Consider the following 252,663-nt stretch of genomic DNA (forward strand, 5'->3'; position numbering starts at 1 on the left):
CTTGGTCTGGGTGTCCACCCGCCACTTAACTTTGAGACAGCCCTCAGCCAAGTTGAGGCCTAGGTTCGTGGGTCCATTCTGGTTCTGGTTCTTCCTCGGGTTTCTGTCCTTTTCAGATAGTGACCGGGAGGTTACCCAAATTCTCCCCATTGCCGATTGCGTCCAATCCATTCCCACCCTTGGAGGCCTGGCAGAGGTCATTTAGGGACATGTGGTGGACCATAAAAGATAATCTAGTGAAAGCGTTTCAGAGTCAGAAAGGCCAAGCGGACAAGAGACGCTCTTTAGAGTGGAGGTTTCAACCAGGAGACTTGGTCTGGGTGTCCCCCCGCCACTTAACTTTGAGACAGCCCTCAGCCAAGTTGGGGCCTAGGTTCGTGGGTCCATTCCGGGTAGTAAAAAAGATCAACAATGTCACATATACCATTGATCTCCCTACAAACATGCGTGGCGTCAGGTCCTTCCATGTGTCCCTACTGAAACCTGCAGTTCATGTGGGTCTCACTCCTCCTCCTCCAGTAATAGTTGATGACCAACCGGAATATGAAGTCGAGAAGATTTTAGATTCTCGGGTAGTGCAGAATTCTACACAGTATCTGGTACACTGGAAGGGGTATGGCATGGAAGAGAGGCAATGGGTACCTGGGAACCGCATGCATGCGGACGAGTTAGTGAGGGAGTTTCATGCCTTACACCCCGAGAAACCTGGTGGGAGTTGTCCGGAGTCCACTCCTCGGGGGGGGGGGGGGGGGGGGGGTACTGTAAGGAAACGCGGAAAGGCCGCCGTCTCTCGAGGTGAGGCGGCTGTTTCCGCGTCCAGCATGGCGTCACAACGCGGAAAAAACGCTGCATGCCGCATAGGCAGTGCGGCGGAATCCGCATTGGGAACGGCGGAATCCGCATTGGTAACGGCGGAATCCGCATCAGAGGCGGCCCCCGCACTAGATACATTGCATGACAGTACTGGTGTGGCTGGGACTGATAGTCCACCAAGATTCAGACTTACACGCGCGCGAGCACAGAGGCAGAGTTTAAATAGCAGTTAGAAGGGAGTCGGCTGACCAGCTGGGTCAGCTGACAAATTCCACTGCTCTCATTGGACCAGCAATTAGGGAGGTCCTGGAAAGGTCCTAGAGTATATATACTGCTGGTTGTTCACTTGCTCTTTGTCTGGCGTGCGATCACATATGTGGGAGCACCCAGATCCGTAGTCAGATCCGCAAGTGTGCCGGGACCAGCTGGAGCTGTAATCCTACACTTAGCTAGATTTTGTTGATAGCTAAAGTACTAGTTTGATTGTGATTATCTGTTATGACTTTTGCCTGCCTTGACTACCCTTCTGAACTCTGATCTTGTACCTCGATATTTCTGATACTCTGTTGCCGAACCCCGGCTCGTTCCTTGACTCTGCTTCTGCCTCCTGATTTTGTACCCCGATATATCTGATACCCCGTTGCTGAACCCTGCCTGTACTTTGACTCCGCCTTTGCCTCCTGATCTTGTACTTTATCTGTCCGTGTGTGTACGACCTGGCTTATCCGACCTCGAGAACCGACCTTACTGTTAGAGGCGGTTCCTACTCTGTTAGTATCCTTCCTCCTGAAGGTTACTTCCAGTCTGTCCTTCCTACTGTCAGTCTGACTCCTCCCGTCTTGGAGAGCTCAGGTCTGCGGAAGGAATCTGTGCAGTACTCCTTGCTGCACTGAGGCCTAGTCCTCTAAGTGTTACTGTTACACCTAACACTACACTCTACTCAGGTGAATAGAGGTTAGCTAGTATATCGGATTATCAGTGATACTGCAGATCACATATAATCTGGTATACATCTGTATTCCCAGTGATTCTGCAGATCACTGGTAATCAGATCCTTTCTGTGCTTCGCCGATCGTTACACTAAGGCCTGGCAAACTAGGATCTGACTTAGCAATTTCAAGTTCATGAAGAAGGTCACCTAACTCTCTAAGCTTATGATTGTCCTTAACAGAAATCTTAGGAAAGTCTTTTAGTTTCTGAAGTAAGGCAGGTTCAATGACTTCAGGGCTCCCATAGTCTTGTTCCAGACGTTCCCAGGCAGCCTGAAGGCCTGCTTCAAAGTTATAAATGTAGACAGATTTAAGTCTCTTTACCTGTTCTGAAGATTGACGCCCCAACCACCTTATTAGTAAGTCAAGTTCTGCTTGAGGTTCAATGTCCAAGTTCTTGGTTACCGCCTTAAATGTAGATCTCCAACTCCTATAATTCTCTGGGCGGTCATCAAATCTAGACAGTCCAGTAGTAATCAACTCTCGTCGAATCATATACTTGCTGAACTCTGCGATGTCAACAGTTTCATTTTTTACATGTGCAGGTGATAGTGATGGTGCACCATCTTGGATCACAGTTGGTATCTGATGCTGGCTGGAAGGTGGAGAGAAAGGTGTTGCAGATGGGTTCAATCCAGGTATGGGTCTGGCATCAGAAGATCTCTGTGCATTTGAAGTTGAATTGAGCTGTATTACAGGAGGTATAGAGTTCACTCGGTCGTCTTCTGCTGTGCCCTTGTAATCTCTGTCCACAGAGGGTTGTGGTGGCACATGAGGTGGATAGGTTGGTACACTTGATCTTGTGGCACGCGGTAGTTGTGGAGTGTCTCTGTTGGATGGTGCGTCTAGTTCAGGTTGCTTCTGTGATGTGTTGCCGTTTGCTTGACTTGCTGAATGATTATGAAAAGAATCTCCAACTGTAGGTGGGACTGTATCTTCATGGTTCTGGGTCAAGACAAACTGTAGAGTCCTTTCAACAGGGTCTTGATGGGCAGCCAATCTAGGACAAGACGCTCCTTCCTCTTCCAATAGAGCTTGTTCTAAGACAGATAGCTCTGCTAAGGCTACTTCCTTCTCTCTTTTCTTCTGAAGGATTTCTAGCTGGGCCTCTGTTTCAGCTTGTATTCTTGCTTGAATGCGTTTAGCTTCAGCTTCCATGCGTTTAGCTTCTGCCTGTGCTTCAGCTTCCTTGCGTTTAGCTTCTGCCTGTGCTTCAGCTTCCTTGCGTTTAGCTTCTGCCTGTGCTTCAGCTTCCATGAGTTTAGCTTCTGCTTCCTTGCATTTAGCTTCTGCCTTAAAGGCTGCTTCTCTTTCAGAACAGGTGGCTTGAACCTGGGCTACTGCAACCTTTTGGCGAGCTCTGAGTATCTGGTCACTCAGCGTTGACCTAACAGAGCAGGATCGCAATGACTTAGAAGATGCTTTATGATGCGAGCGAGCAGATCTAGATGATTTTCCTGAGTGTCTGGAAGAAGCAGATATACAGGATGCAGTTTCATGTAGCTGTGCTAATCTACCCTCTATCTGTGTCTTTGCTTCAAGATATGTGCTATATCTTTGCTGGTCAGTAGAAGAAAAGTCCTTTAATTCTAGTGAAGCTTCCTCTGTGCTGGAACGTGACAAAAGGGAAAAGTATTTTTCAGAAAGTCTTTTATAGTTCTCAAATGCCTTCTTAACCCTTGAAAGAGCAGTGTTCAATTGCTCAGTATTGTTGCTGGTTTCATTAGCGGCTGTTATACAACTTAAAGTTTTCTCCCATAATGCATTCAAGCTGCTATAAGTTTCTTCTTTACTTGACTCATAAGCTTCTCTTGCTTTTAAGGATGGATGAGGAGCTCTAACTGGACGGGCAGAATGAAGCAAGGTGTCTGCTTCATCTGGATTAAATGCAGGCAACTCATAGGGCTCGTTTCCACTGTTGCGACGCGATTTCGCCGGCATTCCGACGCTTGTAAAAACGCATGCGGATGCGTTTCCGCATGCGTTTTTACCCGCGATTTCGCGTGCGATTTCGCATGGCAGGGTGCCACGCGAAATTAACCATGACACTGCCAGGGCAAAATAACATTGAAAAAGGTGCGAAATCGCACGCGAAATCGCGGGTAAAAACGCATGTAACAAACGCATGCGTTTTTACTATTAAATACATTAGCGGCGATTCGCACGGATTCCCGACGCAGGCGAATTCTGTGGGTCCCGTCGTGCAGATTTGGCCCGCCGCCAAATCGCTCCCGCACGCCGCACATGTGGAAACAGCCCCGGCCACTTCAGTGTAACAAGCGAATCCGCATCTCGTCGCCGCATGCGGATTCGCTATGGTGGAAACGAGCCCATAAGTAGAATCTCTGTCAGACATAATGACAAGTGCTGTAGTTTCAGAGTCTTGTTGGAAGTCTGCCAAGGCTCAGTGCTGTGTGAATTGATACTTTTTGTTTACAAACAAGCTGAGCTGGGCTGGGTGGAGCTGAATGTTTGTTACAATGAGCCAGCGGGCCGTTTCTGTGCGCTTTCCACAGCGCACTGCCCTGTGCGTTCAGCAAGGTATTGATTTTTCCATGTAACTAAATGTAGCTGGTTCACATCTATGCGCTGCGCTGAGCAGCGTTACAGAAACGTAGTGTTGCAGGCATTTCTGTGCGTTGAGCTGGAAAGCGCACAGCAATGCAAGTGAATGGGTCCGCTTTTTTAGCGCATAGAAGCGCGTACAAGCGCATAGAAGCGCATGCGTTTTTTACCCCTAATTGGAGAAAAAAATACATTTACATACAAAAACAAAGTTTTATTGACAACTGCTGCTGCTACAGTAAGCAAAACGTGCTTTAAAGAAGCGCAGCGCAACGCACAGAAACGCGGACTAAAGCGCGCACAAGCGCATGCGTTTTTTACCATGCGCTTTAACACGTTTTTCAGCGCAGCAGATGTGAACGAGGCCTAAGGCTGCAGACTGGTTTTAGCTGGATTTCTCAGCAGTGCACACAGAAACAGTTCAAAATCACTATAGAAGGCAGAAATACTAGTGATGGGAATTCCGGCTCTTCTCAGAGAATCGGCTCTTCTGAATCGGCTCCCATTAAAGAGCCGGCTCTTACGGCTCTCAATCGGCTCTTCATTAAATATCACTAAACACCACTCAGAATCGGAGTAAAAGCCCCGCCCCCGTCTCCATGACAACTCCAGACTGCTTCTCTGACTGCGGCAATCCCTCCTGCTACTGTGCTCTGCCCCCTACACTTCTACAAGCTGCGACTACAGGACTACATCTCCCAGCATGCCTCAGCGCCCTTTATTACACACCAAAGCAGAGCTGTGTGGGGCGGCTGAGGCATCGGCTCTTTTAAAACTGAGAGCCGGCTCTTGTCGTTCACAGCAAAGGGCCGGCTCTTAGAGCCGGCTCGTTCGCGAACGACCCATCACTAGAGATGGGAAGTTCGGATCTTTTCAATGATCCGGATGATTCGAATCGGATCATTGAAAAGATCCGGATCTTTGATCCGAATCTCGGATCATTTTACTACCGAAGCATTCGGGGTGAAATGACTAGCAGGACAGGTCTTTCCCTGCTGTGGACAGGAGAAGGGGAGGGGGGTGGACACACAGAGAAGGGGAGAAGATGGACAGAGGGCAGGGAGTGGACAGAGATGGGAGGAGGGACGAGCAGAGAGCAGAAATGTTTGCACACAATACCCACATGCAGCAATCATATGCTTTACATGTATTTCACCTATATGCTCATCTGTATACTTTGACTGCAAACGTCGCACAGTGAAGGAAAGCATTCCCAGAAGATAAGTGCAGCTGTTTAGTGCCGAGTGCAGTGCAATCACAGTGCCTGCAAAGTTACTGAGCTGTGCTGAGCCAAAAGTTTCCAATGTGATTACTGTGCAGCACTACGGAACAGCCAGCCTATAATGGGCAGCACATTCCAGCCAGTATGTGTGCTCTATACACATATCTGGCAGTGGCACCCATGTCCCCTCTCTCTCATCTACCTGCTGTCCCTGCAAGGCTGCCTCGCATCCAACAGAGCGATCCATCTCAGCTCTGCTTCCAGGAGCCCGCTGCCCGCTGAGAGGGGGCGTGTCTCTTCTGGCCCCGCCCCTTTTGCGATCCGAATCGTTCATTTTGATGATTCGGATGATCGACTCATAAAATAGATTCGGATCAAAGATCCGAATCGTTCATGATCCGGACAACACTACCCATCACTAAGAAATACAGCTCTTTCAATAAATGCAGGCATTAAATTCACAGTCCAAACAGCTTGACAATAATGAATCCTTGTGACTTGTATAGTAATGATACACAATCTTTGCACAGTTGAGAAGGAGCTTATGGCTCACCAAGAAAGCAAACTTGTGTAAGCTGGTAGTCCTAGAGAGATGAGCCCATAGCACAGAGCAGCAATCCCTGGTAGTGATAGGTTGGCACTGTAGGGGAATATTCAGTAGGTAGCTGTATTCTAATGCAGTGCAATGCTTCTGATGGCTTGTAACACACAGGCAAGTGTCTTTCAGTGCACAGTATGAAGAATTCCTGTCTTAGGGCCTTTGTTCTTCACACAGGCAATGGTTACTCACGGTTCTGAAGCTGCAGAGATAGCCATGCGATTGGATTCTTCTGGAAATTTACTGTTCTGTCTCAGCATCTGTTGTACCTGCCACAAGCTCCTGTAGACCCAGTCTGTATGGATGTGTGCAGCAGGTTAATAACGCTTTAACAGGCAGCTTACTCAATGAATAAAGACTCCTAAGGTGTTTTCCAATGCTTCTTTATGCTTCAAGGTAACAAAGGGTACAACCATCAGGCTTTTTCATAGTCTTTCTCATAGGTAAATTTCTAATGAAGTTACACAGCTCCCTAACTCTGCAGTCTCTTAGTGATGTCCGGATCATGAACGATTCGGATCTTTGATCCGAATCTATTTAATGAGTCGATCATCCGAATCATCAAAATGAACGATTCGGATCGCAAAAGGGGCGGGGCCAGGAGCGACACGCCCCCTCTCAGCGGGCAGCGGGGTCCTGGAAGCAGAGCCGAGATGGATCGCTCTGTTGGAGGGGAGCCAGCCTTGCAGGGAGACAGGTAGATGAGAGAGAGGGGACATGGGTGCCACTGCCAGATATGTGTAGAGCACACATACTGGCTATAACGTGCTGCCCATTATAGGCTGTCTGTTCCGTAGTTGTGCACAGTGAGTGAACACATTTGAAGCTTTTGGCTCAGCACAGCTCAGTAACTTTGCAGGCACTGTGATTGCAGCGTAATATGATCCTCCTCCACTCGGCACTAAACAGCTGCACTTATCTTCTGGGAATGCTTTCCTTCACTGTGTGACGTTTGCATGGAAAGTACACAGATGAGCATATAGGTGAAATAAATACATGTAAAGCATATGATTGCAGCATGTGGGTATTGTGTGCACAAACATTTCTGCTCTCTGCTCGTCCCTCCTCCCTTCTCTGTCCACTCCCTGCCCTCTGTCCATCTTCTCCCCTTCTCTCTGTGTGTCCACCCCCCTCCCCTTCTCCTGTCCACAGCAGGCAAAGACCTGTCCTGCTAGTCATCTCACCCCGAATGTTTCGGTAGTAAAATGATCCGAGATTCGGATCAAAGATCCGGATCTTTTCAATGATCCGATTCGAATCATCCGGATCATTGAAAAGATCCGAACTTCCCATCTCTACAGTCTCTACATAACAAATATGCAAAATGGAGTTACAGCAGGAAGAGAAGGGGTGGGAGCTACCAACTAGCAAGAAAAAGCAGGGGTGTAAGGAAGATACTAAATAACTGTAACATAACATGAAATCACAACTGCTAGAAAATAAGAGGCTGCGTGGCAGCACAGTGGTGTCCCGAATGTACCCCAGGCAGAGTAGAGGCACCACAGCACCCAGCATGGCACCACACAATACCCAGCATGCCTCACAGAGGCATTACAGGACTCGGCATGGCACTACACAGCATCACAGCATGGCACTACACATGGCACCACAGCACCCAGCAGAGCCGGGACAAGGTCCTCCAGCACCCAAGGCTGAGACACCAAAGTGCGCCCCTCCATCCCTCCACCCCAGCCGTCACACACTGATTGCTATTAGACTAGAGGCACCCCAGGGCCCCCAACACCTTAATCTCTAGTTATATGGCTTGTAGTCACTTCCATGTATCTCCTTTTCTTATTTCTTTCTGCTTCAAACACAATTAGGAATGACAGCTGAATGAATTGGGCGCCCCCTCCTACACAGCGCCCTGAGGCTGGAGCCTCTCCAGCCTATGCCTCGGCCCGGCCCTGGCACCCAGCATGGCATTACAGCACCCAGCATGCCCCATAGAGGAACCACAGCACCCACCACGGCACCACACAGTACCCAGCATGCCCCACAGAGGCACGACAGCACCCAGCATGGCATTAGAGCATCCAGCAAGCCCCATAGAGGCACCATAGCACCCAGCATGATACCATAGCACCCAGCATGGCACCACAGCACACAGCAATGGGGGTATGCTGGGTGCTACGGTGCCTCTATGTGGGCATATTGGGTGCTGTGATGCCATACTAGGTGCTGTGATGACTTTATGGGGGCATGCAGGGAGCTGTGGTTCTTCTATGGGGGCATGCTGCGAGTTGTGATGCCTCAATAGGAGGCCCATGGAAGCATGGGAGATGGTCCACTAGAAAGTCAGGGAATGTTATGGGCGAACTGGAAGAAGGCCAGCAGAAAGCCAGACCATCCAGCACAGAAGCCAGGTAACTGCCTAGTTATGTTTAAGTGATACAGGTAGTCCCCGGTTAACGAACGAGATAGGGACTGTAGGTTCGTTCTGAACCTGAATCTGTTCTTAAGTCAAAACACTGTGCCATCTCTGTCCCCTGTACCCAGAGCAGGGACAAGGTCCTCCAGCACCCAAGGCTGAGACACCAAAGTGCGCCCCTCCATCCCTCCCACCTCAACTGTCACACACGGATTGTTATTAAACTAAGAGGGCCACAGGGCCCACAACCTCCCCAACACCTTAATATCTAGTTATCTGGCTTGCAGTCACTGCTATGTATCCCCTTTTCTTATTTATTTCTGCTTCATACACAATTAGGAATGACAGCTGAATGAATTGTGTGTCCCCTCCTACACTGCGCCCTGAGGCTGGAGCCTCTCCAGCCTTTGCCTCGGCCCGGCCCTGCCTGTACCTCCTCTGTGCCCTCCTGTGTCTCTGCCCTCTGTACCTGCTTATACAAGTTTAAAAGCCATTTTTTCTTTGAATTTTTTAAAATCGATTTTCTCAAAAACTATAAGTCCAATTTGAAATATTTTTTTTACTTGTTCCCATGGAAACACAGAATCCATGCTGTTCGTATCGGCGGGTCGTTCATAAGTCGGGTGTTCGTCGGCAGAGCCGGGACAAGGTCCTCCAGCCCCCTAGGCTGAGACAGCAAAGTGCGCCCCCCCCCCCCCCCCCCCATCCCTCCCACCCTATCCGTCACACACTGATTGCTATTAGACTAAGAGGCGCCCCAGGGCCCTCATACCCCTGCAATACCTTAATCTCTAGTTATCTGGCTTGCAGTCACTGCCATGTACTCCTGTTCTTATTTCTCTCTGCTTCAACCACAATAGAGGAATGATAGCTGAGTGAGTTGTGCGCCCCCTCCTACACTGCACCCTGAGGCTGGAGCCTCTCTTGCCTCTGCCTCGGCCCGGCCCTGTTCGTCAGGGACTACCTGTACTGTCTATTTATGTGATATGCTGCATTTTTTTTTGTATCAATGGAAAGAGGGCGTCATCCAAAATTTTGCTGGGCAGACCTACTCAGATCGCTGTTTAGTTTATGTAAATTTGGCTCCACCCACGACCACACCCACATTCTGATCCATGGCCACACCCATTTTTGGCTGGAATGCCCAAAAGTGCCCCAGATCTCTAAGGATCCTGGGCAGCATGGTGGCGTAATGGTTAGCGCTCTTGCCTTGCAGCACTGGGTCCCTGGTTTGAATCCCAGCCAGGTCAACATCTGCAAGGAGTTTGTATGTTCTCCCTGTGTGGGTTTCCTCCGGGCACTCCGGTTTCCTCCCACATCCCAAAAACATACAGATAAGTTAATTGGCTTCCCTCTAAAAATTGACCCTAGACTATGATACATGCACTACATGATACATACATAGACTGAGGGACAGTTAGTGACAAGACAATATACTCTGTACAGCGCTGCATAATATGTCAGCGCTATATAAATACTTAAATAAATAAAATAAATAAACGCCCCTGCGAATAATTAAACCTGTTAAAAGATGCTGGTAAGTTTCTCTAATAATAACCAAAGAAGTATGGGATATCTAACCCAGATAGGCTCGTCTCACCCATAAGTATGATAGTATCAAACAAAAGGTATAGGGAGCACTGAGCTGGTGTAAAAATATATATATAATTTTATTGCTGAATTTAAATGGCCTATGGACATACAAAAACCAGACAAACATATACCCTCCCATAAAAACTGGATCTGGGACAAGCAGTATACTGAGGGAGCTGCATGGAACCGGAGTGCACTCCTATATAGTCCAAAAACATGCATGCAAAAAATCTTTCTTCAGGCCCGCAGTAACCTTGTATCCAGAACAAACCAGGCTGGGTCACCGGACAACAGTACAATCAACCCGTGCGTACATCTATAAGGATACACGCTTCTGCATAAGTAATGCGTACGCTTCTCATTACTGACACACAAAGCAGTGTCAAACCTCAACCCCCGCCAGTAGAGCGAGACTCACACTCACGTAACCATCCATTGTGTGTCGCAGCTGAAAGATAATCTTGGCCGAATGTTCAGTATGTCACCGCACCATTGCGACGGCCATCACAGGGACATCAAGCACCGTTTTTGGGCTGTTTTTGGCTATGACAGCAGGGCGGGGGGGGGGGGAAGAGATGCGGAGGCACGGGTGATGGAAGCCGGGACGTACTTCCGGGTAGTGCGGCGTGTCAAGTGACGCGTTTCGTCACGACCCATGTGACTTCTTCAGACGTGACGTAGACTGGAGGTGTAAGTCCTTTTATGCCTTCAAAAAACCGCCCATAACATGGGCCGATCCTATGCAAATGTAAAAGAACAGTCTGTTTTCTGCCATCTACTGGCCAGAACAAGTATATGCACCCAGGTGAGGTCAACACAGGAAAGCTTCTCAATGTATATTCATATGCCTATAATGTCCGCTTTTTCAACGGGTCTTACAAAAAAGATTTTATGTTCAGATCCTTGTTAAGGCCTTTTGGGAATAAGCTGCCACACTTGTAGATCCACATGGATTCTTTTCTTAACAATTGTGTATCATAATCTCCACGACGTGGGCTGATATTTAGTTTATAGATACCCATAAATCGCAGCCCTGACACATCAGAATTATGAGTGGTCCTAAAGTGTAAAGCAAAGGGATTAAGTTTCTTTTTATCAATGGTGGTACTTCTGATATTAGAGATATGCTCTCCAATCCTTGTATTCAAAGGTCTATAAGTCTTCCCAATGTAAATTAAATTACATGGGCATCTAATCTGGTAGATAACACGAGTGGTATTACATGAAATATAATCATTTCCCCAAAATGTTTTTGATCCATCAAAATTGCAAAACTGACTGCCTTTATTTACATATCTACACAAGCCTGGTTTGTTCTGGATACAAGGTTACTGCGGGCCTGAAGAAAGATTTTTTGGACTATATAGGAGTGCACTCCGGTTCCATGCAGCTCCCTCAGTATACTGCTTGTCCCAGATCCAGTTTTTATGGGATGGTATATGTTTGTCTGGTTTTTGTATGTCCATAGGCCATTTAAATTCAGCAATAAAATAATATACGGTATATATTTTTACACCAGCTCAGTGCTCCCTATACCTTTTGTTTGCTACTAAGTTTCTCTAATAGGTTAGATATTAGATTTGCTAAAAACACTGGGCCTGATCCAACTAAATTTTTTTCCTAAGTTTTCACCTAGGAGATTATTATACACTTTTATCTTGTGTTTAAAATAACTTTTACCAAAACGTAGGTGAAAAAGTACTGTCAAATTGATTCTGATTACTGTTTATTCCTGGGTGTATAAGACGACCCCCCAACTTTTCCAGTTAAAATATAGAGTTTGGGATATATTCGTCGTATAAGACTACCCCTCTTCCAGCGCACACCAAATAAAAATTAACAAAAACATCATATACTGGTACTATGTATGAACAGATCTTGGTGCTGTACTGTATGTGGTACCCAGTACATAGGCGATTGATTGGTTGGATTTGTCAACTCTCCCTCTGCCTAAGTGGATTGGTCAGCTCTCCTTGTCTAACTTTTTTATCAGAGCGGTATGGAAGAATAGATTGCGCTGTGCCCATAAAACACATTTTATTGATAAGATGTTAAATTATCACCTAGGAGAAAAGTTTGAGAAAAAGTGAATTGGATCGGGCCCTTTGAATCTAATGCAAATCTATTAACAAATTAGGTCACCTTGATCAATGTTTGATCATTTTGCTGATCAAACATTGATCAGGAAAAGCTGCCCTTCAATAAACCTTGGAGGGTTCAAGGCTGGAGCGTTATGGGGGGAGGTATATTAGAACGGATGTCTGCTGAATTTGAGTTGCTATGTAATGGTGCACTGAGGAAGCTGGTAAATAGTCAGTATTAGGTAATTATCACTTGCTTAGCACATCTGTAGCTACTGTATGCCTAGGGTTAGTAACTCAGGCCATTTGTTAACCCTTTCGGGACTGGACAGATCTGGACCCTTAAAGGGAACCTAAACTGAGAAGGATATAGATTTTTGCTTTTAAGAGAATACTGGTTGCCTGACTCTCCTGCTGATCTTGTGTCTCTAATACTTTTTACCACAGCCCCTGAACAAGCATGCAGATCAGGTGCTCTGACTGAAGTCAGACTGGATTAGCTGCATGCTTGTTTCAGGTGTGTGATTCAGCCACTACTACAACCAAAGAGATCAACAGGAAGCCAGGCAACTGGTATTGTTTAAAAGGAAACATCTATATCCCTCTCAGTTTAGGTTCCCTTTAAGGACCCTGTGATAACTGTGATTGGCTGACCGAGATGTGGAAGCTCTGCTGTCAATGAGAGAGCAGAGCGAGCGGGTGCAGCAATGGAACAGCAGCACCAATGTCGAGGCCGCGTGAGTGGCGGTGAATAGTTGGAATCTACGTCCTGTCAGAGCTGCACAGCCACCAGCAGGATGTAGATTTCAACTATGTCGGTCTGGAAACGGTTAAAGAAAACCTGTACAAAAAAACAAAAAAAAAACACAAATTGAGATACTTACCTCAGGAGAGGGAAGCTTGTGGATCTTCCAAAGGCTACCCCTGTATAACGATTGCGGAATTATCTCTGTGGTCAGCGCACAAGATGTGCGCTGACACTGCGGAAGTCCTCCACAAGCGTATAAAATGGCAGAACCCAGCTTTGGTGTAATGCACTTGTACAAGGAATTCCCACCGGCAAATGGAGCTGTAGAGTGCAGAGGAACAACCCCTCTGCACTGCCACAGATGCCAGATGGGAATTGTATGAATTGCAACAATGCAGGGCAAGATAGCCCTCAGAGAGAGAGAGAGCACAGCGACAGAATGTATGTGTGTCCACCAATCTTGTCGCTCCCCGGCGACGGTGAACACACAACAACGGAAATCAAGTGGGAATGCAATCGCAAGAGTGGCGATTGCCAACAGTGAGATAGCCCTCAGAGAGAGAGAGTGAGTACAGCGACAAAATGTATGTGTGTCCACCAATCTAGTCGCCCCCCCGGTGACGGTGAACACACAATGGAAATCAAGTGGGAACGCAATCGCAAGAGTGGCGATTGCCAACAGTGACACAAGACCGAATAAAGACAGAGCACAAGTGTAGCAAGAAAGACACAGCAAATAACAATGATCCGAACGCCAAGGAAAATAACAAACGCACTCGCTAAGCGCGGTCGCCACACGAAAAGCGCAATAGCGACAAAGCACGCCAACCCTAACTAACCAATGTAACATGAAAACGAATAGAGAACGCGAACGCTTGCTAAACAGTTACCTCACCGAGCCTACAGCAAGCGTTCGTTCCAGACAAGACAGACAGAAGGAGTAACCAGTAGCAACCGCAGCTCTGGCCTACACTCCCAGACAGAGTACAGAAGGAAACACCGCCACTACCGCTAGGGCAAATGCGATCCAGACAGATAGACAGATGGGGCTACCAGTAGCAACCGCAGCTCTGGCTTTCACCCCTAAGGCAGAATACAGCAGGAACCACCGCCACTACCGCTAGGGCGAATGCGATCCAGCCAGATAGACAGATGGGGCTACCAGTAGCAACCGCTGCTCTGGCTTGCACCCCTAAGGCAGAATACAGAAGGAACCACCGCCACTACCGCTAGGGCGAATGCGATCCAAACAGACAGAACGATTTCCTGTCGCCCGCCGCTGGCAACAACACAATCGCAACAGAAAGACAGTACAAGGCAAAACAGATAATACAACCTGACTATGCTAGAAGGAATTCTAGTGCACCCCCAAGGAATTACTCTAAGATAATCTTAGCAAACAATTAGCAAAGGCTGAAACTCCAGGTAAGTTAGCAGGAACAAACCATCATGACCAGCAGGGAATTCTGGGAAGAAATGGTATTTATACTGCAAGCCATCAAAGGAAGCATCTAAGCAATTTGCATGACAAGTGGATGCAAATTCCTCACCAGAAGAGCAGCTCTGCAACTCACAGAGTGAAGACAGATCTCTTTTCCAGAGACCTGCAGCATTCAGGGCCCATTCACACTTGAGCGGGAATCGCACGATTCCCGCTCACGGCAAAACGCTAGCGGTTCTGCAAGAACCGCTACACAATGTAGCGAATGGCAGTGTTCTCACTGCCGCGGTTGCGGTTAGCAATAACTGCAACCGCGCTGCATGCAGCGGTTTGCCGGCGACGAGCGTTCCGCGATTTGCGATCGGGATTAGCGTGCAAAGCACGCTAATCGCGATCGCTCCAAAACCGCTGCAGTGTCCAGTGATTTTTCCGCGATAATGGCAGGAAAATCACTCCCGCAAAACGCCGGCGGTAATCGCCGGCGTTCTGCAGTTCTAAGTGTGAATGGGCCCTCAGACCTAAAAAATGGTCAAAAAGCTGTCTGCCTGTGCAGACAGCAGAGCAGATCATTACACCCTGTCAGAGCCGGGACAAGGTCCTCCAGCCCCCTAGGCTGAGACAGCAAAGTGCGCCCCCCCCCCCCCCCATCCCTCCCACCCTATCCGTCACACACTGATTGCTATTAGACTAAGAGGCGCCCCAGGGCCCTCATACCCCTGCAATACCTTAATCTCTAGTTATCTGGCTTGCAGTCACTGCCATGTACTCCTGTTCTTATTTCTCTCTGCTTCAACCACAATAGAGGAATGATAGCTGAGTGAGTTGTGCGCCCCCTCCTACACTGCACCCTGAGGCTGGAGCCTCTCTTGCCTCTGCCTCGGCCCGGCCCTGTTCGTCAGGGACTACCTGTACTGTCTATTTATGTGATATGCTGCATTTTTTTTTGTATCAATGGAAAGAGGGCGTCATCCAAAATTTTGCTGGGCAGACCTACTCAGATCGCTGTTTAGTTTATGTAAATTTGGCTCCACCCACGACCACACCCACATTCTGATCCATGGCCACACCCATTTTTGGCTGGAATGCCCAAAAGTGCCCCAGATCTCTAAGGATCCTGGGCAGCATGGTGGCGTAATGGTTAGCGCTCTTGCCTTGCAGCACTGGGTCCCTGGTTTGAATCCCAGCCAGGTCAACATCTGCAAGGAGTTTGTATGTTCTCCCTGTGTGGGTTTCCTCCGGGCACTCCGGTTTCCTCCCACATCCCAAAAACATACAGATAAGTTAATTGGCTTCCCTCTAAAAATTGACCCTAGACTATGATACATGCACTACATGATACATACATAGACTGAGGGACAGTTAGTGACAAGACAATATACTCTGTACAGCGCTGCATAATATGTCAGCGCTATATAAATACTTAAATAAATAAAATAAATAAACGCCCCTGCGAATAATTAAACCTGTTAAAAGATGCTGGTAAGTTTCTCTAATAATAACCAAAGAAGTATGGGATATCTAACCCAGATAGGCTCGTCTCACCCATAAGTATGATAGTATCAAACAAAAGGTATAGGGAGCACTGAGCTGGTGTAAAAATATATATATAATTTTATTGCTGAATTTAAATGGCCTATGGACATACAAAAACCAGACAAACATATACCCTCCCATAAAAACTGGATCTGGGACAAGCAGTATACTGAGGGAGCTGCATGGAACCGGAGTGCACTCCTATATAGTCCAAAAACATGCATGCAAAAAATCTTTCTTCAGGCCCGCAGTAACCTTGTATCCAGAACAAACCAGGCTGGGTCACCGGACAACAGTACAATCAACCCGTGTGTACATCTATAAGGATACACGCTTCTGCATAAGTAATGCGTACGCTTCTCATTACTGACACACAAAGCAGTGTCAAACCTCAACCCCCGCCAGTAGAGCGAGACTCACACTCACGTAACCATCCATTGTGTGTCGCAGCTGAAAGATAATCTTGGCCGAATGTTCAGTATGTCACCGCACCATTGCGACGGCCATCACAGGGACATCAAGCACCGTTTTTGGGCTGTTTTTGGCTATGACAGCAGGGCGGGGGGGGGGGGGGAAGAGATGCGGAGGCACGGGTGATGGAAGCCGGGACGTACTTCCGGGTAGTGCGGCGTGTCAAGTGACGCGTTTCGTCACGACCCATGTGACTTCTTCAGACGTGACGTAGACTGGAGGTGTAAGTCCTTTTATGCCTTCAAAAAACCGCCCATAACATGGGCCGATCCTATGCAAATGTAAAAGAACAGTCTGTTTTCTGCCATCTACTGGCCAGAACAAGTATATGCACCCAGGTGAGGTCAACACAGGAAAGCTTCTCAATGTATATTCATATGCCTATAATGTCCGCTTTTTCAACGGGTCTTACAAAAAAGATTTTATGTTCAGATCCTTGTTAAGGCCTTTTGGGAATAAGCTGCCACACTTGTAGATCCACATGGATTCTTTTCTTAACAATTGTGTATCATAATCTCCACGACGTGGGCTGATATTTAGTTTATAGATACCCATAAATCGCAGCCCTGACACATCAGAATTATGAGTGGTCCTAAAGTGTAAAGCAAAGGGATTAAGTTTCTTTTTATCAATGGTGGTACTTCTGATATTAGAGATATGCTCTCCAATCCTTGTATTCAAAGGTCTATAAGTCTTCCCAATGTAAATTAAATTACATGGGCATCTAATCTGGTAGATAACACGAGTGGTATTACATGAAATATAATCATTTCCCCAAAATGTTTTTGATCCATCAAAATTGCAAAACTGACTGCCTTTATTTACATATCTACACAAGCCTGGTTTGTTCTGGATACAAGGTTACTGCGGGCCTGAAGTTTGATTGGAAACAATGGAAATCAAGTGGGAACGCAATCGCAAGAGTGGCGATTGCCAACAGTGACACAAGACCGAATAAAGACAGAGCACAAGTGTAGCAAGAAAGACACAGCAAATAACAATGATCCGAACGCCAAGGAAAATAACAAACGCACTCGCTAAGCGCGGTCGCCACACGAAAAGCGCAATAGCGACAAAGCACGCCAACCCTAACTAACCAATGTAACATGAAAACGAATAGAGAACGCGAACGCTTGCTAAACAGTTACCTCACCGAGCCTACAGCAAGCGTTCGTTCCAGACAAGACAGACAGAAGGAGTAACCAGTAGCAACCGCAGCTCTGGCCTACACTCCCAGACAGAGTACAGAAGGAAACACCGCCACTACCGCTAGGGCAAATGCGATCCAGACAGATAGACAGATGGGGCTACCAGTAGCAACCGCAGCTCTGGCTTTCACCCCTAAGGCAGAATACAGCAGGAACCACCGCCACTACCGCTAGGGCGAATGCGATCCAGCCAGATAGACAGATGGGGCTACCAGTAGCAACCGCTGCTCTGGCTTGCACCCCTAAGGCAGAATACAGAAGGAACCACCGCCACTACCGCTAGGGCGAATGCGATCCAAACAGACAGAACGATTTCCTGTCGCCCGCCGCTGGCAACAACACAATCGCAACAGAAAGACAGTACAAGGCAAAACAGATAATACAACCTGACTATGCTAGAAGGAATTCTAGTGCACCCCCAAGGAATTACTCTAAGATAATCTTAGCAAACAATTAGCAAAGGCTGAAACTCCAGGTAAGTTAGCAGGAACAAACCATCATGACCAGCAGGGAATTCTGGGAAGAAATGGTATTTATACTGCAAGCCATCAAAGGAAGCATCTAAGCAATTTGCATGACAAGTGGATGCAAATTCCTCACCAGAAGAGCAGCTCTGCAACTCACAGAGTGAAGACAGATCTCTTTTCCAGAGACCTGCAGCATTCAGGGCCCATTCACACTTGAGCGGGAATCGCACGATTCCCGCTCACGGCAAAACGCTAGCGGTTCTGCAAGAACCGCTACACAATGTAGCGAATGGCAGTGTTCTCACTGCCGCGGTTGCGGTTAGCAATAACTGCAACCGCGCTGCATGCAGCGGTTTGCCGGCGACGAGCGTTCCGCGATTTGCGATCGGGATTAGCGTGCAAAGCACGCTAATCGCGATCGCTCCAAAACCGCTGCAGTGTCCAGTGATTTTTCCGCGATAATGGCAGGAAAATCACTCCCGCAAAACGCCGGCGGTAATCGCCGGCGTTCTGCAGTTCTAAGTGTGAATGGGCCCTCAGACCTAAAAAATGGTCAAAAAGCTGTCTGCCTGTGCAGACAGCAGAGCAGATCATTACACCCTGTCCTCCTCTCCCCGTCCCAGCATTGCCACACTCCCATACATGGCCGCAATACAGAAGACAGCTCGTGCCTACACAGAGCTCATTTGGCTCCATGCCAGTGCATCCAAACTCCATCAACGAGTCCTTGTTGACCGGCGTGCAGGGGTCTCAGTGCTGGAGCTTTAAGGAAGAGGGAGATTGGGGAAACCTCTGGAGGATCCAGAGGCTTTCTTTTACCTTGTTAACTACCCAAATTGGACACTTTTTTCCCTACAGGTTCTCTTTAAATAACTCCAGGGTGAGTTTATTACAAAACTGTGCGCACCTGCACTACTCTGAAATCACACACTATTTAATTGAAGCAATCCTTTTCGTGTCAATATAACAGCAGCAGATTTTTATTGTTAAAGCCAGTCTTGGTTTGCTGAATCTCTCGAGACATCTGAAATGGAGGTACTTAGAGATGCTTTTAGTAAATCAGGCCCACAATGTTCTTCCTTCCTTCAGGAATTTGGACAGAGCAGGGAAGGATTAGAACCTCTCTTGTAGATTGTTACTGCTGTCTACATCCACAATTCAACGAGGAGAATTCCATTCAATTCCTTTTGCTGTAGATGTGTTCAGTAGCTCCTTCACAGGAACAAAGACAGCAAAAAAATGATTTACCAAGGATGAGGATGATTTTGAACCTGTCAGGTATTTATTACTGTGTGTGGTCCTAATAGGACATTTCATGCACATCCTTTCACGCATAGTGTCACCATGTCAGAAAGGGGAAGACATTTCCACAATGGGACACAGGAAGCAATCACCAACTGACAGTGCTTCTAAACCTTTCCAACACTACCTAAACCAGCAAAAAAAAAAGTCTGGGGTTAGTCTCCATTTGTTACATATTAGTTTGGCATCATTACATTTTCAGAACATTGCAAAGCCCTAATATGGATAGGGAAAAGCATTGGCCCTAGACCTCAATGGACATATGACTACTAGGGTAGGGTCTAGATCAGGGGTCTCAAACTCGCGGCCCGCAGGCCATTTGCGGCCCTCGATACAATATTTTGTGGCCCTCGCCGGCAAAAGCTTCCTTATAGTTTGCTTCAGTGCTCCCAAGTAATCCGCCGCATCCCCGCCGCTAAACGAGGGCTGCAGAGCCCCCAAATCGCCCGGGGCGCAATCCGCCGGCATTTCCTGGAAGGGGCAGAGCTTTCAGTTTCAGCTCTGCCCCTCCTGACGTCAATCGCCGCACGTATCCCTGCCTCTCCCCGCCCCTCTCTGTGAAGGAAGAGTGAGAGGGGCGTGCAGAGGCGGCGATGCGCCGCGATTGTGAAATTCCTTATGCGGCCCAGCCTCATCCTGACTTTGCCTCCTGCGGCTCCCCAGGTAAATTGAGTTTGAGACCCCTGGTCTAGATTGTGAGCCCCTCTGAGGGACAGCTAGTGACAACAACACTATATACTCTGTAAAGAGCTGTGGACGTTGTCAGCACTATCTAAATACTACATTTCCCCCAGCCATGTGTCTTTTTTTTTGTCTGTTTAAAGGACAACTGTAACCTTTTTTTTTTAAAAAAAAACAGTTAGATGCTCACCTTAGAGGAGGGAAGGTTCTGGATTCTTTAGAGCCTTCCTGCTCCTCACTCGGGTCTCCTCAGAAAGGCCAAGGAAGTACTCGAGTCTAGGACTTCCGAAGACGAGAGGCCTTATTCTCACAACCTCCTCCTCATGTTAATACTTTGTCTTGCTTTGGCAATGCTAAATGTATTTGGTCCTGCCAATAAAGCTTTTTTGAATTTGGATTTGGATTTGGCTTCGTACTGCACATGTGCAAGTCCAAGCTCACGTGTGCTCAAAATGGAGCTCTGCGGGGAAGGAGGGGATGCAGAAAAGACTGAAAAGGCTCTTTGGTATCCAGAGCTTTCCCGCCTCTTAGGTAAGCTAATAGATATCTCACTGCCAAGTTTTGGAAGGGACCCCTACGACCCTCTTCCTGGCTTCTCCATAATATTTGGTGGATATGCAGAATGGAATGAATTTTAGACACTCTGGAATCTACGATGCACATCTTTCACCAGATATGGTTCCAACTGCATGGCCCACTTCCCATTAGACTAGCCACCACCCTCCTAATATTCTGATGATACGTGACTCACCAAGCGGTATTGTCTAATTTTGACTTTAGAGTAACATGTATGGCTCTTGCGCAGCATGTACGGCTATTCGCCAATTTGTTTGGTTTCTGTTATTGTTTTACTTGCAAAATTGTTTAAAAACCTCAATAAAAAGTAAGTACAAAACAAATTAAATAAAAAATAAACATTGTTTCTGAGACCACTGCATTGTATCTGTTGTTTGTTGAAACAAACATGATTGTAATCTTCATCATGGATACTCCATGACCCCTCAGCAGCCGGCCAAGACCCTCTTGTTCTTCTTGCTCTCTTCCATGTACGAGCACAGTAGGGTTTGTGCCTGCGCAATAGCAAGGAGCCGCTTATGCATGGAGGAAAAAGCTGTGCCCAATGTTACTGCCATACTTTGCACCTGCACAGTGCAGCTGCGCACATACACAGAGGGGAGTGTGGCTCAGAATATTTTAAAAAGGGTCCCAGCATAGGAAGCAAAGGGTGTAGGAAGATCAGGGAAGCCTCTCATTAGCAGTCAAGGCCGGATTTACTGTATATTTTTGTGCCCCTAGGACAAGTATGCTGTGGCTCCCCTTTCTATCTTGTGCAGCAGTGCCCCTCCCATTTCAAGTGCAACCCCCTCTTCCATGTGTATTATTCATGTACAGCACACATTTGTTTCATGAAAAGCTCCCTTTCTGTTTTTCATGTATTGCTCCCCATTTTCAGCCTCCTTTTTCATATGTAGCAGCCCCCCTTTCATGTCCAGGTGCCCTTTGGGCTGCAGCCGCCCAAGGCCCTGGCCTCTGTGGCCTTTCCAGAAGTCCAGCCCTGTTAGGGCCCGTTTCCACTATCGCGGAAACCGCCGCGATTCCACAGAGTTTCCCCGCACATGAATCCCACGGGGAAACTCTGCCATAGGGGAGACTGGCGCCGCTGGCGAATCGCTTGGGGTAGCGATTCGGCCGGTACTGGCCGCATAATTCGCTGCGGAGGCTGCGAATCCCATAGCCGTGCATGGCACGGCTCATGGGATTCGCCTGCGATCCCGCCCACCCGCTCAGTGACGGCTTGCGTCTCGCAGACGCACACCGCACTAGTGGAAACGAGCCCTCAGCAATAGATGTTATTGAGGTGTTTTCTAAATTTATGGTAAATACAGCTTTGGGAGCAGAGAGAGGTAGGAATAACACAATCTCCATATCAAGCTTGAGTAAACGGGATGATATGAATGCAAAAACAGCATACTGTATACTATAGACAGTCAGGCACTTAAAGCGGACCCAAACCAAACATTTTTTTAATTCAAAATATTTAGTTGCACCACTCTGACACATACAAAGATAAATAAACACTCCTTTAAGTCTATGAGCATTTCAGTGCATGCTTTTCACCCTCCTCTTTGCATAACTAGGGTCAGGGCCGGGCCGAGGCATAGGCTGGAGAGGCTCCAGCCTCAGGGCGCAGTGTAGGAGGGGCGCACAATTCATTCATCTGTCATTCCTAATTGTGTATGAAGCAGAAAGAAATAAGAAAAGGGGATACATAGCAGTGACTGCAAGCCAGATAACTAGATATTAAGGTGTGGGGGAGGTTGTGGGCCCTGTGGCCCTCTTAGTCTAACAGCAATCAGTGAGTGACAGCTGGGGTGGGAGGGGTGGAGGGGCGCACTTTGGTGTCTCAGCCTTGGGTGCTGGAGGACCTTGTCCCTGCTCTGACTAGGGTTATACAGGTGGCAGCCATTAGCAATTCCTCCTTTGCCCAGACACCACCTACTCCACCAGTTTGCCGGATTATTTGCCGGCAATATGAAAGGAAAGGAGGGGTTTCTCCAATAAATGTAAAATATTTTATATTTGTCATCATGCAGCTGAAAAAAGGCTGCTATTTATTATTATAATTTAGAAAATAGATTTTATTTCTGAAATCTTGTATTTTTAGTTTGGGTCCACTTTAAATACAAAGTGGGCCGAAACTGTACACTAGCCAGAGACTTCCCTCTACCTAAATATCTACAGTATCTATTTTGTTCCCTTGCCAGTTCAGGTTCACTTTGCAGGGGATAGATACATTTAGGTATCTGTAAAGGATCATCCTCAAGGCAACCTAGGCAAATGCCTGGGGACGTGTGGTTGTCAAGAGGGGCCCAGCTGCCACCATCTATGATCCAATTCTCACCCTTACTTATCAGAAAGACTATCAAAATTAGCCAAATCTGCCTTGGGCCACATTTAAGCTAATTTTTCTCTGGGTAATAGCGAACAATAGGGGAAAATGGGTAAAACTTAGTGACCAAATAAACTCTGCCAAAATCAGATATAGCTCAGAGGGGGTCAGACATGTATATGAGGGTGAGGAATTTACTACAAGTCCAGAGTTTCTCTTTAATGTCTGTGGGAATTTCGTGATGAAAAGGACTGTCTGAGCATATAACAATCCAGATAGTATTATCCCTGAGTCATAATGGGAAACTATGCTATTCTCTGAGGTGAAAGCTATGCACTTTGTCCTGCACTCTTCTTCTCCCATCCCCTCTGATGCGGGCTGCAGTAGTTGGGGGGAGACGAGCGATGGGGAGGTGAGAGAAAGAGGAGGGAGAAGAGGGGGGGGACTACCCTGCAGAGAGGAAGAACATCTGACCCATTTCCTATTGCAATCTGAATGCTGGAAACTGTAGCATAGTGAGAGATACAATAGCAAGAGTGGGCTTACATCGCGTGTAATCAGGGGACATGACAGGCAGGCATCTGCCTCTAGAGCTCAGCGAACAATAATCAGCATCAGCAGGGACAGGATCAGCAGAGGACACACTGTGACAAGGACAGCAGCAGGGCCATAGGCACACACATACCAGCTGCGCATCCACTGTATGCTGGAGATAAGGGGAGGCACATTGTCACTACCAGCTGAAGAAAGAAGCCAGGAATGCTTCATCCTGATAGCCAAGGCAAGCAGCGTTCAGCAGGGATCAGAGGGAGGCCATTCTGATAAAGGGGCATTGCCCTGGATAGAGCACGCTAGAGGAGAGCAGGACCCTCTCATTTGCTGCTACAATTAAGGTGGACTGCACCCCTTGTTGGGGGTTTTCCTACAGAAGACTCCATGTGGATATAGAGGTGATCTGGCCCTCCTTATCTCACCGCTACCAGCACAGAGATGGGCACTCAGGGCCCTGGGAGGAAAAGGCACCCCAATAGGGAGAGGCTGTCTGCTGAGGACCATGCCTTGAACCAGATCGCACGAGAGGTGAGAGCAGTGCATGTGATTTCTGTCACCTACATCCTTATCCCTATATATTGTAAGCAGCACATGTCCTTTTATAGGTGCCCATTAACGGTACAATTTTTTCATCAGATGCGATGTTTCGATGCAAAATTATTATTAGTAATAGGTAGTAATTATCGATTGTCCCCTTAAATGGGATTACGGCATTTTCTTACGTATGACTCGATCGTAAATCCAACATTCGCATCGATTACGATTTCTGTTCCAATCAACCATAGAATTGTTCTGTATCGATTTTTGCCACACACTGCACAGTTTTGTGTACAATTCAATCATGCAAATCACATTGAAGGATCACATATTATGAAAAAATGGTACCGTTAATGAGCACCTTATGAGGGTTTTAATAAATACTCCCTGCTATGGGTAACATCATGTCATATACCCCTGTATGCATATGCTGTCTCTGTATTTGTTTGGACTGCTCCATTAATGCCTATGAATGCTCTCCAAACAGCCCCTTGTACTTTCATTAACTAAAACATACTTTATTACTGTAATGAATTAACTGTGACAAGTCTGAGTACAGCCTGAACTCAGCTGAAGAGCCTCCTGCGGTACATGTACTACATGCAGAGAGGCCAGGATCTACATTATATGCTATGATGTTTGTGATGTGGCTGGAAATCATGGCAGTGCTATGTAATGTATGGCTGCTATGCAGAGCTATAAAGACATTTGTGACAGTGCTTCTCTATGTGCATCCCACTTATCACTGCCAGCTCAGGAATGAGTGTGGGTGAGGGGGGATCATAGCAGCTGCTCTCATTGCTGACCACTCATTGCCTGGGTAATCACGCATTTTTTGGGTGACCACTCATTCCCTGGGTGACCACTGATTAACTGGGTGACCACTCATTTCCTGGGTGACCACTGATTGCCTAGGTGACCCCTTATTGTCTGGGCGCCCACTCATTCCCTGGGTGACCACTGATTAACTGGGAGACCACTCATTTCCTGGGTGACCACTAATTGCCTGGGCGACCACTCATTTCCTGGGTGACCACTGATTGCCTAGGTGACCCCTTATTGTCTGGGTGACCACTCATTTCCTGGGTGACCACTGATTGCCTTGGTGACCACTCATTTCTTAGGTGACCACTGATTGCCTAGGTGACCCCTTATTGTCTGGGTGACCACTCATTTCCTGGGTGACCACTGATTGCCTGGGTGACCACTTATTGCCTGGGTGAACGCTATTTTCCTGGGTGACCACTCATTGCCTGGGTGACCCCTCATTTCCTGGTTGACCACTGATTGCCTAGGTGACCCCTTATTGCCTGGGTGACCCCTCATTGCCTGGATGCCCCCTCATTGCCTGGATGAACCCTCATTTCCTGGGTGACCACCACTCTTTTCCTGGTTGACCCCGGATTGCCTGGGTGACCCCTCATTGCCTAGGTGACCACTTATTGCCTGGAGGATCAATGATTACCTGGGTGACCACTTATCGCCTGGGTGACCACTGATTACCTGGGTGACCACTTATTGCCTGGGTGACTACTGATTACCTGGGTGACCACTGATTACCTGGGTGATCACTGATTGCCTGGGTGACCACTCATTTCCTGGGTGATCACTGGTTTCCATGGTGACCACTGATTGTGGGTAATTACTGATTACCTGGGCCTCTCTTACGCAGTGGATTCTTCTAAGGTCGATTCCATGAATATAGCTTAGTGCTGCCCCAATCTTTTGGAACTAATGTGTCCTTATTCAATTCACTTTTTCTTTTATTCTCCTAGGTGATGTGTTCACACCTTATCGATAAAATGTCTTTTATGCCACCAGCAAGCAAGAAAATACTATTTTGACTGTATTTTTTTCACCTACCTTTTGGTACCTTTTAAATTGCAAAGTGCTAAAACATTGTTTTAAACAGAAGATGAGAAATTATCTCCTAGGAGAAAACTTAGGAGAAAAAGTGAATTTGATCAGGTCCATTGTGTTTTAGAAACACCTTTCCATTGCAATTTGGAGCTAGCTAAGTATTTCCACAGCTGAAAGTAAGGCCAAATTGTGCTGTGTTTGGAGTACAGTTGTGTTTCTCATTCATTTTTAATACCACGGCTAATCCACTGGCTGGCAGCAAACTCTGACCCTTACTTCCTGGTTTCTGTTTCAAACTAGTGGAATGACAGCGTTTTGTCTGCATACACAAAACACCCCCAAAACCTGAAATAATGAAGCTGAAAAAATGTTTGCTAGTAAATGTATAGAATGTAAGTGAAAGCATTCCGTTTATCTCAGGGGAAGAATTTGAATACTCCAGAGGTACATGCAGGGTTAAAGGACAAAAGCAAGAAAGACAGTCCCAGGAGAGCTCCTGTTTTGTTGTCACATGGCCAACCCCAGACTGTGACAAGGCTCTTTCAGCTGTTGTGTCACCTGGTGCTGCTGTCATGCTGGGAGATGCCCTAAGCCTTCTGCCCCTATAATGGAATCACATTAGCCCTCCACTGACCTGAGTCTTTCTGGTGTATGTTTTAGTAAAAAAAAAGATGCATTGGCAGCAAGAAACATGTTTTCAAAACAGTTTACATGTTACTAGGTACACAGTAATTTGGGGGCAATAACTGCCTCGAGAAATGGGAGCTGCCATAGGTGTGTATGTTAAAATTTTGAATTAGTGGCTACAGCCGTAAATTTGGGTGCCGGAAGCATATGCGAAGATGGCGGCGGAGAAGTTTCGCTACTCTGTAGCAGAACTTTGTAGCGACAGAGCAAAGCATCATAGAGGCTATTTTATGCACTACAGAGTTCTGCTAATGCTGGGTACAGACGATTAAATAATCCATCCGACTGACATGATCTGTCGATTATTTGACATGTCCAATTTGCTCCTGACCGATAACGAGATCGATTTTGGGAAGTTATTATCGAATACTCCATCCTGTTATCGATCGGGAGCAGTTTGGACATGATACAACATCCTGTCAGATTACCGGGCGATCGGACAGGAAAATGCATTGTATGTACCCCACATAAGATGTAGCAGAACTCATCAGTGGATAAAATAGTGGTAGGGACAGTGGAGTAGCATGATTGCGACTAATTCATCCACTTGTTAGGTGCAAATGGGGATAAATGAGTGTTAGGTGCACTCAGGTAGTTTAGTGATAGGCACAGATGCAGGGGAGGTTAGTGTGAAAATGGGTTGAAATAGGCAACAGTAGAATATCGGTAACACCACTGATACACCACCTCTCCAGGTATCGGCCAATCTCCATTATAAGACAATTTTAACTTCGGGTAAAGGAAACCCAGATGTAATAAAACTTGTTATAGTAAACATGTTTTTGCCCTTATATGACGCTGACTCTGGATATACCGTAGTAAAAAAGTGTGGGGTGCATGCAGTGTGAAACCCATGGTCTGCTGCTCTCTACAGGCCGGCTCCAAGCGAGCTGATGCCTGATAACATTTGTAAGACAAGAAGAATGGCACCGGCGCTGGGTATACAGTACGGTACAAATAAACAGTCTGGGGAAAATGAGGAATAATGTGCACATAAACAAAAGAGGATGCAGCTTTACCATTTTCGTGTTGCAATCACTGATAAAAGTATTGTCACTGACCTCCCACGGGATTGCACGTACTCCCGGGTATCTCTTCCCTTATTAGTGATAAAGCTCCTGGTAGCATGTGGAGCGCAGTACAGGCTACTTTCACTTGTAGTGCAGATCAGAGTGGGCTGCCGCGATGCAAAACTAAGGAAAGTGGAGACGAGAGTGCTAAGTCCCACCTGCTGAGTTATCAGAGCCACTCGCAATACAGATGCTAGTGGCTTATCATGATTGGTGCATTTTGAAGAGAGGCTTCATGATTGGCCCAAGTGTGAGCAGAAAGTTTTGCTGAGTAACTAAGCAGCTTAGGGTGACCCAAAACCACTAGGAAAAGTTCTGCAGGACACACGCTGAAAGTCTCGCCTGCAGAGTTTTCGGAGCCACTCACAGGAAACGAGTGGCTGTCTCTATTCAGTGACGGCTGAAATTTTTAAGGAGCCCTGGATACTGTACAGCAATTTGTCCAGTCTGGTTATGCAGCCCTAAGGTATACTTAACCTTGTAGTCCACCAAATGTGCCAGTGCTTGTACTGTATCTCCAGTGGGAGGAGTCCCGGAGGACAGAGTTGGTCATTTGCAGCAGATAATGTACCAGGGCATGCTGGGCCATTTCTAGGACAATTTCTGATGTAGTAAACTTGTGATATAGTAAATCAGTTTCCTGGCCCCTTAGAGTTCACTAGAATGAGATTATACTGTAGTCTTATTCAGAATCTTTGGGTTAGGTTTGTGCTAGGTTACTGTGAAGAGTAGTTTAAAATGACAAAGAAGTAAGCACTTTGTTTACTTGGCGCATATATGTTTGCAGTAATGAGTCTTCTGAGTGTGTGTGTGTGTGTGTGTGTGTGTGTGTGTGTGTGTGTGTGTGTGTGTGTGTGTGTGTGTGTGTGTGTGTGTGTGTGTGTGTGTGTGTGTGTGTGCGTGTGTGCGCGCGTGTGTGCGTGCTCGCGTGTGTGCGTGCTCGCGCGTGCATGTGGGGAGTGGAGGGCATTGCTTAAATTTAAAATCAAAACTTGCTTAGCCAGAACATTTGTTCTTCTTGCCCCAGCCTCCTATCTTCTTAGTAACATTGCTAAAGCTCCATGTGCAACTCTGTCTTGCGCCCATCTCTCCTCATCATTGAAGACCACAGCTTGCCCCGCCCCCATATTACTACTTCCCACCCCTGCAGCTGTCCCCAGCACAGCGCATCAGGAACACGGTCCATAGAGCATCGTCTTCCCAAGTAGGGGGTATTAACCTGGGAGCAGTAGGTTTACTCAGATGCTTGGATTAGAAGGCCAATAAGCACTCTTCAAGGTTACTTATTGAGTCAGATGGTGAAAAGGTGAAGGTGAAGGTTAGTGTTATACATCTGCTAGTGAGGTAATTCAGGTATCTTAGTGAGAGTCGAGCTAGGGTTATTGGGGGAGAGGTGTTGCAGATTAATATTAATGTTGGGGCTTTTGTTAAGAGGAAGGCCAGTCTTACAGATAAATGGACTGTTAGGCACTATTTATTGAGCATTCTATTTAAAAGCACTGGGCATAGACATCAACTACTTCTTTATATGGGCCCTGTCATCTCTGTAGTAATATGTCAAAGTCAGTGTCGGACTAGGAAGTGGAAAAGCTGAGGAAATCCACTTGCTGCCCAAGCAGCAGTAATCATGTGGTGCTGCTCACAGTGAAGGCTTGCTGCAGGTTTCTATAGGGAGTGATAACATAGGGTTTCTGCTGCTTGGCCAGCAGGTGGATTTCTCAGCTTTCCCACCTCCTAGTCTGACACTAGTCAAAGTGAATTCCAGCTTTCTCTGTGTTGAATTTTGGAAAGCACAGACATCATGCATTTCGCTGCTGCTCGCTCACACTGTTGTGAGGTCATGCAGCCTGGCAGTTAAACATTCTGTCTAGGTGTGTTGTTGACACTTGTAGTTGAAGGGGACTGCTGTGCACAGCATAGCAACACGTCATAACACATTGCCTAGGAAACACACTGCCTCACACACTGCCTGCCTGTACAACACAGAGCTAGACCTAGGAATCCATTGCTAAAATCGGTTATTTGTTAAAGCGGATCTAAACTCAGAACTTCCTCTCTGCTCTAAAAGATACGCAACAGCATAATAACCTTTAAAGACAAACATTTCTTTGTTACAGCTGCTACAAATCCTACAATAAATCTGCAGTGTGTCTTCTTCCTGCTTTCATGGAAGCAGACATATTGTTAAGATCCTGTGTTTACCAATTAGCTCTCTGCTGTGGCAGCCAGCTGACACATCTAAGGGATCAAATTACAACTTGTGCAAAGTCACCAATGAGGGGGAATTTGACAGGCTAAACTCTCTAAATACATACAGGGTGCATTTCTCTGTGTTTTCCGTCTGTCCTGTGCAAGAGTTCAGGTCCACTTTAACATCTGCTGTGGATTGCATTTATTTGCATTAGTAAGGATTCTATTATAAGTTGCTACACGCAGCCCCGAAACATTGACAGTTATGCCACTGGCCAGAGTCCAGAGAATTAATCAGCTGCTGAGAATTATTCTCTCATCCCCCAGTGTTTCCCATGGTAGAAAGTTCTTCCCCCACCTTCATAGGGCATATATATTTATAGTTGCAGAAAAGATCACACTGTAATCTAGCGTAGAAGCCCTTGGTATTAAAACGGCCTGCAGAGAACGCTTGCTGTTGAGGCACAATCTAAAATAGCCAACTCCGGGTCAGGGCAGATGGCAAATGTGTCTCCCAGCGGTAAACCCTATGTGTGTCATAAGTCTGGTTTAGTTACCAGGTGATAATATAAATATCCACAACTGCTCTGATGTGTCTGGCTTTGAATCCGAATGCCAAAAAGAGGATTATCCGGGTCACCATTGCTAGCCAGCCCTCGCATTGGCTGAAGTATCATCATTTTGAGAAAAGTTCCCACTTATAAATTTGTTCTTAAAGAGACACTGAAATGAAAAAAAAATATTATATAATTTGTATGTGTAGTTTAGCTAAGAAATAAAGTATTAGGAGCAGAGACATAAGTGTAATATTGTTTCCAGTACAGGAAGAGTTAAGAAACTCCAGTTTTTATCTATGCAAAAGAGCCATTGAGCTCCATGACTTTCAAAGTGGCAGAGAGCTCTGTTTTCTGAAGCTTGTTATCTCAACTGTCAGTCACTGTATTTTATTTTTTTCTGCAGAGGACAGGTCAATAGTTCACTGGTCTGCTCTGTAAAATCATTTAGAATGCTGAGTAGCGTGTAAACTGAAAATATTGAGACTACAGAGAATGATGCAGTGTTATAAAAACCACTGTATAACTGGAAATAAGAATATGAGAATATTTTCTTTGCTACTAATGTTCTAGTAAATATCCGTACTACACAACCAATTCATTATATCATAATTTTTTTGTTTGCTTCAGTGTCTCTTTAAGCATACAATCACCAGGGCTGTAACCCCATTATTGGCTTTAACACATACTGAGTCAAACAGCTGAGCCCAGCATTCAAGATGGGAGTTAGGCCTCTTGCACACTACATGCGATTCCAATTTGCAATTTTGATGTGATTTTACATCCGATTTGCGATTTTTAATCAGTACTGCATGCTGCGTTTTTGTTCTTGTGTTGGTAGCATCCAGGGAAAATCGGAATTGCAAATCGGAATCGCAAATTGGATTTGGGAAAATCGGAATTGCAAATCGGAATCACAAATTGTATTTGAGATTTGCTGTATGCAAGAGACCTTAAAGTGAACCGAGCACCATTTTTAGCACCCAGGCCATCTCAATGGCACATTAACCTCCCTGGCGGTATGATTATCTCTGGATTTTAGGGTCTTTAACAAACTTTTCAGACCCTAAAACAAGGAAAAAAATCATGCTGCCAGAATGCCTGCAGCAGCCTCTGCACATACCTCCCTGGAACCCAGCGCTGCAATTTTCCCTCTGTCCTCCGGGTGGCGCTGTAACTCTGTAGTGAGATCACTGACGTCGATCTTATCAGAGTGATTCAGAGCCTCCCTGGAGAGGAAGTAGAATGGCTGCCTGCATCTGGATCCCCTGAGAGGTGAGTAAAAATGCCAGCTGGGCTCCATTACTATGCATTGAGCTCCCGGCTAGCCCGAGATTAGCTCGGCTAGCCCGAGATTAGCTCGGGATTACCGCCAGGGAGGTTAAATATGCTTGCCAACAATGTGACGTTTATTGCCCTACTTCCGAGGCCTGCCCAACCGCACAAGTTTCAGGCAGATAAGGGACTGATGTAATTATTTTATTGCACATATTAGCAGTGAACAAACAAAAACTTTCACAGATCCAAACCAGGAGCAATGTCCCCCCTACCTTCCAGCCATTTTGTGGTCTTACCACATCTTCAGAGGTTTGATGACAAATGGTTGGACAGCAGGAAGGCTGTATATTGTGTGAAGTACAATGGAATCTCTTGCCTAGGAGTGCAGTTATCAGAAGGCTTCTCCTTGTCCTGGGAATATTCTTCTTTCTCATTGTTTAGACCACATACCTGCCTTACCAGATAAGGTTGTCTATTAGATAGTTGCTCAGGCCTCATCCTGCTGACCGGATCGATTTTCGTCCTAAATAGCTCAACCTGCCGACGCAATCGATTTTTGTGTGAAATATCTTAACCGTCTGACCCAATCGATTTTTGTCCTAAATAGCTCAACCTGCTGACCCAATCGATTTTCATCCAAAATAGCTCAACCTGCCAAATCGATCGATTTTTGTTCGAAATATCTCATACCTGCCTCAGCAGATAAGGTTGTCTATTAGATAGCTTCTCCTGCCTCATCCTGCTGACCCAATCGATTTTCGTCCTAAATAGCTCAACCTGCTGGATCAGGAGCGTCAGCCGATCGACAGCCTGTAGTGCAACGCTGTGGTTCGATAAATTTTTAATAGATTTCATGCTGAAATCTATTAAAAATCTATGCCTAGTGTGTGGAAGGATTAAATCCCTCTGATCAGATTTGACCTGACAGGGATCTATCTGATGGTTGAATCTGGTGGCATTTTATAAGTGTATGGCCATTTTAACTGTTCATGTTTTATCTGTGGCAGTGCGTTTTCAGTATTACTATAGGTGTTCCAAAGCCAATAGCCTTCTCAAGTGATAGAATGGTCTTCAACTAATTTTCCTGTAATGCTGACAAAATCAAACAGATAAAAATAGTCATTTCCAAACAGCTTAGTTTTCAGTTTTTACCCCTTAGGGCTGGTTCACAATTGCGCTTGCCTGTGATCACAGACCCGGACACGCTTTGCCGGGGCAAAGTCTCGCGATTCAGCGTGATTTGCACTTGTGATTCCAATTCAATCGAATGAGAATCACAGAGCAATCGCCTTCAAAACGCTGAGTGAAACCGCCCTCACTACACTGCACAAAAGTGACAAAACAGGAAATTGAACATGATTGCTTGGCCTTAACCATTTAATTTTACAGGCAAATCTCCATTCCTAATCATTTTATTTTGGCAATGGAGTAGGACTGAGAGCTTTGGATGGCTCCTCTTGCTTACATGTACAGTCAAAGGTATACTGTAAACTTTTGTATAGGAAGATCCACTCTTTTAAAAGTCAGGCATCAAATATTTTTGGTTTGATTGCTGTAGAGGGAATATCACTATTGCCTCAACAGAGCAATACATCTGAGTGTACAAATTATGCTATGGACTTTACTCTTAACACTTCCAATCCAGTGCAGGAGACGTGGGCGCAGCTGGCACCACCATAGGCCGTAATAGGAATTACAGCTATAGCGACGCACAGTGAATAACTTCAGTGCCGTCAGAAGACAGAGCTGAAGTTACTTATAAAACACTATAATTCCCCTCCATCCATGGCTGCCTGGAGGGGTAATAGTATTTATCACGGCCGGGACTTGTGCAGCAGCAGGATCAGCCATAGCGGCTGTATCCTGTGCCCAAGTCTCTCACACCGATTCCTCTCGTACGCACTCTATTCTGACAATCCTACCCACAACATTTATACCCACTTTGGAATTATTTTTTCTAAATGCATTCGGGAAAAATGTATTGGTTTATTGTAGGCCTCTTCCATAAAAAAGTAAGAAGATTTCACGCACTGAGAGCTTGATTGGCTGCAAAGGGGAACAAGACTTAACTTCCTTCAAGAGGTTTTGTTGTTTCCCAATAAAGGCTCAAGTATCAGGCCATAGTAATAAAACAATCCTTGCATGTGTCACGTAGGCAGCACAATGTACGTTTTCAAGGCAATCATCGCTTTCCCTTCAGATCCTATTTCCCCATCTCCAATCCCCACCATGCTCTTCTGCTAACGTCAAGCCCCCGCTTGATCGGGGGATTAAAAGTATCTAACCAACTTCGGTTGCCTCAGGATTTGTGTGTGCACGATATAGAATCTGAGGCTGAGGAAACCAATGGAGAACCTGAAAGCCAGACAGAGTCCAGGAATAAGGCCAGGGGGCATGACCAGAGGTCACATGACTGTCAAACCAGGGATGAGATAGAAACGTAGTCGTAATAGCAGAGGTCAAGTCAGGCAGCAATCCAATACATAGCCAATGGTCAAGCAGAAGTCATAACAAATAATCAGCCTGAATCACACCCAGCAGCTTAGCATTAGGAACTGGCAAAAATTACAGGCGTGGAACTCAAACAGGAAAAGACTTTTATGTGAGCAGCAACCAAACAGCAAACACTTGTAAATTAAATTTACCAGGACAATAATCAGCTTAGAGCGAGTTCAGGCAGAAATTATCTGCATGCAAGCCAACAAGCTCAACAGGATCATAATTAGCTTAGTAAGAACAAGGATACTTCCTGTAATACCAAGAGCTGTGATTGGGTGACAGCAACATTCCTGCCAACTCTGCATCTGATAGATAACGAAGAGCATAGCGGGAACGCAGCAAACCAGGTCAATTCCAATTTCCTGGACAAACATTGCAGCATACCTATGGGTGTAGCTCCACCCCCCAGAACTCGATAAGACAGTCCACATAATAAATCAAAGAAAACTGCTTTTTTACCTCTCCTCGACTGGACAAGTTCTTTCTCTCTCTTTTTTAACCTTTTTCTCCTTTTGTTTTAGTTACACAGTGCAATTTTTCCATTTATGCTTTTGTAGCGAAGGTTGTATTTTAATCAGCAACTCCAGGCTGAGGCCATTGCTCTGATTAACAGTATGCAGAAACCTGAAAATCCCAACACATTCCCAGCTTCAAGCAGATGCAGGGTCTGCTGTTTGCTGCACACATAGTCCCACCCACTACATGGCATTGTTTGAATGAAGAGCAGTGTAGGACTGTGACTGCTATATTACAGTATTGTATTTGCAAATGTACACATGCTGGAAAGTAGGAGAAATCATTAGTGTGTGAAATAGCTACCTGTGTCTAATATAGAGTCTGTACTTTTCAATGGCTTTTGTTTCTGGGCCTAAAGCCATATTAAACTGCTGAAAATGGCTTTCTGTGTAGTTTGGTTTTGAGAACAAACAGACAAAGCAAGTCAGAGAAAGTTGGAGTATTGTGTGCAGCACATCATTAATCATAGCTCCCAACTGTCCCTCTTTTGTAGGGACAGTCCCTCTTTGGGAACTACATTCCTCTGTCCTGCTTTCTTCATCATTTGTACCTCTTTCAGGACTGATGTACAGATCTATGCAATTATAAGTATTTTATCTACTGAAAAATGTGTTTAATTGACTCTAAACTTTATTCCCATCCTTTGAATTGATATATTTCTTATCTTCAAATGTTAATATGAAGGAAAATGAACCAGGATAGAAAGGGCGGTTTGAATTGCAAAACAGTATATTATTCTTATGAAATCTTTGTGGTATGCTTGACTAGGGTGTGGCGGGCCGTGGTTAGAGGTGTGTCAGGGGCGTGGCTTAAGGGTCTCTCTTTCTTATCTTAAAAAGTTGGGAGGTATGCCTTTTATGCAGCAAGAAACCTTCACCGCCTTCACTTATTCAAGTGTGCAGAGAGGAATAACAACCATTAAACACAATACATTATAGGCAATTAGCCATTCTCTGCATGCTTCCTCTTAGTGTACCTTCATATGTATGCATCTGTAAGCTCTATTCCTCCACTTAACATCAGGGCCAAACAGGCAATTGAATCATTTATAAGGCCTAGTGCACACCAGAGCGTTTCCGCTGCGGTTTGCGATCCTCCTGCGGGTGCGGATCCGCTAGGGTAATGTATTTCAATGGGCTGGTGCACACCAGAGCGGGAGGCGTTTTGCAGAAACGCATACTCCCGGGCTGCAGCAGATTTTGGATTGCGGATGCGTTTCTGCCTCAATGTTAAGTATAGGAAAAACGCAAACCGCTCTGAAAAACGGCACTTCAGAGCGGTTTGCCAGGCGTTTTTTGTTACAGTAGCTGTTCAGTAACAGCTTTACTGTAACAATACAGGAAATCTACTACACCAAAACCGCTACACAAAACCGCAAAACGCTAGCTGAAACGCTACAGAAAAAGAAGAAAAAGCGTTTCAAAATCTGCTAGCATTTTGCGGATCTGCTAGCGGTTTTTGGTGTGCACCAGGCCTAACAGGGAGACACAGAAACAGCATTAGCACTATAAAATGAGGTAATGGTGGTTATGTGAATAGCACTTTCACCTTCCAGTGGTTGAGTCTTAGGTTTGTAACCAGTGGAGGAAAAAAGCCCCACAGATTGCCAAAAAAATGCTGCGACAAAAAAATGTGGGCGGCATTAACCACTGACAATAGCTGTGGCAGATTTTGACCACTCAGCCATTTTGTGTATTTTGAGGTTGGACATATACTTTTGATGGGAGTGTTATATTGCTAACCATGTACAATCATGTGAGCAAATGAACATTTAATTAGGGCTCTTTCACACCAGAGCCCGTTTTAACCCACGGTCTATACTTTGCGTTAACCAAGGTAAAAGGAAAGTCCATAGACTTTCCTTTTACCTTTCACACCCGACGCTGCGTTTCGATACGTTGCGATACGACGCATCCCGGCGCATTTTATCGTCGGGAATCGCCGGTTCCCCTTCGGGTTAATTAACTACTACCGCCGCTACTCAGCGTCGCACCGGAGTTTCCCGACGACACGCCGCAACGCCTGCAGGAGCCGTTCTCCTGCACGTTTCTGATGTGTAACAGGCCTTACTGGTTAAGTCTCTTGATTGGGTTGTCTCAGGCATGTGATCCTATGTCACATCCAATTTCTTTTGTAGCTTATACATCATGTACTTGTGATAGATAGGATTATTAATATGGAGTACTGTTCTATAATCCGTGTTTATATATACAGCTCCCTGAGAACTGTATTTAAAGGACAAAACTAAAGTGAGAGGGATATGGAGGTTGCCATATGTATTTCCTTTTAAACAATACCGGTTATCTGGCATTCTCAACACTAATATGTATGTCATGAGGATATATATATATAGTTTTGAAAATAAGGGCTTGTAACTAGTGACGGACGCAAAACTGAAAAAATACACCTTTATTTACAAATCAAATATTGTTGCCATACATTGTACTAGGGACATATTTTAAACGTTGTAATAACCGGGACATTCTCCACAGTAGCACATTTTATTTTAAAACTAGAATGGCTGAGAACTGAGAAATAATGATTTTTTTTCTATTTTTTTTAATATTCCCTTTAAAATGCATTTAGAATAAATTAATTCTTAACAAAACGTACCACCCAAAGGAAACCTAATTGCTGGTGAAAAAAAACAAGATATAGATCTTTATGTTGTGATAAGCAGTGATAAAGTTATTGGCAAATTAATATGTATGTATTAATACGTATAGAAGTTGTAAAATTCACTATTCTGCCTGGTTAGTACAGTGATTTTATGGCCTGTGTTATAGATTACCCACCAAGCTCATGGTGAAGCAGAATTCCCAGGAGTGTGTAAGGATCTGAAACAGATCAAAAAGCATTCTTACTAAAATACCATGTAAAGCAGAATTTTGCCCTCTGAATTCAGGTATTCAGGTTGGAGTGATCATTTGAAGTCTCCCACAATGCATCACTGCTGAATATGCAAATCATTCCTTTGTTGTTTGTTGTCCATGATAGCTAAACACACCTCCAGATCCGCTGGAATGCAATGATATGTCAGCTTGTTAATATTACAGAGCCACAATAATCCAACATGCATACAGCCTGTTTTGGATTGGTTGATCCTCATCAGTGCATGGCATGGATTGATGTGACTCCATGGGGTAGGACTTGAAACACCCAGAGTACCCAGCAAGATCATGGTGAACCAGAACTCCTAGGAGTGTGTAAGGGGCTAAAATGCTAAAAGCCGAATTTTGCCTAAAATGTTGCATAAACAGAAGGTGTGTATGGCCTGTGGTACGCTGCAAATATTTTTCCACTACATGTAACGGCAGCTGAGCTGGGCACAGAACAAAAGCTTAAAAATGTATTGTGCAAAAGAGAGAAAATGTTATTTTTCTATTTTCTGTAGTGTGGTTAGGTATGGTTGTACAGGATATGCTGTGAGCCTGGCTTGAAACAGCAGGCCTGTTTATGTAGCCTTTAGCTTTTATGTAGTTCTTTGGGTAGTATTGGTCAGTTGGTGGGCTTTTAGCCCCCACCAGTTTGAAGTCTGTTTGGACTAATAAGGTAAATGAGTAGAGGCTGGGCACTGAGCTATGCTTGGTATGTAGTGATAGAGACAGCTGGGCCTCTCTGTCAGGGTGTCCCTGGTGACTGAGCCGCCTGTCCTTTAGCTACCAGCATATAAACCTGACTTTTATATATAACATTATTCATATTTTCCAGGAGGGAACTCAGATCGTAGACAGCTAAACTCCACAGCGGAGTCCCTTATCAGCCTGTGTGAGATGCAGCGTGCTTTGTCTGGATGTAGTCATGACTGTGCTAAATAGCTCCTAACTGGCAAGCTTGTGTTAAAACAAATTAAGATTAGGAAGAAATTCCACTGAGATCATAATTAGAGGATGTGGTAATACTGTTACAATGCATTAGAGGCAGTTCATGACTGTTGCCATAGTCATAACAGGCCAATCATGATTTCACAAGCCTGCTACAAGTATACTATTATAGTTGCATCATATCCTTTTGGCTCGTTTTAAAATGTCAAACTTAAAAGGGGAAGTATGACTGAAAACTGTGAGGCTACTTTCACACTTTCTGCGTCGCATCTCAACTATTGTGACGCAATGCGTTGCGAAGCAAGTAGTGAGATCGACGCAAGCCTGCCGCAAATTCTGAAAGTCTATGGCAATGTGGTAAAGGTGCACAAGGGATTACGGTAGCAGCGCAGAGCGACGGTAATTGAGTGACGTACTTTCTGGGGAGTGCGTCATTGAGTGGGGGGCAGCGCTATGCATATTACCCTGTCGGCGCACTCTGCCACCAGGTAATATGAAGCGGAAAATAGTGATGTACTATTGTTCAGTCCTGGGCTTCTGCCTAAAATGTAAATTACATTTGTGTACATATATAAAAAATGTAAGTTTGTCCTAGATTAAAATGCACTGTAAATTACTTTCTTTCTAGGTAGCTATCACTTAAAGGAATTCTGTCGCAAAAATCTTAAAATTTTAAAATACATGTAATCATATACAAATAAGAATTACATTTCTTCCAGAGTAAAATGAGCCATAAATTACTTTTCTCTTATGTTGCCGTCACTTACAGTAAGTAGTAGAAATCTGACGTTACCAACAGATTTTGGACAAGCCCATCTTATTATGGCGGGGTTCTTAGGGTTTTCTTTATTTTTAAAAGCACTTAGTAAATGGCAGTTGCTCTGTCCTACTGCCAAAGAAGTGTACGGTGAGCAGGAAGGCTGTCCAGCATCTTTGTATAAATCTTTTTCAGGGAGTGTCTTTATTAAGAATAAAGGCCATGCTGAGAATCCCTCATGAAGAGATGGACTAGCCCAAAACCTGTTGGTAATGTCAGATTTCTTCTTCCTGCTGTAAGTGACAGCAACATAGGAGAAAAGTAATTTATGGCTCATTTTACTCTGGAAGAACTGTGATTCTTATTTGTATGTGTTTTTAAATTTTAAGATTTTCGCGACTGTTCCTTTTAACCCTTGTACACACATATAAGGCATGTTGCCCGCTGAGGGTCTCTTTCACCCCTCTTGTGATTCAGTATGCTGCCCTGTCCAAAATCTTCACCTCACTATCCACAAAAGCATGTCCTTTCTCTTGGAGTTGTAGATACATGGCAGAGCCATGACCTGTAGAGTTATTCCAGCTTTATTGGGCCTGAAGCAGGCAATTTGGGCACCCGCTAGCAGCGGATGTTTGGGTGTCGCCATAGGTGCTCATTAAAATAGCAGCATTGAGGTTAACTTTGGGTGCATTCCAGCGGTTCTGGAGGTGTGTTTAGGCTTTCAGGGACAACAAAGAGACAATTTACATATTCAGCAGTGATGCATTGTGGGAGACCTCATATACTAACTTCATCCTGAATAATCACAAATACCTTCTGTTTTAAGAAGGCACATTTCTGTTTTGAAAAGCTTCAGCAGTCTAATAGCTTACAATTTTTATCTGTAATGTATACATGATTGTGGCGACCCTAAGGCCTGGAACCCACTGAAATCCGCAAACGCAAAACGCAACCACTAGCATTTTGTCTGAGCGGTTTGCAAGCGGATTCATGCGCGTTTTCGGTCGCTTTTTGTAACAGTGTATTTTTTTGCTCAGCGGTTGTGTAGCGTTTTGCGTTTCGCGTTTTTATCCTGATTGATCCTGTGAATTATTTTTAATTTTGTTACAGTGTGCTGAACCGCAAAACGCTAGCAAAACCGCTCAGTTTAGGTTTTGCTAAGCGTTTCTGCTAGCGTTTCAATACTTTACATTGAAGCGCTAACGCTCCCAAAATGCTGCAGGTCCTGCGTTTGCGTTTCTGGGAAACGCAAACGCTCCTGTGGAAGTTGCCCCATCCATTAACATCAGCTGAGCGTTTTGGCAAAACGCTAGCGTATCGCAGCGCTGCCAAAATGCTCAAAAAAACGCTCTTGTGGGTTCCAGCCCTAAGGCCTTGTTCACATTGCGTTTCGATCACGTTCCTGTTGGGAGTTCTTTGACGCAATTTTTTTTGTGATTCTTGGCGCTTGGGTGGGCAGTGCGTTTTTGTTAAAAGCGCTTTTCTAAGAGTTTTTCCAGAGCGTTTTTTTAATTCACTCCCTTACTAAAGTCAGAAAGTGAACTCTTTGACCCGGAAAAGAATAAATACAATGTATTTATTCTTAACCTCCTTAGCGTCTCTGGACGAGCTGAGCTCGTCCTGCGACGCCGGAGGGTGCCGCTCAGGCCCTGGTAGGCCGATTTTAATAATTTTTTTAAAAAAAACACGCAGCAAGCACTTTGCTTGCTGCGTGTTGTAGACATTCGCCGCCGATGCGCCGCTATCCGCCGCGTAACGAGCTCCCCCCCAGACCCCGTACGCTGCCTGGCCAATCAGGGACTCCCTATGACGTCACGACGTTGTTGACGTCGATGACGTCATTCCGGTCGTCGCTATGGGGACGGGGAAGCCCTGACGGAGATCCCGTTCAGAGCGGGATTTCCTGACGGCCATCATCGCCGGCGGAGATCGGAAGGGTGGGATTCCGCTGGAGGGGGTATCATGTAGCTAGCGCTAGTCTAGCTACATGATTAAAAAAAAATTAAGTTTGAAAAACCATGCGCAGCCGTGCGGCTATTTATCAGAACGCCAGGGAGGTTAAAAACACGAATGCAATCTCTGCACAAAGCGATTTTGTAAGCGCTTTGCGATTTCCCTATACTTTCCATTGAGGCAGAATCGCCTCAAAAAAGGTACAGGCACCGCTTTGCTGAGTGGATCGGAAACGAACTGCTCAGATGTGAACTCTCTCATAGGCAATCATTGCACAAGCGTTTTTATGACAATTTTGATAATCGCCTGCGCTTGAAAAATGGGCAAAAACACCCTTAGTGTGAACAAGCCCTAAGGACCCGTTTCCACTGTCTCGCATGCAGCTTGAGTATGGTTGCGGACAGTGGCGTAGCTAGAAACCTCTGGGCCCCGATGCGGAATCTGGATGTGGGCCCCTCCCGGCAACAACAGCCCCCCCCCCCCTCGCAACACCCGACGCACACACATATCCGAATCCCTATAGCTGTGCATGGCATGGCTATATCAATTCCGCTTTCCAGCAGCATGAGTACCACGTTCAATTTGCAGACATACGCAGCACCCAGAGGAAATAGGGCAATTAGTAGCAAGATGCCAATCTGAAGGAAAATAATCGTTATGTGCGCAGCATTCACCCGATAATTATTATTATGTGCGCAGCATTCACCAGAAAATAATCGTTATGTGCGCAGCATTCACCAGATAATAATTGTTATGTGCGCAGCATTCACCAGAAAATCGTTGTGCGCAGCATTCACCAGAAAATAATCGTTATGTGCACAGCATTCATCAGAAAATAATCGCAATGTGGGAGCATTCACCAGAAAATAATCGCAATGTGGGAGCTTTCACCAGAAAATAAACACAATGTGGGAGCTTTCACCAGAAAATAAACGCAATGTGGGGGAATTCACCAGAAAATAAACGCAATGTGGGGGCATTCACCAGAAAATAAACGCAATGTGAGGGCATTCACCAGAATATAAACGCAATGTGGGAGCATTCACCAGAAAATAAACGCAATGTGGGGGCATTTACCAGAAAATAATCGCTAAGTGGGAGCAGTCACCAGAAAATAATCGCTATGCGGGGGCAGTCACCAGAAAATAATCGTTATGTGGGAGCAGTCACCAGAAAATAATCGCTATGTGGGGGCAGTCACCAGAAAATAATCGTTATGTGGGGTCAGTCACCAGAAAATAATCGTTATGTGGGGGCAGTCACCAGAAAATAATAGTTATGTGGGGGTAGTCACCAGAAAATAATCGTTATGTAGTGGCAGTCACCAGAAAATAATCGTTATGTGGGGGCAGTCACCAGAAATAATCGTTATGTGGGGAGCAGTCACCAGAAAATAAACGCAATGTGGGGACAGTCACCAGAAAATAATCGTTATGTGGGGACAGTCACCAGAAAATAAACGCTATGTGGGGACAGTCACCAGAAAATAATAGTTATGTGGGGGTAGTCACCAGAAAATAATCGTTATGTGGGGGCAGTCACCAGAAAAAAAACGCTATGTGGGGGCAGTCACCAGAAAATAATAGTTATGTGGGGGCAGTCACCAGAAAATAAACGTTAGGTGGGGAGCAGTCACCAGAAAATAAATGCTATGTGGGGAGCGGTCACCAGAAAATAAATGCTATGTGGGAAGCGGTCACCAGAAAATAAATGCTATGTGGGGAGCGGTCACCAGAAAAAAAAACGCTATGTGGGGAGCGGTCACCAGAAAAAAAAAACGCTATGTGGGGAGCAGTCACCAGAAAATAAATGCTATGTGGGGAGCGGTCACCAGAAAATAAACGCTATGTGGGGAGCAGTCACCAGAAAATAAATGCTATGTGGGGAGCAGTCACCAGAAAATAAACGCTATGTGGGGACAGTCACCAGAAAATAATCGTTATGTGGGGACAGTCACCAGAAAATAAACGCTATGTGGGGAGCAGTCACCAGAAAATAAACGCTATGTGGGGAGCAGTCATCAGAAAAAAAACGCTATGTGGGGAGCAGTCATCAGAAAAAAAATGCTATGTGGGGAGCAGTCACCAGAAAATAAATGCTATGTGGGGAGCAGTCACCAGAAAAAAAACGCTATGTGGGGAGCAGTCACCAGAAAATAAATGCTATGTGGGGAGCAGTCACCAGAAAAAAAACGCTATGTTGGGGAGCAGTCACCAGAAAAAAATGCTATGTGGGTAGAGTGACCAGATTTTTGTAGGCTCAACCTGGGACGGGGGGAAATGGGGGGGGGGGGGGAGGCTGCGGCGCGCGGAGCGAAAAATAGGAGGCTCCGAAAAATGGTGTCTGCAGCGCGCGCGAAAAATGGGGCGTGGCCATGCCATTCTATGGGCGGAGCTAACGTAATGATGCAACAGCGAGGCATAAGAAAGCAGTGTTTACGCCGTGATGTGGTCAAACGTGGATTCACATCATAGGTGTGCAGAAACTGTGTGATGCTATTCAATAGTATGCCATAACCCCAAAGCAGCAAACACAGCCAACTATTAAATAATAAATGCAGCAACAGTTACCCCAGACACCACAAAATAAACGCAATGGGCAACATTTTAGCACAAAATAAATGCATTGCGGGCAACATTTCAGCACAAAATAAACACATTGCGGGCAAACATGTCAGTACAAGATAAATGCACTGCGGGCAAACATGTCAGTACAAGATAAACGCACTGCGGGCATACATGTCAGTACAAGATAAACGCACTGCGGGCATACATGTCAGTACAAGATAAACGCACTGCGGGCAAACATGTCAGTACAAGATAAACGCACTGCGGGAAAACATGTCAGTACAAGATAAATGCACTGCGGGCAAACATGTCAGTACAAGATAAACGCAATGCGGGCAAACATGTCAGTACAAGATAAATGCACTGCGGGCAAACATGTCAGTACAAGATAAATGCACTGCGGGCAAACATGTCAGTACAAGATAAACGCACTGCGGGCATACATGTCAGTACAAGATAAACGCACTGCGGACAAACATGTCAGTACAAGATAAACGCACTGCGGGCAAACATGTCAGTACAAGATAAACGCAGTGCGGGCAAACATGTCAGTACAAGAAAAACGCAATGCGGGCAAACATGTCAGTACAAAATGTACACAATGGCTATCATTCATAAAGGAGCTGTCGGTACGGGGAACTAGTGCAGGAAAACACCGCTGGCGGTGTTTTAGACTTCTGGGTGGGCATTCATAAAAAAACATCCAGGTGCGGTGGCAGTGCGGAGGCTGGCGGTAGGCGAACTAGGCAGGCGGTAGGCTGGCGGTAGGCAGGCGGAGACACGGAAGCTGCCGAGTTGATACATTTCTCCGTGTTCCGCTCTGCTGCAGCTGCCTGGGAGGTCTGTGTGTCTCCATTCACTTGCATTGGTATCGCCACATCAGAGTGAGCGGTACTTCCCGACCTCTCACCGCTTGCGGTGATCTTTATGAATGAACATTTTGCTACATTTGTTCGGATAATCACGGCACAAGGCGGTGATTTATCACTCTGCTCGGTAGTGTAATTTTTTTATGCGGAAAGAGGCTTTATGAATGCTGACTTTGCCGAGTGGTCGGTAAAGTCAGCTGTTTTTAGCATTTACGCATGCGGAAATGCTTTATGAATGATAGCCAATGTGGGCAAACACTTCACCTGCAAGAAAAAGCATTTACTCACCTGGCAGAAGACGTCCCCTCACGCAGCCGGCCTCTGGTGTGTGCAGCTCCTCCTGGCCTGGACGATCTTCAATCTCCCGCTCAGCCTCTCACAGGTAGAGCAGGGCTACGGCAAGATGGCGTCCGGAGGCGGAGCCCTGTACTGGAGACAAATAGTCTCCAATACAGGGCTCCGCCTCCGGACGCCATCTTCCCGTAGCCCTGCTCTGCCTGTGCCTGCCGGAGGAGACCATTGCAGGCTGGAGCGGGGCTGCGGGGAATGAACTAGCGCAGCGTCTGGTAGACGCTGCGGCTAGTGCACTGTATGGTGGCCAGAGTCCCGAGGCCGGGACGTCCCGCTGCTAAAAGCGGGACGTTTCCCGGGACCTCATGCAGCCTGGGACAGCGCCCCCCGAAGGCGGGACGCGTCCCGGGTAAAGCGGGACGTATGGTCACCGTATATGTGGGGAGCAGTCACCAGAAAAAAAAAACACTATGTGGGGAGCAGTCACCAGGAAAAAAACGCTATGTGGGGAGCAGTCACCAGAAAAAAAACACTATGTGGGGAGCAGTCACAAGAAAAAAAAACGCTATGTGGGGAGCAGTCACCAGGAAAAAAAACGCTATGTGGGGAGCAGTCACCAGAAAAAAAACACTATGTGGGGAGCAGTCACCAGAAAAAAAACCTGTACAAGTAAAAAAAAAATTTACTCACCTGGCCAGCCTCTGACGTGAGCTCCCCGTCGTGTAGCCAGCCTCCCCCGTGCAGCTCCTCCGCGACGATCCTCTCCTGCTGCAGCCAGTTTCTCCCGCGCTGACAGGCAGAGTGCAGGGCTACGGCAAGATGGCGCCCGAAGCCCTGTACTGGAGACACAAATAGTCTCTAGTGCAGGGCTTCGGCAGCCATCTTGCCGTAGCCCTGCTCATGCCTCCGGGAGCCAGTCCCCGCAGTTAGCTGCGGGGATTTCAACACCTGGGGGGTCCAGTCACCTGGGGGGTCCAGTCCAACACCTGGGGGGTCCAGATTTCAACACTGCGGGCCCTACGCCCATGGTTGCGGACATGCATTCTTAATGCAAATTTGTTAAAAAGCATGCGTTTTCATGTGCATTTTGAATACAAATTTTCCCATCCATTTTTTTAATCTCCATAACAACATGACATCACTGGGACTACACAGGAAACAGGAAGAAGCATGTTTGATGGGAACCGCTATAAAGTATGTCACTAGTGTGGGGGCGGGCCTATGCATATGAACAGTCGCCGCATCTGTAGCGCAGGGTCATATGAAGGCTTGTAGCTGCAGTATGATATAGGGCCTCGCAGCGCCTTGCATCGCAAACCTTCAGTGTAAAGCTGGCCTCAAATGAAAATAATATTTTTAATAACATGAACTAGCCAAAGGACCTATGCAGATACAATCTATATTTATAGTAATTTTATAACTAAAATAGAATTTCCTCCTAAAGCAAATGGTATTCAAGCAAGGTCCAGCAAAGAGCATACTTGGTCCGGATTAAGTACTGTTCAGCTTATGGTGTTATCAAGTTTCAGAGGATTCTGAACAGTCTTGGCTGCCTCTACAGTAGGTAAGCAGGAATGTGACATCATAGGTCACTATAGTTTCCCATAGCCCTAAATCTAATCCACTGACCTTCTGTATGAATTCTTTGGGGTTTTGAATGTGTTGTATTGTGTTACTAGCTCAGGGTACCAGGGTTGAAACCAGATACTGTATTTGTAAATGTTTGTACGGATGACAAAAGGTTAGTGTATATCCCCTTCCTATGTATCATAGAGAGTCCATATAATCATGCAGTAGCTTCCACAGGGCGAGGGCAGAGGCAGCAATACAGGGCTTGACTGATATTTCTTGTAGTACCTTATATCTGCTTGTGGGGTTTCACTTCAGGGCCCTTTTACACTATGACATTGCAGTAAGCATTTTTACTGTGAGAGGCTGCTAAGTCAATGAAAGTCTATGGAGACTTTTCTGCTGACGCGATGTAAAGTAGTTGATCGGAATTAACATTGCGGACTATGCAGCGCCCATTTTAACCTCTGGAGGACCGTAGTCTTAAACCCCCTAGCGACCAGGCTATTTTTTTTACAAAAATAGACCACTGCAGCTTTAAAGAGACACTGAAGCCTCTTAAAATCCCACTTTTTATTCAACATTTAACTTCAGCACTTTCAGCTCTGCTAAAACGCCGCATCCCTGCGGCAGAAAGCTGTTTGCAAAACCCCAAATCCCGGGGCAAAAATCCACGATTTTACTGGTCGTGGATTTTGCTGCCCGGGGAGACAGAGCTTTGAGCTGCAGTTCTGCCTCCATTCACGTCAATCCCCGCGGATCTCCGCCTCTCCCTCGCCCCTCTCAGTGAAGGAAGACTGAGAGGGGCGGGGAGAGGCGGTGATCAGCGGGGATTGACTGCGGAGAGGCAGAGCTGCAGCCCTAAGCTCTGCCTCTATGAGGAAGCGCTCCCCGCAATTTCCCACTGGGATTTGGGCGGTTTGCAAACAGGGGTGTGGTGTTTTAGCAGAGCTCAAAGTGCTAAAGTTAAATATTGAATAAAAACTGGGATTTTAGGAGACTTCAGAGTCTCTTTAAGGGCTCGCTGCAGGGCTGTACAGCTCAGCACACAAGTGATTCCCCCCCTTTTCTGCCCAACAGAGTTTCTGTTGGTGGGCTGTGATTGCTCTTCCAATGTTTATTTATTTATTTTTTTTAATATTTATTTGTTCATCTTTCATTAAATTTTGCTGTTTTTTTTTTTGTAATTAACCCTCCGTCTCTCTCCCCGCCAGCTAATCAGCGTGATCGGCTGTCATAGGCTTTAGCTTCTGTTTCTGTGTGCTAAAAAAAAGCGCACCCATTCACTTGCATTGATGTGCGCTTTACAGCTCAGCGCACAGAAATGCATGCAACACCACGTTTTTGTAACGCAGCTCAGCACAGCGCATAGATGTGAACCAGGTACATTCAATTACATGGGAAAATCAATACCTTGCAGAACGCACAGGGCAATGCTCTGTGAAAAGTGCACAGAACTGGCCCTGATGTGAACGAGGCTGAAGTGCTTTCATTTCCTGCCTGGTAAGTTCTGATAGAGGTACTTTAGCACAGGTAGGACTGCTGCTATTGTCAGGTGGAGATAAATTAGCCTTATCCCGTTTTTTGGTTACTATGGAGATAAATGTTAGTACCTGGAACTCACAGGTGATTTAAGCATAGAAAACCACAAACCAATGTGGGAGCATGGGACTGATAGAGGTAAATGCCAAAAAAGCAACGAAAATTACTCAGACCCTGCTTCAAATTCAATAGAAAGCTTTATTCAACAATATAAATAACACTGTACTGACACATTGGCTATAATTCATAAAGGATCAGTCGGTAGTGCTGGAAAACACCGTTCTTCTCCGCAAGCGATACTTAAGACTTCTGGGTGGTCATTCATAAAGAAGGTGCCTGTTGCGATAGAAGTGCGGAGGTTTTCTGGAGGAAGCTGGCGGTAGCGTGGCGGAAGACATGCGGAAACATAAAAGCTGCCCGATTCCCTCCGTGCGCTTCTCTGTCTGATGCTGCTTGGGAGGTCCGTCCCATTCATTTACATGTAATCCGCCCGCCTATCGCTACTGTCGAGCAAGCGGTATTTTCCTTCTGCATACCGCTTGCTCTAATCTTTATGAATGGACATGTTTGTAACTTTTTCTAGATAAATCTAGAAAAACTCCGCACAAGGCGGAAAGGTTTCGCTCTGCACCAGAATGTACGCTTTTCATGCGGAAAGAGCCTTTAGGAATGGGGATTTTGCTGAGTGTACGGTAAAGTCAGCAGTATTAAGCATTTCTGCATGCGGAAATGCTTTATGAATGATAGCCTTTGTGTCCCTTTAAAACCATAAAACACTCACTGCAAGATGTTAGTGCACAGCCGGCTGGACTCACACAAACAGCACACCTGTCATACCAGTCGTACCTGGGATCCCAACACACTGCCGCTATATGCGCATGAAGCTGCAGGTTAAAGATGGCAATGCATGCTAAGCAGAGTCCCAAATTAAGGAAAAAGCTATCCTATAGAGGTTAACTGTCCGCAAAAGCATGAAAATCCTAAATGGCAAAGCTGGAAGCAATAAAGCAGTCCACAAGGCTTGATGCATATACACATGCAATTAATCAGCAAACTTCTGCCTCACTGAGGCTCTCACCACTCAGTAGAACAGTCCATAGCCGTCACTCATCCAGGCCTTCACCACGCATATCGGCCACTTCAGATCTTAATCATGTGATCCCCCTTAATCATGTGAATCAAGGATCACATGATTAAGGCCGGAAGTGGCCAATACACGTGGTGAAGGCGTCCTCACTGTCTACCATGCACAGGCCGGCCACACACCCTGCCTAAAGCCTACAAACGGAGCCTGGCGCTGGCTGACCGTGCGGGAGGCCATATACAAGAAGGGAGTGAGGCTGTACCCATTACCGGCTGGAACAAACACGTGTGCACACGTTTCTCCCAGTTTTTCCTATGGTACCTGAGGGGCCCTATCTACACTGCTGAGCATGCGAGCTGTGGACTGCAGGGGAAGTTACTAACCAACTTTATGTTGTACTGTGAAACCCCCTGGATGAGTGACGGCTATGGACTGTTCTACTGAGTGGTGAGAGCCTCAGTGAGGCAGAAGTTTGCTGATTAATTGCATGTGTATATGCATCAAACCTTGTGGACTGCTTTATTGCTTCCAGCTTTGCCATTTAGGATTTTCATGCTTTTGTGGACAGTTAACCTCTATAGGATAGCTTTTTCCTTAATTTGGGACTCTGCTTAGCATGCATTGCCATCTTTAACCTGCAGCTTCATGCGCATATAGCGGCAGTGTGTTGGGATCCCAGGTACGACTGGTATGACAGGTGTGCTGTTTGTGTGAGTCCAGCCGGCTGTGCACTAACATCTTGCAGTGAGTGTTTTATGGTTTTAAAGGGACACAAAGTGTCACTACAGTGTTATATATATTGTTGAATAAAGCTTTCTATTGAATTTGAAGCAGGGTCTGAGTAATTTTCGTAGTTTTTTTGGTTACTATGGATCGCCGGTTCTGTGGCTGTGATTGAATCAATAAGAAAACTTGTTGGGGCTTCTTCTATTTTGCAGAGTGACGTTTACTTACGAGACACTCGTGCTTGAATAGTTGGCATAGCCGACATGGAGATACTCTGTGAGGATCTTTTAACATAGACGGCATGACAGTGAGTTCATAGTGTGCATTTTCTAAGGAGGCTTTGCAAGGATAATGATACAGCTAAGTCAGTATTCTAGTAATGTAGGTGGGTGATACAAACAAATGCCCACCTACAAGTCATATTCCAGTTACAGGCAGAGGAACATGGTGCATTTTTCTATATCATAAGGGCTCCAGTAGTTAGATCTTCTTGCTGTAGGTTCTGCGTTCCTCACCATATTGGAAGCTTAATTTGTCCTTTAGGTTCCCCTGTTCCATTGCTTCCTTATTTCATTCTCCTTAACCCATTAGCAGCCAATTTATTTAGAGGCTTGCAAGTTTATCCAGGCCAATTTATTTTAGCACATTTTTGGTTTCTTATTTGTTACATTTCCCTCCTTCTAATTAGTACTGCTGTAATGTGTATTTATGGCCACTTGTCACTAGGGGGCAGTGTGAGACAATAAAAGAAGACTTTATGGCACAATGAGTTCCGCTAACTGAGGTCAAAAGCAGTCCACTTATCTCAGATGGCAGACAAGATAACTCGATTCAAGCTGCTTATGGGTTAACCTAAAATAAATAAAAGTCAGTTGTACGCTTTTATGAAGGGCAGAATTAGTACTCAGGCCTGGTAATTTCACCTGTTGTGTCTCCACGAAATAAAACAAAAGTATGTTTAATGCTAGGTACACACCACACAATTTTCTGGCAGATTTACCTGCCAGATCGATTATTTCCAACATGTCCGATCTGAATATTTTTAACCGTTTCTGCTGCGCGGACGTGAAGCTCACGTCCGGGAGGCTGCTCTGCTGCTGTGCCGCGCTTCGTCGCAGTCCCACATGTGATTGTGGGCTCGCCCCCGTGCCCCCGTTTTTTTCGATGGTTTTATCGATCGGTTCTATTAAAATCGATCGAGAAAATTATTTAACCATTTCAGCCCACGGGGATTTTTCACCTTATGCATCAGAGCAATTTTCACCTGCCATTCATTCACTAATAACTTTATCACTAATTATCACAATTTATTGATCTATATCTTGTTTTTTCCACCACTAATTAGGCTTTATTTCGGTGGTACATTTTGCTAAGAATTATTTTTTTATAAATGCATTTTAACAGGATTAATAAGAAAAAAATGGAAACAATTCATTATTTCTCAGTTTTGGGCCATTAAAGCTTTATAATAATCCATGCTAACATAATTAAAACCTATGTATTTTATTTGCCCGTTTGTCTCTGTTATTACACAATTTAAATTTTGTCCCTATCACAATGCATGGCGCCAATATTTTATTTGGAAATAAAGGTGCATTGTTTCCGTTTTGCGTCCATCACTATTTACAAGCTTATAATTTAAAAAATGTTCGTAGTATACCCCCTTCACATGCATATTTAAAAAGTTCAGACCTTTAGGTAACTATTTATGTCTTTTTTTTCTTTTTTTTTCTTATTGTAAATTTTTTTTTTCCCATTAAAAATTTTATTTGGGTAATATTTTGGTGTGGGAAATAAACAGTTAATTTTTAATGTTGGTATATGTCTAAATGTAAAAAATATGTAGATGTAGTTTTACTATTTGGCCACAAGATGGCCACCTTCATTTTTTTTCCCCTTCCTTGTGCTTCTCGCTAAGGGATATGCAGAAATTTTTCCCGGGAGAAAAACTGAAGCCTCTTGTAAGAGCGCTTCGGTTTTTCTGCGGGGACACGGATCGGTGATCTGGAACCATGTTTCCGTTCACTGATCCCAGGGCTACTGGGGGACACCACGGTGGCGAGCCCACAATCACGCGCGGGAGTGCGACGAAGCGCGGCACCGCAGCGGAGCATCCTCCCGGACGTGAGCTTCACGTCCGGGCAGCAGAAACGGTTAAAAATATTCAGATCGGACATGTTGGAGATAATCGATCTGGCAGGTAAATCTGCCAGAAAATTGTATGGTGTGTACCTAGCATTAAAGTCCTAGTTCACCGTGCAAAGATGCTGCTGCAAACTGTCAGTGGTGGTCTTTTTCGCTCCGCTGACAGCCTGCTTGAAACCGCTGCTTCCCCAGCAATTGCTCAGCTTAAGTTCTAGCAGTGACATGGATCAAGTTATTGTGGTGGGCACTGGGCAGGGCCAGATTTATATCTTGGGAGCCTATAGGCACAGCAGTTCTGGCACCATAAACGGCACCCTCTGCTGGACACGGGAACCCTACAAATCGCAACGCAAATGTGCGTTAGCCTGCCAAGCTGCTTTATAAGTGTGCTGGCTGCCCAGATTTTCTAACTTACCATTCAGCCTTACCACCAAGCTCTTTATGCTCCCTAAGTGGTGACCAGCCCGGTTCTGTGCAAATAGCTTAGATAGCTGGATGGTTGGGCTGGATGAGATTGCCCTTCCAGCAATCTACAGTATGCCCAAGGGTAGTGATGTCACCATGGCTCCAGGATGGTGAGCGGGGGTTTACAAAATTGGTGCTAAACAGGTGCAAACGCAAAGCAGCTGCCTAGAGTGACCAGTCAAAAAACTTTCATCTGAGCATCTGCTCCAGTTTTGCACCTGTTTTGCTCCAATTCTCCTTGCATTGGTTGTGATATGTCTCCCCCAAGTCCATGATTATGTTGCCTTTATCACTAGCTGCGCTTCCTTCAACCACTTTTGGTAGATAATAACCACTGCATGCAGGGAGTGGAGCTGGGAAAAAAGGGCGCAGGCAGCTAGTGGACAAAAAGGGCGCCGCCATTCACTCCCATAATAAATAACGTTTAATGGGCGCCGAGCAGGAAAAAAGGGCGCCGGAGCTAGATAAAGTTTACAAACGGCGCCCGGAGCTAAATAAAGTTTACAAACGGCGCCCGGAGCTGTTTAATGATTTATAACTGAGCTTGTGTTAATTTAGGTTTATAAAATGCACCCGTGCCGAATAACGTTTATGAAAATACTAAATGTATTTATCTTATTTAAATAATTAAAACATTATTTAAAGTTTTATCCCTTACTGTTTTTAAAACATTATTCACAAAATAAAGCGATCAGTACGTAATGTAAATTGGAATATATTTTTTGCATCCATAATTAGTAAAACATTATTATCCACATAATAAAGGGGGGTCTTAGGTTTAGGCACCAACAGGGGGGTCTTAGGTTTAGGCACCACCAGGGGGGTCTTAGGTTTAGGCACCAACAGGGGGGGTCTTAGGTTTAGGCACTAACAGGGGGGTCTTAGGTTTAGGCACCACCAGGGGGGTCTTAGGTTTAGGCACTAACAGGGGGGTCTTAGGTTTAGGCACCAACAGGGGGGTCTTAGGTTTAGGCACCACCAGGGGGGTCTTAGGTTTAGGCACCACCAGGGGGGTCTTAGGTTTAGGCACCAACAGGGGGGTCTTAGGTTTAGGCACCAACAGGGGGGTCTTAGGTTTAGGCACTAACATGGGGGTCTTAGGTTTAGGCACCAACAGGGGGGTCTTAGGTTTAGGCACCAACAGGGGGGTCTTAGGTTTAGGCACCAACAGGGGGGTCTTAGGTTTAGGCACTAACAGGGGGGTCTAGGGGTTAGGGGTAGGTACAGGAAGGGTTACTTAGGCACCAACAGGGGGGGGTCTTAGGTTTAGACACCAACAGGGGGGTCTTAGGTTTAGGCACCAACAGGGGGGTCTTAGGTTTAGGCACCAACAGGGGGTCTAGGGGTTAGGGATAGGTACAGGGAGGGTTCTGTGTAAGAGTAGGCTTAGGTATAGTTTTAGTAAAATTTTTGTAATAATTACTAATGTTTTACAACACTTATTACGACCGTACTTATATTTATATCATCGTTATAAAGAATATTTTCAGATTTTATTATAAGAACAAACCATAAATGAAGGTTATTCACAATAATATACAATTATAACAATTAAACATATATTATTGTTTTTTTAATAAACGTAATTATAAGTTTAACTTTAGAAATAGGCAAGATTAACGTTTTCACAATTTCCGATTTTATAAACATTATTTAATGATTTATAATTTTGTTAAACTTTATTTGTAAACAAAATATAGCACACTATTTTAATAAACCCTATTAATGATTAATTATTATTTAGAGTTTACACCCCGCGCCCTTTTTGTCCAGGCGCCCTTTTTGTACGTACGCGCAGGGAGTACCTGAAAAGTCTGCTCACTTTGGAGATGCTCTGACCCTGTTGCCTAGCCATTATCACCTTTTGCCCTGGTCAGTGTGCCATAAATCCTCATGTTTTCCCATTCCAACATATCTTTTTAATAGAATCCCCCCCTGGAAAGATGCCTTTGTAACAAGAAAACAAATATTGCTCATTCCATCTGTCACTAGTTATTCATGGTATAAAAATAGTAATAAGAGAATAAGCTATTGCTTCCAATGTTCCTGCGTGATGTATAAAAAGCACCTGCTAAGTTTTGCTTGAGAGTCCTAATCTTTGCTTCATGTCTGATAGCTCTTCCAAAAAAATTCACTTAAGAAAGTGGCCCTACCTCTGTGGGTACTTACCTCAGGAGGGGGAAGCCTCTGGATCCTAATGAGGCTCCCTTGTCCTCCCCTTCAGTCCCGTTTCAAAGCTTGTATTCTTGAAAGTCCGGCAACAATGGCTTGTCGGCAGTGCGCGCAGGAGCACTAGCGGATTTCTGCTCGGGCTCTTGTGGATATTTCTGCTGGAGCCCTACGGAGAGCCGCTAGTGCTCCTGCGCGCACTGCCGACAAGCCATTGTTGCCGGACTTTCAAGAATACCAGCTTTGGAACAGGCACCTTCGCACAACAGCATACAGTATGTTATTGTTGTTTTTTTTCAGGGCTGCCAGTGCTGGAATGGAGGGACAGACATGGATGGCATATGTATTAGTACACCATTGGTGAGTTGGGTGCAGGGCGAGCTGAATGACGTCTCTCCCTGCTGCTGCTAAACTTCCCGGCGGCGTTAAATATTGTTCCCTCTCCGAGCCGTCGCAACTTGCAGGGAGGTTTAATTCGGGGTTTGGCGATCACTGGAGCCCCAACTTATTCTTCTGTGCCCTGCGCAGCATAACAATGCTGCTATGGGATGCGTAGTTTCGTCTCCTGGTGCTGAGCGCCGTGCGCCGAAACCACCACACTCTTCCCCATATGTTTTTTTTTACTAACTTACAGGTTTCCTTTAAGTGACATGGAGAAGTTCGGTTTAACTTATCTGGGGCGTCTTTCAGCCCCCTGTAGACCATTAGGTCTCTTGGCGTCCTACTAGTCCCCTCGGTTGTGTTGCTGCCACCCCAAGCGCTGTCCGAGCCTTTTAACTCACGCTCCCATGGCCGGACTGAACGTCTTCACGTCACTTAAGATTTCCTTTAAAGACCACAACAAAGTACATGTAGTCCCCGGTTAACGAACGAGATAGGAACTGTAGGTTCGTTCTTAACTTGAAACTGTTCTTAAGTCGGAACATTGTGCCATCTCTGTCCCCTGTACTTCCTCTGTGCCTCCAGTGTCCCCATCTGTGTCACATCTGCACCCTTATACAAGTGTCACGATTGTGGAACTTTCCCCGTGATCAGCGCACAACGCGTGCGCTGACACGGCGGAGATCCTCCACAAGCGTATAATTAGCAGGAACCCAGCAAAAGGTGCTACGCACCTGTAGAGGGAAATTCCTGTCGGCAGATGGCGCTGGGGAGTGCAGAGGAACCAATCCTCTGTACCTCCACAAGTGCCAGACAGGAATTGTACGAAGCACAGAACGCAATCGCAAGAGAGGCGATTGCGAATGAGATGGAGCAAAAGGGATAGGTTGTATGTGTGTGCGCCAATCCAGTCGCCACTCCGCGACCGCGCACACACAACAGCAGATACGAAATAGGAACGCGATCGCGAGAGGTGCGATCGCGAGACGTGACACAAGGCAGAACAGAATAGAATACGAGGGTAGCAAAGGCACAGCAAATACAATAAGGAGATACGGAAAATAACAACGCTAGCTAACCGCGAACACTGCACTCATTCGCAACAGTGCACGCGGTTATGCGCGATCTCCACGTGATAAGCACAATAGAGACAAGCACGCCTAACTAACCATAAACAGACAAACATGAAACAGGGGACGCGAGCGCTTGCTTAACGGTTACCTCACCGAGTCTGTAGCAAGCGCAGCGGACAAGACAGACACACGAAAAACAAGAACTAGGCAGGAAGGATCCACCGCTCTTCCGCCAGAGCAAGTGTGATCCAAGCAGGAACACAGATCAGAAAGATCCACAGCCGCTAACGCTAGCGGCTAGTGCGATCTCAGCAAGACAGAACGATTCGCTATCAACCGCCGCTGGTGACAGCGCAATCGCGACCGACAAGACAGAACAGAAGGATCCCCAGCGCTCGCACAAAGTAGCTAGCGCGATCCCAGGAGACAGAACAGAAGGATCCCCAGCACTAGCACAAAGTAGCTAGCGCGATCCCAGAAGACAGAACAGAAGAGATAGCTGGTAGCAACCGCTGCACCAGCTATACTCCAAGAACATAGATCAGAACCATTTCCTGTCAACCACCATAGGGACAGGACAATGGCAAACAGGCAAGACAAGACAGAACAGGCAATACAGATAATACAACCTGACTGGGCTAGAAGGGGAGCCTAAAGTAACCCCCAGGAATTAACTATACTAGATAGCAATGGCTGACACTCCAGCAGTGTCCATCAGGAACTGAGCATGGAAGGGAAATGACCAGCCAAGCATTCTGGGAAACATAAAGCTCTTATAGTGCCAGTCATCAAAGAAGGCAGGTAGGGGATTTGCATAACGAATGTATGCAAATTCCCCAGCAAGAGAACAGAACAGAAACTTGCAATGGAAAGACAGGTCTCTGTTCCAGAGACCTGCAGCCCACAGACTAAAGGAATGGACAAACAGCTGTCTGCCTGTGCAGCCAGCTGAGCGGATCATCACAACAAGTTTAAAAGCCATTTTTTCTTTGAAAAATGTTTTTTGACTCGCTCCTATGGAAACACAGAATCAATGCCATTCGTATCGGCGGGTCGTTCGTAAGTTGGGCGTTCATAAGTCGGGGATTACCTGTATAAGCTGAATCATGTTTTTATTAAATAAAAAGTATTATTTTAGACAGGGTGTGGATATTCTCTCATGATGCATTGGAAATTGCTGTTTCACTGAAGCAAACATTGAGCAACAGTATAAGTGGAATTTTCTGTGGTTTTGATTTAAAAGACTCTCTGGGTCTGAAACGTTACTGTAAAAGGACAAATTCTAATAATATCCTAAGCTCCCGCTCATTTATTACTCAAATCTTGTCGCTGATTTATAGGATGAATGTTTGCCCACATTTGGCTGTAAATTCCCAGAGCGCAAAGACTTAGAAATAACAAATTGTTTCACATATCACTGGGCACAAATGGATATTAGCATTGGGCAATAAAAATGTTTCCATTGGCAAAGCTATGAAGACTGATATTAATATATTACTGCTGTAGTTGTACTGTTTTCTTTCTGTGTTCTCTCAGAATCAGTGTTTAGTTATCTTTCCGTGTAACTCTACAGTATTTCTGTTTGCCACCAGCAATGAGAACAGAACTGGAATTAGTCATGGAGACATAACTGAAGAGGCAGATCTCTATGCTTGAGTCTGAGAAACTTAAAGGGAAATCACACTTTAGCAGGGAAAAACCTCAGTGTTTCTTTGTTCAGCCAGGGCCAGATTTCTGTAAAGGTCTTACCAGCCCAGGGCTCCTGCTGACCGGCTGGGGGAGGAGTAGGGAAGAGGGAGGATCCACAGCACTCAATAGAGTGGCTTCAGGGTAGGGAGGGGAACTATACATCATTAAAGATCCAGCATGCTGGAACTTTAGGCTACATTGGGGGAGGGGGGGATCCTGTACACACACTTGATTCTTGCCCAACATGGTCCTTAAAGTAAACCCGAGGTGAACTGTGAGTCAAAAACTCCTACAAAACTCATACATAACTAAGAAGATGGAAGCCTCTGGAAAAAGCTAAAAATGTGGCTTCTAGATTTAAATACCTCCAGAGATGGAACTGCCTTGATTGAGTGTGGTAAGGAGTTCCAGAGGGTAGGAGCAACCTGACAGGATAGGACAGGATAGGACAGGAGTTCCAGAGGGTAGGAGCAACCTGACAGGATAGGACAGGATATTTAAATACCTCCAGAGATGGAACTGCCTTGATTGAGTGTGGTAAGGAGTTCCAGAGGGTAGGAGCAACCTGACAGGAGGTTCTAGTTCCAAAGAACTTTAGGTGGGCTCTGGGGATGGCCAAATGATCCTGTCGATATGATTTTGTGGTTGGTGTTGTGCGACTGAAACAAATCCTTCAGATAGCCAAGGGCTAAAACGTGACATGGCAGCATACGATTAGGTAACCCCGCCCCACATACAGATCTATGTTTCTATAAATTAGCAACTCCCCCTCCCTCTAGTGCTTTTGTTTCTAGTCTAAACGAGTCAATCTTCCAAGAATGTTTTGAGGTAGGAAAGCCCTATGCTGCCATGTCTACAGCAGGAAAGGAAAATTATCGTCAGGTAATTATACAATTTTTGTTTTCCTGCTATATACATGGCAGCATACGATTGGGATTTAACTATCACACTAGAAAATCAGGGTGGGAGACACTTCATATGTAATGCTTCAAAACTTTATTTCATAGAACATCATTTCAAGGTTAATTTGCCAAAATGTTGAACACAATGTTGAACAATGTTAAAAACACTGTACTAGTATAACATAATTACATGCTTATCAAAGTCCAGAAACAGAGTTTAATACTGCCAAACCAAAACTTTTTGTGGATAATGCTGCTGGATCCACCTTGTAATGTTGAATGAAGGTGTTTGTTGAAGACCAGTTGGCAGCTTTGCATATTGTATCTGCCGATACATTTGAAAATGCAGCCCAAGATGCAGATGTTGCCCTAGTCGAGTGCGCTGTAATCTCAATAGGTGGCTCACTGCCTTCCTTTTTATATGCCAACGTGATGACCCTCACTAGCCATGACGCTATCGTTCTCGTGGTTGCTGCCTGTCCTTTCCTTTGCCCTTCAGGAATAATGAATAATCTGTCTGACTTCCTAATATCTCCAAACGTCTACCGGAATTGTCCTCCACGTGGCTGTGTCCAGTGCAGCAATAAGAGAACACCTTCCAGTGCCCCGCGGCCGAAACCGCTCATACGTCCAATGGATAATGTTAAAAAATTATACGCTTCACCCCCGCCAGTAAGGGGTCCCTACTCGCGCTCTCATTAAGGCATAATAGGCGGGCCTTGGCCAGGAGAGGCTGAACCTGGCCGGACAGCTGTAAGAAGACAGCCAAGTAAAGGAAAAAACATAAACATTTCCCAACAAACGGGAACAGACCTGCCGAAAGGACAGGAAAAAAAAAAAGCACTACAGGGAGGGGGAGTTGTTAATTTATAGAAGAATCTTGAAGAGAATTCTCCATTTTATGAGTAATTAGGGGAGCAAAGAATAAGTGTAATGCAGCAATAATGGGGTAGCTTTGTTAACAGTCTGGCAGCAGTGTTCTGTAGAAGCTGCCAGTGGTGCAAGTCCATATTTGGCAGTCTTGTGCAGGCCATTGGTAGGAATTCGGAGGCAAAGTTGTAAAAGATTACTCTGAAGTGATTTTTTTTTGGGGGGGGGGGGGGCATTTTCCCTGTAGTTGTCCAAAGCTGTGTGGACACCCCCCCCCCCCCCCCCCCACACACACACACTTGTGTTTGATGCGGTCTGCCCCAAGCTCTGAAGCCAACAATTGGGCCACAGCTGGCTGCTGAACTTGGGCGGGCCGCGGCAAGCAGGTTAGAGGGGCCACAAAGCTTCGGAAAACTTTTGAAAATCTCTGATAAGGCGGCATTGCCAAGGGGGGGGCAGAGTTTCTGACAGCTAGTGAATTACGGCCGAACAGGTGAGTTATTAACCCTACCACCCACCAATCCTTGCAGCAATTATAGAGAGCCTTACTTTGCAGGCTCTGTATTATTAATCAGTGGTCTTCTTTACGTTACTGTACATAACACTGTTTTATCCATGGATACTTTGATTTGAACAGTCTAATTCAGACAGAGTTAATACGTTTAACCGGCTGACCACATTGAAACGCATTTTACAATGATGGAGTTCTCATTGAACACGCGGTCTCTGGAGATTGCTGTAATCTGCAGGTCAATTGCTTTCTGCTGTTCTGTTTCTGCAGAGCAATTAGAATCATGCAGATAAAGGGTTGCAGTGGAGAAGATACATAAAATCAGGAATTTCTGAACAAATGTGCATTTTCACAATCTGCATATAATTAAGGCAGTTATTTGGGGAGCAATATGATCTTTCTGAGGAACTAATTATGATGATAACCTGTTTAATTTGCATTTTACCTCTTCCAATGAAGTGTCCTCCTAATGATGTTTGAGTCTCCTGAGCTGAATTAACAGATAATGGCTTCAAAGATTAGCAAACAGTCCACACACAAGGGCTGTGACCTTCTTTATAGAAACTTCTGAATTAAAGCGGACCTGAACATCCTCTCTGCTCTTAAAGATATGCAACAGCATAATAACCTTTAAAGAGACTTTAAAGAGACTCTGTAACAAAATGTTTAGCCTTATTTCTTGTATCCTATAAGTTCCTATACCTGTTCTAATGTGGTCTGGTTTGCTGCAGCCTTTTCTAGTTGCACTGTCGCTGTAATATATCTAATCTTCTTTTCTTTGTCAAGCCTTGTGGAGCCAGGGAGGAATGCACTGCCTCTGCTGTGATAGGGAGAAGTTATACATGCCCCCAGCAGGCTCTGTGTGTGTGCGCTTTGTTTACTATTTACAAACAGAGCTCTCTGAGGGGGCAGGAAGCTGCCTGTCTCATGCCGAGAACTGTGATAATTTCCAGACTGGAGTGCAGATAATTCTCTATGTAATAAAAACTTGTAGTATACAGTAACATGAGATATATACAAACATCCCTTCCTGGTTAGCGGCCATGTTTTTTGTTTGTAAACACTGCCTAAAACTGGCGATTAAAAGCCAGGATCGCGACGGGGAACTGCGGAAACGGCAAAGCGGGGCTCAGGAGAACATAATGAATAGAATGGTATGCTTTTTATTGTAAGAATTTGAGAGTACAGATTCTCTTTAAAGAAAAACATTTCTTTGTGTCAGTTGATACAGATCCTGCAGTGTGTCTAATACCTGCTTTCATGGAAGCAGACATGGGGTTAACATCCTGTGTTTACAAATTAACTGCTCTGCTGAGGCAGGAGCTGACACAGCGGAAGAGATCAAATTACAACTTGTGATTAGTCACATATGAGGGGGAATTAGACAAGCTAAACTCTCTAAATACATACAGGGTGCATTTCTCTATGTTTTCCTTCTGTCCTGTGCAAGAGTTCAGGTCCACTCTAAAGCCAAACTCTAAGAAGGAATATTTCCATTTTCAATAGAGAGGAAAGTGCTTAGTTATTTGGGTTTTTACTGCTGTCTGTGTCCCCAACTTTGAAGAATTTCCCCAACTTCTTGTCTTAACAATCATTTGTAAGTCTCTCCAACAAGGATAGTCAGGAACAAATACATTTTGCAGAGTAGGAGACATATAAAGAGAATCTGTAAGGAAAACTAGTGGCCCAATGGGTTACTTACCTTGAGAGCGGGAAGCCTCTGAGGCTTCCCCTGTCCCTCCGTTCTGATGGGGTGTTGGGCTCCAGGATCATAATAATCCAGTGTGAGCCTCAAGCAGGCACAGTAGTGGATTTTGTTTGGGCTCAGGCGGAAATAGCCGAGGCCGATTGGATCCGCTCTTCTGCCCAGGAGCGCGGTGTCTGGGAAGCCTTATTAGGATCCAGAAGCTTCCCCTCCCGAGGTAAGTACCCCCAGAGGATTTTTTTTTCTTCTTACAGATTCTCTTTAAGCTGACCATACACAGGTTAAAGAGAATCGTGCAGGTCAGGACTTTGCATTCCACCACTGTAATGGATACAACAGACGCTGGACAGAACGGACATGTTGGCAAATGAATAAATGCATGCTTTGCTGATCTGTCCAATTTTTCGTAGGTCCATTCAATGAAATAGACAGTTTTTGCCTCTAACATGAACCTAGCCTTAAAGTGGACCCAAATTAAAAATAAAAGATTTCAGAAATAAAATGTATTTTCTAAATTATAATAATAAATAGCAGGCTTTTTTCAGCTGCATGATGACAAGTGTAAAATATTTTACATGTATTAGAGGAACCCCTTCCTTCCTTTCATATTGCCGAGACAGAATCCGGCAGACTGGTGGAGTAGGTGGTGTGGGGCAAAGAAAGAATTGCTAATGGCTGCCCCCTGTATAACCCTAGTTATGAAAAGATAAGGGGGAAAAGCATGCACTGAAATGATCATAGGCTTGAAGGAGTGTTTATTTATCTTTGTGTGCGTCAGAGTGGTGCAACTAAATATTTTGAATTAAAAAAATGTTTGGTTTGGGTCCGCTTTAAGGTTCATTCACAATATATTAAACTCGGGCCATTAAAGATTCTGGTCCCTGATTGGTGACAGTAATCTAAAGTATATACAAGGCTTTAATCTCCTCAACAAGGAGACAAACAGCAATGTAAAAAAAGAAAAAAAGCAAGCATTAGCAAGCACTTTTCAAACCACTTGCCTTTAGAAAAGCTTTTGTAATGTGAAAGTGAACAAGCCCTAAGGCCTGGGGCCCACTAGCAGGGCTTTTCTAAGCGCTTGTGATTTAAAAACATCTTGCTAATGTAATGCTATGTGCGAGATCACACTTGAGGGATGTGATTTTAACCACTTCACCACTGAGGGGTTTTACCCCCTGACCACCAGAGCAATTTTCACCTTTCATCGCTCCTTCCATTCATTCGTCTATAACTTTATCATTACTTATCACAATTAAACGAACTATATCTTGTTTTTACCACCACCAATTAGGCTTTCTTTAGGTGGGACATTATGCCAAGAATTATTTTATTCTAAATGTGTTTTAATAGGAAAAATGTGGGAAAAATTCATTATTTTTCAGTTTTCGGCCATTATAGTTTTTAAATAATGCATGCTACTGTAATTAAAACCCATGAAATGTATTTGCCCTTTTGTCCCGGTTATAAAACCGTTTAAATTATGTCCCTATCACAATGTTTGGCGCCAATATTTTATTTGTGTATTGTGTATTTAAAGGTGCATTTTTTTTCAGTTTTGCGTCCATCCCTAATTACAAGCCCATAGTTTATAAAGTAACAGTATTGTACCCTCCTGACATAAATATTTAAAAAGTTCAGTCCCTAAGGTAACTATTTATGCATTTTTTTTCTTGTAAATTTTTTAATTTTTTTTTAATTACAAAAAAAAAAAAATTGGGAGTGTGGGAGGTAATGAGTTAATATTTTGTGTAAAAGTAATTTATTTGTATGTGAAAAATGTCTAGGGTGTAGTTTTACTATTTGGCCACAAGATGGCCACAGTAACTTTTTCTTTAATGCGACCTCCAAGCGTCCTTCCGGACTCTTGGAGGAAGTACTAGAAGGCTGGGTAAGTGTTTTTTTTTTTCACAATGATCGCGCTGTTCATCGGAGAGCAGCGGATCATTGCGGGGCTTAGATCAACGAACGGGAATGGATTTTCCCGTTCATTGATCTCCGGGCGAGCGGCGGGCGGCGTGTTTATGAGCGGCCGGCGGCGTGTTTACGAGCAGGAGCGCGGGCAGCGGCGGGAGCGCGGAAAGTACGGATTTCTCCCTCCCTGGGGGTTAAAGGATGGAAAAAGGGATGGAGAAATTCGTACGGGCGGGGGTAAAGAGGTTAAAAATAAAAACACCCATAGCATTACATTAGCAGGTGGTTTACAAATCCCAAGTGTTTAGAAAAGCACTGCTAGTGGGTTCCAGGCCTTTGACCTGGTGCTAGAAAGTCAGTCTCCTCCCTTGCACACTATTCTGGCAGTCAGTTTTAGTGCGCCACTGCCATATAGGAAGTGCTTTTGAAACTAAAGGAATTGTAGGCCTTCAGTTTTCCTCCTCCTTTTACACTAGATTGTTTGGCAATCCAGATTTCAACCCAGGTTTGACTGATAGGCTAAAGTGGCTCCTCAGCTTTAATTATTAAAAGTTTGCTGATTTCTAAAAAGACGGTAAGCTGTTGTCTGCCTCTGCTCAGGCCACTACGCTTAGTTGTAGGCCTGTTCAGCTCTAGAATCACTGAAACCTGATGTCACCTTCTCCTATTTCAAGAGATGGTAAGAAAAACAAAAGTTTGCTTTCCTAAAACAGAAAGAATTTGCGATAATTCAGGTTGGAGTGAGCTCGAGATGTCTCCCAGGCACCACTGCTGAATATATGCAAATTAACCATTGTACCCTTAGAAGCTAAACACACCTCCAGAACCGCTGGAATGCAATGATGTGTCAGCTTGTTAATATGTACAGAGCCATAATAATCCAACATGCATACAGACTGTTTCGGATTGTTTGATCCTCATCAGTGCATGAGATGGTGTAAGGATTCTCCCTTGGAGGGTGGGATTTTGTTCTATATTCACGAGCTGATAGCCATTCGTCCTCAGTCAAGCATGGATTATATCCTATCTAGGTGGGAAGGCAATCTGGGTTTTCAAGTTTCCTCAAATCAGTGGCAGCATTGTTTTGAAACCCTCATGAAAGGTAGCCTGTATTTTTCTATATTGGAGACCAATGTTAAGCTCCTCCACAGAGCTTTTCTCATCCCATTGTGTGTCTAAAATGTATCCGACAGCATATCTGCTCTTTTACCATGGTGTGGAGCTAGAGGCACTATTTGCCATATGTGGTGGAGCTGCCCATTGGTCTCTAATATGATTTCTGATGTCCTTGGGACTCCATTTCCCAATGATGTACTTTTGCATGGTAATAAGCCCTCCACGATGAACACCAAGCTCATAGATTAGTACGGCATATTGCTTGTTCAGACAGATCCTATTTAGCTTCTAGATGGAAAAATTCCCTTCTTTCTATTGATCATGTTATAGATAGTGTCCAGAAGATTATGATCTTTGAACGTATGATAGCTGTGGCAGAGGACCGCATGCCTCAATTTGACAGGACCTGGAATTTTTGGGTGACTGGTGCAGATAATGTGGGCCTTCGTTATTTGCTTTACTTTGACACATAGCAAAACCATATGCTCTGATGTATTACTTCACATTTTCTAGGATGATTTGGGTTTTTTTCTATGTCAATCCTAATTTCTCTCATATTATACAGTATGATATTTCTGATACCATGTATCTCTTTTATTATTATTTCTATTCTTTTTTCATTGCTTTTTTTACATGGTTGTATTATTGTGTATTCCTGCTATAGTTGCTTTTGTCTTAGTATCAATAGCCCCCTGCGTGGGGTAATTTCTGCCCCTTGTTCATGTCAATTTTTCATTCTTCAATAAAAACTTTTGAAACTAGAAACTTAGGAGATGGATTAGTCCAAAGTCTGTCAGATCTGTCACATTTCTTCTGCCTACTCTAGGACAAATGTACAAATAATACACATGAATTTTACATTTTACAATTTTTTACAATAATGGTCCTTTAGGGCTCGTTTCCACTATTGCGGTGCAGAATCGCCTGGATTCCACCGCTGTTGAAATTCCATGAATTAGCATGCGGATGCGAATTTTTGCGCGTTTTTTGCCGCGAATTCGCATGCGAATTCGCATAGGTGAGGGTATATGCGAAATTAACCATGTCACTGCCTGTTTGAATTACATTGGTACCTATGCGAATTCGCATGAAAATTCGCATACCATAGCCGCATGCGAATTTCCTATTAAATACATTAGCGGCGATTCGCATGCATTCCACTCGCAGGCGAATTCGTTGGCTCTTTTGTGCGTTTTTTTACCGCTGAAAAAAACGCACCTCAACAACGCTACAGTGGAAACAGGCCCATCCACTTGCATTACATGTGCGAATCTGCATGCGTTGGACGCATGCAGATTCGCGATAGTGGAAACGAGCCCTCAATGTTAAAATATGTAGGTTTAAATTTTACTGTGAATGTTCTTAATGGACTCATAATGATAATCATTTGATCGCACATTACAATCACCATACACTGGCCACAGCACTAACTGTGAGACATATTTTTAAAGTTAGTGACATCATTGTTGTGCTCAAGTATTCCTAGAAAAACAGGTGGGGGCATAGAGAAGTAAACAGGCTGTCAAGACCTAAGAGAGTAAATGGTACATATCTGTGTGTAAGCAGGGCTATAGAAATATTTATTGCGTGGGCCATGAGAAACAGCTAGCTGTTCAACACCTGACACACACTTTATAGCCAGACAGCTGTTGAGCCTGAACTAACTGAGTAACCTGATCCTGTGAACTGCTCTGTGACCGATGGGATGAGTGTTGGTATCACCTGTGATGTTACGGCAAGTTGGTCAGCATATATTGCAGTACATGTGAAATAAGGCCTATTTTTAATACAGAGGTAGCTGTGTGTGCTGAAGTGGATAGTAGTGTGCACTGGACTAACTGAGAACACCCAGGCTGTACTAATAACCACAGTACAGACAGCATACTGTTCTGTGGGTGTTCATTCAGCTCTGCAGTGATTTTAGGAGCCGTGGTCTTGCAAGCTTTTCTAACAATTCGATTTAGAGTCCGGCGGTCTCTCTCAGACAACTTAGACTTTCGGCCATAGCTGTGCTTTGCTGAGGACGTTTTTCCTTCTCTTTCAAAGGCAGTCATTACTTTTGAGACAGTACCTCTTGAATTGCCGAGCATTCGTGCAGTTTGTTACAGTAGCACCTGCCATATGAGCACCAACAATTTGGCCTCTTTGAAAGTCTGAGAGATCTTCCATTTTTATAAATTATGACCAACTTTGGTTTAAATATCTGTAAAAAAAATTATTTTAATTAAACATATCAAATAACAGAAATAATAAAAAAATAACATATGTCTGTAACGATCGGTGTAACACAGAGAGGGTCTGATTACCGGTGATCTGCAGTATCACCGAGAATGCAGAATATAGCCGATTATTGATGATCTGCAGTATCACCGATAATCAGATATATCTACTAACCTCTGGACACCTGAGAGGGAAGTGAGTGTTTGGGTGTAACAGTAACACTAGAGGACCGTACCTACGGAGTAGGTACAGAGGCAGTAAGGAATACTGCACAGAAGTATGCTCCTTCCGTGAGCCTAGACTCTCCCGGGGGAGGAGCTAAGCAGAATGTGGGAAGGACAGAGCGTGAGTGACACCAATGAGCGGGTGTCACTAACAGATCTGGGAACTGCCTCTAACAGTAAGGCTAGTTCTCGAGGTCGGCCAAGCCAGGTCGTCAACACACAGACAGATAAAGTACAGAATCAGAAGGCAGATACGGAATCCAATAACAGGCAGGGTCAGGCAACGGAGAATCAGAATAACGAGGTACAGAATCAGGAGGCAGGTACAGAGTCCAGGAACGAGCAGAGATTGGCAACAGGATATCAGAAATAGCAAGGTACAGGATCAGAGTTCAGAGGAATAGTCAGGCAGGCAGAAGGTCATAACAAATAATACAATTCAATATTCCTAATGCTAAGGTGTGAGCTCCTTGATGTCAACACCTTTTGAAACTATGCTAGAACACAGAAACAGACAAGGCCTGAGTGCTACCATTAGTGATCGCAATGACAGACACCAGAGAAATTACCAGCACCCAGTATATATACTATAGCGCTCTCCAGCGCCACCCTTAAGTGCTGGACCAATGAAAAGTGGTGGAAATGTCAGCTGACCAGCTTGGTCAGCTGACCTTCTTCTGGCTGTCATATAAACTCTGCCTCTCAGCGCGCGCGCGCGTCATTCTGAACCTGTGTGGACTATCAGTCCCAGCCACACCAGTCACGCTTTGCAATGTCTCTGCTGGTCTGCACGCGGGGTGAGACGCACCGCTATCTGCACATGCGGCGGCCTCCCCGCGCCTGGTCAGACTGTCACTAGCAGGCCTGTGCGCGCAAACCGCCGCATCAGACGGCGGTTTCTCCGCGTTCCGCTATGCCAGCCGCGGAAACAGCCGCCTCATCCTGCGTCCATGCGGCGGCTTTTCCGCGTTTCTTCACAATGTCTAGTTTTGATTGCTTAAAACATGTTCAAAATGTTAGGTGTTTCCATTATTTTGTCCAACCCCCTGTATATGCACTCTGAAGCCTGTCATTGACTCATCATCTTTATAGATACAGCAAAGTCCCTGTTATCCGGAACTCAGGCAACCGAAGTCTCAACTAACCAGCATGCCTGAGGGGATAACCGGGACATGTGTGGGAGGTTTGCCGCCACAAAATACCAATCTTCCAGTGACGTCCTGCAGCTCCAAATTGGATTCTTAGCGGATTTCCGGTATCCATGAAAGGATCCTGGTGTGTCACGTGACCTGACGCGGGTCAGATGACATGCTGGGAGCCGTCCTTGGAGGACCCTGGAAAGCCACCAGGAGCATGCTAGGAGCTGCAGGATGTCGCTGGAGGCTCGGGGAGTATTTTGTTCCGCAAGAAAGGGGGAGGTTTGTGCTTTTTTGGCCAATTGCTCAAGCAACCGGCAAGCAAATGCATCGAGCGATCCCCACCGATGCCGGATAGTGGGGACTCTGCTGTATCTATCTAAAGACTTCCAATAGTAGTCAGATGAGCATAGCATGTAATCTACTAGTACCTGAAAGATCATGAGATTTATGAAAATGGAGGCCCGGCCTATGGCCATGTTTCCACATATCTCGAAGACACACCGCAGACCTTGTTGTACCAGGCTTAAAGAGACACTAAAGTGAAAAAAAATATGATATTATGAACTGGTTGTGTAGTAAGAATAATTACTAGAACATTAGTAGCAAAGAAAATATTCTCATATTTTTATTTTCAGTGACATAGTGTATTTTATAATGTTGCATCATTCTCTAATATTTGCAGTTAACACACTACTCAGCATTCTAAATATTTTTACAGAGCAGGCCAGTGAACTATTGACCGGTCCTCTGGAGAGAAAAATAAAATACAGTGACTGACACTTGAGATAATAAGCTTCTTTGCGACTTTGAAAGTCGTGGAGCTCAATGGCTCTTTTGCATAGATAACAACTGGAGTTTCTTAACTATTCCTGTACTGGAAACAATATTAGACTCATATCTCTGCTGCTAATGTTTTATTTTTTAGCTGTACTACATATACAAAATAAGGTGCTGATCAAAACAAAATGTCAGTGAAATATAATTGCATAAGTAATGATATTATATAATGATACTAATGTATGGCGCTGTGTAATGTGTTGGCATATTATTACTACAATAAATAAATTAATAAATACAGTAATAATAATAAACAACGGGGAAGGGATAGAATTTTAAATTACACAGTATCAGGCATGCAAGATTGCATGCAAAATATTAAACTGTCAGTAGAGGGCACCAAAGAGTTGCATTGAGCAGAGTAAATTCGTGGGAACAGAAGACACCATGGGCCACATGCAATTCTTTTTTTCACCAGAGTTTTCTCCTAGGAGATCATTTTTCATCTTCAAAGTTTAAAAAATATCACCTAGGAGAAAAAGTGAATTGCATATGGGCCCAAATGCTTGAGAACATGCAGAATCCAGATCTACTTTAAAGGAGAACTGTAGTGAGAGGTATATGGAGGCTGCCTTATTTATTTCCATTTAAGCAATACCAGTTGCCTGGCTATCCTGCTAATACACTGCCTCTAATACTTTCAGCCATAGGCCCTGAACAAGCATACAGCAGATCAGGTGTTTCTGTCAATTTTTACAGATATGTCAAGCTTAGCTGCATGCTTGTTTCTGGTGTGATTCAGACACTTCTTCAGCCAAACAGACCAGCAGGGCTGCCAGGAAACTGGTATTGCTTAAAAGCAAATACATATGGCAGCCTCCATATACCTCTCACTACAGTTCTCCTTTAAAGGGAAGCTAAAAAACAAACAAACAAAAAAGACCTACTTACCAGGGGCTTCCACCAGCCCCTGGCAGCCTATCTGTCCCTCACTGCAGCTCCACTTCAAGCCAGTGGCCCGAGGTCCCCTCTGTTGCAGATGCCGACCTCGTTAGGTTGGCATCTTCTCTGCCTGCGCGCGGCCGCGATCGTGTACATGTAGCCTTGAGCGTTCTGCGCAGGCACAGAAGTACTGCGCCTGCTTAGAATGCTCCCGGGCACAGGAGCGTGACGGCGAGCGGTGTGGCCTTGCGCTCATGTAGAAGACTTTTTTTTCATGTGTCCTTTAAAGTAGTGTTCCCCAACCCTGTCCTCAGGCACAGATTCTCAGAGGGTTCTGGCCAGCAGTGTCGAGGAGGACACTGGAAGCCTCTGGACTATCCACAGTCTTCCCTCTACCCAGGTAACTATCTTACTTTTAGTTCCCTGACTAATACAGGTTTGCATGCTAGTGTCCCATTGGAAAATTGCACCGCACATTCTTTAAAAACAAGATTGCAACAGAGGGGAAAAGTTGCGCTGTGACGCATAGAATTCATGAAAAGTATGCTTCACTGTAGCATCGGTAATTCCGAAGGAATGTGCTGCTTTACATCACACTGTGAATGTTCCATATGACACCTCTGTTTCTATCCATTTTCTACAATGGCCCATTATAATATAATCGCATTGTGTATGCAATGTGATTATATTGTCCAACGTACTGCAATGCAACATGTCAGCGTGAAAGTAGCCTCACCAAAAAAGTTGTCAGAGAAAAGGACAGCTGGTGACTTGAGGACAGAATCATAGTGCTCAAAGCTCTGACGCTGTCATCAGCACCCACAGCTCACATTTATTTAATAAAGAAAAGAATCTCCTTCTTTTCGTTCACTTTTGGAAGCTGATTAGCTTTCTAAATGTGGACAATTGTGGCTACTGAAATTCTGCTACATTGTTGATCAAAAACCCTCTTCACTTGCACTGAAAAACGCCCAGCCATAAGTTCTCCACTTGCAGTCTGCTAGATACTGTACAAACGGAACGGATGCGAACGGATCCAATGTTACCCTATGGAACTGTTCACATGCATCTGTTCGTACGAATCTGTTGTGTACTTTCCGCTGAATGGAACGCAACTTTGCAGAAGCACTTATTTTTTCAGACTTCTGAGCCCAACGGACCGGAAACAGAAGATGAAGCCCTGCACTGGAGGCAATAGGAGAACGGAACATTTCTTCACACTAGTAAAGAAACGGACCGTTCGGAGGGCTAATCCACTCGGGGTGAGGGTCTGGGGGATATGGGGATGCTCCACTGGGAGTGGGGGTCTGCGGGGGATGTGTGGAAGCTCCACTGGGAGTGGTGGTCTGGGGGGGAGTTGGGGATGCTCCACTGGGAGTGGGGGGATGTGGGGATGCTCCAGTGGGGGTGGGGCCATGGGGGGATTGTGTAGCTGGCGGGTGAGGGAGGGAGGGTTTCTTACCAGGTTTCCGGCTTCCTCCCCTATTGAGTCCCATGTCGCGTCGTGCGACTACCAAACTTCCTCCTTCTGGGCTGAAGGAGGAAGTGTGGTAGTCGTGACGCAACATGAAGGAGGAAGACAGAAGCCTTGTAAGTTAACCCTCCCTCACGCTCCCGCTCAGGTACATGGATTGAAGTGAAAACATATCCGATTGACCGGGGATCAGATCCGTTTGCACAGATCCTTTAGCCAGTGTGAATGAAGCCTTACGGATCCGGTGAAGTGGAAACCGGATCCGCAGTACTGGATCAGTTTGACTTTAACCTCTTGACGACCAGCTAACGCCGATTGGCGTAAACTGGTCGTCTGCGGGTTACCATGGAAACGTAAGGCATATCGGCGATCCCCGGCCTCTGATTGGCCGGGGATCGCCGGCATATGATAGGCTGAAGCCTATCCTTCAATGCGCAGGACGGAAATCCGTCCTGCGCAGCACACAGGGGAAGAGGGAGGGAGCTGGTGAGAGGGCCGAAAGCGCTGCGGAGGGGGGCTTTGAAGAGCCCCCCCCCGCTAAGCAACTGCAGCCGGCGGCGATCAGACCCCCCCAGCAGGACATACCCCTAGTGGGGAAAAAAGGGGGGTAGTCTGATCGCCCTGCTGCACTCCTGATCGGTACTGCGGGCTGTAGAGCCCACGCAGCACCGATCAGTGTAAAATCCCCTGGTCGGCAAGTGGTTAAAATCCAATGTGAACCGGGCCTAACAGTGGTCACTTACATAATGCACGTGGTATATTATAGTGCCTGTAAACTGCAGTGTAGACTGGGCATATATACAAAGCCTATTCTAGTTAGAATAATGTGATCAGTTACAATGCAGTACTGTGAACAGCCCCATAGAATTGTATGAGCCGTGACTGAGTTGAAATGCAGAATTATCCTGAAACACAACTGACCACTGTGAACAGGGCCAAAGGCATGAAAGGGTGTATGGGTGTTTGAAATAAACACCAAGGTTCTGTCCTATTGCTAGTAAAGATCACAATTGTCAAAGTGCCAGTCTCTGTGGGTCCTGATTAAGTGACAGGTCTCACTGCCATAGCTGGGAACATTGCTAGATTTGGCCCGGAGGCTGTGGAGCTGGTTAGCCAGGTCTTCAGGTCACTTCTCATAATCTCTGGCTTCCTCCCTCTCCTCCTGGCTGTAATGTAGAAGAGATAATACTGAGTGCAGTACAATACTAAGCTGCTTTATTTATACTGTATAACAACCAGATCACCAGGCAAAGTATTATCTGGGTTATTTCTACTAAGCAAACTGTAAACTGTGTTTAAAATAATCCCACTAGACAGCATCAAATCACATGGACTACAGTAGTTCAGTGGTCATGTGATCTGTGACAGAGAGACAAGAATGGATGCAACCTAGAAATACATCTCAGAATCGTTTATCTTTGTTCTGTGGCCATAAACAGGTTTGAATGTGATGGTCATGATTAAAGGTGGAGATACACTTATAGATGGCTACCAGATTCGGCCATCAGATAGATCCCTGTCAGATCCAATCTAATCTGAGAGGGATCTATGACTGCCACTCACACTCACTTGGCATAGATTTTTAATAGATGTCACCAGGAAATTGTTTAAAAATCAATCTAAGCGCAGCATTGCACTGTTGGATGCAGTGGATCGCTATGGGCCATCGATCTGCAGCTGCTCTGGACCCGCCCCCAAACGATCGATATCTTCCATCCAGATTGATGCGATTGATACCAGCCAAAAATGGAGCAGATGATCGTTTGGATGGCTGCAGCCTTGATCTCTAGCAGATTCTATTGATAAGTACAGTACATGGTCACCTTCAGGCCTGCAACCCACTAGAGCGTTTTTTTGAGTGTTTAGGGAGCGCTTAAAATCGCTAGCGAATTCCCTAAACGCTCTGCCAATGTAAATGGATGGGACTGAATCCACTAGAGCGATTGCGATTAGGGAAGTCACAATCGCAGGACATGCAGCATTTTGGGAGCGTTTCCATTCGAATAAATTGTATAGGAGCGGGGAAAATGCTCCCAAAATCGCTTGCAAACTGCTATCACAAATCGCTAGCGATTGCAATAGCGTTTTGCGCTTTCTAGTGGGTTCCAGGCCTAAGGGTGCGTACACGCATTTAATTTTCATTGGCCAATGAATGGCCAATTTTGCCACTTTCATCTCCCAGTGATCTTTTGACCTCAATCTGATAAATAAACCAGTTGATTTTGGACAGTTAGCCGGATTCACACTTGTCTGTTTTTCTGTGCGTTTCTGCGTAGTTCACACTTACATGCGTGACTGCTAGGCCACACGTGAATGCCGGTTTTGTGTTGGTGACCTACGAGTTGCAGTTTTTGAGCCGTACCAGGCTGGCAGCATCTGTGTTCTTCAGGTATATGTCTGTGAGTGAAGGGTTAATTCTTGTCTGATCCCTCCCTGGCAACATCATCTAGTTAATGCTTCATGGATTACTGCCAGCGTAATCTCTCCCATGCAGCGCAGGCGGCTCTGAGATGTGATCTCTCTCATGTTTATGCTCGGCTCCTAAACTGGCCTTATACGGCTACACATATGACATCATAAAAAGGAAGTATGGAAATACATAGTGATCTCACACATAGCACAGGCAATTCCTTATATAACGCACAAGCCTACCTAGACATGACAGTGATGAACACGAATAGGCACACATTTTGCAGTAATCTAAATAATAGCGTTCTAATTTTAGAGTCTGCTGCAGTGGCTTTACCAGACATTTTTTAAAAGATTTCACCTTGGTTACGGTTGTCGTGTTTCTGTGAAAACAGACCAGACCTCCCAGTCACTCTAGAAATGCCATTATATTCTGCTGTGGGGATGCTTTGTAATGTTGCTATACGAATGACTACAGTGAATTCACAGACAATCTTTGTAGATTTGAATAGGGAGACGAATTGTCAGGTTTTTGGTGCTATCTGGTTCCCACTGCAGAAACTTCCCCTCATTCCTAATACAGAGACCAGACTACGGTTGTGTTTAGATACATGTAAAGTGACCATTAAAGAGGAACTGTAGTTTAATATTATAAAAAATAAGCAATTTTATTCATTACGTTATTTATTTATAAATTATTAAGTCAGCATTTGTCAATTGTAAAATCTTTCCTCATCCCAATTTCTTTAGTGCTGACAGGTGATCTTGGTAGAATGTTCATTGAGAGTTCTAAAGCCAGTAGAAAAGATCTCTGGTCTCCCAGCATGATGTGGAGGATAGAATTCTGCATACCTTATCAGCCTAGGCTAAACATCACTGGGAGGGACCGGCTTCATACAATATACAGTAATATATTGCTATAGGAAGTATGTGGGGATCCAGGAACAATTTACTGCATTCTACTTTGTGTCATTACAGTTCCTCTTGAAGTAAACATGAGCAATATAACCGGTATCTATGATGATAAAGGATGAAATCAGAGGCTGCAAATGGTGAATACTGCAGTTTGTATATTGGCACCCATAATTGCAGCAGAATACCATTGACCTCTTTTAATAAGCAGTAATGGCCGTGTCTACAACCCACTCTCCCTTTCACACTCCTAAGGCCTCTTTTCCACAAATTGTTTCTAGGCAGTGAAATGCCTCTCAAACGCTAAAGGTAGCCATACACTGGTCGATTTGCCATCAGATTCGACCAACAGATAGATCCCTCTCTGATCGAATTTGATCAGAGAGGGATCGTATGGCTGCCTTTACTGCAAACAGATTGTGAATCGATTTCAGCATGAAACCGATCACAATCTGTGGTGGTGGTGGTGCTGCTGCCGCTCCCCCCACCCGCATACATTACCTGCTCCGCCGGCGCGACTCCCCAGGTCTCCGCTGTCTTCTTCTCCGCTCTGGTCTGGTCTCCGGGTCCGGCATGCTTCACTTCTTCCTGTCTGGGGGAAGTTTAAACAGTAGAGTGCCCTCTACTATTTAAACTTCCTGCCGAGACCGGAAGAAGTGAAGCATGCCGGACCTGGAGACCAGACCAGAGTGGAGAAGAAGACCGCGGAGACCTGGGGAGTCGCGCCGGCGGAGCAGGTAATGTATTGCAGCTGTCGTCGGGCACTCGAACGCCGCTAGCGACGTGCTCCCTACTCGCGGGCGATCGACGGTAATTTCCCGCACGGAGCGATCGACGGGATCGATCTATTTCGGGACGAAATAGATCGAAATTTAGCGTGTAGCATGAACGATGTGACAGGAGATTCGATCCCAGTGATCGAATCTGCTGTCGATCGGTGGGGAATCGGCCTAGTGTATGGCCAGCAGAGCAGGGACAAGGTCCTCCAGCACCCAAGGCTGAGACACCAAAGTGCGCCCCTCCATCCTTCCCACCCCAGCCGTCACACACGGATAGACTATTAGACTAAGAGGGCCACAGGGCCCACAACCTCCCCAACACCTTAATATATAGTTATCTGGCTTGCAGTCACTGCTATGTATCCCCTTTTCTTATTTCTTTCTGCTTCATACACAAATAGGAATGACAGCTGAATGAATTGTGCGCCCCCTCCTACACTGCGCCCTGAGACTGGAGCCTCTCCAGCCTATGCCTCGGCCCTGATGGCCAGCATAACAACTGCTCACTGCTGCCTGGTAACTGCTTGCTGAGCACACAGTTCAACAGTTCGTGGAAAAGAGGCCTTAGGCATAAACATGATTGCATACCCGTGGGAAGTGTGATAATAGCAAGGTCTGACAAACCCCAAACTCTAGGGGGAAATAGTAAAGTGTTGGTAACCCCCCCTAACCCCCCCCCCCCCATGTTATAGTTGGTTAAAAAAAATGGTCTAATGAAAATCTAATATCTGCACTTAAGCAGACATGGAAGTCTGCATATTTAACAAAATCCATTAAGCTTGGATCCACTAGAGCAGGATCTTCAGCAGGAGCAGAGAGTGTAGTGTCGGCTCCGATGGTCTGTTGTGGTCTGTTTGGAGTCCAGAGCAGATACATTTCCACCATAGGTTTCTATAGGAAACATATCCACTCTCAGGATATTATTGTACATCCTGCAGGTTACAATTTACATTACACTTGTGAATGAACCCTATATCATTATTAACTAGTATTTATATAGCGCCAACATCTTCCACAGCACTGTACAGAGCAGTGGCGTAGCTAAGGAATAATGGGCCCCAGTGCAAGTTTTACATTGGGGTCCCCAGCATTCTATGCATAACAATTGATACGGTGCACCAAAACCAACCACAGTGTCAGGGGTGCAAGAGGAGGATGGAAAACAGTGTCTGATCCGTACTATTCAAAGCATCTATAGAAGTGAATATTAGCTGCACAGAACCAAATAAAGAGCTAATACTGAAGTTGAGTATGGGCCCCTTGGGGCCCCTCTAGCCCAAGGGCCGCGATGCGGTCGCAACCTCTGCACCCTATATTGCTACGCCACTGGCACAGAGCATATAGTCTTGTCACTTAACTGTCCCTCAGAGGGACTCACAATCTAATCCCTACCATAGTCATATGTCTATGTATGTATTGTGTAGTGTACAGGGCCGGCCTTAGGTTTCACAGCGCCCTGAGCAGAACCAGATTTTGGTGCCCCCCCCCCCCCCCAAATTCATCCTCTTCGCGTGTGAGCGCACCACACACATACACTAATGGGGGGGGGGGGGATCTGCTGCCTAAATACACTAAAAGGGGATCTGCGACTGTAAGACTAGTAGCCTAAGCCTATATACACTAAAGGGGGGATCTGCCTACAGTAAAGGTTAGATAGGTAGCTGCCCCCAGTATAGATTAGATAGGTAGCTGCCCCCCCCCCCAGTATAGGTTAGATAGGTAGCTGCCCCCAGTATAGCTTAGATAGGTAGCTGCTGCCCCCAGTATAGATTAGATAGGTAGCTGCTGCCCCCAGTATAGATTAGATAGGTAGCTGCTGCCCCCAGTATAGATTAGATAGGTAGCTGCTGCCCCAGTATAGATTAGATAGGTAGCTGCTGCCCCAGTATAGATTAGATAGGTAGCTGCCCCCCCCCAGTATAGATTAGATAGGTAGCTGCCCCCCCCCCAGTATAGGTTAGATAGGTAGCTGCCCCCCCCCCCAGTATAGGTTAGATAGGTAGGTTCCCTCAGTATAGTATAGATAGGTAGCTGCCCCCAGTATAGGTTAGATAGGTAGCTGCCCCCAGTATAGGTTAGATAGGTAGGTGCCCCCAGTATAGATTAGATAGGTAGCTGCCCCCCCCAGTATAGGTTAGATAGGTAGGTGCCCCCAGTATAGATTAGATAGGTAGCTGCCTGCCCCCCAGTATAGATTAGATAGGTAGCTGCCCCCCCAGTACAGGCTAGATAGGTAGGTGCCCCCAGTATAGATTAGGTAGGTAGGTAGGTGCTCCCCTCCCCTCATACTGGAGGGGGAGCCGCGGGGAGGGCAGCCCGACCTCTCCCTCCCTTCCTCTCCGGGCCACCCTCCGTGCTCCCCCCTCCGATGCTGCTGCAGACTGCAGAGAGAACAACTCACCTCCCTGGTTCCGATCGCCGGCGCCTCTCACGGTGTATCACTTGCCGCTGGTCTCCTCTTGTACATTGACACTGATACACAGTAAACTTCCTGTTAAGCAGGAAGTTTATTGTGCATCAGTGACAATGTACAAGAGGAGACCAGCGGCAAGTGAGAGGCGCCGGCGATCGGAACCAGGGAGGTGAGTTGTTCTCACTGCTGGCTGCAGTCTGCACTCTGCAGGGGGGAGCACGGAGAGCGCCCGGAGAGGAGGGAGGGAGAGGACGGGCTGCTCTCCCCGCGGCTCCCCCCTCCATCACGGTGGCCGCACGGGGGGGGGGGGCGGAGCGAGACGGACACAGCCAGCTACATGCGGCCAGGCGGCAGGAGCGCCCCCTGGAAGCCGGCGCCCTGAGCGATCGCACAGGTCGCTCAGGTCAAAGGCCGGCCCTGGTAGTGTATGTATCATAGTCTAGGGCCAATTTTGGGGGACAGCCAGTTAACTTATCTTTATGTTTTTAGGATGTGGGAGGAAACCGGAGTGCCCACAAAACTCACACAGACAAGAGAATATACAAACTCCATACAGATGTGCCCTGGCTGGGATTCAAACCAGGGACCCAGCACTGCAAGGCAAGAGTGCTAACCACTACGCCACCATGCTGCCCTATACATCTATATAACGTATAAATAATTGTCTTCTTAGAAAGATTGCAGAGACATCATAAGCATTAAAGAGAAACTGTGAACCCCCCCCCCCCCTTCCTCCTCTGCCGGGGATACTTACCTCAGGAGGGGGAAGCCTCTGGATCCTAATGAGTCTTCCACCATCCTCTGCCCCTCGGTTCCAGCGCTGGCTCCCCAGAAACCACAGCTGGCAAGGATGTTGGGTGTGGCGCAGTAGCTCCTGCAATATTCCCCTGCTCCAGCGCAGACGCAGTAGCGGTTTTCAATCAGGCTCAGGCAGAAATAGCCAAGCCTGATTAGGTCTGCTTTACTGCGCAGGTGCAGAGTGCACCCGATCAGGGTCGGCTATTTCTGCCTGGAAAGCCGCTACTGTGCCTATGCTGGATTGCGGTAGGTGAATATTTACATGTCCGCCGTTCGGGGGCTTCTAGCACTGGAACCAAGATGAGGGACAGAGGAGGACTGGGAAGCTTCATTAGGATCCAGAGGCCTCCCTCTCATGAGTGAAGCAGGTCGTTTGGGCGCGCACACTGCACCGTCCTGTGCCTGACCTGGCCGCCGCCATAGACATACTGTAATGTTATTTTGTCTATGGCCATGTAAGGTTAATTTGGGGATCTGGCGACTGCTGGACCCCAAATGTCTTCTCCCTCTGAGTTGCTACAGCTCGGAGGGGGAATAGTAATGAACGCCACCTGGAATTTGTGCGGCAGCAGGATGATCCGCCATTCGGCTCACTCTGCTCCAAAAAGACCAGGCGGCAACATGTCCTGAATGCCTTCCGAGGTGACTACCCCCCTGGAGATGCTTTTCATCTTACAGATTCTCTTGTGCCAATGTGCCAGTACACACGTGTGACATTTTAGGGTGTTCCAAGTAAACATGGCATGCACCGCCCAGGAACCATTTACATGGTAAACTCCTGGTGTCCAGTTGTCCACAATAGGCTTTAAAAACACCTGGATAATTGTATGTGCTTTCTGCATGTTTTAAAATCTTCGATGTTAGCTGTGCCTAGGTGATGGCAGCTTTTCCAGTGACCACCTCATATATTTATTTTTAGTTCAGAGTCGCTTTAGGACAGAGAGGAACATATATAGCCATTAATGACAAGGTAGGCTTTCAAAGCCTGCATAGAAAGCTTTCTTAAAAAGACACGGAAGCGAAAAAAAAACTATGATATAAAGAATTGTATGTGTAGTGCGGATGATTAACCACTACAGTGTTGTTCACCTTATGCATCCGAGCAACTTTCACCTCCCATTCATTCGCCAATAACTTTATCATTACTTATCACAATTAATTGATCTATATCTTGTCTTTTCCGACACTAATTAGGCTTTCTTTGGGTGGTACATTTTGCTAAGAATTTTTTTCTGAATCCGTTTGAACAGGAATATTATGGAAGAAATGGAAAAAAATCATTATTTCTCAGATTTTGGCCATTATAGTTTGAAATTTATACATGCTACCGTAATTAAAACTCATGTATTTTATTTGCCCATTTGTCCCAGTTATTTCACCGTTTAAATGATGTCCCTATCACAATTTATGGAGCCGATATTTTATTTAGAAGTAAAGGTGCATTTTTTCAATTTGTGTCCATCACTATTTACAAGATTATAATTTAAAAAAATATAATAATATATGCTCTTAACATGCATATTTAAAATATAATAATATACTCTCTTGACATGCATATTTAAAAAGTTCAGACCCTCAGGTAACTATTTATGTTGTTTTTTTTTTAATTGTAATTTTTTTTTCAATGTATTTGTGTAATTTTTAGTGTGGGAGGAAAACAGCTCAAGATGGCCACAGTCAAAAAATATGCATGTCAAGAGAGTATATTATTACGATCACGCTTACAGGAACTAGAAAGAAGACGGGAAACTTTTTTTGGCAGAAAGACCGCAGTCTCTGATAAGAGACCATCGTTTTTTCTGCAGGGGACTTAGATCGGTAAATGGGAACTATATTCCCATTTACTGATCCAGGGGCTAACGGCAGGCAGCGGGAGCGTGTGCGAACACGCGCCTCAGGCAGCAGGAGCTGCACAGTCTATCTGGAGGGATATATCCGTCCAGATAGACTTAAAGTGGACCCAAATTAAAAATACAAGATTTCAGAAATAAAATCTATTTTTTAAATTATAATAATAAATAGCAGCCTTTTTTCAGCTGCATGATGACAAATATGAAATATTTTACATTCATTGGAGGAACCCCTCCCTTCCTTTCATATTGCCGGGACAGAATCCGGCAAACTGGTGGAGTAGGTGGTGTCTGGCAAAGGAGGAATTGCTAATGGCTGCCAGCTGTATAACTCTAGTTATAAAAAGAGAAGGGTGAAAAGCATGCACTGAAATGCTCATAGCCTTAAAGGAGTGTTTATTTATCTTTGTATGTGTCAGAGTGGTGCAACTAAATATTTTGAATTAAAAAAATGTTTGGTTTGGGTCCGCTTTAAGTGATTAATAGAACATTAGTAGCAAAGAAAAGAGTCTCATGTTTTTATTTCCTGGTATATATATTTTGTATTACATTGCATCATTCTATCATATTTCTTAGCTGTACTACACATACAAATCATTATCTCATCATTTTAATCTCACTTCAGATTCCCTTTAACAGTGTCTCCTTATTCCATGAATTGAATTCGTGAAATGAATTGTGTGTTCTTAATCAATTTGTCTCTAACTGGGTCACATTTCTGCGGCTTCTGTGGCTGTGTTTGCGTTCTGGGAGCAAAAAGTACTGCAAATGCTCCAAGGTATATTAAATAGCAATACAAATACAACATACAGATCACCATACATTATAAAACCTTTGATAATTTGTGAAGCTTATTTGGCAAACATACTGTACATGTCTGCATACACTCTGCAAGCACACACCCTGAAAAGACTACAGAAGATTCTGATAGCTTTATAAGTCACATCACTGTGCGCAGCAGCAAAGTACAAAGAACAGGAGTACTTGTGAGGGCTTCTTATCAGATGACACACATGCTCTGCATTCCACTATACAGTACCTTGTAGTCCTGAGAACACTGGGCTTAGCATGTGCTGCTGTCTACAATAATATTGTGCCCAGTTGTTAGGATGGATGAATTACACGCTATAAATGTTAGGTGGTTAGGTGGAGTCGCAGCTGACTAATAACAATAATATTTAGTGCCTTTGCAATGGTTTATGGACACAGACAGACACATACATGCATAATTAGATTTTTTTACTTCATAAAGTAAATGATGGACATCTACCTAGTGTTCATTGTTTACCTCAAGTCAAGTGAAATAGCCCCCACAGTTAAGGTCCGTACACACGCCGGACTGCAGGCAACGACGGGTCTGTCGTCACCCTTCCGCTGGGCGGGTTTTTAGCAGACAGTCCGGCGTGTGTACAGTCTGTCGGCGGACTGATAAGGCTGTTATCGCTCAGAAACAGCCGTATCAGTCTGCAGACAGACTGTACACATGCAGGACTGTCGCTGGAACGCCCGCCCAGCGAGAGGTGACGACAGACTCGTCGTTGCCTGCAGTCTGGCGTGTGTACGGACCTTATAGCCTCTTTTCCATGAGCAGTTGAACTGTGTGCTCAGCAAGCAATTACCAAGCAGCAGTGAGCAGTTACCAGGCAGCAGCATGCAGTTGCCAGGCAGCAGGAAGCAGTTGCGAGAGTTTAAAGGCCCATACACACGGCGTACAAATGTCTGTACAGACACGTGTTGAGCGATGGTTCGTTCTTATGGACATGGCAAGAGACAGAGACTATAATCAGAGAAAAAGCATGTGTGCATCAACCAAGTGAGCCTGGCAAATCTGGCTTTGCAAATTTGGCCTATTGGCTAATCACGAGACATTGCTCATGCAAATAAGCATTTGCTTTCGCATGCCTAAATATGCAGGGTCAAAACCAAAAACCGCAAAACAATCGCCCTGCGGGAATTAGTTCATGCTATATAGCACTATCCAGGGGCGCCACGAGGAGGCTTCCCATTGCCCCCATACAACCGGGGGGCCGCGGGGGTCCCAGGCACTCTCACCGCCTGGAACCCACACAGCGGCACCCCGGAGGTGGAGGCCAGGGGGTGCAGGCGATCTCCCCAGCGTGGCCAGCGCCGGGAAGAGCCGCCCGCACACACCTCCCAGGATTAAAAACAGGCACTTACCTCAACGTCCATTGCGTTCTGCTATATGCGCATAACCTGGGCGCGACACATAAGGGGCGGACAGGCGCAAATAGCCTGCTCCAGGGCTCTCACCTCCTAAAACAAGCCACTCACTACCTGCCCTCAGAAGAAAGAAATGCAATGCTAACTATAATCAGAGAAAAAGCATGTGTGCATCAACCAAGTGAGCCTGGCAAATCTGGCTTTGCAAATTTGGCCTATTGGCTAATCACGAGACATTGCTCATGCAAATAAGCATTTGCTTTCGCATGCCTAAATATGCAGGGTCAAAACCAAAAACCGCAAAACAATCGCCCTGCGGGAATTAGTTCATGCTATATAGCACTATCCAGGGGCGCCACGAGGAGGCTTCCCATTGCCCCCATACAACCGGGGGGCCGCGGGGGTCCCAGGCACTCTCACCGCCTGGAACCCACACAGCGGCACCCCGGAGGTGGAGGCCAGGGGGTGCAGGCGATCTCCCCAGCGTGGCCAGCGCCGGGAAGAGCCGCCCGCACACACCTCCCAGGATTAAAAACAGGCACTTACCTCAACGTCCATTGCGTTCTGCTATATGCGCATAACCTGGGCGCGACACATAAGGGGCGGACAGGCGCAAATAGCCTGCTCCAGGGCTCTCACCTCCTAAAACAAGCCACTCACTACCTGCCCTCAGAAGAAAGAAATGCAATGCTAACTATAATCAGAGAAAAAGCATGTGTGCATCAACCAAGTGAGCCTGGCAAATCTGGCTTTGCAAATTTGGCCTATTGGCTAATCACGAGACATTGCTCATGCAAATAAGCATTTGCTTTCGCATGCCTAAATATGCAGGGTCAAAACCAAAAACCGCAAAACAATCGCCCTGCGGGAATTAGTTCATGCTATATAGCACTATCCAGGGGCGCCACGAGGAGGCTTCCCATTGCCCCCATACAACCGGGGGGCCGCGGGGGTCCCAGGCACTCTCACCGCCTGGAACCCACACAGCGGCACCCCGGAGGTGGAGGCCAGGGGGTGCAGGCGATCTCCCCAGCGTGGCCAGCGCCGGGAAGAGCCGCCCGCACACACCTCCCAGGATTAAAAACAGGCACTTACCTCAACGTCCATTGCGTTCTGCTATATGCGCATAACCTGGGCGCGACACATAAGGGGCGGACAGGCGCAAATAGCCTGCTCCAGGGCTCTCACCTCCTAAAACAAGCCACTCACTACCTGCCCTCAGAAGAAAGAAATGCAATGCTAACTATAATCAGAGAAAAAGCATGTGTGCATCAACCAAGTGAGCCTGGCAAATCTGGCTTTGCAAATTTGGCCTATTGGCTAATCACGAGACATTGCTCATGCAAATAAGCATTTGCTTTCGCATGCCTAAATATGCAGGGTCAAAACCAAAAACCGCAAAACAATCGCCCTGCGGGAATTAGTTCATGCTATATAGCACTATCCAGGGGCGCCACGAGGAGGCTTCCCATTGCCCCCATACAACCGGGGGGCCGCGGGGGTCCCAGGCACTCTCACCGCCTGGAACCCACACAGCGGCACCCCGGAGGTGGAGGCCAGGGGGTGCAGGCGATCTCCCCAGCGTGGCCAGCGCCGGGAAGAGCCGCCCGCACACACCTCCCAGGATTAAAAACAGGCACTTACCTCAACGTCCATTGCGTTCTGCTATATGCGCATAACCTGGGCGCGACACATAAGGGGCGGACAGGCGCAAATAGCCTGCTCCAGGGCTCTCACCTCCTAAAACAAGCCACTCACTACCTGCCCTCAGAAGAAAGAAATGCAATGCTAACTATAATCAGAGAAATCGCCCTGCGGGAATTAGTTCATGCTATACAGCACTATCCAGGGGCGCCACGAGGAGGCTTCCCATTGCCCCCATACAACCGGGGGGCCGCGGGGGTCCCAGGCACTCTCACCGCCTGGAACCCACACAGCGGCACCCCGGAGGTGGAGGCCAGGGGGTGCAGGCGATCTCCCCAGCGTGGCCAGCGCCAGGAAGAGCCGCCCGCACACACCTCCCAGGATTAAAAACAGGCACTTACCTCAACGTCCATTGCGTTCTGCTATATGCGCATAACCTGGGCGCGACACATAAGGGGTGGACAGGCGCAAATAGCCTGCTCCAGGGCTCTCACCTCCTAAAACAAGCCACTCACTACCTGCCCTCAGAAGAAAGAAATGCAATGCTAACTATAATCAGAGAAAAAGCATGTGTGCATCAACCAAGTGAACCTGACAAATCTGGCTTTGCAAATTTGGCCTATTGGCTAATCACGAGACATTGCTCATGCAAATAAGCATTTGCTTTCGCATGCCTAAATATGCAGGGTCAAAACCAAAAACCGCAAAACAATCGCCCTGCGGGAATTAGTTCATGCTATACAGCACTATCCAGGGGGCAATGGGAAGCCTCCTCGTGGCGCCCCTGGATAGTGCTATATAGCATGAACTAATTCCCGCAGGGCGATTGTTTTGCGGTTTTTGGTTTTGACCCTGCATATTTAGGCATGCGAAAGCAAATGCTTATTTGCATGAGCAATGTCTCGTGATTAGCCAATAGGCCAAATTTGCAAAGCCAGATTTGTCAGGTTCACTTGGTTGATGCACACATGCTTTTTCTCTGATTATAATAAGAGACAGAGACTGTCAGCAGACTGCAGACACAGCCTTGTTTGAGCGATTCAACTGGTGAATCTCTTGTGACTTTTGTCCCGTCGGTTAGTCTGTTGATGTAATGTCGTGTGTACAAAAGTATTCTACAGACAGCAGAGTCTCTACCATAGTACTACTAATATACGTAGTCTGTGGCAGACAGCTTCTGTCGTGTCTTCACTCTTTCTGTTGTCACATGTATACCACTGTCACGAACTCGAATTGTCGCTGCCATAAATATGCTGTTGTCTCTTGTCTGTTTGTCGCTGCCTCTCAACTACAGACAAATATATGCTGTGTGTATGGGCCTTTAGGCCCCATTCACATCTGACTGTTTTGCTGGCGATTTCGGCAAAATGCTCAAGTGCTAGCGTGCAATAATACCCTATGGGCCCGTTCTCACTTGGGCGATTTGCGTTAATCGCCGGCGATTAACGCAAATCGGCAAATGCAAATTTGTATCCTGCACCATTTTCAGCCGATTTCCCGGCAATCGCATTTAGTGCTATAGAAGCGCTAAACGCGATCGCAAAAAAATTGTGAATGCCGATTTTTTCGCGTTAATCAGCAAAAATCGCCAGAGCAAAATGCTAGCAAAAGCGCTAGCGTTTTGCAAGTGTAAATAGGCCCTTAGAAGCATTTTACTGCCTATCAGCTGCCCATGGAAAACTTAAAAGAGGCCGACGTTTTAGGACTCTTTTCCATGGGCAGTTGATAGCCTGTGAAATGCGTTTCAAACTCACACAACTGCTTGCTGCTGCCTGGTAACTGCTCACTGCTACCTGGTAACTGCTCAAAGCTGCCTGGTAACTGCTTGCTGAGCACACAGTTCAGCTGCTTGTTGAAAAGAGGCCAAACTCTCACAACTGCTCACTGCTGCCTGGTGACTGCTTGCTGTTGCCTGGTAACTGCTTGCTAAGCACACAGTTCAACTGCTCATGGAAAAGAGGACAAACTCTCACAACTGCTCACTGCTGCCTGGTAACTGCTTGCTGTTGCCAGGCAACTGCTTACTGCTTCCTGGTAGCTGCTTGCTGAGCACAAGGGCCCTTTCACACGGACAGTTGACCAAGCAGTTACCAGGCAGCAGCAAGCATGCAGTAGCAAGCAGTTGTGGGAGGTTGACAGGCATTTCTCTGCCTATGAACCGCCCGTGTGAAATGATACTGCTTGCTGCGGTGCAGAATAGTGCTGCTCCCACCGATTCTTGGTTTAGATATGTACAGCCTTTTCTAATCACTGTTTCATTGAATTGTTACCACCTTTATTGATCGGAAAAGTTCTGTAGTTTGGTTAGTGCAGTTACAGTCTTAATGAACTGCGTATGTGTTGAACACTCCTAGCCACGGAAATGCGATTGGGAGATGCATGCGGTCGGGACCACGGACTTTACTGGGCTGACAGCAGCACACCAGAGGGGCCAGGAGAACAGCAGGGGAGCAGATAGACTAGAGAGGCTGGAAGAAGGTTGGTTTAATCAAATGTAATGTCTTACCTACTCATATATTGGAGGCTCAAAATGGTCTTTCAGTCTTGGATTAACAAATGATTGTAGATCAGTCGGCCAGTGCATGCAGACAGACCCAAGCAACAAAAGGGGTCAGTTGTCTAGAATGGATTTTCCTGAGTGATAACTGGCTGGCAGTGAAACAGGGTATCAGGACAGGGATAAACATCCTCATGTGGGTGATGCGGGGGGCTGCCAGTCGGCAATAGATTTCAATGTGTATTTGCAGTGTGTGGCAGTAATAGATTGCTCTCCAATCAGATTTGATCAGAAAGGGATCGATCTCTTGGTGAAATCTGGTTTCCATCTGCCAGTGTATGGCCACCTTTAGTAACTTAGGTTGGTAGTTGTGTAGTCCGTGGATGATATACATTAGCATGCAGTGCTTTCATTCTTCCCTCTGTCAGCTTCCCAGGTTGCCTGACAAAGAAGAACAGGAACATGCAAAAATAGCCAAGAGCCGGGTGTGTCTGTGGGAGTCACCAGCTCTCTGCTAACCTCAGACATTTATAAATAGAACTACTTGCGTAGTGTACAGTAGTGAGTTCTGTGGGAGAACAGCATAAATAGTGGCATAAATCCTATGAAATAGGCAGGATTTCACAGCTTGATTAGGTCAGGGCTGTGGAGTCGGAGTCGTGGAGACAGGACAATTTTGGGTGCCTGGAGTCAGAGTGGTGAAAAATGCACCGACTCCGACTCCTAATGAATTTAAACTGTAATTAAAATAGAAAATATGATAAAATGTTCTATTTCTCAGATAATAGTCATCATAAATAATTTATACATACAGTAATAGCTGTGCTTAGTCGACAAAAATGAAATAAACCAATCAAAATGAATGACTTGTGCTGCTTCAATAAAGCAGTCCCCGTATTTTTAAAGTCAGATATACAAATCTGATTGTGACTGTATATATGATGTGTACACAGGAATCTCTTATATATACTAAATAATGTCTATGCTGTAAGAATAAAGCCTGATGTGTAGCTGTGTCACTAATAGAGATGGTCAACGAGATGGAAATAATTCTGCGTTGATTCTGATGTATGCAAATGTAAATGTACGCACTCTCTTTGCTCATGCAATCAAATAATTTGATATGTTGTTAAAATTTGGTTTGGTGACTACGAATTAAATGGTACCTGAGAAGGATGAATAGAAAAGTTTTATACATACCTGGGGCTTCTTCCAGCCCCCTTCAGGCTAATCAGTCCCTCGCTGTCCACCTCCACCACCTGGATCTTCTGCTATGAGTCCTGGTAATTCAGCCAGTCAGCGCAGTCCGGCCGCATGCCCCTTTTACAGCCAGGAGCGTTCTGCACCTGCGCAATAGTGCTGTGCAGGTGTAGTACGCTCCCGGCGGCGGAGTGTGTGCATGCGCACTACGCCAGACTGGCTCAAGTACCTGGACTCATAGCAGAAGATCCAGGTGGCGGAGGAGGACAGCGAGGGACTGATTAGCCTGAAGGGGGCTGGAGGAAGCCCCAGGTATGTATAAAACTTTAATTTTATCTGTCTCAGGTTTACTTTGTTACACAGTAGTACTATACTCTACATATGCACTCTCCACAGAGCTGCAGGGAATCCACTGAGAATGTTGTGCACATTGAACACAGAGGTGTTGTCTATCACCCATAAACCTGGTTCAGATTGTGCATGAAGAATGTGTAATAGAGGAAGAATCTCCTTATTCCCCTGCAGAGTACCTGCACATCACTCTTACATGTACCCACAGTTACATTGCCTAGGACCTGATAGATGTTCTTTGTTCCGGTCTGTACCTTTTACAAGTACTCTTACCAAGGACTAGTTTTAGTCTATGACTAAAGGGAATAAATATGGCAGTCTCCATATCCTTCTCACTTCAGTTGTCTTTTAAAATTCCTAAGCGTTGGCAGTTAAGAGACAAATTTCATGTTACATACTTTCAATCAACAAGATTGTAATATGCAAATTAGAGGAGTCGGAGTCGAGGAGTCGGTGGAATCCTAAACTGAGGAGTCGGAGTCGGTGGATTTTTGTACCGACTCCACAGCCCTGGATTAGGTCCCTGGATTATGAGGCTTGTCATTTATGTCCTTGGTAAAATATTGCAAACCACATCCGTTTGTAATCTCTTAAACCCAATCTACACAATACGATTCTTTGTACGATTTGATAACGATTCTATTTACGATTCGATTAAATATGACATGTCAGATCGGGATTCGATTCGATTCAGTTCGATTTGCAATTGCAAAACAATGGCAAATCGAATTGCATCGAATCAAATCCCGATCGGACATGTTGGATTTAATCGAATCGTAAATAGAATCGTAATCGAATCGTACAAAGAATCGTATCGTGTAGATTGGGCTTTAAAGATTAAATCATAGACATTTTGATCCTAGCAATTAAATTTTGATACTTTTTTTAACCACTTCAGGTTCCGGGGTGTTTACCCCTTAAAGAGACTCTATATTGAAAAAAAAATGCCCCTGAGGGGTACTCACCTCAAGATGGGAAGCCTCTGGATCCTATCGAGAGGCTACCCCCATCCTCCTCCGTCCCACGGTGGTCTCTGTCTGCGCCTCGGAAGGCACAGCCGACAATTTGTCAGGCTGTTCAATATTTACCTTCCCTGGCTCCAGCGGGTGGTGCTGTTGCGGCTCTCCGCTGAGAAATAGACGGAAATAATCGGTCCCAGTCGGGTCTGCTCTACTGCGCAGTACAGCGGACCCGACTGGGATCGTCTATTTCCGCCTATTTCGGAGCCGCTACTGCGCCTGCGCTGGGGCCAGGAAGGTAAATATTTACATCCCCGTTATTCGGGGAGCTGAATCGCCGCCGCCCTGGGACAGAGGAGGACAAGGGAAGCCTCAATAGGATCCAGAGGCGTCCCCCTCCCGAAGTGAGTACCCCCCAGTGGCGTTTTTTCTTAATACAGATTTTCTTTAAGGTTCCTGAAATATTCCTTTTGGAATAACTTTTTATTACCTATGCCATCAAAGTGATACATATATTGTTTTTTCAGGACAAATTAGGCTTTCTTTGGGTAATATTTTTTCCAAGTATTTTTTAATCTCACAGGTACTTTATCAAGGAAAATTAGGCGTTAACGCAAAAATTACGCATTTTTTTATGTTTCCCTCTTCCTAATTTTTACATGAGAAGTGCCACAGTTGTAAAGCACTTCAAAATACATTACTTGGCTAGTCCCGGTTAAAACAATACCATTCATGCCATATTTTATCACTAGCTCGGCATGTAACGTACCAATACCGCCAGCTTTTGCGTCTGTTGCAAATGCATGCAATCGCTAGGGCTCACAGTTTGTGGACCTCAGTGCTGTATAGATGCTTTGCTAGGCAACAACATTTTGATGCCTCTATATAGTGTTGGGTCCCCGAGCTGTCGCCCTAGTGATCGCATCCGATCACAATAGGCACCAGCCATTACATGTGTCCATGAATCTTAAAGCCAAGTATAGATGGCACAAGGGGTTAATTAGTCTGATAGAGGTTAATACTTCTACTTTAATGTAGAATAAAAAAAATTGTCATAACTTTATGTGAATGACTGCTGATAGCAGCAAGCATTCACTATTGAAAGAGTGCACTAGCATGCATGATCATGTACAGAGCGATGGGGACCACACGATCGCGGTGACTTTTAGTGCTGGACGTGAGTCTCACATGCAGGAACCTTAAGGCTACTTTCCCACCAAGACGTTGCGTTTTAGGGGACGTTATGGTCGCATAATGTGCCCCTAACGCAACGCATGGTGGTGTTGAAGTTGGACGTCAGATTGAGCCGCGTTATGCAGCTCTCAAAGCAGCCGCTCCAGGTTAGTGATAGGTAGTCTGGATCTTTTAAAGGATTCGGATCATTTGAATCGGATCATTGAAAATATCCGGATCTTTGAACCGAATCATTTGAATCATTTTACTAGGGAAGCAGACTGGATGAAATGACTAGCAGAACAGGACTTTCCCTGCAGGTGGAGGACGTGTTTTTCTGAGCTCCTGAAGTTCCAGGAGGGGTCCCATCAGGCTTGTTTCCAGACTGACTTGGAGGCTTCTTTTCTGGACACTTTTTGACCTGAAGTCCCTGCTCTGGGCCTTTGCCGGGCAGGGGCTTTCCTACACTAACTGGCCCCTCCAGGCATGGAGCGGCCACCTCATACCCCCCCAACCTCTACCACTTACCAGGGGGATGATGGTGGTTCCTCTTCGGATGGTTTGGCGGTCGACAACGTCCTTGGTTGGCTGTGCGCTGTAAAAAATTGCGAAGACACGCTTAAGCAATTAAAATGGATTTTTGCTAAAGCCAAACACAGATATGGAGTGAGTTGGAAGCCTGGGTACCTCCACACCAACAAGGAGCTAGCTGGGCTGAGAAAGGGGATCCGAGCCCAGAAGGCAAAGCTTGCTGAGCTGGAAAAGGTTGGAGGGCCCTTTTCAGAGCGGCTGGGGCATGAGAAGCGTTTTAAAAAAATGCTCCAGCCAGAAGCTGATATTGACAGTGAGGAGGAGGTGGAAGATGTGGAATGTATGATTGTGGAGAAAGGCAGCACCCCTTGTGATGCCCCCCTGGGGGTGAAACCGGAGGATCCTCAAGACACCCCTACCCAAGCCCCAATTCCCCTGGGGCAAAGTGAGGTCGCTGAGGGTGCCCAGGAGAGTGGAGGAGCAGGCCTACTGGATGCCATCAGGGTGCTGGAAGGTGAGGGGGTGCCGGTAGAGTCAGTACCCGACTCTGTGGTGGGTGCCCAGGGGAGTGTTGATGGTGCCTGCGCTGCTGCTCCTGCTGTTGGGGGTCCCGGCAGCATCCCTGCTGTGGGGGCCTCTGGTGACAGTGTGGGGGTGGGGGGGGGTGGGTGCTGTCGGCACTCAGGCTGTAATGGCCGTGCCCCTCTCTGGCTTGTCTGGAGAGAGGGAGATTAGCGGGGCTGTAGTGGCCCCCCCCCCGGGTGTCCGCACAAAGTTGCCCCCCGATGGAGTGCTGGGTGGTACTGGGGGACCCTTACCTGGGGCCTTGGTGGTGCCTGGTACGAGATTGGGGAGTGATGAGTGCACCCAGAGTCCTGGGGAAAGCCTGCCATTGCAAGGCCGCATGGAGCAAGATGGAGCTGAGGAAAACATCCCACAAGGGGGAGCGGCTATGCAAGGGGAAGTGCAGCTTGGACCTGCTAGCCTCGCTGAGAGTGGGGAGGAGTACAAAGAACTTGAGCAATTGGCCCAGGAACTCTGCCCTGAAGCAGAATCCACAGGAGACACTTCTGGTGATGTTAACCAGGGACCCCTGGTGGATGGCAGCGGAACTGTTCGCTTCAAGGATGGTGAGGACAGCTTTTCTTTACTTCCTAGGAAGAAAAGGGGGAAGAAAGGAAGAAATAAAGTTAGTAAGGCGGTGAAGCTGGCTATTGGAGGCAGGAGTGATGCCGCCAGCCAGTTAGTAGTTGAAGAAACTGACTTATCCTCCATGGAGGAGGAAGAACTGGAAAGTGATGGGGGTGTGGGAGAAATGTCTGAGCCTTCTAATGCTGGGGGGCAGGCGGGGGTGGGTCCCAATAAAATGGATAAGAAAGCTTTCTTCCAAGAACAAGAAGGTGGTGATGTATTGGTATTGCAGGGGGAAGAAAAAGCCAGGAGCAGAAGGGTACATACAAGCTCTTTAGATATTCTTTTTGAAAGAAATTTGTTTTCCTTTTCCGACTCAGAGAGTGATCTGAGTGGCGAGGAAAGGAAGAAAAAGAAAAAGAAAAAAGGGGGAAAAAAAAACATCTAGAGCCTCCACCTGTGGTCAAGAGTGAATTAGTCACGGAATTCAAAACAATGGACTTGACCTTCAGGTTAGAAAAGAGTAGATTAATTGTGATTCATGAACACATTAATGAGGCGGTGATTCAAACGGTGGAACCGGGGGGCAATTACTCAGGCTTGTATCTGATGGGCATGAGTGACCCCAATTGTGGCTTCCAAATGGAGTTTAGGGCCGAAGGGAAGAGGGTGTTGGTGGAAAATGAACTGATCAAGAGATTTGACTTTCAGGGCAAACAAATATCCATGGCAACCATTTTTGGTTTGGGCCCTAATGCCCCCAGATACAAGCCTCCTCTTCCCCCTGCTTCCACCGTTGATGCTGTTGAAGTTCCCAACGGGGGAGATGATGCGGTCAGTAATGATCAGGGTGTCTCTAATGAGAAGACTGGAGTTGGTGCTGGTGGGGGTGCTGTTGAGCCGGAGGTGCCAGAGTTGGAGAGCGTGACGAGAGTGGGTTTTCCTGCCCTGGGACCGGCTGCTAACCCTGGGGCCCTCGTTCCTCTGGCAGCTTCGGCTCGGACTGCTCCCCCAGCCCAGCCTATGTCGTATTCCAGGGCAGCTAGAAGCTCGAATTCTGGGAGAAGAGTCTTGGCTCCCCTGGAGACAGGATCAGAGGCTCACTCCCCAGGTCGGCGGAACGTGGTGCGTTTAAAATGGGAACATACTTCTGCAATCCCTAACAAGAGGGAGTTTGTTAAATATCTGTTAGACCTGGGGATTAAGCCATGCGACTTGTTTGCGATCCTGGCTCCAGGGGACCCCCCTCAGTACTACGATGTGAGCTTTTTCTCACAACATGGGATGGAGGCGTTTCTGGAGGAGAGGTTGAGGGAGTCTGTCAATAATCAGTGGCATGGCTTCACGGTGCTCCCTCTCTCCAGACAGTCCCTAGAGAGAAAGGCTCACATCGTGGTGCAGAATGAGAGCATCCCGGTTCGTGACCTGATGACCTGGGTCCAGCACTATGCTGATGTCATGTCCCCGCCACACCGAGTCCTGGACGACGTGGGGATATGGTGGGGGGAATATGAGGTGGCGATAAAGCTCCATGTGAAGGAGGGGGTCGTCACCCATATTCACCGCTCTGCCCTTATAGGACGTGATAAGATCATTACATATTACCCAGGTCAGCCCAGGACCTGTAATCAGTGTGGCAAGAGGGGACATCTTGCTAGTGGATGTCCCAACCCCAGGTGTAGTAGGTGCCAAGAGTTTGGGCACTCTGCCAGTTCGTGCAAAAGGATAAAGTGCAATTTTTGCTTTGAATTCGGACACCCCTATACAGAGTGCCCGGTCTCTTGGACTACTATGCCTGAGGATCTCAGGAAGGCCATGCTAGAGCGTATGGATGAGGAGGATCAGACTGTCTCTGTGTCTTCTCCTGTTGTTTCCGTCCAGCCTGTTCCAGCACCTAATGTTTCTGTGTCCTGTGACACCCCATCCTCTGTGGTCCCCCCCCCCCCCCCCCTGGTTCTCCTCAGACCAGCATGGCCCCTGTAGGGCAGACTGGACGCAGGTCATCGGCTCACATCCGGGATGCTGCTCATGGGGGGAGAGACTCTTCTCCCAAACCGCAGCGACCTAGGCCCCAAACTAGGTCACAAAAGGGTCGTGGAAAAGGGGATGGTCCTGGATCATCCTCCTCTGCGCCCCCCAAAAATCTCCCATCCCCTGTTCCCTACCACTTTGAGCCCCCTCCCTCCTCCCTCCCTCCGCCTGCACTTCCCCCTCCTACCCCCCCTCCTCCTGCCCTTCCTTCCTCTCCCTCCCCTCCTGACCCCACTATTAACCTCCCTCCTCCTCCAGTCTTTGATCCTGATGCTCAGCTTTCCCTTCCTGCTGAGTCAGTTCCTCTCCCCTCTTCTCCTCTGTCTAAGGCGCGGCTCCCTGGTTTCACAGGTGTCTTCCTGGCGCCTCGGGGTAGGGAGCACCTGACGGAGGAGGAAAGGAGGTTTTTGGAGGAGAGGCTCCGGAACAGGAAGAAGAGGAGGGGTGGCAAGGTCAAGAGATCCTCTTCTCTGGAGAAGAGAGAAGCAAAGCGGGAACAACTTGTTGTGAAAAGACAAGGGGTTAGGTTTTCAAATAGGTATGAGGTCCTGGCCTCTGGTCCCCTCTCATCCCAAGAGGAGGACATGGATTTAGAAGGGGCAGATACTGTCTGAGGGGGTAGTGTATTTTGTGTTTATGTCTTTTCTTTTCTTGTTGATGTTGTCCTTTGATTTCAGTTTATTGTCCACGTGTAAGGAAGTACAAAGGGAAGCCTAAATTATTCTGATGGCTGTTCCCCCACCACTCATGTTGGCAACAATCAATGTTGCCAGCATCAAAATTCCCAGAGCTCGAAAATTGGCTTTTTCGATTTTGGCTGGCCTTGAGGCTGATATTTTTTTCCTGCAGGAGACCAGGCTCACCTCTCTGGCTGACCTATGGTCGGCTGAGAGGGACTGGTTGGCCGGTCCGAGTTTTTGGTCTCTTGCGGGAGAGCTTGGTAGTGGTGTGGCGGTCCTTTTTAGGGCCGAGATGGTAACATGCCGGTGAGTAATCGAGGTGGAGATGGGTAGGTGCCTGGTCTTGGACGTCTGTGTGAGGGGGCAGGACCACAGGCTTATAAACATCTATGCCCACCCCAAGTCTAAAGGGGAGAGGAAGCGCCTTTTCACACAGGTCAGGCCATTCCTTTTTTCAGCCTACCCTGTGATCCTGGGTGGTGATTTTAACACCGTCACTAGGGCCAAGGACAGGGCAAGCGCCCAGGTCCAGGTAGGCGTTGACAGTAGGTATTTAGCTAGATTAGTTGATGAGGCTGATTTGGTGGATGTGCACATTCGTCATTCACCAAATCTCACGGGGTTCACCTTCTATAGAGGTAGTAGTAGGTCTAGGATAGATAGGTTTTTTGCTTCAGAGAGCCTCATCACTTCAACTCCCAAGTTGTTGGCGGTGGAGTTCTCTGATCACCTTATTCTGTCGGTGGGCTTGAATGCTTCAGATGCTCCTCCCAGAGGTAAGGGTATTTGGAGGATGAATTCGTCCCTGCTACTGGAAGATGAGGTGAGACAATCCTTTGAGGAGTTTTTTCAAGCACAGGTTTCCATCCTGGACTGCTTTAACAATAGGTCTGAGTGGTGGGAAGAGGTCAAAAAACGTGTTGCCAGATTTTTCAAGGGTCTAGCGTTCCATAGAAGTGTTGATAGAAATCTCGCTTACCAACACCTAAGGGAGAAGTTGAACATACTCGTTTCTGAGGGCGGAGATCCAGGGGAGATCTCTGAGGACAAACTTCGTCTCAAGCAGCAGCAGTATGATCGGTTGGCTTCTTTGACTCTGGAAAGGGATCATGGTAAATACCACTCGCCTGATCCTTACCAGAGTTTCAAACAAAGTTCAGTGCTTAAGACGGTCCATGGTCTCAGGGATGGTTCGGGGTCTCTGGCAAAGTCCAGGTCGGAGATCCTATCCATCGCTAGAGAGTTTTACGCTGATCTGCTTGGAGAGAAGCCACTTGACCAGGCGAGGATGGAAGACTTCTTGGCCTCCATACCAGGTCTGGGAGATGTGGATGTTTCTGCCATAGACTTGACAACTGAGATCACTGTAGATGAAGTAGCGAGGGCCATTGGTGGTCTCGCGCCCAAAAAGACTCCAGGGCCAGATGGACTGACGGCCGAATTTTATAAAGCTTTCACGTCTATCTTGGCCCCTCAATTGGCCGGTGTGTTCAATGACTGTCTCGCTGAGGGCCAGTTACCGCCCTCCATGAGACAATCTGCAGTGATCTTGTTGTCAAAAGGGCGTGACCCTGAGATGATTGAGAACTGGCGTCCCATCAGCCTTCTCAACATCGACAGGAAGATCCTGGCAAAGATTTTGTTCTGGCGATTGTCCCAGGTAACAGATGTTCTTTCCCGCCATCCTGCTGACATTGGACCAGTCTAAGGCTTTTGATCGAGTCAACCACAAGTACCTGTGGCGATTACTTAGTGCATACGGTTTGCAGGGTGGGTTTGTGAATTGGCTACGGACTTTGTACAAAGAGGCTGAGAGTTTCATGCTCATCAATGGATGGGTCGGCCAACCTTTTGAGGTGAGCTCGGGGGTCCGCCAGGGTTGTCCACTGAGTTCTCTACTATATGTGTTTGCCATCGACCCCTTCGTGAGAAGGCTAGAGGGCAGCATGCTTGGTGGGGTTCCGGTGGGCATCTCTGGTGTCTCATCTCTGAAGGTGGTGGCTTATGCCGATGATGTCACCGTGGTGATCTCTAAAGCGGAGGAGGCGTTGGTGGTTGCTGAAGAGATCTCTCGGTACTCATTAGCATCTGGTTCAATTATCAATCCGGATAAGTGTGAAACTTTCTGGATGGGCAAAGCTGAAGAGTCCTTTGTGCTTCCCGGTTCCTTTCCCGTGCCTCAGGAGGAAATCAAGATCCTTGGCATCAAATTCGGCCCAGGCGACTACGGCCTGCGAAATTGGGAATGCAAACTGAATGATGTCAACACTAAAGTGACTCGTTGGAAGGGTTGGAATTTGACCCTTAGGGAAAGGGTTGACTTGATCAAGATCTATCTGGTTCCAATAATGTTGTATGTCAGCTATGTTGCGATTTTGCCAGCATCTTTGTACACCAGGGTCAATAGCCTGTTTTTCCTGATGTTATGGGGAAACAGGCTAAACCATGTGCGTCGGAACATTACCTACAAAACTAGGCGGGAGAGTGGCCTAGGTATGGTCAACCCGATTGTTTTTTTCTCTCTGATCTTTATCAAATACAATCTTGGTAGTTTGTTGGCAGAGAGCCCGCCTAGTTGGGTAGGTATCTTTCAGACTTGGTGTGAGCCTTTCCTCAGGGAATGGAAGAGCGGTGGCCCAGTGAAAAATCTGAGAGCACGTTATGGCTACCTTCCGTCCTATGTTATGCCTTGCCTGAAAAAATTACTGCAGTGGGGATTGACGGTGGAAGACATCAGATCGGTTGAGAGGAAGGTCCTCTTGACTAGGTTGGTGGACTCCTACTATCCTGACTTACTGGCCTTAAGGGATTGCCCAGGCACAATTTTGGAGGAGGGCTTGCGATTACTTAATTCGCCGCGAGTGCCGAACAAATTGTGGGACATCGCCTGGCTTACCTTCCAGGGCAAGCTTTACGTTGGGGGGAACATGAAGTGTCAGGATGTGGCGGACCGTGTTTGTCCTCGACAGGGGTGCACTGTTGAGGAGGACATGGACCATTTCCTGATGTCATGCCCCTTCAACGTAGAGGTGTACAAACAGGTGGGGAGGACTCTAGATATTCCTTTTCTGGAGCATCTTAGTTATGCTGAGTGGGCGTATGGAGCGTTCAGTCAGCGCCAGGGCTTTGATTTGTGCACGTTATATGTAGTTAGCTTAGTTGTTAGGAGACACACATGGTTGGCACGGTGTGACTTAACTATTAGAAAGAAAGACTTGCCTGTCCAGGTGGTGGTGAACAACATTCTGGGTGAGGTGGGGACCATTCGGTTCTTGGAGAGGAAGAGACTGGGGAGAGGAGCTTGGGTTCTGGCGTGGCAGAACATCAAGCCTCCTTGAGCTGGTGGAACCTCTCCTGGGTGTTGGTTGCCTATCTCTTTCTTTTCACTTTAGATTTTTTTCCTTTTTATTAAATTTTTTGAGTCTGGCCGCAGGCACAAAGGGAGTTGTCCCTTTGTGTTTCCTTTTATTTGTAGGTGAGGCTTATGTCTTGTCTGGTTGTTTTGTTTCTTTTTTGTCTTGCCTGTTGTGATCTTTGTCTTGTGTATTCTTAAGCTGGAACTTATTATATTCTAGGAGTCCTTGGGCGTAAAAGTCCCAACTGTATGGATGCGTGTATGCATGGTGTAATGTGGGTAGTTGTCCTCTTCATTTTTGGTGGTGGTGTATGTTGTGTATTTTCTTTTTTTTGTGGGTATGATTGTTGTAGTGTGGGTGTTGTCATTTGTCCTTTTGGTGGTTGTTCCTGATATATAGTTTTATTTATTTTTATTTTTTTTGTCTGGGTGTCTCGTCAGTATGAGTGTGGTGTGAGTGCTACTTCCTCAGCAGTGGTTGACACGTATACCTTTTTATCTGGTGTTTTCTTGTTTATTCTTGGAGCATACTTATGCTATATGTGTTTTTCTGTCATTGAAGAAACTCATGGGAATTTTGAGTTGTTATATTGGATGGCATACTTTTAATTTATTTATTATTTGTCCTGTATGCTGTATGTCGTAGTTTTCTTAATAAAAATATCTCCCTGCACTGTACATTCTGTATGTTCCTGTTTCTTTCAGACAGACATCCACTGTGAACCGAATCTTTCATTGTGATGATCCGGATGATTCGACTCACAAAAAAGATCCGGATCAAATGAACGATTCGTTCATGATCTGGACAACACTACAGTCCCACCACGAGTCTCCACAGTGCAGTGAATATTAATTAGCCATGTGGCTGGCTGCAGAGGAGGAGGGGAGACCTCCTCCAACATTACTGTGCATGTGCAAACAGTCTAACGCTGCTTAGTCCAGTATAACGTACAGCATGCAGCACTTTGTTTAAACATGCTGCGTTACTATGTAACGCAACGTGTGCACTGTGAACAGCACATTGATTTTACAGTGCTGTGAGTTATTAGGCTGCGTTACTGGCTGCTGTGGGACTTTAACGTCCCACTGTGAATTAAGCTACATACACACGAGGCACGGATGTCTGCAGTTGCATGGAGACAAGCAACAGTTGAAAGTCTCCAGCAACGACAGTTGTATACAAGCGACGACTGTATACACACGGCAACAACCTGTCTGCAACATAGCGGAAACTGTTGCTCAGCAACTTCTGTCGCAGGTTCAATGAACTGTCAGACTCACAAGAATTGCTAGAGACTAGCATACACACGACCGCACCGACTTGAGACTAGCAACGGTTCCTGCAACAGCTGTTGCCGGTGATTGAACAAGTCAATCGCCTGGGGACAGCTCTGATTAGCAACAGTTGTTTGCGCACGCCTCATACACACGGGGGACCTGTCGCCGCAACATGCGCGCGCCATGTGTTTCCAGCAACAGTTGTAGCCCGTGTGTATGGGCCATTAGAGTAGCTATTTGGGGGTGAGACTCACGTCCAGGAACCATAAGTAGTTTACAGAGGTTTACTGGCACACAACCCCTTGCTTGTAGGCTGTTTTCCATTCTCACCTTGTTTAGCCAACATAAAATGCCTTGCTTCAGAAATTCACAAATTCACCCATTCCTCCAGAACATAAAAGTGCAGGAGCACATACACAATGGCTGTCGCTCACAGGGACTCGATCCATCCAGCGACACTTCGGTGCCAAGGGTTGGAGGCTACTAATGTATTCTGCTGCAATAGTCTGGGGAGGAGGAAGAACTTGCGGCGCATGACGGAGTTGAAGGGTTAAGGTTGAGAACAATGTTTGTGTGTAGGAGGCTTTAGTTAATGAGCCCTGACCTGCAATGCTGAACTGGATAACTAGTGTTTATCTACAGTTACACAGGCTATATTTAACCTCTCAAGCACTTTCAGTCTAGTGCAATTGATTGTTTGCTTTGGTTCTCAAATGTTAAAGGGCACCTCACATGAGAGGGATATGGAGGATGCTATATATATTTCCTTATAAACAATACCAGTTGCCTGGCAGTCGTCCTGATCTTTAAAGGGGAACTGAAGTGAGAGTGATATGGTGGCTGCTATATTTATCTGCTTTTAAACAATACCAGTTGCCTGGCAGTCTTTCGGATCTTTAAAGGGGAACTGAAGTGAGAGTGACATGGTGGCTGCCATATTTATCTACTTTTAAACAATACCAGTAGCCTGGCTGTCCTGCTGATCTATTTGGCTATAAAAGTGTCTGAATCACACCAGAAACAAGCATGCAGTTAGGCTGCTTTCACAGTGGGACATTACAGGCACACGTTAGAGCAGCCTGTAACGCAGCCTAACGCACAGTAATGAAAAATCAATGGGCTGTTCACAGTGTCCACGTTGCGTTACATTGTAACGCTACACGTTAAGTGAAAGTACTGCATGCAGTACGTTATACACGGCTAAGCCGCGTTAGACTGTTTGCACATGCTCAGTAATGTTGGAGGAGGAGGGGAGAGTCCGCTATTGCGGCCAGCCACATGGCTAATTAATATTCACTGCACTGTGTGACGTACAGTGTTTACTTCCTGGAGCGGCCGCTTTGTGCGGCGATTGGCTGGTGGGACCACGTGGTCCGCATGCGTCAAAAAGTAGGCATCACAGACGCATCAAGAGCCGCATAACGCAGCTCAATCTGACGTCCAACTTCAATACCACCATGCGTTGCATTAGGGGCACGTTATGCGACCTTAACGTCGCATCTAACGCAACGTCTTAGTGGGAAAGAGGCCTTAATCTTGTCAGATCTGACAATAATGTCAGAAACACCTGATCCATCTGCTGCATGCTTGTTAGGGGCTATGGCTAAAAGTACTAGAGGCAGAGGATCAGCAGAATAGCCAGGCAACTGGTATTGCTTAAAAGTAAATAAATATGGCAGCCTCCACATATCTCTCACTTCAGTTGCCTTTTAATGCATCAGTAGTATCTGAATCACACACATAACAACAAAAGTTTGTTTAGGTAATACCTTTAGGCTTGTTCAAACATAAAAAGGTGTCCAGACTCAAAGCATCAGAGCTGCAGCCACTAGGGGTGCACTCAGTAAGCAGTAGCAGTGTTAGGGAGTCTTATCCAAGGTCACCTTACTGAATAGGTGCTGGCTTACTGAACCGGGAGAGCACGAACCCTGTTCTTCTGTAAGCAACGTATAACTCTGTGAACTGTTTCTTTTAAGCCAATAATATTTCAATAGAGCACACACAAGTTTCTGATGCTGCCATTTTAAAGAGAACCCGAGGTGTGTTTAAAGAATATTATCTGCATACAGAGGCTGGATCTGCCTATACAGCCCAGCCTCTGTTGCTATCCCAAACCCCACTAAGGTCCCCCTGCACTCTGCAATCCCTCATAAATCACAGCCACGCTGCTGACAAACAGCTTGTCAGAGCTGGCTGTGTTTACATCTGTAGTGTCAGTCTCAGCTGCTCCCCCGCCTCCTGCATAGCTCTGGTCCCTGCCCCCGTCCCTTCCCTCCAATCAGCAGGGAGGGAAGGGATGCAAGAGGGGACTGGAGTTCTGCAGGAGGCAGGGAGAGCAGCAGACTGACACTATAGAGATAAACACAGCCAGCTCTGACAAGCTGTTTGTCAACAGCGTGGCTGTGATTTATGAGGGATTGCAGAGTGCAGGGGGACCTTAGGGGGGTTTGAGATAGCAACAGAGGCTGGGCTGTATAGGCAGATCCAGCATCTGTATGCAGATAATATTCTTCAAACCCACCTCGGGTTCTCTTTAAAGGGATACTGTAGGGGGGTCGGGGGAAAATGAGTTGAACTTACCCGGGGCTTCTAATGGTCCCCCGCAGACATCCTGTGTTGGCGCAGCCACTCACTGATGCTCCGGCCCCGCCTCCAGTTCACTTCTGGAATTTCTGACTTTAAAGTCAGAAAACCACTGCGCCTGCGTTGCCGTGTCCTCGATCCCGCTGATGTCACCAAGAACGCACAGCGCAGACCCAGTATGGTCTGTGTCTGCGCAGTACACTCCTGGTGACATCAGCGGGAGTGAGGACATGGCAACGCAGGCGCAGTGGTTTTCTGACTTTAAAGTCAGAAATTCCAGAAGTGAACTGGAGGCGGGGCCGGAGCATCGGTGAGTGGCTGCGCCAACACAGGATGTCTGCGGGGGACCATTAGAAGCCCCGGGTAAGTTCAACTCATTTTCCCCCGACCCCCCTACAGTATCCCTTTAATGCTGGTGCCATATAAGCACAGCGATCATTCCACCACAAGGTGGCAGTATTGTAGACAGATTTTACAGTATAATGATGTTCATTTTAATTTGCGTTGCCTTTGCGCATTTATGTAGTATGATCAAAATCAGTGGCGTAGCAATAGGGGGTGCAGAGGTAGCAACCGCATCGGGGCCCTTGGGCCAGAGGGGCCCCGAAGGGTCCACCCTCTATTACAGTATTAGCTCTGTATTGATCCTGTGCTGGTAATAATCACTTCTATAGATGCTTTGAATAGCAGTAATCCTTAACAAGCTGTTCCCCATCCCCTTCTTGCACTTCTGACACTGTGGTTGTCGTCTGCAGGTTTTGGTGCGCCTTATCAAGTGTTATGTATAGAGTGCTTGGGGGGCCCCATGTAAAACTTGCACCGGGGCCCATAGCTCCTTAGCTATGCCACTGCTCAAAATGTAATTTGCTAATCAATTTAATTACTACCCACAACTCATTCTCTTCTCTTTTTATTTGAACAAGGTAATAAAGATAGAAAGTAAGCAACAAATATGGTAAGGCTTATTATACAGAGACACTGGCTCTGGGAGGCTTGGGAGCAATAGAAGGAAACTAGGACTGCTGAGTCAACACAGCCAATGACTAATGTTTCTGCTTTCATGTTAATAAACCTCAGTAAAGCAGAGGCAAGCCATGCAATAAGGAGTGGTAAGCATGTGTCAGACTCACATATTATAATCCCCTATTTATAAAGTGCCAACATATGCAGTGCTGGATAGTAAAGAGTGAGGGGCGTAAATTACAAATGTGAGACAAGAACTACACAAACATGGCACAGGAAGAGATGGCAATGCTGCCTATCAGGCTTAAGGCTGGGTCCACACTAGACCCGGTTGCAGGACGGACCCTGCAGTCCGGATCAGGGGAAGTACCCACCGTACTGCAAACGGATGAAAGTGCATCAGTTTTGTATCAGTTTCCGTTCAGGTTTTTCCCTCACAGAAAACGTCTCTATCATTAGGAAGGAGTGGGAGGATTTTTTGGGCCAATCATAAAGCTCAGGCTATCCGTTTTCACATCCGTTTTTTGCCTGTGAAGCTGGAGATGCGTTTTCTCATTGCTTTCACTACCCCTGCGTGTATCCGTGGTCCTGATCCGTTGCGTGAAAATGCAGCAGATCCGGACCTTCCGTTCAGGTTTTCAAAACGGATCCCCGCAAACGCAGACGGATCCGTTTTTTACTTGGGTGAGGCTGGCTGCTATTTTAAACATTAGTATCCGGGACTCCGTTTTTCATCAGGTTTGAAAAACGCAGCCACGGATACGTTTCCGGACCTAGTGTGGACCAGCTCTAAGCTGAATACTCACCACTCGACTTCCCCTTGGCAACGATCGTTCAGTGATTCCTCTTCCTGCTTGTGACGTCATGCGATGTTACATGATGGCCACTAACGGGAAGACAAGCGATCGCGGTACTTTGCACAGAGTCCTCGGGAATCTTAAAGATCTGATCCGCCGTGACGGGAGTTATAGGCGTGCGTCGTTAAACGTCATTCTTGTTATCGTGCGCCTGTACCCATGTTGCAAGGTCGTAGAAACAATTGCTCATTACTCAAAAAGTCACCAGTCGTTGGAGAAATCAGCAGGAAAATCGTCTGGTGGGAACGGGCCGTTATAAAGGAAGGGAAATATTTACAGTGTGTGTGTGTGTGTGTGTGTGTGTGTGTGTGTGTGTGTGTGTGTGTGTGTGTGTGTGTGTGTGTGTGTGTGTGTGTGTGTGTGTGTGTGTGTGTGTGTGTGTGTGTGTGTGTGTGTGTGTGTGTGTGTGTGTGTGTGTGTGTGTGTGTGTGTGTATCTGTGTGTGTGTAAAAGTCAGGCAGGAAGGCGTGGCTTCAGCTGACAGAACAACCCCACATTAAGTAGACACAGAGGAGACGTCATGTTTTTTTTCCCCAGATAACACTACCACACGTCAAACAATGATGTGTAGCAATACAAAGGCTTTCATTGGGCTGCATGAATATTTAGCTGAAAGGTGCTCATGGGCGGCTGCAAGGTGGCTAAACTGCCTGACAAGCTCACAGTTCAGCCTCCATTTGAAAGAGGCGTTAAAGGACACCTGAAGTGAAAAAGATATGGAGCCAGATATATTTATTTCCTTTTACACAATACCAGTTGCCTGGCAGTCCTGCTGATCTCTTGGGCTGTAGTATTTTCTGAATCACCCACCTGAAACAAGCATGCACCTAAACTAGTCAGATTTCAGTCAGAGCACCTGATCTGCATGCTTGTACAGTGACTATGGCTAAAAGTACAGGGAGATGGTCTGCAAGAAAGCCAGGCAACTTGCCCTATTTAAAAGGAAATAAATACCGTATGTCATCATCCATTTCCCTGTCTCAAATTCCCTTTAAGAAGGAAATATATTTTATGTGCTCTCTGTACATTTCTGCTTCCGGTGACACGTTACTCTATAAAACGTAGCTTTAATTTTTCTTCTCCTGGATAACCAAAAACCAAACAGGCCAGGAATTCTGTAGCGAGGTACTACAAAATCTTCAGAGAAAAGCTACACGTTAGTATGCATCTGCCTATACCTGACTTGTTATTTGGCATTACATTTCTTTCTTTTGTAAACTTGCAGAGTTGGAACTCAGAAATTAAAAATTCATGACATGAACATGACTCTTACATATTCTATATGGGGACTGGGAGTAGCCAGTTGTATGTGGTCCGGCGTTGGCATGGACAGAATCCGAAGACATAACAACACAAGCTGTTTAGGTGATACCTTTAATGATCAACTGTACAAGACTTCTTTGCAAGCTTTTGGAACTTTAAGTTTCTTCTTCAGGCATGATACAATATGGTTCTGATCCAGTTTTGCATGTTTCGTTGTTATGTCTTTGGATTCTATATGAGGGGTGTGAAATGTGAAGCCACAAACACGTCATAGCCTGGGTTCCATGTTGCACTAGCATATGGTAAACTGTGGGGTCCCCACAGAAAAATTCTAATGGGTCCCCATCCCTGAGCACAATTGAGCAATCCAGTCCATACACAATCAATCGATTCCGGACTCAACCCTTGCGCGAATAATCTTCAGAATTTATTGTAATAATGCATGCGGTTATACAGCAGACACAAAAGCACAACGTTTCGGGCTACATGCCCTTTCTCAAGTGCTTAACCATCTGAACAAACTTAGACCTTCATATAAAACACACACATATTGACACACCCCTCCAAAGCATTAAGGGGCGGGCACAAAACTTTTCCAGAACATTAACCCTTACTCCTGAAAAGACAACCATTTATCATAAGAAGCACTTTAAACTGAAGTCCTCGTTAAGGCCACTGGGGGACTGCGTCCCCAACCTGTCCATCCACCAAGCCTCACGCCGCAACAGCGCACTCCTAAATTCTCTACCTTCTTGGCGCTGAACCACTTCGAGTACCTGCCATCGAAGCTGGCTCACGCCATGATTAAATTCCGCAAAATGGCGTGCGAGGGGATATTCCCGTTTTTTCTCCTCATCCTTTTTCTTTTTACACGCTTCGGGGTGGCGAATGTTGCTCTTATGCTCGTTGAGTCTAGTTTTAATGTCCCTTGAGGTCTGGCCAACATAGGACAGACCGCAAGGGCATTTGATTAAGTACACAACACCCGTCGAATCGCAAGTAGCGAAATCTCTAATAGGAACCGGCTTAACCGATCTAGTACTTTGTACGTTGGGCCCCCTTATGATGCCATTGCAATGCTGGCAATTGAGACATGGAAAGGTCCCTTTCCTAGGGGTACCCAAAAACACCTGGCGGGGTCATTTAGATCTCCCAATGTCCGCCCTTACCAATTGGTCTTTAATGGACTTACCCTTGCGGTAGACGAACCTAGGGGGTGCTCGGCAGATCTGGGCAAGCAGAGGATCCGCCTCCACCAGTGGCCAAAACTGGAGGACATTGTCCCGCAGAATCGAGGACTCCCTGCAAAATGTCGTAATAAAATTTACATTAGTGTCATTATCATCCTTCTGTACACCATAAGTTCTCAGTGCTTCCCTATTCATAGCTCCCACCTCTACTGCTAACTCCTCACATCTTCTCTGATCATACCCTCTTATTACAAAATCCTGAGTGAGGAGCTCAGCCTGCCTCCAATATAACATATCATCATCAGACGTGATACGCTTTAACCGAATGTACTGGCTCTTAGGGAGACCATTAATCAATGGTCTCGGATGGCAACTACTGGCCAATAAAAAAACATTTTTATCGGTGCTTTTACGATACAAATCGGTTTCGAATCCGTCGCTTTTCCTTCTAATTTCCACATCAAGGAAATGAAGCGTCTCCGCGCTATACTCCATCTTAAATTTAAGGGTGGAATGTTTCCTGTTAATTTCTTGGAAAAACAGGCCAAGCTCCTCCTCAGATCCCGTCCATCCACAGAACAGGTCGTCTATGAATCTGCAGTACCCTCGGATGCTCCCGGGTGCCTCATCACCCAAAAAATGGATGTCCTCAAAGTCGGACATTACTAGATTTGCCACCGTAGGGGCATAAGGGGCTCCCATTGGCACGCCGAGGGTCTGCAGATAATGTTCGTCTCCAAACCTAAAATAGGAATGAGAGAGGCTAAATTCAAGGATGGACATGATAAACAAAAGCATCTCATTTGATACGCTATTATCAACCATAAGCTTATTCTTCACTGATGCTAAAGCTTCCTCATGAATTATGTTATTGTAAAGGTTAACCACATCCATGCTTACAAGATATTTAATCTCCCTGTGATCCATCTGACCTAATGTATTAAGAAAATGTGTAGTGTCTTTCAGACACCGAACATTCGATCTCACAATCGGTTGCAACCAGAAGTCAACATAAATGCCCAGGGGTTCCAAAAGGGAGTCAACAGCTGATACTATTGGTCGTCCAGGGGGTGCAGTAAATCCTTGTGCACCTTTGGCAAGGTATAAAAAACTGGGGTTCTTGGAGTTTCTTTTTTTAATGAAATTGCCAACTCTTTGCTAATGATCCCTGTTTCTGCTGCCCCATCCAGTAATGTGTCCACTTCACTTTTAAATTGGTTGGTGGGATCCCTTGCGAGCGGTCTATACATATTAATGTCAGTGAGTTGTCCTTTAATTTCTTTAATATAATCTGCCCGGTCTTGCACTACAATTGCCCCCCCCTTGTCAGCTTTTTTAATTATTATAGACGAGTTCCCCTTTAAATCCCTCAGAGCAGTACTTTCAGCCTTAGACATGTTGTACTGTCTTCTTCCTTTAATGGTTCTGATTGATTTCTCAGTTTCTTTCAACACCAATTTTTCAAACAGATCCACGTTAAGGGAGGATCAGCTTTACTCCTTGATTTCAAACGATCTGGGATCTTTTCACTGATGTCAATCTGAGAAGCATTAGCTGTCAATAATCCTCTCTGTGGTCTGTTTAAACTATGCCATAATCTCCACTTCATCTTTCTAGTATATTTATACAGATCAAGTTTCACGTTAAACATATTGATGCTGCTAGATGGAACAAATCCGAGACCCTTATTTAGAACTGATACTTCAGCAGCCGACAAATTCTTGCTAGAAATGTTGATAACACGCTCATTTCTATTACTTAACATTTTCTCAGTTGCAATCTGCATGTAAGCAGCATTGTTCAAGTCTGCTGTCTGGCTGTGTGTATTAGATGTCTCAACCGAAGAGTCAGTGCGTCCCCCTGTCACCCGCCCTGAGTGTGCTGCATTCTTACCCGGGCTCTCGGTGGACTGGAGAGTGTCTGGGATTCTATATGAGGGGTGTGAAATGTGAAGCCACAAACACGTCATAGCCTGGGTTCCATGTTGCACTAGCATATGGTAAAGTGTGGGGTCCCCACAGAAAAATTCTAATGGGTCCCCATCCCTGAGCACAATTGAGCAATAGCACCCTCTCATGGATATGATTAGACATGGAAATATACTGCCGTATGGCGTATGCAACTTTACAGTACATACACAGCAGTCCTCTAGCACTAAATATGTATACATAGAGAGCTTGTAGGAAATGTAATGGGCAGCTTGTATGCTTAACACACAGTTTTAGAAATATCAATACCCTTCTTACAGTGGTCTTCTGGATAGTGATGTCACTTCCTGCATAGCAGCACTTCCAAACTAATCAGTGGAGGTGCCCTGGAGAAATGTTTTCCAGCAGGCTTTGTATATGTGAGTATCCACTGAGGTACCCAACCCTGACACTGCACATGCCCACAGCCCCTCCCTGAGCTCCTCTGCCCCCACTTCATCTTCAATCTGTTGTCCTCCATTGCCACTCTTGCCCCCATAATTATTAATGCTGTTGCTATTATTATTATGGATTTAAAGAGAACCAGAGACGAAGCACCCTCATGTATTTTATTACATTTATCAGTGGGAACATGACAGTAAACACCTACCCTGCTTTTAGTTTTATTCTTCTCAGTCTAATCTATCTGTTATCAACTGTGATAAGAATCCACCAACTATTCAGTCGAGGTTTGACCTGGAATCATTATAGCTGAGTCACTCTTCTATGGAGTCTTTTCAAGCCCAAGCCTGCCACCTCCTGGCTCAGATTTCCTGCTTTACATACTGAGAGCTCTGATGAAATGGGAGGGGCTGCTGCTGCAGGAAAGATCTCTGTCTAACAGACAAGTGTGGCTGTGTGATCTGTGTGCTTTGTCTGTGCAGCCAGTCATCATTATTATCTACTATATGCAGTTTCATTACTATGAGAGACACTTCCTACAGGCAGCCACACAGCATACCAGAATATGAAGTTGAAAGCACACAGATGAAAGCCTGCAGCAGCCCTGCTTGTCTATAGTCTCATATAGCCTAGACAGCACATCCAGAATACCTCATAACCTGGAAGCAGAAGGGATATGAGCCGGCGGCCATATTGGATATTTCCTGGAACAATAATGGATAAAAAGCACTCAAAAAGGCACACCAGAGTGGCAAAATTATCGGGTAGAGCATTTATTCTTTACAAGCTATCAACTGATATGTTTATTTTGTGTGAATCGTTCATCTCTGGTTCCCTTTAAAGTAGAGTCCTGGTTCACTGGAACTCAGGCATCCGGTAGTCTCAACTAACTGGCATGCGTGGCAGGACACAATGGAGGTGCAGAAGAAACTACTTATGCATCCTTCGGGCACCGTCCATTTCACTTCTTGCAGCTTCCAGTGTCCTCCTCCTAGGGCTCCCCAGGTTGTCGCCTGACCTGCATTGAGTCACATGACACATCGGGGCCGTAGGAATGCTGCACAGCAGCTGGGAGCTGCAAGAAGTGAACAGTGGATGTGTAAACTGTTTCTGCTGCAGACCACTGTGAAGTTAATTCCCTGGGGGGAGGTTAGTGTTATTTTTAAGGACGGTTACTTGACTTCTTAAAGTGGACCTCAACTCTTGCACAGGACAGAAGGAAAACATAGAGATATGCACCCTCTATGTGTTTAGAGAGTTTAGCCTGTCTAATTCCCCCTCATTTGTGTCTATGCCTCATTTGTGTAATCACAAGTTGTAATTTGATCTCTCCCCTGTGTCACCTGACGTCCCACAGCAGATACGGCAGATAAGCTCATTTGAAAGGCACACAATGTTAACAATATGTCTGCTTCCATGAAAGCAGGAAGTAGAAACACTGCAGATCTATTGTAGGATTTGTATCAGCTGTAACAAAGAAATGTTTTTATTTAAAGGTTATTATGCTGTCGCTTATCTTTTAGCGCTGAGATGAAGTTCTGAGTTCAGGTCCGCTAAGGCAACCGGGAACCACACATATGCTGCATCAGGCAATCCCCGCCTGTGATGGATAAAGGAGACTCTACTGTATATACTGTGGTCATCCTCTTCAGCACTTTACAGGGTTCATTGTCATGTGACTAACTGTCCCTCAAAGGAGCTAACAAAATACAATACAATACAATACAATACCATTTCTATAGCGCTTTTCTCCCATAGGACTCAAAGCGCTTAGGCTCTCTCAGATTCAGTAATTGGTAGTAGGATGAAGTATTCACACAACAAAAGTTATATTTCTGCCAATGCCAAACTGAACAGGTGGGTTTTCAGTCTGGATTTAAACACGTCCAGGGATGGGGCTGTCCTGATCTGTTGAGGTAAGGAGTTCCAAAACGTAGGGGCAGCATGACAGAAGGCTCTGGGACCAAAAGTTTCTAAGTGGACTCTGGGTATGACTAGATTATTAGAACCTGTGGATCTGAGAATGCGGGGATTGCTACGCAGCTGTAACATATCTTTCATGTATCCAGGGCCTAGATTATTCAGGGATTTAAATGTCAGTAGGCCGATCTTGAATAGGACCCTCCATTCTATAGGTAGCCAGTGAAGGGAATGCAGGACTGGCGTTATGTGGCAGTGACGGGGTTGGTTGGTTAGTAGTCTGGCAGCAGTATTCTGTATCAGCTGTAGCCGGTACAAGGCCTTTTTTGGAAGGCCAGTGTAGAGAGCATTGCAGTAGTCCAGTCGGGATGTGATGAAGGCGTGGACTAAGGTTGGCAGATCTTCTGGGGGTATGAGGTGCTTGATTTTTGCAATGTTCTTCAGGTGAAAATAGGATGATTTCATTACAGCAGAGATTTGAGTTCTGAAGTTTAAATCCCCATCAATTAGAACTCCCAGGCTACGCACATGATCAGAGCTGCGTAGATCCGTGCCTCCTATTCCCAGTGGTGAAGACTGCAAGTTAAGTTGTTTTGTTATCATGCTCTGCCCTCCAATCAGAAGGACTTCAGTTTTGTCTGAATTTAGTTTCAGCCAGTTGTCATTCATCCATTGCTGTAGTTCACGTAAGCAGGCGTTTATAGTTAGAGTTGGGTCTGTCACACCAGGCTTAAAGGAAAGATATAGTTGGGTGTCGTCTGCATAGCAGTAGTATGTCAGGCCATGTTTTTGGATTAGTTTTCCCAACGGTAGCATGTAAATCGTGAAAAGCAGGGGAGAGAGGATTGAGCCCTGGGGCACCCCATACTTAAGTGTTACAGGGGTGGACAGGAAGGGCCCCATAGACACTTTGTGGGTTCTGCCACTCAAGAAGGATTGGAACCACTGAAGTACTATGCCATCAATGCCGCAGTATTCCTGTAGCCTGTTTATCAAGATGTCATGGTCAACTGTGTCAAAGGCTGCAGAAAGGTCTAGCAGTATGAGGATCGAGCACTCTCCTCTGTCTCTTGCCATGAGCAGGTGGTTGCATATTTGGATGAGGGCAGTTTCAGTGCTGTGGTGTTTCCTGAAGCCAGACTGGAATGGGTCATAACTGTTATTTTGTAGGATTCTGGCTTCTAGCTGGAGGTATACAGCTTTTTCAATTAGCTTTCCCAGAAAGGGGAGGTTAGAGACAGGTCTGTAGCTGGTCATTGCATCTGGGTCCAGGGAGGGTTTTTTGAGGAGAGGCCTGATGATTGCTTCCTTCAGTAAAGCAGGAAATATCCCTGATTGTAAGGAACAGTTAACAATTTTGAGGAATACCGGTACGAACAGGTCGGGGCAGTTCAACATGAACTGTGTTGGGCCAGGATCCAGGTCACAGGTAGTTAGGCGGACGTGAAGGAGGATGCTTGATGTGACTTCTTCATCAATTTCTTTGAAGTTTGACCAAGGTGTTACGTTGTCTCTGCTAATGGTCTTTGGCGCTATATTAGGCTCAGATGCTGTAAATTGGATGGCGGACCTTATAGCGGAGACTTTGTCTGTGAAGAAATGGGCAAATTGGTCACAGAGGTCCTTTGAAGACTCGATATTAAGTTTTTGACATGCTGGGTTGCAGAGTTTTTCCACTGTGCGGAACAGTTGGGCTGGTTTGTTAACTGCATTTGCAATCTCTTGTGATAGAAAGGATGATTTTTTTCCCGTGATTACCTTTTGGTAGCTCTTCAAGTGGAAGATTAAGGCATGTTTGTCTTCTGGGGACTGAGATTTGCGCCACAGCCTCTCAAGTTTTCGGCCTTGTCTTTTCAGCTCTTTTATAGCGTTATCAAACCACTGTGCATGATGGTGTGGAGTAAGATATTTGGTGCGCAGAGGAGCAATGGTCTCAAAGGTGGAGGACACACATTTGTTGTATTTAAACACCAGAGTATCAGGGTCCAAGCTGGAGTCAGTCAATTCATCAAAGCTAAGGTTATCTCGGATATGTTGAGGTGTTAGCCCTTTTAAGCGGCGATATTTTATTTGATTCTTGACCTGGTGTTTGACGGCTGGTATTGAGAGGGAGAAGTGGATAGTGTGATGGTCTGACCAGGCAACAGGATTAATTTCCACATTGGCTATTGACAGCCCAGTATGGAATATAAGGTCCAGAGTGTGACCTTTCCTGTGAGTAGCAGAGCTGATTGATTGGAGGAAGCCCAGTTCATGTAAGGCACGAGGTAGCTCTTTTCCAAATTGTGAGGAGGAGTCGTCCACCCATGTATTGAAATTTCCAAGAACAATCCATCTGGGGTGTTCCAGTGTTAGGTTGCATAGGAGGTCTACACGTTCCTCAAGGAAGTCTGAGTATTTTTCCAGAAATAGCAAGAACAAAGCAATAATAATTTGCACATAAACCCTTTTTGTGTGATAAATTTGTAATACCAGAGGGAACTTGCTTTCTGTGCTGCGGACAGAGGCTGATACAGCATTCTGTTTGAAGTCCAAACTTCACTCCCTATCCCATCCTTACCCAATTACCAATGTGAAAAAAGTACTTCTCTTGAACGGCAGCATCAAAGGTAAAAATTATGCAAGGATTGGTATAGTTCCCTATTCTCCTTTACTAATAATTAATAGTCCTGAACAATGAACTAAGACTATTTTTGATCAAAAGTTGCTAGTCCCTTGACACTCATGTAAGCACTATTTCTTAAAAAGTTGTTACAGAATATATTTAAGTATAATTTTAGATCTTGGATGTCAGAACATGACTCCCGAGGTGGGTTTTACAAACCCTAATTGCATACAGAGGCTGGGTCTGCAAATAATGTCCAGCCTCTGTTGCTATATTATCTCCCCCCTGCGCTCTGCTGCCAGCAGGCTGTTTACATGTATACTGTCATTCTCGCTGCTCTCCCGCCTCCTCTATGCCGCCGCCCACGTCCCTTTTCTCCTCGCTGATTGGAGGAAAGGGACGCGGGCGGGGAGCAGCGACATAGAGGAGGCGGGAGAGCAGCGAGAGTGACAGTGTACATGTAAACAGCCTGCTGGTGACACGGTGTGTGTCGCTAGCACGGCGGTTTACGTTGGGGGGCAGAGCGCAGGGGGGGCCTGGAGGGAGATAATATAGCAACAGAGGCTGGGCATTATATGCAGGCCCAGCCTCTGTATGCAATTAGGATTTGTAAAACCCACCTCGGGTTCTCTTTATTTTATCAAGGTACAAAATGACAAAGTTAATTCACAAGACACCTTTAAGGTGCCCGTACATTAACGACTTTGGAGGACTATTGACCAACCAATTCGATTATTATCGAATTGGTTGAAAATCGGTGCCACCAAGTGCATGCCTGACTGACAATGCAACCAATTTCAGGCCGAAGTTAGTCGCATTGCTTGATTGCGCCTGATGCAAGATGTCGGGCCGAAGTTGGTTGATCGGGTGTGCGGCGGTGTACAGTGGCCGATTTCGTTACGAATGACAAAACCCCCGCCGCTGCCCCCAATGCATAAATATGCCCCCCCCCCCCCCTGCGTGTGCATTTATACATTACCTGTCCTGTGTCAGGGGGGCAGCGGCGGGGCAGACGCGGCGGGCTTGGCTGATTCCTTGAAAATTTCATGCTGAAATTGGACGGGAATCAGCCTGCAGTGTATGGACAGCTTCAACAAAGACGCGAATCTCTCTAATCAGATTTGATTAGAGATAAATTTGTCTCTTTGTCGAATCTGCCCATAATCTACTGATGTATGGCTACCTTTAGTGTAGTGACTGTATTCATTTTACATTGACATTACTGATATTGTTCAGTCAACAATGCTCCCAGTGTTCAGCTGTTGTTATGCAATGCTACAGAAGATCTGGTAACACTGTATAATAGAGTGCTGCAAAGGCCCTCATCACCAAGTACAAGCCCATTTCTCTTAGGTGGGTGACATCAAGTTAACCACCCTGGCGTTCTGATTAAATCGCCAGGGTGGCTGCGGGAGGGTTTTTTTTAAATAAAAAAAAAACTATTTCATGCAGCCAACTGAAAGTTGGCTGCATGAAAGCCCACTAGAGGGCGCTCCGGAGGCGTTCTTCCGATCGCCTCCGGCGCCCATAATAAACAAGGAAGGCCGCAATGAGCGGCCTTCCTTGTTTTGCTTATATCGTCGCCATAGCGACGAGCGGAGTGACGTCATGGACGTCAGCCGACGTCCTGACGTCAGCCGCCTCCGATCCAGCCCTTAGCGCTGGCCGGAACTGTTTGCTCCGGCTACGCTGGGCTCGGGCGGCTGGGGGGACCCTCTTTCGCCGCTGCACGCGGCGGATCGCCGCGCTGCAGCGGCGATCAGGCAGAACACGCGGCTGGCAAAGTGCCGGCTGCGTGTGCTGCTTTTTATTTCATTAAAATCGGCCCAGCAGGGCCTGAGCGGCAGCCGCTGGCGGTGTTGGACGAGCTGAGCTCGTCCAGACCGCTCAGCTGGTTAACCCTGACCGTTTGCGGCTGCATTTTAAAACGCAAACCTCACTGAGGTTGTTTTTATAAGGACAGTCTGGGGACATTTTAGGGTAGAGAAATGTATCAAGTCTGAATTGTTAAACTCTTGGGTTATTTTGTCCTGATGCAGTGGCTGGATAGTGTAATGATTAAGGGCTCTGACACAGGTGACCTGGGTTTGAATCTCGACTCCGTCTGCTCAGTAAGCCTGCATCTAGCCTGTAGGAGGCCACGGGCAAGATTCCCTAACACTGCTACTGCCTATAGAGCGCGTCCTAGTGGCTGCAGCTCTGGCACTTTGAGTCTGCCAGGAGAAAAGCACAATATAATCGTTCTGTGTCTGATGCTCCACCCTGCTTCAATTTTCTTTGTACTTGACCTGATAAATCAGCCCCATATGTACTCTCTTTATCATAAGATCACTTTGTATCATGTGATGTAAACAAATTCACGTGATTCAGAAGGAGTAATAATAGTCAATAATTTGCTTCCACTTATGTGTTGTCCTTTGATCTACATCAGGGCCGGATGTGGGCCCCGGGCTGCACTTGCTTGCCCAGATTACTTGTTGTGTCAGTCCCCCTCACCATGACCATGAAGTTCGATAGCTCTGATCTACATATTCATTGCATATTATACAGTATGTCTTGTCTTCTCTACTTTAATTATACAGTAGGACAGTAGCCATAAAATATATAGTAGTTTCTTCACTCATCCATCGACAGAGTAGAAGTAGTGGTATATTAACACTGTAGAGTAGAATAGTGTCCTTAAAGAGGACCTCCAACCAAAAAAGAAAAATCCATCTGCACTGCTGTAATAAAAAGTTATATTTACCTCCGGAGTCTTGTCCCACGAAGCGGCCCTGAAGTCCCTGCATCATTCCGCTTCTGCCACTTGGCCTCGCCTCCCCTCTCTCCTCCTAGAAAAAAACACCTTGCAATTTAATGCAGTAAATGCATTTAATTTTAATGCAGTATGGTACAGGGTTCAGCACAGTACTTTGTTTGCTCTCTAAGTGAAAAATAGGCTGAAACCTGACAACTGGAACAACTGGCAGGTAGAGATGGCTCGAACCTCCGATTTTAGGTTCGCGAACCTCGAACGTGAATCTCCGCAGAAAGTTCGGTTCGCGCAAACTTTTCGAACCGCGATAGACTTCAATGGGGAGGCGAACTTTGAAAACTAGAAACATTTATGCTGGCCACAAAAGTGATGGAAAAGATGTTTCAGGGGTTCTAACATCTGAGTCTTTGCATGGCAGAGTGGAATACACGCCAAAAGTCCCTTGGGAAAATCCAGATTTGACGCACAGCAGCGTTTTAAGGGCATAAATCACATTGCATGCTAAATTGGAGGCCTAAAGTGCTTTAAAACATCTTGCATGTGTATACATCACTCAGGTAGTGTAATTAGTGTACTGCTTCACACTGACAGACCAACTCACTGTGTAACGCACCGCAAACAGCTGTTTGTGTAGTGACGGCCGTGCTGGACTGGTGTGCACCATGGCCAGAGTGCAGGCGATAGCGGTTTTCAAGCCCATATGGTCACCGGGCTGAGGTAGCTCAATGACAGAACAACAGTGACTGTCCAGCTGGTCGCATTTAGTCTGTCCACAATGAAGCAACGACCATATTATCTTGGGTGTGCCGCCTCCCCCCCTCCCCCTGAGGCACTCATATAGCCGGCGGTTATTGCTTCATTATGATATGCAAGCCCCTTCACCACGGCAAGGTAACAATCACGAAGGGGAATTGACACATGTACATGCCTTTTGTTTTGTTGTTGCAGCCGCAGTGCAGGCAGAAAAATTAGGCAGGCATGTACACGCACCAGAAAAATGATTATATGGCCTTAGGAATTCAGGAATCCGCCTGGAGTCCTGGACCCTGTTGGTGGTGGCGGAGAAGGCAGTTAAGCGGCCTGTAGGCAGAGATGCTGTGTGGGGAGCGACTTAGTCTTGGGGCAGGCAGTCACACGGCGTGCAGGCAGAGATGCTGTGTGTGAGGACTGACTTGGTCTTTCAGACAGGCCTGACCCTGCTTTGCAGACCACATGGTCAGATGGACCCTTGACCCAATGCTGTGTGCCAGAGATGACACCACTTGCCTTTCAAGTTCATCATGGTACAGTTTGGGTATCGCCTTTTGTGAGAAATAATTGCGGCCTAGTATCTTCCACTGCGGTGTGTGGCTTTGCTTTTGTGTGCTGCTTTTCCTCAGGTGGTCATCCCATTGCAGTTTGTGCTTTGTCATCATGTGCCTTTATAAGGAAGTTGTCCCTACGCGGGTCTTAGTCTTTCCACGGCTCAATTATTGGTGGCAAAGAGTACAGATGGCATTGCTCACATCTGAGGCAGACACACAAAAAAATGTCCACACCACTGAGCCGTGGGGTGATGGCACTTTGGTGGTGGCAGCCGACTGAGTGGGGTGCCAGAATCAGAGCAGGAGGAGGAAGATATGTCACGCTTCCGTGCGGAAGCTGAGGAAGATGAGGTGTTAAATAGTCAACTACGTCCTGACAATCTTGGGGGTTGATGGCACGCGCCTTCTGAACACTGTACTTTGGTCCAGGGCCTCACAAAATCACGACAGCACGACCTCGAACAGACCTGCCGGGTGGCCTGCCTCTGCCTGTTTTGCCCATATTGGGGGGATAAAGTGAAAGGTATGCACTGACTTGACTAATACAATGTGCAGTCACACAGGTGCAGTGAACAGGTATGCAGTGACTGGTATCAATACAATGTGCAGCTGTCACACACACAGGTACCATGAACAGGTGCAGTGACTGGTGGTATATAACACTGCGTGCGCTCACGTACGTAGGTAGGTGCACTGAACAGGTGGGTATGCAGTGATTGGTATTACAAATGTGCAGCTGTCACACACACAGGTACCATGAACAGGTGAAGCGACTGACTGGTATATAACACTGCGTGCGCTCACGTAGGTAGGTAGGTGCACTGAAAAGGTGGGTATGCAGTGATTGGTATTACAAATGTGCAGCTGTCACACACACAGGTAGTCACTGAATGTGCTGGGCCTGGCAGTGGCACAGTAGGAATTACCAAGGGGCCAAGGTCCAGCAGCTGCGACTGACTGACAGGGCTGTATATGTAACAAGTGTCTGTGGGACACACACACACAAAAAATAGATTACAAGAACAACATTAGCTCTCAAAAGAGCTGTTGAGGATGAGGAGTGCTTTTTAGCAATAAGTATCAGCAAGAAGGAGCAACCCAACAAGCCTAACACAAGAGCCTAACTAAGCTTTCCCTATGTCAGCAGGTTCTCTCCCTTCTCTAATTACTGCAGCCACACGAGTGAGTTAAAAGGCGGTTGCTGTCTGTGTTTTATAAGAGCGGGGGGGCTCCAGAAGGGAGTGTAGCCTGATTGGCTACCCTGTGTCTGCTGACTATGATGTAGAGGGTCAAAGTTGACCCTAATGATGTAGTATAGGGGGTGGGTCGAACTCGCATATAGTTCGAGGTTCACCGCGAACGCGAACCACCGAAGTTCGCGTGAATAAGTTTGCGGCCGAACTGCTCGGGCCATCTCTACTGGCAGGAGGCCACCCTCCACAGGATGGTAATAGACACAGTAGGGGGAAAAAATACATTAAAATTATAAAATAAAGACTTAAAGCTGACTTACCTTAAAGGACATCCGAGGTGAAAATTAACTGATAAAATAAACAATTGTATCTATCTTCTTCTCCTAAAAATGACTTTTTAGATATCCCGCAGTTTTATTTTATATTTGAATCTACTTTTTACGATTTTTCTGTTTCATTGTTTCTGCTCAATGACACCTTCATTGAAGTATGCCAGGGCTTAGATCTATGAATTATTGACCCCTTTTATCTCTTTCCTGCTCTCAGAAGCCATTTATTGACAGGAAAGTGTTTTATGGTTGCAATTCCTCATCAGTGAGGGCCATGCTATAGTCCGACCCAGACACAAAATGTCACTTTCATACCTAATATTTAACTTTTTCAGGCAGAGAAAGAAAAAAAAGGAATCCAGTATAGTCATTTCTGTGCTTGGCACCGTACATATACATGTCTATCTCATTATGTCACATGTCACCTCGGTTGTCCTTTAAAGAGACTCTGAAGCGAGAATAAATCTCGCTTCAGAGCTCATAAATAGCAGGGGCACGTGTGCCCCTGCTAAAACGCCGCTATCCCGCGGCTAAACGGGGGTCCCTTCACCCCCAACCCACCCCCCGCAAAAGAGTGTCGTAGAAAGGTCGCAGATTTATTGCTTCCTGGAGGCAGGGCTAACGGCTGCAGCCCTGCCTCCAGTCGCGTCTGTCAGCGGCGCATCGCCGCCTCTCCCCCGCCCCTCTCAGTGAAGGAAGACTGAGAGGGGCGGGGGAGAGGCGGAGATACGCGCTGACAGACGCGCGTGGGGCAGGGCTGCGGCGGTTAGCCCTGCCCCAACCAGGAAGCGCTCCCCCGCTGCACCGAGGGGGATTTAGGGGTGAAGGGACCCCCGTTAAGCCGCGCTATAGCGGCGTTTTAGCAGGGGCACACGTGCCCCTGCTATTTATGAGGTCTGAAGCGAGATTTATTCTCGCTTCAGACTCTCTTTAAGGATGACAGATATAGTATGAACTGAATTTTATTTGCACTAGGGCAACGCGTTTTGTGAGCATACACCACTACATCAGGCTAAGTATCAGTGCCAAGAGCCAAACTAGCCTAGCACGGAGGGGAGCATAGCCTCGAAGAAGAAAAGGGTACCGACAGTGAGTGGGCCAGATTTATCAAACCATTACTAACAGTTTTCTCTTCTTAAACAGTTCTAACCAGCAGGGGGAACTGTTCTGCATGTAATAAGAAAATTCTTAATTCCTATTAAATAGCGGTAGTTTAGTGTGAATTTCTAGAACTGCACCACTGTTAAGAAAAGTGCAAATCCATTCCTAAACTGCTACAGATTAAGAAGTGCTTGATAGCACTTCTACAAATTGTGCAGTGTAGACTAGGCATGATTTGTGAAGTGCTCCTCCCCCTGCTGAATCCTGTGAAGCTGTCCTGTGCTTAAGGGCCTGGTTCCACTAGACGCGGTGCGATGCAGCATTGCACCGCGGCCGAACTGAAACCAATGCACGTCAATGCATTGGGTACCGGCAGTGGAGGGGTCAAGGGGCGCCTGGGTACATTTTTAACCCTCCCTCACTTGCCCTGCTGCTGCACCCTCCTTCACCTGCTGGAGTGGAAAGCGCAGTGAAAACGGATCCGATCGACCGGTGATCAGATCCATTTTCATTGTTCCGTCTGCCAGTGTGGATCAAGCCATAGGGATCCGGTGAAGCGGAGACCGGATCTGCTTTACCGGATCCGTTTGGCTTAAAAATAGAGTGTGAACCGGTGTGCCAACTAAATGACCTACCCGTTGAATCTTCCTACATTCACTGACAAACGCATAGGCAGGAGGATTAGGGAGAGGATAGTAAAGTCTATGGGATGTAAGTTAGTTCCATGGTGTAGATTAACCACTTCAGCCCCACAGTGTTGAAAAAAAGTATGCATCCGAGCAACGTTCACCTCCCATTTATTCGTCAATAACTTTATCACTACTTATCACAATGAAATTATCTACAATCTCGTTTTTTCCGCCACTAATTAGGCTTTCTTCGGGTGGTACATTTTGCTAAGAATTATTTTTTTCTAAATCCATTTTAACAGGAAGACTAAGAAAGAAATGGAAAAAAATCATTATTTCTCAATTTTTGGCCATTATAGTTTGAAATTAATATATGCTACAGTAATTAAAACTCGTGTATTTTATTTTCCCATTTGTCCCGGTTATTACACCGTTTAAATGATGTCCCTATCACAATTTATGGCGCCGATATTTTATTTAGAAATAAAGGTGCATTTTTTTTAAATTTGCGTCCATCACTATTTACAAGCCCATAATTTAATTTTTTATTTTTTTTAATTAAAAAATGTATTTGGGTAATATTTGGTGTGGTAGGGAAACAGCTAATTTTAAATGTAATATAATGTAATTGTTTAATAAAAAATGTATGTGGGTGTAGTTTACTATTTGGCCACAGTCAAAAAAGTCCTGGATGCGAGCGATCTCGCATCCAGGAACTAGAAAGAGGACGGGAAATGTTTTTTTTTTGCAGAAAGACGGCGGTCTCTGATAAGACCGTCGCTTTTTCTGCGGGGGACTTAGATCGGTGAATGGGAACTATATTCCCATTCACTGATCGGGGGGCTAACAGCAGGCGGCGCGGGAGCGTGCACGATTGCGTACACAGCGCAGCTGCAGCAGCACAGCCTATCTGGACGAACATATTCGTCCAGATAGGCTGAAGTGGTTTATTCATTGGAACACCAGCCCTTATGCTGGGTACACACTATGAGCTTTTCTGGTCGATTTACTGTCCAATCGATTATTTCCAACATGTCCGATCTGCTTTCTGATCGATTTCCTAATAAAGTTAACGAAAATCGGTTGGAAAATGCTCAGACATCAATCGGAAAGCAAATCGGACATCTTGGAAATAATCGATCTGACAGTAAATCGTCCAGAAAAATCTCATAGTACGTACCCAGCATTAGAGTTTTTATACGGCAGTGCTGCCCCTCAGGGAGGTGTGATGAGGCAGACAATATACACCAGACACTTACAAGAAGACTAGAGATTGTAGAGTGTGCTGACTGGCAGAGAGGACTGTCTAAGACAAGCAGATTGTTAGAGTTATTATAAGGCAGTGCTACCTTAGGGAGTTGTGATGAGGCAGAGTATTTACCAAACACTGGCAAGCAGACTAGAGCCTAGGTTCTCAACATGTGGTACGCATACCCCAGGGGGTACTTCTGATGGGTCCAGGGGGTACTCGGGATTGATATACCTAACCAAGAATAGCAAATTTAGAGTTTTAGAAAATTATAAATCTTATTTAAACAACACCAAATTAGTGTTTTAGCTAATTAACAGCAATAGTAAATGTTTGGAAATTGTTTAGAGCCAATTATTATGTACTGTGATTAAATTCATATTTGTATGCTAGGGGGTACTTGGTGAGTACAGGGTTTTAAAAGGGGTTGAGAAACACTGCTCTAGAGCAGTGTTACTCAACATTGTATTGGTGTGTACCCCTTTTAAAGAGAGTCTGAAGCGAGAATAAATCTCGCTTCAGACCTCATAGATAGCAGGGGCACGTGTGCCCCTGCTAAACCGCCGCTATCCCGCGGCTTAACGGGGGTCCCTTCACCCCCAAATCCCCCTCCGTGTAGCGGGGGAGTGCTTCTTGGTTGGGGCAGGGCTAACCGCCGCAGCCCTGCCCCACGCGCGTCTGTCAGCGCGTATCTCCGCCTCTCCCCCGCCCCTCTCAGTCTTCCTTCACTGAGAGGGGCGGGGGAGAGGCGGCGATGCGCGGCTGATAGACGCGACTGGAGGCAGGGCTGCAGCCGTTAGCCTTGCCTCCAGGAGCGACGAAGTCTGCGACCAAGTGTCGCAGTGGGGGGTTTGGGGGTGAAGGGACCCCCGTTTAGCGGCGATATAGCGGCGGTTTAGCAGGGGCACAAGTGCCCCTGCTAACTATGAGCTCTGAAGCGAGATGTATTCTCGCTTCAGAGTCTCTTTAAAACCCTGTATTCACCAAGTACCCCTAGCATAGTAAACATTATCACAAGTACCCCTTGACAAATATATATTTAATCGTAGTACATGATAATCGGTTTTAAACAATTTCCAAGCATTTACTATTGCTTCTAATTAGCTAAAATACTAATTCGGTGTTGTTTAAATAAGATTTATCATTTTCTAAAACCCTAAATTTGTTATTCTTGGTTAAAGTGAACCAGAGACGAAGCACCCTCATGTATTTTACCATATATATTAGTGGGAACATTAGAGAAAACACCTACCCTGCTCTCTGTTTCATTCTTCACTGCTCAGCCTGCTTGTTATCAGCCCTGATAAAATTCCCAACTGAGCATTCAGTCTGGCTTTGCTCAGGAATCATTATAGCTGAGTCATTTATAGAAAAGCCAGAAGGGGGCAGGATTGGGCTTGAGAAGAAAGACTCAGCTATAATGATTCCTGAGCAAAGCCAGACTGAATGCTCAGTCTGGGATTTTATCAGGGCTGATAACAAGCAGGCTGAGCAGTAAAGAATAATACAGAAAGCAGGGTGGGTGTTTTCTCTAATGTTCCCACTGATATATATGGTAAAATACATGCATTGTCTCTGGTTCACTAGGTCCAAGCAAAATAAAAAAATGAGTTTCACTTACCTGGGGCTTCTACCAGCCCCATGCAGCCATCCTGTGCCCTCGTAGTCACTCACTGCTGCTCCAGTCCCCCGCTGGCAGCTTTCCGACCTCGGAGGTCGGCAGGCCACATTGCGTACGTTTTTACGCATTCCCACTAGTGCTGGAACATTAACACATACATTTTTACGCATTACTGGTTCAATGCGTAAAAATGTACGCATTGAACCAGTAACGCGTAAAATGTATGTGTTAATGTTCCAGCACTAGTGGGAATGCGTAAAAACGTACGCAATGTGGCCTGCCGACCTCCGAGGTCGGAAAGCTGCCAGCGGGGGACTGGAGCAGCAGTGAGTGACTACGAGGGCACAGGATGGCTGCATGGGGCTGGTAGAAGCCCCAGGTAAGTGAAACTCATTTTTTTATTTTGCTTGGACCTTCCCTTTAAGTATATCAAGGCTAAATACCCCCTGGAACCATCAGAAGTACCACCTGGACCCATCAGGAGTACCCCCTGGTGTAAGCGTACCACACATTGAGATACTAGGCTCTGGAGGATGTGGAGGCTGCAGTGTGCTGACTGGCAGAGAGGACTCTCAGACAAGCAGGTTGTTAGAGTTACTGTAGTCACTGTATTATAGTACACTCTCCCTCAGGGAGGTGTGATGATGAGGCTGGGTATATATATATACCATACGCTGGCAAGCAGACTAGAGGTAGTGGAGGATGCTGCCTGGCAGAGAGAGGTGTGATGAGGCAGGGTATATACCATACAAGCAGACTAGAGGAAGTGGAGGGTGGAGTGTGCTGCCTGGCAGAGATGACTCTCTTAGACAAGCAGGTTGTTAGATGTATTATAAGGCAGTTCTGCCTCTCAGGGAGGTGTGATGAGGCTGGATATACACCACCATACACTGGCAAGCAGACTAGAGGAAGTGGAGGGTGGAGGGTGCTGCCTGGCAGAGAGAGGTGTGATGAGGCTGGGTATATACCATACAAGCAGACTAGAGGAAGTGGAGGGTGGAGTGTGCTGCCTGGCAGAGATGACTCTCTTAGACAAGCAGGTTGTTAGATGTATTATAAGGCAGTTCTGCCTCTCAGGGAGGTGTGATGAGGCTGGATATACACCACCATACACTGGCAAGCAGACTAGAGGAAGTGGAGGGTGGAGGGTGCTGCCTGGCAGAGAGAGGTGTGATGAGGCTGGGTATATACCATACAAGCAGACTAGAGGAAGTGGAGGGTGGAGTGTGCTGCCTGGCAGAGATGACTCTCTTAGACAAGCAGGTTGTTAGATGTATTATAAGGCAGTGCTGCCTCTCAGGGAGGTGTGATGAGGCTGGGTATACACACTGGCCATACACTGGCAAGCAGACTAGAGGTTGTGGAGGGTGCTGCCTGGCAGAAGACTCTCTCAGACAACTGAGACAAGCAGGTTGCTAGAGTTATTATAAGGCAGTGCTGCCTCTCAGGGAGGTGTGATGCAAACTCTGAAGTGCAGGGGGCGGGCGCTGAGTCACATAGAGGAAACTGGCTGCTGCCTGTGTGCACAGTTCCTGCACCTCCCTTCAGCCTCCCAGCGCTCGCTGCCCTCGCAGGTCAATTACCTGTCCGGCTGGGAGTTGTTTGTTGCAGGCTTACCGGGTTGGTTGGCAGTGAGTCACCTGTGAGCTTCCTGCAAGGTGAGAGCTGGAGGCAGCAGCTCCCCTCCTCTCCCGCATGACAGGCTGCTGATGAATGGCTGGACGCAGCCGGGGATTACACGTCCTGTAAGCAGCTGATTCTGGTGAGGAGAGGGAAGCGGCTAGGAGAAGCTGGGATCGGCGTGTGGCTCGGGGTGAATGAGAGAAGTTTCCAGGAGGAGCGAGAGACATGCAGGACATCACAGACTGCCTCAGCCTGGAGGCGCAGAATGTGGTAAGGGACATGGCAGACTCTGCTGACAATACCATATTAGTGCGACCCTGATCATGTGTCAGCTCAGGACTCCCGGAGAGGCCTCTGCTCTGTAGGAAGGGAGACAGCCCCAGCAGAGACCACCACTGCTTCCTGGACATGTGTTACTTCACTCAACTCCATGGGGTATTGCCTAAGGTTCTAGGACATATGTGATCCAGCAAGCCTTGTATGCGCTGTTAGGTGGCAAAAGTTTCATGCCTTCACCTGAGTCATATCCGAATAGAGTGACGATTCAGTGAATTAGTCACTATAGAGTGTGAGATGTTGCAGATCCTCATGTATCAAGAACTTGCTATTAAAGTGATTCTGTCATAAGTTTGAACTTACTAAACACAGCCTTGTTTAGCACCAAGACTACTGTCACTCAGCGTGGTACTTGTTGTCCAGGTGTGTGCGGAGATAGACCACCATCAGCACAGTCACCTTTGCTCCTTGTGGATGTAGTGGCATTCACTGTGCACCTTTTTCTATCCACTGTGTGGGTTGGAGGTGACCTCTATATCAGAGTCCAGTTCTGGTGACTAGGCTGATGGTCCTCTCAGCATAGAACTTGTCACCAGGGAGTACATCACTATACTAATGTGTATGAGGTAATGGCAGGAACTGACTATAAGTCATAGTACTTTATGGGGCGTTACTCAGTTCAGTAAGCATAATCGCATTACTGGGTCACTTCAATGAATCAAGGACTGTCTGGATTAATTAAATCTCCACTCCTGTAAAAGATGTTTGTTTTTTTAATTACTGCAGTCCCCTTCCTCTAATGAAGTGCAAATGTTTTGAAACAGTTCCTGGTGTAGCCTCTCCGCTAGTTATTCTGAGCCGCATTGCCTTCTGGAATAGTAGGTGTGACTAAGTTGCTGCTCACTCGGCAGCCACAAGAGCCCATTCAGTAGGCAGTAGCAGTGTTAGGAAGTCTTGCCCAAGAACTCCTTACTGAATAGGTGCTGGCTTACTGAATAGGAACAGCCGAGATTTGAACATAGGTCTCCTATATTGGAGGCAGAGCCCTTAACCATTAGGGGCCGTTTCCACTTGTGCGGTACAAATTAGTTGCGGAAAACGCAAAACGAATTTGCATGCGGATGCACATTTTACAATTTCGTATATGTTAGTAAGTATGCGAATTTACCCATGTCAGTGCCTGTGTGCTTTTACATTGATTTTGTGAAAATACCCGCAAATTCGCGGTAAAATTCGCATGCGAATTTCCTATTAAATACGTTGTATGTGAATTCTGATGGCTCTGCCGTGCAGATTTGTCCTGCACACAAAACCGCACAGAATTTCTGACAAGTGGAAACGGCCCATCCACTTGTATTGGTTATGCGAATCTGCATGCAGAAACCGCATGCAGATTCGCACAAGTGGAAACAGGCCCTAACACTATCCAGGCACTGTGTTTATTCTAGATCTACATGATTAGAGGTAAGTCCCTAATTCCACCCCCTCCCAGCTCCCTCCCAGTAGCTTTCAATTCCCTCCCCTCCCATAAGTCCACGTGTCAGGTGTCATTGCCCATACATGTAAGTGATTTTAGTGTACAATTGACCAATAGACAGATCTCTCTAAACAAATCTGATCGGAGAGCAATCTGTTGGCCACCATAATCAGCAGGCTGATTCATGACCGATTTCACCTGAAAGCTTTTGGCAATCAGGCTTGTGACCTCACCGATGTCCCCCAGTGTACATGTACCACTGCATTAATACTTTACCTGTACGAAGTCGCCTCTGTGTCTGGACTTATCTTCTGCGTTCAAGGCCCCACGTGGTTGTTAGCACATTGCCCATGGGGCAAGTGTGTGATGTTACACACATGCAGTATGCTGGCATCCACATGGAGTGTGAACGTGGAAGATGAATCCACACACAGTGGCGGTAAAGTATTAATGAAGGGCCCACTGGGGGGTACATATACACTAGGGGGGACAGCTGCCAGGGGTTTCCTTTGCGTTCATCATTTGCAGTTATTGCGTGGTGTTATCACTGCACACTCAACCGAGCATGTCAGGCCGACATTTTCCAGCATGTCTAATCGATGCATGACCTTTTTAAACATTTTTAATTTTTTTGGCCCAAAATTGGTCGCATTGTCACTTGAGCATGCTCTTGGCGGTACCGATTTTTCATTCGATTATAATTTGATGGTCGATCAGCCGCCAAGTTGTCTGCTGTCTGGCCACCTATAGTGTTCGACACAAGCAAGGGTTCTAATCTCTTTCCGCCTAATGGCAAACCATTTATTAAAACAGTCCATGTTTGCTGGATCAGTCATGTTCTCCAACCATAGTAAATCAACCCCTATGGTAAACAAACAAGTCCCAGAAGTAATTATAGGTACATAAAGAACTTCCTCTATGTATGCGTGAGGTCTTGCTATGCTGTGGAGCAGGTTGTGCCAGCCTAGCTTGTGCCCTGTATTCCTAATATAAATTGGCAAATGTACAATGAAATAATCACATATCAGTTCATGATTACCTTTCTGCACCACTAATCAACTTCTACCATGCATAGGTCTGTATGCAAGTATCTTTTTCTCCTGAGTTATCTCCTAGGAGATCATTTTTCATATTCTCTTTAAAGTGAATGTTTACCATTTTAAAAATCAAAAAGTCAGATACTCACCTAAGGAGAGGGAAGGCTCGGTCCTAGTGAGCCTTCCCTCTCCTCTCCTGGTGCCCGGTCCCGCGCAGGATCCCCCGTGGCAGTATTTGACCAGTTCGGTCAAATACTGCCACTTCCGCAGCCGAAGGGAGCTTTCGGAAGCCTTCGGGAGCACTCGGGCTCTCGAAGACGGGCCGCTCCATACTACGCATGCGCGAGCGCCCTCTATGACGCACTCGCGCATGCGTAGTATGGAGCGGCCTGTCTTCGGAAGCCCGAGTGCTCCCGAAGACCTCCGTAGTCCCTGCGGTGGCGGACCGGGAGAGGAGAGGGAAGGCTCATTAGGACCGAGCCTTCCCTCTCCTTAGGTGAGTATCTGACTTTTTGATTTTGAAAGTGGTACCCACTGGCTTTAAAATAGCTTTTCAGCATTTACACAATTGGAAAAAGTACCCAAAAGTTGGTGGAAAAGTGCTATCAAAATAATTTTGAGTATTTTTCTTGCTTGCTGGCGGTTTAAAGGGTATTTTAAGACAAGGTGTGAAAATATTACCTAGGGGAAAAAAGTGAATTGCATATGGGCCATAGTGTGAAGTGCAGTTCTCTGCATTAGATGTCAGTAGCTTTTAGTACCTCTCTACATTCCTTGGATTAATTTATGTTTGATCTTTGTGGGTTGATGCATTTTACTACTGTAACATTTACAGGGTTGTTATATGGACTCTTGTCATGATTATATGCCTCTTAGAAGCTTATACAGTTTATGGTAATTGCAGGCTGGTGCTTGGCATTTCTGTGTGTGGAGTAACTGCTTTAAAAGTTGTATTTAGCTTGCACATCAGACAGTGGAAGTTCCTTCTCAGAGGTGTTCAGGTAACTGATGCTATGGTTTTGACGGTGCTAGGTGCTGTGACAACTGCTGCCTTGTACCGATGATGGTGTATGTAGTCCCTTTCCTGTGTTTGAAATGTGCTGTCATGTTGTACAGGACAGCGTTCTTTTCCTGTGCCTGCTTTCTGGCTGTGTCATAGCTTGAGTCACAGGAAGTTGTCACTGAACCGATGGCTTTGAGAAGATATAGTGGTCACCGTCTGCTATGTTACTGTTGTATTGTTTGTATCCTGTCCTACACTTCAGTCTGTTTCTAAGTATTATACTTCCGTGCTTTTGATTACTACAACTTAAGGTCTAACCGTGAATATTATTGTGTATGCGCTAGAATAATAATTTAAATAATGCCATGATCATTATTTTCTTGACATTTTAATTTTATTACATTTTTTTTTTCTGGCACCTTCTAAAATGCATGGTAGCATCAGTTGGGGCTGGAACCCACTAGAGCGATTTTTGTGTTTAGGGAGGCATTTAAAACGCTAGCGATTTCCCTAAATGCTCAGCTAACGTTAATGGATGGGCCAAATTCTCCTGGAGCGATTGCCAAAATCGCAAATGCAGGACATGCAGCATTTTTAGTGTTTAGGAAGTGAAAAGTATATAAACGCTGGCATAATCGCTCGTCAAAACCTACACAGAGTGAATTTGCTAGCATTTTTGAATTACTGTACATTAAAAAAAAAATGAAAGGACCAATCAGAATTAAAAACGCAAATCGTGACACAATATCTGGCAAAACACTTATACTTTTTAAAAACCGCTGTAAGTGACCAGTTGCTTCTGCTTCCCTATTTGCTCCCCAAGTGGATGCCGCGTATAGCCCAACGCGTGTATGTGACATCCCAGATTCAGTTAGAGAGCGATCTGTCTCTTGGTCGATCTGCCCATACATTGCTAGATGTATGGGCAAATGTAGACTTCAAATCAGAAAATCTGCACATGTTTGATTGAAAGCCAACTGATTGTATATGCTGCAGTGACCACTGGTAACAGATTCAATCAAAGTGGTCAAATATGCCAGTAATCAATCAGAAAAGTCAATGTATGTGGTAAGCTTTAAGGACTCTTGTCACTCACTACCTTTCCTTAGGCACGGTGTCCTTCCACATTGCATGCCTTTTAATTTGATTTCTTGCAAGGCGCAAGGGCACCATGATTAATATAATAATCAGTGTTGTGTACAGAGTGGTGCAATACGTTTCACAACCAATTCCAAACATGGTGCCTGTTGCATTTTTCCTGTGTTTGCGATGGGGTTAAATGAATGGGAGTGCATGCAAACCGCATAGCTGTATAGATAGCTATTTGCTTTGTGATCTTCCATTTAAAAAACTTCCCATGGATTTTCTTTTTACTTCTCGAGAATCGTATCGCACCTGCTGAACTGCTCGCTTGTAAATTTAGTGTAAATCTCGGATTGCACTGCAATTGTAATCATGATTTTTAGTGTGGAAGGGCCTTACAGTTTTTTTGATTGAGTAGGTCAGTAGAATGTATTATTCCATTATGTCTTAAAGACAACATTCACACATGGCGGCTGGCACAGCAAGCTGGAGGGGGAAATTATTATATAAAATGTAAAATCTGAAAGGAAGGAGGATGGGAGACTACTAGATAACAAATAATGCTAATGGTAGTAAAGGGAGTCAGAAGTTAAAATTTAAACAAAAAAAACAGATGCTTACCTAAGAAGATGTAGGACTCTGGGTCCTCCAGAGCCTTTCCGTTCCTCTCCTGGCCCCCTTGTTTCCCCGCAGGCTCCTCCGTTAGCAGGCTCCAACTGATCGGTTGGAGACTGCTCTCTTCCGCTCAGGTAGGGCTTAGGAAGTCTTTAAACCACTCTACACTGTGCGAGGGCGCAATACAGAGCCTCCCGAGGCGGGAGAATTAAGGTGCATACACACATCAGACTATAGTCTTTGGAAAATGAAAGATCACAGACCAATCTTGCCACCCTTCATGTAGTATGAGAGCCATACTCTACACAGTCTTTTCTATGGAGCTGAACTCCCCATCAGATAGAAATCTTTGCAAGATGCTGAACACACAGATGCTGTACAGACACAAAAGATCAGTATCTGCAAAAGATCTGTTCCTGCCAAAAATCCATTCCTGCAAATTGCAATGATAGTCTATGAGATCTGCAGATCATCATACACACATGATTTAACTGACATTCATCTGCAGATCAGATCCACCAGGATGGATTTTCAGATCTGCGGATGATTGCTTGATCTGCAGATGAATGTCAGTTAAATCATGTGTGTATGATGATCTGCAGATCTCATAGACTATCATTGCAATTTGCAGGAATGGATTTTTGGCAGGAACAGATCTTTTGCAGATACTGATCTTTTGTGTCTGTACAGCATCTGTGTGTTCAGCATCTTGCAAAGATTTCTATCTGATGGGGAGTTCAGCTCCATAGAAAAGACTGTGTAGAGTATGGCTCTCATACTACATGAAGGGTGGTAAGATTGGTCTGTGATCTTTCATTTTCCAAAGACTATAGTCTGATGTGTGTATGAGCCTTTAAACAGAGAAACCGTGGGGGGAACGAGGGGATGAGGAGAAGAATGGGAAGGTTTTGCAGGACCAAGATCCTTCCCTCTTAAGTATTTTTTTTTTTTTTTTTTTTTTTTTTGTGTGTGTTTAATTTTCGCTTCAGATACTTTAAATACCTCTCTTTGCATGATAAGATTGTGGGTGTGACATGCTGTAATATCTATCTATTTATTTATTGTATTTATAAAGCGCCAACATATTACGCAGCGCTGTACATTAATTTAGGTTACAGACAATATTTAGGGGTGACATACAGCAAAATGAAAATACCTGAATACAAGAAAGACCAGATCACGCAGCACAGTATGAGTACAAGGTAATGCTTAGTCAGTCACTGGAGGGGAGCATGGAGATTAGGCAAGTTAGGTTCACTCAGATGCATAGCATGGGTGTACAGTAATGGAGGTGCATGATTAGGTTGGACACAAAAGGAGGAGGACCCTGCCCAAAGGCTTACAATCTAAAGGGAGAGGTAGGGACACGAGAGGTAGGAGACCAGAGTTCAGCTGTGGGTTTAGAGCACTTGTGAGGGGTAGTAGGCCAGAGTGAAAAGGTGAGTTTTGAGGGCTTTCTTGAAGATGTTGAAGGAGGGGGCTACCCTAATATGTGGAGGTAGGGAGTTCCATAGTGTTGGAGCAGCTCTTGAGAAGTCCTGGAGGCGTGCATGGGACTGGGTGATGTGGGAGGCGGTTAGGCAAAGTTCATTGGAAGAGCGGGGTGAGCGGCTAGGTGTGTACCTCTGAGTAAGATCGGAAATGTAGGTTGGACAGATTTGTAGGTCAGACACAGTATCTTGAATCTGATTCTGGACTGGATAGGAAGCCAGTGGAGGAATACAAGGAGGGGATCCGCCATGGTGGAGCGATGGGAGCAGTGGATAATTCTGGCTGCCGCATTTATGATGGACTGCAGTGGGGCTGTTCGGGTCATAGGGAGACCAGACAGCAGGGCATTGCAGTAGTCAAGGCGGGAAATTATGAGGGCATGGATGAGGAGTTTGGTGGTGGCAGAGGTCAGGAAAGGGCGAATCTTACAGATGTTATGAAGGTGGAAGTTGCAGGACTTTGTGAGGTTTTGGATGTGGGGAGTGAGTCCAGGGTGACACCCAGATATATATATATATATATATATATATATATATATATATATATATATATATATATATATATATATATATATATATATATATATATATATATATATATATATATATATATATATATATATATATATATATATATATATATATATATATATATATTCTCTACATCTACAATCTCCATCTATATATTATATATAATCCAGCAGGTGTCTGTATGGTTGAGCTGCACCCTTTCCCTGCATTTCCTAAACACAGTAGTTTTGTCCTTAAGTAACCTTCCCAGTTCTGCTCTGGATGGTGTTTCAAAGACAACAAGGTGATATTAAGCCACAATCATTACACTGAAAGATGCACTACTATAAGTTTAACCTGTATATTTCTGTTTATGCTGGGTGGAAAGGTACGCATTTGCAGTGCCTGTTTGTTGCAAAACTTGAGCTCTGCTTGATGAAATCTGTTTGCATGCCTTTCATATAATGTGATACAAATACAAATAAAAAAATAGCTGAGTAAAAAATATATAAAATCTGTTGTGATGTCTGCCCTCTGCAGATGTGAGCTAAGCGGCGAGGAATAGTGACTATTTACTGCTAATGTGAATAAAGCTGATCAGCCTAGTTACATGGGCCCTACTGGGTGGAGCGCTGCTGGCAGACCTTTACGTTCTGCTCATATAAAATGACTGAATCACCTTCCCAGCCGAGAATAGCTTTATGAAAGAACATCCAAAACAGTCATTCGTTAGGAAATGACAATTCAGCTGTTGGAAGGGTATGTGAAAATATCCTGAAAAACCGTTCTAGCTAGTCTACCCTATGCAGATATCCCTATAGACCTCGCAGAGCAATCAGTCTTTGCTGAAACTGACTAATGGCCCTGTTCTAACTGGTAAGTGTTGGCTGAAGGAGAAGTAATGTAGTAGAGGAAGTCCTGAACTCCCTACTTCCCATGTGTACCGCTGCAATCGCGTTTCCTCCTGATTTCCACTACCGCGATTGAGCTACTATACTTAGTATAGGAGCTCAATCACAGCAAAATGCAGCAGGATGAGGATTGTGAACAGGATTGTAATGTTGTCTCGCACACACTAATGGCCCATACTCACGAGGGACTTTTGTCGCCTCAACACGCGGCGCGCGCGTGTTGCGGCGACAGGTCGCCCGTGAGTATGGGCCGTTGCACGCGCGCGCACCCCGAACTGTCGCCCGTCGCTCATGTCTCCATGCGATTGAAAGTTTCAATCGCATGGCGACAGTCGCCGCCGCACCCCCGCCGCAACTGTCTCTAGTCCGCGTGAGTATGCGGACTAGCGACAGCAACCTCCATTAAAGTATATGGAGCTTCCGGCGGAGGGAGGAGGAACGTCGGCGACAGCTTCCGCCTCGCCGCTGGTCCCTCTTCCGCGTGTGTACGCGGAGGGACCTGGCGAGGAGCTGTCGCCCACACGCTCACGTGTGCTGGCGACAGGCAACATTTGCAGCCCGTGAGTACGGGCCATATAGGGATCAAACCTGTGGAGGGAGTGCTCCAGCTAGAAATGAGAGATGACGCCCTCTAGCAATTTTCAAAACGGGTAAAGAGCTGGCACATCCAAAGAACTATCTATTGGTTCCATGTAAAAGCATAGGGCCAAAGTTTCAGAGCCAAGTAGGGCCCCTTTATCAAGGCAAGATTTGCTCACAGGCAAAATCTTTCTGCTGCCATGTAAAGTTCCTATTCCAGGAGAAGGGGGGAGTCTGACTCCTCAGGACACTCGTGCAGCACGATGTGTATACAGCAAGTGGCAGTGACCTGCTGTAGGCTGTGTACACATCGTCCTACATGAGTGTCCTACACACACACGCTCTACTCCATTTATCTTCTCCACCTACATATAGGAAAACCTAACCAGCTGTGAGATATGGCAATTCTGAAGAATGGTAAGAGTTGATTGTAAAAACTCTGATTCAGCAGGTGTCTGTGTGAGTGAGCACAGTGCAGTACATCTGCACTCCAGGCATCTTCATTCAATGAGACCGATGATAGTCTCAATTGATCAACTACCTGTTTACTGCCTGATGCCATTGACTGCATGCATTTTTGTTTGATTGGCCAGTGTTGATGCTGAAACCCCTCACTGTTCCTGAACACAATAGTTTTGTTATGTATGTTATGCTTGTTGTATGTGGGATTTCCTTTGTCCTCCAGTTACATGCAGTGGGAGGCAGGTGATCAGTGATGCAACCACTGAGCATCTTATGAATGGGGCCAAAGACTCATGGGAGCCCATTTATACAGCTACAAAGGATTACTTTGTGATGCTGCCGATCCTTTAATGCTAACTTATTCATTTTGTAGGTATTTATAATTCCTTGGAGTCAATGAGACGTGTCATTTTCCATTGACATTTCTCTTCTGTGCTATTTCACACTAAGCTGCATAGGTTGAATAGCAGATGCTATTTATAACCGAGCAGAGTAGCTTCTGCCACTTCACACCTCACAAGGATGGCTTCAGAACCTCAAGGTGCCAAAGTCTGCTTCCATTGAGCATCCTAGTGCTAGCCACACACGAACAGATAATTTAGGTTTGATCAATTTTCAACTCAATTGACTTGATGAATAAAAGTGTCAGCAGAAAATGAATCATACCACAAATGGAAGTGAGGCTGGAGAGGGGCTTCCTGCAGAAAATCCAACATTGGATCTGGCAATGAATTTTAAAGGGTCCTAATCTGAGCCTGTTACATTCCTGTGCTGGATAGGTGACTTACACCTAAACTGTGCTGAAACCTGTAGCCTTTTTTCATACCTGGGTCTTCTGCCAGCCCCCCGTAGTCTGTCAGCTCCCTCGGTGTCCTCTGGGTCCCCTCTGTTCTCCCACTGGCGGATCTGTAGGATGTGCATCTCAAACAGGAGTTGCGCCAACTGCACATACAGGGCCCCGCTCACACATCTCAATCTCGCTCCCATTGCCTGTAGTCTCCTGCTCATGCGCAGTTCATTCTATCTCACATCTTACCGAGCTGCCAGCGGAAGAACTGAGGGGATAGAGACGGACCTCATGGACCACGGGGGCCGGAAGAAGCCCCACGTAAGTGAAAGGCTACAGGTATAAGTACAGTTCAGGCATCGAATATCTGGAAAAATGCGCAATATAATTTAGGGGTTAGAGGCCAATGGGAGTCTGTCAAGTGTTGATAAAACGTACCATTTATTACAGTACAGTAAAAATCGAGTATATGGACATCAGTAGAACACCAACACCATCTCCATAATAATGATGGTTTCCAATTACAAAATGCAGTCTGAGGCCTGGATCCCACTAGAAAGCGCAAAGCGCTATCGCAATCACTAGCGATTTGTGATAACGTTTTGCTAGCAATTTTAGGAGTGATTTCCCTGCTCCTATACAATACATTCGAATGGAAATGCTCCAAAAATGCTGCATGTCCTGCGATTTGCAACTTGCTTAATCACAATCGCTCTAGTGTAATCTGTCCCATCCATTTACTTTAGCAGAGCATTTAGGGAAGTCGCTTGCAATTGAAAGTTTCTTCCTAAATGGTCAAAAACGCTGTAGTGGGTTCCAGGCCTTATGCTGGGCATAGCCGGTTCATTTCCTCCTTATCAATCGAGCCGCTGATGGCTCGATTGATAATTTCCGACATGTCCGATACCCCGCCGGATCTATTCTGTGCTCGATCCCCGCGGGCGGACAATGAGAAGAAAATGAGCAGCTAAGGAGCACCCGTGAATCGATCCAGGCGCGGGGACTGATCCGGCGGCTAATCGAGCCACCGGGTCGACTCGTGTATTCCCAGCATTACACACGTTACATTGCTATATGTAGCCACAGTTCAGGTGTGCTTTAAGGTGCCCGTATATTACTTGATTTGCGGCATCACTCGTGATCACAATGATCAAATATATGCTGCAATGTGGCTACTCGAGCAACATTTTGATGTGTCCTGCTGGAAAGTTATTGCTTGATAGGAGGCAGTCAGGTGCGCGGTGATAGTGGAGTTTGATTTCCGGACAGCCAGCAGACCCCTGGCCAGTCACATCACACCCCCCCTCCAATGTGAAATATGTACCTACTAGGCTGTGCAGCTGTTTTGCAGCTGAGCTCACACTCCTCTGTCCGATGTGTCTAATGCCTCATGACCTGACAGCATGTACATGGTCACGCACATGCCAATGGGTCTTGGGGTACAGCCATCTGGTGACAATGAAGAAAAGACACAAGGGGAGCCTGTCAGTGGAGAGGTGAGCTTAAAGAGGAACTCCAGTGAAAATAATGTAACAAAAAAGTGCTTCATTTTTACAATAATTATGTATAAATGATTTAGTCAGTGTTTGCCCATTGTAAAATCTTTTAAATCCCTGATTTACATTCTGACATTTATTATATGGTGACATTTTTACTGCTGCTGCTTGCTGTTTTGGCAGTTGGAAACAGCTGTAAACAGCTATTTCCCACAATGCAACAAGGTTCACAGACAGGAAACTGACAGGAGTACCATGGTCCTCAGTTTCTTGTGTGAGGGGTTTCACCCCAATATATCAGCCTTACAGAGCCCCCTGATGATCCTTTTGTGAAAAGGAATAAAAGAATGCAATTTCTCATGTAAAAGGGGGTAACCGCTATTGATTGGGATGAAGTTCAATTCTTGGTCACGGTTTCTCTGTAAACTCTGCTGCAACACTCACCAGCAGCTTGGGGAAAACACATTACATGGGGGATACCTCTGGGGGGCCCGGCAGGTGGAGATTTGATCAGAGAGGGATCTGTGTGATCAAATCTGGTGGCCATCTGCCAGTGGATAGGCACCATTATACCAAACCTCATACCAGAAATAAGGGAAACCCTTCACTGGGAGACACAACAACAAAAGTGCCCTTTACAAACTAGGCTAAGATAAAAGGAAGATAAATACACCAGAAGTTCAGATACAAACATTGAGTCTAACTAAAATCTATAAAAACAAATAAAATGAAAAAAGCTCACTTGACAAATGCTTGTATCGCAGCAAATTTACAATCCAGAACCTCATTCGTTTGTAGACTTCTATACTATTTATATCTCCTGGAGATTCCATTGATAAGATATCTCTGCCCCCCCCCCCCCCAGGCTGTAATTATGTTGTCACTTTTGACAGATGGGGCCGCCAGTTACTCTCTCTTTATGCCATCATACTTATAAGGAAAGGAGGTTGCCATGGGTTGTTGTGGCAGGTTTATATCTAAGAGAGAGAGGAGGGGGTGGAACTCTTACTTGTGATGAAAGATCTACCAGTCTGTGGTGAATCTAATGCCTAATACACGGTATGATTTTCCATGCAATAGATGGATCCGATTGATAAAATCTGTCATGTCCAATGTTGCTCCCGATCGTTTCCACGCTCGTTTTCTCATAGCGGTGAATGGAAAAAGATAAGAAAAACTAATGAAGATAAGAGAATCGAGCGCAGAATTGTGCGAGAAAAACGATCGGGTCGCAAAATCGCATGGAAAATCTTAGTGTGTACCCAGCATTACATGTCAGTAACTCCAGTACAGTGATCTGCAAACTTGGCTCTCCAGCTGTTAAGGAACTACAAGTCCCACAATGCATTGCAGGAGTCTGACAGCCACGATTCATAAAGGCAAATGCATTGTGAGACTTGCAGTTCGTTAACAGCTGGAGAGCCAAGTTTGCAGATCACTGCTCTAGTAAATCTGTGGAAAAGTTCAAGATCTACCTGCACCAATGCTTCTTTCGGTCTCTTCCTGATGGACAAATGATCTGTTGCATGCCTCTGGCTCCAAATGTATTAACATGATCGGTAACAGGAGGTTTGGAAGTAGTCTGCAGCTGCCAGGAAGAACTGAAGAGACACATGCTAATTTCACAGAGGGGTCCTGTGTGTTGTTGCTGCACCTAGGCGGTTTAACCAGAAACCCTGTGTATCCTCTGGATGGGAAGGCAGTGTACTGTTGTTTTACTGCTTACAATAATGCACATATGAAGCTCTGGAGGGCAACATAACATGGCTAGGAGGGCCGCATTCAGCCCGCAGGCCTTGAGTTTAACACCTGTGCTTTAGCCCATAGCTGAAATTTGATTTTAATGCTTTTTTCAGCTGATATTTAGCAGATTCAGTCACTCTGAGCAAATCTGTTAGAAATCAATGCCACAAACGATGATGAACTGACTTCCATCTGAAATCAGTCAGTCGCTCCAGACGGAATGTATAGTGTATGGCCGGGAGCATAGCGGTAGCAGCGTTCGATTTCAGGATGACTGACTTGCAGTGTTGGCAACGAATAATACACTTACCTGTTTGCCAGGCATGTCCTCTCTCTATGGCCACTGGTCGCTCCTCCCTGTCTCTTTCAATCGCCTGTGTCCTGTGACAAACGCTAGAGGCGTCGAATGGTCACATAATGCCACAGATGCCTTGGGATAGTAGAGATGGGGAGGAGCACCCGGGGGATATGGAGAAAGGACGCGTGCTGGCGGACAGGTGAGTGTAAGCTCTACTGCCAACAGTCCTGGGGGGCTTGGCAGTTATTGTGCATCTCCATAGATATTCAATAGATTTCATGCTGAAATCTGATAATGTGTGTATTGAGTGTGGACGAATTTGATCTGCGAGGAATCTGATGGTTTAATCCAGTGGCCATCTATTATTGTACGGCTGCCTTAAATGTTATGAACTCTTTTGTCCTGTAGTCGCCCTCAGCTCTATGCAATCCCTTCCATCATATTACCAGTAGCTGCTAGTAATGATTCCAATAAGCTGGGTATAATGTTCTCTGGCTCCCTAAGCTGCAGGTCATGTAGCTTGCTGTTTGCCTAAAATGACCCTGATGAGATAAATTTGGTGGCTGCTACTACAGGCTGCATTGAGAGAGCAAGTGCCATATATAAGCCAGCACCCTGGCTTATATGTGGCTGCAAGAAAGGCCTCCCAGAATCATGTCTGTATACAGTCAATTGGCAGAGAACAGGCAAGTGCTAGGACCAAGCAGCACCTGACTCACTGCTGCTACTATGCTACTGCAGGCTGCTTCCACTCATTTTTAAGATGACTGAAAATTGGGTTTCTTTCTGGATTTCTCAAGGTAGGGAGAAGCATTTCCCATCGGGGGACCTCCTCTGTTCATACCATCTGCCGACAAGTCTTATGATGAAGTGACACCTGTGCCTGCCCTGTGATCTTTTGGCTTCATACTGATTGTGTTGTATTGGGGAAGCACAGTGCCTGTGTAACCTACCGTATTTTTCGGACTGTAAGACGCTCCTGACCAAAAGACGCACCTAGGTTTAGAGGACAAAAATCAGGGGGAAAAAAAGTGTATAGATACTAAACCTGGTGCATCCATGGTGAAGGGGCATGTTGTGGGTTATGCCCCCTTTTACCTCATGCCCCCTTGTACCTCTTGTCTGCCTGTCCTCTACCCCCCTTGTTTCCTCCTTGTGTCGTCCTCTATGCCCCTTTGTGTCCCCCTGTGTCCTCCTCTGCATGGGCACAGTACAGGGAGACCCGACATTACAGCGGGTTGGAGGGTCACATTGGCAGGCGTTCACAAGTCAGGAACTCCCTGCATTTGGACTATAAGACGCAGTGACTTTTTTTTTCCCCCCACTTTTGCTGTACTAACAAAAATATGCAAATTCTTCCAGGCACTCAAAGGTAATATTCCTTAGTCTAGGGGGCCCACTAGAGTGATTCCAGCTGTGCTTTGGGATCACCAATGGCTGCCAGCAATTCTAAAAAGCGCAGTGTCAAGTGCAGGTGAACCCAATGGAGTTAGGCCAAGTTGCAATTGTGGGCCCTGCAGCATTTTTGGAGTGGAAACCCTTGTTCACAAGAGCTTTACTAAGCACTTTGTGATTTTAAAAGCTGTTGCTAATGTTATCCTATGTGTGTGTTCACACTGGAGCGATATGATTTTGTAAAAATCCCCCATAGCATTGCATTCGCAAGAGCTTTTCAAATCGCTAGTGCTTAAAAAGCTCTTGTAGTGTGAACAAGCACTGCAAATCGCTCTCACTACAGCAATGCGATTTTTAGAAAAATCACACACAGCGTTACATTAGCAGATGCTTTTCAAATCGCTGGCACTTAGGAAAGTGCTCTAAAGCCTGGTAGATGCATCCAATTTTGATTGGCCAATCACTGACCACATTTACTACTTCAATGTGGAATGAGAACCAACAGTGTTTGAATACTATGAACAGATTATATAGGTAAGCTCCCACTCTCCATGGAGGTGCCAAAAATTAGGAAGTGATTGGCCAATTAACCACTTATATACGTCCAGTGTAATAGTGGAGAGTGCACCACCAGTTTGTTACTAAATGTGGCACATGTGGTATCATTTTAACCATGAGTTGTAGAGTACATTTTGGTGTGTCTTAAAGCTTGGATCCATGTCACATTAACCACTTAAGAACCAGGGGTGATTTGGCTGATCTGTGCAGCGTGGGCTCTACAGCCCACAGCACAGATCAGCAATGAGGCTGGGTGATCAGACTTGCCCCCTTTTTTCCCCACTAGGGGGGGGTCTGATCGCCGCCGGCTCTGTTGGTTCCGCGGGGGGCTCCTCAAAGCCCCCCTCCGCAGCGATTTTCTGCCTCCGTCCCTCCCCTTCCTCCTATGGACAGCACCGGACGGAGATCAGTCCTGCGCCGCCTTGAATAGATGCCGGCGAATCAGAATGCGGCGGTCCCCGGCCAATCAGAGGCCGGGGATCGCCAAGCTGCTTTACGGCAGCAGCGCCGTATGATGTAAACAGCGGGGATTTCTTCCCCGTGTGTTTACATTGTGTGCGAGCCGCGATTGGCGGCATGCACACTGTTCACGGAGACACCCTCCGTGAACTAGCATGGAAAGGCCGCTCGTGCAAAACCACTAACGACCCGCCGACGCCTATCGGCGTTAGGCGGTCGTTAAGTGGTTAAAAATAGGTAGTGACAAACTCAATCAAAACCTAAAAAGTCATTTTCAAAATTATAATCAAACTTGGGAAAGTTGTAGGAAAACTACAAGAGACATACGTAGTAACATTTTAACCGTGATAGGTAGTAGAATAGAGTTTTGAAAGTTTTAGGATAGAGGCCCATGTCTTTGGGTATTCTTTAGTCACAAACTGAATCAAAAGCAATTACATTTTTGCATATTCTGTATCAAAATAAAAGACTTGTAATATGAAAACAGTTACAGAATATAAAAGAAAAAGCATATATTGTTACCTTATGAACTTTGCTTTTTAAATATTTATGCCATGAGGGTATATTACTGTTATTTTTGCAAATAAGGTAATGGAATCATCGATAATGTACAATGAGAAAACAAAAAACTGAAAAAAGACACCTATTATTTCCAAATTCAATAAAGTCAGCATATATTGTACTAGGAGCATAATCTAAATGTTGTAATAACCAGGATGGATAAGCAAATACAATTTGTGGGTTTAACTTAGTTAGCGTTGTTTGTTGTAAAGCTATACTGGATGTAAATGGAGAAATAGTGTTCCCCCCCCCCCTTATTTTCCCTTTAAAATGCATAGAAATTAGGTAATTACTAAACAAAATTATCACACACTCAGGCCTGGTGCACACAGACCGTTTTTTGAAGAGTTTTGCAAACCGTTTCCGCCTGTGAAAACGCTTGGCTAATGTATCTCAATGGGCTGGTGCACACCAGCGGTTTGAGGTTTTTAGCAAACGCAAACGTGGGTCCTGCAGCACTTTTGCGGTTTGCAGAAGCGTTTCTGCCTCAATCTAAAGTATAGCAAAAGCTCAAACCGCTCTGGAAAACGCTAAATCAGAGCAGTTTTCCAGGCGTTTTTGTTACAGAAGCTGTTCAGTAACAGCTTTACTGTAACAATATTTGTAATCTGGGCATGTAATTTGGGCAGCACGGTGGCGTAGTGGTTAGCTCTCTCGCCTTGCAGCGCTGGGTCCCTGGTTCGAATCCCATCCAGGGCACTATCTGCAAAGAGTTTGTATGTTCTCTCCGTGTCTGCGTGGGTTTCCTCCGGGCACTCCGGTTTCCTCCCACATTCCAAAAACATACAGATAAGTTAATTGGCTCCCTCTAAAAATTGGCCCTAGACTACAGTACTTACACTACATAATATATAGACATACGGCAATGGTAGGGATTAGATTGTGAGCTCCTTTGAGGGACAGTTAGTGACAAGATATGTATATACTGTACAGCGCTGCGTAATATGTCGGCGCTATATAAATACTAAATAATAATAATAATAATAATCTGCTACACAAAAACGCTCCAAAAAATGCTAGGCATGTTTAGAAAACATCTCTAAACAGGCCTAGAATCGCTCTGAAATCTTCTCCAAAAACCTCTAGCGTTTGCAGATCTGCTAGCGGTTTTGGTGTGCACTGGACCTAAAAGCCTAATTTGTGCTGAAGAAAAAACTATAGCTCATTTAGGTGTGCTGAGTAGTAATAAAGTTATTGGTGAATGAATGGGAGCAGCGCTGATATGTGAAAATTGCTCTTGTACTGAAGTAGTTAAAAAAACAGGCTTTAGCCCCACACATTTTCAAAAGGAGTCAGAAAGTAACTTCATCCCAGTCACCCCACTAGTGGCGTCCCAAGGGTTGCAGTATGACATCTCTTGCAGAGTTGGTGTCAGTGTATATGATTATATATAAATCCTGAAGACTTGGGGGAGGGGGGGTCGGTCCTGACACTAATCATGCTGCATGCTGGAGATTAGCTGCTTGAGTGCCAGGCAATATTGGCGGATGACATCTAGGCATTAATGCTGGATGTGTATGTGTAGAGCAGTAGTGATGGCTGGCGGCGTTTGTACAGGTATGTGTGGCATTCTGCTCTGTTTTTGTTCCTCCTAAAGCCACTTCAAAGTCACTCTAGTGTTCTGTCTGGGAGATCAAGTTGTACAGGCAGTGAGGGAGGCTGCAGATTACGTAAAACAGCAAAATGTGTCCTCTGTCAAGTTCTTATTGATGTGCCTCATTTTCTGCCAGGATTCATATTAAAGTGGTGGAGAACAGAGGGACAGAAAATGAGGGAAATATCCAATGGGGACCCACACATGACGACAAAATAATGAAAACTTGTAACCCACTGAAACGCTACATGCCATTACAACCTTTTCCATTTAGTTATCTTGGGAGTTTCTGTTTTTCTTGTCTATGTGCTGAAGATTGAAATAAGGCCCTGATTAGTATTGCAGTATACTTGCACACCATTGTATAGCACAGATATGCCACTCCAGTATGTATAGTATCATCTGATAAATCAATGCCTCTACTGACTAAATAGAAGCAATATTTACTTGGAAAAAAACTGTTTCTCTCTGATCATCATGTATTTGACATTCTTGTAGCTTTTGTCAGCACTTCAGTACACATAACGTATGGAGTGCATAGGGATGACTGTGCAGTGAGATGCCAACTCTGGTTGCATGCAAATTTCAGATTGATTGGCCCAGATTGATTGGTTTCTAGTTATATGCAGTATGCATTACATTGTTTATGCAAGCTGGATTTAGCATTGGCCATCTTTTAGTCTTGAGGTATTCCAGTATTCTCTTTTTTTTTTTTTTTTTTTTTTTTTCTTTACCTGATTGGATGGAGGGAGGCGTTTGAACAGCTCATGGGCTATATTCAGTCCAGCCAAGCAGCATCTGACAGCATAAGAAGTCAGCATAGCCAGCCAGGAAATGAAGATGAACTACAAATGGTTTATGTGCAAAGTGAAAAACTTTTGATTCCAGATTCTTACATGGTCCAGCCATTAACCATTTTACAAATACATTTCAAAATGATTTAACCGTACTTTAGTACACTGACCCTTGTTCACACTAGTTAAAAAATGGCCGTGCAGCTAGACAAATGCCCTGGTGTGAAACCCCTCCATTTGTTTGATTTGCTAAGTAGCATTCAAGGGATAGAGCTGATACTTTACTATTCCATAGGCAATTTTAAAGGGGCACTGTGGCAAAAAATGGTAAAATTTAAAATATGTGCAAACATAGACAAAGAAGTACATTTTTTTTCCAGAGTAAAATGAGCCATACATTACTTTTCTCCTATGTTGCGGTCACTTATGCCCCATACTCACGGGCAACATTTCTGGCCTGTCGCTAGCACACAGAGGAGCATGTGCGCGACAGGCCGGCGACAGCTCGTCGCCAGGTCCCTCCGCATACACACGGCGGAGGGACCTGGCAACTGATGCGGCGGAAGCTGTCGCTGTTGTTCCTCCCCCCCCCCCCCCCCCCCCCCGGCGGAAGCTCAATGTACTCCGTGCTTGTTGCTGTCGCTACTCCGCATACCCATGTGGACTAGCGACAGTTGCGGCGGCAACTGTCGCCAGGCGATTGACCGCGCCAATCGCCTGGCGACATCAGCGACAGTTCGGGGTGCGCACCCGTGCAACGCCTCATACCCACGGGCGACAATTGTAGCCCGTGAGTATGGGCCATTACAGTAGAGCCAGCTTCCCTCCTCGCTACAGTTTTTTGACAGTTGGACAGAGCAACTGCCATTCACTAAGTGCTTTTGAAAATCAATAAATCCCTGAGAATCCCCCTCCCTCCCCATGAAGAGATGGACTAGCCCAAAACCTGTCACTTCTGTCAGATTTCTACTACCTACTGTAAGTGACAGCAACATGGGAGAAAAGTAATTTATGGCTTATTTTACTCTGGAAAAAAATGTACTTCTAATTTGCCTCTTTGCACATATTTAAAATTTTACAATTTTTCACCTTAGTGCCCCTTTAAAGAGACACTGAAGCAAGAGAAGTGTGCCCCTGCTAAAACGCCGCTATCCCGCGGCTAAACGGGGGTCCCTTCACCCCCAGACCCCCCCCCCCCCCCCCCCGCAAAATCAACGACCAAATGGTCGTAAATTTTGCTCTTCCTGGAGGCAGGGCTAATGGCTGCAGCCCTACCTCTCAGCGTGTCTATCAGACGCGCATTGCCGCCTCTCCCCCGCCCCTCTCAGTGAAGGAAGACTGAGAGGGGCGGGGGAGAGGCGAAGGTACGCGTCTGATAGACGCGCGGGAGGCAGGGCTGCGGCGGTTAGCCCAGCTCCAATGCGGAAGAGATTCTGCGATGTACTGAGGGGATTTGGGGGTGAAGGGACCCCCTGTTAAGCCGCAGGATAGCGGCGTTTTAGCAGGGGCACACGTGCCCCTGCTAACTATGAGGTCTGAAGCGAGATTTATTCTCGCTTCAGACTCTCTTTAAGCGTTGTATTCAGGTGTTTTTTTTTTTGTTTTGTTTTTTTTAGGTTTTTAATGGTTAATACGATAAATGTCTCGTATGACTTGCATTTTCCTGGTGTTTGACAAACTGCAGCAAATACCAGGAAAATGCCATTCAAAAGCTGCAGCAGTTGCCCTAACAGGAGTGGTCAGGATTTCTCAGCATCTGACATAAGGGCTAGTGTGAACAAGGCCTGACTCTTAATGTCTTTAGGAATGTTGTGGTGATGTGTATAGCAGCACTATAAGTTGTTATGGTCTCTTTGTAAATCAAAGGAAAGGGCTGATAGTTTGCTGTAGGAAGTTCTACTTCAGTTACTTGTTGCGGACTTGACTTTAAGATAATGAAGTATCTTGTGTTGTTGACTTTGGGGAATTTACTTTGTCAGTGTAATGCTATTTGTAGCAGTTTGTGTAGTGTTCCTGTTACAGGTCTCTGGTTTCCTGTGTTAGTTACATATGCATGTTCATTTTATTTTTTCTTCCTTCCTATCAGTGGGTAAGTAAAATCTTACAAGGCTCTCTGATGAGCAGGCCTTCCTTTCCTCATTCATGCTGTTTAGGGACCAGTTTACCATAGAGATAATCTGACATTGTTAAACAGTTTAGGGCTTGGCTAATGGAAGATTACAGCTCACTCTGTAGGAACCACCTATTTGAAACCACTTTTATTACAACAAATATTACTATAGTGTTTAGTCCTTCTAGTCTAGACATGAGGTGATGTACCCAATTAGTTCATGACAATTCCAAATCTAGAAACTTAATGATCTCTTCATCTTGACAAACTTTTATTAAACTAGCTTGGGCACTAAGACGTATCTTCTCTTTGTGAAAACTTGTTAGGATCTGTTCAGTGTGGAGTTGCAGTGCGATCTAATGGAGGCAAGTTAATGCACTGCAATTGTAAGTCTGTGCGCCATTCAGAGTGCATTGTATGTGATCCAGCAGATTTCCGGTATCCCAACACAACGCAATGTGCACACAACGTGCCATGTAACTTTTTCCAGCTATTGTTGCTTTCCTGTTTTTACAGAGAGCGCACCGCATCTCCCACAGTTAACTTAGCCTAATTCATTTTTTTTTTTTGTTCTGACTTTAGATTTTTTTTATGCATATTGTGTGGATTATATCGAATGATTTGCATACAGTTTGTGCATGTGCTGCGATTGTGTGGTTGATGTATAATGGGTACCACATACAGTACAGCACCAGAATCTGCACCTGCTTATACATTATAGCACCAGTACATATACAGTACAGTATACAAATGTCCAACAGTCGAGAGGGGTAGCCTTATACGGCGAGTATATCCCAAAATGTATATTTTAACTGGAAATGTTGGGGATCGTTTATCCGCCCATTCGTCTTACACGACGGAAAATACGGTACATGTAAAGACTATGGTAAGCAGAAGAGCAGCACCAAAGTTTATATTTTGTAAGTGTTCCAAGTAGAATCTTTATAGCATAGTAACTGGAAATATAATATATTGTTTTCCAAGAAACCTCTCAATGCTAGACTTCTGTTTGATTGCTGTGATCTTACTTTGCAGGCAGAGGCAAGACTGGCGGCCAAGAGGGCAGCGCGTGCTGAAGCGCGAGAAATTCGCATGAAGGAGCTGGAGCGACAACAGAAGGAGGTAAGGGCAATCAACACACTCCAGTTAGTATTGGTGACGCTCCTGGCACACTTGAGAAATTGAAGGAAAACGTTTACACTGTATGCTGAAGCAAATGTATGTATAACTACCGTATGTTCACCCAGCCTTGTGATTTCACACACCTCTACCCCACTGCACAGCCATGCAGATCACACCACACTCTATTTAGCTTTGTAGCTTCTCTGTCACTTGAAGATGAGTAGACAGGAAATGCAGGAAGCTGAGGTGCCAAAATGACATATTTGCATGAAAATCTAATGTAGCAGTGGTGTGCAAATCTTAAAGAGAACCCGAGGTGGGTTTGAAGAATATTATCTGCATACAGAGGGTGGATCTGCCTATACAGCCCAGCCTCTGTTGCTATCCCAAACCCCCCTAAGGTCCCCCTGCACTCTGCAATCCCTCATAAATCACAGCCACGCTGCTGACAAACAGCTTGTCAGAGCTGGCTGTGTTTATCTCTATAGTGTCAGTCTGCTGCTCTCCCCACCTCCTGCAGAACTCCAGTCCCCGCCTGCATCCCTTCCCTCCCTGCTGATTGGAGGGAAGGGACGGGGCAGGGACTGGAGCTATGCAGGAGGCGGGGGAGCAGCTGAGACTGACACTACAGATGTAAACATAGTCTCACAGCATGGCTGTGATTTATGAGGGATTGCAGAGTGCAGGGGGACCTTAGTGGGGTTTGGGATAGCAACAGAGGCTGGGCTGTATAGGCAGATCCAGCCTCTGTATGCAGATAATATTCCTCAAACCCACCTCGGGTTCTCTTTAAAGCCCCCTCTACACCATGCAATTTCGCGTGTGATCGATCAAATTCGATTGGATTGAATTTGATTGGATCGATTAAATCCGACATGTCCGGGATTCGATCGGTAGTGTGGTCGATTTTGCATTGATAACTATGCAAACACAACTACACTACCAATCGAATCTCGATCGGAAACGTCGGATTTAATCGATCCAATCGAATTTGATCGATCACTTGCAGAATTGCATGGTGTAGAGGGGGCTCCTGATTTAGTGAGCACTATTATCAGACTTGTATGTCTTGCATTTAAAGAGACACTGAAGCGAAAAAAAATGATATAATGAATTGGTTGTGTACTATGAATAATTACTAGAAGATTAGCAGCAAAGAAAATATTCTCATATTTTTATTTTCAAGTATATAGTGTTTTTTCTAACATTGCATCATTCTATAATATGTGCAGATTACACAATACTCAGCATTCAAAATGATTCTTTCAGAGCAGTCTGTGAACTAATGACCTCTCCTCTGTCAGAGAAAAATGAATTTGTTTAGTAACAGTTGAGATAATAAGTCAGATAACAGCTCTCTCCACGACTTTGAAAGTCATAGAGCTTAATGGCTTTTTTCCATAGAGATAACAACTGGAGTTTCTTAACTCTTCCTGTACTGGAAACAATCAGACTGATGTATCTGATCTTAATGTTTTATTTCTTAGCTGTACTACACATACAAATCATAATATCATAATTTTTTTTTCACTTCAGTGTCTCTTTAAGTGGGAATAAACATAGTCCTTCTTAAAAGGGAAAGTACTCAGAAATTCTCCCCAAACTTGCACAGCTTCAGCAGAACTGAATGAGATGCGTTACAAAGCAATTCTGGGGCAGGGACAGGCTGCGCACCATGTGATCAGAGGAACAGGCAGTGCACCATGTGATCAGAGGGCACAGCTGTTGGTGTCCATATAGCCTCAGTGATGGGCTGTCAAAGGAGAACAGAAGCAGTGGTTTCATTTCAATAACATTCTTGAAACTTTGTTATTGTGACTTTTTGTACCGTATACTCTAAAATATTTGATTTTAGCTCTGCAAAGTTAAACCTGCATGCAAGTAGGAAAAAATATATTTTTATAATAAATACTTCAGTGTAACAACAAACCATGTGTCTCCAGCCTCCTCCCCAGCTCGCTGTACTCGGTCATAGAGTAGACAGTATTCCGGGAACACCAGCTGTCCACAGAAATAAGGAGGTTATAGTGACACACCACAGACTCCACAACAGATATATAGGGCCAAGCAAGTGCACAGCAGAACAGGGTATCCTGCTTTGTTCGGCTTTTTATCCTAATATTGGGATTGAATTGGATGTAGCTGCACTTCTCCTCCTATCAGGTACATGGTTGTAGTGCATGTGCTCAGCCTATTATCATGTCAGAAGGCTGCAGTTGGTCAGAAAAGCACTTAAAAAAGTCTGCGTAATCTGGCTGCAGTGAGTTATATATAACTCAGATTAAGGGCTAGCCCAGACAGACCTTTCAGTTCAGGCAGAGATTTATTTAATGTGATTCTGACTGAAGTTCAAAGTCAGTCAAACCGTTTTGGCTGAACAATGAACTGTTATATTCTGTTCACGCTTAGGTTCACCTCAGGTTCCAATCAGTTTCCCTTTTACTAGTATGACTGAGACGTGAACTGAGCTTAAAATTAAAGGGAATGATCTCAAAGGTCTCTGTGTGCTATTCCTAAGGGCTCTTTTCCACTATGAAATGCAATCGCAATCGCGTTTCAATTTCCACCATGCGATTGCGATTGAGCTACTATACTCATTATAGTATTGCTCAATCGCATACAAAACGCGGCAGGACGACGATTGCGCTTTGACCAAAATCGCATCGCAATCGGGTCGCACTAATGTAAATTGCTGCTGCAGTTTCCATTAGTTTAATGTACCTTGCGATTTGCGATCAGAAGCAAATCGCAGGCTAGTGGAAAAAGGCCCTAATGTAGTGTAGAATAATTGTATTGTGGCTGGCAGACTCCTTGTCGATGAGTCTAACCAGTTCATATGGCTATTTTGATATGCCTATGGATCCTCTGTGCCTTAGGTAGGAGCCATTCGTTTAGAATAGATACAGGAAGTTCACAGTTTATGTCTGGACATGCGTTTCACAGTCTAGAGGTGTGAGATGGGACCACTCTCTGAGCTGTTCTGCTCAATATGAGCTATCTGGTGGGACAGGTGTAAAGATTCCAGAAGGTGTGGAAGTAAAAGGTATGCATGGAACTGTTTGTGAGGTTACCTCATCCTCCGCTTTTGTTTGCAAAAATGTACTTGATCTCCGGGAACACTCTAAGCACATTTGCAATGTCACCCAGTCCTCAATGACAGCACACACACCACACACGGGTGTTTTTTTACTTCACACTTTAAAAAGTGAATTTCCTCCTCTCTGGCTTATTCTTGCTATCCTTGTTGTTTTTAATAGAAATAGTTGAATAGTAGCCCCTATTTCTGTCCAGAGGCCACTGTTGAAGTGCCTACACACATCCAGCTTTGACCACAGCTATGTAGTATGAGAGTTTAGCTGCACAATCTGTTGGCTTTCATACTATATGCAAGCGGTAAAATTGGCCAATCAAAATTGTATGTGTGTACCTTAGAGGTTTAAAGCTAGGTTCACACTGCACCAGTTTCCCGACATGGACTGTCACAGCGGATCCGATGGCAATCCACTGTGTCCATCCATTGTTTTTCTGGCGTCACTTATAATAGACGTGTCACAGACCGTGCCCAGGCTCTCGGCTTGATAATTCTAAGCAGTAATATTCATGACCAGTAGTCTGAACTGGCAGGTAGGTCCCGATAGTGACTGGCAAACCTGGCAGCCAGTCCCACACTGAACCTGTAAGCAAACATTCTAGAAATGTGATCCAGCAATTAGGTTGTCTGATCACTTACATTGCTCAGCAGCCTGTAAAGCCTTGTACTCAGGGCTGAATTTGTCAACAAATTTGTACTCGAGGCCACTGTCAACAACCACCCCCCTCCAGTGTAGGTAGCGAGATGACCCTTCACCCTCCCTCCAGTATTGGTAGCCCATTGAACTTTCCCTCTAGTATAAGCTGCCAGATGACCCTCTCCCCTCCAGTTTAGATAGCCAGATGACCCCCCCCCCCCCCCTCCTCCCCTTCCCTCCAGTATAGGTATCCAGTGGATCCCTTCCCTCTAGTCTAAAAAGCAAGATGACCCTCCCCTATTCCATATTGATAGCTTGATGACCCCCCCCTCCCTCCAGTATAGGAAGCGAGGTGAGTCTTCCCCTCCCCCACTAGTATAGCCTGCTGCCCACCCGCCCTTGATCCTGTAGTACCCTAGGCCATGGCTGATAGCCTTGGCTTAAATCTGGCCCTGCTTGTACTGGCTCCCTCTCCCCAGTATAACACATTTTAAGCTTAGACTGCCTCTCCCATCTGTTTCTGTGCATCTGCCTATCGTGTGCGCGGGGCGGTAATAGTTTGCAATTAGGCTGTTTTAATGTGCCCATACATTACTCACTTTGCAGCATCAAGATTCCATCGTTTTGATCATGATGATTGAGTCTGATGGAGATCGATGCCACATTGTGCCCGATCCTCATTTCAATGAATTTCCAGCTGACAGATCAAAACAATCCGGCATGCGGGGAACACCTCATGTGAAAGGGTGCATGGCAGCAGTGGTATTCAATTCCTGATGGCCATCGTATCCCCAGCCGGTCTCTTCTCTCCTCATTCCATGTAAAATATGCTTCCCCTGTCCACTGGCGCCTCCCCTTGTGTCCCAGGGTGCCTGTACCTCGTGACAACCCCACATGTACTGACATCACATGAGGCAGACTTCGGGGGCCCGGCAGGCAGAGGCGGCTGCATGGTCAAATCTGCTAACTATCTGCAAGTGTATGGGCACTTTTCGGCCAGTTTAATACTTGCACACTTTTTTTTTTTTTTTTTTTTTTTTTTTTTTTGGTGTGTGTGGTTTACTTTATTCCTCTATCTTATATCTTAAATATTATTTTAGCATTATTTTCCTCTATATGATTAGAATATTTTACCTGTTGGTATGGAGACTGCCACACAAGCCAGTTGGCATACTTGACTACCCTTCTCTGCTGGTGTCCTTGGTATACGTCTTACCCAGAAGTCTGCAGAAAGGAAGAAGTGAAATTTCAGACATACCTACAGTGTGTCTAGGCTTACTGCAATTACCAGGAACACATGGAAGAAGTGTAGACTTTAAAAGAAGTCCTAATTCTCAGTTGTTCCTGTCATTCCTATTAACCCCTTCCTGTTAAGTTATTTCAGTGCGGTATGGGAGCAACTTCAGAACAGTACACATACTGTATGTCTATATGATACAGCTTGCCTAAATACTTGCAGTGTTTTGAATGTAATTTAGTAGCAACTCTGTTACTTCTATTGTTCTCAGAGTTAGTGGAGTTAGAAAGTTACATGCAGATAAATAACACAACAAGCAAAGCTGGTAATGTAAAATAAAATTATGATTAGTAGGAAGAAAGCGCTGCTGTCTGCTTACTATATCTTCACAAGGGTCATAGCGAAATCTGGAATGTTAACACTGCACAATGTTCATAGCCTTATTGGAATTCCCGAGGGTGGGGTTGTTGGGTCAGTCAAGTATTTCTGCACCTTGTGTAGACTATTTATTAACTGAAGTCCTTCCTTATCAGACAAACATAAAGTGTTGAGAGTGTGCAGTAGCCAGGCTGATCAGGAGGAGATGACATGCATTTCAGAAACCAAACCTATTTATACTTGTCATATTCTGCCTGGGAGCTTACATCCAGAATAACAGGATTTGCCATTAAATCTGCAGTATTTGTTTTTGATATAGTAGTAAATTGACCAAACTTTGGATTGGGTTAGCAGCTATTCTGTACATTGTGCTCATGCAAACTTTTTGCTTTCTACTGTTTAAATCTGGACTATCCAGCCTTTTTATTTTTTTTTTTGTTTTAAACATTTAGGTAATCCTGTTAAAATACAATCTTACCATTTCTATGTAATATAAGGGAACTGCCTAAATTATCCTTTCAGTATATTCACTTAATTTACTCTTATGGTACATAGAAATGGTAAGATTGTATAAAAAAATTGTACCATGTATGGCCACCATAAAGTGGGGTAAATATGACTCCATATCATTTTTTCTCTCCCTCATTAGTATAGTGGAGTGTTTCCCTTAATGTACACCGGAACTGAGAGGGATATGGAGGCTGTCATGTTTATTTCCTTTTAAACAATACCAGTTGCTTGGCAGTCCTGCTGATCTTTGGCTACAGTAGAATAGCTCATCTGAAACAAGCATGCAGCAAATCCAATCAGCCTTCACTCAGAAACTTTAGATCTGCAATATACATTGTTTAAAAGGAATATAATACAATTGTCAGCCTATATACCCTTCTCAGTTTAGGAAAACTCCGCTGTCAGAGAAGTTGCCGTTGCTCAGCCCAGATGCACTGCTAGCTTCCATTCGTCTCCACCTGCAACAGAACATACACTGACTTTCCAAAAAGTCACCTCCTGGATACAAAGTAAATGGGTAAGCCTTCCATTGGATGAGGGCAGCTGACTATCGAATATACTGAATAACCGGGTTATTCCATCAGTGAATTTTTTCTTCCCCTATGGGCATTGGGCTTAAATTGTCAGTGCTGTAGGGGAGCATGTGATATCATTCATTTTCACACATGGGTTGGCCACCACGGAAAACAATGAATTACTGTAGTCTCTTTTTAGGCTGATTTATATTTCCATAGGATAAAATAAACAATCCTCCTGGTTTGTTAATGATTGCCACTATTCATAGCACATATAGAGGTGATCCTTTACTAGTACAGGACCATTGAAGAGCTAATGCAGCAACTGCAGGAAGCTCCCATGTGTGCCCTTTAGTTCCAGGTGCCTTGGTGCGCAGTCTTTGCATCCCCTATTGCTATGCCATTACAACCCCCTTCCAGCCTCCTGAATTTCAAGTTTAATATAGCAATTACAAGAACTACTATTTTTTTTTTCTTTATTTGTGTTTTACCCTGTATTGTATTCACTATGTAGTCTAAGCTGGTCAGCTGGATAGCATACTGGTAAGGCTCTTGCCTTTGCTGTGGGATTTGAGCCTTTGACCAAGGTTCAAATCCTGGCTCAAGTTAATACGTAAAACAGGAAGGAGTCTTTGGGCAATGCTCCCTAATGATCCTGGTCACTCTAAGGGCCGGTGAACACTTGTTTTAAAAAAAACGTATCCTTTGGATACGTTTTTAAAGCTCTGCAGAAACTCAGGAAGCGCATTCTATATTAAAAATAGAACCCGCTTCCACTCGTACAGAAACAGGAGAAAATGAGAATGGACACTCTCTCCTCTTTCACTAGGCTAGTTGCCACATCCTCGTCACCCATTTCGGCCGCATCCCATAACTGTCGTGACATCATACTCACTAGTCCCGCTGTCCATCACCGCCGCTCGGCCGACTTTGACAAGCCTGGAGGCCAACAGAAGCATGGGGATTCTCCATTGGGCTGCAATAGACCTCCTCCAACATGTTGAACCAATGATAAATCTCCCTGTTGCTAGGCAGAATTGGCCTGTTGCAGCCTATGGAGAGCCATGCCTCTGCTGGCCTCCAGGCTGTGCAAGGGACTGACCAAGAGGCGGGACGAGCGGTGGTGGTAACAGGTGAGCAGCTGATGCATACGTACCACCGCGATTGACGTGCAGATGCAGAACCCGCGTAGGCATCCAGATCAGATCTGTGTCAAAGAGATCAGTTTTTCAGAAAAAGCGGATCCGTTTGACACGACTCTGACCTGGAATCGGACCAACAGGACAAGTGTGGATCGAGCCTTAGTGGCTGCGGCCCTGAAGAGCTAGGAGTCCACCAGGAGAAAAGTGTGATAAATGTTCTGTGTCTAATGCTACGGTAAGGGCGATACTCTTATCTTCTGCTCGTTTTCCTTATCTTTTTCCATTGACCACCCCCACCCCCCCCCAATGTGGTATCGAGCGCGGAATCGATTGGGTGGGTGATCGGACATGTCGGAAATTTTCAATCGAGCCATCTAAATGGCTCAATCGAGCAGCGAAAACGTACTGTCGATTTCCAGCATAAGAGGCAGTACTGTACAGATCCTTGAGTGACCTGTGATCACTTACTACAAGTGTCTTTGCATTACAGCATCAATACAATAATGGCTGACTATTCTTATCCAGCTCCCACCCCTCCTTCCTTGTGGTGATCAGCTTAAATCATTAGCAGAATCCCTGTATAAACACACAGGAGGAGGGGGGAGTGTTACCTGTCTGCTGGCTGTCCTGAGACAAGAACTGATCTGTACAGTGACAGGCTGGGAGCACACAGACCTGTCTGGGTGGTTGTAAACACCTCCTTAATTTCTGCACACAGGTGGCAATTTTCTCAACAGTATGAAAACATACAGAACTGTCCAGCAAGGTTTCTGTTTGCTTGCTTAATGACTTGTGACTAAACTCATAGGCTGTAAACATGCCCTGGTTTATGCTCATATAAACAAGGAAGAGAAGTCTGCATTCTAGTTGATGACTCCTGAGTTTACAAAGAGTCTTTTGTTTTTACTGAAGGACTGAGAGGCAGCCTGGCAAATCCACTGCACCTGACTTTGTCTTTGGCTCTGGTTACTTGTAACAGGAGGCAGCAGCTCAGCCACTTTACCTCTTCTCAAATCACAGACACGGTGGCCTACTCTGGCCTAGTCTCGTGCCAGCCTGACCTAAATTGTACCCTCAAAGCTGCCAATCCCAAACGTATGAGGCTGTGGGCCTGTGCACATCCGCTGCCTTTAGACCACATGTATAAATGTCTCTGGACTCCTCTGAGATATTCCAGAGATAGCAGGTGCCCAGCGAGGAGGACTCTCTCACTACACCACACACACTATATTTAACCACCTCTTAGCACCAGGAGATGAATCTCTAAGAACATTTGTTTGTTGCTCCTTTCTGTATCTCAGGCAACAGCTCGGAACCTGAATTCTAACTACATTATCAGTAGACTTTCTGAAAACATTTCTGTACTAGCTCTAAACAAGGACCTGGTACCTAGAGATACGATAATGTAAATAATTATCCAGCGCTGAATCTCAGCAGCTTTATCTTTGCAATCCTGCAGGCTGCTGTGTAAATATTTCCATCTTTTCACTGTTTGGCATTTATCTGTCACTGCTTCTGCTTGTCTATTTCTGACTCTTTCTGCTTCATTTCTTTCTGTATACAGATCTACCAGGTTCAGAAGGTAAGGTCTGCCTGCCACTGTGCTTCGCTGCATGATTGCTTAATTTACAGTATGTGTAGCCTGTTTTTCTATGTAGCGTTTGTATCACCAACTTTTTTAATAAGTCAAGGCACAAAACAAACTGACAATTTTCAAATTTACCTCCATTGTCAATGCTAAAGCTTGGTTCACACGGATGGTTGTGAAGCGTTGCTGTTAGCAGCATCTGATGGTACCAGCTAATCAGTGTTTTTGTTTTTTGGGGGTTTTTTTTGCCTAACCTATGTAATAGAAGTGTAAAACCCAGGGCTGTGGAGTCGAGGAGTCAGATTTTATTTATTTATTTATTTATTTATTTATTTTTAACCACCAAATCCATATCCTTTGTAAAAATTAGACTAAGGAGTCGGAGCAATTTTGGGTACCTGGAGTCGGAGGTTTCATAAACTGAGGAGTCGAATGATTTATGTACCACAACCCGGGTAAAACTGAGTGAATGTACTGGGAATGGATACTTTAGGGATTCCCTTATGATTCATAGAAATGGTAAGATTTGATAAAAAAAAGGCACCTTTAGACGCCACCAACAACCTTCTCCGACTGCCTAGATTTTTGCGCAAAGTAGATCAAGGCGTTAACAGGATTTTAGCAAAGTCCTGTCAAAGCAATCTTTTTAAAAATCGTAGAACTCCAAATTCTACGGAGGTGATTAACACCACAACCGACACCCAAAAGCTGCAAGCAGTGTCATTGTAAATCATCATGGTAAATACATATTTTTATACGCCTATCACAAACTCCTCAAACATTCAGTAAAGAACCGGTTGCTTCTTAAAACAAAAAACAAACAAAAAAAGACTGCAAATATCTGCGTAAACCAAGCCAACGTGTAATTTTTGGTTATAAAGATTTAAATAATTATTTAATCAAGGTTTCAGCGGTTACTTGGTCTAAACTCCAAATATCTGACACCAATAATGGCTGCTGAATTTACTCCAGTGGTGGCAGTGGCAGGCTTGATCTTTGCCCCTTTGCAATGCATGATGGGAGCGGAGTATCCAGACAGCTCTAGCTAATTCTTTGAGCTAGAGATGATGCTACTATGATGCAGATCTTGTTGCGCTAAGTATGAAGGTATAGCAATTTGAACAGAGGCGCCAAAAGAATAAGATCAAATATTAAGGTTTAAAAATTGTTTGGGAGGCAGAGGTGGACTTACCTCCTATAAGCAGACACAATAAGCTGTGTATTTCAACAAAAGAATATATTTATTGATACACTCCAAAAATAAACTTGAACTTATTTTTGGAGTGTATCAATAAATATATTATTTTGTTGAAATACACAGCTTATTGTGTCTGCTTATATAGGAGGTAAGTCCACCGCTGCCTCCCAAGCAATTTTTAAACCTTTTAATATTTGATCTTATTCTTTTGGCACCTCTGTTCAAATTGCTATACGTCATATATCCACCCTTGGTGGAGGGGGACACCCCGTTTTCACATCTACAGAGAGCGACTTCTTAATCCTGAGTGAGGACAGGCTAATCTCCTCACCTGCCTATACAGTGGTTGCCTGGAGGTAACCCTGGTTTGTGAGTATTCATTTTACTCTTTTTTTCATTATAACAATTGTGTTGACATACTACACTATATTGGGCTTTCGGTTCTCTCTTTTTATTTTAAGTATGCTACTACTTTATTTTAAGTATGAAGGTAGTTTGTCAGAAAAAAAAAAAACAGGGCTGTGGAGTCTGAGTCGGGGCAATTTTGGGCACCCGGAGTCGGAGTTGGAGTGGTAGTCGTTGATTTCATAAACTGAGGAGTTGGATGATTTTTGTACAAAATCCACAGCCCTGTTAAGTATTAGACTCAGAAGTCAGAGTCGAGGAGTCGGAGTCTGAGCCATTTTGGGTACCCGGAGTCGGAGTCGTGGTTTCAGAAACTGAGGAGTCTGAGTTAGTCGGAAGATTTTTGTACCGACTCCACAGCCCTGAAAAAAAAGTGCAGATTTGAGTTAAGGCAATCCGAATTGGAAACAAATGTATTTGATAGGCTTTGAAGCTGCATACTGATCAACACAATTTTCATGAAGTCAGAAAAATTAGCATATTGTTGATCATCTCCAGCCACAGCTCAGCAATTCCAGTCAGCCACTAGTGATTATAACTGATAGTATTCAGCAGCTTGAAACCCCAGTTCATTCCTCTTCTGATCTATCGATTAGGGATATTTGCCTAGATTTTAGCTTTAACAATGTCCAGGTTTTTTTTGTTTTTTTCTAGCATGTTGCAAGCTTGCATAAAAATCACATACTTGTATTTATTGGATCTGGGCTGTTCTGCTACAGCCATAAATTGGTATCTGCCTCACCCAAGTTTTTATAAGTAGACAGTATAATTTATTTGGCTAAGTCTGTCCTCCTGATTTAGAATGTGCTTTTAGTAGGTAACATTTTATTGGCATGGACAATCTTGTATTTGAAGTATATAAATGTATTGCTGGTGTTGTGGATGATTGTGTTTGCATGTTATTGTATGCTATATGTATAGTGAGTGCCGTGCAGTACTGTCTGTCCTGCTTGTAGTTCTTCTCTTTGGTGTGTAACAGTCTTTCTGACCTGTCACTTTTTTCTTCCTTTAGAAATATTATGGTTTGGATGCCAAGTGGGGTGACATTGAACAGTGGATGGTAGGCCTTTATTGCCAATCCTTTTTGTGTGTAAAGTGCTGTGTATTAGAAGCACTCAGTGGCGGATCAGTGGGAAGATTACTGCATCGTGTAGTTGCAAGATGATTCTGGGGGGGCACCATTTATCGGCATGTGGAATGTTTGTGTTCCTGTATCAGAAACACCTGCTGTTCTTTGATTACTGAGCTTTTATGTTCTCTTTAATGCTCCATCCATCTCATATCCCTTTCAGCAGACTTTTACGGGGGGGGGGGGGGGGAGACATACTCTGCTAGATTTTTCTTTTAACATTCAGGGCGGGTTTCCACTCGTGTCGTCCGTCTCCAAGATAGACGCTGGCGCTTGTGCATGCCGATTAACCATCCAAATCCCTGCAGCCATTCATTGCACAGCTATGGTGATTAGAACATGTCCAGAATTATTTCACGCACATGAATTCGGAAGCAGCCTATTGATTTATTGCAGATCCATATTTGTGTGTATGAAATCAGATACAAGAAGTAGAAAGGTTGGTCAGCACACCAGCTTCTCAATAAGCAAAATTTAATGTATCATATGTCAACACTAAGGTTAACAATTGTTTCGGGGCCACAGAGGGTCCCCTTGATCAGAACAGTGCAGACAAACAGTTTGTCTGCACTGTTCTGATGAAGGGGACCCTCTGTGGCCCCGAAACAATTGTTAACCTTAGTGTTGACATATGATACATTAAATTTTGCTTATTGAGAAGCTGGTGTGCTGACCAACCTTTCTACTTCTTGGATATCACTTGGGATGATGCTTAGCGTCCCAGGTCAAGCACCCGAAAAACACTAGGACAAGTGTGCCGCTCTGCACCCTCTCACCTTACTTGAAATCAGATACAAACAGCACTAGTGGAAACAGGCCCTTGAGCAAATAATATTAATCTGTTTATCCTATAGCCACTCGTCACAACAGCAGCAGAATATAGTCCTAAATTATATGTGAAAGTATGCATGCCACTTCCAATACCTGATGCCTCCTCATCTGAAAGGGATCCTTGTTCATTTGGCATCTTCCACCTGACAAGACATCTTACTACAACTGCTTCTCTACATACAGCTGCTTGCCTATCCATAAGTGCAGTGAAGTGGTCCCAGGGAGAGTGCTATTAACTTGTGTGTATTTTACATGGCCACAGTAAAGTGTAAATATCAACTAATTAGTTCAGTTTTACATTAAGAAACCAAACAGACATTTGTAGTCCCCTCTTAAAGTGAACCAGAGAGAAACGATATTTAAAAGATTTTATACATACCCGGGGTTTCCTCCAGCCCCGTCCGCACAGATCGCCACCATCCTCTGTCTTCTCCCATAACTTCTGCTAGTCTGTGCAAGTACAGTGCACTCTCTCCGTCTGAGACTAGTACTGCGCAGGCGCAGTAGTATTCTCTGAGTGTGCCACAGTCCTGCATGGGCTGTGACGTCCTGAAATTGGGTGACTTTTCAATCTCGACAATGCTCCAGAGAGCGTGCGAATGTATGTTGCTCTTGCCTGCAGGTAACTTCAGTTTAATGTTTCTAACTCAGGCTTGTGGGAATCAATAAGCCACCAACAGATTTGTATAAAGTGAATCCGTATTGTGAATAGGCAGCTTTAGTTGGCAAATTCCTTTTTTTTTTTTTCCAGTTCAGGTGATCTAGAACAAGGACACCTGAAATGAAAGGTATATGAAGGCTGCCATATTTATTTCCATTTTGAACAGTGCACATTGGCCTGTCCTTTTCATTATCAACCTGCCATAGTCCTTGAACAAGCATGCAGATCAAATATTTCTGACTGAAGTGTATCTGGATTTGCCGCATGCTTGTTTCAGGTGTGAGATAACATTAGTGATGCATGAAAGCTCCACGGGATGACGGGCAACTGGTATTGTTTAAACAAAGGGAAATGTGGCAGCCTCCATATGCCTCTCATTTCAGGAGTCCTTTAACCCTCTGGCTTCACTTAGTATGTATGGAATATTTGTAGATGTGAGGGAGAAGCAAAAAGTAGAGGTAAAATACTGATGATCTTCTCTTCATACTGGTAACTGTGGACATAACCATATAACGCTTCTGCACATCACTCCCCTGCATGCTGATGCACTGCTTCAGCCTTTTCACCAGTTTCTTCATTTCTGGGGAGAAGAAGCTTTATAGCTTCTCCCAAATCCAGGTCTGCAGAACTCCTTTACGCCCATCATCAGAGCAAACCTGCAACCATGTAGTGCCTCTAAGACTTCATATCTGCACAGCGCCATGACTTGGCTGTGAGGGCAGTGTGGAACACCTTGCTGCAACTATGGCATGTTCTCCAGCATTGGGATTACATTGCATGATTTGTGGTGATTTTACAGGTTTTAGTTTCTCCCTCTACCCAGAGAAAGCGAACAGCATGTTGTCCTACAATAGTGCAATCCCACAACAGGCACGGAATGCTTCACTGTGTGGATGTCTGAACTTCCCATAAACCAATGCAAACGTTTTCTGTTGCACCGTTCTTCTAACTGCTGGCGTTGCTGCATAACTTTCAAATTGCCTTTACTTTTTTACTTTTTTCTTGTAGTTCATATTTACCAGGAAGGAAAATCAAGTTATTGTAGCATGGGCTATATTAAATATTTCAGAACACTATAGTTTGAAAGTAGTAGAATAACTGTTTTGTAGAAAAGCCATTGAGTGTATTCTCAGCCTTGTAGTGAACGGAATGTTTATCAGCCTGCATGTCTCTTGTTATACTTTTCCATTGTAGGCCTGTGTTTTGTCACTGTGCTACCAGCTCTCCTCTTTGTTCCTGCACTTCTTTCATTCTCTGTGCTTCTTGCCTCCCTCTTGTATCCTTGTATCTGTGTTATGCCTTCCATCCTCCCTGCTCTGAGCGGCTTCTTGTGTTTCTCTTGTTCCTGCCATGCTTTTCCAGGAAGACAGTGAGCGCTACTCACATAGACCACGGAGGAATCTCCAGGTCAGTTGTTATCCATTTACCATCATGCAATAACTTCACCCTTGCCTTTTAACAGATTTACATGCACATTAATGCTAAAGCTCCAGATTCTTTGCTCAGTTTTGCTCTTTTTAACATCTCTCTCTAACCTGGCTACTTATGTTCTACATTCATGTCCGTTACTCACTGAACCTTATGGCTGTATTTTTAAAACGTACCCTTGACCATTTCTCATCTGTATATTGGTATATAAACAGTAGTATAGGCAGAAACTGTAAACTGTATGCCTCATATAAAAGGTTTGTTTCTCTTTTGATGATTTTTTTTGTAGATGGAAGACATAAGTACAGTTCCAAATGTCCTGAAGACTTAAAATAAAGACCGAATGGCTCCATGACATTGGTGCTGAGCTCCTCACACACACATATTTAGCACATAAGCAGCACTTTTACTGTGCAACCAGACCTAATTCAATATTAGTTTATCGTGACTTATGTGAGTGCTCTAGCCATCAGGCATTAGGTGCCAATTAAGGATGGACAATGAAAATGGTTGAAACCAAATCCAGCTCATTGGAGTTACAAGGCAACAGTACTAACCACCAGTGGTTGCCAGCTCTCTTTGCAGCCAATAGTTTTTTGTTTTGTTTGTTTTTTTAAAGAAAAAAACTCGTTTGGTGGGCTTTGACAGTCAAAAAGGACCCCTGGTCTTTTTGACTGTCAAACGTTGTTTTGCCATTCATAATATTCTTTATTTTCATGTGAAGGATAGAAGAATCAGTATTGCATAGTTGCATTTCACCTTTTACACTTTGTGGTGGTATTCGGTAGTTCTAAAAACTATGACGAGCAGACTAGGGTAGAATATGATATAATGCAGGTAAGCATCTATGGAATACCCCACCGGTAGGAATAGACTACCTTAAGGTTGTTACACACAATACCATTTTATCATATTTCTATTAAATTCCGAAGTAGAATCAGTTTTTCTGTAACATTTGAAGAATCTGACCAATGTATAACACACCTGTGTTCAATTTTCCCCTATTTATGAAACAAAATGATTGCAAATCTCTGAAAAAAGTGTCTCTAATCTATCCTAAACATTTTATTTTCTGAAATTGTGCTGAAAGTTCCGCCACTCCCGATTAGTTTTATCTGGAAAAAAATTTGTAGCAGATTTCACTTGAGAAATCCCCCGCAGGCTCCTCCGTTTGAATCTCCTGCCATGGGGGACTTTTGCATTCTTTGGAAGCACTCGGGCTCTGCGTACGCAGGAGTGCGTGAGAGAGGGCACATGCATGTGTGAAGTACGGAGGGGCCCATCTTCAGAAGCCCAAGTGCTTCCGAAGACTGTCGAAGCCCACCCAACGCGGAAGAGAGCAGTCCAAGACTGAACACTTGTGGACTGCTAATGGAGAAGCCTGACAGAGAACGTGGAGACCAGGAGGAGAATGGGAAGGCTCTATAGGACCCAGAGCCTTCCTTCTCCTTTTTTTTTTTTTTTTTTTTTTTTTTTTTTTTCCCTCCTCCCTTCAAACTCGCTTTACACCACTGACAAGCAAGAAAATTCTCAGAATAATTTTGATCGTTGTCTTCCACCTACTTTTTGATACTTCATCAATTGCAGAGTGCTGAAAAGTTATTTGAAACAGAAGATAAAAATTATCTCCATGAAGAAAACTTTGGAGAAATAAATGAATTGAATAAGGGCCTTTGTCTTTTTGCAATGATATCAATTTCCTACATCATATTTATAATTGGCATTCTTGCAGTGACTTCTGTTTGCTGTTTTTGTTGCTGACTGTGGGCTGGTGCACACCAGAAAAGCTTTTCTGAGCGCGTTATTTTAAAAGCTCTGTTATCCTATGTGTGTGTGCACACTGGAGCAATGGAATTTTGTAAAAAATAGCATTGCAGTAGCAAAAGCTTTTTTTAAATCTCTAGCGTTTAAGAAACTCATCTTGTGTGCACCAACCCTGTGTCATTATTGGTGAGCTTTTACCTCACAGTCAGTTCTTTGTCACCCAATCACTGGGGCAGACAGGAAGTGAACAGACATCTCCCCTAGTGGTGCAAGACAGACAATACTAATATGGCTTTCTAAGTCTTCCTGCACAAAACTGAATTAAGAATAAAAAAAATAGCTTGAACTGCACCGTACTTGCAGGTAAGTGTATAAATTGCCACATAACGACAAAAGGAAATATGCTGGATCTCATCAGAATTTGGAGTTGCCATTAAAGGGAGTGTTAAAAGATACCCGAAGTGACATGTGACATGAGATAGACATGTGTATGTACAGTGCCTAGCACACAAATAACTATGCTGTGTTCTTTTTTTTCTTTCTCTGCCTGAAAGCGTTAAATATCAGGTATATAAGTGGCTGACTCAGTCCTGACTTAGACAGGAAGTGACTACAGTGTGACCCTCACTGATAAGAAATTACAACTATAAAACTCTTTCCTAGTAGAAAAATGGCTTCTGAGAGCAAGAAAGATATAAAAAAGGGACTTTCTTATCGGTGAGGGTCACACTGTAGTCGCTTCCTGTCTGAGTCAGGGCTGAGCCAGCCACTTACATACCTGATATTTAACTCTTTCAGGCAGAGAAAGAAAAAAAGGAACACAGCATAGTTAGTTGTGTGCTAGGCACTGTACATACACATGTCTATCTCATCATGTCACATGTCACTTCGGGTATCTATTAAAGTGTCCATGAGCAGAAGCAGTGGGTATGCGTACAAGCATACCCATGTCTATTTAGGAAAGAGGGGACACTCAACAGCCCCTTCATTTAGCGCTGCTTCCCCCTGGTGGCCGCTATAAATTACATGGCATCAAGCGACACTGAAGCAAAGAGGCTCAGTGCCTTGGACCAGGAAGTCTGCGGGTCCTCTCTGCGCATGCGCAGGCATCCTGGCATCCGCCGGGCTGCTGTAGTGTGTGTGTACGCACCTTAAAATGCTGAAAATTTAAAGAGAAGATTAAAATTATCACCTAGGAGATAACTCAGGTGAAAAAGTTAATTGCATATGGGCCTTGGCCTCTTATCTGACTTCATCTCACTACTTCCTTTTCCTGCAGGCAGATGAAGATGATGCTATGTCTGTCACTAGCAGAAGCAGCCTAAGGGTCAGTAAGCTATATTCCTTCTATATGCATGCTGAGTGCTGTACATAATTAGTGGGGGGTAATACATGTAATGTCTATGTGATACTGTGCCATACTAGTTACTCAGATTCGCAAATGTGTCTTTGTGAGTAGATCTCCATGTCTGCAATCAGACCGCCCTGCGTCCTCCGTTCTTAAGTGTCCCCCTTCCTGTGTCACAAGTAAAATTAACAACCATTGTCCAAGTCAGGGGATAGGCTGTCGGTATAGCAACATGCCATTGTTTTCCCTCAAACACCTAATTCAGTTTGTAAAAGGAAATCATTTCTGTAGCGTGTTATTTTACAAAAGGCAGTGCAGTTCTATAAACCACTGGGAGTGTCTTCTGAGCTAAGTTATAGTATAGTTTAATCTGCCTCATAAGTTTTAATGTCTGCCTGTAAAAGGCAGGAGATGCAAAGATTCACTAGTGAATTGGAAAGCTTATTGCAGAACCATATTCAGGTTTTCACTTAGTGGCTGTATAGTGTACTGGTTAAGGGCTCTGCCTTTGACATGGGAGACCAGGGTTCAAATCCTGGCTAGGTCAAGTACCTATTCACTAAGGAGTTCAAGGCAAGACTCCCTAACACTGCAGGGTGGCCTCTTGAGCGCGTCCCAGTGGCTGCAGCTCTTGAGCGCTTTGAGTCCAACAGGAGAAAAGCGCTATACAAATGTTTGGATTATTATTATTACTTACTTGCTTAAAAGGCATTTTTATTTATCTGATTTTATTTAAAAGACCACTATTGTAAAAATTAAAAAAAAATGTAAATGTAAATTTGTAAGAAGCAAATTTCTAATGGATTAAGATGCACTATAAATTATTTTTCTCTTAAGTTCCTGTTCGTTACAGTAAGCAGTACAAATCTGACAGTTTTAGATAGGTTTTGGACTAGTCATCTCCTCGGGCTTGCTTTACCTTCAAAATACACTTACTATGTGGCTTTTGCTCCGCCCAACTGCCACAACAGTGTGCAAATGCATAGGCAGGCTGGCCAGCATCTTTGTATAGATCCATTCCAGTGATTGCTTTTGTAATGAATAAAGAAAATGCTGAGACTCCCCCATGAGGATAGACTAGTCCAAAATATGTCAAAACTGTCAGAGCTTTAACGTCTACTGTAAATGGCTGCAGCATAGAAAAGTAATATATAGTGCATTTTACTTTGGTAGAAATTAACTTATAAAGTATGTGTACACATTTATTTTAAAATGTTTGAGATTAGTTGCCCTATAAGCAATCCTTAATCATTCAGGCTGGAGGATCCATTGTACAGTGCTTCATGCTGTCATTACCTAATGTACCCCATATTTTTCTTAAAATGTAATGTGTTGTAAAGACTTAGAGTGTAGTGGTAAGGTTATGTCATGTTGTGTGCAGTGTGGTGCGGTTTAGCACAACACATATAATGTTGTGTATGTAGCATGTCAGAGATTGCATAGAGTCTTGACACCCTCACTTGTGCATTATGCCGCATTGTCTACCAGGAATGCTAAGCTGTGCAGAATTCTGACAGAAAACGATCTTTCACACTGTAGTAAATTTAATTTTTGTATGCTTGCATGTGTTTGTGTGTACACTTGTGTGTTTTGTGACTGCCTGGCTGAGACAAGACTTTCACTATTGTCTTCACGTGTTGGTCCTTCTTTTCTTTCTTCTCACAGACCAATGGTTACGAGGATGAATTAGGAGGAGCACCTCAGTATAGGAAGTCCAGCAGGGTCAGTTAACAGTGCAGGAAGTGTGTTCGGTTTGTACATGTTGCGTGCTTAGAGGATGATCACAACTTGCTTGATGTGTTGTGTGTTTACAGTACCTGTCTGATCATGCAGTTGTGGGTAGCTGCATATAACAATGTAACGATTGTTACATAGAGCCTTTGTGGCTGGTGAGGTGCCTGGGAGCAGGACAGGCCTCCACAAGCCCTCAGTTCCTGAGAAATATCAGCTTACATTTTAAACTCCACCTTTCATCCAGTATGCTGGCTCTGACTACTGTGTTACCAAGGAGACCAGTAGATTGTCTACTTCCATAGATATCTGCATGGGTAGGCAATGTCCCTGGTTCCTGCTGACCTGACTGTGGTCTCCAGGTGTTTCCTGTGGTTTTAGAAAAAAACTGGCAGACCACATGACTGTCATAGGATCCATATGAAAGTATTCTCCATTCCTGGTCATATGATGATCTGTAAAGATAAAGTCCTGCATGTTGGGGACATATTGAAGCGAGTGTGGCCCCCACAAGGGTTTTCCAGGTTATGCACCTGCTTGTTTAGTATGTTCCACAGAGATCAGTCATCATGACCAATGTTATACTACTAATTCCAGCTTGCATTGACATTTGATGAAGATTGTATACAGGTTGGAATTGGGCCAATCATACACACTTTCTGTAAATTTTAATTATCCGAGTTTATCCTAAGCTGCATACAATCTGCAAGCTAGAGTTCTTAGCATGTTCTCACCACCTCTAGTGATCGGTAATACCATCTATAGATGATGTCAGCAGAGGTGTCTTTCTTTTACCCTTAGAGCTCTACAGGCAGTGGGGAGACCTACCAGTCCTCTCGAGGGCCGCCCAGAAATGAGACTACGGTTGGTTGTGTGCATACAGCTTAACTGGTGTGTGGAGCCTTGTACATGGCGTCCAGCCACTATTAACAGGCCACTAAAGTCTGCTCAGATACAAGGAAATGGCTCCACAGCTTTCTGTGTGAAATTGATGAAGTGCTTACAATTAATATCTAATCTGGCTAAATATATAAACGCATGTGTGTATGTTTTATTATATAACGTGTGTATGTAGAATTATGTACAGCGTATATGTGATAATAGATCTAGATATAATTACTTGTACATAATTGCATTGTGTAGGCTGAGTAACTATGACAGTTTGACTCCTCCCCTAATTACCAACAAGTATCCCACAAACCCCAGTGTCAGCACAACTGCCTTGAGTTTGTGCGGAGTAAGCACGCAAAAGGTTTATATCTAAAACCTAATTCTTTCATATAATACTTAAAAGTAAGTACCATATGGAGGAAGAAAGTTCACATTCCATGTCCTCTCCCTGAGCTCAGCTGCTTGGTTTACATTCCAGGTATTAAAAAAATCCACTTTAATAAGGCAGGTTAAGCACACACTGGGCCCACACCTACTCCTTGGCCTTATAACAGCTACTATGGCTGTACCATGCCCTTAAGGGAACCTTCTTAATAAAACAGGGGAACCATCCACACCATGGTACAGCAACAAAGTTCACCAAGGCTCAGCCATGGCAATAGCTTTTTCCTGTTTGTGTGAATACATAGCAGAGTCCCATGCAATTATCCAGCTTTGATTGGCCTCAATTCACTAAACTTATCTCCTGTCTATAATAACTCTTCTAGAGTTGTTACCATGGTGATAAGGCATGTAGTATTCAGGAAACATTTTACCTTAGGCAAGCCTAAAGTTAACTCTTCTGTCTTTAAATTAACTCTTCAATCCTTAAAATAACTCCAGAGTTAGACAGGCTGTTAATTAGCTGCATGTGACAATAACTACAGAGGAGGTAACTTAAGGAATGAAGAGGTAAGATAACTCTCTCACGTGTGGAGGTAAGTTTTCTCTTGCCTTATTATCTCTAGCATGATCTTAGTGAATTGAGGCCATTGTCTTTGTTACAATTAGTGTGCAGCCAGTCCAGCCATCCTTCTATGCCGCTGGCCACCTCCTGCTGAGATGGGTATTTAGGACACAACAGATATGGTCATTCATAGTGATGGCTAGATCTGGCATGTATGGAATGTCTAAATGTGCCCATTAATGATCCAATTTCCCCAACAATCGACTAAATGCTCTGATCGGAAACTATCATTTCAGTCCACCATCAGAGGGGAAGATCAGCAATCCAATCACACCAAAATTGACATGTGAGGCTAGCTGCCCTTGCAGTAGGGAGGAGTTGCAGTAAATGCCAGTTTCATGGTCATTGTGAACTCTGTATAATTAGGACAGGGTTTCAGCTGCACACCCATGTGTTTAGGTTTAAATGTATATGGTGTTTGTACAAACCACTAAATCTAATGACGCATGGACAAACTTTACAGGCCATTAACCGAACAGTAAACAGTGTCTTATTCCACAACTTTAAAAGAAGACAAGTGACAGGTTATCCTGAATAGTAAACAGCAAAACTGCTTAAGTCTCTCTGTCCTCTGTACTTTGTAAAGATTGTGGGTGTGAACCTTTTTTTTTAATATCAGTGGCTTGAATGTATAAAATGTATGTGGGAAGTAGCATGGCCCCACTAGAGCCAGTGTGATGACTGGTGCATGTAAAGAGATGTATGTTGTGCATGCATGCAGCACCGTCCAGCACTGAGCTGTTAGGTATAGGGTCTCAGAGAAAATAAACACATATATCAGTAGCTAAAGATTGGCTGTACTTACATTACATATGCATTTCACTGTCCACGTTTGGATTTCACAGAATTTGTATATAGTATATGCAGAGAATGATGCTCCTGACAGCCCATGGCAGGTTCCATGTTTGTGAAGCCAAATGTGTCGTCATGTCCTGCCTGCTTCCTGATCACAGAGGAGCTGGTACAGAATAACACAGTGTGCAGTGAATATTAATGAGCCATGTGGCTAGGAACAATAGCGGACTCCTGCAGTGTACTCTGCCCGGAGATTTATCTGTGCTGTGGCTGGACTGAGTTAGAAGCTGCTGAAACTTGATCCCGTCTTCTCCTTAGCAGCCGAGGGGAGGGCCCCAGAATGCTTTGCAGTATAGAATGCGGCTTGCGTACTCCTTAGGAGCTTAGCTTTGCTGATAAGCACACATCAAATGTAAGAGAGATTTTTATCTTTAGTAATGCCTTTTTGGCTTCTGTCTAAACTGTTTAACACAGGAGAATAGAGGTTTAAATTAGCTTCTGCAGCCTGACAGTTACTCTTTAGCATACTTGGACCATTAATATTGCTCCTTATTTCTGTATAGCGTAACCAGAGCTCAAAGGTCTTTCATTTATCAGACCTTATCTAATAAAGTCTGATTTATATACATGAGCTTCTGTGCTGTGGTGTCAGTATGATGCATGAGGGTGTGTGGGGCTATCATGTGTTATCCGCTCGCTTTATTCACGGGTCTTCCTGTCTTTCCTGTATGCAGAATGCCGCTTACCACTCTGACCTTAGCCTGGCCAGCGCTCCACTAACATCCAAGCCGCAGCAGCAATCTGTGCACAATGGAAGCCGGGTCTGTCGTCTTCAGTCTTTTTCCTTCCTTATGAATATAGCTATACTTCTCTCTCCCCATCCGCCATCTTCCCCCCCCCCCCCCTTTCCTTCTTCTCTCTACCCCTCCTCCTTTTCCTTCTTGATTCACACTTGCCATCTTTCTCTCCTTCTCTCTTTCTCTTACTTTCTCTTTTGCTGTTGCGCTCCTCTCCCCTCGACTCCCCATTTCCCCTCCTCTACCCTCTTCTTTCTTGCTCTCTCTCTTTCCCCCTCCTCCTCCCTCTCCCCTGTTTTGTGGCCCTGGTTCAGTAATCTCGAATTTAGTTTCCCCGAATTTTCTCACCTTATTGGCAAAATAACTTTTCAGCCCTCAGCAAGCAAAAAAAAAAAATTATTTAAAATGTTTGATTAAGGCCTCCTTCACACTTTTCAGCGCAGATGGCTGTGTGATCGGAATGCAACACCCGTGATCACGCGCCTTCTGTGCTGCCGTGCGTTGCACGGCTGATCTCACTCACTATAGTGAATGTGTCAGCGCTGCGCTTTGCCAAGAAAGCTGCACTGCGAGCAGCAGTGCGATATCGCAGCACATGTACTGTAATACTCTCATATAAGCCTAATCTTTCAGCACATAAACTATGTCAGATAATTGCCAATGGCACTCGTCCTGCCCTGAGCCCCTGTGGGTTCGTAGCGCTCGCTATGCTACTCTGATAAGGCGTGTTAACTTTGATAAGGTGTGCTATTTGTCATGTCACGATTTAGTGAATCAAGCCCCAAGTGTGAATGAGGCCTTCAATTTCATATTACTTTTTTTTTCTTTCATTTTCTATATGCTGAAAGTGTATTTTGTAGGCCAGATGAGAAGATCAGTAGACAGAGCTTGTGTGTTTCAACAAATACTAAAGAAATGCAGTATGACTATACGTTTGAATATGCATGCATATATGGATATGAATACTTGTTCAATGTATAAATCATGATTTGGAAGTTTACACTTTTACTGTAATAAAATACATATTTTACACCAACCTTGATAAATTCAAGAAGAAATACGTCGCCCCCACTTAATTTGGAATGCAGTATCTCATGACAATCAGGATTGTATAGACATCAATAACATTAAATCCTTATTGGTTGTTACATCACTATGCAGATCACATCACTATGCAGATCACATCACCTTGCATGTAGTCACTGCTGTTTGTCCTGATTATTGAATAGGCCTGGTAGTGGGCTGGTGCACACAGGCTGCTAATGCTGGGGGCCGATTGCAGAAGGACAACACAGTCTGCTTTTCTCAAGTGTACTTCTTTTCTCCTACAGCCTTCACTACTGAACTGCAACACTCTGCCTTCCAGATCACAGCGGGTGGGTCACTTAACTTTCTGCTTGATATTTTCCTCCTTTGCTATTGTTATAGTTTTGTTTACTTGTTCATTTCCTTTATTCCGCATGCAAGCTTCTTTCGCTTGCATCGTAACTCTGGTGTGTTCTCTTGTATTCTGACTGTTTTCTCTGTGTTCCCTGGTGATAGGGGTCACTCTATGATGAGGGTGTCGGCAGTGGCAGTCGTCGCTCTTCCAATTCCAGGCCTGTGAGAGTTTTTCTTGGCTTCATTCTGTTGTACAGCTGTTGTCTGAGTGTTCTATAAACTTGCTGAATGTAAATAATAATTCAGAACGCTGAGGCTGAGCTAATGACCTTGATGACTCTTCTGGATAAGTGCTCTGTCTGCGTTCAAGAGCGATACTTTTTGAACTCCTGTGGATGCCTTTCTGATGTCAACTTAAGAGGGGTTTAAAGGGAACCTGAGGTGAGAGGGATATAGAAGCTGCCACATTTATTTCCTTTTTAAACAATACCAGTTGCCTGCCAGTTCTCCTGATCCTGTCTCTAATAGTTTAAGCCATAGACCCTGAACAAGCATGTAGCAGATTGGATAAGCCATATGCTTGTTCCAGGGTTTTGACTCAGACACTACTTATGCCAAAAGATGAACAGGGTTACCAGGCAACTGTCATTGTTTACAAGAAAATAAATATGACAGCCTCCTAATCCCACTCACCACGGGTTCCCTTTAAGTCATTAAAGTAGAACTCCACTCTAAACCTCTGCCATAATTTTCAGCATATTAAGGCGCGTACACACACCATATTTTTGCAAACTACGGGTCCGTCGGACCCTTCTACCGACCGTTGCACGTGAGTACAAGCTGTCGGCAGACAGATAAGATAAGTTTTTGACTGATCCGCTCAGTCTGCCCACAGCCTGTACTCTCGTGCAAATTTTGGCAGAACGACCTCATATGTTTGCTCCAACCTGAATAATTGCAAATACTTTCTGTTTTAAAGGAAATCACAGCTGCTATAAAATAAGTTTTATACATACCTGGAACTTCTTCCAGCCTCTTGCGCACGGGTCGCTCCCACTCCACCGTCCTCAGTCTTCTCCAGCTCTGGTACCGGGTCCTGTAACTTCGGCCAGTCTGCGCAAGAGAAGTGCGCTCTTTACGTATCTCCCCGGTGGATACATAGAGTGCACTTCCCTTGTGTCAGACTGGCCGTGACTGGCAGAACTTAAGGGACCCGGTAGCGGAGCTGGAGAAGACTGAGGAAAGTGGCGTGAGAGCGATCTGCGTCTGGAGGAAGCTCCAGGTAAGTATAAAACGTTTCATTTATAGCGGCTCTACTGCACTTTAAGAAGGCAAATTCTGGTTTCCTAAGGTTAGCACAGCAAATCTTTTATTGCTCTGTGTTCCATCTTTATAGGCCGTTTTTTTCTTTTTTTTTTCTTGCCTATAAATTTAATGAAGGAGATTAGAACCAAATTTGTGCTTTTATTGCTCTGTATGCCCCCATTAGCAGGAAATTTCCGCACTTTCCTTTCCCAACAGGAAGTGGGAATCTACCCAACAGAGACAAGTTGCAACACAGAACTTTATTTTTTTAAAGATTGCTATCTCCACTGGCAGTAGAGTTTTTCATAACCCATCTGAACAGATCTACAGTTATTACCGAAGGTAGATTGACCTGAGGCACGCGCTACAGGGGATTGGTCCAGTATGATAGTACATATTCATTTTAACCCTTTGCACACGGAAACCCAAGTGAGTATGGGGCTCAGTGTGCAATGAGTAACGTAAATATGTGCAGCTTTCATAATGCTCTGCTGAGTGGGTCTGGAGAAGACTTTCCTGTGCAGCAGTATTGAGGTGGCTAGTGTAGATGTATTGATAGAAAGCTCTTGCAGCGAGTTATTTTTAGTATCACTTAGGTTGTGGTTGTTCTAGAGGGGGTGGTAAACTGCACATGCCAGTGAAGATCTCAGCTGGTTGGCACATATCAGTTCCTCCACGTGATGTAGCTTATATATTCCTCATTCCTCTGCATGCTCTCTCTAACCTGCCTACTGTTATTAATGTTAGTTTATTTCTGTCGGTACACTCACTTTCTGCTGTTTCACATATTTCTATCCTTTTGCTTTCTTTTCTGCTGGTTTTTGTGCTTGCCTTTGGAAGCCCTCTGAATACAGCTGTTACCTGGGCTCTGGATCTCGTGCCTCATCGCGTGCCAGTTCTGCCCGTGCCAGCCCTGTGGTGAGAATTGCCTTTATCCTGTCTCCTACTGTTTGTGTGGCTTCAGCATCTTGTTAAATTGGACTTTGAAATAAATTTGCCCGCAGATATTCTTTTTCTGATTTTAGATGTCTTGTCTTGAATCCCATAAGTGCTGTGAACCGGCAACAATCAATACGTAGATGGCAGCTTTAAGTCATTGCACTGTCCACCCATACTAATTAACCATGAAGTGACCTGTAGCATGATGAGAAAAACGTGCATATACATTACCAGTCCTGCTTAGAACTTTACTTTGTTCCTTTTTTCATTTTTCTTCACTTCCAGTGCTGTAAATAATACTGTCTTCAGTCTGATAAATGGCACAATAATTCTCTCTGATAACTAATAGGAAGTCGTATACGGTAACTTGTGTGGCAGTAACAAACATTACTGTCAACAGATTAGATAAAGTTTCTTAGGTCACCATTACTCTGTATGGGAGCTGAATACATAGAAAGCCCAGCAGCAGATTCTAATGAGGTTTTAAACCCTTAAAACCAAAATAGGAGTACACATTCCACTAAAGTCATATTTGGGATTGACTATATATGCAGTTGCTCATGTACTCAGTTTATTTTCTCTTCAGGTTCCTTTAAGCACATGTTGCTGATCTATAGAGAGGGGAGCACATTGCAGAGCCTATACCAGAGCTATGACTGGGAGCAGAAAGCTGCTGCTGCTGTTCTTTGCTTTGTCACTTCTGCATTGAGGGAAAGTTTGGGTGCTGGGACCACCCACAATGTAAAAATAAGTGGTGCCTAAGCTTCCGCCATTAGTGGGTCGCCCAAATTACGGGTTCCTTTACACAGTGCTGTACCAAATCAGCAGTAACTGCACATCATCCGAGCTGTTAAATAATTAACTGCAGTTTATCAGAGCTTGCCAACCAATGACCAAATCATTCATGTGGATGCCTACAGAAAGTTGCATGTGTTGCAACAAAGTAGCATTCTATCAACAGTTGCTAAAACACACGCAATAACCATACATTGCAAACGCTCATCTGAGCTGCCTATGTGAACTAATCATTACACAGGCCTTGACAAACCGACTGCAATTTTACTCTAGTCAACCAATACAAAGTACAGTTTTACAGTATGTACTCTGCAATACATGCATGTTCACTGCTTCCAAGACGTAGTACTTTTATGAGGGTTCTTTGTGTTGATTATAGTGGGTCAAAAGTGGAAGATTAACTGCTGGAATTTACATTTCCCAGATGCAAAAAACACACTTTTCAAGCAAAACTCCATTTTAGTTGATGAAGAAGCGGCCCTTTCAGGATATTTCTCAGTTTGCTTACATTTTATTTTATGCATAAGACCACAAGACAAAATTGACCAGCACTGTCAGTTTCTTAAAAAAGCAGGTTGTTTATTCACCAAAAATGTAAACAAAACCTCGCCATGACATCCAGAAAACTTCCAGAACGTAACTATAGCTCAGTTGTAGTAATAGCTCGTTGCTGCATACAGATAGATGAAGGTCCCCTCAGACATAGGTTACGCCTCCATTGCAGCCCAATCTGCCCACACAACGGACAGTCGCCGTTTCAAATGGATCAACCGCTGTTTGTCAAGTGATAGCAATGCTATTACTACAACTGAGGTATAGTTACATTTTGGAAGTTTTCTGGATGTTTGGGTGATATTTTGTTCATATTTTTGGTGAATGAACAACCTGCTTTTTTAAGAAACGGCCAGTGCTGGTCAATTTGTTCTTGTGGTGTATATCAAGTCTATGCTATCCACAAGGACTAGACCTGGCAGGGCCACTAAAGCAAGAAAGGTATGCTGTCCGAGAAGTACAAACATTTTATGCATAAGAGAAACCTCCTGTTAAATGTTAACAGGCTGACAGATGGGAATGTCAAGTCAACTGGTGATTACTATTGGGGGAGAAAAATAAGGGCTCCTGTTCTGTGTAGCGAATTACTCTTGTAGGAAAAAAAGGACGTTTTTTGGATGGAGTCAATATCGGTATTTCGTCATAAGAAATGCAATTTGGGCTTGCAGTGATGATTAGGAAAATCCTAACTGGCTGCAAATTAAAATGGAAAAATAATTTATAACCATGCTAAGGTGTTGGTGTAAAAGCAATATGCTGGGATTGTTCATTTTTAGGCTTCTTCTCTAATATGTTCAGTATAAGTTGTTACTCTGTGCCTACATGTGTGCAGTAAGGTTAGATTCAGCCTGCAACCGCTGCCCTGTGTCTCCCTCAAATGCTTTTCTGCAATTGTACAGAAAAGCAGTTGGGAGTGGCGATCAGCATTTTTCACCCCTGCAGGGAATTAAGGCTGTAAACGATCCCGAAAGCAACAGGTTCCCCTTTAAATTACAGGGAAAATAGGGATCAAAACACGGCATTTGCATAAATGACTGAACTGGCGCTGCCAATTCATTTGAATGAGCAACACTTTAAGGACACCCGAGGTGAAAATAAACAAATGAAATAAACCATTGTAACTATCTTCCTTCTCCTAAAAATGACTTTTTAAGATACTCCACAGTTTTATATTTAAATCCTCTTCAAGTTTTTACTGTTTTGTTGTTGTTGCTCAATGACACATGCCAGAGCTAAAATCTATGAACTATTGACCCTGTTTATCTCTTTCCTGCTGTCAGAAGCCATTTTCTGCTAAGTGTTTTATAGTTGTAATTTCTTATCAGTGAGGGTAACACTGTAGTCTGACCCAGACAGGAACTGCCACTTTAATACCTGATGTTTAACTCTTTCAGGCAGAGAAAGAAAAAAAGGAACACAGCATAGTTATTTGTGTGCTAGGCACTGTACATACACATGTCTATCTCATCATGTCACTTGTCACCCCGGGTATCCTTCAAACGACAAGCCCCGCGGAGGTGGTTTAGTGTCCATGTGAACTAGCCCTAGATAAGATAGTGTGTGTTGATCCCAGTTTGAAAAATGTGATTGTCATTTTGTTTTCTCTGCTTCAGAAGTGTTCCCTCTCCCCTTCCTCTGCTCTCTTGATTCCTATGTAAATCTCATAAGCACTTTAACAAACCTGTGGGGTATGGGAGTACAGGCTAGTCAGGAAACAGTTTTATCAACAATAGTGATGTGCCAATGCCGCAATTTCGCGTTGCAATTTTGCCACGATCTGCGTTGTGATTCCTGTTTAATAGAATGAGAATCAAATCGCAGTCACCCTCAAAGTGCTGCTTGCAGTGCGTTTGCAATTTTTGCAAATCGCAAGCGCTGCTGTGAGAATGATCCCATATTGATACCTTAGCAGCAGCGCTTTGCTAATCACCGGCAATCAGCAAAGCTCTAAAAGCGCCCAAGTGTGAACCAGCACTTAAACTTCAGAGCAGGCAGAAACGGTACTTCAAGTATGGAATGTACATCTACTGTTAAAATTGTCTTCTTTGACTTCCCTGATAAAAGTATTCATTTATTTTGATTTCCCACTTGGTCCTCACCGCCGGGTATATGTAATGGCTTTATGTCCTACAGCCCTCTTAAAGAGAAACTCCGACCAAGAATTGAACTTTATCCCAATCAGTAGCTGATACCCACTTTTACATGAGAAAAATAATGATTTTCACAAACAGACCATCAGGGGGCGCTGTATGGCTGATTTTGTGCTGAAACCCCTCCCACAAGAGGCTCTGGTACCGTACGGTACTCTGGGCAAACTGTCACAATGTAACAATGTTCAGACAGGAAATAGCTGTCTGTTAAAGCCAGACCAGCTAGAAACAGCTCCATAATCTGCCCACAGTAACAATGTCACCATGTAATACATGTCAGAATGTGAATCTGGGAGAGGAAAGATTTTACAATGAGCAAACACTGACTAAATCATTTATACATAATTATGGTAAAAATGAAGCACTTTTTTTATTACATTATTTTCACTGGAGTTCCTCTTTAAGCTTAGTGAAGTTGAATTGCAAAGCTTATTGAGAGCTGAGAAGAGTCTGGAAAGTGGTGGGTGGTTCATTATGAGCCAGAGCTCAACCGCTTCAGACAGGCAATAGTATGAAGCTGTATGAAAACCCCGCCCCATTTGAGGCCTGAAGCAAATGCAGGGGCCATCTGTTGGCTACACAGAGCACAAAAGAGAACTGGTCATGCAACCAGCAAACCAATTATAGACCAGCATAGATTTATCTGCTTTATAATACCTGTATTTAACATTTTCTGTAAGAATTTTTTTTTTTCCTTATTTGATTTGTGACGTGCAGTTTGTAGGTAGATGTTGTCTCAGAGACAGAGATCAAGAGGAGGAATGTTTCAGCATACTAGCATCCAGCAATATACTAGTGTGGGGGAATATATATGTTTTATGTAGGGAGCTTCTTTGCTTTGTGTAATCCCTGCAAATTGCCTTATTCTGCAGTCCTCGGAGCCCACTGGCTCATCTATGTTCCGACGTGGGTCCAACAGTGCCAGTGTCCCTTCACTGAGCCATTTAGATGATGGGTCCCTATCTGCCATGAGCAGAGTGAGTTTTCTTATGAGTGCCGAGTGCTCCAGCATGCCGTTCATTGACTTTCCTTACTACGGATCTAGCTGTGTTTGTGGTGTGTACTGGAACTATTAAACTTTCTATACTAATTTGTGAATTTCAAGAGCTTTAGATCAAATTAATGCAGTATTTTTAGTGACTACGGAGTACAGCTTTCTGCCACAGTAAATATGAATTCCACATTTAAAGTGGACCTGAACTCTTGCACAGGACTGAAGGAAAACAGAGAAATGCATCCTGTATGTATGTTTTTAGAGAGTTTAGCCTGTTTAATTCTCTCTCATTTGTGACTAATCCCAAATTGTAATTTCCATGAAAGCAGGAAGTAGCACCTGTATATTGTATAGGGGGTAAACATGGCCGCTTGCATATTCAGTTAAAGTGGACCCAAATTAAAAATACAAGATTTCAGAAATAAAATCTATTTTCTAACTCTTAATAATAAATGGCAGCCTTTTTTCAGCTGCATGGTGACAAATATAAAATATTTTACATTTATTGGAGGAACCCCTCCCTTTCTTTCATATTGCCGGGACAAAATCTGGCAGACTGGTAGAGGAGATAAAAAACAAAACACCGGCTGCTACTGATGATGTCACAGGGGAGGCGATCTCAGCTTGTGAGATTTCACATAGACGACACCCCTGTGAGGGAGGGTAGCTGATGACAAACACACTCATGATCTAAAACCTCCTACAGAAGTAATGGCTGCCACCTGTATAACCCTAGTTATGAAAAGAGAAGAGTGAAAAGCATGCACTGAAATGCTCATAGGCTTGAAGGAGTGTTTATTTATCTTCGTATGTGTTTTTTTTTTTTTTTTTGCGTTCACAAATGCGTTGGTGCTGATCTCCGCAGGGCTGGATTTACCATTAGGCACATGCCTATAGGTGCCTGATGATGGAAAGGTGGCTCACTCCCCTCCCCGGGTGCCTCCCTCCCTCCTTCCGATGCAGAGTCTTGATAAGATAGTAAATGAGAGATTACTCAACCTGCTCTCGGCATTCCACTGACGAGATCTCCCTCTCTAGCGTATACGTGGGGACACCTCTAGATACTTAATATTGAGGTTCCTTTAGTTACTTATACCTGGGAGGGAGGGGGGCAATTCTAGCTACTTAATATTGAGAGTACGTCTGGCTACCTAATACTAAGGGGCACCTGTAGCTACCTATGATGGGCAAGGGAAGTATGGGAGAAGTGACAGCTGGTGTGGTTCATTGGGGGTTTGTAGATTCCTAGAGGGCAAAGTCTAAGGTGCCAGGACATCTGTATGATCTGTAGCTAATATTTGTCTGTGGGATAGACTGAAGGCAGTCCTTTCTAGTGTGAAATCAGCCTCACACATTTACGTGCAGAAGTTTGGCATAGTGACATTGTGTGCATGTAATCCTTGTATCTTGCTAAAGGGTGACTAACAAGTTTTATTTGTAATGAAAGTGATTCATTGCAGAACAATTGATGAACGTCATCTGTGCAGTTCAACTTCCCCCAGGTCCAATCTGTTCCTATAGAGGCTAACTTTGTGTTTGTTTCATAACAATAGGTTGAAGAGAGATCAGACAAAGACTTTGGTGAAAAGGTAAGCAATTTTATTTTTTCCTAACTTTTCTAATGTAGCAGCCAAATGCCGGGGTGCGAGAAATCCCAATTATCAACCTGCTTATTTGCCTCTGCTGCAGTATGATGCTTCTTGCCAGAAAAAAAATTCTGTCTGCTGCATTTTGATGGGTCACAGCAGCCCCTCAGTACCCGTGTATTGTACAACCAGCATCACACCGTATAGCACACAACTGCATTAGGCCCAGTTCACATAGGACTAAAAATGGTCCATTCTGGAACTGAAGACAGTAACGGAACGACCCTAATTGAGGTGAACGGATCCTTTGTTAATCAATAGGATACGGTCACATCGCTATGTTCAAAGGATCAGTTTGGTCTGTTTCACCGAACAGACAGCAAGTTTGGGTCTGCAGTGTTTCTTTCCGGATCAACAATTGCCTTTAAACGAACACTGGCAATCCAGCGCAGGAGACTTGGGCGCAGCCGGCACCACCATAGGCCGTAATGGTAATTACGGCTATAGCAGCACAGTGAGTAACTTTGGCGCCGTCAGAAGACGGAGCTAAGCTTACTTTTAAAACACTGTAATTCGCCTTCCAGCAATAGCTGGAAGCCAAATTTACATCATTCCCCACCATCCACGTGGACCTGGAGGGGGAATAGTAATTAACGTCGCCCTGACCTTGTGCAGCAGCAGGATAAGCCATATACCGGCTGTATCCTGCGCCCAAGTTTCCTGGCACCGATTCCTCTCGTACTCGCCTTTAAAAACTGATCAGTCTTACACTGATTATGTTTCCCTTCCAGCCAATGTGCAGTGCTGTTGGTTATTGGCATTATTTAAACTAGTGACATTGGCCTCAATTCACTAAGATCATGCTGGTGATAAGGCAAGAGAAAACTTACCACTTCACATCGATCTGTATTTTCAGTGTTAATTCAATAAAGAGGCTTGCCTTATTAAAGCGGATCTGAGATGAAAAACTATAACAAGTAACTTATCTATATATCTTATCTAAAGTTTAGATAGTTAACACAGCAAATCTAGCTGCAAACAGCTTCAACAGTATATGATTATTTCTTCATGTGATACGAGAGCGGCCATGTTCCGCTTGTGATCATTACACAGGCAAGCTGCTCTGCATCTCCAGCCCTCAGCCTGTGAAAAAGTTTAGGTTTGCCTGAGGTAAATTGTTTAGTGACTACTACATGCCGCATCACCATGGTGATAACTCTAGAAACAGCTCAGAAATGTTATTAAAGACTGGAGATAAGCTTAGTTAATTGAGGCCTATGTTCTAAAGGCAAATTTGTTGGAGCAACAAGTAAGTGAGGATGGTCTCTGTATGCTGTAACTACAGGGAGTGCAGAATTATTAGGACAGTTGTATTTTTGAGGAATAATTTTATTATTGAACAACCATGTTCTCAATGAACCCAAAAAACTCATTAATATCAAAGCTGAATATTTTTGAAAGTAGTTTTTAGTTTGTTTTAGTTTTAGCTATTTTAGGGGGATATCTGTGTGTGCAGGTGACTATTACTGTGCATAATTATTAGGCAACTTAACAAAAAACAAATATATACCCATTTCAATTATTTATTTTTACCAGTGAAACCAATATAACATCTAAACATTCACAAATATACATTTCTGACATTCAAAAACAAAACAAAAACAAATCAGTGACCAATATAGCCACCTTTCTTTGCAAGGACACTCAAAAGACTGCCATCCATGGATTCTGTCAGTGTTTTGATCTGTTCACCATCAACATTGCGTGCAGCAGCAACCACAACCTCCCAGACACTGTTCAGAGAGGTGTACTGTTTTCCCTCCTTGTAAATCTCACATTTTATGATGGACCACAGGATCTCAATGGGGTTCAGATCTGGTGAACAAGGAGGCCATGTCATTAGTTTTTCTTCTTTTATACCCTTTCTTGCCAGCCACGCTGTGGAGTACTTGGACGCGTGTTATGGAGCATTGTCCTGCATGAAAATCATGTTTTTCTTGAAGGATGCAGACTTCTTCCTGTACCACTGCTTGAAGAAGGTGTCTTCCAGAAACTGGCAGTAGGACTGGGAGTTGAGCTTGACTCCATCCTCAACCCGAAAAGGCCCCACAAGCTCATCTTTGATGATACCAGCCCAAACCAGTACTCCACCTCCACCTTGCTGGCGTCTGAGTCGAACTGGAGCTCTCTGCCCTTTACCAATCCAGCCACGGGCCCATCCTTCTGGCCCATCAAGACTCACTGTCATTTCATCAGTCCATAAAACCTTAGAAAAATCAGTCTTGAGATATTTCTTGGCCTAGTCTTGACATTTCAGCTTGTGTGTCTTGTTTAGTGGTGGTCGTCTTTCAGCTTTTCTTACCTTGGCCATGTCTCTGAGTATTGCACACCTTGTGCTTTTGGGCACTCCAGTGATGTTGCAGCTCTGAAATATGGCCAAACTGGTGGCAAGTGGCATCTTGGCAGCTGCACGCTTGACTTTTCTCAGTTCATGGGCAGTTATTTTGCGCCTTGGTTTTTTCACACGCTTCTTGCGACCCTGTTGACTATTTTGAATGAAACGCTTGATTGTTCGATGATCACGCTTCAGAAGCTTTGCAATTTTAAGAGTGCTGCATCCCTCTGCAAGATATCTCACTATTTTTGACACTTCTGAGTCTGTCAAGTCCTTCTTTTGACCCATTTTGCCAAAGGAAAGGAAGTTGCCTAATTATGCACACCTGATATAGGGTGTTGATGTCATTAGACCACACCCCTTCTCATTACAGAGATGCACATCACCTAATATGCTTAATTGGTAGTAGGCTTTCGAGCCTATACAGCTTGGAATAAGACAACATGCATAAAGAGGATAATGTGGTCAAAATACTAATTTGCCTAATTCTGCACTCCCTGTAGACATCACAACTTGACTAAAGTTACTGCAAATAGTCGAAAGCAATAGACTTGCTCTAGAAGATAATGGTGCCAACCATGGGCATAACAATCACCCCTACGACCCCTGCCATCGCAGGGGGAACCAGAGGCTTTGGTTGCCCCTCCTCCCTCTCTCTAACCGCAGGTGCAGCCAATTAGCCAAAAAAATCCCTGTTTGTTCACAAAAAACATGTGCAGGAAAGTGTGTAATTTTTTTCTGCCTCCAGATGCTGCTTCACAGCAGAACACTCCCTGCTGCCATTCGCTGGCTCCTAGTCATGTGACCTGCATGGGTTTGGGAAACGAGGGGGCCCCTGCGATCATTTTTGCAGGGGGGGGGGCTATTAAATCTAGTTACACCCCCAGGGCCAAACTTTAGCTGCCACCTCTAGTCACCCAGAAACCGAGTTTGAGGCATTGCAATAATGTTTGAAATAATTTCTCTTCATGCAAATCCATCACCAACACGTTGTAGAATCTTTTTGTCCCAGTGAAGATGCTGTGTGACCTGGCTTTCTTTTTTTTTTTTTTTTTTAATGATTGTGACTTTAAAGGTACAAAGTGCTTTGTTAACAGTTTCAAAGTTGCCTTGTAATCTCCTAAAGCAATTTTCAGATAATGGAATAGCTTCCATAAGAGAAAAATATGTAATGGGAGCTTAACTTCGGGTTAGATTCATGACCAAAATCTGAGGAATCTCAGTGTTACTGGTGAATGCAAATTATCTGTTTATCATCACATGACTTGAGTATTTTGGAAGAGTTTGTGCAAATTTTTGCAACTTAAAAATGGCCCTATCAGATTCCAGCTTGGCGAATTATTTTTTTTTAAGCTGCATAAATTCACATGCAAAATTTGCATAACACTGCATTAACTCAGACATATTTACATCTCATCGACCATCACTTGTGGTAGGATGAGCACGGCCACGTTCACAGTGGTGCTGCATAATGGATGCTTTGTAAATCTGCTTGTTGCACTGCAATGCACCACCACCTATGCGACCTTCACTGTGCGGCAGGTGCATTGCTATATAGTGGCTTGCTGTATGGTAGCGCACTGCATGCAGTACATTACAGGTAATCAATCGCAGGCGTTAACAGTAGATGTGAAGCATACCTTTCATTGACTGTATACTTCATTGTACTTGACACAACTCGGGAGTAAAGTGTGGTACCGCTGTCGTGATCCGAGAATGCAACCCCCACTGTGAACACTGCCTAAGGGTTATCCCGCTGTGAGCCATAGGGCGGAGGTAATGATTGCAGCCAGCTCAGGGTTTCCCGCAACTGGGCCACTGAAGGTGAAGTGGTGATGTTGGAGGATGTGCATGACAACAGCAGACTGTCACCAGAAACTATCAGGACTGATCATTTATATTTTACTGTCAGTGTGTAGCTTATAAATCAGTTATGTGCTGTAGTAATGAACTTGTGCCCAGACCTGCATGCTTTGGACAATTTCTACATTCCGGGGTTTGGAAAATCATGTCTGTCTTGCTTCTTGAAGCATTTGAGATCTATGGTTATTAAGTTCATATATTAAGGAAAAGACCCCTCTGTAACTGCCTTTGTCTAAGCATATGCCTCCTTAGTAGCCTTGTGTGTGGCAACATTGCAGACCAATCTACAGATTATACTCGTTCTGAAAGCACACCTGGAGTGTGCCTAAAGTTTAAAAAAAAAAATTAGAGCACCCTTGACCATCTTCATTCTGCTTGTCATTGAGGTCCCCCATTCCCAGACTGCTTTCCCCTCACAGCCTCCTGGATGTTCACCCGAGCAGTGATTCTGAACTGTGCATGTGCAGTTACATACCCCACATACACAGTGAAATAAAGTGCTCATCCACTACTACTACTTTCCTGCGTTAGCTCTTTTTTTTGCTGTGCATACTGTATATGGTTCAGAACTCGCACATGCACAGCTCTGCATTGCTTGTGCATAGAACTTCCTCTGGACTATTCCACTAAGGGGGCCAGCTGAATATGGAAAGAGATGGGCCCCAGGGACAATGAGCAGTATGAAGAGAGTCACTAGAAGGTAATCTAACCTACAATGGGCTTGACTAATGTTGGGTATACACGTCTCAATTTTGCCGTTCGATTCTTCCGCTTGATCGTTTCGCCGCTCCATTCCGCAGTCAATTCTCTTATCTTCCGCTAGTTTTTCTCATCTTTTTCCATTCACTTCAGTCCGGAATCAAGCGGTGAAACAATTGGGCGGGAGATCGGACATGTCGGAAATGATCAAGCCATCTTAATGGCTCAAAATCAAGCCGTATATTCCCTACATTATGTTGGGTACAGACGATGCAATTTCCTGTCCGATCAATTGGTAATCTGACAGGGAGTTGAATTGTGTGTACATGTCAAAACTGCTCGCGATTAATAACTGGATCAGTTTTCCCATGATAACTTTGGAAAATCAATCCCGTTATCGAAAGTAAGCAGATCAGACATGATGGAAATAATTGTCCGATTCCCATCGTTCAGACTGGTAACGGCATTGTGTGTATTCAGCATAAAATATATATATTTTTTTCTCTTTCAAGGGTCCTGTAACCTTAGAATACTTTTCTATTTGTATAATTTGTAGTCATTTGGTCTGTAAATTGGGCTGCCCAGCTCCTGGGTTCTCTGTGGTCTTTTATTCCTTCTTCACCTGTCCTGCCTTATGTGTGCTTTGCTCAGCTTGTCTGCTGTACAACATAATGTAAGGAAGTGCACAGTGTTTTTGTGCTGGCTCTCCAGGCTACATTGTCCTCTCATTAGAAGAGAAGTGGGTGATGTGTTTTAATTAAACAAAGGTATTGATTTTAAACCTTCATTGTTGTTGTTTTTTTTATTTTTTTTATTTGACTGACTTAAAGTGGATCTCAAAACTCAATTTTGTCTTCTGGTTTTGTTTGTGACACTGTGAAGTATGTTGAGACCAGAGTTGTCCAGCTACAGTTCTTGAGTGCTGGGATGCTCACAGTTTGTGTATGGTTCTAATTGGCTGATAGTAGTGAGTAGGGTAAGGTGTAGTTTGTAAACAAAGCTGGGTAAGTCCATCCCAAATACTGGCAAGATTTCAGCCATTGAGGACTGGACACTTCTGCCTACAGCTCTAATGTAAGCCGTAGTTTAAATTGGGCTGCGCTGAAAATATTCTGTGTACTTTAATATAGATCATTTAGATTCTTTACATTTTGCAGGGTGGCCGTCCTGTATCAAGCTTGTCTGCAGCAACGCTTGCTTCCCTCGGTGGTACATCTTCACGAAGGGGCAGTGGCGACACCTCAATATCTGTAGATACAGAGGCTTCTATCAGGGAAATTAAGGTATCTGCGAAATATTGTTCTAAAGGCCATAATAAGTTGTAAACAGCGTAATATTGGCAAACCTCCCAGTGGAGAGCACGTGTGAGTGGATAAGGCTGGAGACTATGCAGCCTTACCATCCGTTTACAGTGATCAACAGGATTCTTTTTAACCCTGTGTGAAAGGGAAATGGAGGCTGACCTATTTATTTCCTTTTAAATAATGCACAGTGCTTAGCTGTCCTGCTGATCCTCTGCCTCCAATACTTTAAGCCATAGACCCTGAACAAGCATGAGGATCAGATGACAAATCTGATAAGAGTAGCTGCATGCTTGTTTCAGGTGTGTGATTTAGACCCTACTGACCAGAAAGATCTGCATGACTGCCAGGCAACTGGTATTGTTTAAATAGAAATAAATATGGCTACTTCCATAGGTCTCACACCTTGGGTTTCTTGTACGTTGAGCACCCTTGATATCCTGATTCACACATTGAGTGAGGCCACGAGAGAGGTGGCACAATAGGTACAGTATCACAGTAATCTATATTGCCACACTCGGCATCCACAGTGGTGGGCTATGCGCAACCACTAGATAAGTATAATAAAAAAAATACAAGGAGACGGCTAAGGACTAGGTTGTGCTGTAAAGCCACTGGGAGCATCATGACCTGTGATATTTACTGCTAGGCTTGTCAGAAGGCCTTTTTAACCCCTGTATTAATTTACTGCTTATTTTATACATTACTGTCCCTCCCTCAGTAAAATTCACCTAGATAAAAGGCTTGCATCACTGTAAACTCTTCAAAGGGAGGGGGGATTCAATTGCCTCCTGCTCAGTGTCCTTCTCTTATTTGAAATAGGAAGTTTATTTGCATTTTTAGATAAAAAGGGGTTTATAAATACCAGTATATTTAAGCCAATAACTGTTTTTAGGCAATTTTTTGGGGGAGGGGGATGTTATTAACCCCCTTTAAGGTGTATAGAGCTTTGGTGCAGATATTGCAAGCTCCTTCTGGCTGGAGCAGACCTAAGGTCAACTCTGTTGTTTTAAAATATATTCCTCTCTCCTGGTCAGCCAGGCTGCATAATGGTCTCTGCTTCATGTGGCTTGTAGAAGTAGGGTGAGCATTGCTTGAGGCAGGGAACACACTTGACAGTTTTCTGCGCACGTTTTTCGGCGTATGTTTTCTGCACACCAAGTGTGTTTCTATGCAGAAAAACGCACACTTTTTTTCACAGCAGCTAATGTAATTGATACAGAAAACTGACAAAATGTGCAGAATCATGATGCAGAATGTGAGGTTTTTTTTCTGCGCGCAAAAAACACATTAAGTGTGAAATAGCCCATTGATTAACACAAGTTCTCAGTTTTTCTGTGCAGAAAACGCGTACGAAAACAGTCAAGTGTGTTCCCTGCCTAAAATAGGCTGAAGTTTGAGTGCAAAGTAGTGCAGTGTGCAACAATGTATCAGTGCTCGGTAAACTGGCTTCAGAGCCCATATTCTTGTGTGTGGGGACTGTGGGAAGGGAGGACCACCATGTGTTACAACAATGAGAAGTTAGGGGGATGAATACTGCACGTGAGAACTGATGAGGGAGTGTTAGGAATTGCACTTGTCCCACCCAGCATCTTATGACAGACCATTGTTGAGTTCCCACATTGGCTATCATTCATGAACAGGCTGTCGGTAAGGGGAACCCGTGCGGGAGAATACCGCCGTCGGTAGTTGTGCCTTCTGGGTGGTCATTCATAAACTTTGTGCCTGGGGCGGTAGCAGTGCGGAGGTTTTCTGGAGAATGGTGTCGGCAGGCGGGCGGTAGGCATGCGGAAACAGAAAAGCTGGCCGAGTCCCTCCATGCGGTGTTCTCTCTGCTGCTGTGTGGGAGGTCCGTCCCATTCACTTACATGGACTCCGCAAGCTTCCCGCTACAGCCAGGGGATCGGTAATCCCCTTCCGCATACCGCTATGCGGAAATGTTTATGAATGAGCATTTTGCAACTTTTTCTGGATACCTGCGTATCCACACTGCACAAGGCGGTACATTGTCACTCTGCACGGGAATGTCAGCTCCGCATACGGAAAGAGGCTTTATGAATACACAACTTGCTCGGTGGTCGGTAAAGTCAGCGGTATTACGCATTTCCGCATGCGGGAATGCTTTATGAATGATAGCCATTGTATGAAATCCCCGTATTTTTGTTTAGCAGAAGAACGTAGTTGCAAAACTTGCTGGAATTCCCGTTTCCCAGTCTTTCTAACCGAAGTGTGAACATTTTAACCTTTCAGGGAATCAAATATAAATCTTACAAGTCAGTGTTAACAAGACGCATCACAGGAGGTTTCACCCTTGCAGCACACGTGTAACATGCACGGAATTCTCCTGCACTCCACACGTGTGTGTGTGTGTCTGCTTCAACATGCGGAGTTTGGTACAATAACTATCTATTCAGAGGAACTATTCTGCTACATCCTAAAAACCTACAGATCATTTTATAGATTTTCCCCACTAAATTGTCCCTAGACTACAGTGGACATACGACTATGGTAGGGATTATTGAGGACAGTTAGTGACCACACTATACTCTGTAAAGTGCTGCTAGAGAGGTCAGCACTATATAAATACTAAATGAAAAAAATTACTCTGTTCTTGTTTTTTGTTAAACATCTTGTTATGCTTTAATGAGCATTGCACAGAATAAGCTTAGTGTGGCTTAAGTGTAAAGATATGATTTACACTACCTGCTATCTCCCAGTGTCTGTATTTTACAGGGAGGTACATAGCTTTATACAAAGGATTATGAAAGCCACCTTCCTTTGCTGTTGTCACTTCCTTGTTTCATAATGTGCTTGTTTTAGAACCTGTTTGTTCATATTCTTTTCTGTGTTTTCACAATCATCTGTCTTTTCAGTTTTCCAACTTGCCACAAAATAATGATTTTAGGTTGTTCAGACGTCTGCTCTTGCATTCCTTACCAGTCTCAGCAGGCTTCTTTAGCTGTATTGTCCAATGAGATTCAGACATCTGGGTTTAAGAGGCACTTCTGCTTTTTAGCATCTGTGTGATCTCACACCTCACAGGAGTGTGGTCTGGTTCTCACAAAAGGGTGACGCCCTGTAACTGTCATATTCCAATACCTCTTTCACAAGACACACAAGTTACAAGTTGTGACAGCCACAAACCCAAAACCTGACCCCTGCAAGAAGGAAGGGAAACTCTTATCGCATTTCCGCCCATCAGCTCATAAGTTATATGAATAGTATGAGTAGGGTCTAGTCATTAGTGATGAGCTGGCAGGTTGCAAGAAACAAATATTGCAGCAGGGGAACCGTTTTTTGATTTATGCAGAATCTGAACATTTTGCCAATTTTAACACAGGTAGTAGATCATGTTAAAATGGGACATTTAGATTCATATGGCTTTCTTTTATCAAGAAGCAGGGTTTACTACAAGAGTACTGGGCCCAGTTGCCAATACAGGATAGACACAGTGGCACTGATACAGGATGATGGTATAGTGGTTAGCACTCTAGTCTTACTGTGCTGGGATGCCAGCTTAAAATTTGAGCCAGACACAATCTCTGCAAAGTATGTTCTCCAGTGTGTGTTTTCTCTGGGCATGCAGAGTTCTTTTTGTAAAGGTGAACTTTCTCAGTAGTGTTCAGAAGTAGCCCATGGCTGCTGTTTCAGCACTTCAATGTCTACACATAATTGAAACTTCAAAATATAATCCAAAACCACGTAACATGTATTCTGTCCCTACCATAGTCTAAGGCCAGTTTGGGGATAAACCAATTAACTTAGCAACGCGTTTTTAGAATGTTTGGAGAGAGACCAGAGTGCCTGGAGGAGACTTGAGGTCCGTACACATGCCGTACTGGAGGCAACGACTGGTCCGTCGTCGCCTCCCGCTGGGTGGGCGTTCCAGCGACAGTCTGGCGTGTGTACGATCTGTCTGCAGACTGATTTGGCTGTTTCTGAGCGATCCGCCAGGAACAGCCGTATCAGTCTGCCGACAGACTGTACACACGCCGGACTGTCGCTGGAACGCCCACCCAGCGCGTCGTTGCCTCCAGTCCGGCGTGTGTACGGACCTTATTCCACACATAGGGGAGAACATAATTGTGGGTGAACGAATTATGGTTTTTATTTTATTTGTTCCAATTTATTTATTTTTGCCAAAAGGAAAAATCTTTTCAGGATCAAACATTCAGCTAACTCTTGAAAATAACATTTTTTGGTGTTTCACTTATTTTAAAACTCTCTATAAACTCCCATTTTGTTCTGAGGTTTTGTATTCTTAGGGAGTGTCTGAATGGTGTAATTTGTGCTGACTGAGTCCTGGTCCAGCTGAACGCAGCTGTCTTACCAGATCTGAAAGTTCTCTGCCAGTGGAATGGTGCATGCAGATCTAGATCATCCAGTACAAATGCTGCACTAAGCAACACTTTGTGTGTGTTCTGTTTTCTTTCATGCTTTTGGTTTGGCTGTGGCTTCATTCCTGTGCATTCTCTCTCTCCCTGTATCAGGAAATCAGTGAGTTAAAGGAGCAAATTGAGGATGTAGAAGGCAGATACATGCAAGGGCTGAAGGAAATGAAGGTACCTACTAGTTTGCTGTGATCAGGCATGACAGCTGGAGCTTAACCTTTTCTCTAAATGCCTGAGGTGTGCAAATAACACTTTATGCTGATGGTGTGCTATTTAAATTCTACAGTTCTTTCTGAATATTTTTCATTTATCCATTTCTAATGGATTCTTATTGTTTTTCAGGACTCGCTTGCAGAGGTAGAAGAGAAGTATAAGAGGTCTATGGTAACAAATGCCCAGTTAGACAACGAGAAGTCCTCCTTACAGTATCAGGTGGATACATTGCGAGAAGTTCTGTTAGAGCTGGAAGAGGAATTGGCAGAGTCCCGGCGTCAGTATGAAGAAAAACATAAAGTAAGTGTAGGAATTTCACCCAATGGTTACATGTGCTGGTCAATGGAACCGGGGAGCTGCCATTGCTAACACAAATGAAAGGTGCCTGGTTTCAATGCTAGTTTTTCTGCTCAGTTGTCTAAGGAAGAGGGAGAAATTGGCAGCGCTCCTAAGAGGCCTAGAGGCTAAATACACACCTTGAATTCAAAACCGATGCAAACTATGCACTAAACCCTAGACTCAGATTAAAACGCAATGCAAACTGAAATAGCAAATGGATGCAGCTAGCCATAAGTAAACGCACATTTCTATACAGCGAGGAGGAGGTGGCAGCGCTTCTCTAGACATTCTACATCTGACTGACTAACTGCATAAATGTGCAGAGCCTAATTATAGGCAGGTTACACAACTTGCATACAAAACAGATGCAACAAAATGGAGGCTGTTGGCTTCCAAATATAGTTTTCCACCGCGCTGAGTGATCCTCATGGAAGAGGATGAGGATCCCTCAACACGGTGGAATAGTCTATCCTAGTACAGGAACACTACACACGCAAACTGCTTTTGAAAACCAACATCCTCCACTTTTTTGCATCTGATTTGTATGCAAGTTGTGTATTCTGCCTATAATTAGGCTGTACACATCTATGCACTTGGTAAGTCAGTCAGATGTAGTACGTCTGGGGAAGCGCTGCTACGTCCTCCTACTTGCTGTATGGATATGTCATTTGTTTCTTAATCACAGAGCTGAAATAGTCCTGCATTAGCTGGAGACAGAATGCAATCGGAACACCTTACCTCATACTTGTCGGTCAGATTTTTGAAAACCAGTGCAAGCAAAACTATGGCAAAACTGGTGTCAAAGGAGACATAGGTCAGAGCAACCAATCAAAACCATGGAACTTGGCATCTGCTCCTCTTTGGCACTAGTTTTGCTCCAATTTTCCTTGCCCTAGTGTTAATAAATCTGTCCCAGTGACTTAATAATTCTAGTAGAGAAGAGGAAGGTTGAGTGCAGAGCAGAGGTTGCCCATTGAGGTGGCATATAAAACTTAGTGTAGAGCGTTCTAATTTTTGTAGGTTAAAATAAAGGTGTGTGTTCACATGCACAATTTATGATGCCCACAAGGATTGTGATACTATCCTTTGGGCAGTAGTTCAGGGCCATGTTTTGTACAGATGCTTTGTTAGCCTATAGGCTAGCGATGTGTTCTATTGCTATGGAGGTGAGTGGTGGGACCATGGGGCATTTGGAATGGTGAGTAGGAGAACAATGGGGTCAGCGTGCACATGGCCATGACAGTCCTGATGTCTGGGGTTTTTTTTTTGGGGGGGGGGGGATCGGGGGCCAAAGTACTCGCACTAAATTAATGACAAAGATGCCCCATTCTAGCTGCCTCAGCCAAGAACCATCTAGTGTGCTTACACTGTGGTATCCAGGGGTTTTAGCTTTTTCACCATAAAAGGCAAGGAAAATGACAAGGGCTGGGACCCACTAGGAATCACAAATTACAATCCAAATCGCTAGCGATTTGCTCAAAGACCGCATTATTTTCCACAATTTTCTGTTCATTTTTTAAATCAAAAATGGAAGTTGGAGGAGCACTCATCCATAGGAAGGAACTAATGTGTGCCCAAGCCTTGGGTTCCTGTATCCTCAGAATCCTCAAAAATTGTGAGCAAAAAAAACTGGCACCACCCAAAGTAGAAAAGTAAAAATTAGCTCTTTATTGATCAGTCATTAAAATGACAGCATGGTCAAAAATGCCGCTAGAGCCTATTTTTGACAGCAATTTTAATGACTGATCAATAAAGAGCTAATTTTTACTTTTCTACTTTGGGTGGTGCCAGCCTTTTTTGCTCACTGTTCATTTTTTAGGAATGTGATTATACCCTGTACTCCAACTCACCTGTACAGTGTGGGCCCTGTGGTGTCACCCAAAGGATCAAGTACCATTTGCTGGGGGGGGGGGGGGACATGGCCCTGTGCGCATGTACAAGGCTTAAAGGGGAACTGAAGAGAGAGGTATATGGAGGCTGCCATGTTTATTTCCTTTTAGACAATACCAGTTGCCTGGCAGCCCTGCTGATCCTCTGCCTCTAATACTATTAGCCATAGCCCCTGAACAAGCATGCAGCAGATCAGGTGTTTCAGTGGTTCAGACTTATAAGTCTGATCTGACAAGACTAGCTGCATGCTTGTTTCTGGTTTTAATCAGATACTACTGCAGAGAAATAGACCAGCAGGGCTGCCAGGCAACTGGTATTGATTAAAAGGAAATAAACATGACAACCTCCATATACCTCTCTCTTCAGTTCCCCTTTAAGACTGGAGTGGGTGGAATGCAGACAGTGCTATTTAAGAAGAAAACGGCCTGCAGCTCTTGGGCTTCTGTGCTGATAGAATCTTCTAATGAAGTGAATGCAGACCAGATCATTTGAAAATTATTAGACATTTAGTAAAATGGCTTTTGCACATGTAAAATGAGCTCGGACAGGACTAGAACAGTTGTGAAGCTGGAGAACGGTACACCTATTATAAGAGAAGTATGGAGGCTGCCATTGCTCATTTACTTCAAATGGTGTAACTCTTAGGAGGTAATACTGACCCTGGTTGGCTGTAACGTGTCTGGCTCTTACCTGTTATATCAATGTGGTGTCCTGACACTGCTAATCTGTATACATGTTCTAGACAAGTGATTTGGGAATCCTCATAGTTTGAGGATCTTGACTTCAGCCATGCAGCCGGCCACATCAGAAAGAGATCAGCAGCCATTGTTTCCATATTGCTCTCCTATCAGGTGTACTTTGTAAATCTCTGATGGAATGCACGGCTCTTCTTCTTGGGGGCGTGACATCACCCCCCCCCCCATCCCCCCCATAACAACGCACACTGCATGTCACAAGTGCAAAATCCATACGCCGGCTCAGCACCTTCCTCTTTAAATGTTCAATGCTTTATTCTTATTCTTGAAAATCACATGAAGTTTATGTAGATTGACAAGAAGCTAGCTTGAGAATGGAACATAATATGCAAGTTCTGAAAAGTTGTGAACATGCTATTATGTAAGTTTGTGAAATTTTAAAATAGGGGAAAAAGAAATAGGAAATTGAATTTTAAAGCAGAAAATGACAACCCTTAAAGTAGCCACACTAATGATACAATTTACCGAATGATCGTTTACGAGCAATCCTTCGTATGAATGATCGGAAATGATCGTCCCAAATGATCACTTTGATTGTTCATACAAATAATCGTTCAGAACTGATTGTTTGGCAAATTGTATCATTGATGACCACCTTTACTTATAGTTCCCAGTCATTAATGGGATACTGACTTCGAAGGGTCCAAAGCACATTTTTCAAATTCTTAAACTTTTTTTGTAGAGGGAAATCCCACTTGCCTTATTAAATTGCCACCAATACTGAAGGCTATTGTGCATTAAATGTTATGAAAAAAATCTCTCAATTCCAATTTACAGTCAGCTAATGATTTCTAATACTGATTTGCTCAAACAGAACTCCTTAGGAGCACTGTTGTCAAAAATATCCACAGAGTACTGCTGCAAACAAACTCCTTGCTGTAGTAGTGATAAGCCTCTCAGAGTAGCAATCATTTTTATTTGGCCAAATAAGTTTGCACTTAACATTGATGTGTAACTGACAAGCGGACACAACTGCGTCAGAGGGCTCAGGCCCTTCCAAGGAATTTTACTTGGCAGTTGCTTAACGAACGTCAACAATTTTATATTGCATAGACGGCATGTATACTTACAGATCAAGGACAGTATAGGAATTAAAATAATTAAAAAATGGCATGAAGCATTCATGTTCCAGTTCTGTGCAATACTGTTTTTGAGTCCTAGCAGTTTCACAGTTAACGTGGTTCTGCATTAAGCAGGGCAACCACCTGAGGAAAGAAGCTGTTCCTGTGCCTGGGAGTTTTTGTTACAACTGACTCATTCCAACTTCCTAAAGGCAGAAGTTAGAGTGAGAAGGGTCACAGGCAATCTCGGTCGCTCTCTTTGCACCTGCTAGTGTAGAGGTCCTGCAGGAAAGGTAGATTGCAGCCAATTATTCAGTCTTTAAAGAGAACCTGAGGTGGGTTCTAAAAACGCTATTAGCACACAGAGGCTGGGTCTGCATATCCTGTCCAGCCTCTGTTGCTATACAGTTCCCCCCACAGCGCTCTCACACGCCGAACTAGCGACACACAGCGTGTTGCAGCTGGCTGTTTACCTCTTGATGTGTCACTCTCGCCGCTCCCCCGCCTCCTCCATAGTGCCGGTCCCCGCCCGCATCCCTTCCCTCCAATCACAAGCGCTCAGAAAAGCGCTTATAGCATGTCTGAGCCCTAACACCTGCTTTCCTGCAGCAAACTCCCAACACCTCGTCTCGTAGTTTTTATTAGAAGCATTGTAGAATGACTATGCTTTATATGCACATAAGAACAAAGTGTGTCGAAATAAGGTTAGTCATTAAGGTCTGTTGCTGGACATCTGAACTTGCAACAAAAAAGCCTCATGTCATGTCTGAGAGCTGTTGCTGCAGAGCTCTGCTGTGTCTCTGGGAGGGATGTCTCCCTACTGGTGGTACTAAGCACTTGCGAACACCTGGCAGGTGTATAGGAACAGCTGGGTGCCCATGTGAAAGTGGCCTAGGGGTGCATACACACATCCAGTTTTCATTGTCTAATTTTACTACTTCCATGTAGCATGATAACTTACCTACACAATCCGTTAATGGTATTCAAATTCGGTTGTCCCTCATACTACATGAAAGCTGTAAAAAAGGCCAATCAAAATTTATATTTGTGCGCGCCATGTAGAGGCTAAACTGAAAGCATTGACCACTTCAGCCCTGAGTGTATTTTCCCCTTATGGACCAGAGCAATTTTCACATTTCAGCGCTCCTCCCAATTATTTGCTAATAACTTTACCACTAATCACAACAAAATTATCTGTATCTTGTTTTTTCTGCCACCAATTAGGCTTTTTTTGGTTAGTACCTTTTTGCTAAGAATTATTTTTTTCTAAATGCATTTTAATGGGAATATTAATAAAAAAAATAAAAACATTATTTCTCAGTTTTCAGCCATTATAGTTTTAAAATACATGCTACCATAATTAAAACCCACGTATTTTATTTGCCCATTTTTCCTGGTTATTACACCATTTAAATGATGTCCCTATCACAACGTATGGCGCCAATATTTTATTTGGAAATAAAGGTGCATGTTTTCAGTTTTGCATCCATCGCTATTTACAAGCCCATAATTTAAAAAAATAACAGCAAAATACCCTCTTGACATACATATTGAAAAAATTCAGTCCCTAAGGTAACTATTTGTCATTTTGTTCCCATTCACTGATCTCCAGGCTAACGTGCAGCAGCAAGAACGAGTGCGTGAGCACATGTGAGCGCGCACAGCGGCAATTGTGGCAGTTACAAATATCTACTCCCCTGGGGCTTAGATGAAGTTTTTAGGGGAGTAGATCTACTGTTCTGTAAACATTAAGTGGTTAAGGCTGGGTTCTCCGTGGTCAGTTGCATAGGACACACATTATAATGACTGAAAACTGCAATGGAGACTGGCCATAGACTTTAATACAAAGTCTGCATGCAGCGAGTTAGAACAACGCGATCTGTTTCAATGCAGTACTGTGAACGGCCCCATAGACTTGTATGGGCAGTGAGTTGACATGCAGAATTATTCTTCAATGCAACTGACCTCTGTGAACAGGACCCAAAGGTTTTCTAGACAAAAAGGGAAATCAACCTATAAATCTGCTGTACAGAACTACAGAATATCACTGTACTCATCTGAATTTTTATTTAGAAAATGGACTGTGGCTAGGCACATGCTAAAAGCATTTATACTGATGATGGTGGTACAGTATTAGTAGTTCAACATGTCTGATGGTAACTGTGTACGTTTCAGGAATGTGAACGACAGAAACATGACCAGAATGTCCTGCGATTCCAGCTGGCAGAGATGAAGGATGCTTTGGAGCAAAGGGAGTCACTCCTAACGGTAAGAAAAGATCTGTATATTGTATCCTTTAATGCACAGGGTAAGATTAGTGAGACTTTGCAATTTTCCTTCTAAGATTGGTCTTTACTCTTCAAGGGCATATCTGAATCCTATATCTGCTGAATTGGACTGGAATATAGTATATTTCTCTAGTATAAATGGCCACGTGTATTTGCATCTCGTGGTTAGTTTGCTCTTCTCGACTTTTGCTGTTTGTTTTATTTCTTCTTCTGCTTCATCTAATCTTCACTGTTTACTTTTACTTGGATTCTTCCTTTAATTCTCTTCTGCCTGCTGTCTGACTGCTGCCTATTAGGAGATCCGCCAACTGCAACAGAAACAAGAAAGCGACAACCGTGAGATCGTTGACCTCAAGGAGACCATAGAGTGGAAGGATAAAAAGATAGGGGTATGAGTCCATAGTAAGGATTATTATTAGATTGTCGCCGTCTGATTTGTCAGATGCTAGACACATTACAAAGCTATAGTGTATCGAACGGCTGATTATATCAGAAACCCTGAAGATTAGCTCCTTGGAGTCCTAGAATAAGAGAGCCCACATTTTATCAAATCCCTTGCAGTATAATCAGTGCAACAGGGTATAATCAGAATAGTGGTTGCTGTTTTGTAATACTATTTGCACAACATTCAAAGTGCAATAATTGGCAGCTCTTGTTCACTATGTAAAGTGAACCTGTCAAGCCACAAAATATGTACGTAACCCTATAGTGAAATTGTGAGCATTTGCTGCTGCCAGGAGATAGTAGTATTTGGTATTTTTGCATTGTAGTGGGGATCCATCCAACCATTGTTACATATTACAAGTCTAGAATAATTGCAGTATGTACATTCTTACTTTGCATTGTATAATGTTGGCAATAATATAGCGTATCCTTTAACTTGTAGCTTGAGGCACTCAATAAAAATACATTAAAAACGAACGAAAAAGGAGCAGTGGTTGGGTTGCCTCTCCTGATGAAAAAGCCAATCGTTAGTGGTTTAAGGAAAGTTTATTGCACATAAACAGTATGCTATACTTCTAAAAGTCTTTACAATTAGTATAACTTTGCACACTGAGTTTCTGAAACCTCTGGCTTGTGTAGAGATATGAGCTGTGCCTTGATCGATAGCTGATCCCTTTAAAGCCATAAGACGATAGTGCTGTGCAGTCTATGAATCTCAGTAGATTGTACATCTGTGTGATTAGTAAGACTGTAGCGGAGACCTGCCTCGCTCTCTGAATTTTCAATGCAGCTACTGTGCATAACATTTCTAAGTAGCTGTATAGGATATTAGCTGTAGCTGATTAGCCATAAGCTACTGCTACAGAGTGTTGTGTGCTTTAGCCCTGTACCCTTGTCTTATTTCCTACTTATCAATTCACTTGTGCTTCTTTTTATTTTTCTCCTGCTGCCTTCTCTTTTCCTGCCTGTGCCCTCCTCTCTTATCTGGGGAAGTGCAGGCTCTGGAAAGACAAAAAGAGTTTTTTGAGCCGATTCGCAGTGAACGCGATACCCTCAGGGAAGAGGTGGCCCGCTTGAGGGAAGAGTTAAAGGTAAAAAAAGCTGTTCAGTGTTAGTTTTGGTTCGCATGCTTCTCTGTTTAATTCTTCAGCTTTGTAGCATTTGTGTTTGTATCTGTTCCACTCTGGCTATTGCCATGTAAACATTTCATATACAGCCCCCTGTTGTATATGAATTCTTTGTGTTCAGCCTGAGGCTGGATTGCTGAGATTGTAAATCTAGTCTGACTTTTCTCACAGGCTGCCCTCTCTCCACCCAGCTGACAAGCGGCCCACATACTGATGTCAAATCTTGTCAGCAGCCACAAGATTACCATAGTTTCATCGGTGCTTAAGATTAAAAGGGGGGGGGGGGGGGTAGAGGATAAAAGCTTCCTGAATTGTCATGTTAAATCAACAGATATTAATAATGTATTATGAGGCTTACCTGGTCACCCTCCCAGGCTGCTGCACAGCTGTGCTGCTTATTACCGCTCAACGGCTCCAGCAATTCCCCCTTTAGCCCTCACATAGAGATTTAGAAAACATGCATAGTCTGTGGTCCTGGAGGATAATCAATAAACAGAAAAACCTTGACAAAGAAGAAATGTAATTACTACCTGTTTTCTGTAAGTCATAACTTTAGTTTTCACTGGACAGCTGTACATTGTAATACTACCCTTGTGTAGGGGTATTGAATTCTGAAGAGATTTAGTTCATCCTGTCGTTAATGTAGCTTCTCATCTTCTCCCTCTAGAAAAATGGCATTGCACTGGATTCAGTTGACACTCCTAATGGAGACAGCTCTGTAGAACCCCAAGTGAATGTGGACGGACGGCCAGATCCACCTGTAAGGACAACATCAATGGGTAAGCACTTCTGTGAGGGAATCCTGCTCTGACTTAGGTTAGCTTTCCATTTACTCTGCTTGCTGTGCGCTGTATAACTCTTCTTGCTCATTGCCTTGTAAGGGTAATTTTTGATTCAAAACAGCTGCCCTCCCCTAAAGCTAGGACAGGCGGACACATAAAGACAAAATAGATTATAAAACAAATGTGATAGTAGTATTCAGGAGATCTGCATTGTACTGAAGATTGTCCCCTCAGGATTGCTGTACCATTGCCTGGTAATTATTGGCTTATCTTGCAATAATATAACCGCATGGTCTGTAGCTTTATGCAGTGTTGAAGATGCAGTCTTGCGTGAGTGGCAGCACACATAATACCCACTACTGTGTAAACCATTTTCTGACTGTGAATATTTACATACAGTGATCTAAGTGCCACTTTTAGAATTCAGTCACTATGGTCCACAACACTGTGTGTTACTGGAAGATGTCTTAAAGGAAAGCTATATGCTGCTCTTGGAACAGGACACTCCTTGTCTGCTGCTTATATACATGTGCTGTCTCTACTGCTAGGAATCTGTCAGGATGAGATAGTACTTGCCAGAATTCCTTCACGCTAAAGGGTCAAGGCAAGACTGAGCACTATGGAATCTGGTTGGAGTTTTTGATAGCATGACCTTCTGACTTGGTGATGGCGGATTCAGGTGCATTAGAAAAGTAAGATCCATATCTGAAACATGTCAACAGTACAGGCAGTCTGTATATGAATCCTGTATAGACTCTCCTCCAAATGATTATTACTATTATGCATTTTTCTAGTGCTTACATTTACCACAGTGCTTTCCAGAGTGCACTTAATAATTTATATTACAAGCCCCTCAATGGAGCTCATAATCTAATATCCCTACTATAGTCATAGAAAAATTAGTGTTACTATAGTCTTGAGACTATTTTGGGGGGGAAGCTGATAAAGCTACCATTATGGTACTGATGGTGGTTCCTAGCCTGCAAAATTAAAAAATAAAAAATCCAGCTTTTGGTGTTTTGGTCATACCATCGAATGGACAGGGCTCCGTAACCTCGATATTCAGTGCTCAGTAATTGGCTTTCACATTTTTATGCTCTCTACTTTCAAATATTTGCAAGTGGCAAATTACACATAAAAGCAAAAATAAAAATCTCATGCTGTGGGCCAAAGTGGAAGGGCAGGGGCTTGTTGGTGCATGTGGCCCACACTGAGAGGGCAGAGGCGTGTCTGTGCATGTGGGCCACAGTGGGAGGGCAGAGGCGTGTCTGTGCATGTGGGCCACAGTGGGAGGGCAGAGGCGTGTCTGTGCATGTGGGCCACAGTGGGAGGGCAGAGGCGTGTCTGTGCATGTGGGACACAGTGGGAGGGCAGAGGCCTGTCTGTGCATGTGGGCCACAGTGGGAGGGCAGAGGCGTGTCGGTGCATGTGGGCCACAGTGGGAAGGCAGAGGCTTGCCAGTGCATGTGGGCCACACTGAGAGGGCAGAGGCGGGTCTGTGCATGTGGGCCACAGTGGGAGGGCAGAGGCGTGTCTGTGCATGTGGGCCACAGTGGGAGGGCAGAGGCGTGTCTGTGCATGTGGGCCACACTGAGAGGGCAGAGGCGTGTCTGTGCATGGGGGCCACACTGAGAGGGCAGAGGCGTGTCTGTGCATGTGGGCCACACTGAGGGCAGAGGCGTGTCTGTGCATGTGGGCCACACTGAGAGGGCAGAGGCGTGTCTGTGCATGTGGGCCACACTGAGAGGGCAGAGGCGTGTCTGTGCATGTGGGCCACACTGAGAGGGCAGAGGCGTGTCTGTGCATGTGGGCCACAGTGGGAGGGCAGAGGCGTGTCTGTGCATGTGGGCCACAGTGGGAGGGCAGAGGCCTGTATGTGCATGTGGACCACAGGGGGAGGGCAGAGGCCTGTCGGTGCATATGAGCCACAGTGGGAGGGCAGAGGTAAGTCGGTGCATGTGGGCCACAGTGGGAAGGCAGAGGCTTGCCAGTGCATGTGGGCCACACTGAGAGGGAAGAGGCGTGTCTTTGCATGTGAGCCACACTGAGTGGGCAGAGGCTTGTCAGTGTATGTGGGCCTCAGTGGGAGGGCAGAGTCCTGTCTGTGCATTTGGGCAACAGTGGGAGGGCAGAGGCTTGACTGACTGAGCATTAATAGCTTGGGCATTCTTATCTTTTGGAAAACTCTTTAAAAACCACCCGAGCGTAACGCCGCGGTGGATTGCTAAGACCCTGGTGGGCCGATTTGCATAATTTTTTTTTTTCAGCTAGCACTTTGCTAGCTGCGTGCGTGTTCCGCTCGCCGCCTACCCGCCGCGAAAGAGGCCCCCCCCCCCCCCGCAGACCCCTTGCGCAGCCTGGATAATCACCGCCACGCTGCGCTAGGCTAGCTACATGATTAAAAAAATAATAATAATAAATTAGGTAAAAAAAAAAACTCCCGCGCACTTGCGCCGCAAATAATCAGAACGCTAGGGAGGTTAAACTGCTTTTTCTAGTGTATTTTTTTCCTCTTTTGGAGTTTCAAGTTTAGACAATAGTGTTCAGTTCATAACTGTAACCCTGTAAAGGTCATAGTAATGTAGAAAGTATTTGTTTTCAGATTCCAAACCAGGTTTCCCTGCTTGACTTTTTTCATTTTTCTACAATAGCCATTTCAGCCACCTGGCAATGGGTGGCTCCACTTCCGCACTGTCCAACCTGTTGCTTTTCTACCTTATCTTCCTGGGCAGAGACTTTGGTTCCTTATCTTTTGCTCTTTCGCTCTTTGGGGCATATGGGAAAAATACAATATCTTCATTTTGCTGTCCATGGTTTTTTTAGGCAAATCACACGAAGTAGAGGAGAAAAAAGAAGTAATGTCAGTGATGGGAGAAAGTCCCCCATCCCAGACCAGACAGGATGAGCAGGAAGTATTACAAGATGCGTCATCAGAAAAACCATTGCATGCAGGAACCACAGATACAGTGAAGGAGCAAGTCCTGGACGAAACTGATAGCATTATAACTGAAAAGGTTGAATGCGGTGAAGTAAATATGGATCATCAGGGAGGAGGGCTACATCATGATTCTGAGGCAAACATTACAGAAAATGAAATGGATGTAGAAAAGAGTGCACATGGTAATTTAAGCAAAGAGGTTTTAAGGAAAGATTTCTCAGAGACAGATGTAGAGGCTGCGTTAAACCAAAGAGATTCAAGTCCAGTGAGCCTAATAGAAACTGAAGTCTTCCAAGATGCACTGGATGTTGTTGTGCAGTCTCCCTATGCAACCAGTAAGTTTAAAGATGACAGCCCAGTTCCATTAGCTGATTGCACAAAGGAGAGCATCGGCAAGCAAGAAGACTCCACGAAGGAAGAAGGTAAATGTGAGTTGCAGTGTACAGCTATTAACAATAACGTTGATCCCAAAGATGTAGCTTTGGAAATTGCAGAACAAAAAGAACATAATGCCGATGACATTCCAGCTAATAAAAGTGAAATCTTTCCATGTAGAGAACATGAAAGTGAAGAAAGTTGCTTTTCTGACTTTATTAAAGGTGGTTCAGAAGAGAGTAGTGGTCAAGAGACAGTGACCCCGTATGATCAACATGAAGAGTTAATCAAAAAGGAAGCTGAGCTTGAGGTGCACTCTGCTCCTGATGGTTTAGGGCTCCGGGACAGTGAGGGCAACGTTGGAGAAACACTAGCTGGCAATACGAGAGAGAGCACCACCGTAGGCATTGAGGCTGATATAAAAGATGCTGATGAGAACAAATTGGGTTTTGGTCCTGACCAGACACCACAAGACACACTGCTTACAAAAGAGGGAGATATTAAGGCTGATGTTGATGCTGATACTAATGGAAACAAACTTGGTTCTACTCCTGAGCATTCCTCACAAGACACACCAGTTACAAAGGAACACCGACTGGAGAATGAAAAAAGTAAATCCCATGAGGTTCAAGAGTCTAGTGTCTTAGGTTCTGGGGTAAGCACTGCTGAGAATGAGGCAGTAAAAGACAACATAGCCATGGAGGATAGTCATCAAGTCCAAGATGAGGCCATTACAGGTGTTGGCTTGGATTCGAATACAGAAAAGAGCCAAGAGCTTAAAAACCTAGAAACTGCACCCTTGGATGCGGCAGGCACAGAGTTACTGGATCAAGGGAAGACAGACCCAATTTGTGACCATTTAGTGTGTGATGAGAATCAGGAGATGAATAAAAATATTCCAGTTTTCGATGAAAACCCCAAAGAACCTGTTCGGGACGAGCGTCTCAGTAGCGAAGCTGAATCCACAACAGAGAAAGAAGAATCTGATGAAAATGAAGACGATGATGATGGCACTGAACGAAGTGAAAAATATATTGGAGAGAGCCTAGGCTCATCAGTGGACCAAACATCCCTGGATGATATACGAATGGAGGATGGCTCAGATAAAACTGCCAGAAAAGGAAAGGGCAAAAACAAAGAGGACTGTGTGCTTTCGTGAGCACAGGCAGTTCATGTCCATGCTTTGTAGACCTCGTGGAAAAGCTGAAGATCCTCAACATTCTACGCTATTGCACTAGTTTCTGTCATTCTGGCTACTATGTATTTTTGGTGAACATATAAATACCACAAATCTACACTTTTTAGATCTCCTGTTGCAGAAAACTCATTCCAGCAGACCTCTCTTTACTACTTGCTGCAATTAAAGACTGGGAGAGGTTTATTCATCTGGTAGAGCTTATTCCAGAGAAAAACATGCTCAGGAATTGTAATTTATTAATGTGTTATCTAATACCTGCCCCTGTTGTGTGCAATAGGATGTACATCATCTACATTGTCTGTGTGTGGCTTATTCAGCCTGCCCTTTGTGTTTGCCTGAAAGCAGTAATGCAGGTTTGTATGGATAATTTTCTTAATGAAGTGCAATAACTTGTTTTAACCAATCAACTATCATGTTTCACTGAATCAAGTGTCTCACACTCCTAAAAGCAATTGAATATTCCATCTTTCATCAGTGTTCTTTCAGAAGCCTTTTTCCTTGTTACTATCGCCTGCCTAAGCTCTGGCCACTAGAGGTCACAGTTTTGTGTACAGACAGCAGGTTTTCAGTTGTATTGAATGATCAATTTGGTGTTGATACAAGCAACTGCAGCCTCTAGTGGCTAGAATGAGAGGTTTGAAAAGGTGTACTGAACTACCTGTGGTGCCAGAGTCTGCTACTGAAGAAAATTAAAAAAATAAATAAAATCTAATCCCGAATGTCCATCATAATCTAAGGCCAATTTAGGGGGAGCCAATTAATTTATCAGTACAGTTCAGCTTATGAGCAGTGTATAACCTTTGTTTAGGTTCCTTTTTATGCTTGTATGCTTTCTAGATATCAATTTTAACAATGTTCCTCTGCTGATCAGAGCTGTTGTATTACTTTCTGTTATCATCAAATATGCTGTTCTCTGTTGCAATGTGTCTGTTCATTTTTAATCACTCAATAAAGTAAACTTAGATTTCTGTAACCCGACAGGTTTATCCTCAGTGTGTGTGCCCTTCTCCTATCAAAACCCATTGTCTAGATAAATGGATGTGTTGAAACCCTTTAGAGGGTTTTTTCTCAACAAACCAGTTTTTTTTAAGCTTGCCCTACCTCATAAGATAATAAAAATGTTATCTTATTTTTATTTTCAGTTACATAGCTTCATTTAGATCATTGCATCAGACTGTCACAGTTGCAGTGTAGAATCCATACTCTATCTTTTAAACTGTAAGGCTTTGAACTTTCCTGTAGTAAAACCTTATCCCAAGAAGTCTCACGGTTTCTCGGATGTTTAAGCTTTTCAGAAAACAGGCCTGAAGTCCACCAAGTTGATCAACTAGCTCAGAGAAGCTCTTTTGCATAGATAACGCAAGTTTTTTTTGAGAGACTCATTTATTCTTCTGCAGAGCTTTAGAGAAGAAGAGATTGGATAGAGTAGACTGAAGCCTAGTTTTTCCCTCCACCATAACAGGTAAAAACAATCTCAATCCAGCAAAAAAAATTGCGGGCTCCATACAAGGTACACTGCATGCCCCTTCCCCCAAATGCAAGCTTAAAATCTAGGCCACATTCCCAGTAATAAAGTACCATCTGCACCACGTGATGGGAGCCACAGCAGGCATGACAACTTAGTAAAATAACCATTATTGCTGTTAATTCAACTACTGAATGAAGTTCAGAGGATGAATGGGGCATCTTATTCAGATTTGCATAGACAATACTGGTTTTACATCCTATTTACTCCAGCACAGACTTGTCTACAGTTAGTATCTAGTATGAGTAGTTGTCATTACATTTGCAATGTGCAACCTGAAGTCAAATTCTTCTCACATTACAGGACTTACGAATACTGCAATATTTATTTTAAAAAGTTCACCTTTTTATAACGTCAGTGGAAAAATGTTTGTTAGTTTGAATAAGCAGCTACTGATCCAAAGAGCAGGTAGCCTAGGAGGGATTTTACCAAGATTGCAAGTACCCCTCTCCTCTTCCATTTGTTGTAACAAGATCATAAAGCCCCACCCCATGTAGGAACCCACTCTATTCCAAATTCTATTCAGCACTCTGCTACCATTTGTCGTTTGTTGAATTCAATATATAATTGTGGTTCAGGATCATGGAGAAAATTGTAAATCCATGTAAAATGGATGCTTTCTAGCCCTAGAAGAGGAGACAATGCTGATTTAATTAGTATCTATGTTTTCTGAGCAAATGAAAATGGCAGGTTCAGACTTCAGGTGAGTTCAAGATGAAGTGCAGTCTAAACAGTACCTTCTATAGCTTTAAATTCAAGCCCTGCTTTACAGCCCTTTTTAAAATGCCATTGTCCAGGTATGCCATTGCCATCTAGTGGTAAAATGTATGTACTACTTTGAATAAAGCTAACCTTTTGATATAGGGAATAGCACAAGTTGAATCATTTTTAAATTGACATGTCGACCCCTGCAGGGATTAGACAGTAAATATTTTATAATCAGTTTTAGACTAGTTATCCATCAGCTCTGGCATTTACCACAATGTTGGTGTCAGCTTGCGCTCCTTACCTAATTTGTTTATAATGGTTAAAGCGGACTCAAACCAAACATTTTTTTAATTCAAAATATTTAGTTGCACCACTCTGACACATACAAAGATAAATAAACACTCCTTCAAGCCTATGAGCATTTCAGTGCATGCTTTTCACCCTTCTCTTTTATAACTAGGATTATACAGGTGGCAGCCATTAGCAATTCCTCCTTTGCCAGACACCATCTACTACACCAGTTTGCCGGTTTCTGTCCCGGCAAAGTGAAAGGAAGGGAGGGGTTTCTCCAATAAATGTTAAATACTTTATATTTGTCATCATGCAGCTGAAAAAAGGCTGCTATTTATTATTATAATTTAGAAAATAGATTTTATTTCTGAAATGTTGTATTTTTAGTTTGGGTCCACTTTAACTAGTCACGTTTAGCTTTGATGTAGTGCACTGTAAGGGTGCTGTGGCTACTGAGCACTTTGCACAAGAATTAGACTGCTTTGCTTTGTACAGGTCAGGGCTACACGCTATTTATATAGTGTAGCTCTGGGATCTCTATGGAGCCATGCTCCCATCCACACAGAAAGTAGGTGTGTTATTGCTGTTTGGTGATATGCTTGGTAAATCCTTACTGAGCACTGACTGGATTCTGAATGCGTGTTATGTTTTCTTGCACACCATCTTAAAATCCTTGCTCCTATTTGCACTGGACACACTCCTATGTAAAATCCGCTTGGCTTGTGTATATATTGTCTGTTACATACAGAATCAGCTGCTGTTAGGGGGAGAAGTACATTGATGGATAATTATTGACAAGAATAAAACTGTTCTGTAATGTATATAATGGAAATAAACCGGTTTTATTCAGTGACTGCATTTTGTGATTTGTTTCATTCACAGTTGTATGTATTTGTTTGTGAACGTTCGTCTTTTATTCATGTGGTGGTCAGATAATTGCACGCACATTTATGTATGGGTTCTCCATGTGGTGGTCACATTGCACGCACATTTATGTATGGGTTCACACTGTTCATCATACATTCAGATAGACCGCCAGGTTGGCAGGCTGAAGGGGCCCCTCTCTATTACCATACTCTGGTCCTCATTTTGTTTTTCCATAACACAAGACAGTAGGGACCACAGTAATAACCTGGCAAATGGTTGAATACTCCCCCACAGTCAGGGCCCTTTAATTCCTAAAAGTGCCCATTTTGTACAATTTTGTTAAATCCAAGTTGTACAAGGGAGATCTGAGTGAATATACTTGGAACAGATACTTAAAGGATACCTGAGATTAGTTAATAAGGCTGTATTTCTACTTACCTGGGGCTTCCTCCAGTCCTATGTGGTGTCCATCGACGTCTTCTGTCGCAGGCCACTCTGTTCTGCTGTTATCTCGCCCGGTAATCGGGCTGCCAGTGCTTTTCATCGCATGCGCAGCTCGGCCATGTGTACCCCGTGTTGTGCTCCTGCAGCTTGGAGCATTCTGCGCTGAAGTGTACGACTGGCCCAATTACCAGGTGAGATAGCGGCAGAACGGAGAGGACAGTGAGGGACCTCACGCACCTCAAGGGGCTGGAGGAAGTCCCAGGTAAGTATAAATACAGCCTATTAACTAATCTCAGGTACACTTTTTAAAGTAGTCCCTCATACTAGACCAGTGGTAAGATTGTACAATCAAAACTGTATAATTTATGGACACCTTTAGGGTGCGTATACACCAGGGCTGTGGAGTCGGTACAAAAATCCACCGACTCCAACTCCTCAGTTTAGGATTCCTCCGACTCCTCTAATTTGCATATTACAATCTTGTTGATTGAAAGTATGTAACATGAAATTCGTCTCTTAACTGCCAACGCTTAGGAATTTTAAAAGACAACTGAAGTGAGAAGGATATGGAGACTGCCATATTTATTCCCTTTAGTCATAGACTAAAAGACCGGAACAAAGAACATCTATCAGGCCCTAGGCAATGTAACTGTGGGTACATGGAAGAGTGATGTGCAGGTACTCTGCAGGGGAATAAGATGATTCTTCCTCTATTACACATTCTTCATGCACAATCTGAACCAGGTTTATAGGCGATAGACAACACCTCTGTGTTCAATGTGCACAACATTCTCAGTGGATTCCCTGCAGCTCTGTGGAGAGTGCATGTGTAGAGCATAGTACTACTGTGTAACAAAGTAAACCTGAGATAGATGAAATTAAATTTTTATGCATACCTGGGGCTTCCTCCAGCCCCCTTCAGGCTAATCAGTCCCTCGCTGTCCTCCTCCACCACCTGGATCTTCTGCTATGAGTCTAGGTACTTGAGCCAGTCTGGTGAAGTGCGCATGCACACGCTCCACCGCCGAGAGCGTACTACACCTGCGCAGCACTGTTGCGCAGGTGCAGAACGCTCTTGGCTGTGGAAGCGGCATGCGGCCGGACTGCGCTGACTGGCTGAATTACCAGGACTCCTAGCAGAAGATCCAGGTGGTGGAGGTGGACAGCGAGGGACTGATTAACCTGAAGGGGGCTGGAAGAAGCCCCAGGTATGTATAAAACTTTTCTTTTCATCCTTCTCAGGTACCATTTAGTTCGTAGTCCCCAAACCAAATTTTAACAAATCAAATTATTTAATTTCATGAGCAAAGAGCAAAGATTACATTTGCATAAATCAGAATTAACGCAGAATTATGTCCATCTCATTGACCATCTCTATTAGTGACACAGCTACACATCAGGCTTTATACTTACAGCATAGATGTTATTTCGTATATATGAGATTCCTGTGTACACATCATATATACAGTCACAATCAGATGTGTATATCTGACTTTAAAAATACAGGGCTGCTTTATTGAAGCAGCACAAGTAACTAATTTTGATTGGTTTATTTTCATTTTTGTGGACTAAGCACAGCTACGGTATTACTGTATGTATAAATTATTTATGATGACTATTATCTGAGAAATAGAACATTTTATCATATTTTCTATTTAATTACAGTTTAAATTCATTAGGAGTCGGAGTCAGTCGGTGCATTTTTTCCCGACTCAGACTCCAGGCACCCAAAATTACTCCGACTCCACAGCCCTGGTATACACATCCAGTTTGATTGTCCAATTTTACCACTTGCGTGTAGTATGATACTGACCTACACAATCTGTTCATAGCATTCAGAATCTGTTGGGCCTCATACTACATGCAAGTGGTAAAATTGGCCAATTAAAGTTGGATGTGAGTGTACCCTCTCAGGCTAGACACCCATTTTCGCTACTTCTTTGCTGTGCTACGAGAAAGCTGCATTCATTACAGTAATGTGTACTACGATTTGAGATTTAGAGAAGAGCTGTTATGGGAAATGCACAAGTCAATCTGCAGTTACAAAAATGAACACTACAAGAATCCCGGCTATAGAGAACATGTCATTACAGTTATTCAAGTATACTTCAAGGTCTCTTTAGGAGCTGCTGAGCAAATGCTATTTTACATGACAAGCCATCAAGTAAATGTTGGGTGCTTTAGGGCTGATTCACACTATGGCCTGAAACACACCAGAGGAGTTTTTCTGAGCGTTTTGAGTTTTTAAATCTGCTGCTAATGTTAACCTATGTGTCTGTGCACACTGGAGCAATGGGGTTTTGTAAAAAACCCCATAGCATTACATTGGGAAGAGCTTTTAGAGGTTTCAAAACCTCTTCCCAATGTAATGCTATGGGGTTTTTTACAAAACCTCATTGCTCCAGTGTGCACAGACACATAGGATAACCTTAGCAGCAGATTTAAAAACTCAAAACGCTCAGAAAAACTCCTCTGGTGTGTTTCAGGCCTATGAGAGCTTTTGAAAGTGTAGCAGTCGGGCATAAAATCAAAAATCAATCCTTTATTTTTTTCTGGTACTAATAAGGATGCTAACCAGGCAATCCAAAAGATAAAATCACTATTACTTTCCTTGTTGATAAATGATCGTTCCCCAGTTTTCCTGACTCTTATTTAGTACACACAAAATTTGGTACACAAAAAGGATTTTCTCTTTTGTTTACTGTAGAAAAATCATTAAAATCAAAACATGGACAGTGCAATATGTATCTTATGGAAGTAGAGCAAGTATTTATCTACTTATATAAGTGGGGTTTTGTTTCTGAGATGATATGGCTGACAGCTCCTCTTAAAGCCAGAGATTTTAAAAGCTCTTGCTAATGCAATGCTATGGGGCATTTTTACAAAATCACATCGCTCCAGTGTGAACACACATATAGGATAACATTAGCAAGAGCTTTTAAAATCTCAAGCGCTTAGAAAAGCTCTTGTAGTGTGAACAAGCCCTTAAAGGAGTCATCAGGCAGTATGAAAGAAAATAAGTGCTACTTACCGGGGGCTTCCTCCAGCCCCAAGCTCCCAGCACGTCCCTCGCCGCAGCTCTCCCTGCAGCCGTTCGCCGCAGCTCCGTCCCGGTCCCCGGCGATGACGTCAGGGCGACCTCCAGGTCAGCCTGTACTGCGCCTGCGCGAGCGGTGCTGTCAATCACCGCCATGTGAGCCGGAGCGGACTGCGCAGGCGCAGAACTACTGAACAATCATGCAGACAAGATGTCTGACTATATTAGCTGCATGCTTGTTTCAGGAGGGTCATTTAGACACTACCGCAGCCCCAGACTGCCAGGCAACTGGTACTGTTTAAAAGGAAATAAAGATGGCAGCCTCCATATCCCTCTCACTTCAGGTGTCCTTTAAAGCAAACCTGAACTGAAAATAAAGAGTCAAAATAAACATACACACATCATACTTGCCTCCCGTTTAGTCTACTCATCAATTTCTTTCTCCTCTCCTGCATCCTATTTGTCCACTGTTGTCACTGGAATTCTCCGTCCTCCAGTTTGAAAATGGCCATTACCCCATAACGGCTTTCTAGTCAGCACACTGTTAAACTGTAACATCGCCCACTTGAGCCATAGGGAAACATGGACATTAACTGGCACATCAGTTGGCCTCTCAGCTATAACTGACAGCAACTGATATATTTCAGTTCTGACAAAATGTTATCAGAACTGGAAGGGATTGCTGTCAGAAGAAAATGGTGAGCTTCTGGGAGGAACTGATGGCAAGGTAACTATGTAATGTTCATTTGAAGTTACCTCATGTTTATGTCAAATAATTTTATTTAGTTCAGGTTCTCTTTAAGCTTCATATCCTTCCAAGGCGCCAACAGCCTTTACAAATGTCAATTCACTACATGGGTAAGGGCTTTGACTTCGAATAGGAAATTAAGACCTATTTTCAGTTTGGACACCAGAAACCCCATTCTAAGGTGCTTGTAACATGCACTTTAAAGGATATGGATATGCCTGATTGTGGCAAGATGTCAAGACCAAACAACCCATCTAAAGGTCCACTAAAGGTTCAAATCTCGGCTCTGCCTGTTCAGCAAGCCAGCACCTATTCAGTAGGAGACCTTAGGCAAGTCTCCCTAATATTGCTACTGCCTATAGAGCGCGTCCTAGTGACTGCAGTTCTGGTGCTTTGAGTCCGCCAGGAGAAAAGCGTGATCTAAATGCTATTTGTCTTGTCATTAATGATCACTTCCTGCTCCAACCCCTGCATTTGAGACACTGATGAGGGAGGGAAAAAAGACTTGGACACTTTGAGCCAGTCTGTTATGTTGGCACCGGGATGCTCTGGACAAGGGTGGTGCTTCCAGGTGTGACTGAGTGAGCACCATACTTGATTACAACCGGGCAATGAGACAAGGGTTGGGAGTGTTAATACCCCATTGACACACTAACCATCCCGTTACCTCAACTCAAAGAAGAACTTAAACCCTGGATTGAACTTCATCCCAATCAGTAGTTGATACCTCCTTTCTACCTAGAAAGATCTGCAGATCAGATGTTTTTAGATCGGATCTCCTCTATTTAAACTAGTTCCATGCTTGTTTCTACCGTGAATCACAAATTACTGAAGCCAAATGATCAACATCAGCTGAAGTATTGTAACAACAATTTTAGAAAGTGGGCAAGCAGTGTGTATCATTCAGATGTAGCGCCTTCTTTGTAGTGATTGTAGTATATAAAATAAGGCTGCCGAGAGCCATGTAAGCATCTAATGCCTCTGGACAGAGTTCAACTGCTCCCTTCCCATCCACTTAACCAAAGCCCCGCCCCCACCAGACCATATTTATTGGAGCAGAGTATGGACTATGTGAGGGGGGGGGGGGGGAAGGAATGATTTCTGTGGATGCATTTCCATAAAGTCCAGAGGCAGCAGAACCTGATTGAATTATCTGCAATGCGTTCAATGAACACTGCGGAGAAGTGAAGTGCTGCTTTTAAGTCTAGAGAATAGATTTTAGTGTAGGTTTGCTTTAAAATAAGCCTTTCTGAAAAGCAGTTATATAAGTATCTTATTGTCACTATTTTATCTGAAGTATTTTATTTTTTCCAGTTTGTACATATATTAGTTGCTCTAGTGTTTAGGGTGCTTGTGGCAGCTAAACCTTATCATACCTTTGCCACAGTCCAAAAACTGACAGATTTCCCTCTTTTTAAAGATCCAACCCAGATGCACGAGCTCTGCTTCTGCCCTGTACTTGGACTTGTTTTATATTACCATGTTTATCACCACCACTAGAATTTAGAGGATGCACATTAAAACAAATGCATGTAATCCGAATTGGTCCTGCTCACCCCACATTAATCTGCATGTTTAGTTTCCAGCGAGACTTTACTAGATTCATGATGTCTTTCAACTTTTTAGCTAAAATAATTTCCGTCTCACCTTCCCTCTCTTCCTCCATCTTCTCTTTCCTCTGACTTCCCTTCTGACCTTTTCCTCTTGAAGAAATCAGGATGAAGAAGCTGATAGATGAAAGGGAATCCTTTTTGGAGCAGGTAATACAAGAAATTAGATGCAATTCACAGTAACTGGATTTATGATAAAAATGTATTGCTTTCCATATTGCCATATATCTCAGCAGATGCTAGTCAGTCTTTCAAAAGGCCACATTAGTTGCTAGTTCTAAACCATAAACGAGAGTAAAAATGCTGGCACTACAGTGAGTGAGCACTATTGGTGTTGAGGAAAGTTGCAATCGGGACGTCTATGCAAACTAGTGTGCTCCAGGTGTAACCATAGAAGTTATAGGAAAACATCTGGCAACAGGAATGAGGACAAAAGTACGCTTGGCACTGCTGGTTTCGAGAATTTGCCCACATTTAATGAATGATACAGCCTCTGAGGAACACTTGTCAGAGTGAAACTGCAGTCAGGTTTGTTCCTCTTGCCATGTGCCCACTGCCGACCTGTCTACCTGCTTAACCTATCACGACCTAACCATTGTGTTACACTGTTATGGACTTTCATTAAATGTGGGCAAATGCTTGAAGTTGGCAGTGTAAAATGTACTTTTGTCCTCACTCGTGTTTTAGTTGGTCCCAAATACATTGAATGGTCACTTCACACAGAACTGACATTTTAAGGTACAGGTGGAATTTGGTAGCCCAAGTCACTCATTGGCATGGCAGATTTTTTGGACACGCCTCCTTGCAGATTTTCTAAGTTTAGCGTTTCTTTAGTTCCGAGATTTCTTCATTTATAGATCTTCATTTTCCCCTCTTGTTTTGTGTCTTTAAGAAAAACACAATTACACCTCAATGCTATAAGGTCTCAAGGGCGGAGGTGTAATTGTATACCTTATAGGCTTTCATGAAACTGATGTCATGATTAATTCAGGTATTTTTACTGACTGGATATACAAAATTGCTAAAAATAATTTTTGAATAAATGCCTGGAGTTCAATTGTAAGTTCAAGGGCCGTGGGTTATATCTTTATAAAGGCCAAATGAGGTATAAAACAAATGACAGGAGTACTCGAGATGACAAGTTCAGCCTTGCCCTGCATGGCTTCCTTGCCAGCTTTGCAATTTTCCATAGTGTAGCGTTTTAAGGTCCTCATCGCCAAGGCACCTTTCATGCCAGAACAAGGATCACAGCTTTTCTTCTGATGCTGCTTGTCTCGCCTCCCCATAGATTGACAGTAGGTGGTAACCATGTGCGCTTCCCAGCATTAGTGGGTGGTAGCTAGGACTCTCAATGATCGAGGATCCACAGCTTTGACATTAAAAACTGGGAGATGAGGCCACAGAGAATAGCCGTGTTGAACAGTATGGTGTGTGCAGGGCAAGGCTTAACCGACATCACTAGTCTTGTCGTCTGTTTTTTTGTTTTGTTTTTTAATTCGATCCTTGGGCTTTAAACCAATATATGTTTCGGTACACCTACTGTGTTGCGAAGTTTTGTACCACTCCTAACAGTTAGGAAGTCTTGAGCTATGACCTGCTGTCCACAACCTACCGAATGTGTAGGTCCTTGCGGTAATTAGTGCTGTCAAACCCTATGGACGTCAGGTGGGTATGAATGGATCATAACTCCACTTATGAAAGTTCTCTGTTCTGCTTGTATCTGGGATTGGAGGGCTCTTTAAGTTCAAAGGAAGGAACTGCAAATGTCACACACTTGCTGGCCGGTTGTGGTAACTGTACTTAGTCTTAGTTTACTTACAAAGCATCAAAAGTGTTCTCAGTAATAAGCAAAAAGGATTCCACATCCAATAAGAAAATAAGATTGGGAATAAAACATGTATTTTACTTACCCGCTCGCCCTTAAAGTGAACCCAGGGTCAATATTAACTGAGGCGATAAACAAGTGCATCTATCCTCCTACACCTAAAAATAACTTTTTTAGATATCCCTTGGTTTTATTTTATGTTGTAAACATTTACATAGTAGATTTAATATTTTGTCCAATGGCAGTCCATAAAGTGCCCCAGAGCTAAAATGTATGAACTATTGATCCTTTGATTTTTTTTTGTTTTGTTTAAATCTATCCCCTTTTCTCAGAAGTTGTTCTCAGCAGAAAAAAATGTTTTATGGTTCCAATTGCTTGTCTGCGAGGGTTACACTATAATCTGACAAGGTTCAGTCAAGAGAGAAACTGTCACTTGCATGCCTGAAGGTTAAAGCAAATGTGTAGCAAATGTATTTGTCAGATACTTACCTCTGGATCACATAGAGCCTTCCCTGTGCTTTTGTTTGCGTTTCAATACCATCCCCGGTTTCAAATTTGCTGCCTCCAGGAGCTCTCGGAAGGAATTGGGAGCGCTTGCGTACCTGAATGTTTCCAAAGCCAGACAGCTCTGTACTGCGCATTCACACATGCACTCTTGCGCATGTAGAAAGCCGCCTGTCTTAGGAAGCACTCGGGGGACACAAGTGCTTCGACCTCCCAAGGATCCCTGAAGGTGTATTCAACCAGGGGGTCAAATACCTGCAACAGGGTGACAGTGTTGGAATGAGGGGACCAGGAAGGGTCTATGAGATTCTTAGCCTTCCCTCTCTGTAGATGAGTATCCAACTTTTTTGTTTTCATTCCTTCAGTATCAGGGCCAGTGCACACCAAAAAGCACTAGCGTAAAAACCGCTTAACGCTTTTTGCAGTGATTTTTTTTTTTTTTTTTTTTTTTTGGCGATTCTAGGCATGTGCCTAGCGATTTTCTAAGCATTGCCTATTTTTGGTGCGTTTTGGTGTAGTTTTATATTTTGTTGCAGTAGAGCTGTAACTGTACAACTTCTGTAACAAAATAGCTTTGAAAATCGCTCTGATTAGCGCTTCTCAGAGCGATTTTCCACTTTCCTATACTTAACATTGAGGCTGAATCGTCTCAGAAATCAGCAAAAATGCTGCAGGACCCACGTTTGTGTTCGGGGAAAAAAAGTACATCGCTCTGGTGTGCTCCATCCCATTCATATACATTAGCCAAGTGATTTTTGAAGCACAAGTGTTCAGCTCAGAAGCGCTCTTGATGTGCACCAACCCTCACTTTAACTCTTAACACAGCTTATTTTATTTAAATTTGGCAGTGTACATACAAATGTTTGTCGTCATGTAGGTGGGTAGGTAGGCAGAGGTGAGGTAGGAGGGGTCAAGTGGCTCCATGTTGGGGCATGAGTGCAGCAGCAGGTTTCCAGAATAAATAACTTGGTCAAATGATATATTTTTCTTAAGGGAATTTCTCTGGTAGTCTGACCTGAAGTGCACTTTATCACGCTCCTGTGGCTGGGAGTGTTCTGTGCATGCACAGTTACCAGTCTTAAAGGACAACTGTAGGGAGAGATATAAGGAGGCTGCCCTATTTCTTCCTCCTTGAGAAATACCAGTTTCCTGGCAGCCCTGCTAATGTCTTTGGATGCAATAGTGTCTGAAAAACTCAAGAAACATGCATGCAGCTAATCTTGTCAGTTCCGACATTAATGTCGGAAACACCTGATATGCTGCATGCATGCCTGTTCAGGGTCTATGGCTAAAAGTATTAGAGACAGGATCAGTAGGACAACCATGCAACTGGTATTGCACAAAAGGAAAAAAAACATGGCAGCCTCCCTATAGTTGTCCTTTAATCTGCGCTTGCATAGAACACTCTATGCAATATGTTGGAGGTAAGTATGAAATGTGCACAGCAATGGCTGCTGTTAGTTTAACCTAAAATCTGGTCACTCAGCTCATAACGAAAATGAATGAATAGCTGGGGAGCCTGAGAGAACACCATACACAGCCAAAAACATTTGCCAAAGGGCCTCAAGGTTGCTTAGTGAGTTCTCATGTATACAAATGGTATTATACTGAAAGTCTAAAGTGCAACAGCTTCCATGTGGTGTTCTGAATGATGTAGAAAGCATGTCCATTCTTGGAGATATGGTACTACAGGGGGAGCAGAGCTACATTAGGAGGTGGCACTATAGGAGCAGGGAGACTGCTGGAAGGTATTATACCACAAAGGGACATGGTCATATTGGGGGGCTTACCACTACTGGCAAAGGACAGAGCTATATTGGGAGGGAGTGGCATTATTGCAGGTTTGTGGACTTTGCTTGCTGTTAAGGTGGCTACATGGTCTATGGGTGGGGATGGCAGTCGCAGTTGACAGAGGTAGAAGTTGTCATAGACTGGGTTTATGTTTCAGGAGCACTAAAAAATGTGCTGCCTCCTCCCAATCCTCCCTTATTATATCATGCAAGTGTGATGATTGGAAAGGGGAGAAGAGTCTGGGCAGCTTTTTCTTTCCAATACAATTGCACTGTCATCTCACTGGACAGCATTGTGGTGTCCTTTCCTTGCTTCACTGATATTCCAGGTTTGATGACCAACCAGGTCACTTTTTGTAAATTTCTGTGTCCTCCCATGTTTATGTGGGTTTCCTCTGGGCCTTTCTGATTTTCTCCCACATCCCAAAAACATACTGAGGCCTAGAACCCACTACAAATCGCAAAATGCAATCGCTAGCGTTTTTTATTCAGTTTTGTAAGAGATTTTATGAGCGTTTTCCGGCGCTTTTGGGAGAGATTTTAAAAAGTGTTAGCTTTTTGCCAGCGATTGTGTAGCGATTGGTGATTTTAATTCTGATTGGTCCTTTCAATGTATCAGAATTTTATTACAGCTTGCAATCGCACTCAAATCGCTATGTGTAGCGATTCATGAGTGATTTGCCAGCGCTTCAATACATTACATTGAAGCGCAAACGCTCCCAAAATGTTGCATGTCCTGCAATTGCGATTTAGCTAATCGCAATCGCTACTTTGGAATTTGATACATTTATTGACATTGGCAGAGCGTTTAGGGAAAGTGCTAGCGATTTAAAGCACTCCCTAAATACTCCAAAAATCGCTCTAGTGGGTTCCAGCCCTGAAAGGTTATAGAGTTCCTCAAATTTTGCCCTGGACTGTGATGGAGATGTAAGACTGTTAGAGGCATTAGATTGTGAGTTCCCATGAGGGGACAGTTTGTAACATTACTCACCTCTGGTTCACTTTAACATGTAACAGTTGCTATATAGTTGGAGCAGCATGATAGAGGCTAATACTTAAAGAGAAACTCCGACCAAGACTTAAACTTTATCCCAATCAGTAGCTGATACCCCCTTTTTACATGAGAAATCTATTCCTTTTCAAACAACAATCAGGGGGCGCTGTATGGCTGATATTGTGGTAAAACCACTCCCACAAAGAAATTCTGAGTACGTACTCTTGGCAGTTTCCTGTCTGTGAACCTTGCTGCATTGTGGGAAATAGCTGTTTACAGCTGTTTCCAACTGCCAAAAAAAACATGCAGCAGCTACATCACCTGCCAACAGTAAAAATGGCACCATGTAATGTCAGAATGTAAATCAGGGATTTAAAAGATTTTACAATGGACAAACACTGACTAAATAATTTATACATAATTATTGTAAAAATTAAGCACTTTTTTTTTGTATTACATTTTCACTGGAGTTCCTCTTTAAATGAACAAATGGCTGCATGTATACATAGATGAAACCTACATTTGTGGAAGCACACATTTTTCGTTTTATGCAGTTACTAATAAATAGTCTGCGTTGGTACTTAAAGAGACACTGAAGCGAAAAAAAAAAATGATATAGTGAATTGGTTGTGTACTATGAATAATTACTAGAAGATTAGCAGCAAAGAAAATATTCTCATATTTTTATTTTCAGGTATATAGTGTTTTTTCTAACATTGCATCATTCTATAATATGTGCAGATTACACAACACTCAGCATTCAAAATGATTCTATCAGAACAGTCTGTGAACTAATGACCTCTCCTCTGGCAGAGAAAAAGTAAGTAGTTCAATAACAGTTGAGATAATAAAAGTCAGATAACAGCCCTCTCCACGACTTTGAAAGTCGTAGAGCTTAATGGCTTGTTTGCATAGAGATAACTGGAGTTTCTTAACTCTTCCTGTACTGGAAACAATTAGACTGATGTATCTGATCTTAATGTTTTATTTCTTAGCTGTACTACACATACAAATCATAATATCATTTTTTTTTTTCGCTTCAGTGTCTCGTTAAGGAAAAACAAAACCGTTTACTGCAGTTAATAATAGTCATGCAGTATGAGCAAAAAATAAATATCTGCACAATACCATAAGGCCTGGTGCACACCAGAGGAGTTTTTCTGAGCGTTTTGAGTTTTTAAATCTGCTGCTAATGTTATCCTATGTGTCTGTGCACACTGGAGCAATGAGGTTTTGTAAAAACCCCATAACATTACATTGGGAAGAGCTTTTAGAGGTTTCAAAAGCTCTTCCCAATGTAATGCTATGGGGTTTTTTACAAAACCTCATTGCTCCAGTGTGCACAGACACATAGGATAACATTAGCAGCAGATTTAAAAACTCAAAACGCTCAGAAAAACTCCTCTGGTGTGCACCAGGCCTAAGAGTATGCTAGGACCCAAAAAATATTATAGATAGTAATTTAACAGTGCTGTAATAATAGCTGGTCTGATGTTCCTCAGAATCCTCACTAATTTACCCAATGTGATAAAAAGCCATACAGGAAAGTTTTCGGTTATACTTTAATACTGTAATGTGTTCTGTGCCTTGCTGTCAGTTCAAATACTGGGCATGATGTCCAAATTTATATGTTCTTTCACCTCAGATTAAGAGGCTAAAAAGCCAACTGGAAGATCGAAACCTGAGAAACCGAAGCCCTGAGAGCCAGGATGGTGAAGACATGGAGAATGGCACTGATGTGCAGAGTGAGCATCTTATGCCCACCTAAAAATTGTCTTATATTGTGAAGCAGTTAAAGTTGTAATTTTGTTTTTTTGTGGTTAAGGGCACCAGTTCACTAAAATTTTTTACATTAGTATATTATGAATGCTATGGATCAGGGTTTTCAGATAGGCCTATATCCTACAGGTGATTTCTTACTTTGTGACAGGATCACAAACAGGAATTCACCCGAATGAACGTCTATCTAGCACAGGGGTCAGGGACCTTTTTGGCTGAGAGAGCCATAAACGCCACATATTTTAAAATGTATTTGCGTGAGAGCCATACAATATATGTTTCAAACTGGGACAGTAGGGCTCATGTCCCTGTTGCCATGGTTATGTGTATACAGTTGATCCTCCGGGCAGAGGAAGTGTCAGACACGACTTCAGCTTCTCTTTGGTTTCAGCAACATCTGCAATTTCCCTGAGAGCCAGACAGGAGAAATACCGACTAACAGCTTGTACAATTAGCTAGCTAACTTGGGGGTTGATTCACTTTTTAGGCCGCGATCCCCACACTTTTGGCCCAATAGGCTGCCTGTCAAGTTAAAGGCAACCTATTGGGCCAATCAAAGTGGGACAATTGGAGCAGCAGTTTTGGGGGAAGCGCGAGTAAGTTAGTAGTGCATGCTACAGCAGTAACATGCCTACTTTGAAAATTTTACTTGCGCTGCCACACTAAGCTGTGCTGCTTGAGCAGTGTAGCTCAGTGAATCAAACCCTACTGATTTGTCTGTGAGCCCGATGTAGCCATCAAAAGAGCCGCATCTGGCTCCCGAGCCATAGGTTCCCTACCCCTGATCTAGCACAATGTCACTAGCAGCAGAGACCTGCGCTGGTCTATCGCTATCAGCAGGATGTTGGCGATATAGTGAAACATTGCTCTGCTCTCAGCAACGCTATGCAGGAAGACAGGGATGCTTTTGGTCAATTCCCTGGTGGCGATCCTGTTGGCGAGTGGGATATCTGTAGGACTTAGCTACACAGAAGGAACTTTATTTTAAAACGTACATATAATCTCATTGAAAAACACGCCAATGCGGTTATTGTGCAGCCCGAAGACCTTAATTGTATGTGATTTTGCATGTGTTTTCCAATATGCAGCAAAACGCATACAAATTCAGATAAGTGTGCTCCATGCCTAAAGGTGGCCACATGGCATAAAAAAAATTAAAATTCTTTTCAATTCAAGAATTATACTACTTTTTGCTCATTTACTGTAACATTTAAAAAATCTGACCAATGTACCACACACATGTTCAATGTGTTCACCAATTATGAAAGAAAACATTGAAAACTCTGAAAAAAATGCTTGGGTCCTGTACATGAAGAAATTGACAATCTACCCTTCCCCATTTAATTTTACATAAAAATTGTTGAGAAAAATCCACCACACTCTATCTTCTTCTTTTATTGAAAAAAAAATTGGAATTTCTCATTCAAATAAAAAGCTTTACATTTTTCTGTAAAATTTTGTTTTTTTTATAAAATCGGATAATTAGATGCAGCCTTAATTACCGTACACTTGGGTGCCAGTTCCTTGTGTACACAACCCCTCTGTGACTCAGCAGGTTCCTGTAAGGGCTGGTTCACACTCGGGAGCTTTTCATTGCTTTGCTGATCGCCGGCGATCTGAAAACCACCCATCAGCAGAGCGCTGTTACTAAAGTGTCCCTATGGGATCATTCTCACTGCAAATCCCAATTGTGTTGCATGCAGCGTCCTGGGGGCGATTGTGATGTTGTTCTCATTCTATTGAACAGAAATCACATCTCAAATTGTGGCAAAATCTCATAATTTCACAACGCAAAATCACCATTGCAAACATTTCGAGTGTGAACCAGCCCTACTGACAGCAGTTCAGGGTAGAAGTATATGTGACTAATCCTTCAACCTATGCACTAATGAAGGAGCACCATCGCATGGGGGTGGAGAGTCCCGGACAGCCATAACCTTGGAGTACTTGCTGCTGGTTTGGCAGAACACCTTGGGCTCACAGGGATGCTTTCAAGAACTGTATAATGCACTTGAACTGAGAGAGATATGTTGGCTGCCATATTTTCTTTTAAACAATACCAGTTGCAGTCCTGCTGATCTCTTTGGCTGCAGTAGTGTCTGAATCGCACACCTGAAACAAGCATGTGGCTAATCCAGTCAGACTTCAGTCAGAGCACCTGATCTGCATGCTTGTTCAGGGTCTATGGCTGAATGGAGGCAGATCATCAGCATTGCATCCAGACAATGTGCATTGTTTAAAAGAAGTATTGCAGCCTCCCATATCCTGCTCAGTTAAGGTGTACTTTAATTAAAGCTGAAGCTTCTATAGCCTTAAAGAGTACCCGAGGCGGATTTATTAAACCTTAATAGGACACAGAGGCATGTGCTGTGCACAATGACATGCCACTGTGTCCTTCTGCTGCTGCTCCCCCCCCCCCCCCCCCACGATAAAGATAAATAGCGCCAGACTAGTGACAATCTGCTTGTCACTAGCCTGATGTTCACCTGGCAGCTTGTCAATCAGGCCTCCCCTGCCTCCTACATAGCATGGCTCCCCCTGCCGCTTCCCGCCTCCACTAGCTTCCGATTGGGGGAAGCTAGCGGAGGCGGGGGGAGCCATATCTTGGAAGTGGCAAGGAAGCGATGCAGGGAAACCTGATTGACAAGCTGCCAGGTAAACCTCAGGCTAGCGACATGCAGATTGTCACTAGCCTGGCGCTATTTATCGGGGGGGGGGGGGGCTGGCGGCGGCAGGACGACACAGAGGCATGTCGTGCACAGAACACGCCTCTGTGCCCTATTAAGATTTAATAAATCTGCCTCGGGTTCTCTTTAGCCACTTTGTCCACCACTACAATACATCTTTGTCCTCTGTGACTTCATCTAAGCCACGAGGACGTAGATGTACGTCTTGTAGCAGAAGCACAGCTAAGCTCGATTAGACATTGCTCCTGGGCACACCTCCAGCACTATCTGCTGCAGCACTAATTAGTGAAAGGGAATATAGGTTCCCTGAGCCAAAAAGATTGATTTTTACCATTAAAATACTTTTATGTTCTCAGTTCATAGTGAAAAATACACACTGTAGCATTATTTCAGAATCAAAAATCCTCACCAAAAATTGTGACATGAACATCATAATCTAAGTTTTGTGATAAATGGTAAAAATAGCAAAACAAAATCTGTGTTTACCTACAGTAGTTCTTTTTATTTTTTAAATTGGAATCAGTAAAACTGAGATGTTTTTTTCTTCTTTTTCCCATTAAAATGCTTAGAAAACAAAATTGTTCAAGGGAAAAAATGCCGTACAATGATGGCCTTGATTGTTCTGAAAAAAACAGTTATATATTTCATTTAGGTATTCTAAGTAGGGATAAAGGTATTGCTGATTAAATAGGGACATAGCTAAGATGTCAAAACTGCTCTGGTCCGTAAGGGGGAAACAAAGTCTGGATGCGAAGTGGTTAAGCTGGCATCACTTCATATATGGCTAGACCAACCATTAGATCGATCCATCTTTGATGGAATCTGATCAGAAAGGTGTCTATTGCCTGGCCACACACTGCACAGTGGTTTCCAACTTCAGCATAAAATGTATTACAAATTGGTCTGCCGAGCTGGATTGGGAACCATTATTACTACTGCACACTGAATCAAGACCTTGCGACTTAGATTTTTCCGACATTCCCAATCAAACCAACCGATTTTGGCAGGTAGTCGATTGGACTGCTGTGTTGAGGCACGATTCTCTTCTGATTCAATAAAATTGAGTGCCAGCCTGTATACAGTATATAAGCTGGCACTGAGTTGTTTTCCCAAAAGAAAGAAAGGCTAGATCAGTATGCCCCTTTTTGGAGAAGCATACCGGAAGCTTTGTCTTAAACACAAGAAAGGAGCTAAAACTGGTGTAACCCATTGGCTATATTTTGCTCTGTCTCCCTACATTCCATTTGGTTATTTTTGCATTTTCAGTATCTTAGGATGGTTGTTGATGATCTTAATTGATTGTTGTTGTTGCTGACATTTGTATTTCTTATTATTGCAGGAGATTCAAATAGACAAATCAGTGACCTCAAGTTCAAACTCACCAAATCAACACAAGAAATAACTGCCTTAGAACAGAATGTAAGCTTTTGTAATATGTGGAAAATAAAATATTTCTATGGGGCTTCCACATCGAGTGTGGTGTGGCAGGTTCTGATGCAGTAATGTGCAGCATGATGTGCATTCACCAGGTAACACAGGCATTTTCAGTGGCAGTGAGGCATACGTTTATTGTGCACCTCACTGTCGGACCACAATGTTGCCGTGGATTGCGTTTTTTTGGCTACATTTTGTAATCTTAGCGTAATGGACTCAATGGGGAAGGGTCCTAAAGAGTGCAGATAGGTGCTCTCGGGGGGCTTCTGGATCAGTGGCAGGAATGGAAGAAAACTCCACACATGATAAATACCTCTATTCAGAGTGATCCTGAGATTAGAAGGTATTAGAAGGCACAAAATAACATGGATGGCCTGATTTAGAAGAACCACAATGAGTGTAGGTCCACTGCAATGGTTGAAAAACATCTCTCCATCAGGTTCAACTAAAAAGTATCTTACAAAAGTGGCCTGCACCCTCTGATATCCCAATTGATCCAGAGGAAGGTGAAAAAGGCATTCGCCTTACAGTGTACCTGAAGGGAGAAAAGTGCCCTTAGGGGGTGCTTACTTCAGGGGGGGGGAAGCCTCTGGATCCTAGAGAGGCCTTCCCCCCCCCCCCCCCCTTGCTCTCACCTGAGGGGCTACACCGACCAGGGCTTTTCAATGGTCTCCAGTAGAAATAGCCAAGCCAAATCCAGTCCACTATACTGGGGGACACTTGTGCAGGAGGATGGGGACACTTTTTTTTTTTTTTTTTCCCTCCTACAGGTTTACTTTAAAAGGGAAAAATTCCTTCCCCACTCAAAGCAGCAATCGAGTAAATTCACTGGATCAGCACTGCCATTACCTAGCAATAATAGCTGTGACTGTACTTCAAGGAAAGAATCCAAGCTTACTTTAGACACAGATATAGAATTTGCCAAAACTACTAGAGATGGCCCGAACCTCTGATTTTCGGTTTGCGAACCTACCGTGAAAGTTCGGTTCGCAGGAACTTTTGTGAATCGCCATAGACTTCAATGGGGAGGCGAACTTTGAAAACTAGAAACATTTATGCTGGCCAGAAAAGTGATGGAAAAGATGTTTCAAGGGGTCTAACACCTGAGTTTTTTCAGTGACTACAAGAGGGAAAAGAAAAATCTTCAAAAAAAACTTAGTTTTTGAGAAAATCTATTTTAAAATTCTCCTTCTGACCATGGGAAAATTAAACGCCCGATGACTTTAACGGTTAATAGCAAAGCCCCTTTAAAAGCTAGAAACACCAAAATTGCTGGGAATGTTAAGAACAGTGGGAAGAAGAGGAAAAAAAAATCAAAAAGACCTTATACTTTTGGAGGAAATTGATTTAAAAAAAGGTTGTAATTTAAAAAAAAAGTCGATTCATTAAAAAGATCAATGAGCCGTTAGTATAGCAGAGAATGCGTCCTGAGCAGGACGTGAAGCTGCCGGCTCCCGCGGTCTCTCCTCACCTGCCTGCACCTATCAACCCCCACCTAGGCTGGCACCCAGTGCACCCATGCAGGCAGGTGGGGAGAGGCAGCTGGAGTCAGAAGCTATGCGTCCCAAAGGACGCATTCTCTGCTATGTGGGGGGCGTCGGAGATCTTCAATCAACTTAATTGAAGATAGCAAGATAAGAGGATACATTATTCATTGGATCGTTTACTGAGGATATTGGCGTGGGAATTGTTTTTTAAAGGTACAGTTAAGTATTTCTGGTTAATTAAGAAAATTAAAGGACTTTTTTCGTGGTTTTTATTTCATTTAACCCTTTGTGGAAATGGGTAAAGGGGTACTTTGTACCCCTATACTCATTTCTCCTGGGAGGGGGGTGGGCATCTGTGGTCCCCTTCTTAAAGAGACACTGAAGCGAAAAAAAAAATATGATATAATGAATTGGTTGTGTACTATGAATAATTACTAGAACCTAGATTGCTCTTCCCAATGTCAATGGTCCCTATCTCTCTCCCTAAACAGTTCTTTGAGAAAATAAAGTCTCTCTTAGTAAAATTTGTCTGGAAAAGAAAGAGACCCAGACTGGCATACAGCCTAATGGTAAGAACCAAAGACAGAGGTGGCTTAGGCCTACCAGATATGAAAACATATTATAAAGCTCTAGCTCTGAATAGAATATTAGACTGGCAGTACAACGGGACACAGAAAGGGTGGGTGAATGTGGAAAAATCCCTGGCAGGCAGAGACTTAGCAGGGGCGCTTTGGATTAATACTTCTGTAAGGGGTTTGTCAGACTCCACACCACCCTGGATTAAGCACACTTTAAGGATATGGGATTGGTTGGAGACTAGAGACACATGGGCACCAGGAGTTTCGCCTTTAACACCGGTGGAAGGGTTCCCATTCTTTGAACCAGGTCTGGAAAGAAGATTTTTTGGTACCTGGAGAGGGAACAGATTGGTTACACTTGGGCACCTCATGTCTGGAAATAAATTGAAACCCATCACAATGCTACGACAAGAGTACGGGTAGTTCCCTATGGATTCATGGAGACTGAGCCAGCTAACTCATTGGTTCAACTCTATGCAGGGAGTAAGACCCGTGGTAGATATGACACCTTGGGAAAAGTTGTTCATTCAAGAGGCTAAGCCTGCACATTTAACTTCTTATCTATATAAAGCCCTCTTAGAGAGCAAGGGAGACACTAAACCAAGATTTCTAAGGGAATGGGAGAGGGATATGGACCACACATTGACAGAACAACAAGTAAAAAGAGCACTGTCTATGGTACATGTTGCTTCAATCAGCTCACATATCCAAGAGGGAGGCTATAAATTACTAGTACGGTGGTACAGGACACCCTCATTTCTTGCAAAAATATATGAAGGGCAAAACTCTAATTGTTGGAAGGAATGTGGAGGGTCTGGTTCTATCCTCCACCTTTTCTGGAAATGCCCTTTACTGAGCTCTTTCTGGAAGGGGGTGAGGGAAATAGTTAAGGAGGTGGTGGGTTGGGAACTGGAGGATAACCCATGGCATTTATTATTTCAACTCTACCCAACTTCGGCTAAAAGATACAAATCCACAGCTACCCCATTCTTATTCTTATTAAATGCAGCAAAGAGCCTTATCCCAACATACTGGAGAACTACTAAAATCCCCACTATGAAAGATTGGTTCACCAGAGTTAATAAGATACAGGACGCAGCGGAATCAATTCTGCAGGCCAGAGATAAATTTGATAAGTATAAAAAGATATGGATGCCATGGATTCTCTTCCAAACCACTGAAGGGTATCTCTCTGTTATTAACGAAGACTCGAACCAATGAGCAGCAGACATAGTTACCAGTAGGAGAAAATACCTGGGATGATCAGTGAAGACATGTTAGCGATACCTGTGTTATGTTATCAATGTTAGTTCTTTATTTTCATTTTATGTTCATTTAAGGTTACTATTATTACATGTCTCATTCTCAATGCATTGTATAGAAAGAGTAGGTTATAAATATTTCATAGAGGGACAGCTGGGGCCTCTGGGGAGATTGGAGACCTCATTTTCAGTAGGCAATCCTGGAATGTCGTATTCAACCCTAACGAAAAAGAACTGGACAATGGACTTTTTATGGTCGTAGAATTGAATCTCGATACCCATCTCTTATTGTCCCTCTGTAGGCCCCATGATGCTGTTGTATATGAGGTCTGTGCAGTGTATCTTGTAGAATCAGATTGGAAATCAATGTTTGGAAAAAAAAAAAAAAGTGTTAACTTTCTTTTATTGAAATAAATAAAAATTACATTAAAAAAGAATAATTACTAGAAGATTAGCAGCAAAGAAAATATTCTCATACTTTTATTTTCAGGTATATAGTGTTTTTTTATAACATTGCAACATTCTATAATATGTGCAGATTACACAACACTCAGCATTCAAAATGAGTCTTTCAGAGCAGTCTGTGAAGTAATGAACTCTCCTCTGGCAGAGGAAAAGTAAACAGTTCAATTACAGTTGAGCTAATAAAAGTCAGATAATAGCCCTCTCCACGACTAACTTAGTCGGAGAGCTTAATAGCCTTTTTGCATAGAGATAACAACTGGAGTTTCTCAACTCTTCCTGTACTGGAAACAATTAGACTGATGTATCTAATCTTAATGTTTTATTTCTTAGCTGTACTACACATACAAATCATAATATCATCATTTTTTTTTCGCTTCAGTGTCTCTTTAAAGGGGACTCCCAGATGACATCATGAACCCCCCCCCAGGGAGTCATTGCCCCACCTCCTCCTGGGGCACCGGAGGTGGGGGAAGAGCCCCTTGTCCATGGTTTGGACAAGGGCTCTGGGGGGGGGGGAGGCTTGGCCGCACCAAGCCATCCCCCCCTCCCCCCCCGAAGTCCCCCATAGGACCATGCGGGCTGGTATAGCTCAGGGTGCGAAGCCCCAGTTGGCCGGGGCTCCGCATATCTCAGCCTGCATGGGGGACAAGGGGTTACAGAGGCTCGGGAGGGGGGGGGGGGACCCCACGTCTTTTTTTTTTTTTTCTTCAGATTTCCCACACTTGGCACATAAAAATAATAAAAAAAATATATATATTTTTAAAGGCCTTACGAGGCCACAAGTATGAAAAAAGTTAAATACCATTTCATAATCCAGATCCATGGAGGACGCCATCCGCGCCCTCCCGTTCATTCCGCCATGGCACCCGCAGTAATACCGGCCCCGGTCGGGTCCCGACCCTCCGAACGGGTCGGGTTTTCATTCCCCCCTCAATACGGCCGCCACAGATTGCCACGGCTGCACAGTCCGCATAGACGCGATTGCGGCTGCACAGCTCTAGGACCTCCTCCGATGAGTCCGATGTATGCACGCATATTGATGACGCAGCGGGAGGAGGCCCTAGAGCTGAAACACAACCACAAAAAAAGTCCTTTAACCTCCTTGCCGGTCCAATTCCTGCCGGCAAGGGGGCAGCGCAGCACTTTTTTTTTTTTTTTTTTAAATCATGTAGCGAGCCCAGGGCTCGCTACATGATAGCCGCTGAGCGGCGGCATCCCCCACCCACTCTGATCGCCTCCGGCGATCAGAGTAAGCAGGAAATCCCGTTGAGAACGGGATTTCCTGCAGGGCTTCCCCGGTCGCCATGGCGACGGGGCGGGATGACATCACCGACGTCATGGAAGTCAAAGGGAATTCCAATCCACCCCTCAGCGCTGCCTGGCACTGATTGGCCAGGCTGCGCAGGGGTCTGGGGGGGCGCGGCGGGTAGCGGCGGCGATCGCGTACCACACGCAGCTAGCAAAGTGCTAGCTGCGTGTAGGAAAAAAAAAATTATGCAAATCGGCCCAGCGGGCCTGAGAAATCCTCCTGCGCAGGTTACCCCGAGCTGAGCTCGGGATAATCGGCAAGGAGGTTAATTTTCTTAATTAACCTGAAATACTTACCTGTACCTTTTTAAAAAAAAATAATAAAAAAAAAAAAAAAATGTTTACACGCCAATATCCTCGGTAAACGATCCAATGAATAATGTATCTTCTTATCTTGCTATCTTTAATTAAGTTGATTGAAGATCTCCGACGCCCCCCACATAGCAGAGAATGCGTCCTTTGGGACGCATAGCTGCTGACTCCCGCTGTCTCTCCCCACCTGCCTGCCTGCAACTGTCAACCCCCACCTAAGCTGGCACCCAGTGCACCCATGGGTGCACTAGGTGCCAGCCTAGGTGAGGGTTGATAGGTGCAGGTTGATAGGTGCAGGCAGGTGGGGAGAGACCGCGGGAGCCGGTAGCTTCATGTCCTGCTCAGGACGCATTCTCTGCTATACTAATGGCTCAGGAATGAGCCGGATCTTTTTAAAGAATCGTTCTTTTTTAATGTACTTTTTTTTTTTTAAATCGATTTTCTCCAAAACTATAAGGTCGTTTTGAAAAAAAAGTTTTTCTCTTGTTTCCACTGTTCTTCTTAACATTCCCAGCAATTTTGGTGTTTCTAGCTTTTAAAGGGCCTTTGCTATTAACCGTTAAAGTCGGCAGGGGTATATTTTCCCACGGTCAGAAGGAGATTTTAAACTGAAACTTTAAAATCGATTTTCTCAAAAACTAAGGTCTTTTTAAAAAAAAATGTTTTCCGCTTGTAGTCACTGCCCTCCTCTACATACCCTGCAAATTTGGTGTTTTTGCTATGTAAGGGGACTTTGCTATTAACCGCTAAAGTCGGCGGGCATTAAAGAGAATCTGTATTGTTAAAATTGCACAAAAGTAAACATACCAGCGCGTTAGGGGACATCTCCTATTCCCCTCTGACAATTTCGCCGTTCCCCGCCGCATTAAAAGTAGTCAAAAACAGTTTTAAAAAGTTTGTTTATAAACAAACAAAATGGCCACCAAAACAGGAAGTAGGTTGATGTACAGTATGTCCACACATAGAAAATACATCCATACACAAGCAGGCTGTATACAGCATTCCTTTTGAATCTCAAAAGATCATTTGTGTGTTTACCTTCTGTGCCCTGCAGCTCTCATGCACTGAATAGTGACAGGCTGATCATTTCTTCCTGCAGACAGCTCTGCCCGTGTCTGTAATTCCTCAGTATGTGTCAGCCAGCTCCTTTCACAGCCTAACAGAGGAGGATTTTTATGACATTTTTGTTACAGAGTCTCTTTAAAGTCTATGGGCGAACCAAACTTTTAAAAAAAGTTCCTGGTTCACTGCGAACGCGAACCACCCAAAGTTCGCCTGGAACCGTTCGCCGGCGAACCGTTCGGCCATCTCTAATAACTACTTCCTGTGGTAAGGTATTCCACATTTTAATCATTTTTAAGGTGATCATTTGTTCAGATTTCTGAGATTGGAAGATAATTATCGATTGTTCCCATAAAATGTGTTGATTATGGCACTGTCTCTTTTAAGATACGATCATAAAATCCAACATTCCGATCGGCAATATTCTATGTTCTAGTATCTCTCAGCAGAACATTTCTGCTTCCTTTGTACTGTGCTGTTCCTAGATTTGAAGGTATGCTACTGTTCTGATCAGGCACCTGCCCTGTCATCCCTGCACACAGCTGACAACCTTGCTGTGTGCTGAGATGACAGGACCGGCACACAATCGGCACTGCACCCCAGTGTCCCCGCTTGCTGTTCACTTTCTTCTGTTTAACTTTTGCTGGAGCTTATATTTCAACTATGCTCAAAATTCCAGCTGGGGCTTATTTTCAGGGTAGGTCTTATTTGAGGGTATTTGGTTGTTGGATGAAAACTGTGGAAACCATCTTCTTTTTTTTTTTTTTTTTTTTTTTTTCTAACACCAGCAAATTAAGATCTCTGCAAAACAGTATTTTATTTGCACTATACTGTTGTGTGTGTTAAATATTGAAAACTGACTTCCAGTTTGTGTATTTTCTTCTGATTCAGATTATCCGACTAGAAAGTCAGTTGTCACGATTCAAAGCTTCCACAGAAAATGCTGAAAAAGTAGAAGATGAATTAAAAGCTGAAAAACGAAGATTACAGAGAGAGGTGAGTATTTTTTACTTCCAACACAATAATGCAAGTGCTGGCACAATCCACTGCGATTCTGGTGATTTGTTGGTATTGGCCCACACAATTTGTGTAGCTTTGTCTCACACATACACACACAAAACAAGTCGATTTTTGTTATGCTAACATGCGCATATAGTACCAATTCTAAGGCCAGGGTCACACTTAACAGAATCGCATACATTTTTTCACTATGTGCTTTTAGGAAAACTCAAGTGATTCTGCTAAGTGTGACCCTGGCCTAAGAAGAAATTCCTTTTATCAACTTTTTTGCAAACGTTAACAAAACTAGTGCGTTCTATATACAAATAAGGCACTGAAACGTAAGAACAGCTCTCCTAAATAGCTCCTGGAGTACAAGCAGAGGCAGGAAGAGAGCCGTGTCCCACTGGTAGTAACCTACAACCCACGCTTGGAAATCTTAAGAAAGATTGCAAAAGAACTTCATCCTGTTCTACACAAGGATCAGAGACTGAAAAAGATATTCCCTGAACCTCCCCTCCTTGCGTTCCGACAGCCACCCAATCTTAAGCAGATGATAGTGAGGAGTGCCTTAAATAGGCAAGAACAGAATGGAACATTCCCCTGCCGAGGGAAAACATGTGGGACCTGTGAATACATCCATTCCACTGACAGGATACTAATACCGGGTACACAACAGGAATACAAAGTACAAGGCACCTTTTCCTGCGACTCATCTAATGTGGTATACCTGATCATGTGTGCAAAATGCCCCAAAAGAATTTATGTGGGAGAAACAAGTCAACCACTGCGGGATCGCATGACACACCACAGATCCACTATTAACAGCAGGAAAAAGGATATTACAAATTATACTGATCTCCCAATACCAACACACTTTTGTTTACCTGGACACAGTTTAAGCGATTTTCGCGTCACTGTATTAATGGGTGGCTTCAAATCGGGAAACATGAGACTAACACAAGAAACTAAGTTTATACATTGGTTCAAAACTGTACAAGATGGTTTAAACAAGGACTCCAACTTCTTGTGCTGGTACGATGGGTTTTAAATGCCACAGTTCTTTTAATTTTAATTTTTCTATCTTTTCATTCATTTTTGTGCCATATGCTGTGTAAGATGGAATTCACTGCCACTATTCATTTTATTTGCTTTCAGGTGCTGGCTTTAACCACTTGAGGACCCACCCTTTACCCCCCCTTAAGGACCAGCGCTGGTTTGATTGATCTGTGCTGGGTGGGCTCTGCAGCCCCCAGCACAGATCAGGGTGCAGGCAGGGAGATCAGATTGCCCCCCTTTTTTCCCCCCTATGGGGATGATGTGCTGGGGGGGTCTGATCTCTCCTGCCTGCTGTGGGTGGCGGGGGGGGCACCTCAAAGCCCCCCTCCGCGGCGAAATTCCCCCCTCCCTCTCCTACCTGCTGCCTCCCCTGGAGATCCGGGCTGCACAGGACGCTATCCGTCCTGTGCAGCCAGTGACAGGACGTCCCCTGTCACATGGCGGCGATCCCCGGCCGCTGATTGGCCGGGGATCGCCGATCTGCCTTACGGCGCTGCTGCGCAGCAGCGCCGTACAAATGTAAACAAAGCGGATTATTTCCGCTTGTGTTTACATCTAGCCTGCGAGCCGCCATCGGCGGCCCGCAGGCTATTCACGGAGCCCCCCGCCGTGATTTGACAGGAAGCAGCCGCTCGTACGAGCGGCTGCTTCCTGATTAATTAGGCTGCAGCTGGCGACGCAGTACTGCGTCGCTGGTCCTGCAGCTGCCACTTTGCCGACGCACGTTATGAGTGTGCGGTCGGCAAGTGGTTAAATGCCACAATTCTCTTAAGCTTAGAATTAATGGTGCATGTAACCAGGCCAGTTACCATTTGAATTCGGAATTTACGATGTCTCCCCATCACCAGAGTCTGCTTTATGTCATGTTGAGGATTCTATTGATCTTATCAATTTAGATAGGATGCCTGGGAAAGTCTCCTCAGTAACAGTTAAGGCATCTAATTACATTTATGTTTGCTAAAGAATGTTTCTCCTCTGTATGTCAGTGTATATAAGCTGTGTTTTTCAGTTCTGGTCAGGAACCAGTCTGATGAAGGCTTTTTATAAGTCGAAAGCTCACTGTTTATCCATCTCTAAGTTAGCCAATAAATGGTATCATCCTGATTCAAAACTTCTTGCTTTTACTCATGGCTAACACGGTACAACACTTTACTGCTTCTAAATAAAAGCCACATCCCTTGTAATTGGCTGACCTTACACTGCTGATGACAGTTGTGAAAAAGTTCAAAATGTCGTTTCTCTTTTGTTAGAGCTGAATAAACCAGATATTATACACAACAATGAAATGGCTGCTGGAAGGAGGCAGCTATATTTATTTCCTTTTAAACAATACCAGCTGCCTGGCAGCATGCAGCTAATCTTGTCAGATCTGACAATGTCAGAAACACCTGATCTGCTGTATGCTTGTTCAGGGAGTATGGTTAAAAGTATTCGAGGCAGAGGCATCAGCAGAGGCATCAGCAGGATAGCCAGTTACGTGGTATTGCTTAAAGTGTACCTGAGACGACAATAAAGAAAGATTTGTAACTTACCCGGGGCTTCCTTCAGCCGCCTTGCCATTCTGACATCATGCGCAAACCCGATCCTCCCCATAGAGAGACCGGAGCAGTGCCGGAAGGCTGCGTGATCGCTGGATCAGGAAGGGGGGGGGGGGGGGAGTAATGTATAATCAGGGGAGGGGATCGCAGGGGAGCGGTGGGTGCCCGACACTTTTACTAGCTAGCCTAGTGCTAGCTAAAGGGTTTACACATTTGGCACAAATATTTAATGATGGGGGACTCCTGGGGCCACAGAGCGGTATGCCCGACACAGTGTCTGGTATGCCGCTAGGGAGGTTAAGGGGTGGGTCTAACGACAGCAGGACACCTAGTAAGTATAATAAAGTTTTATTTGATGAAGAAAAAAAATCAGAAGAGCTGTGCATGTTAATGTACAGCGCTTCGGAGTGTCGGGTAATTGCCATCGCTAATGCCCTAGGATTTGTTGCACACAGCGCTGCAGCTATTTTAGAGTGCTGCAGCGATTCCTAGTGGGTCCCAGGCCTAAAAAGAAATAAATATGGCAGCCTCCATCTACCTTTGCTTGTCCTTTAAAGGAGAACTGTGCTGAGAGGTATATGGAGGCTGCCATATTTATTTCCAATACCAGTTGCCTGGCTGTTCTGCAAATCAATTTGGCTGCAGTAGCGTCTGAATTACATCAGAAACATGCATGCAGCTAATATTGTCAGATCTGACAATGTCAGAAAAACCTGATATGCTGCATGCTTGTTCCGGGTCTATGGCTAAAAGTATTAGCGGCAGAGGATTAGCCAGGCAACTGGTATTGTTTCAAAGGAAATAAATGACAGCCTCCATATTCTTCTCGCTACAGTTGTCCTTTAAGTCAGTGGTTCCCCAACAGTGCATGTTTTGTGGAAATCCACAGAGGTAAAATCAGCTCTGCTACAACACTAATTACCCCACCTGTGCATGTTTGTGGTTTTCTGCAAAACGTACTGTTGGTGGGCCTTGAGGACAGGGTTGGGAACTCTGAGGTTAGTACTAAATCTACAATTAATTATGTCCTAAGTATATTTTCAGTTCGGATTGGCTTACATCTTTTAACAAGTGTTAAGAATAGGGAGATGTAGAGTAAATCAGGAAAGGGCTGGTGCTTTTTAGCACCACCACCATGTTTAAAAAGTAACTGGCAGCAATCCAGTCATCTATACTAGGTCCTTCCCTGGTTGGAATTTTGGTACTCTGGGAAGGGAGTGTACACATCAACATTTTGATTGGCCAATGACTGACAGTGACCACCTCCATGTAGTATGAGAGCTAACCTACACAAAGTGTTCATATAATTGTATTCAAAATCGTTTGGCCCTCATACTACATGCTGGTGGTAAAATTAGCAAATCAAAATTGGATTTGTGTACACTCCCTTAGTAGTGGGATGCTGTATTAGAGATTTAAGGCTTAATTCAAAAAGCTTTACTTATCCTGTATTTGTTTCTATTAGTTTATCAAATTAGATTTTTTAGTATTTGTCTGCACCCTCGGTTTCACTCGGCCAATGCACCTTCTGCGTCACTCGGCCAATGCACCGTCTGCTTCACTCGGCCAATGCACCGTCTGCTTCACTCGGCCAATGCACCGTCTGCTTCACTCGGCCAATGCACCGTCTGCTTCACTCGGCCAATGCACCGTCTGCTTCACTCGGCCAATGCACCGTCTGCTTCACTCGGCCAATGCACCGTCTGCGTCACTCGGCCAATGCACCCTCTGCTTCACTCGGCCAATGCACCTTCTGCTTCACTCGGCCAATGCACCTTCTGCTTCACTTGGCCAATGCACCTTCTGCGTCACTCGGCCAATGCACCCTCTGCTTCACTCGGCCAATGCACCTTCTGCGTCACTCGGCCAATGCACCCTCTGCTTCACTCGGCCAATGCACCCTCTGCTTCACTCGGCCAATGCACCCTCTGCGTCACTCGGCCAATGCACCGTCTGCGTCACTCGGCCAATGCACCGTCTGCGTCACTCGGCCAATGCACCGTCTGCGTCACTCGGCCAATGCACCGTCTGCGTCACTCGGCCAATGCACCGTCTGCTTCACTCGGCCAATGCACCGTCTGCTTCACTCGGCCAATGCACCGTCTGCTTCACTCGGCCAATGCACCGTCTGCTTCACTCGGCCAATGCACCGTCTGCGTCACTCGGCCAATGCACCGTCTGCGTCACTCGGCCAATGCACCCTCTGCTTCACTCGGCCAATGCACCTTCTGCTTCACTCGGCCAATGCACCTTCTGCTTCACTCGGCCAATGCACCTTCTGCGTCACTCGGCCAATGCACCCTCTGCTTCACTCGGCCAATGCACCCTCTGCGTCACTCGGCCAATGCACCCTCTGCTTCACTCGGCCAATGCACCCTCTGCTTCACTCGGCCAATGCACCCTCTGCTTCACTCGGCCAATGCACCCTCTGCGTCACTCGGCCAATGCACCGTCTGCATCACTCGGCCAATGCACCGTCTGCGTCACTCGGCCAATGCACCGTCTGCGTCACTCGGCCAATGCACCGTCTGCGTCACTCGGCCAATGCACCGTTTGCGTCACTCGGCCAATGCACCGTCTGCGTCACTCGGCCAATGCACCTTCTGCGTCACTCTGCCAATGCACCGTCTGCTTCACTCGGCCAATGCACCCTCTGCTTCACTCGGCCAATGCACCTTCTGCGTCACTCGGCCAATGCACCCTCTGCTTTACTCGGCCAATGCACCCTCTGCGTCACTCGGCCAATGCACCGTCTGCGTCACTCGGCCAATGCACCGTCTGCGTCACTCGGCCAATGCACCTTCTGCGTCACTCGGCCAATGCACCTTCTGCGTCACTCGGCCAATGCACCTTCTGCGTCACTCGGCCAATGCACCTTATGCGTCACTCGGCCAATGCACCTTCTGCGTCACTCGGCCAATGCACCGCTCGGCCAATGCACCGTCTGCGTCACTCGGCCAATGCACCGCTCGGCCAATGCACCGTCTGCGTCACTCGGCCAATGCACCGCTCGGCCAATGCACCGCTCGGCCAATGCACCGTCTGCGTCACTCGGCCGATGCACCGTCTGCGTCACTCGGCCGATGCACCGTCTGCGTCACTCGGCCGATGCACCGTCTGCGTCACTCGGCCGATGCACCGTCTGCGTCACTCGGCCGATGCACCCTCTGAGTCACTCGGCCGATGCACCCTCTGCGTCACTCGGCCGATGCACCCTCTGCGTCACTCGGCCGATGCACCCTCTGCGTCACTCGGCCGATGCACCGTCTGCGTCACTCGGCCGATGCACCGTCTGCGTCACTCGGCCGATGCACCGTCTGCGTCACTCGGCCGATGCACCGTCTGCGTCACTCGGCCGATGCACCCTCTGCTTCACTCGGCCGATGCACCCTCTGCTTCACTCGGCCGATGCACCCTCTGCGTCACTCGGCCGATGCACCCTCTGCGTCACTCGGCCGATGCACCCTCTGCGTCACTCGGCCGATGCACCCTCTGCGTCACTCGGCCGATGCACCGTCTGCGTCACTCGGCCGATGCACCGTCTGCGTCACTCGGCCGATGCACCGTCTGCGTCACTCGGCCGATGCACCGTCTGCGTCACTCGGCCGATGCACCGTCTGCGTCACTCGGCCGATGCACCGTCTGCGTCACTCGGCCGATGCACCGTCTGCGTCACTCGGCCGATGCACCGTCTGCGTCACTCGGCCGATGCACCGTCTGCGTCACTCGGCCGATGCACCGTCTGCGTCACTCGGCCGATGCACCCTCTGCGTCACTCGGCCGATGCACCCTCTGCGTCACTCGGCCGATGCACCCTCTGCGTCACTCGGCCGATGCACCCTCTGCGTCACTCGGCCGATGCACCCTCTGCGTCACTCGGCCGATGCACCCTCTGCGTCTCGCCCGAGGCTCCGCCTGCTGCGCTCGGCCAATGTGCACTCTGCGGCATGCAGCCTGTGCGCCCTCTGCGGCATGCAGCCTGTGCGCCCTCTGCGGCATGCAGCCTGTGCGCCCTCTGCGGCGTTAGTCCAATGCGCCCTCTGCGGCGTTAGTCCAATGCGCCCTCTGCGGCGTTAGTCCAATGCGCCCTCTGCGGCGTTAGTCCAATGCGCCCTCTGCGGCGTTAGTCCAATGCGCCCTCTGCGGCGTTAGTCCAATGCGCCCTCTGCGGCGTTAGTCCAATGCGCCCTCTGCGGCGTTAGTCCAATGCGCCCTCTGCGGCGTTAGTCCAATGCGCCCTCTGCGGCGTTAGTCCAATGCGCCCTCTGCGGCGTTAGTCCAATGCGCCCTCTGCGGCGTTAGTCCAATGCGCCCTCTGCGGCGTTAGTGCATTGGGAAGAAGATTTCAGTTAAAACGCATTAAGTGTAAAAGGTGCCATAGAAAAACATGGGTATTACTTTGAAAATCAGTTTTCTTTCCGTTTTAACTGAGAGCAACTGACTAAGTGTAAAAGGGCCTTAAGGATTGTGGAATGTGCTTATGGATTTTGTATGTGAAACTGCTTTGTGAACTGACCCCTTGGGATTTATGATTTCTTTTTCAATATTTTTTATTGGAATTTCCAAAAAATTTTAACAATATGCCAAGACATATTAAAACAATATAAAAAGATTTCTTTTCATTTCTTTATCTTTTTTCGTTATTCACAGCTCCGTACAGCCTTAGACAAGGTGGAAGAGCTTGAAGTAGGAAATAGTCATTTGGTAAAGAGGCTGGAGAAGATGAAGGCAAACCGAAGCGCCATCCTATCTCAGCAGTGACTTCTATTCCGTGGTCAGAACGTGCTTTGCACAGATAAGGAGGACTTGACGTGCCACCTTCCCAGGCTCCTGTCACATTAACAAGAACCAGCAGTGTGATGGAGCCATGAAACAGGACAAGGAGGGGTTTCCATTGCCAAGAGATTTACATGGTCAATCTGTTCACTGCCTGTGGCAATAACCATACACCTGGCCTACATGAAAACAATAAATCTCAGAGGCTCAGGTGTGAGTATTCAGCACCTCAAGTCAGACACTATGATGCTGAAGCAGTTGACTCCAGCTGATCTGTATGGCTGATCTGAAGTATGGCCAAGAAGCTGAGCCTTTGTTAACTTATAAACAGGACTGCCCAGGTAAATCATTATGATGGTACTGGGATAAACTACAGCATTTCTTTTATTTTCTTTTTTTTTAAGGTTAAAATGCAATATTCTTTGTTTATGGAATGCTGAGACTTGGCAAACACTTATACAGCCATGGGAAGTTCATCATAACCCTAGAGGTAAAAGAAGAAAAAAATCTGCTTTACTAAGGCAATATCTGAGGCACTCTAAGCTTGGATGATAAAAGTAAATTTTCTACCTTCGTTTGCTGTTAAACGCAAGCACAGTACGGGCAGATGTAAGTCACCTGGTCATGCATATTCAGCAGTTATACTACTTATTGGCATCAGGACCTCAACAACTTGCATGGCTATCTGCTGCAATACTTTGTCACAACCTTGTGAAGCTCACCTATAGAGTTTGTCTACTGCAGAGGAGCAACAAACGTGCCTCACTGTGCGAATGACATTAGTAGGACAAGAGTGCCCTGGATACAGTGCTGGATTTCAGCTGTTCACTGCACTACTGATCAAGCCAGATGCTGTACACATTTCATGGAAGACCTTGCCTGCTTTTTGGGCCTTTTCAGACACTTGGAATGTTACTGCCTATTTATTATTTTAGGGAGGATCTTGGGGTGGCAATTCATTGGAAAACGATTGTGGATGCAAAAAAAAGAAAATCACCCAAAGATTCCAGAATGTGCGAGTGTGTGCGTGTGTGTCTATTTCTTTCAGTTCACAAGCCATTGGAACACAGACCGATGTGACGGGATGTGTGTGTTCCCATTGCCATTCTTTTTGGGGGAAAGTGTCCTTATTTGACTTGTGCTGACTCTTGATGAATGAGCATGAAGCTAAAATTCTGTCACTTTGGTCACCTGGATTTTCTTTCAGGATTAATAAAAGATACATGCTTCACTGAATTAAAGACAGAACTCTCGGTATATAAATCCGCATCCTCTTTTCTTTTTAATTTAACCTCTTTCATTAACTTTCCTTTAAGTTTAAAGGACCACTATAGTGGAAAAAAAAAAAAAAGTAAGCAGTTACAATCTGACAGGTTATGGACTAATCCATGTCCTCATGGGGGCTTATCAGGGTTTTCTTCATTTTTAAAAGCATTTCCTGAACAGCAGTTGCCAAGTCTGCAAGAATAGTAAGATACCAGTCAGCCTCCCTACCTGATTACACATTATTTTAGCAGTTGCACTTAGCAACAGCCGTTCATGGATTGCTTTTGAACAGAACAAAAGAAATAACGGAAAAAAAAAACATTGAGGAGACGTACTAGTCTAAAACCTGTCAGATTTGAACTGCTTACTTTTTTCACTATAGTGGTCCTTTAACAGTTCCCAAGGCTGTTTGCCTGCTTAGGTGATCATTCAGTTTATCACACAATACCTGACATGGTAAATGCAGAGGCAATGTTTTGCTGACAGGTAAACTGCCTCCTAACATACTCAGCTAAAGCTAAGCAAGATAAAAATCGGATGTCTTGTGGTATTTCAAATTGCCTTCATTAGTCTATTTCAACAAGACCTCCGGATCTCTGGGTGCTCTGCATTCTAAAGGCCGTACTTGCATGGAGATGGATCGGGAAATGCACTGCGATGTGACCCGATGACCGAGCGTTCCCTGATCCATCACGCACACAACTGGCATGAATGAGAGTTTAATGATCGCGACACTTTGCGTGGGAGTTGACATGGATCTTAGAGATCCGATCCTCCATGATGGTCATAATCAACGCAAAACGTTGATGTAATCGCGCACATTTACTCACTTCACAATATCATGGAGATGAGGGCTCGTCGTGCAAAATATCACTGGTTGCGGGAGAAATTGTTTGAAAAATCTTGATGTGGGTACATAACTTTAGGGCTTAGGTCCCAGAAGGGACAAGGTATCCTATATTCCTAATGAGTGAAAAAAGTGAGAGGAAGACTTACAAGTGCAAGAATGACTCATGACAGGTCCTCGTTTGTATTATGGTATCTACCACGTGTACCTTTCATTAAGCCTCTGGGAAATTTGGACGCAGGGTAAAGCCGATAAACCGCTCACCCAGCTCCTGCAAAAGTCCTGGCATTGTGAATTTCTATTACCCATCCAGGTCGCTGTGGATAGTGGGGAAAGACATCATTTGGTTGCATGCTATTGCTGGTGGCTGAATTACGCGGTTTGTATAGTAATTTGTGCCGCCGTCTTTTGACAGTGCCCAAAGTACTGCCCGCGCACCGCTTTACACATACCGTAATTTCTATCATGCCTTATGTCTGCACTGAAATATCTGGTGCTGTTTTTGCATGATTCATCTGCTGCTTCATCAGAGGCATCTTCTATATTTATTATTTTATAAAGCGCCAACATATTCTGTGGCACTGTACAAAGTAAGAAATCGACATGTCGTATATAATCATACAGTAGTCAAGTAGCATAGGAGGAGCACCACAAAGCTGAACAACAGTCAGTGTGCCACGGTCTTCGTCCCAGTGTCCCTTGGGACGCACCAACACCGACTTTCTTCAAAGAGACCGGCACCACTTAAGTAGAATAGTATTTAAAGAGACAATGAAGCGAGACTAAATATCGCTTCAGCTCTCATACATAGCAGGAGCATGTGTGCCCCTGCTAAAACGCCGCTATCCCGCGGCTGAACGAGGGTCCCTGACCCCCCAACCCACCCCCCGCATACCTTGGTCGCAAGTTGGTCGCAGATTAGCCCTTCCTAGAGGCAGGGCTAACAGCTGCAGCCCTGCCTCACAGCGCGTCTATCAGACGCGCATCGCCGCCTCTCCCCCGCCCCTCTCAGTGAAGGAAGACTGAGAGAGGCGGGGAAGAGGCGGAGATACGCGCTGACAGACGCGCGTGGGACAGGGCTGCGGCGGTTAGCCCTGCCCCAATGCGGAAGCGCTCCCCCGCATTACGGAGGGGATTTGGGGGGACAGGGACCCCCGTTAAGCCGCGGGATAGCGGCGTTTTAGCAGGGGCACACATGCCCCTGCTAGCTATGAGGTCTGAAGCGAGATCTATTCTCGCTTCAGACTCTCTTTAAGCTCTTTTATTGCATGCAAAGTGGCAGTACAATGACAGTCGCTGTTTCGGGCCTAGCCCTTTATCAAATTGCAGTAGCCATAAACAAACACCCTTGTGCAAAGTCCTTAAATATCCCTCCCCCAATAAAACCACCAATCGGTGTCCTAATGGGCGGGGTTAACGGCGGACCTGATGGGGAACATGTTGAGAACACACATGTGTAAGCACACAAACCTTTACCTGAGCAAAGTCTCCATATGTTGCCAAACACCGCTATGCGGCGCTTCCGTGCGTCCCAACGAGGATACAAGCGCCAGTAGGCCCCTCCTCCATCACTTGAGAAGGACCAATGGGGCTACTGTGCGCTGTGGCAAGGAGACCGTCCTGTCTCGTAACCACCTGCGTTCCACAAGCCGACTTCCTGTCGGCAAACCGGATATGACGCTACGGGACCTGAACGGTCACCGTAGCAATCACCAACACAGCGCAACGCGCTGTAATAGGCTGGAATCAGTCCCCCTCATCACCGCATACATGCGGAGACGGGGAAACAGAAAAGTAAATACATAATCTCTCTTGCATAAATGGAACAGCAAGATGGAATAAAAAAACTATAACTCCTCTCCGCAAAAGCATATCAAAAACAGCAAACGGGGGTATCCCACCCAAAAACATTAGCAAACATATGTAAAGAGACAGGCAATAGGTTTCTATACTTCACCCAATACAGCTCAGCCGAACCCCCGTCCAAGAAATCTAAAAACAAGACAAAGATAAAAAGCAATAAGGCTCATCTTCAGATACATAAATACAATAATAAACAGGTAGTGACAGAGTAGCTAGCAAGAAAAAAAGGGAGGACAAAAACTGGGAAAAGCAGTTCAACGTACATGAATACAAAAACCTAAGTCATATTCTCGATTAAGCCCGCCCGCCCGGTTCAAGAGTACCGAGCCGCCTAATCCAGAACGCCTCCCTCCTACGTAATTCAGTCTCCCTATTACCACCCCTCCAATCCGGTGGGACAGAATCAATCACTGTAACTTTTAATTGAGATACGGAGTGTCTAAGAGCTGAGAAATGTTCGGAGACTGATAGACCCTGTGTTTTATGGCGTATCGCCGACTTATGCGACGAAATACGATCTTTGAGCCGTTGCGTCGTCATCCCCACATATGCCAGGCCACATGGGCACTTCAGCATATAAACGACATAAGTCGAATCACATGTATATAGACGGTCGAGGTTGAACGAATTTCCACGTGAAGGATGGGTAAACTTGTTACCCTTCAAAACCATACCACACATTTGACATCCCAAACAGGGGAACATGCCAATAAGTCTACCCTCAGGACGTGGCCGTCTCTTAGGTGTCACCTTATCACGTATGGTAGGGGCCCTCTTAAAGGCCATCATAGTCCAGCCGTAGACTTAGGCGAGAAGAGATGTCTGAGAAATTTCGGAGGAGGGGTTATCCGTCATATACCTTATTGCCTCGTACAGGTGAAAGAAAAAGGAGCCCGACTGGCCCGCGTATGCTGTTTGTGTCGACCTTCAGTGCCTGCAGTGACATGGTGTCACGAGTGATCCGCAGGCACTGGCGGGTCCTCACGGATGGTTTTCCGCAGGTATTGGAATTTCGACACCCACCTATGATGGCCTTTAAGAGGGCCCCTACCATACGTGGTAAGGTGACACCTAAGAGACGGCCACGTCCTGAGGGTAGACGTATTGGCATGTTCCCCTGTTTGGGATGTCACATGTGTGGTATGGTTTTGAAGGGTAACAAGTTTACCCATCCTTCACGTGGAAATTCGTTCAACCTCGACCGTCTATATACATGTGATTCGACTTATGTCGTTTATATGCTGAAGTGCCCATGTGGCCTGGCATATGTGGGGATGACGACGCAACGGCTAGGCCCGAAACAGCGACTGTCATTGTACTGCCACTTTGCATGCAATAAAAGAGCTTAAATACTATTCTACTTAAGTGGTGCCGGTCTCTTTGAAGAAAGTCGGTATATAATAATACAGACAATGGTGTACACCAATTTACAAAATACAGAATTGGTAATTACAGTAACAAAAGTAACACAATGAATATGTGTAACAAATTCCAAGACACAAGGGTGAGAGAGCCCTACCCTTGCCAGCTTACAATCTAAAGGAATAGGGGGGATGTCTTTATTTTGCTCTGGGATATGTACTGTATATTCTGGCGTATAAGACTACTTTTTAACCTTCCTGGCGGTAAGCCCGAGCTGAGCTCGGGCTATGCCGCCGGAAGGCACCGCTGGGCCGATTTGCATAATTTTTTATTGCTGCACGCAGCTAGCACTTTGCTAGCTGCGTGCAGTGCCCGATCGCCGCCGATCCGCCGCTATCCGTCGCGCCGCAGCCGCCCCCCCCCAGACCCCGTGCGCTGCCTGGCCAATCAGTGCCAGGCAGCTCTATGGGGTGGATCGGAATCCCCTTTGACGTCACGACGTCGGTGACGTCATCCCGCCCCGTCGCCATGGCGACGGGGGAAGCCCTCCAGGAGATCCCGTTCTTTGAACGGGATCTCCTGATCGCCAGAGGCGATCGGAGGGGCTGGGGGGATGCCGCTGAGCAGCGGCTATCATGTAGCGAGACTTTGTCTCGCTACATGAAAAAACAAAAAAAAATTAAAAAAAAAAAGATTTGCTGCCCCCTGGCGATTTTTTAGCAAACCGCCAGGAGGGTTAATCCTTGAAAATCTTTTGAAAAGTCAGGGGTCGTCTTATACGCCGGGTGTCATTGATGCGGGGTGATAAGCCCCATTCTGTTACCGCCTCTCAGATCTCGCTGCTGAGGACTGTGGTGAAGCGGCACAGGCTCACATGTGCAAGATCTGAGAGGCAGAGAAGGAGGTAAATAGGATACAAGGGCGGGCCAGAAGGGTGAAAGAGGCGTGGTTTATGGGCACTGTGCCATCTATTCTTCCATGCCGCTCTGATAAACAGGGAGACAAGGAGAGCTGACCAATCCAACCAGTCAATCGCCTATATACTGGTTACCACATACAGTACAGCACCAGTATCTGTTCATACATTGCACCAGTAATGATTTTAATTTTTATTTGGTGTGTGCTGGAAGAGGGGTAGTTTTATACGGCGAGTATATCCCAAACTCTATATTTTAACTGGAAAAGTTGGGGGGTCGTCTTATACGCCCAGTCGTCTTATACACAGGAATATACAGTACATAATAAATATATTTGTTTACTTATATCATAGTGCCTGGTGCTGTTTAGTTTCCAGGAACTGGGTCTAGCTTTTTTTTTTTTTCATCTAATTGTCTATTGACCCGCAAAGCACAGGCTGGCGGTGCACTTCCTCTCATTTCTTTTGCAGTTTTTCATGTTTGCCTTCTTTAAAATCTGAACTCCCAGACCATTTTCAGGCTGGAGATGTGCTGTATTAACGGATAATCAAAGTTTGTATCTGCGCATTAATATATAAAGATACGTCCAAGCTAAATAAAAAATAAAAATCCACTTACCTAGGGCTTCCTCCAGTCCCCTGGCAGCAGTCCTGTGCCCTCGCTGCAGCTCCCTTGGCTCCCGGTCTCCTCCTCTACAGATGCCGACCTCGCCAGGTTGGCTTCTTCTGCGCTCCACCGTGCGGCTCACATGGTCATGCTGACGTCATCAGGACTGTACTGCGCAGGCGCAGAAGTACAGTCCAGGTAAGTGGATTTTTATTTAGCTTGGACATATCTTTTTTTAACAAAAGGATCTGGGTCCCAATGAGCCTCCTCGTTTTCCAGCGCTGGGTACCCGGCTCAAATCTCCCACTGCAGGAGGCTTCGGAAGTCCTCAGAAGCCTGAGTGCTACCAAAAACTGGCGGCTCTGTACTGCACATGTGCGAGCGTGCGTGCTCACGCATGTGCAGTACGGAGTGGCCCGTCCAAAGGAGCACTCCGGCTCCGAAAGACTTCCAAAGCCTCGGGCAGTGGCAGAGAGCAGTCTCAGACCGATCGATTGTGGGGTAGTCAGCGGTGGGACGCAGATTCTGTAGGATGAACTGGAAGGCTCTATAGAACCTCCTAGAGCCTCCCCTTTCCTTGGGCAAGTACTGTTTCCCAAAAATAAGACATTATCATCTTATATTAATTTTCTGCATCAAAAGATATGCTAGGGCTTATTTTCAGGGGATGTCTTATATTTCTATGAGCACACAAGTTCCTTTGCTGTGTGTCTTCATCTGCAGGATCCACCCCTTGTGTGCCTCTGTGTCCCCTTGTACCTTTAGTGTCCCCTGATATCCCCTTCTGTACCTATGTCCTCCTCTATCCCCTTTCCTCCTGTGTCCCATGTCTACCTGTGTCCTCCGATGTCCCCCGTGTCTTCCTCTTACCCCCCCCCCCCCCCCGTTCCATGCTGTGCTGTCCCCCTTGATCCTCTTCCTTCTCCCAGCTCCATGCCATTGTGTCCCCGATCTTCAGCCTATGGGGAAGAAGTATGGCAACTTGTTTTTCTACTGGAGCTGATGGTCTTACAGGGAGGACCATGGCTCATGTTATAGGGCCTATCATTGCTCTTGCTGATTACCAGTGAATGCAGTGACTGGCCCAATGACAGAGCCATGGTCCTGCCCACGAGACCATGTGCTTCAGTAATCAAATTGCCATACGTTTTCCCTTTATTGCTGCTAGGGCTTATTTTCAGGGGATGTCTTAATTTTCGGGGAAAGAGAGTATCTGTGTTTTTTTTTGTTTTTTTAAAGATCTTTTTTAAAGGGGAACTGAAGTAAGAGGTATATGGAGGCTGCCATATTTATTTCCTTTTAATCAATACCAGTTGCCTGGCAGCCCTGCTGGCCTATTTCTCTGCAGTAGTATCTGAATAACACCAGAAACAAGCATGCAGCTTGTCTTGTCAGATCTGACTTTAAAGTCTGAAACACCTGATCTGCTGCATGCTTGTTCAGGGGCTATGGCTAATAGTATTAGAGGTAGAGGATCAGCAGGGCTGCCAGGCAACTGGTATTGCTTAAAAGGAAATAAACAAGGCAGCCTCCATATACCTCTCTCTTCAGTTCCCCTTTAAGCAATGCCAGTTGCCTGGCAGCCCTGTTGATCTATTTGCCTGCAGTAGTGTCTGAATCACAGGGATACAGACATACAGCTAATCTTGTCAGATCTGACAATAATGTCAAAAACGCCTGATCTGCTGTATGCTTGTTTAGTGTCCATGGCTAGAGGTAGAGGATCACTAGGATAGTCATGCAACTGGTATTGTTTAAAATGAAATAAATATGGAAAACCTCCATAGCCCTCTTGCTTCAGGTTCCTTTTAAGCACTGATAGCAATTCTTTGATACAGGTTCTACCACCAAACCAGAATAAAGAAAGGCTTACCAAATAACGTAAGACCCAAATCATCAGGGCGAGTGCTTGTTTCTAGGTAATGCCAATCCATCAATTACCGTATAAGCAAGCCTCTTCTTTATAAGTTCTCACAGATCCAAGACCGCAGTTACAGCATGTCATTAAAAAAAAAAAAAGAAAAAGCTTCTGCCTGCTTTTAAGGCGTGTTTATTAATTCCTTATAAGCATTTAGCAATAAAATAAACTTCCAGACATTCACTTACATACAATATGGGTTTGAATGACTGGGACCTAAGTAAAGAACAGGGCTCTCCTACTGCATCGATGTCCGTTCCGGTTTTGCTAAAGATTTGGTCAGCCCCAGACGAAGCTTTCAGCGGGTGGATAGGACATTGGTGTGGTGTCCTGTTCTTATACGCTCTTTACTTACAGTATAACAATGTATTTCATGGGTCTTATCTGCTTACTCAGGTGAATTAAAAAAAGGGTTTAAAAAATGGCAACCATCATTCAAGATACCTTTTAGCTAACCTGATACCACCATTGCGTTATCAAACTAATGGCTGGAGATGTGTGTAGTACGGTCAATAATATTTTATAATTTTTAAGAATTTTTTATATCGCCATATTTCAGTAGTGGAGAATAAACAAGCTCTGAAGAGCATCCACATCCACATGTTCAATGGAATAATCCAGACAGCAAGAAGCTGACCTGATACCACCATTGCTGCATTAAACCAGTGGCTGGATACCTCTTTCTCAGGGCACTGAAAGAAACACATAGGTCTTAAATACACAATGTAGTGATTTGGGAAAATTATACAATAACCGTTTTATTGATACTCTAGAACAGATACTTCAACCCTGGAACTTTCCCTGCATAATACCTTACACAGAATTTCAATTATAAAAATGATGCTATTACCCAAACTATTGTTTTTACTTCAGAGCGTTCCTATAAAAATACAGAGGAGTTGGTTCTTAGCACCCCAAAATTTGTTTCAAAAATGTATTTGGCGTAAAAAAAAACCTCCTGGAATGACTTATAACAGTCTAGCCCAGTGATCTGCAAACATGGCTCTCTAGCTGTTAAGGAATTACAAGTCTCACAATGCATTTGCTTTTATGGATCAAGACTGTGGCTGTCACTCCTGAAATGCATTGTGGGGCTTGTAGTTCCACTGGAGAGCCAAGTTTGCAGATCACTGGTCTAGCCTTATGGGGATTACTACCAGTCAATTCACTATTAGAGTGAAAGCAGAACGCAAAGCAGACAATGAAACAATCCTGCATTGATAGCAATAGTTTCTATAGAAAAACACAAAGGGGTTGATGCACTAAACTGCGGCAATATTACTGAGCACAGACAGCACACAGCAATATTACCCTTACTACCGGCAGTGTGACCTGCGGTACTTGAGTAGCGTGAGGGTTGCTTCAGTAATGTGTCACTCGAGTACTGTGGTTCACACTACACGCTGCCAGTAGTAAAATGGTAATATTTGCCATGCGCTGTCGGCACACAGCACCATTACTGCAGTTTAGTGCATAAACTCCAAAGACAGAGTTATAAAAGTTGCATCCTCTTATTAAACTCTGACATCCTTAATAAAAGTCATGACTAGGGATGAGCTTCCTAATTCTGGGTTTCCGAAATCGGCAATCTGCAACGATAATCAGAAGTTGGGGTGTGGAAATCTGGAATCTGCGGAATACCACATTACTGAGACTTGGAAAATGTAGGCCAATCACAACACTGAAGTATTGGGCCAGTCAGAGAACCGGTACTGTACCGCAGAAATTTTAGGCCATTCACATGACTCCGGTACATATCAAATCTGATACTTCTAAGTAGAGGGAAAGCTCTGGACATAAACTTTGCGCAGCCTGGGTCAAATTCTGTGGAATGCGGGCTTCAAGCCTAACATTCCTGGCCTCCCCCCCCCCCCCCCCCACCCACCCTGCAGAATCGTGAGTGGGCGATTAGCAGGGGGTTAATACTCACCTACTCATGTGACACACTGGCATGCCCTGAGGACATGTCATGTCTAAAGCCCTGTTGTCATCTAGATGCGAGGAAGCTTCTAGGGAGAAAGGAGAATCCAGCCACCTATCAACCATATCCAGCCCGCAGGCCATAGTTTGCCCAGCGCTGCCATACAGCCTTCCTAATCCTCCATCTCATTATGCTGTCCCAGTTGTAGTACATTGCCCTGCTAGGTCTACAGCACTCCTCTGGCAGCCTTTGGACCTACTCACATCCCTGAATACGGGGCGCAAGTAGTTCTGAAAGATGCCCAAGTGCCGAAAAGCTAATCAACCTAGTAGGTTGCATAATTTAAACCAGGGATGGTCTGAGGACCAGAAAGGTGCTATGGTATCGGTATCCAAAGCCTTTTCTTTACTTAATTTCCCTTTAAGTCTATTAGGTTGCTGAGGATTTGAGAAAAAGGGGTAAAAGCCCAGGAATGTGAAGTGTGCTATTGAAATATTGAATAACATTTCTATTTTTTTTTACAATATTACATTAGAAATGATTTAGTGTTTGCCCTCTGTAAAATGTTTCCTCTCCTTGATATGCATTCCTAAATTTATCACAGGTGGCAACATCTTTATTGCTGGCAACTGGTGCACCACTGTGGAATGTATGCTGTTTGTTCCTAAGTAAGCAGAAGCTACACCTGGGGCCTGATTCACAAAGCGGTGCTAACAGTTAGCACGCTGGTGAAAAGCCCTTTATCACGCCTAAACTCAGTTTAGGCATGATAAGTTTAGGTGTGATAAGTTTAAGTGTGATAAGTTTAGGCATGATAAGTTTAGGTGTGATAAGTTTAGGCATGATAAGTTTAAGCACCAACTGGGTTAGCACCGCAGTGCACAGCTGATCAAAAGTTTTGCGCTAGCAAAGTCTGGTGCACTTCCCATAGAGTTTAATGGTGCTGCTTTGCGTGCGGGACTTTGCACGCTATCTACACTTATCTAAACTTAGCATGCCTAAACTTATCACACCTAAACTTATCACACCTAAACTTATCACGCCTAAACTGGCTTTTCACCAGCGTGGTGCAATGGTTATCACGCCTAAAGTCTCTAACTGGGTTAGCACCGCTTTGTGAATCGAGCCCCTGGACTCCCAGAGTGCACTGGGAAGAGAAGGCTTCATTGCATCATAGCCTAGGTTAAACATCACTAAGAGGGTGGGGTTACATACCAATATGCAGCAATAGAATGATCTAGAAACTGTTTCTGATGCTAATACCAAAATAATTCATGTAAAATTAGGTATCCTGAATAAATTAGTACATTCTATTTGATGTGGTATCTCCTTAAATTCCACAAGAAACATGAATATACTGACTGCATATTATGGCCTTTGCAATCTACTCTGCAACACAAGCATGAAAGACTCAGGCACAGTAAGGACAATTGTAATTGTTTATTTTTAAGTGATGTGGGTGCGCTCTTGTTGTGCGGGCGGACCCGTCGGGGGTTGACTGATGCAGAGGCTTCCAGAGGGATAGGGAGAAGCCCAGAGCTGTGGCGAGGGACACACATGACTTATAGGGGCTGGAAGAAGCCCCAGGTACGTAAAGCTTAAATTTTATTAATCGCTTCATATGTCCTTTAAGTCAGGATATTTAGCAAAATACAAAAGACTTGCTTTAAAGTAAACCTATGACTTTTTAACCACCCTGGCGTTCTATTAATTGCGCCAGGGTGGCGGTGCATCAGTATTTTTTTTTATTTTAATTTTTTTTAAATCATGTAGCTAGCCTAGCGATAGCTACATGATTCTCCCCTCCCTGCGGCATCCCTTCGATCCCCGCCGGCGCATATGCCATAAGGAAATCCCGTTCTGAACGGGATTTCCTTTAGGGCTTCCCCTGTCGCCATGGTGACGATCGTTATCGACGTCGTGATGTCATCAGGAGTGCCGATCCACCCCTCAGCGCTGATTGGCCAGGCTGCGCACGGGGTCTCGGGGGGGGGGGGGCTGTAATGCGGCGAGTAGCGGCGGCATTCGTCCTAAACACGCAGCTAGCAAAGTGCGTGTTTTTTTTTTAAAAAAATGAAAATCTGACCACCAGGGCCTGAGCGGCGCCCTCCGGTGGTAATGGACGACCTGAGCTCGTCATTACCGCCAGGGAGGTTAAAATGGAAAACAGATACTAGCCTCAGGACAGGGAAGCCTCTAAATCCTCCAGATGCTTCCCCGTCCTCCTGCATCAGGCCATTCCAGTGCTCCCAGGCCGAGTACCCGTTTGGAGCACTTTTTACCCCACTGTTTTATTTTAACCTCCTAAGCGTTTATCACGAGTTTATCTCGAGTT

The 252,663-nt window shown here is 44.8% G+C and overlaps 1 protein-coding gene across 24 annotated transcripts; it reads left to right on the top strand.

The window, feature by feature from the left end:
* The first annotated feature begins 23,413 nt into the window (after positions 1 to 23,413).
* Positions 23,414 to 240,878, top strand: LRRFIP1 (LRR binding FLII interacting protein 1). 24 transcript variants are annotated; one of them, XM_068245365.1, is made up of 26 exons: positions 23,414 to 24,053; positions 147,611 to 147,697; positions 156,772 to 156,789; positions 159,411 to 159,458; positions 162,382 to 162,426; positions 165,491 to 165,538; positions 167,225 to 167,281; positions 168,092 to 168,154; positions 170,717 to 170,803; positions 172,111 to 172,155; positions 172,322 to 172,381; positions 174,305 to 174,382; positions 178,773 to 178,877; positions 180,448 to 180,483; positions 186,595 to 186,720; positions 191,229 to 191,300; positions 191,472 to 191,642; positions 197,563 to 197,655; positions 197,972 to 198,064; positions 199,118 to 199,210; positions 199,914 to 200,025; positions 213,870 to 213,919; positions 220,528 to 220,627; positions 224,688 to 224,767; positions 232,148 to 232,252; positions 239,503 to 240,878. In XM_068245365.1, exons 1-26 carry the CDS (start codon positions 23,964 to 23,966, stop codon positions 239,611 to 239,613), a joined length of 2,073 nt encoding a protein of 690 aa, XP_068101466.1. In that variant the 5' UTR covers positions 23,414 to 23,963; the 3' UTR covers positions 239,614 to 240,878. The 24 variants fall into 24 exon arrangements, with proteins under 24 accessions (XP_068101466.1, XP_068101441.1, XP_068101452.1 ...); XM_068245340.1 differs by lacking the exons at positions 213,870 to 213,919; positions 220,528 to 220,627; positions 224,688 to 224,767; positions 232,148 to 232,252; positions 239,503 to 240,878 and adding an exon at positions 202,852 to 207,916 and having other exon boundaries at positions 23,416 to 24,053; XM_068245341.1 differs by lacking the exons at positions 23,414 to 24,053; positions 213,870 to 213,919; positions 220,528 to 220,627; ... (1 more) ...; positions 232,148 to 232,252; positions 239,503 to 240,878 and adding exons at positions 125,222 to 125,607; positions 202,852 to 207,916.
* The last annotated feature ends 11,785 nt before the right edge of the window (positions 240,879 to 252,663 follow it).

The sequence above is a fragment of the Hyperolius riggenbachi genome, chromosome 7 (assembly GCF_040937935.1).
Source record: "Hyperolius riggenbachi isolate aHypRig1 chromosome 7, aHypRig1.pri, whole genome shotgun sequence".
In the NCBI taxonomy this organism is placed as follows: domain Eukaryota; kingdom Metazoa; phylum Chordata; class Amphibia; order Anura; family Hyperoliidae; genus Hyperolius; species Hyperolius riggenbachi.

Coding starts and splice junctions, on each gene's coding strand:
- LRRFIP1 (XM_068245340.1), top strand. CDS start 23,964: ATGGGCACTCAGGGCCCTGGGAGGAAAAGGCACCCCAATAGGGAGAGG. Junction 198,065..199,117: donor GGAAGGATAAAAAGATAGGG/GTATGAGTCCAT, acceptor GGGGAAGTGCAG/GCTCTGGAAAGACAAAAAGA. Junction 199,211..199,913: donor GCTTGAGGGAAGAGTTAAAG/GTAAAAAAAGCT, acceptor TTCTCCCTCTAG/AAAAATGGCATTGCACTGGA.